This window comes from Phaenicophaeus curvirostris, chromosome 2 (assembly GCF_032191515.1).
Source record: "Phaenicophaeus curvirostris isolate KB17595 chromosome 2, BPBGC_Pcur_1.0, whole genome shotgun sequence".
Classification (NCBI taxonomy): Eukaryota; Metazoa; Chordata; class Aves; order Cuculiformes; family Cuculidae; genus Phaenicophaeus; species Phaenicophaeus curvirostris.
In genome coordinates, this window is record NC_091393.1 from 116387129 (window position 1) to 116628983 (window position 241855).

The 241855-nt window shown below is 41.5% G+C and overlaps 6 protein-coding genes across 11 annotated transcripts; 2 read left to right on the forward strand and 4 right to left on the reverse strand.

Annotated features, from left to right (window-relative positions):
* Positions 1 to 17204: 17204 nt before the first annotated feature.
* Positions 17205 to 52499, forward strand: ADAM17 (ADAM metallopeptidase domain 17). The gene is made up of 19 exons (XM_069850508.1): positions 17205 to 17427; positions 30947 to 31079; positions 33152 to 33285; positions 34184 to 34272; positions 35989 to 36157; positions 36956 to 37086; positions 38824 to 38913; positions 39993 to 40106; positions 40649 to 40793; positions 41330 to 41418; positions 43445 to 43597; positions 44460 to 44659; positions 45591 to 45694; positions 46291 to 46425; positions 47360 to 47490; positions 48523 to 48601; positions 49078 to 49166; positions 49809 to 49865; positions 51904 to 52499. Exons 1-19 carry the CDS (start codon positions 17337 to 17339, stop codon positions 52255 to 52257), a joined length of 2487 nt encoding a protein of 828 aa, XP_069706609.1. The 5' UTR covers positions 17205 to 17336; the 3' UTR covers positions 52258 to 52499.
* A 3143-nt stretch (positions 52500 to 55642) lies between these two features.
* On the reverse strand, positions 55643 to 59714 carry IAH1 (isoamyl acetate hydrolyzing esterase 1 (putative)). Its single transcript, XM_069850526.1, has 5 exons — positions 59612 to 59714; positions 59001 to 59149; positions 57748 to 57909; positions 56715 to 56833; positions 55643 to 55962 (listed from the first exon to the last, which is right to left on the reverse strand). The coding sequence occupies exons 3-5, from the start codon at positions 57851 to 57853 to the stop codon at positions 55795 to 55797; spliced, it is 393 nt and encodes a 130-aa protein (XP_069706627.1). The 5' UTR covers positions 57854 to 57909; positions 59001 to 59149; positions 59612 to 59714; the 3' UTR covers positions 55643 to 55794.
* A 5306-nt stretch (positions 59715 to 65020) lies between these two features.
* Positions 65021 to 86716, reverse strand: CPSF3 (cleavage and polyadenylation specific factor 3). The gene is made up of 18 exons (XM_069850509.1): positions 86613 to 86716; positions 84809 to 84872; positions 84044 to 84141; positions 83129 to 83257; positions 82024 to 82201; positions 80328 to 80417; positions 79148 to 79298; positions 76684 to 76859; positions 76138 to 76296; positions 75234 to 75380; positions 74107 to 74259; positions 73777 to 73885; positions 72591 to 72689; positions 71399 to 71493; positions 70475 to 70562; positions 68217 to 68286; positions 67517 to 67613; positions 65021 to 65338 (listed from the first exon to the last, which is right to left on the reverse strand). The coding sequence occupies exons 1-18, from the start codon at positions 86681 to 86683 to the stop codon at positions 65237 to 65239; spliced, it is 2076 nt and encodes a 691-aa protein (XP_069706610.1). The 5' UTR covers positions 86684 to 86716; the 3' UTR covers positions 65021 to 65236.
* Positions 86717 to 87095: 379 nt separating this feature from the next.
* Positions 87096 to 97484, forward strand: ITGB1BP1 (integrin subunit beta 1 binding protein 1). Of its 3 annotated transcripts, XM_069850521.1 has the most exons (7): positions 87110 to 87149; positions 90372 to 90474; positions 91334 to 91412; positions 92119 to 92255; positions 93339 to 93431; positions 96233 to 96382; positions 97097 to 97484. In XM_069850521.1, exons 2-7 carry the CDS (start codon positions 90403 to 90405, stop codon positions 97166 to 97168), a joined length of 603 nt encoding a protein of 200 aa, XP_069706622.1. In that variant the 5' UTR covers positions 87110 to 87149; positions 90372 to 90402; the 3' UTR covers positions 97169 to 97484. The 3 variants fall into 3 exon arrangements, with proteins under 3 accessions (XP_069706623.1, XP_069706622.1, XP_069706624.1); XM_069850522.1 differs by lacking the exon at positions 96233 to 96382 and having other exon boundaries at positions 87096 to 87149; XM_069850523.1 differs by lacking the exons at positions 87110 to 87149; positions 90372 to 90474 and having other exon boundaries at positions 91043 to 91412; positions 93343 to 93431.
* Positions 97485 to 97741: 257 nt separating this feature from the next.
* Positions 97742 to 189326, reverse strand: ASAP2 (ArfGAP with SH3 domain, ankyrin repeat and PH domain 2). Of its 3 annotated transcripts, none has more exons than XM_069850505.1 (28): positions 189160 to 189326; positions 167506 to 167578; positions 163488 to 163633; positions 153827 to 153901; positions 152225 to 152274; positions 142127 to 142256; positions 139703 to 139788; positions 137808 to 137883; positions 137214 to 137300; positions 131815 to 131918; positions 131623 to 131692; positions 126208 to 126295; positions 124290 to 124338; positions 124014 to 124180; positions 122580 to 122713; positions 121764 to 121858; positions 119113 to 119302; positions 118596 to 118681; positions 118268 to 118383; positions 117730 to 117797; positions 116672 to 116785; positions 112783 to 113038; positions 110180 to 110341; positions 109107 to 109275; positions 107367 to 107434; positions 105648 to 105757; positions 101335 to 101457; positions 97742 to 100390 (listed from the first exon to the last, which is right to left on the reverse strand). In XM_069850505.1, exons 1-28 carry the CDS (start codon positions 189283 to 189285, stop codon positions 100316 to 100318), a joined length of 3093 nt encoding a protein of 1030 aa, XP_069706606.1. In that variant the 5' UTR covers positions 189286 to 189326; the 3' UTR covers positions 97742 to 100315. The 3 variants fall into 3 exon arrangements, with proteins under 3 accessions (XP_069706606.1, XP_069706605.1, XP_069706607.1); XM_069850504.1 differs by having other exon boundaries at positions 105648 to 105760; positions 189160 to 189325; XM_069850506.1 differs by lacking the exon at positions 110180 to 110341 and having other exon boundaries at positions 105648 to 105760; positions 189160 to 189325.
* A 38069-nt stretch (positions 189327 to 227395) lies between these two features.
* On the reverse strand, positions 227396 to 239840 carry GPN1 (GPN-loop GTPase 1). 2 transcript variants are annotated; one of them, XM_069850517.1, is made up of 15 exons: positions 239651 to 239840; positions 239476 to 239569; positions 237260 to 237299; positions 236856 to 236922; positions 236287 to 236324; positions 235684 to 235762; positions 234833 to 234927; positions 234130 to 234175; positions 232970 to 233116; positions 231597 to 231679; positions 230391 to 230430; positions 229216 to 229306; positions 228621 to 228728; positions 227816 to 227954; positions 227396 to 227719 (listed from the first exon to the last, which is right to left on the reverse strand). In XM_069850517.1, the coding sequence occupies exons 1-14, from the start codon at positions 239780 to 239782 to the stop codon at positions 227863 to 227865; spliced, it is 1152 nt and encodes a 383-aa protein (XP_069706618.1). In that variant the 5' UTR covers positions 239783 to 239840; the 3' UTR covers positions 227396 to 227719; positions 227816 to 227862. The 2 variants fall into 2 exon arrangements, with proteins under 2 accessions (XP_069706618.1, XP_069706617.1); XM_069850516.1 differs by having other exon boundaries at positions 227396 to 227954; positions 239651 to 239838.
* Between the last annotated feature and the right edge of the window lie 2015 nt (positions 239841 to 241855).

Consider the following 241855-nt stretch of genomic DNA (forward strand, 5'->3'; position numbering starts at 1 on the left):
GAACAGTCATGCCCTGGCAGTGAAGATGGACCAGATGACCTAATTTCTCTTTTCCATTAGAGCTGTCTCCGATTCCCCAGCCAGTCATACAAGCACATGACTGACAAGAAGGATAAAAAATATATGGAAAACATGTCTCCCAGCATAACAAAGAAAACCTGCTCTTCTTGATTCCATCACCTTGCAAGCACTGATTAATTGAATGCCATATAGTCTTCTATCTTTATGCCGGTCTTTTAGATGAAACTTCCAGCACGGAGTTGCCATCTGCTCTGCCTGGAGTTCAGAACTGCTTTCTCAGCTGCATGAGGCATCTGCTTGATGCAGCTGATGGGTGAGTAGAATCATAGAATTACCAGGTTGGAAAAGACCCACCGGATCATCGAGTCCAACCATTCCTATCAAACACTAAACCATGTCCCTCAGCACCTCGTCCACCCGTCCCTTAAACACCTCCAGGGAAAGTGACTCAATATAAGCAACAGTTGAGAAGAACAACTCAGAGATGTTACAGAGGTAATATACTCCATACCCTGCTTTAATAATTTCCCACTCAGCTCATCCTCGACAAGCTTTTGGAAGTGCAGCACTGTGCTGACTACTTCTACATTACCATACCTTGTACACATATGACATGGGCTTCCTCTGCCAACTCGCACCAAGGTGTGAAATCACTGCCTGCGTAGTCGGTTAAACTGGTGTGAAGATGGCTTTTTCCTGCTGCTCATATCTTGGCTGTGACCTAGGCTGTTGTGATCCAAAGGAAATTTTTTCTCCTTTTTTTTTTTTGGCAAGTAAAATCTTCTCTGACCATTTGCGACATTTTCCCATCTTTTCTCATCAGGCGGAGGGAGTTGGGATTGCTCAGCCTGGAAAAGAGAAGGCTCCAAGGAGAACTTGTAGCGACCTTCCAGTACTTGAAGGAGCTACAAGAAAGCTGGGAAGAGACTGTTTACAAAGGGTTGTGGTGATAGGACGAAGGGCAATGGGTATGAACTGGAGAGGGGGAGAGTTAGACTAGACACAAGGAGGAATTTCTTCACTATGAGAGTGGTGAGGCACTGGCACAGGTTGCCCAGGGAAGCTGTGGCTGCCCCATCCCTGGAGGTGTTCAAGGCCAGGTTGAATGGGGCTTTGAGCAACCTGACCTAGTGGGACGTGTCCCTGCCCGTGCTGGGGGTTGGAACTAGATAGGCTCTGAGGTCCCTTCCAACCCAAACTCTTCTATGATTCTGTGATTCTATGATTCTATGCCTACTACATGCTTACTCAGATGTAAAAGGCTGGTCCTATGTTCCTTTGGCACTAGTCAGCAGTTCTTCTCCCCACCTGCAGAGCCAAAGACAAAGGCAAGAGACAGGGATGGCGACTGTTTTCCATGCCCTGCATTCCTAAAGTATTTTCCTGTGCAGAGCAATGCCAATTTCTAAAACAGACAATGAGAAAAATATCTTTAAGCTCTTAAGAAATACAAATAAATACATATGGAATATAAAAATCCTATTTGTTGATAAGAAAAGTACTCCAGTAATGAAGAAAGTTTAACTTCAGCTTTTAGGAATGAGGAATGTGTGACTACTGTGGAACCTTTGTGGAAGAAATGACCAAAAATTCAAAATCCTACATTTAACAGCATATTTCCTGTCTGTCGCTACTTGTTTTTTCCCTTGACTTGAGAAGTTTTTCCATGTTTTCCTTTTCCAAATGGAATAGAGATTGTTGCTGTTCAGGGAAACTGCCTTGGAGTCCTACCTCACTGAGTCAGAAGTAACCAGTACATGTAGCTTTTCTTTCTTGTCACTCAGCTTTCCTATTCACTTGCATCCACCCACTCCCAAAATCCTTCCTGCTATTAGTAATTTGTTTACTTGTTTTCTTATTTCAAAGATTCTTGGCTTAAAAACATCACACCTTGCTTTCAAATGATGTTGTGGGATGAAACGTCTCAGTCTGAGCCTCCTAAATAAGAGCAACCCAAAAGCTTTGCTGGTTTCTATTTGCTGCCAGTGGTGTCTGAGGACTGTTTCATTAAAAAGGAAATTGCCACGGTGCAAAGCTCCAGCAGCAGCCTGTTCTCCTGGGCTAAGCCTGGGCTGAGAAGCAGTTCCTGCACTGGATAAATGCTCTGGAGGATCCCTGAGGCCATAGTTACTCGGTCAATTTAACCCAACATAAATCCATCCTGCCTAGGAAACCTTCTGCTCTCTCACCTGCACTTGTCCCTGTGACCTCCCTTGGGCTGGCATCAGGCAGCCTGAATGCAAAAGCAAATACAAAGATGGACACCTTTCATTTATTGCTTCCTGATCCACATCCAGCCTGGTTCTGCAGCAAGAGAAAGGCTTGGGAGGAGAGACAGGGAGCATTACCCCTCCCGTGGCAAGGCAAATTATGTCTGGCTAATGTGGCTGCATAACAAAAACCTGAGTACAAGGACTTTTGGGATACTCCCATTTTTCAGACTCAAGGCGGGTTTATTTGTCTGGTTTTCAATGGATTCTGCATCTGGTCTTGTAAGGTTTATGTTGGCTTAAAGTAAGTAATACCAGATTCACACTCATTAAGGCTGCATGATAGAAGTCTCTTTAGGACTAATACTTTCCATTAGTGAGAGCTGCCAAGACTCAAAAGTAAATTGCATAAAAAGAAGTTACATCTAGAAGACAAAAATGATGATCTTCATCAAGGAAGGAACCCTGGGATCCTTAGCAGAATGGCAGCCTAGAACAACACCGGCATGGTGAGGAAATGTGCTTTACTACAATTTTAATATGTTCTGTATGTTTCAAATATCTTCCTACCTTTGCAATTTGGTTTAGGTTTAAAAAACAATTTCAAGCATCGAAAGACAAAATTTGTTTTCATTCTTCCCGTGCTTTATTGTGTGGGAGGCTGTTTCTGTAGTGTTGCAGAATGAAATGTCCCAGTACTGATGCCTGTAATCAAGAAAATGGGAGAATATGAGATTAATACAACAAGCAAGATTCCTACTTATTTCAATTGGGAAGGCAAGGGTATTTGAGACCCCTACTTTAAAATCATAACCTAGAAGATGCACTACATTTATGGGAAGTAAAAGGGCGGGGGAGGAATAATAAGCAGCATGCCAAGTGGCTTCAGTTGTGCTGGTGTATGTGTACTAAAATATATTTTTTATTTATAATGATTATGTTATATTGTGCATATTTTATATGTATTTGTGTAGGTATATTTATTTATTTATCAGTTGTGACCACATCTGCTTGCAGAAGACTGACTCATTTCATTTTGGAAATCAAGTTATAATCAGATGGTAACAACTTTTGGTTGCTAAGGACCTAGGCTGAACCCATGCCAGTAACTACACACCATCAACTGTAAGTCTGCAGCCCTCTGAGCGACTCATGCCTTTGCATAACTCGCATTTCTGAACTCAAACAGGGACAGAAAAATGTTGTTACAGTTAAAATCTTGCACCAAATACTTTACTTGATTATGGCATCTTAGGTGAAGGCTAGAAACTACATTTGACACAGGAATTACTGGTCATGTTGCCTGGTAAAACAGAAATAAAAGTATAAATCCTTAAAGACAGAGATAAACTATTTTCCAGATGTTCTTGTAGACTTATGTAAGAATAGCCAGTTAAATACCTATTCTTTAGTTAAGTTTAACTTTTCAAGTAGCTCATTTGAACATTAAGTTATTATAGGAAATATTAGAGGCTTGCACAGTAAAAACAACACTGTAAAAGTCTAACAAACGCATACAATATCATATACTGTCTATCATATACTTACTATCATATATGCAATATCTTCACATTAATAGGAGCAAGGCAAGTAATACACATGCAGAGATCTTGCAAAAACATCTCATATTTAAACTGTTTCTCTACATTGCACGTGCATTTATAGAATAAAGCCATTGGTTTATGGTTTTATACTTTACTGACAATAACTTTTTACAGCTTAACATCACACCTGCCTTGCCCTTATCATCAGACAACGTTGTAAGCCACTAACAGGGCTAATATTTTAATAAAAGCAGACTAGTTTTACTAATGCTTTAGAGTCATAAAATCATTAAGGCTGGAAGGGACCTCTGGAAATCACCTGGTTTAACCCTCCTCTCCGAGCAGGTCCAACTTCAAAGTTACAGGTTCCTCAGGGCCTTGTCTTTGAAACACAATTAATGCTAAATAGTCCTAACACTCTACATAGCATTAAAAGCATGAATGTAGTCAGTTGTTCTCACTTATCCACTAAAAACCAGCTACATTAGACTTATCAAGTGTTAGAACTCAGCCATTATAATTATTTCCTCTTATACATACAGTAATTTAGCTGTTTTTCGCTCAAGATCTTAACTGCTTTTATTTTTCTACTATTCTATTTTAATTTTAGACCCCTTGTTGCAAAAAGCCAGTAAGTACAAAGACATTTGTCTAGTCAGCAGTGGTGGTTTTATTCTTGGTGAAATATCACTGTGTTCTGAAGAGTGAGGCTTGGAGAATTACATTTTAGATTGCTGTTACTCAGATACTTATAAAAGCAAATAATTCATATTCTTAGGGGAAAAAGACCTGGCTTTGCATCAGCTGTGATAAATGAGAAAAGATGCTCAACAGCAACACACTAAAATGCAACTGTTCTAATGCAATTTTGTTCTAATCACTTCAGTGTTGGTAAAAAGTTCCGGAAAGTGATGTTTTCTTTAATGTCAGTATAACTGCATCAAAAAAGGGAGCAAGACATCCTTGTTTACACTGGCTCCAGCAATGTTTCTCATCAAAAGACATAGAAGAACTGGCTTTTGGACTGAAAGCATGGTTAAATTTGCAGGGGACAGTCTGTTGATCTTGCCAACTCCTACTTGGACATGACCCCTACAGCAAGGCCTCTGTAAGCACCGCTAGAAGTTGCTGACTGGAATCCTCCTGAAGATACCCAACAGGGATGACCGTCCTTATAAGAGTTTAGGAGCCTTGCAATTCAGACACTGCTGCCCAACAAGTTGAACTGAGAAGGCCCACGGTTATTCCATCAAAAGTGTTACCGCTCGTGTCTGATTTTTCTCAGTCAGTTGTCTTTGAGGAGTCTTCCAGACAACCAGATCTTCCAGATCTTGATTCGGCATAACTATTTACACCTTTCCCCACTTTTCATTATCCATATTTGGAAATAATACAAAGAAGTGAAGAAGACAACTAGCCAATGCAATAAACCATGGATGCGCCTAAGAGTTCAGTGCAGTTTAATTACAAATACATATGAAGACAAACCTAATTCAGCACCATGGGTCAAACTGGAACAGTTTTTGTGAAGCTCAAAGGAAAAGAGAAAAGCAGAGAAGGGTCAAGGGAACAAATTATATAATCATAGAATAGTTTGTGTTGGAAGGGACATTAAAGAGCATCCACTTCCAAGGCAGGGACACGTCCCACAGGATCAGGCTGTCCAAGGCCCATCCAACCTGGCCTTAAACACCTCCAGGGACGGGGCAGCCACAACTTCCATGGGCAACCTGTGCCAGTGCCTCCCCACTCTCATGGTGAAGAAATTATTCCTTATGTCTAGACTAAATCTGCCCCTCTCCAGCTTATAGCCACTGCCCCTCATCTTGTCGCTACCAGCCTTTGTAAACAGCCCCTCTCCAGCTTTCTTGTAGCTCCTTCAGTACTTAGAAGGTCACTATAAGGTCTCCTTGGAGCCTTCTCTTTTCCAGGCTGAACGACCCCAACTCTCTCAGCATCATATGGGAGGTGCTCCAGACCTCGGATCATCATTGCAAGAGCAAAAGCTCTGATAGCACTACAGAGTTTGGTTTTTTTTCCCCTTAAACGTTTTCTTGGTCACCTTGTTGACCTCCTCATTTTCCATGCCCTCTTTATGGCCTGTTTCAGAGTCCTTCTTTCCCTTGGCCCCATGGGGTCAGCTTTTCTCAGTATCCCAGAGCAAGCAGGGATAGCTACCCACTGCTGGTTTCTGACAGCAGAGTAAGTTTGATTCAGCTATAACGAGGTATACGAGTGGCGTAAGATCAGAATCAGGTCTTCTGCGTGTGTTTTAGCGATATGAACGGTATCCTTTGAACTGCATTCTTGATGATATTTGTCATATACTTCCTCAGCAACTTCAAAAGAGTTTGCGTCCTTTGATTGCGGTGCTGTTTACCTACTGTCTTAACTAACAGGCACTTGCTCAGAACAGACATTCGCTCAAACACTCCCTTTATTATCTTTTCCCTCAAGTGCAAAAATACTTTCATTTACGAACAGGTATATTAACATCCCTAATTAAATATAAAGCAGTATTCTTTTGAGATCAAAAACATTAAAAGAGTGATAACAGAGTATGAGTTTCTATCCTTGATTTGCTGTAAACTCTGTGCCTGTCCTTACTGCTTTAGGGACCTTAGAAACTTCCCGCCTACCAGTTCTTCACCATTAAGAGCAAGCGGTTGTTTGTGAGCAACAGCAGCTCTAAGTATTGGTCTCACTTTTCATAAAGAAAAATGTCTCTAAGATAATCACTTAAAAATAGGTCTAGCACCGTGCTTATTTTCAGGTTATTCCCCAGTTCTTTTAAATTGGTGCTTTAGGCCAGCAGGTGTACAATAACTATGAATCCTTGGCACTACGTTGCATATTTAATGTATATCCATACCCACGCTCTACCATTACAAAACTAATTCAAACACAGAAAGGTGAAGAGACTTAGCCGAAGGTCTCTGAATCTGCAGAGGTACCCTGAGTTACTTAGAGCTGAAGTATTTCAGCCAGTCCTTTCTCTACTGTGCCCCGTGAGCGCTGGCACGGGCTCTGCAGCACCATATGAAAACATGTTTTCAGGTAGGATTTTAATGACAGGATACAATAAGTTTTGAGAGTTCACTACACTCAAGGGGTCCAGACTGTTTGGAGACTATTGACCTAATTTGACATTTGTGATTAGAGAATCACCGAAGTGCCTTTTGACGGCACCGCTGTGCTGCCAGCGCAGTCTAAGTCACAGCTCAATGAATAAAATACCACTCTGGCATATTTGTTGACCCAGAGGGCAGATGTCTCAAGGCTTTTTTACTGCTACTATAGGGTATGCTTCCAGAGTATACTTCCAACCAAACATCCAGGTGTACAGGTAGACCAGGAGAAGGATGAGAGCCTGTACAGGTGTAGGAAGGGAATATGCCTTCTAGCAGCACTCTCCTCAGGCAGAAGTGTTCCTTGGAAAGATGCTTCTTTTTGTCTTCCCGTTGTGTGTCCCGTATCAGATCTAGCTGGTGAGCAAACCACAGAGGAGCGTGATCAGGTAGGGCTGGGGAGTGGCAATTGTATGAGTCACATTTTCAGCACACGGAACTGAAAGGCCTGCAGTGGGGATAGAAATGAGGCACCATGAAAATGAGAGATCAAAGGCCTATAAAGATGAAGACATATCAAAATCACAGTTGAAATCCCAGCTGATGGGCTGGTGACTCTTGAATCACACTAGGTCTTAAGCAGTACAAGCGCAGCTCCTGCATCAAAGCTCCACCATGAGGATGCCAGTGTGGGTAACCTGAACCCCAGCTGTTAGAGGAAGGGAGCCAGCTGGTGCTCCCAAGCCTGACATCCCTAAGTTGCCTGCAAGTCCAAGACACACGCAGACCCATTTTGCAGTGGTGTCCCTGACACAGGCTGCTCCCAGATATTTCCTTTTCTTTTTGGAAACAGATGGCTCGTGTGGATCCTGGTCATGTGAAGATCTTGATATAGTGTCTGTAGAGCTAAGGCATTTGGTGAATTCCTTTTCTTTGCAAAGAAGTGACTTAAAAATGAATCCCCTTGGTCTTACTCACATAGTCAGCAGGACAATTTTGTCTGAGAAAACTGTGAGAAGTTGGATCCAGGTTTCCTCCTCAGCGCAGTCACTTACACCTATTCAGAGTGTGAGTGCTTGCTAGCCTGCAGCAGCAACGCTTCACACTTAGATTGCTCAGATACCAATGAGCTGACAGGGTCAAAAACAAATGGGAATGAAACCTCTGAACAAGCTGAGAGCTTGTTGACACCGAGGGCTGCACCAGCTTAGCGAAAAGCTGCCCGCATTCCTCCAGTTCTGGTGCGAATGGGCTCATTCAGCCAGCGGTGCAAGGTAGGGTTGAGTCTGCCTCGGTCTTCTGCGGCAAAGCCCTCGGGTCATTAGAAGAGACCAGAATTTCCTCTTCTCATCCTGGTCTTGCCCTTACATTGAGGTTTTCAAGATGATACCTATAGGAGCATTAAGACAGACACACAGCTTCTCATTGTACAGAAGGAGAATCATTGCAACATCCCAGCCCAGCAGATTTCTTCCAAGAGCACCTTATTCTGCAAGTGGCTCTGGGCTCCTGTTTTCCTGTGGAACTAAGGAAGATGCACAGTCTTATTTGCATTTGTCTCTTTTCAAGCGGCTCTCAGCAACGCCACATTCACAAGTGTGGTCTGCTACAGCTCGAAGGGGGAATGCCAAGCAAAGTCTAATGCTACGTTCCTTATATTCCATGAATTGCTCTCTATTTGAGATCATGCCAAAAATGCCTAGATGGCATTAATCCGTTCCAGCACAGCCTCTTTCTAGACCATTGTTTTTTTTGTTTCTTTGCAATGCAGATTGTGCAGCATCCAATATATTAATTTTTCATAGCATGTTTAAGTCTCCATTTACACCTAAATCTCATATTGCCAACGTAGTTTATGGGAAAAGTAAAACCCAGGATTTCCACCTTGCAGCTCTCACTCATGGGAATAAACCTCACTCGTGGAGCCACTCTGTACTGTTTTCAGAGTTTGCTCAGAAGAGTTTCCCATACAGTTTTAAGCCTATACAGGGACTGTATACATATATATATATACTGCATACATATATTTAGACAGAGATACATACAGATACACACAGATGTATGACCAAAGCAATCAGAATAAGATAGATTCCCAGCAGATCTTTCCAAATCTAAATGTGCTGGAGTACACTGGCAATCAGTGTCTCATACATCAAAACAGTACAGCTGGAGTCTAGCCCACATCTCATTGCTTCCCAAAACCTCCACATTAGCTGCCTTTACATCAACAATACTTCCCAGAGATATATGAACCTGATCAAAAGTATTGGCCAGCAGGAGTATATTTTATCTTGACAATACTTAGATTCTCTTTTCTTCTGTTATCATAGAATCATGGAATAGTTTGGGTTGGAAGGGACATTAAAGCCCGTCCCTCTCCAACCCCCAGCCATGGGCAGGGACATGTCCCACTAGATCAGGTTGCTCAAAGCCCCATCCAACCTGGCCTTGAACACCTCCAGGGATGGGACAGCCGCAGCTTCTCTGGGCAACCTGGGCCAGTGCTTCACCACCCTCATGGTGAAGAAATTCCTCCTTATCTCTAGTCTGAATCCACCCCTCTCCAGTTTATACCCATTGCTTCTCATCCTGTCACCACAAGCCTTTGTGAACAGTCCCTCCCCAGCTTTCTTGCAGCCCCTTCAAGTACTGGAGGATATATCAAATCAGAGACATTTTTCTCTTAGGAGAGAAAAGAGAACCAATAGAAGTGTCTGATGTCCTCTGAAAAGCAGGAGATTGGTACCAGAGATGTTAACTTTTACTGGTCCCTGTGACAGCTCTTCTGTGGGTAAGAAAAAATCACCAGGATGTATTTCAGCACCAGAACATAATAAAACCAAGCAATTTCAGTTTAGGTCCCCTTGGGTTTTTTTTCTTTTTTTTTTTTTTTACTGTAGCCATGAGTGTTACCAAACAATTGCCCTGGTGAAAAGAAAATCTGATACCAAACAAACACAGCTAAAAGACTGGAACCTTTGAACATAGAACGAATTATGTTGCTCTCTCACATTTATGCATATCTCTAAACATAACCCCAGTGCTGACACTAGATTAAAAATTACAAATAAGCTATCACAGTGATCAAACCAAATAGAATGTGTGTGGTGTCCCCCCCATTAGACATCGCAAGGTCTGTTCAAGCCAGTGTGCACAGTGGAACCAGGGGCCACTGGGCCTGCCCACATCAGCATCGAGGCTAAAAGAATTGCCTAAAGTGATTCAGGATGAGATTTTAAACCCTTCCTGCTTCCATTTAAAGCAGTGTCAAAACTCTGGCTCTGTGAGAAGGGCTGGGATGTCTGTGAAAGCACAAACAACCTTGCCAGGGTGCATCCAGAGATGTCTGTAAAGCTGAGAAAAGCAGGTGTGGAAACCACCCAGCAGATCATAAAGATGAGTGTTTTATATTCATCACCCTGTCACGGAGCACTAGAAAACCCTGGAAAACTCCTGAAAGGCTTTGTCATTTACATATGATGGATCTTAAATATGTATCTCCAGTCCTAAGAATGCAGCAAGCTTTAAAAACAGAAAGGGGTTCTCTGTTTCCCTTGTGATCCCTATCAGGACAAATGTGCACCAGCCAGATGGCAGAAGTATCTTTGTTTTTTACATATATGATACTACATAAACATGTGCCACCTCTCCTAGGAACTGGAAAAGAATAGATGGAAGACTGGCAGCACCATCTCCTGGCAGATATAAGAAATAGGGACCACTTTGTGTCAAAAGCAGGGCCAAGTTATTTCTTTGTGGATTTTAAAGATTGTAACAGAAAGTAACTTCACAAGAGTGTGTTCTCTCCCTAGAAAGATTAACTTTGATGTGCTTCAGGGAAGAGAAGCATTATGTTTTATTCTAGTATGGAGAACGCATGCTCACAATTATGAAGAACAAATTCAGGTTGTTTCTGCTTTTAAAAAGCTCTCTCGTGTTGGCATCCCTGCTCTCCTATACATTGTAGTAACAGCAGCTTTCAAAATTAGCCCAGCACGTAAGTCAGTTCAGTAGCAGTGTAATCCAGAGTACTGGAAGACCACAGAAATCCCCTGTAGTCAGAAAATAATGGAATATCTAGATTTCAAGAGCTGCAGCCAAGCTTCTGTCCCACTGAGTAGGTGGGGGAAATAGCAGGGAAAAGAATATTGATATTGTAAACTGCTGGATCATTAACGTGGAATGTTGTTCCACATATTTAGAAAGTGACAATGGGTCAAGCAGGACTAAGTGAGGGTGAGGCTGAATGGGAAAAACACCTCTGGAGAGAAAAGAGAATAGACTAAGTCAGATGAGTTGGTGAAAGCCAGCCATTCAAGAGAACAGAAGAGAAAACAAAAATAAAAAGGAGAGGAAGGAAGGGATTCTAGAAACTTCCACATTTTTTTCTTGAACAGTACAGAACAGGAATGCCACAGGAGTCCAGATCTCATTATCAGAACAGCCTCAATCAGTAAGAGGGAGAAGACTTGACCTCAGCGATCAAGATGCAAATATACCAGTCTTCTTGTCTGTTGACTCTTGCAGATCTGTTCCTGCTATTAGGTCCCATGTTTCCTGGTATTAAACAAACACAAAGCTCTCCTTGTGTACACAGACATGGATGTTTGGGGGGGGGGGTGTCCATGTTTTATAGGTTATTTTACTTTGAGAGACTCCCAAGTACTTTTAAAGACATTTTTGGCAGACGATCATGAAAGTTGAAAAGACTTATGAACTCACTCATTCCATCCTCCTCCCAAAGGAAGAACACTCCTTATAAAACACTACACTTCCTAGGACTTCACCCAACTTAGATGCAAAAGCCAGAAGCAATAGGGGTTCCAATAATTCCCATGGGAAAATATGCAGCTTTCTGCAGCCTGAGTCTCCCACACGGCTGGGGTGGGGCTCTGCTTATCTCTTTAGCTCAGAACCAAGATCAGGCTCTTTTCCTCGGGGCATCATTTACTATTCAAACATTCACAAAACAAAGGTAATCCTCCATCCTCCTCCAGGGCCTGCCACAAAACCTATTAAACTGTATATTTTAGGAATCCTCTGGTTAGTGGGCTAACTTCTCTTATCAAATATTTGTTCTTAAAGGAGCTCTTCTTCTGAACAGGGCTAGCCATCCAGTTACCTGTCTCTACACTTCCCTAGCTTTTATTGTTAACATAGGAAAACACATTTTACTAGCTATAGATATTCAATTTGTTTGGGTATTTATTCAGTATGCTGTACTTGTGCTGTTCTTCGCTAAAACACACTACATGCTGTTTCCCATTCACACTGTTTCTAATCATACCTTCATTTAGGTCCTAATGACATCAATAAAATCACTCAAATTCCTTAATGGGGGAAGAAAAGAATCCATTCCTATCAAAATTGGGTATTAACACATTCCCAAAGTGTTTTTGTACTGGACACAAGATGGTAAGTTTGTATAAGTAAATTTAAGAAATGCCATCAAACTGACTTACTGGTACAAAATAAATCAGAATTATTAACATAATATAAACAATATTGCTAAATCAATTGCGCTTTTTCTAATTCCTATTTGTTGTTTTGCTATTATGATGTCTAAATGCCTTAATCTAACAAAACTCTATCGTGATGGGTTCTGTCAAAACACAAATCACAGTTGGTAACCCTAAAAATATTTACAGGCAATCAGCTTTTATTGTTAGGGTGTCCTTGTGAGATAAGAAGTAAATGGAAGAAACAAACACAGTCAGTGGGAAAGATCAAGTGGTAACAGAAAAAGAAACTTTTGACCTGTATCTCTGTATCTTGCTTTGACAAGCTACAAAATGGTGCTTAAGAAAGTCTACCCATCTATAAAACAAAATGAATCTGGGGCCCCTACTGTTCAATATATGATCTGAAAACAGGGATAAATAGTTTGCAGGCAAAACAAGACTATTCCAAAATGTTCCATCTAAAGTTGATTCTAAGAGCTGCAGAAAGATCCTGCAATATTAAATGACATCTGATAAAATGGCAAATGAAAATTCATGTTTATAATGCCAAGTATAACCTTCGCCAAATACCGTGACGTGCACGTGTCTAGTTGTTATGGCTTTGGAAAGAGATGTTGGACAGTTGGTGGAGTATCAGCTCCCTGAAATCTCAACTCTGTACTCAGCCGAGGTCAAAAAATAGGGAAGTCACTGGAACAAAGACATGGTAAGAGGAAAAGGATATATTATATACTTCAGAATGGGTATAAAACAGATAAAAAATATACAGACAGAGGCTACTAAAATAAGCACAAACATGAAATAATTTCACACAAGGGAGGAGTAACCAAAATAAGACTTTTCATTTGGGGGGGAAAAAAAGGCTCAGAGGGTTACTTACAACAGAACTCATGAATGACATCAAAGGGAGGAGTTATTAAAGGGTGTAAAACTCAACAATAAATCCTTTTCAAGAGGATTTGAGAGGATTTCAATAATCTTGATGTACCAAGTGCCAGAAGGTGGCGAGATTCTGAAACCCACCAACTGAATTGTGTATAAAAGCAGCGCTCGAAGCTGACAAGGTCATGGAAAACCTAAGAGAACTTCCTGCACTTCTGTTCCTCCACTGGAACAAGTCCTCATCAGCCTTCTCTCCAGTCAGTTTCAAACCAAAATGTTGGCTTAAAAAAAGGTTCATGAATTAAGAGTAGACAAAACGAACAGTAAGAGATTCTCAAGTCTAGCTGGTGTTCATTCAAGAAACCCAAGGATATAGCCACTGAAATTCTAACTGCGGTGTAAATTCTTGCTTAAAACTTTCTTAAGAGTGGATTGTAACAAATGTTCTGCTATTTTAAAGAAAATGTTTCTAGGGAAAAGCTGAAGAACTACTGAACATGAAAAGCAACACCTGTTCTCTGACAGGTGAGTCTCTGGCACAGTGCACACCTGGACAGAAACAATTTACTGGGGAAAGGTCAACATGGACTTTGCCAAGAATTTTTTGCAAAGGGAAGTCTTGCCCTATCAACTTTTCCGTGGGTGTCAGCAAGTACTTGGATAAGAGGGATTAGAAAGATACAGTTTGATGAGATTTCTGAAAGACTTCCAACACTTTTCTGCCAAAGGCTCTTAATGACACTAAGCAACCATGGGATAAGAGAGAAGATCCCTGCATGGATTAAAATATGGTTAAAAGACAGGAAACAGGCAAAGAATAAATGGTCAGTTTCCACAGTGAAAGGAAGTCACTAATGCACCTTCCCATCTCTGCACTTATTCATAAATAATCCGAATTAGAGTTGAGGAGTGACAAGACAAAGCTTGCTGATGATATCACGTTACTCATGAAAGCAAAGAAAAGGTGGGGCTGCAAAGAATTACAGAAAGACCTTTCGACACTCAGAGCTCATTTACTCACATCCTGCTTTACAATATGGGAGACAACGGTTCTGGCACAGGACCTAATGGGGACCCATGCTCTTCTGACATCCTGCATCATCCAAAATAGCACTAGACACCTACACATGGGCAAAGGAATTGAGCCGGACTCTGTGATCTTAAAGATCTTTTCCAATCTAAAAGATTCTGTAAAATGACTGATGACCATGAATACAGACAGATGTGAAGTAATGCATGGGGCGGGGGGGGGGTGGGGTGGGAAATCTACGTTACACGTAAAAAACAGTGTCTGAACTGACCATTGAACTTCAGGAATGAGATCTTGGAAATGTAATATTATTTGTAGGACAGCAGCAGCTCTCTGGAGATCAACACCACATTTAGTGCAGAGAAGGAGGATCAAGGGAACAAATCATAGAACGATATAACAGTGTGGTTGGAAGGAACCTTAAAGATCATCTAATTCCACCCCCTAGTCATGGGCAGGGACACCTCCCACTAGATCTGGTTACCCAAGGCCCCATCCAACCTGGCCTTGAACACCTCCAGGGATGGGGCAGCCACAGCTTCTCTGGGCAACCTGTTCCAGTGTCTCACCACTCTCACGGTGAAGAAATTCCTCCTTATGTCTAGTCTAAATCTGTCCCTCTCCAGTTTATAGCCATTCCCCCTAGTCCTATCACTTCAAGCCTTTGGAAAAGGTCCCTCCCCAGCTTTCTTGTAGCCTCCTTATGGAACTACCTTGTGGAACTCCCTGCCACAAAATGTGGTGGATGCTACTAGTTTACAGGCAGTTGACTGTTAGGCAAACAAACATCTAGAGGAGATACGCTGAGAGCTACCAAGGACAAAGAGACTACCTCTGATGTAAGGGGTCATCAGATGCAAATTGATGGGAATTCAAAACAGACCCACTGGAATCTTCACCAGCTGTTTAGCATCCCATAATTTTCCCACCTCTGAGGACAAGAAACTGGGAGACACACGTTCTTCGTTTAAGCAACATGTCTTATGAAAAAAATTGAATTAAGAATAATTATTCATGCAACGGCTATTTAAGCGTTTCAGGTTAACTAACAAGCAGTATGGCAAAAAAAGCAGGATGGGCGATGGTGTGGAATTTTCTCCATTTTTGCTGAGTATATCATTTGCAACCATCTTTGCTAGAGGCATCTGCAAATAGATAGAGCCAATGGGTAGATAGACCCACTTTCAGAAAACATTAACTGGCACACAACAGTGCTGGAACCCAAGTAACACTTTCATGTATTTTAAATCACAACCAGGTGTTTGGGAATAGTTGATCCATAGCCCTATCACTCACTGTGGGACATGGATTTGTTAGAGCGAGTCCAGACGAGGCCACAAAGATTATCAGAGGGCTGGAGCACCTCCCATACAAAGACAGGCTGAGAGAGCTGAGGCTGTTCAGCCTGTAGAAGAGAAGGCTGCGGGGAGACATTAGAGCAGCTTCCCAGTACTGAGAGGGGCTCCAGGAAAGCTGGGGAGGGGCTCTTGATCAGGGAGTGCAGGGATGGGATGAGAGGGAACAGTTTTAAGGTCAAAGGGAAAGAGACTGAGATGAGATCTTAGGCAGAAATGTTTTCCTTTGAAAGTGGGGAGGCCCTGGCCCAGGTTGCCCAGAGAAGTGGTGGCTGCCCCATCCCTGGAGGTGTTGAAGGCCAGGTTGGATGGGGCTTGGAGCAAACTGATCCAGTGGGAGGTGTCCCTGCCCATGGCAGGGGATTGGAGCTAGACGATTTTTAAGGTCCTTCTGACCCAAACCATTCTATCATCATTTGTAACAGATGCTACAATCAATTCTCAGTCATGCTAAGAAAACTACACAAAACAGAGTAAAGTTATATATCAAAGCCAGCTGCATGCACCGAGACAAAACCATCTCCGGGGAGCTGCAAACACAGCTGTACCGGAGATTGCTGTGGGTGTGAGATGGAAGAGCACTGGACCTCCCGATCTCACCCCACAGAGGTACTGCAGACAGATGGAGCCCCATCTCTCCAGGGGCAAAAGGGAGGCCTGTTCCTCCTGCAGGAGCCGTGGTGAGGAGGGTCCCTGGGGTAGGAACACTGCCCCTGACATAGTAACTAGTTACTACTTAAAATGTGGAATATTTTTTATTTAAGCTAGAGTTAAGTTTCATCTAAGTAACTGTATTTTTTTGAACAGTAGATAGAATGTCCCTCTGATCACATGTTCTTTCAGAGTTTTTCCAGACTCTGTTCATTCTTTGGAGATAACGCTTTGTGCTCAGTATGATCTGTGCTGAACACATGTGGCTTCTGTGATCACCTGTTTGCAGCCTTTCCCCATCTCAAATGCAAGGCCAGGAACAGCTGGCTCCGAAGCTCCAAATTAGCAAGAGTTTTGACTGTTGTGAAGTTCCTAAGAATATTAAAATGAGACCTTGGGAAGTAATAGAACATGCCTAAGATTTCTGGGAGAATTAATCCATATGTCTGTAGAGTGGGAAATCATAGCACCACCAGCTGGAAAAGACCCACTGGATCATCAAGTCCAACTATTCCCATCAATCACTAAACCATGTCCCTCAGCACCTCATCTACCGTCTTTTAAACACCTCCAGGAAAGGTGACTTAACCCTCTCCCTGGGCAGCCTGTTCCAGTGCCCAATGACCCTTCCCCTGAAAAATTTCTTTCTGATATCCAGTCTGAACCTCCCCAGAGGAGCTTGAGGCCATTCCCTCACGTCCTGTCCCCTGTCACTTGGAAGAAGAGCCCAGCTCCCTCCTCTCCACAACCTCCTTTCAGGTAGTTGTAGAGAACAATGAGGTCTCCCCTCACCCTCCTCTTCTCCTCACTGGATTCAGGGCTCAAAACCTCCAAAACGAGTCTTACAGAGTCTAGTTCCCACCCCTTTAGCGACCTCCCTCTCCCCCCAGCGCGGCCGCCCCAGTGACACCGCTCGGGCCGCCCCTAGAGCCGGGCCTCGCCCTCACCCCCCACAACATGGCGGCCCCGCCCGCACCCATAATGCCCCGCGGCCGCCGCGCTTCCGGGTGCGGGCCCAGCGGGGCGGCGGGCCCGGCGCGGTGAGGAGCTCCCCCGGCCGGATGTGAACGAGCGGGGCTGGAAGGCGCAGGAGGAGGGAGAGGCGCCCGGACCATGAGGCTCCGACTGTGGCTGGTCCCTGCCCTGGTGCTGCTGTGCCGGCCGGGCGGGACGGAGGCGGCGGGGCGGCCCCCGCAGCGCTACGGTACGGGGCAGGGCGAGACCACGGCAGCGTGCGGGGCGGGGGGGGAGTGGGGAGAGACCACTGCTGTGGGCCGGGGGGAGGGGGGCACATCTGCCTCTAACAGGGGATGGTGGGGAGCAAGGGAAATAAGGAGAGACTAGTGATGTTTGGGGTAAGGGGGAAGAAGGGACACCTGCCTCTAACAGGTGGTGGGGATGGGGTAGTGTGTTGGGTAAGGGAGAAACCAGCCCCGTGGAGCTGGGGGGTGGGAGAGACCACTGCTGGGGTCGGGGCACGTAGCACAGAATCACTAGGTTGGAAGAGACCCACCGGATCATCGAGTCCAACCATTCCTATCAAACACTAAACCATGTCCCTCAGCATCTCATCCACCTGTCCCTTAAACACCTCTAGGGAAGATGACTCGACCCCCTCCCTGGGCAGCCTCTGTCAGTGCCCAATGACCCTTCCCCTGAAATTTTTTTTCCTAATGTCCATCCTGAACCTCCCCTCATGGAGCTTGAGGCCATTCCCTCTTGTCCTGTCCCTTGTCACTTGGGAGAAGAGCCCAGCTCCCTCCTCTCCACAACCTCCTTTCAGGTAGTTGTAGAGAGCAATGAGGTCTCCCCTCAGCCTCCTCTTCTCCAGGCTAAACACCCCCAGCTCTCTCAGCTGCTCCTCACAAGGCTTGTTCTCCAGCTCCTTCACCAGCTTTGTTGCTCTTCTCTGAACTCGCTCCAGAGCCTCAACGTCTTTCTCGTGGTGAGGGGTCCAGAACTGAACACAGGATTCGAGGAGCGGTCTTACCAGTGCCGAGTACAGGGGGAGAATAACCTCCCTGGACCTGCTGGTCACGCCGTTTCTGATCCAAGCCAAGATGCCATTGGCCTTCTTGGCCACCTGGGCCACTGCTGGCTCATGGTCAGTCACTGTCGACCAACACCACCAGGTCCTTCTCCTCCAGGCAGCTTTCTAGCCAGACTTCTCCTAGTTTGTAGGTGCTCAGTGTTGTTGTGCCCCAAGTGCAGGACCCGGCATCCCATTGGTCTCAGCCCAGCGGTCCAGCCTGTTCACATTCCTTTGTAGACTCCCTGCCCTCCATCAGATCCACACTTCCACCCAGCTTAGTGTCATCTGCAGACTTGCTAAGGGTGCACTCGATGCCTTCATCCAGGTCATTGATAAAGACATTGAACAGGGCTGGACCCAGCACTGAGCCCTGAGGAACCCCACCGCCTGTATATGCCTGAAACAGAGTGATGATGGGGTAATAAGTGGGGTGGGGGAGAGACCACTGGGGGAAGAAGGGGAAACCTGGAGAGACCACTGTTTTGGGGCAGGAGGAGAGGGGCACACCTGCTATTAACAGGAGGTGGGGATGGGGTAATGGAGGGCGGGCGGTGGGGTAAAGTGTGGGGTGGGGGAAAGGCCACTGCCCCGCCGTGGCAGGTTCTCTTCAGCAGGGAGCATCACCCGTGAGCGGGGTCAGGGGGGGTCTCTGCAATGGCTGTCTTCATGTTAAGGTTTGCTAAAGAGTATTCCTCACAGGAGTTTGTGTTGTGTTCAGGTGGTATAATCATATAAATGACTTCCCTTCATAGCTCTGGTTGGAGTCACTGTTGCAGAGAGAAGCTGAATGTGACTTCTGGAAAAGCTTAACTCAGAACACAACTGTTGCTTTATTTAAATTCTGTAAACTTAGTTTTCGTAGAATCACATAATGATTTGGCTTGGAACAGACCTTAAATCCCATCCAGTTCCAGCTCCCTGCCATGGGCAGGGACGCCTCCCGCTGGATTCAGTTGCTCCAAGCCCCCTCCAACCCGGTCTTGAACACCTCCAGGGGTGGGGCAGCCACCACTGCTCTGGGCAGCCTGGGTTAGGGCCTTCCCACCCTCACAGGAAAACATTTTTTTTCCTAATATCTAATATTTTTCATCTAAACTTTTACTTCCGAGTGAAGGAGTTGCAGGTTTCTGTTTGATAAGCGAAAGCTTATCACTGAAATGGCAGACGAGCTCTTGCGAGAGGCAGTGGTCTTGTCTCGCCCAGTCAGATGTCCTGTCTCCCAGCTGGTGAGGCCAGTGATGATGGCTTCAAGTTGCCTTTCTTTGCTTAGATCTCTCAGCAGGTTTCCCAACAGGCATCCGGGCTGCTCCTCTGTCCTCCTGTCCCACACCTGAGAGAGACCTGTGGTTCAGTGCAAACCTCAGCAGCTGGGTTCAGTGGTGGATGCTCCAGGAAGTGTAACATAAGCAGAACAACCACAGTGTGTCCTTTCAACCACAGGCAGGTTGGGGAGCTCCTCCAACAGAGGTTGCATCATGGGCTGTCATAATTTTATGCCTCTAAAGGACCTATCTGCTATGAATTTGTGTAATCTTTGTCTGATGGCCTTTGTATTCTTGGCTTCCTAGAATATGAGCTCTTAAATTTAATGAAATACTGCATGAAGGGAAGGGAAACTCCTTCTGTTTCTAAACTTTGACCACTTCTGTATCAGAAATGGTCAAAGTTTAGAAACAGAAAAAAGGACCATTTGAATGATGACCAATGAATAATTCTCCCATACTGACCATATCTGCTGTCAGAAATGGTCAGTATGTGAGAGTTATTAATTTTCTTCTTACCTTTAGCAATTAGTCTCCTTTGGAATCTCTTTCTTTTTTTAAGTGGGAAAATTTTAGTGTGTATAATAATTCTTACTATGAGAAAAGACTCATGACTGTATTGGTCTGTGTTACTTTTATCTATACGCTTTCTATTTCTGTTGGATTTTTATTTATTTAAGATGCATGACCATGACTGCAAGGCAGTATTTGTGATACAAAGGTAATGTGGATTTATAGTGTGAATGAGTTTCTCTGAGTAGTTTTTTTTGGCCTTATTTGTTGTTTAGTAGTCACACCAAGATCTCTTTTCTTTTTCTTTATTTTTGAGTGGTAATAACCCTTTTGAAATACTTCACTGCATAGATATAGTGAGGATTTATTCTCCTCAGGTGTTATTTCAGACATTCACATGCTGAAATTCATCAGACATTTTTTTCTGTTGTTCAGTAGACTATATAAAAGCATTTTGTGAGGTATGCACCATTAGCTGTGTTACATTTATCCACACACTTCATTCTTTCAGAATGCTGATATATATAAGGCACTACTTCCATAGTATCTTACGTAGGCATATATCACTAACTTAATTTGTTGTTATTACTTGCTTGTCAGGGAGGGTCATTGAGCATATTTGTTATTAGCTACCTAGAAGGTGCCCGGAGTGGAAGTTGGTCCTGCATTTACTACCTTTCAGCTCACCTTCAGCAAGACCAGTGGCACCAGTACTTGCATGCTGCAGTTGGTAGTTGATCTGTTTAATTTTTTCAGTGCTTTATAACTCTTGTGTTAATATATTCATGTCCTGTTGACTTATTGCCCATTTTCTTGGCTTGTTCTGAAGTCCCTTTTCCTGAGTCCTGGAGGCAGGTCTTTAGATTCTATCAAGAAAAGGCAGGAGGCACGTCTTTAGATTCTATCAAGAAAAGCTCTTGGGGATATTTTTAATCGTCTCTGCAGTGAATGCTAAGGTCAGTTTTTCTATTAGATTTTGGTACGGGACTTTACCATCCATTCCTGGTGTCATCTTGCAGCTTACTTGTTTTACAAGCCTCTTTGATTATTTAGCTCGGTGGTTTCTTTTGATAGAACTCTTTCAAGGATTAAATTTATGCCTTTTACAAGCTGTTTTTCACAATATCTTTGCTTACTTTACTGTGGTTTTATGTTCATCATTTGCTGGAGTTCTGTTGTCCTCATCTTACACACAGCCTGGCTTTCTGAAAGAACATATTTTCCTTCTAATAACCTCAGCTGTGCTATTTTGAGAGCTCTGTTTAACCACAGAGCTTGAGTTTTGTGAACTGAAATCAGCTTTCTGGCATGTGGTATCTTTAAGGAAGTTTCAAGGGTTACCATTTTGTGATTTCTATTAAGAACTTTTTCTTGCTTGTTTCTCTAATAGTTCAGTTTCTCAGGAAGGAAAAAAAAAAAGATTATATGGTGGAAACCAGAATTAGACGAAGAATAGAATGAATAGATAAAAAGATGCAGGTAATTTCCCAGCATTTCTCAGTTGAATTAATCTTAGGGTGTGGTGCTCCAGCAGTCTAAACTCATCTAAACTGGGACTGCCCCACAATCTTGGCCTCAGCTTTCTGATCCCTTCCCAGTTCCTGTGAGCACATTCATGGAGCAAAGCTGCCTGGAAGCTAATTGATATTATTCTTTTTCTGATAAGGGGTAGGGTGTCTGTGTTTGGATGTTTTCCTTTTGTGGAGCTCGCTCCCTGGACTCAACCGCAAGTACCTGCCCTGTGTGGTGGGGAGTGATAGTGGTTGTGCTCAAGGTGAGGGATGAAATCAACCTCAGTTTGTTGCCTTTAGATAATCTGGAAATGGCACCATTTTTAAAAACTTTAACAGCAGGGATTCATTTCTGGGAGAAGTGTGACCCTGAAAAATTAATGTCAACGTTAAATTTTTTTTTCTCTCAATTGTCTATCCCTGAAGATAACCTTTTACAACTATTAAATATTAATGCTGTTTCTCTTGGAGTTCAGACATATCTGAATGATAACAGGGTTTAATGTACTTGTAAAGAACAGTGGTGTGAATACCTAGCTTCGTTGCTGTTGAATATATCTAAATTGCTGGTTGAATCTGTTTTACAACACAGTGGTATTACTAGTGTGCTGCCATGAAGCTGTGTCTGTCCAGGACATCCCCGAATAGAGTCTGTATGTAAAATGTGCCTTACTCTATTGTTACCTGCTTTGAACAAGATCTTTTTATCACAAACTGGGCAGGGGGCAAAAAGAAAGAAGGCAGCTGCTCCTATCCCAGGTAGATGATATTCTCTGAATCACTCACTGGTGGTGTTTTTCTTAATGGTTGGACTCCATGATCTTAAAGGTTTTTTCCAACCTAAACCATTCTGTGATTCTACCTGCTATACTGCACTAATAAAATTTGAGGCAGGTAACCTGGGCTTGAATTGTTTTTTCTCCACACTGCTCAAATACCACACAGAAGTCAAAACAAATTGCATGAGCTGAAGAAATGACTCTTCGTAAGTAGTTTGGCACAAACCCATGTAGTGCACATCAAAAGACTAGAATTTACAAGTTGTTGGGTGAAAAAACCAAAATGATGGATTGGTGTTGATGAAGAAACTTGAGGAGCTGAGTGATACAGAGAGCAGCACAGAATCATTCACAATCAATTTTGAATTCTGCGTCACGCTTGGTGTGACAAAATGCAGGAAGTCTGTGAAGCCGGGAGTGTAACCGGCTGCTGGAGAGTTAAGGTGTTGGAAGTTTAGCTTAGTGTCAAAAGTACGCAGTGTGAAGTTAGTGACAAAACCCTTATGGAAGGCTGAACTTCGTCCTTCTGGACTGAAGCATCTTGGAGGCTAAGGCAAGACCTAGGTAAGGGCCAGATGACTGATTTTCATACCCTAATCTACCTTTTTTCTTACTGTTTCTTATCCCACTCTAATATCCTCCAAACAAGATGACTGGGATTGAGCTGGTTTTGCTGTTTGACTCCACAAGCTGAAGGTTGAGTCTGTATCTTGCCATGCACCACATGTAGGAGAATCTAGGAATGCACAGTCCAATAGTTGCGTGTGAGATCTTCCTAGGATGCTGTGGGATTAGTTCAATATCATCGCAGGAATTTATAGATGCAATGTTTCCACAGGTGATATTCCAGGCTAAGGGGTAAAGATGTGTAACTCCCGAGAGAAGTACTCGAAGTCAGCAAAATGAAGAATGTCAACACTAGATTAAATTCTATTTATTAGGAATTACCCCTAGCTATTGCAAGAGTTCTGTAATGAGAACATAATCAAGTGCTCAGTGTGAGTTTGGTTTTCAGTGGTGCTAATTTGGTCTAATGTCTAAGCAGCCAAAGACTAAATTTCTTGTTTGCATTCAAGATTTGGAGTGGTTTTATTTTCCTTTCTCCCCACTGTGAAAACTGACAACTTCACCACCTCTGTTTGTTGCTGATGGCAGTGGTGACTCATCTGTTTCACCTTTCTGCTACTCGAATTTGTGTGTGCGCAAAAGCCCCAACGTGGGTTTCTGCTCCGTGGTTGGAAGGGTCAAGCGAGGAAGCACAACCAGGCAGCTCTCCAGTGCGCTGTTCTCGCTCTAACGTTACACCAGGATTTAATCGTGTGTTTAGTAGTCAGTAGAGAGATTCATCTTCCAGATAGAAGTTTATATTTAACTTGTATAATAACCAAGCTGATTTATAAACTGGAAGAGTCGGGGTTTGCTTATTTCCCACACTGATCAAGGGAAGTCCTTTACTGTCCTAAAAGGTTAACCAAGAACCAGGTGTCTTTAACAAAGAGCAGTGCATCTTTCTGTCTTGTTCTACAGATTTCATATGCTGGCCTCCAGCCTGCTTGTTTTTGGGCTGTGGTGGAACTGGTGATGTGGTCTTCCTGATGCCTTGCAGATGTAGGTAACCAGGCCTGCCAGCCTGCAGCCTGTATGCTTTTTAGCCCATATTTATGTCACTTATGCTCTGTGTCTCTTCACAGTATCCATCCTTATCTTCCTGTGCTGCTCGTAATATGCATTATGCATTATTTGTACTTTTTCCCCTTCCTTGATACTTGCATTTTCAGCCTTCATGGACTGGGAGTAGGAAGGGGGCTCTGTTATGCAGGGCAGCACTTAAAGCTGCCGCCCAGTCAATGTTGATTCATGATTACTGAGCTGAAGCGTTGAACAAGAATGTGGTATCCCTTGCATTCCCTGTTTTCCTTTCTCACTTTTTCAAATTGTTACTGAAATCTTGAAGTTCTGCCCCTCAGTACCCATGATGTGCCCTGGCTTTTGGACGGTCACGTCTGAGTAAGTTCAAAGTCACAGCTACAAGGAGCAGAGACACAGTTAGAAGGGGAGGAGAGGTTGGCCTCACAAGTGTAGCCCAGATAGTATTTAGTCTCTACCTAGAATCAGCTCCACTCGAACTCGTTTTGTGATACAGTGGGATTTTGTGGTGGGATATCCAAGCACAGTAGTGAGGCTGACGGTTTATGGAGAGCCAGACAAATGATCTGTTTCCAGAGAAGACTACATCCTGTGACTTGGCTGTTCTTGTCTACAGGATATGTGAAAGCATGTGATTTTGGTGGTTTTTTTGTTTTTTTTTTGAGGATCAAGTCATAAAGTCATATGATGCTATTCTGGTTTAAGATGAGGCAATACATCTCTGGTTTGAGATGTATTGCCCTTGTTTCGCTTTGGATATCAGGATGTTAATTCACTTGGCTTCCTTATGTTTTATAATGTCAGTATTTGAGCAGGATATTGCAGTTTTTACTCTCAAAAGGGCTTTCTGCTTTCACTAATAGGGCAGACTGAGTTATTAAATTAAGTGGATCCAACCAAATAAATTTTGTTCATCACTGGTCCCTATTTAAGATATGTTTAGTGAAGGAGGGAATTTACAGGGTTGGAAGCCTGTGATGTAATGTGTAGGAGCCACTGGGGGTATTCAGCTGCTTTCAAAACCACCAGAAATAGCATTTCAAGTATCTGTACAGCTTCTGCTAAACAGAACTTGCACCCTTAAGGAAATATTCACACTTTGCAGAAACAAATGTCTATTTTCCCGTAGGGAAAAAGCACTGGAGTAGTATAAGGTTGCAGATACATGAGCAGTTTTTTCCTGAGATGAGCTGAAGCCTGCTTTGTAAGGTGTTAGCTTTCCCATGGTATCTATCACCGGGCTTTTTGGAATGTGTGAAAAGTAGCGAGTGGTTCACTCTGTGTAACTGTAGGAAGAGTAAACTATGGAGTAGCTGGTAGACAGTAAATGGGCAGCCTCCCTTGCCTGCCAGTGCAAGGTCTGTGTAACCGTACCCCGAGGCTTTGTCTGCACTGGTGACTAACTAAATTCGGGCACCTTGTTTTCTCACGTGGTTCAGCAAGGCTGGTGCAGTTGGGATCAAGTCAAACCCATGCCTTTTAAAACATTCAGCAATACTAATGTGACTGGCGGTTCTTACCAACAGGTTTGTCTAGAAATGTGTTTAGACAGAGTGGAAACCTTTATCCTGTCACTGTTTATAAGCATTCTGGTGTGTGTTCAGTTCTTGCTTTGAACCTGTTTCTCACACTTCTGTTCATGTACGCTTGGTGAGCAAAACAGCAGCCACTCTTTGGTGGAAACAAGTAAACACGATTAATCTGAACTGTTAAAAGCATGGACTATTGCGCATGGGGTAAATATTTAGGTTCCCTTTGTTTTCTCCCTTTGGCAATGGCTCTGTACCAGATGTACTGCAGAAAGATGTAACTGCACGGGTAATGAGCTGTTATGGAACAGCTTTCCCACAGATGGATCTTCTCAACACGTCCTCTTTGTCAACAGTCTCCTGAAAGCAGCATAAACTGTTAAGGGAAGGTACTCATAAACATTTAGATGTGACTGCATCCCCTCCTGCCTGGCAAAGTATGTTTGTGTGCCCAGTTGAGGTACGAATATATCTGCTTTCTCCATTTGTGTTCCCTGAAATGATGCTCCAGTTGAATAATCCCACTATATCGCAGCCAGTAACCGGCTGTTCCCACAAACATGAGGGCAGCTGTTTTATGTAGGGTGATGGGGGCTTGCTTTAGCTCATATGGTTAAGGTTGGGAAGACTCCAGTCTGTGTTTCCTGGTCCAAATTCTGACTGAGACTCTGAATTATATTTGAAGTGGCTATAGTTGGTTCCTTTAATTAAAATGTTTTAATGTATGAAGAACATTTTATTTATTTTTTTATTCTTCTCATTTGAATAATATTAAAAAAACCAATAGCAATAAAGAATGTGGAGCCCTTCAACCATTCAGTCACTCCCCAGCTGTATCAGAAAAATTGTTTAGTCAGCTCCTCACAAGCTTTTTTTAAACATTTGATACCCATTGGAAATCAGCTCAAGATGAGTACTGGGGTTGTGGTCAACACACTCCACACAAAACACAGGCTGGAGCCCTTTTTGCAGATTTGGAGATGCCAATCATTTAACAGTCACACAGCAAACTCCTCCTTGAGCATGTTGGCTGCGCTTGTTCTAGGACTGCTCTCTGTAGGCTTGTCATCCCAGCTCAGTGCCTTTTGACAGGAGATTTATTTCTGCTTTTATTCCCTTTGGGATGGTTGGAGAATTAACTGCAGTCATCACTGTGAACACCTCTGATGCTCTTGTCGGCACTTTTAAAAATATTAATTATATCTTCTGGGTTAAGACTTCATGCTTCTAGATAAGCTTAATGTTTCTATAAATCAGTTGAAAAGAATGCTTGTGAAATGGTTGACTTGCCACACTTGTTGCTTTCCGGGCAATACACTGTGCATGAGATCATGGGAATTCACTGTTCTGCTTATGAAAGCCAAGCTGGTTGGAGGAGGATGCCATTGGTATTTGAATTGATAGCTCATCACTTGAAGAGGGACCTTCCCTTTGAAAAAAAATGTGGTGGCCTCCAAATCAGTAACCTAAGCTGTTGCGCAGCAGATTCTTGAGCTGTTTACTGCTAGAGTAGCCTTCTCCAATGTGTTCTAGCTCATAATTGACTTTAAAACACATGAAAGTATCTTCTACGTTGCAAAGCCTAGTGGCATTAGGCTTTTAGCCTTGAGACAAGGTGGAAGAAAAGGAGGTAAATGGTCAGTTCACAACTTGGGGCATGGGTAGAGCCACTACTGTGGATTTCTTCTAGAGGACTTTGGGACATCATCTTTGTCACCGATGTTCCTTCCCTGTTTCTCTTACAAACTTGAGATGTGTATGTTCTGGTGAGGTCCTCCCCCTCAGGGGAGAAGGTGCCATGAGGTGAAGGCTGGCAACCATAAATACATAAATATTTGGGATATCAGGATGAAATCGAGGTGTCCTCCTCCAAAAAGAGAGGAATGCAGAAATCTAGGAGGGGCTGGAAGGGAAGGAACCGCAGGAAAATACTTTGAGACCTGAGCCAACTCAGCGCTCTTGAAGCCTGTGGGAAGTGGCTTTTGGACTATAGTGAAGAAAACAAGGAATGCCAGAAAGACTATTAAACTTGAATAAAAAGTAGTCAAGTGTATTCCTACTGTGGTTCCATCTACAGCCTGCTGCACAGCTGGACTCTGTACAGTTCTGCACTCTGTTTAAAATAATGACACTTTATCTTATATTTTCAAAAAGCCGTGGCAATGGATTCATTTTTCACCGTTTGAAAATTTTACAGAAAAATTTCAATTTGAGTGTATTTTTTCCACATCTGACTGATACCTGAGTTAGTTCACAGATTTATGTCAAGCAGCACCATGTCTTGATGTATGTCACAAGTAAAATTAAAAGCAAACCAATTTGGGAAGGGTAAGAGGAAATACCAACAAGTGCATTCTTGTTGCAGGGTTACAGGAACTAGGAGTGCCCTGTGTTTCATTTGTTACTTTAACAGGATCATCTTACTCATCTTCATCAGCTCTGCAGGTCTCGTTCTTACTACACTTCTTGTGTCTCTGTGAGGCATTTCCAGCAGGGTTTGTGTGTGGTGAGGTGGAGCAGGATGTCGGAAGTTCTCCTTGCCCACCAAATGAAAAACCCGAATTTCTGTAAAGACTTATCATTTCTCTTCGTGGCAGCTGTATCTTGTCCTTTGGCAGCACCTGCCTCTCGTTCTGGGCTGTACTCTGCAGGCAGCCCTGGAAAGGGGCAGAAGGAGCAGTGTTTTGCAGCTGGGGTTGTTCCTTTTGGTCAGACCTTGTGCTTGGCAAGTCCTGGTGTCAGCGAGTCCGTGAGCAGCGGTACCACACCTCTCGCTTCATGGCCCACATACCACACGCTTGCTCTGTATTGCAAACCAGTGTTTGGTTTCCTGTAGATCAACATTCGCTTTAATTGAGGGGTCTGCTCTAGCTGAGTGTGTTGAAAGAATCTCGGGCTTAATGAAAAGGATATAGGACTGGGCAGTTTAATGAGGTTGTTTCCAGAATATATTTTCCATGACAAGCCAAGAGGGCCAATGGCATCTTGGCTTGTATCAGAAACGGTGTGACCAGCAGGTCCAGGGAGGTTATTCTCCCTCTGTACTCGGCACTGGTGAGACCGCTCCTCGAATCCTGTGTTCAGTTCTGGGCCCCTCACCACAAGAAGGATGTTGAGGCTCTGGAGCGAGTCCAGAGAAGAGCAACAAAGCTGGTGAGGGGGCTGGAGAACAGGCCTTATGAGGAGCGGCTGAGAGAGCTGGGGGTGTTTAGCCTGGAGAAGAGGAGGCTGAGGGGAGACCTCATTGCTCTCTACAACTGCCTGAAAGGAGGTTGTGGAGAGGAGGGAGTTGGCCTCTTCTCCCAAGTGACAGGGGACAGGATGAGAGGGAATGGCCTTAAGCTCCACCAGGGGAGGTTTAGGCTGAAAAAAATTTTCACAGAAGGGGTCATTGGGCACTGGAACAAGCTGCCCAGGGAGGTGGTTGAGTCACCTTCCCTGGAGGTGTTTAAGGCATGGGTGGACAAGGCACTGAGGGGCATGGTTTAGTGTTTGATAGGAATGGTTGGACTTGATGATCCGGTGGGTCTCTTCCAACCTGGTGATTCTATGACTGTCCCTACCCTCCTCCCAGGTGGTTCTGGATGAGGGCAGATGCTGGACCATAAGTAATGAATTCTAATGGGATATTTAAAGAACAGGGGTGTTAGGGGAGTGTTTGCTCACTCTGTGGCTCTGGTGAACCAGCCCTGCAGCGTGCAGAAAGCTAGTGATGAAGGCGCTGCCTGGCATGCAGCAACGGGGCATGGAAGGGGAAAATCCCACAGCACAAAGGAAGGTGGTGGAAACTTGCTTTTGCATATAACCTGAAACACAAGGTAATCGATTGCAGGTGTTCTCAACCTGTGGGTTGTAAACAGAAATCAGGAAATTGCAACTGCACTGCCCTTCCTGTGTTGCTCAAGGGCAGGCGAGGCACTGCCCAGGAGGGAGAAGCCTGGGTGGGAGCCACTGCTTGGAGGTTTCTGCTGCAGGAGAAGGCAGCTGGGGCCCCTATCCATCACTTAGCTGGTGCAGGGCCAAGAGGGGTGCGATGGTTATCTCTGCTTGTGCAGCTCCCTCACTTCCCATGTACACAAGCACATGTGTGCACACACACTGGTGGTTAATTCTCCTCACCTACCCCCTGACAGAAGAAAAATCAAGGTGCTTGTCTTGACCCAACAGTGCATCTATTTTTAAATGGTTTCTTTGGGCTAGGGAGGTATGTATTTGGGGGTACGTCATGGTGCTGAGTGTCAGGTTTAATAAAAATTATTTCAGAGCCAGTAAAACTTGGCTTCCTAGTGATGTTGCTCATTTAGAAGTGTGATAAAATGTGTGAGGTTACTTCACTGGGTGGTGTAAGCTGGTGGTCAGGGGCTCTGAAGACGTGGAAGGCCGTGTTCGTTAATAAAAACCTACTTTGGTAGCTGTCATGTCTGGTTTAGAAGCACAACTGGAAATGGAGAGGGGGGAAAAAGGGCATTTTTTTTTTCATAAAAATTGACTGGATGAGCACTTCTGCCTCTTGCAAATCACAGCTAATTCCTGATTTGGTGCAGTGAAAAGAGTGAAAGCCTCTGGCAGAGAAGGAAGACGGTGATGTGGGAGTAAGAGCCTCAATTTAAGGCTGTAAATAGCACATGAATCAATCAGCGCTGGTGGAAGCGAAGGTGGTTGTCAGGTGTCTCTCTGGGTGGTGGGTGCTGCTCAGAGGAGAGCATGAGTAGGTGCTCCTGGTGAAGGGATGCCTTCCAAAGCAGCAGGAGGCTTTATCAGCGGGTGTCAAACACCACTTACACGCTTATTAATGGTGGAAGCATCTGCAGAATATTGACCTCAATTTGTAATTTGTGTGCTGCTACCCAGAGGGGTTCAGGCTTTTGGTCTCCCTCCTCCCAACAGGTATTCGTGTTCTGAGTAGGGAAATCGAAGGAGTTCTGCATGTGGCGAGATTCTAGGAAAACAGGGTACCTGGAGATGCCTCATGGGGTGCCTTGTTAGTTATTTCTGATCAATGATCCTATGCACCCATCTGTTTTCTTGCTGCTGTTGGACAGAAAGGTAAGAACTGCAGCCCTGATCTGCAGTGAATTTGGTGGAAGCTTCCTAGATGAAATTATTCTCTTCCTCAGACTTGGATGGAGACCAGCAGGTCAGGAGAGTGATTCACTCCAGAGCAGTGGGCATTAGCTCTGCTCAGCTGTGACAGTAAAAATGAAAACAATAGATTGGTTGTTCAAAAACTGCTTATAAGTGAACTAAATTATTTTTCTGTTTTTGCTTCTCTCAAATTGTCTCTTATGTCACAATATATGTATATACTTTACATAAAAGTACAATACTTATCCTAAAATTAGAGCAAAATGTGATCTTGCTGTTGAAATGGGAGGTTCTGTTTTACTGGTTTATCTGTGCATTTGTGAAAGAGTCTCCTGAAATGAAACCTTTCCTTGTTGTTCTTCCAGACGCGGTTGAGTCCATGCTTTCAGACTACGACATCCTTTCTCAGTCTAGCATCCAGCAGCACTCGCTGAAGAAAAGGGACCTCCAGCCTGAGACACACGTAGAGAGACTCTTAAGTTTTTCAGCCCTGCAAAGGTAATTAAATCATCATCAACAACAGAGTGTTTTCCCTTCAGTTTGTGATGAATAATGTGCAACTCCAAACACAGAGAGGTTACCTTGTTTTCTGTCACGACCGACCAGTTTTTTAGGTTAGTGATCTGCGTGGTTATATGAATTCAGAGAGGCTCAGAGGAAACAGAAGAATAGGTGGAGTTGCATGGTAAAGCTCTGTTTGCTGAAGTGCCAGTGATTTCAAGACTTCTTTTGCTTTGTTCTTAGCTTTAGTTTCATGTTGATTAGTTGCACTGTTTGAGTTGGATCTCGCTTCTATCTTACCTTGGCCACATTGCCGTACTCTTGGGTTTAATCCTTCTCCTACTGAGTGTAAATTTCTCATTCAATAAAACACTTTTTAAAATATTTTTTTATTATTTTTTTTTTACAAGACAAGAAATAGAAGCCCAGGTGAAAGGGCAAGGAGAGGCAGAGGAGAGCAAGCACGAAGGTTGTAGGGAAGGTTGAGGGACCTGGGGGTGTTGGTTGACAGCCGACTGAATATGAGCCAGCAGTGTGCCCAGGTGGCCAAGAAGGCCAATGGCATCTTGGCTTGTATCAGAAACGGCGTGACCAGCAGGTCCAGGGAGGTTATCCTCCCTCTGTACTCGGCACTGGTGAGACCGCTCCTCGAATACTGTGTTCAGTTCTGGGCCCCTCACCACAAGAAGGATGTTGAGGCTCTGGAGAGAGTCCAGAGAAGAGCAACAAAGCTGGTGAAAGGGCTGGAGAACAGGCCTTATGAGGAGCGGCTGAGAGAGCTGGGGTTGTTTAGCCTGGAGAAGAGGAGGCTGAGGGGTGACCTCATTGCTCTCTACAACTACCTGAAAGGACGTTGTAGAGAGGAGGGTGCTGGCCTCTTCTCCCAAGTGACAGGGGACAGGACAAGAGGGAATGGCCTCAAGCTCCGCCAGGGGAGGTTTAGGCTAGACGTTAGGAAAAAATTCTTTACAGAAAGGGTCATTGGGCACTGGAACAGGCTGCCCAGGGAGGTGGTTGAGTCACCTTCCCTGGAGGTGTTTAAGGGACGGGTGGACGAGGTGCTGAGGGATATGGTTTAGTGTTTGGTAGGAACGGTTGGACTCGGTGATCCGGTGGGTCTCTTCCAACCTGGTTATTCTGTGATTCTGTGATTCTGTGAAGCTATTCTGAGTGTCAGAAAAGTGCCTGACGGGTATTTGAGTGCTGAAATTGTGAATCTGAAATGGGGGAGCAGGGTGAGAGTAGCGCTTTGTATTGACAAGCGTAGGCTGGTTTTGTTCATCTGACATCTTTGTCTGCTGTGTTCTCATGTGCCTCCCCCATCTGTCATCTGCTACTGCCATGCAAGTTGTTGTGAATACTTTTTAAATCTCTAAATATTTGGAGTGGGGTAGTAAGTATAAAAGGTTAACGGGGTCAGATGTTGGGCTGTCCCCATCTTGCACTGCCTCATGCACCCTGACTTTATGGTGAGGTTGCGATGCTGCTAATGATAATGACAGAATAATTGCAGAGGGGCATACAAAAAATCTGTGACTCACAGTCCGTATAAACCAAGAGTCCATGTGGCTCCTGCCGGAGAAGGTTCTCTGCTTCTTGTGGCAGCCTTTAGTTTTTGTGACACGATCATAAAAAAATCTAGAGTTCAGATTTCTGTGGGTAGTCCTCTGACTATTTTACTTCAGAAAATAAGTATTTTAAGATAATTTAACTTAAAATAGATTAATAAATTATTTTGGTCTGTTCTTCTTTACGTTATTTAAACAGGTAGGTGATTTTGCTTGACTGCATATGGAGAAGGTGCGTCATGAGCAAACCATGACTGTTTCAGGGGGGAAAGGGTGTGTGGAGCATGCATTGTTTGGGTTTGTATCTTCTTAATTAAACACCTTTTGCCACTTTTAAAAAAATGTTTATGATTATGAGTTACGCAGTATAGGGTTTTGTAGCCTGCTTATCACAGTTGAGGCTTTCGAACTGCTTTGAGGCCCTCAGTGAAATGGAGACTGGATGTGTCTGATGTATGCATACTTTTGCTTAAAAATAAATGGAAGTAAATTCTTTTACAGGCACTTTAAATTATACTTAACTGCAACTGCTGAACACTTTTCAGAAAGATTTCAAGCATTAATTGTGGATGGGGAAGGCAAGGAAAAGGAATATCGTGTTCAATGGCAAGACTTTTTCACCGGACATGTCGTTGGTTAGTATGGACTGGTCTGTGTTTCGGTGCTGAGAAAGCACAGCTTTGCACAAATCTCTTGGCCAAAGTAAATGGTATATTGCCCTCGCTTTCATCAGATATTATCAGAATGAACAAGGAAACTTTATTCTTACGCCCCTTGGGTTTTCGGGGTTGGGGTAGTGGCTTTTTTTTTGGTGACTTTGGATTTTGGAGGTTCTTTTGAGCTGTTGCTCCAAGGTTCTAAGATAGAACACTTCTGCTTAGTTTGGCACGGCACAAAGGTATAATTTGCTTGAGCAGCTGATTGTGATTCTTTTTGAAAATTATGATGGTGACTTTAATTATAGCTGGAATGTAGGACTTAAGTGTTCCTTGTCCCAGAACACAAAGCCCAGGTAGTGATGATGCAGTGTTGCCCAGATTGTTATATTAAAAGTTATTAAGATGGTTCTTCATAGACTACTTTTCTCTAAAGAAAGTTATCTCCACTTAAGTCCAGCACTAACACTTTTGCTGAGTTGTTTTGATTTTTTTGTAGCCTTTGTGATGTGGTGAGTCTTTCCCACTGGAATGCAGGCTGACGCCATGAAATTGCTGTCTGATAGTGGTTAAGATGCAAGCTGCTTTTGTTGGCAGAAATATTCTGTGTCCCGTTACAAATCTCCACAGCCACCTTCTTCAAATTATCAATTAAATCCAAGTCTTGATGACTGATTGTTGGGAGGTTAAAGTCGGGGAAGAGTTCTGGTTCTTTTTTTGCTTTTTCCTGTGAACTGGTCAGTATAGTGTTCTTCATAGACTGGAGAAGGTGGTTTCTTTCTTTTAATTGGCTTTAAGCTTAAGTCAAATCAATGTCTGTGCAGCAGTGCATACAAATAGAGCTGAATTAACTTATTTTTCCTTGCTTATGTTAAAGGAGAGCATAATTCCAAGGTTGTGGCACACATTGGGGATGAAGACTTTACAGTGAGAATCAATACAGATGGGGAAGAATACAACATAGAGGTATGCTTTTCTGTTGAAAGCAACATTCAAACCGTCACGTCTTTCTCTGTGGGTGTTCCTCTCTCTAGTTAGTCACACTGACACCTCTGTAGCTCAAAATAGACTTGATGGTGGTGTTTGGTTTGGTGTGAGTAGGGAGGAGGGAGAGAAATGTGAAACGACTTTGACTTAAGCAAGTGTTGGGTTTTATTAGTGAGTGACATTCTCTGACATTTGGATTTTTTGATACATTGGGGAGAAGGTACATTTTAAGCAGGAAAGGGTTTTAGAAACAGAAATGGGTAATGTTAGTAATTACTGGTGATTATGTCCTCTAGAATAACAAACTGTGCAGCCTCCAGAGTTGAGGTCTGTTGAGCTTTCTAAAATTTTTATTTTATTATGTCCTTAGATATTTTTCCCACTCTTAAAGCGTTATTTGAAAATCTGGTATTTATCACTGCTCCCTTGTTTCTCTTTTTCACCGTTTTCCCAGACACAAGCCGTGTTAGAATGGCTGAATAACAGTAATTATGGCTCAGTGTTACATGGATACTGTAATTGTCTCCAAACCCAAGGATGTGCAGAATTATGGGTAAACCTAGCAAATCTAGTCATGTTGAAGTATGAAAATGCAATTAGAACACCCAAACCGCTGTACTAGCGTTTAGCATTAAGAGCATATAGTAGCTGTTTGTGGTTTAAAGCATTTTTTGTGTTTGTGGCCCAGAGTCATGTGAGCACGTCTTGGTTCCCTGCACAGCCAGCTCCCTGGCTCCTCACGGGCAGTGTCTGTACAACTAAATAAAGGCAGGGAAAGGTGTGGAGTCTCTGGCTTGCCTACTCTACCCAGCTGTTAGCATCCCCAGGTCAGCTTCAGCCCCTAACTACCCTTGGATGAGAGGATACCTGTGTGTGCCAGAGATCATTCCCAAAAGGCAGCATGGACAAAGCCGTTCTGCTGTTGTCTTCCCTGGCTTTCCCCCTGCACTGTTCAGAAAGGCTGCAGACCTTTATATAAACCCCTGGTGCCCTCGTGCTTTGCCTTAGGATGTGCAAAACGTGTGCCTCGGTTTTGTGTTGGGCCAGCACAGTGTTTGTGGTTTAGGGCCTTTTTGCTGTGACCTGAAAGCACAGTACACTCATTAATAGAGGTTTCATGGTTTTCTTTTTCTTTGCTTTCTGAGAAGTTTTCATACTTTTAAGTGGCTTGAGTAGCCTTTGAACATTGAAGAGCCTGCCTGCTGCTGTGAAGACTGCATTCTGCTGTGTATTTAGATATTCTCTGTCTGCCAGCTCCTGTGTTTCTGGCCAATATGTTTGTTAGCTCAGTCTAAGCATCTCCTCCCTGGCTGTGCCAACCTCCATACTGTTACAGAAGGAGCGAAGGAGCCTGAGATGCCTCCTCAGCTGGCTCGTACGCTGGAAAGGAAGAAAAATCCTGTCTCTTCTGCAGCCTTATCAGGTGGCTGCTGCTGCTCTGTTGCCCTAATCTTAGATTTTTGGATGCCTGTCTAGCATAAAAGAGTTGAATTGCTTGCTTTCTTGTGAATGTCGTTTTATCAGTAGTCTGACTGCTGTGGGTAAAGTTACTGTAGTCCAGTGTTTGTGTGTGTGCACACATAAAGCTGTGGAGATTTGGTGTTGAATAAGTACAATTTTTTACTCATGTAGCCTTAGTTGTTGTATTCACTGTGTTCCTAACTAATTGAATTTCTGTTGTTGTTGTGCTGTCAGCCACTGTGGAGATTTATAGATAATGTGCAAGATGGAAGACTGCTGGTCTACAGATCTGAAGATATTAAAGATTTCTCACGATTGCAGTCCCCAAAAGTGTGTGGTTATGTAAAGCTGAATGAAGAAGAACTGTTGCCAAAGGGACTGGAAGACAGGCACCAAAACAAAGGTGAGCATCCATATCTTGGGAGAGCAGCATCTTTGAAATGGAAGTTTGAATTCCAGCTGTGTAGACAAGTAAGATCAGAAGCTGGGCAGTAATCTGTGATGCTGCTTCTAGTTTAACTGTTAGCTCTTCAAAGTCATTGGTAAGGAAAAAAGCAGCACGCTTCCTCATGGTCACTCCCCATCCAAGAAGGCCCCAACAACTGATGAAAGGAAGAAATTGTCACTCAGGGCATGTTTCTTCCTGGCTTGTTGAAAGGACATTTGGCTCCATCAGAATGTAGGCTAAGGAGGAGAAGCTATTTCTTCAGGCCTAAGTAGTGTTTGTTGCAATAGCTGGAAGCAATGAAGGTAACATTTTTCTAAGGTGAACATTAAAACAGCTTTGTACTTCTGTGTGCTGTGCGGCAGGACCTGCGTGGCCTCGGTGATCACTCAGAGAATCCATCTTGAGCTTGATGGTGTTTTGAGAGTTTTCAGTCCCTCTTTTGTCTGTCCTTTGCTGTTTCAGCAGAGGTTGGGATAATGACTAGGAACAAAAGGAGGAGAGGTGTTAAGGCTGAGGTGGTGGTCATAAAAGCTCTGTAGGTAAATCTGTTAAATAACTCAATTTCACTACTGTCCATTCCTTTCTTACAAGTTTGAGGACTCTTATGAAGACAAAACTTAAGAATAGTTATTTAAATAAAACCTGAACATCCCCCAAAAAACCTCCCTGAACTCACGCTCCTGTTTTCAATAGACACAGCAACAGCAGTTTGACTGAGTGTTCATCTAATTGTATTTAAAATGTTCACATTAGCAAGTGTCCAACGGACGAAACGAGCTGTCCCAGATAGCTCCAAGAACACGTGCAAGATGTTGGTAGTGGCAGATCATCGTTTTTTCAAGTACATGGGCCGTGGGGAAGAAAGCACTACTATAAACTATTTGGTAAGTAAATACACTCTGTTACAATTTTCTGGTGAAAATGGAGGGGAAAAATGATGATTCAGTAGTTAAAACAACATACAGCTTATAGTAATTTTTTACATCACGTGTTTTTACATCGCAGTTGTGTGTGCTTTTTTTAATCTGGAAAAGTGCTAAATCATGCTTTAAAACATTTTCTAATGGTGATACTGTAGTCAAATAGTCAAGTTTCGTTTACAAACAAATCCCTTCCCATACTTCTTGTGGCTATGCTATTTTCTGCTTAAGGGGTGTTATTTATCCATTAAGAGCATTAGAATCTCCTGGATTTTGAATTCCACTGCAAATGATCCAAGCATCTTTAAAGTTCTAGCCTTTTTAAAGCTTATACGAGAGGCAAAAGTGGCTTTTTGCAGGGTTGTTTTTCAGATTCTTGCAGGATTTTCTGTCCAGAACAATAAAATTGAAGCAGGCACAGTAAACAATTTGTTTGTTTGTACATGGCTGTTGTGGATTAACTCCTGGCAGGCAGCTTGGCCCCACGCAGCTGCTTGTTCACTTCTTCCTGATGTGAGAGAATCAGAAGGGTGAAGGTGAGACAATTTGTGAATTCAGATAAAAACAGCTTAATAAGTAAAGCTGAAACTATGGGCACAAGCAGAGCAAAATAAGGCTTTAATTCACTGCTTTGCATCAGGAGGCAGGTGTTTAGCCATCCTCAAGAAATCAGGCCTCCATCGCTTGTACTGGTTACCAAGTAAGGCAGCCAAAATCAGTACAATGAGGTTGTCTACCTGACAGGTTTCTGTAAAATAGAATGCCTGCCCACAGCCTTTCAGCAGCAGTTAAGAGCATGGGTTGGGGATTCAAGACAAAACCAAATGAAAACACTTTTAGAGGCCTTTTGTTTATCTGAAGTCTCTTCCTAAGCCTGAATCTTTGAAATACTGTTCCACCTTTGCTGGCTTGTGACCTTTCTGTCCCTGGAAATGTTTACAGTCCCCAGGTAAGGGAGCCTGTGTTTGCAGAGACCCTATTGTCTTGGCGTCTGACATATGATTCTTCCATGCTAACCTACTGGTGTGTTTTGTGGGTAGATATGTCCTCTAAACAACATGGTGATTGGAAAACTAGTGCATAAACTATTAGGGAATGACTCTGAATGTCACTTTCCATTCTGAGCAAGTTTGACGGTTTATATTTAGTAGGAGATGTTTTTTAAGAAGATGAGAACAGCTTGAAAAGGGAGGTATTGATAGTGAGCACTGAAGAGAGAATTTCTGGAACCTTGTGCTTGTGCAAGGAATTATGAGGAAAATAATAGGTTTTTGGCTAGGAGGGGGAAGCAGGCTTCAGGGGTCAGTTAAACTAGATAAGCATTGGGCTAACGCAGAGCTGTAAAAACAGCTCCCTCCTCTGCCCTTCCCATCAAAGAAGACTGGAAAACAAGTACATGAACAAAACATTTTCCAAGATGTCTTGTTCTTAATATTATGACTCTTCCACTACAGAAATTTAAGTGATAAATGGGAAAGTTTGTACTGTTCTTTTATGATGGAAAATTTTCAGGGATATTTGATAATACTCTCAGAATCCAAAATGCTGTTGGTTTTGGATCAGTGAGTATGTCTGTTATTGTTACATGAGGTTCCATCTTAATTTGAGTGTTTCTAGATAAGTATGTTGCCTCTCTGCTTGTCTTGAACTTTATTACATGAAAGCTCGGAACTGAATAACTTGGTTTCCATTTCTACATAGATTGAATTGATAGACAGAGTAGATGACATCTACCGAAATACTTCGTGGGACAATGGAGCCTTCAATGGGTACGGCATACAGATAGAGCAGGTATTCACTGAATTATGCAAAGGGGTTCTAATTTAAAGGATAAGAACATGTTTTGGATATCAAAGTTTCTGATTATTTTATCTGAATTAGAGCTAAAATAATCAAATCTTACATTATTAACTCGTACCAGGAGAACTCTGAAATAGCATTTTGTCAGTGGAGGTGTTAGTGATCTGACACAGCATGCCCATTTTCAGTTCCTCACAGCTTTTGAGATGGGAGCTTTCAGGAAGAATCTTTCTGTATTTAACCTCAATTCAAAGGAGCAGTTTTTTCTCCAGGAGCAGTTTTTGCTTCTGTCAGGTATACTCCTACGCGTGTATTTAATATGTGTGTCTGTGGCTAGTGCTTAGCTTACAAAGCCTGAATCAGCCCAAAAAACAGACGAAAAAACACAAATCCTGCCTGGAGAGCTTTGACTTCCCTTAGACATTGTGACGGGTGGAGGGTGGTACAGGGTAGACCCCGGGGGTGTAGTGGCTGCAATTTATTTAATGGCTCCTGAAGGTTAGTGCACAGAAATCTGGAAAAGGGCATTAAAAAGAAGAATCCTTTGGCCTGGAGTACTGCAAGAGCTGTGATGTGGAACATGGCGACTCATGGTACAGACTAGCTGCCTCTTTGTTGGGAAAAGGTCTGGAAGAACAAGGAAGGAGAGTTAATTGGGCAGGGAGGGGGCAAGAAGATGATGCGCTAATTCTAGGTTACTGGGAAAGTAGGTGTCCTTTAGAATATGGTCTGGTTAGCTAGAACTCTGAAATGAATTATTGATACTATTTATACCAAATGTAAATCCTGATTGTATTCCAGATGGTCTTTTTTGATAGAGCAACATGCAACTCTAAGCACAGAATGTTATGGTGAAAACTGTTGATATTGCTCTATAAAACAGCTCATGTGGTTGCTGATGATGTAGTCAATGTATCTTAGCTAGCAGAGGCTGAAAAATTAATGCTGGAAGCATACTGAGTCTGAATATTTCTCCTTGCAGATCTATTGAGACATTTAAGATTATATCGAAAGCTTTTCTGTAGCTGTAAAATTGATCAAAATTCCTCTACATTGTTGTTGCCCTGTAGATTATCATACACAATGAGCCAAATGCTGTAAAACCTGGAGAAAAGCATTACAACATGGCAAAAAGTTACCCAGATGATAAGAAAGATGCCTGGGATGTGAAAATGCTGCTAGAGGTAGGTTGTAACCCTTGAAAATTTGTGCCCCTTGCAGAGAATTACTGACGCATACAGCTGCTCTGTCGTAACAGTTGAAACTCCTCTACTTCCTTTGCATGACGTGTAGATGTTGCACAAAGTTAAGCTGCTGTGTCTTGTAACCCGTGGTGAAGGGCTCCATTGCATAACTGCAGTGCACACACCAATTAGAATTATTAATACATGGTCTGAGTCAGAAAGGCAGCCCAGAGGTGTCTGGCCCTGCGACTGGCTGCCTTGTGACCTTTGTCAAATTTTTGTACTTTTGGTTTCCCCTCTCTGTGAAAAGGGAAAATGAATAGACCAGTTGTGTGCATGAACGCATACAACGGACTTGGCTGCTTGTTTCATTTTCTGCAGCTCTGTAGGACAGCTAAACAGCTGCTTTTTTTTTCTGGCTTAACCAGATCTAGAAGGTGCTTGTCTGGCTCATTAGATAAATGTTCTTAGTTATAGACTTCTAATGCGCACTGTAAAGTATCTTACAAAGATTTCTCTCTTTTTTTTTTTTCTCTTTAAAGCAATTTAGCTTTGATATTGCTGAGAAAGCAGCTCACGTGTGCCTTGCTCATCTCTTTACATATCAAGATTTTGACATGGGAACGCTTGGATTGGCTTATGTTGGCTCTCCCAGACCTAACAGCCATGGTGGCATTTGTCCTAAAGGCAAGGCTTCTTTTTCTTCCATCTCAATTGTGGGTTGAAAGCTAGTTTTTGTTATTTCTGTTTAATGTGCTTCTCTTGCTTTCATTGAGCATGATGTGTTATTTGCCCAGACTCTAGTAATTGGTTTTTTGGATAGAGTAAATGGCCATTTTCTTGGCAGGAGCTGGAAGAAGAAAGGAGGGAAGGATGAAAATCACAAAGCTGTCTGGGATTAGCAAGCTGGCTAGAACAAAGCCTAGAACCAAGGGTTAGCTTTGTGTGGGTGCATCTTGCAGTAGTTCAGTAACAGTAGATGCTGCTGTCTTAGAAATTTCATGTATTTTCCCCTTTACTGCAATAGATGAGCTGTTTGTGCTGTGCTTTGAAAGATTCCTCATTCCAAAAACTGGCAAGAAACAGAGTCTCACTGGTGAGCCTGTGAGAACAGCGAACTGATTTTTTTTATCCCAAACAAGGATCCATCTCTCCCCTAAAAGTCCCTGAAGCCCAAGAAAAATGTTGGTCTGTTTTTATTTGCTTCTTTCTCACTTCTGTAGCTTATTATAGTCAGATTGCAAAGAAGGACATCTATCTGAACAGTGGCTTAACCAGCACCAAGAACTATGGGAAGACCATCCTCACTAAGGTAGGAGAGTATCCTCTGCAGACAATCATTTGGTGTAAGCACTTGTGTGTTGATGTTTGCCATGGGATTGTGACAAGCTTCTGTGCCCTCTCAGAAACAAGCTGTTGACTTTCTGATTCAGTCTGGGGACAAGGATGTAGGTCACAAACCCAAATCATTAGTTTTGTTCACACTGACAAGGGGAGTTGGGACTGAATGGAGTTGAAGATTGAATTCAGTGCAGAATGGGAATGAGGAGGCATAGGTAATGTCTGATAGGTGCTGCGGATACCACATATAAACAGGATTTTGGTACCTAAAGATGATTTTAAATTTATTTTGCTTTAAAGAAAAAACCCAAACCAACAAACAAACCAAACCCTCAAGTAGAACAAGTGGTAGGTACTATACAATAATAGCCTTACAGTAACAATAAAATCAGCCTGCTCATTCAAATAATAAAAAACTTGCATGTTAGCTATTATGTAGACCTACACCATGCAGATGGACAACTGTGTATGCTTGGTTTGTTCCAGTTGCAAGGTAAAGCAGTGAAAGTCGTGCAGGCAAAGTAGGAGGTTTAGTTTGGACTTTTTAATGAAATTCCTCTACCTGATTTTTATGTGTCCCCTACGTAAGTAAAGCAGAAAACAGTGTAATATATCGAGCTTATTAGTGCTAATGCTAAGCCTAACGTCAACTGATGCTGTCTGGATTTTTTTTTCGTATTTGATGAGACATGTAAAGGCCTGAATGTGTGCTTTGTCTCACTTGTGAAGATAGCGGAGCAGTGCCTGTGTCTGCAGTCTACCAAATCTTTGCAGTTGGGCGTATTTCTCTTGCTGACTTCTGCTGACTTCTGAGCTGTGCTTTTCTGTAGCCTGATTATAAAGGGAATTCGTAATTGATGTGTGGGCTAAAGCTTGGCACAGAAGCTGTCAAGAAGCTAGAGAAAGAAAAAGACAGTGAAGCTTTGTATTAGAGGGATGTTGACAAAGAGCTCTAGCCGTTGCTATGCTGTTTGCACTTGTTCAGTCTCCAAGCTGGAGTTTTGCCTTGGATTGCAAAGGAAGTTGAGTTTGCTGTCTTCCCAGTGACAGGCACAAAGGTTGGGATGAGGCGGCGGGAGCATTATGGATTGGGTTTACAGGAAGAGTGCTGTGTGGTGTCTACTTGGGTTCAAAAAAAGAGAAAACCTGCTTAAAACCCTTCCTCAGATTGAACACAGTGAAGCACGGGACTGACCTCTGGGCAGTGCTCCTGTCTCTGGCTCTCACGTTAGCTGTGCCTACATTGGGTACTGGTACCGCTTGTTGCAGTGCTTGGTCCTTCCTGTGCCTGCACACCAGCAGAAATGATGGGTAGCTCATTAAACTTGCTCTCCTCCTTTTACTACTGAGCTCCTTGTGGTTAACTTTTATTCCTGTGCTAGTTTTATTTGTGGTTGTCACCTTGTGAGCTTGACACTGTCTGCTGGTCAAGGCGCGGCAGAGAGGCAGAGCCAGTTTGGGATCCTTGGCAGAGGGAATCCTGTTGTGCATAAATAATGTTGGAAATCCATCCCTGTTGGGCCACATTTCTGGATGTCTTTCCTAGTAATTCTTCAGTAGAAGAGCTTCTTCAGCACTCCTAATGTCGTCATTATGTTCAGAAGAAATAATTCTAATGACCTGATATGTTAAACGAGATTAATTGTAGTAGCCAGTGTTTGTTTGGGTTGGGTTTTGTTTTGTCTTTTTATGCCTTACAACTATTTAAAAGCAAATTTTTATATTTTATGTATCTGCATTGTATTGGAAAGTAAAAGTTTGAATTGGTATTCTAGGACAGCATTTTGCCTTTAACAGTGGTTTAGCTGTCAGACCTGGGCCTGGAACTTGCCTTTGGAAATGGACCATGATTTTACTTGCCTTTACTTTCTCACTTTTTTTAAAAAAAAAAATAGTGTTAATCTCAGTATATCTTAGAATTGTCGGGGGCTGGAACTGTCCTGTCCTGCTCAGACTGATTTTTTTTCAGCATAGCTTTTCTTTTTTGTTCAAAACAGGAGGCTGACCTGGTCACGACACATGAACTTGGTCATAACTTTGGAGCAGAGCACGATCCCGATAGTTTACCAGAATGTGCCCCCACTGAAGACCAGGGAGGGAAATACGTTATGTACCCGATTGCTGTCAGTGGAGATCATGAAAACAACAAGGTATAGTTGCATAGGTTTGCTTCCACTTACAAGTCTCAGCTGTGGTCAGCAACCCTTTGCATGGAAAGTCTATTTAGTTAATGATTCCTGTAGCTTGAAACCATCAGAAACTTAATGGATTAGCCGTAAGAAGAAAATGTACTTGCGTGCCTTTGGGTTTTCTGTAAGATAAGTTCATCTTTGCTTTCTGAGTTTCCCTGAAGTTCATAGCGTGTCCAGGTGCTTTTTTTAAGTAGTTGTTTATAATTCGTTGCAGCCACATGCTCCTAAAAGCAAGTCATCAGCAAACATCAAACACGGGGCCTTTGGTACCAAAGCATTTGGGTGGTCCGTACCTGTTCCTGTTGGAGAGAGACTGGTGGACACCACAGCCATGGTGCACACCAGCCTCAAAAGCTGGCACTGGCGCTGTGGAATCGGCATCGTGCCTGTAACTGCAGATGAGAAACCAAGATTATCCAGGGAATGATTAGTCTGCAGTCTAGTCTGACTTTTTATTGTGGTTCACACCTAGCCCTGCAGCTCAGAGGCTGCACGGCCTTTCCCTGTTGCTGGAACATCTCAGCCCTTCCTGGGGATGGTTGCTTGTGTTCATTAAGCCGTGGGAGAGCTGGAGTAGGCTTGGTGACCCTGAGTCACACTGCGTGCGAGTGCCTCTGTATTGTAATATAGTAATGTCCTTTATGGACTAAACTTTCCTATCTTAAAATTTTTCCAAAGTCTTCAAGCAGTAGAGAAAGAATAACTGCTTTCTGAGGCACCAGAATTTGGAGGCGTAAGGAGGCTGAGGCTATGTTAGATGCCGCTTCTTGAGAGAAAGGTACACTCCTCAGTCCTGCTCTTTCCCCTCATGACTCTCTAGATGTTCTCAAGCTGCAGCAAAAAATCCATCCATAGGACCATAGAGATCAAGGCCCAGGAGTGCTTCAAAGAGCGCAACAACAAAGTGTGTGGGAACTCCAGAGTGGATGAAGGGGAGGAATGCGATCCTGGCCTCTTATACCAACAGGCTGATCCCTGCTGCTCTGCTGACTGTAAGCTGAAAGAGGGTGCCAAATGCAGGTAAGGGGAAGTAGCTGCAACTTCTCTTACAGGGAGAAATGATGGGCTGGGCTGAAAGCTCTTAAAGCCACCTGCAGTGTCACAGACCCGTTCCCTGGCTTTGAGGCTAAGTGTGTGAGCTGAAGACAATAAAAGATTACAGGAATGCACTTTTATTTTTATAGTGTTCCGTTACTTTTTCTGAGAAGTGTCAAGAACTACAGGCATTATTGTGTTATTGTTGTTATTATTATTATTAAGCAAACTCAGGCATTCAAGAAATTAACGTTGACGTTTCTTTCTGTGAACTTCCTATACAAATACAATTTTTGCTTCCGTTGCAAGGCAGCTTTAAACTGGGATCACACCCTGGTATTCTCAAGACTGCTGCAAACTGAGCTTGAGCAGACAACACAGTGGCTGCACTGAACAAGTTCTCTTGGGGTGTTCGTGGCTCTGTTGCGATGCGATGTCCAATCTTGTTTTCATAGTTCCGCTCCGCACCACGTAACATTAGAGCAACTCCCTCAGCTTTAATGACCGTGTTTGTACTAAGAGCCTTCTTACATGAGATACAGAACAAAGAGAATAAAGAGAGCACAGAATAAGGAGTAGAAAACCTTCAAGATAAAATGTGGGGGGGTGGAAATCAGTGGAAAGTAATGTCCTAAGCTGCACAGCCAGTGACAAAAGACTTGGGTACCTTGAATAAATACAAGGATCTCTGTTTTCTCTGTGTGTTGTACTTTCTATGTGCTTTTAGCTTTGGTAAATGAAGAGTGAGTGGGTGTGTAGAGAGGTGGCTGTGGGAGGGGGCAGAGAGGGCAAGAGTTTTGAATCAGTGAGTCTTGGTAGCTTCTTTCTTTCCTAAACATCCTTTTTCCCTGGCTTTGTCATGCTTTTAGAAAAAAATTGTCTAATATTTCTTCCTTTCATTTTGATCTTTCCGCAGTGATCGGAACAGTCCCTGCTGTAAAGGCTGCCAGTTTGAAAGTGCACAGAAGAAATGCCAAGAAGCCATAAATGCCACTTGTAAAGGAGAGTCTTTTTGCACTGGTAGGACGTGGTTCTGTCCCCTTTACGTCAGCTAGCCAAGCGCTCCAGGCTCCGTGTCCTGTTCAATCCACTTTCAAACTAATGCCCTTTATTCATCCGGTACAGTTAATAATGCCCTATAATGAATTTCATTGTAGATGAGGAGTCACTTCGTAATTTACTGCCCAGAAGAGTACCAAAAATGTTGTGGGTTTTTTTATTATTATTATTATTTTATATTTTTTACCCCTCATTTGTTTCCCTTGAAAAAAACCAAAAAGCAAAACAGGGTGTGTCACAGGGACAGGAATGTGCTGAATCTTGCCTTAGAAAGGGTTGAATTACAGCAACTCTGCTTCACTTCCCCATTTGTTTACTGCCTCCTTGTAATCTTCCCTGGAGGCAGAGAGTCAAGTCAGAGCTGCTGCCACTTCACTGGTGGTGCCTTCAGCATCCGGTACCTCCTGCTTGGTCGCAGAGGGCCACAGTTTTGGGGTTGTTGAAAGCCTCCAAAGCTTCTGCTGCCTGTCAGAGGAGCTGGGATGAGTCTTGGTTTCTTTTATTTTCCTCCTGCCCTTTAACAATCCTCCCACTCTGTCAATCTCTCTCATCTGTAGGGAACAGCAGCGAGTGCCCCCCTCCAGGGAATGCTCCGGATGATACAGTCTGTGTGGACATGGGGAAGTGCAAGGATGGGGAGTGCGTCCCTTTCTGCGAGAGGGAGAAGAACCTACGGTCGTGTGCGTGCAACGGTGGGTGACGTGGGACTGAACTGAAATATGTGCTTCCGCTGTGCTCCTTGGAGAGTGCTGCCCTTGCTGTAGGGATACCTGTTGGAGGGCAGAGGCTCTGGAAGAGTTTGGATTGTTGGTTTTTCAAGAGTATTGTTTTCTGTACAGAAGAGGAATGTAAATATCCTGTGGGTCTGGGTTGGAAGCCATTAAGATAAGAGTCACAGCCTGGCACCCCAATTAAAGGAGAAGGCACTTTCCCACCCTCCACTTCCTCTGCTGCAGGCAGGTGGGAGGGAAAGTGATGGTTTTCTGATGGTAAAGGGATCTCAACCAGCCTCTGGACCAGCCTCTCCATCTAGCAGAGGAGTGGTGGCCTCCATCAAGTGGTTAAAGAAAGATTTCAAAGAGGTTAAAGCGCATTTAGATCAGAAGATCCCTGAGTCCAGTCCCCTGCTACTGCAAACCTGCATCTTATATAGTTCTGTCAATGAGCTTTACTGTGTGCTTGCTCTCCATCTCAGCTCATAAATCTGGTAAAGCAGCTGGGAGCAGAGGAAAAGCTTCCCAGGGACAGTGCGGGGAAGTGCTGTGAGCCCCGCAGCTGGAGATGGAGGATGTAGCCAAGAAGGGTGCCTAGAGGACCCAGGTCCAAGAAATATTTAAATCTGCATCTTGGACATGCTTAGAACCTCTTCATCTGCCTGTTAATTCCTGCAATGTTGGAATATCAGCTTGGAAAGCTTGATCCTGCTGTAATCCCCTATTCTGTTGCACAGGGCATCTTGTGGAATTTCAGGCCTGGTCATTGGAATGCCTGATGAAATGGGGTGACTTGCACAGCCCTGCCTGCCCCATGGGGCAGAAAGGGTGTGTCGGGTTATACATCTGCATGGTTACAGGTTGCAGGTAACTCTTGGTCCTGCCGAGGAATGAGTTTGGTTTTTTATTCCAGAAACGGATAATTCCTGCAAGGTGTGCTGCCGGGACAAGCAGGATAGGTGCATACCGTACGTCGATGCTAACGACCAGTTCCTGTTCCTGCGCAAGGGGAAGCCTTGCACTGTGGGCTTTTGTGATACAAACGTAAGTTTTCCCAGATGTCAGTGCCCTGTGCGCTCTGGCTGGGTGTTTGAGTCCTCTGTCATGAGGATTCTGCTGGTAAAGAGAAACCATAACTTGACACGCTGCTGAGCAGGGTGATGCTGTGCGAGTCCCTCTCCACAGGGTAAATATTGAAGGGTATCTGAGGCTGCAGGTGGAAGTTGGTTCTGGAGAGACCTGTGCAAGGTGAAGCTGTTACCTTCTGCCGTTGCTTATTGCCCCTTTTGCTGCTCCTCACAGCTCAGCCAGCAGGCAGTTTGTGTGAGGATGAATGAGTAGTGCGGTAAGCTCTCCTAGGTTTGCAGTGCTTCCTCTCTCAGCTGTTCACCCAGTTAATTTTGATTAAAATAATTCAGCTCAGGGAGCAATCGCATGAAAACCTAGCTGGCATTACCTGAAGGAGACAGTGAGCCTGTGCCGGGGAGACTGGTGAGTTGCAGGCCCTCGGAGACCGTTTTTCCATGGCACAACTGTACAAATAGTCACATCACCTGCAGACCCCAACAGTCAAAGCTAAACTGGGTGTTGGCAGAAGTGAATTTGGGAGGGCAAGCCCCGGCCCTTCCACTGGCAGAACCTAAAGTGACGTTCTTGCTGTGTTAAACCAGCACAGCCAGATCTGGAGACTTGTCTGTAATCTCAGGCTCCCGAGAGCTGTGGCCTTCTCTGTGGGCAGTGGGAGCTGAGGCATCCAGTGCTTAAACCTCCCCAGAGACTTCGGTTTTATGTCCCCTAGCAGGGAGCAAGGGTAGACTGTTTTTTGCATGTTTCAAACATTAAAACTTCATCTGTTTCTGACAGCAATAGAATTGAAACTGTTTTGCCAAAAAACAAAGGCAGTAAAAATGGGCTGCTGCTACTGGGCATGAGTTCAAACCAGTGCCCAGAACGTGAGTCGGGTGCTGCTGTGCCCATAGTTTTCATTTAATACTTTTATCTTCCCTCTCCAAGAAGGCAGCAGTTAACACTCGGACAGCATAAGATGACTTTGTAAATAAGTGTTTACTTTTGCAGGGCAAATGCGAGAAGCAAGTACAGGATGTGATTGAACGATTTTGGGATTTCATAGACCAGCTCAGCATCAATACTTTTGGTAAGAAGCATAGCCATATGAGTTGAGGTTTTGTAGTTCATGACATGAACCTCTAAAGCCTCAGAGGAAGCCAGCTGGCTGGTTTTATTCACCTGGGTGCAAAGGTAGCCAGTAGCTGTGTTTCTGATAGATAAAAATATGGTTTTGCCTAAAGTTTGATACTACTGATCTTGCCTTTTAAAGCTGAAGGGACAGGGGATCATTTTGCATTTTTCCACTCTGTTATTTTCTAGGCATCTTCCAAGCTCGTAAGGGAGGCGATAGCTTCTTGTCTGAATACCAAGAAATAGGTCAATTAGAGAAAAATAAATAACAGGCAGTCTTTTTAGAGGACAGCTAAATTCAGAGTAGTATAAAGTGAGCCTCTCAATGGGACAGAAATGTCAACAGACTGCAAACCAAAAAGTTCATGTCTATGTGTATGTTCATGAAACAGTACTAGATCGGTAACTAACAGGTTTGAACTGATTTCACAGGGAAGTTCCTAGCGGATAACATAGTGGGCTCTGTGCTGGTCTTCTCCTTACTTTTTTGGATTCCTCTCAGCATCCTTGTGCACTGTGTGGTGAGTAAACTGGCTTTGAGGTGACCACTTTGTTGGATTGAGCTGTAAGGGAACACGTTTGTATATGAAATGACAGGTGTCTGTGGGAGAAAGTGATGAGAAGCTTTTAGCAAATACCAGGGCAGGAATTCAGCCTGTGTAAGACTTGACTGCTCCTTCTGTCGGCCAAACTCCTGCTAAACTCTGCTGAGCTCTGGCAGACCCACTGCTCCTATGACTATTTCTGGTGCCCTTCCCATTCTTTCCTAGGCAGGTTTTCTTCCTCTGCCTCCGAAATTCCACCCAAGTGTAATTTTGGTAACTTCCATTAGAGTCAAAGTTCTGTAAAGCCCTGCTGAGAAATAAGACGCCACAGTTTGTGGGAAGACCCAGAGCGGGAAGTGGTCTTGTTTGATCTTGGGTGGATGGAGAGAGAGAGAGAGAGAGCTTGTGGCAACTGGGAGGGTGGGGATGTGCCGTGATGCTGACAGCAGGTGGGGTTAGAGTGGAGAGTTGCTGCAGGATGGGAAGGCAGGGGAGGGAGGGGAAGGCAAACGAGTTTCACATTTTGCAGGGGAACGGGGACCTTGCAACTGGGAAACTAACTTTGTTATTTTGTGTGTGTGTGTTTCGGTTTGCTTTTGTTTGTTTGTTTTCCAATAGGACAAGAAATTGGACAAGCAGTATGAGGAGAACACAAAATCCCTGTTTTGCCCCAGTGTAAGTTGCTGTCTGAATGTGAATTGGCAGGAAGCTTTCCCATGTCTATTAGAAAATCTGAACCGAAGGGGTGTGCAGAGATTAAAGACAGACCTGGAGTACCGTGGCTTATGCTGCAGATGGATAAATCAATGAGGGAATCTTGTCTTGAAGATTCTTCAAGACTGCGATTCTTCCTTCCTGTAAGAGCTGTGCTTTGACTTTGTTGCCCGAGCAGTGTTCACAGCAGCCGCAGCTCCCGGGGCAGCCTCTCTGCTTTGCAAAGAGCCACTTGGCGCAGCGGGTGCCTGTCGTGGGTCATTCAGCAGCTTCAACCACAGACTGCTTGTCCCCAGCCAAGTGGTGTCAACGAAGCATGAGGCTCAGCAGGGCAGTGCTGCAGAAAAATAGGTTTTTGGGTATCCTGTCCAGTGTTTTGACAGCCCAATTCTTAGTAAGAACTGAAACATTCAATTAAGGAAATGGCATGTTGTAATGGGAGGGAGGGGAAGGCACATGGGGTCAGAGACTGCTGAGGCAAATCGCCTCTGTCATCTATTCTGACATGATCTTAGTTCAAGTCCCCCATAGCTGGTCTTGAACGCCATTAAAAAAGTCACCCCAGAGCTTTATACTTGAGTTTAGTCAACAAAATCCCAGAAGCAGGTGTAGCAACGGACAACAGGTATAGTTAATGGGCTCCTTGCACCAGCAACTTTTTAACAAACAAATGTTGTTTTCTGCATCTGCTGAGGATTGAGCAGGTGGGAAGTGTGCTACTGGTAGCAGGTAAACATCTCATCCTGCCCAGTATTAGTATTTACTAGGGTTTGTGGGGATTTTCTTATGCCCAGAAATCTCTGGATATTTTCCAAACCGTGCTCAAATAGAAATGTGGGATTTAAGTTAATGTGGGTTGCAGAATTTGAATTTGATCACAGTGGTGTCCCCCGAGTCTTCAACGCTGTGTTCGGCGCAGCTTCCTGCATACGAAGCATGGAACTCTTCAGGTTGGAAGAATGGAATAAGCTGTATATAAGTTCTGGGCCCCTCACCACAAGAAGGATGTTGAGGCTCTGGAGCGAGTCCAGAGAAGAGCAACGAAGCTGGTGAGGGGGCTGGAGAACAGGCCTTATGAGGAACGGCTGAGAGAGCTGGGGGTGTTTAGCCTGGAGAAGAGGAGGCTGAGGGGAGACCTCATTGCTCTCTACAACTGCCTGAAAGGAGGTTGTGGAGAGGAGGGAGCTGGCCTCTTCTCCCAAGTGACAGGGGACAGGATGAGAGGGAATGGCCTCAAGCTCTGCCAGGGGAGGTTTAGGCTGGACATTAGGAAAAAAATTTTCAGGGGAAGGGTCATTGGGCACTGGCAGAGGCTGCCCAGGAAGGTGGTTGAGTCACCTTCCCTGGAGGTGTTTAAAAGGCACAGGTGGATGAGGTGCTAAGGGGCATGGTTTAGTGTTTGATAGGAATGGTTGGACTCTGGTGGGCCTCTTCCAACCTGGTTATTCTATGATTCTATGTTCAATGGTTTCCCACACTGAGCTCTTGTTGTTTTCTGGCTTGACCCTGCATTTCCAGTTCCAGGTTTTGTCAAAGCAGTTTTGGGCCCAGGGGAGGTGGGGCTGAGCCGTCAGCTCTGTCCCAGTGCGGTTGTCACCCCTGGGGCTTTGTATGGGGAAGGAACAAGCAGAAATAGAAGGTCTTTTCTGCCTTTAGTGCTTAGCCTAGCTGGGTTTCTTGAGAAAAGAGCAACGCAACAAATTACTTCGGGTGTTCTCTTGCTCTTAAGTAAGTGTAAATCTAATCTAAAATCTACAATCTGACTCCTTTTTCTGAGGTGGTGCAGTGGGTTCACCCTAGCTAGCACAGGGGGTCACGAGGGCAGTAGCACGTCTCCTCTGGGAGTGGAAGAAGCAGGAGCCTTTAGACCACTCAGACAAGCGCAGGTGCTCCTCAGGAGATGCCTGGGGCTTGATCCCCTTAAAAACGGTGTAAAAACTGAACTCCGGACTAGAACCTGGTTGCTTTTCCCGGTGACACAGCTGCTTGTGTCTTGCAGAACGTGGAGATGCTCAGCAGCTTGGACTCTGCCTCCGTTCGAATCATCAAGCCCTTCCCGGCAGCGCAGTCCACGAGCCGGCACCAGCCGCTGCAGCCCATCACGGCCGCGCCTGCCGCCGCCACGGGGCCAAAGCAGCAGGACCACCAAAGAATGGACACGATTCAGGAGGACCCCAGCACCGACTCTCACATCGACGACGATGGGTTTGAGAAGGACCCTTTCCCAAATAGCAGCTCAGCCGCCAAATCTTTTGAGGACCTGACAGACCATCCTGTCGTTCGGAGTGAGAAAGCTTCGTCCTTTAAACTACAGCGCCAGAACCGGGTGGACAGCAAAGAAACAGAATGCTAATGTCTCCTTGCCTTCTAAATGTATGACTCGTGTCTGCAAAATAAGTTTGTTTGGATCTAAAACCATTTCATTTCTATAAATATGAATATATGTATATATATTTTTGTGAGGGAGTGGGGGAAATAAGGAAGTGACCTACTGCAGATGCTGGTCATGTGTATGACCTTCCTTTAAATTACATTTATTAGAGCATTATATCTTTTGAAAAGGAAAATCCAAACTAAAACTAGCTTGTTTTTGAAGCTTTTTGGATTTGTTTTTATATTTCCTTGACCTCTAACATTTCCTTCAACCTGTGGTGCAAAACCAAATATCCTGCTGGATATTGGATTGTGTATATTGGCCTTTTTTATAATTTTAATATTTTGTAGTCTGACAGCACTGATAGACAAAAGGGGCTTTCAAAACCAAAATGAGAACACTGCAGTATGTTCTGTATAGAGTAGATCAGTTAGCAGTTTAAGGAACGTCTACGCAAAAGCCTAGACAGATGCCTTGAGAACAAATTGACAATAATGAAACGGATAAAAATATAGTCTGATGGCATTAAATGAATATGCATAATTGGGGTCATAAAGCTTAAGAGAAACATCTAAATAAAAGGGTCATCTAGAAGCTGTTCAACCTGATACCATGCATGAAGACGTTCCTCTAGCATGGAACTGTTACGCCTCTAGGAGTGAGGTTGTCTTCTCTTTGTGTCTTTGCTGCAGAGAAGGGCTTTTGTTGGGAGTTTCCCACTCTGCACGTGAAGGCTTGTCTCACAGGGTAAGAATTGTAAGAGGAAAAATCGCTCATGCAGATGAGGACTGTTTATCCAGCTGTTTACAGCACTTGTTTCAGTGCAGGGATGTTTCTTCAAATGTTATTCTCAAGTAAGTAACACTATTGTTGAGATGTTCAAAGAGCTGAGCCTCAGGTTTCAGGGTCTGTGCAGCCCTTGGAAGCCCCCACTGCACAAAGAAATGGGATGATAAAAGTCACCCCGTTGCAGGGGGGCATTTGTTTAAAACCAATTGCGAATTTAATAAATAAAAAAGAAAGAAAGAAACCTTTGTTAAACTTACAGGGCAGGAATAAGCAGGAGACTTCATGAATTCAAATTCCCTCACAGGTAGGACGCTGCAATGTTAAAAGTTTGTAATTTAATAGTGTCCTCTGAGAACAGCTGGAGATGCGTAAGGTGATCTGTGAGCTGGGCCAGGCACGCAAACACTGTTTTGGTTTAGCAGCAGATGGACTGACTAAGAGTCACAGAGCAACTGCCGTGGTAGCAAAGCAGCATCGTAATTCTGCATCTGTTTTCTCCCATAAATAATCTCCTGATAGAACTGACAGAAACCCATGACCACCCGTAGAACCGTTTTCACTGTTACAAGCCTGTGCTCCACTCCTGGGGACCCACAGTGGTGGGAAGAAGCCTTTGTGTCTTCATGTGTGAGGGAAAGGAGCTGAACCTGTGCTGGAAGGACTGTGGGAGCACCCCTCTCCTCCCCCCTCGAGGATACTTGTTACACTAATACTTGAACGTGTGCCTTATGGTATTCCAGTCTGACTAGGTATCATTTTTTATATACTGGGTTTGAGCATGGAGGGGTTGCGTTTGGGTGTTGTTTTTTTCTTTTGATTCAGTGCAAAGTACACGTGCGCGGAGTTAATTTAATTCCCAGTACAATGAATTTTTTTTTATATTAAAACCAAAAAAAAATCAGTTAAATGAGCTGTTTCTGTGCGGTCCTTTTCATAAGTGATCCAGATTGTTCAGTTGTTAAACCCTGAGTTAGAAGTTGACATGCAGCCAAACTCAAGCCAGTTGTTTCTAACTTCTCTTCTTCTTGGGGGCTACAAGAAGGCTGGGGAGAGACTGGTTTACAAAGGCTTGTAATGATAGGACTAAGGGCAATGGGTGCAAACTGGAGAGAGGCAGATTTAGACTAGACATAAGGAGGAATTTCTTCACCATGAGAGTGGTTGCCCACTCAAATTGTTTCTCGGGTAGCAAATCTGCAAGTATATGTTCTTAGCATTAAGGTCTTTACTTCCCAGATGAAAAACAGGCAGTGGCAGAAACTTGGGAGCATGTAAAGAGGGGTGTGGAACGGGCCTTGGCAATCAGAATCCATCCCAAGTCTGAGCTGTATTCCACAAACTGAAAACCATACTTGCATAGTTTGTTCATAAACTCTTAACTGGGAGATCCACAGCTTCCATGGGAAGTGCATCCTGCTGTTCAGCCAGTCTTTACTGTGAGCATTTATTACAGAAAAGACAGTCCTTTAATATTAATAAATATTTATAGATCAAACCAGCTCCTGGTCTGGCTCCAGGCATGTGAAAAATAACTGCTTGTTCTCCAGCTTCTAACACTGTTATGTGGTAGATGACAGGGCTTGGCTAACTCATCTTCATTATTCAGTGACCAAAGCAGCCTCGTGGCACTAATGACGCAGGACAGCCCGATACTCTCATCAGTCTTTGCCTCACCCAGTACATAATAAATACAACACTGCTGGCATCACTGGTTTTGCACCAGTCTAATTGTTAATATAGCCCAGAATTAGGAGGGGGCACATTTGCAGTGATACACTATTTCTCTTTAATCCATACTCTAGGAGTAGTCTTAACTTCTGCTATCTGGCTGGTTAGCTGCTTTTATTTTCTCCTCCCATGCTTGCTGAATTTCATTATGTTTCGGGCAATTTTCCAAGTTTGTGAAGCTAGTTTTATGGTTTAATTGTGTTCTCTTGGCTAAAAACTAAACACAGCATGCAGTCCTCGTTTGTTAATACCCAGTTGTTAAATTGTGAACACCAAAGGTCATTTGAAAGAGCTCCTTGATGCCAAATTACATACCATGCAGTCGTGGCTGCAGAGCTGCAGCCCCTCTCTAGTTGGTTCCCCAAGAGCCAAGCTTCTCCAAAGAAGCACGTGCATCCCAGTTTTATGCTGACTGAAACCATGCACTGTTTTGAAATCTCTGTCTCTATGTGAAGTGGCTGCTAGCGCCAAAGTCAAGTTTTTAAAACCCCGGCTCTGAACTACAATGTATCAATGTGAAAAGCCTCGTTAAAGTATGATAACAGCTTTTACTGCTGTATTACAACCAAATAAATTAATCTGGACTGACATTAATGGCTCTTGACAAACTCCACGCTGCAGCCTCCTCCCAGCTCTGAGGTGTTTAAAGCAAGTAGATGGCAACGATCGAGGTGCAGCCCTCAAAGCTCAGCTAGGCCTCCTCAGGCAGCTCTGTCCCTTGGTCACGGGGCAGCCGAGACTCTTTTTCCTCCAAGTCTTCCAAGGAAAGAGCTGGTTTCTTGCCTAGATGTTCAAGCCCTGAGCACAAGCACCAGGTAGACAAACCGCCCCACGACACATCCTGAGTGGTCTCATCTTTATTCTCCCGCAGGCAGGGAAAGAAGTCACAGGGGAGCATCAGCAGGGACTCCCACAACCCCCTTTTCCAAGCTCACCGTATTTGCCGGGTGCTGCCAGGCACCGGCTGGTGCGGCTGCTTCAGCTCCTCCCCGCAGGGGCTCAGAGAAGGCTGGTCTCAGGGTTCGTGTGATCCACCTCGCGCCAGTAAGGAAACAGAAATGGAAGAGCAGACAGTTTTTTTTCCAGGCGCGACCAAAGTTGTGCTGCTACAAAGCTGTTGCCTTTTGTTGATAAGTGGAGCCCATCAGACAAATAGGAAGAGAAGTCCTACAGGGCAGGTTAAAACCATGTATTAATGAATTTGCTAGCTACAAACAGAAGGTCTCAAGAAATTTCTAGCAAAGTTCTTCAAAGCCAGCAGGTGTACATATATATATATATATATATATAGACACTTACACGCTGGTTTTCTTTTTCACTGTTTGTATTAAAATATTGAGAGAATGTTTTGATGGCCAAAGTCACTGCTGTTCATCAGGAAAAGATCATGAAATGAAATGGCACCATCAAAATACAGAGGCTGCTGCACTACTGAACACACTACTGCACCCAGAAGCGCAGGAGAGAGAAAAGGTTCAGTGTCCAAACCAAAGTTACCCTCTTAGAGGAAAAGTCTGCGATCTCTGTCACGTGGACAAGTTTGGATATTTGGTAAGAAGTATCTGCAAGGTACCCATGCGACCTAATCTAACCCTGAAGTTCGCCCAACACCAGAGGCCTCCAGAAGCCCCATTCCAACCTGAACTACTCCATGACTCCATGTCCAAGGAAAAGGTTATTTACATGTAATGCACACCCAGGGGACACTCGCTAACCAAATATAAAACCCCAGGTTGTATTACGCTTTATTTCTCAGAGCCCACTATGGAGCATTCTGGATTACTTTTTTCCTTCCCCAAGTGTAATTTGGATGCATTTAGTATCATTTCGGTGACAACACAGCGCAACCAGTTCCTCTGTGCTAAACGATGCATTTCACAATTCGTGACCGTTCCAAAGTCTTTCTCACAACATCATACCTCATTTTTTTGCATCAGAGTCCAGAGGTCGAGTACGTCCGTCCCACAGTCCCCAGCAACCTGAACGCAGGCCTTGGCGTATTCCCCAGTGGTGGCATTGCAGCGATTTAATTTGTCGCCTGTTGATCAGAAACAAAGAAAACATTTAGCAATTGTGAGCGATACAGCTTGATTTCAGTGTCTGTGGGGCATGTGATGCCTATCAGTTTGTTAAAGCAGCAGACGTACCCAACTGCAAACTAAATCCGAAGCACCTCTAAGCTGGAAACTGCCTCTCATTTAGTCTCTTTCAGGGCACCTTTTGTTTCAGGGCTGTTTGAAAATATGTTTCTCCTTAACAGATGTGTAACGGGTGAGACAGAGGCCACAGCAACAAGCACAATGCATAAAGCTTATTTCTGTGCTGCTAACAGCTTTCACCTTCTGGCAAGCCTCAAGTGAAATCAGTACATAGATACGAAACTCTGCATGCAGCTGCTGCTGGCATGTAGAGGAGAGTGAAGTAAATGTGAATCACATAGAATCACCAGGTTGGAAGAGACCTACCGGATCATCGAGTCCAACCCATTCCTATCAAACACTAAGCCATGTCCCTCAGCGCCTCGTCCACCTGTCCCTTAAACACCTCCAGGGAAGGTGAATCAACCCCCTCCCTGGGCAGCCTCTGCGAGTGCCCGAAGACCCTTTCTGTGAAAATTTTTTTCCTAATATTCAGCCTAAACCTCCCCTGGTGGAGCTTGAGGCCATTCCGTCTTGTCCGGTCCCCTGTCACTTGGGAGAAGAGCCCATTTACAAGCTTGCCTTCCGCTTCCTGGATGCCACTCAACATTGAACATCTCAACATTGAACATCTCCTTGTGCCAGTCACTGTAACACACCGGTGCATCATAGGCTGGTTTGGCTTGGAAGGGACCTTCACAGGTCATCTAGTCCAAGCCTCTGCAGAATCAGGGACGTCTTCAAGGAGATCCAGTGTCCTTTTCCACCAAGCAAACAGCAACTTAAACTCTGCCCATCCACAGCACCCTTTTACCTTTGGCGAGACATTCCTTTTCCCAAGCTGATTCCTGAAGTGGCGGGGGCGTTATCAAAATAATCCTGTCTTCAGGAATGTCTACTGACTTCAGATACTGTATCATGCTCTTTAAGTTTGCAGCATATTCCTCCAAAGGAACGTGTTGCTTAGGGTTCAGATCTGTTAGGGGACAGAGCACATGGATCCGTGATGTTAAACTGCTCACAGATGTTATTTATTACACGACACAGTGTGTTTTTACATGGGGTATGAACGTGGACGCTCATTTTCAGCAAGCAGTGCACCTCAACCACTGATTCAGGAGGTGTGGTAGGAATATGCCGTTCCTCAATATTCAAAGCTGACAAATCAAGAATTTAAACACAGCACTTCCAACCAAGATAAATAAGGCATGGTGATAAAAAAAAAATCCCCTTTTTTTAAGATGCTTTTTCTCATAACTCTGTATCTCAGTATTAGATCACACAATCACCTCAAACCTCACCTGATACAAAAGCTAAGATTTTTAACTTTCCTGGATGCAGAAAAAAAAAAAAAAGTAAATTTCCATGCGCATACAGTCAGTCCTTTGTGCACTGATGTTATCATTTTGATTAAAGCAGTTCCGTGCGCTGCTATGCTTATCTTAAAGAGAATCCTAACTCCACCTTCCCTCATTTTCTCAACCCATCTGCCAAGAACTCATCAGACTGTTTTAAAGGCAGAAAAATCAGGTGGATGCCCAACTCCAGTTGCAGGTGATGGATATAGGACCAATTCTTGAGCATCCCCAAATTTACTTTAATATTAAATTTCTTTAAATATTTATTTAAATACCATATTTACTTTAATATTAGGAATTTCTTCACTATGAGAGCAGTGAGGCAGTCGCACAGGTTGCCCAGGGAAGCTGTGGCTGCCCCATCCCTGGAGGTGTTCAAGGTCAGGTTGGATGGGGCCTTGGGCAGCCTGATCCAGTGGGAGGTGTCCCTGCCCATGGCATGGAGGTTGGAACTAGATGATCTTTAAGGTCCCTTTCAACCCAAACTATTCTATGATTCTACGATTAAAACTTAGTGAGAAAGAGAGAAATAGAAGGCACTGCATGGTTTAACTACAAATAAAGTGCCTGAAAACAATCCACTGTAAAAATGAATAAAAGGGCAGCTGCTCCATAGAGAAGCTGCAGGAAAAGTCCGTTCTATTCTGCTAAACTGTAAAACTGTCTTAAAAGAACAGGTCACGGGGATAAAAAAATAAAGCTGCTGTACCTTTCAGAGCGCTGTCATTGGCTCCAAAGAAAATTGTAACCGCAACAATACTCTCGGCATCAGAATTTTTACTGATCAGTCTCGGAAGGATCAGCTTGACCCATCTGGTGTTGTACCCCGAGAACCCACGGTTCACAACATCACATTTTCTGAAACAGAAGCACATATCAGTAAGAGCAGCTCTCCTCTGCCCACCAGAACAGAACTTGGGAAGTTCTGAACCATTCAGTCAGGATACCTGCCTCCATCCTTCTTGGAAACAACAAGATATCAGAAGAGTTTTAATGGGATTATAACCTTACGTTTTGAAAGTGCTAGCACAGATTGCATGTGTAGTATTTACCTCTCACTTAAGTCTATGAAACCAGAAAAAACATCCTGATAATCACTAAGGATTTTTTTTTTCTTTCTACTCAAACTCTGAGTGGAAATAAACACCCAGTGAGTATTTCCACCAGTATTGAGCAGGTTACCACTAAGGCAGTTCCACTTCAATAAATAAATAAACATTCATAAATAAACATTAAGTATTAACATGTGTTGGTTTTCTTTTAAAGAAGCCGCATGACTTCTTGCATGCTAAAAATTACTTTAGTAATTGAAGCTCTTACCTGACCAGTCTATCAGCAAGGAATGCTCCCCAGCCATTTTCCTGGAAGGAGAACTGAAAGCAAGGAACATGCTTAGACCCTCAGCAGAAGGTCTCCAGCAGGTGAGTCCCACCACCACCATCTTCCCTCCTCAAAAGCTTTTCCTGCACAGCCCCTGCACTGCTGCAGCCGCATTGCCTCCCTCTCAGCCTGCCCTGCCCCTGCAGAGGCCACAGAATCATAGAATCATTAAGGTTGGAAAAGCCCTCTAAGCTCATCCAGTCCAAACATCAGCTCAACCCCACCCTGCCAACTAAATCACACCCCCAAGCGCCACGTGTACAGTTTTTTAACACCTCCAGGGACAGAGACTCTACCACTCCCCTGGGCAGCCAGTCCCAATGCTTCACTACTCTCTTGGTAAAGGAAGTTTTTCTAATATCCAGTCTAAACTTCCCCTGGTACAGCTTGAGGCCATGTCCTCTCATCCTATCGCTAGGAGAAGAGACCAACACCCGCTTAGCTACAATCAAACAGCTGTAGAGAACAAAAAGGTCTCCCCTCAGCCTCCTCTTCTCCAGACTGAACCCCTATTCCCTCAGCCACCTCTCAGAAGTGAGTCCAGACCTTTCACCTGCCCCGTTGCCCTCCTCTGGACACATTTCAGCACCTCAATGTCTTTCTTTTCAGGTCAAGCAGTTCTGGTCTTAACCAGACACATAACTGACATCAGAGGCGACAGGGGACTGTGCCTACAGAGGGATGGACCCTTTGGTCCTTCCACAATGAAAACTGGTTTCTGTCAGGATGTAATTTCATTTTTGGCAGCGAGGATTCCCTCACATTTTTTACTTTATTTCCAAGATCATTTCACTGTGCCTTCACTCCAGAGAGCACCTTTCAAAAACCCTCTCTCCACACGCTGCTGCAGAGTGCAGTTCAATACCTGCCTCTTCTAGTGGTAGAAAAATTAATCCCTTCTCCTTATTCCCACTGCTGCACCATCCTCCCCGTTACAACACTCTGCCCTTTGACAGAGCATCACAGGAGAACAAAGGTGCAGGATGAAAGTGCAGGACAATGCAGGCGCAGGAGAACCAAGGTGCAAGAGAATGCAAGGGCAGAACACAGGCGCAGAAGAACCAAGGTGCAGGAGAACACAGGCACAAGAGAATCAAGTAACAAAGATGCAGGAGAAACAAGGTACAGGAGAAACAAGGAACCAAGAAGCAGAACACAGGTGCAGGAGAACCAGGGAACAAAGATGCAGGAGAACCAAGGTGCAGGAGACTGCAGGTACAGAGGAACCAAGGTGCAGGAGAACCAAGGAAGATAGATGCAGAAGAACTAAGGAACCAAGGTGCAGGAGAACCAAGGAGCCAAGGTGCAAGAGAAACAAGGTACAGGAGAAAGAAGGAACCAAGATGCAGAAGAAGACAGGCACAGGAAAACCAAGGAACAAAGATGCAGAAGAATCAAGATATGGGAGAAACAAGGAACCAAGGTGCAGAAGAATGCAGGTGCAGGAGAACCAAGGAACCAAAGTGTGGGAGGACACAGGCAGAGGAGAACCAAGTAACAAAGGTGCAGGAGAAACAACATACAGGAGAAGCAAGGAACCAAGGTGCAGGAGAACACAGTCACAGGAGAGCCAGGGAATAAAGATGCAGAAGAACCAAGGTGCAGGAGAGTGCAGGTGCAGGAGAACCAAGAAACAATGGTGCAGGAAAACACAGGTGCAGGAGAACCAAGGAACCAAGGTGAAGGAGACCACAGGCACAGGAGAACCAGGGAACCAAGATGCAGAAGAACCAAGGTGCAGGAAAATCAAGGAACAAAGGTGCAGAAGAGTAGGTGCAGAGGAACCAAGGTAGAAAGATGCAGAACTAAGGAACCAAGGTGCAGGAGAACACAGGTACAGGAGAACCAAGGAGCCAAGGGGCAGGAGAACTAAGGCTCAGAACACAGGTACAGGAGAACCAAGGAGCCAAGGGGCAGGAGAAAAAAGACATGGAGGTGCAGGAGAACACAGGCATGGGAGAACCAAGGAATCAAGGTGCAGGAGAAACGAAGTACAGGAGAAACAAGGAATCAAGATGCAGGAGAACAAAGGCATAGGAGAACCAAGGAATCAAGGTGCAGGAGAAACAAAGTATGGGAGAAAGAAGGAATCAAGGTGCAGGAGAACCAAGATGCGGGAGAATGCAGGTGTGGGAGAACCAAGGAACCAAGGTGAAGGAGAACACAGGTACAGGAGAACCAGAGAATAAAGATGCAGAAGAACCAAGGTGCAGGGAAATCAAGGAACCAAGGTGTAGGAGAACAGAGGTACAGGAGAACCAAGGAACAAAGGTGCAGGAGAATCGAGGTATAGAAGAAAGAAGGAATCAAGGTGCAGGAGAAACAAAGTACAGGAGGAACCAAGGTGCAGGAGAACGCAGGCGCCGTAGAACCAAGGCACAGAAGCAAGGCTCAGGAGAAGCAAGGAATAAAGATGCGAAAGAGCCAAGGAGCAGGAGAGACGAGACACCAGAGAAACGAGGGACCTGCGTGAGGGAGTCTCCGAGCAGCACGAGCCGCGGCCAGCACGGCGCCATCTCCGGGGGCGGCGCCGCCTCGGGGCGGGGCGGAGAGGGGGCTCCTCCCGCCGGACAGACCCGGCCGGGCACCGGGAGCACCGGGACGGCGGAGCCCCGGGGCTCCCCTGGGGGTTCGGAAGGCGAGCGGCCTCCCGCGGGGCCGCCGGGAGGGTCCGGTCCGTGGCGAGCGGAGGCGGGAGGTGGCGCGGGCTCCATTTCCCCCTCACAGGCACGCGGGTAAATGTCCCCTGAAGCTTAAGCGTCTTCTGGTCCTTCCCAAGCTCCGATTTTAACGCCGTTATGGGCTTCACAACAGGCAGATCTCTCGCTAATTTGGAGCTTCGGAGCCGGCTCTGACCTTGCATTTGAGCAGGGGAAAGGCTGCAGACAGAGGGGGCCGCAGAAGCCTCACCCGTTCAGCACGGATCACAAGGGGTTGGAAGCAGCACAGGGTCAGAGGGACATTCTGGGTAGCTTTCAAAAAAAATACAGGCACTTAGACGAAACTTTACTTTAGCTTAAATAAAAAATATTCGACTTCTTGTAACAGTGACCACTTCTGGTTACTATAACAACTGACAGGCTGAGGGAGTTGGGGTTGCTCAGCCTGGAGAAGAGAAGGCTCCAAGAAGATCTTATAGCGACCCTCCAGTACCTGAAGGGGCTACAAGAAAGCTGGGGAGGGGCTGCTCACAAAGGCTTGTGGGGATAGGACGAGGGGCAATGGGTATAAACTGGAGAGGACAGATTTAGACTAGACATAAAGAAAAATTTCTTCACAATGAGGGTGGTGAGGCCCTGGCACAGGTTGCCCAGGGAAGCTGTGGCTGCCCCATCACTGGAGGTGTTCAGGGACAGGTTGGATGGGGCCTTGGGCAGCCTGATCCAGTGGGAGGTGTCCCTGCCTGGTTTTTGTTCCCTCAGCATGAGGAAGTTCCTCTTTATGGCTAGTCTAAATCTGCCCCTCTCCAGTTTGTAGCCATTTATAGGCATCATGTCCTCAAGAACCTCATCTACCTGCCTTTTAAACACCTCTAGGGATGGGGACTCAACCACCACCCTGGGCAGCCTCTGTTGGTGTTTGATAACCCTTTCTGTGAAGAAATTTTTCCTGATGTTCAATGTAAACTTCCCTTGACACAGCTTGAGGCCATTCCCTCTCGTCCCATCACCTGTCACTTGGAAGAAGAGACCAACACCCACCTCTCTGCATCCTCCTTTTAGGTACTTGTAGAGAGCCATAAGGTCTCCCCTCAGCCTCCTTTTCTCCAGGCTAAACAACCACAACTCTCTCAGCCGCTCCACGTAAGACTTGTTTTCAAGCCCCTTCACCAGCTTCTTCACTCTTCTCTGGACTCGCTCCAGGACCTCAATGTCTTTCTTATAGCAAGGGGCCCAAAACTGAACACAGAATTTGAGGTGTGGCCTAAATGAATGAACAGTGTCTGGAAAAATACTGCTTGAAAGAACATGTGCAATCAGAGGGACATTCTGTCTAACGTTCAAAAAATACAATTACTTAGATGAAACGACTCTACTTTCACTTAAATAAAAAATATTCCACTTTTTATAACACCCCCTCCTCCTTCCTGGCAGAAAGCACACAGGAAAAAAGCCAGCATCGGCTTAAAACTAAGGCACTAATCTGTTCCAGGGAGAGGTGTTCTTGCAAGAAAAAGCAATTATCGCCTTTAAAAGACTATGCTCTTATGTAGTCAGCTAATGGCATATAATTCAGGGAGGAAAGCCGTCACTAACTCTGCTAATACTAATAATACACTAATTCTTCTAATACTCGTACACTTAACACTGCTATAAAGATGATCAGATGCCAATTTAATAAGCTGAGAAAGGGGGGCAGAAGTCATGTACGAGAGGCATCTTCTTTTGTAGAAATCTCACATCCAGAGAATAATAGAATAGAATGGGTTGGAAGGGACATCAAAGAGCATCCAGTTCTTGCCCCCAGCCATGGGCAGGGACACCTCCCACTGGATCAGGTTGCTCCAAGCCCCATCCAACCTGGCCCTGAACACCTCCAGGGATGGGGCAGCAACACTTCCCTGGGCAACCTGGGCCAGGGCCTCCCCACCCTCACAGTAAACAATTTCTTCCTAATATCTAATATTTTGCACCCAAGCTTTTACCTCAGAGTGAAGGAGTTCCAGGCTTACGTAAAAACCTTCAGTAAAAAGCTTCTTAATATCTAATCTCAACCTCCTCTTTTTTAGCTTAAAACCATTCCCCCTCATCCTATTCCTGCACTCCCTGATCAAGAGCCCCTCCCCAGCTTTTCTGCAGCCCCTTTCAGTACTGGAGGCTGCTCTAAGGTCTCCCCACAGCCTTCTCTTCTCTAGGCTAAACAAGCCCAACTCTCTCAGTCTGTCCTCGAATGGAAGGTTCTCCAGCCCTTGGATCATCTCCATGGCCTCCTCTGGACTTGCTCCACCAGATCCATGTCCTTCCTGTGCTGAGGGCTCCAGAACTGGACACAGGATTCCAAGTGTTGTCTCATGAGAGCAGAGTAAAGGCGGGGAATCACCTCCCTCGACTGCTGGTCACACTTCTTTTGATGCAACCCAGGATACGATTGGCTTTCTGGGCTGCAAGTGCATATTGCTGGCTCATGTTGAGCTTCTCCTCAACCACCACCTGCAAGTCCTTCTCTTCAGGGCTGCTCTCAATCATTTCCATTTAGCCTTTACCAACTAGAAAAAAATCTTAAAAAATATAAATCTGTAACATATAAAAATCTTTAAAATCACAAAATTTCATTTCTGTCGCTCTACATTCTAGGTTAAGAATTTTTTCTTGTTTCTTGTATGTGCACATAAGAAAAAGGACATTTACAGACTTTGCCTGATTTTATTACGATGTATATGTACAAATATAGTTGCTATAAGGCTGCTCATCCATTATTTGAAATATCTCAGCAGTTTCAGAGTCACATAATTGATACATTTGACTTACTGAAAGGAAAAAACCCCATTTATTTAACTCTTAAAAAATAATCCAAATAAATTGAACATTTAAAAGATTTCTGATGTGCCCAAGGTATCTACAGAGGTCAGTGTACTGGGCTGAGGGCATCGTAAAGCCTCTGTGCAGCCAGTTCCAGCATTTCACGAAGGGATTCATCATCTTCGCTTCCCGGCTCACAGTCAACTGTCTGGGAACAAAAACAGTATGTTAAACAACCAGCATTTTGTATTCCTGTACAGGATGTGAAGAATGCTCATAAGGGGAAAGGAAAAAGTAGTCATATGAATTGAAAAGAAAGTTATCAAGAGCTGTACTGTAGGTTTCTAAATAGCCTGCCAACATGTAGAGGAGTTCAGAGAAGACTTATGCAAGCCCTGCTGAGGAACAGGAAGCTTAATCTTGAGTTTTATGTTTAATCTGTTTCAAAACTGCTACATAAAATGCATTAAGTTCTGTAGATTACATTTAATTCAAAATCAAATAAAACCATACAAGGATCAGTCCTCAGAGATTTAATTTTATCTGTGAATTAACCCATGTTGTATGAGGTTAATATTGGAAAACACTTGCATTCATCAAAAAAGCACAGGCACTGGTACTCAGGCAATCTCCATACTGATGCTCCCACACCCATAAGATAACATCTACATCAAATTAAAACCCTAAAGAGATTCATTTATCACTAAACCGATTTAAAATGTCTTCCTAGAAAAAGATGCCCACCCCAAATATGTCAGCTCATCAACATTCAACTCAGTCCTCTGCTCTGTCTCAAAAAACAACGGGCAGCATTTGCACAGTAAGACTATTCCTGATCCTGTGGATTTCCTTGGCTCCAAGAAATGTACTTTCTCTAATTCAGTATTAACTTGTTACTCTTCTGAACAACTAACTCCTTTCAACCATAAAGGGGTCAAAAAAAAGGCATTTGAAACAGCAAATTTGCATTTAATATTATCTAACAATGCTGTTCAAAGCATGTTAACTGTAAGAGCACTGGGCTAAAAGTTAACATGGAAAAAATAAACCCACATGTCCCACCACACAATCAGATCTATACTAAACAGGTTCTTATTTGAAAGCTATTAAAGCTCTGTAAGAAGATATACATGCACCTAAGAAAGGACAGATCTTCCTTGTAGAGCTTGGTTCACAAAGGCACAAGCTTGCCACTGCCACCACAGTTATCGAAGATAAATATTACAGAGATACATGCTGCTGCAGTTGAGTTGCCATCGGGGTTTCTGTCAGTACACTTTAACAAAAATGACATGTATCAGTATAATATTCTATGAAAATGAAGCCTAACTTCTTGATTAAACAGTATGCATTTACTTTCCAGTCTTGTTACTTCCTCTATCACAAGAGTCGTCAGTCCAGCATTTTTCTGTACTGTGCACACATTGAAACGTAGCGTACGTTTATTAAAAAACTGAAAAGAGATAACACAGCAAGCATTGTGTGTTAACGACCGTAATTCACTGGTCTCTTCAGATTAACGTTCATTTGTTTCGTTTCAATATGTAACAAATGCTGGGCAGGGACCAATCTTTTCTTCTGGGTTTGTCGAATACTGAAAACATTTGTTGTGGTCCCTAAGGAGAGCATCTGAAAGCTGCTCCAGTGGAATATATTACTATACCTCATATATTTTTAGTATGTTATTAGTAATGATAGAAAGCCAGCACATTAAAATGCTTAAGGACATGAGGGATATGCCTTAAACCATTCTTTATAGTTTCATATTGTTCAAATAACTAGGTGTGACAGTTTAAGGCAGCGTTCTGACACACATGACATCCGACTCTGAATCTAGCCAGTAAATTAATAAAGTAGTTCTTTTTGTGAGTATTTCAGGCTTTCAATTTAGCTACAAAAGGATTGAGCTGACCAAAAAAATCTTATTAGCATCATTCCTACTCTGTGATTGTTCAATTATTCAGACCAGAGCCCATGTTTTAAGAACATTAAAAAAGTAGGTTATATCAGTTTCTCCTCTACAATCTTTCTTTATTCGTTTTTATACAAGTAGAGAACTGCTGAAAAATACTAAGTTTTCTTCCAAATTTACTGCACTTGTTACATCAACCTTGCTAGCATTTTTTTTAATGAAGAAAACTCTAGGAAATGCTTTTTTAACAAACTTAGTACATGCAGCTGGATCAGTAATTCTCAGAAAGGCTGAGAACTAAGCGACTGATGGGACTGCCAATGAAATTAATGTAAAGTGGATAGGCTTAAGCTGCTGTGATACCAAATACAAACCCATTTCTTTAGCAAATCCTAGTCAGCACTGTACACTAGACAGGAGACTCACCTCTGCTAAATGGAGTGAGTGCAAAAACAAGCACTTTGCTGCACTTACCCGAGTGTCCAGTGCAATGTTCGCGGTCTTCCCATCAACTGTGACACACAGGACAGAGCCGTCCTTTGAACTCACACAGTCTTCTCCAAACATATCCCTAAAACAAAGACCTGTGTGTGTAAGATGTGGCCAAATAGCAAAGTAAACTGTTTTCTTTCTATTAATCTAGGCTTCCAGAGACACTTTGTTACCAGAGTATCTCCTTTCAGCAATTATTATTTAACCCACTCAAATATAATTAACCAACACTAATCTAAATTATTATGAGAATGGGTGCCAAGTAACAGCATGTATTTCACCAAAAAAATGTCTCATCATAAACCAAGGTAAGGAATCCTTCGATTTCTAAAGAGGTAAGAGTTCTACCTAAATAACAGAACATAGTTCAGAGTAAGCTTTAAAAGAGAAATGATCCAAACCAGTATTTTCATAAGAATTCATAGAATAATCAGGGATACAACTTAGAAATTTGCTTCTGGAAGAAATAACTGCACTCTGTATTCAAAATTTTAATGATGCCAAGAACTTTTCTTATTGTTCCTCTTTCTTTACTTGATTCCTGACCTTAGTAGAAATCAGACTGAATTACATTTCCACAAAGTATTTTTAAATAACCATGTATTTAAATTTAAACTAAAATTATTGTGTTTACATGGCTGACAGTGGCCGTTTTCTTTTTGAAAAATACATGCCAACTTACTGCAGCATGATCTCCATTCTCTTCCTGTACACATCCATATCTACTTTCTTGGAAATTTTATGTACTGCAGCTGAAAAGAAAAGAAGTAATTTTAATTTCAGAGACATTTGCTGGGAGGAAAATTGGCTACTTGATGCAATCTGGTACCTAATTCACTTTCATGACAAATAATCTAAATGCTGTGTAAATGATATATGTTTAAATATATTGCAGATAAAATGTGTTAAGAAGAGATGGAAGAGTCAAGGAATTTAAAATTTATGTTCCCTGCACTTATCAAGTTTTAAAATATCTTCACAAGTCTAATTCTCCTTTCTCAATTCTCTTTTTTAGTGATCCCTTGTGATCCTGTGAACATACTCTAGAACATACGAGTGAAAGAACTGTTTGGCATGTGTTTTACCCCAAATAAGTGGAAAAAATCCTGCAAGAAGCCACACCTGAAGTGAGTCGATGGAATCACCACCATGAAACCACATGAGAAATAATGGAAAAAAACATATAAAAATAGAAAGAGGAATAAATTATGGGGGAAAAAAATACCCTAGATGTTGTCGCTAGCAGATTGTATGGATAAAGAGGGGACTACCAAAAGTCAAACCAAGGTATTAATGTAAGAATTTCACATATAACTACAAAAGAAATAACAAAAATACAAAAGAAGTAACCCAGGGAAAATAAACACCTATTTGTTTGTATAGTTCTAGTACTTTCCATGCCGGTTTGGAAAAAAAATACCCTACCAGAAGTGCTATGAATAAAATGTCACATGGGGTTCATACGAGACAGATCAAGCCAGACTCCTCACTATCAGTCTCTGACAATTTACAAACATCATTTATTTTAAGGATAGACCTAGACCATCATACTTCAGTAGAGGATCTGCTACAGAATGACATGAAAAACCCACACAAAGGAAAACCATTCCTATCAGTCACTAAACCATGTCCCTCAGCACCTCATCCACCCGTCCCTTAAACACCTCCAGGGAAGGTGACTCAACCACCTCCCTGGGCAGCCTCTGCCAGTGCCCAATGACCCCTTCTGTGAAAAATCTTTTCCTAATGTTCAGCCTCATGGCATTACAGACGCAGCTTATGAGTTTTCAAGGAGTAACCTTGGGATTAATTTAACATGATAACTACTCATTGTCTTCTTGGTGAATAAAAAAACCCAAACCCAAATGGTATTACTTTTACCTAACACTGAGGGAACAGAATTTTATGTTCTGCTTGCTTGACCCCATCCAAACTGGAGATGAATAATGCTCTAAGGTGGATACACAACTGTCACTAGGTGACACATATGCCACTAGGTGAGCAGGAATACACAAAGGCAGAATTTAATAAGATCTTTGCAAGTAAAATAACAATATACATTCCAAGTAAGGGTGCAGGTAGTGGGGAAGAAAGTGATTTCAAACCCTAGAAAATAAACAAGGAATCCCTTACTCTGCTTCGACAAATGGATTATCATTACATTATCTGTGTTACTGTGTTGGCAAGCTGTCAACATTTACTCTTAGTAGCCAATTCAATATTCAATACTATTCTGTATTCTCAGCACAGTGACATGTTCTAGGCTTCCTAGGGATATATATGGTTGGACTCGATGATCCAGTGGGTCCTTTCCAACCTAGTGATTCTATGATTCTACGATTCTATGTCCAAAAGTGAAATGGTGGAACAAAAAAATATGAACTAGCGTCACTCGTAAACTCAACAGAATTGCTATGATTCTTGAATAGCAACATCAAACCCAGTATCTGACAATGCTATGACTATCTAGTAATATTAATTGGTTTCAGGGTCTGTGTTAAGTGTAATTATGAAATTAGTCTGACTTTTTTTCAGCATTGTCTAGCTAACATTCTGATGTACAGACACAGGAACAGCACTCATGAATGGCAATGGTAACTTTTAAATGAGAAACTGAAATATTGAAATGTGATCTTATAAATTGTTTAGACCCCAAAATCTAAAGAGAGTAGTATTTAACTTATTTTAAATACGGTCACATTTTCCACAATCAGCTACCAGCTGCTGTACGAGAGAAAGTTCCAACAAATGAATGTTTTACAAATAGTGAAAACCAAGTTGTTTTTAAGCAGCAAATCTTACTCCCCAAAACGTTTCATAAGGAGAGGAAGTACAATAGTGGGATTGCAACCTATTGCAAAGCATTATGTTTGTCTAGGCTTAATATAAATAATTCAGCAGAAATGCCTCTGTTAAATTAGCATACACAAAACTTATTACCTTTCTGTATTTTGGGATTTGACTGAACTTCCAGTATCACTGTTGTCACAGTGTCTGCATACATATCATTTGCAGGATTTGCCACCCACTGGAAGATAAAAAAAAAATCATAATTTAAGCCCATTATTTGGGCTGAATGAATAATGCAACATAAAAACAATGTAACATAGATTGCATTCCCCTATTTGCTTTTCTCTGAATTCTAGCTCCAAATGACTCCAAATAGACTTCACGTCGAACTATTCACTATTTTTAACTCGCTATATTAACTACAGTAAAGCTGGGGAGGGGATCTTGATCAGGGAGTACAGGGACAGGACAAAGGGGAATGGTTTTAAGCTGAAAGAGGGAAGACTGAGATGAGAACTTAGGAATAAATTTTAACCTTTGAGCATGGTGAGGCCCTGGCCCAGGTTGCCCAGAGAAGCGGTGGCTGCCCCATCCCTGGAGGTGTTCAAGGCCAGGTTGGATGGGGCTTGGAGCGACCTGATCCAGTGGGAGGTGTCCCTGCGCATGGCTGGGGTTGGAACTGGATGGGCCTTAAGGTCCCTTACAACGCAAACCATTCTCCGATTCTATGATTCCAGCATCTCCCCATGGAAAATTCAAGATGTTGAATGTTTCCAAACACATATGCAAACCAGTTATTAATTACCACAACTATTTGGGAGCAGGAGAAGAAAGGAACACCACTTGACATTATTTCCAATTAGTATTTGCCAAATACAAAAAGAGCCCTGAATCTGCCATAACACCCTTGAGTCACAGCAAAAGAGAAACTAGCAGTGGCTAAATGAAACAACACACGACCACAGCTCAAGGGGAACTTTGTTCTAGATTTTTCAGAGAACTAATTAAAACATTTAATGCTGCATGGCAGAAACTGGAGAACAAAATACTTCCTCCTCCTTCGCCAGCACTCACCTCAAGGACTACCATGCCTGGTTCCTGGATCACGGTAATATTTCTAAAAACTTTCAATGCTGGTTTTTGTTGAATTTCTATTTCTTCTACATCGCCTAAGAAGTGATAAGAAATGGTTAGCAAGGATAAAATCACACTGAAAACAAGACTAGCTATATCTGCAGAAGAAAACAAGTTGTTTTAAGAATGCTGTGATTGCCATCACAACTCATAATCATAGTTCATTTCTAAACCTGAAGTGCATGCTCTCTTCCCTTGCCTAACAAAAGTGTTTCCTTTGGTCTGGATTATTTTGATTTTTGGTATGTGTTATCGTCCATTTTACTTGGTTTGAACTCTTATAGCTGACTGGCTTAGTACACTGACATGTGCACATCAATGAAAACAAATGAGAATTCTGGTGCTTCATTTGCAGAATTAACCAGCTCCTCTTATACCCTTAAAGGGTAACTGATTATTTACGTAAGTACAGAGGATAAAACAAAAGCATCTGTGTGCCAGATAGCACTCAGGCTGTGAGACCTGAACACCAACTGAGTACAGGTTCTCTCTTCACTGGCAACATGGATTAGATTCTGCCACTAGAGAGGAAAAAAACCCCAAACCAACAATCCTCAGCTTTAAATATGGGAAGGGTTCCTGCAGAGTGTGGGGGCCTTCAATGAAATAGGAAAGGAGTTGCACCTAACCTTTAAGAAAGTTAGACAGAGGCACTGGGGAATCACACTAGTGGCAGATTTAAATGGCTTCTGACTCAGAAAAAGCCAGTGAGGTTAGAATCTTGCCTCTTGGGGAAGAATGTAAGAGGTTGTCTGTCACAAAAGAGTGCAGCATTTTTAGTTTTGATGAACAGGATGGCTGGAGATAAAAGTTAATTAATAAATCCTGCATCAAAATGGCTATGGCACTCACTTTGGGGACAAACAGGAGACAAAAATCTGCCTAGGCTCTATATTACAATACTCATGATTATGCAGTACAACTACAGCAGAATCCCCCAAACAGGATGCGTCATGCTCATCAACTGGATCCGGCAGAAGCTGCATCATCTAATGAAAGTTGTAAAATACGAAACAAACAGTGGCACTTCAGTTACTGACAAAGAGGTTTCCACTCAGAAGACCTCTGAAGACTGTAAGTTGTTTAAAAGTTGATCACTATAAATCACGAACATGTCTTTCCAAATACGCACCAGTAAGTTTTTGTAGCTGATAATAAAGCAGATTAAAAGGGCCGGTATATGGAATGGCTTGTGTCTGTGTTACAGTGCTCATCGCCAAGTCAGTATAATCTGAAAAAGGTTTTAAAAGTATGCATTAAATATTATTCCTTTGAATTTACTTCCTAAGAAATAAAACCGCCACTATCGATAAATAATGGTGCTGATTTGTGGTTAAGAAATCATCAAGAGCCTGTAACTTTATCATATCCATTAGAGGCAAACAATGAAATAAGACAGCAGAATTGCTTTTCCCCAAGCTCTTCTAACCTTACATTTAATTAACCTTCTGTTTTAAGAATAGATCAATTTATTTAGTAATAAATAGCATAGGAGCAATACACAAGTATTTTCACTGTAGCTTTTTACAACAAAAACTAATGACATTTTAGAAACTGGAAGGGCAACTGATCAAGATGCACTTCTATTCTCACTGGCTTGTTTTATACATATGCACGCAGAGGGCAAAGTTTTAAGTAATCAGAAGGGGAATGCGATTTATATTCTTTTCTTTTACAAAAAATATAGAAAAGATTTTCAACTTCAGTGGACAATGAATTGAATGCCTTTCTTCTCACTACAACAGTTCAGAACTTCAGGCAAAACTAAACCAAAACAAAACCGAGATGATCACTAATTGTTTATCAAACACAATACTACAGGAAAAACCAGTAATGTATGTGGCGATGAAGGAGACGCAGACCTCATAGTTTTCTCGAAGCATATTCTTTTAAACAGCATGACATACATGAGTCAAATTAAGAAAGTACCACTACTACTGGATTCTCTCATTCAGGCAGATCTTTATACAGCTCTCCGGCTTTCCAAATTTCAGACAAACAGGATGTTTTTGTCTATTCCACATTCTCAAGACTGTTTTCAGTCATATCTCCAATTCGCTTATTCCCAGGCATTTTTTTTCCAGCGTGGCCTTCTCACACATTCAAGATTCATCATCCTGTGTGTCAAGCTCAGAACACCTGGTCCTTTTAACGATGTTTATTATAATATGTTTGGTACCAGCTTAATGCTTTATCTTAGTCTCAATTAATCTTCCATATATTTGCTGTTGCTTCCACAATTGTGTATGTTTTAATAACAAAAGAAAGATACAGTAAAGTTCAAATTACCTACTGAGCACATCACTGTCTTTACTTACTGGAAAGGTCACATGGAGAAAGGATGTGATAGTTAAAATTTCTTTTAACTAGGATTCCAGAAATTCTCTGTCCTTGCTCTGGTTTCTTATCTGCTAAAGATCCCATCACCTGGAAATTAAAAACACATAGTGGAACAAGGCAATCTGAAAGATTCATAACTTAAAGGTAAGCATGGAAATGAAATACAGTTTTCACAGAAAAATCAAACATAGTACAAAGTTAACTCTGAAAATAAAAGAAAGCCAGAGAAACCGACACACGTTCCAAGATGCAGTTTTTATCCCAGAGGAAAATATTGCTGTACAGATAAGAAAACACTGATTATATACCTTGGCAAGTTTCTCTCCTCTGAAGTTTAATGTCACAGCTTCAGTATTCCTAGGATTATGAACTTCTATATGAACTTCATCATTATCCTCGTATTCCCGTATCAACGCTGCTTTCAATCTGGCCATTTCATTCTGTTCACCATGAACTAATATCTATAGGAAAGACAGTTTTCCTTTTAGCAGAAGTTATTTGTCCAACCAGACATGTTTAGTGAACAAATTATTCAAGAAAATTGCTGTCTTGCCCCTCATCCCGATAGAAATGTAATTTCATGAGGTCACAATATATAAAACATGAGCTCAATTATATTACATAGCTCTAAGTGTGACTTTGAATTCTTTGAATTCATTATTCAAAGGCCTAGATTGCACGACCCTAAGTATTCGTGAAAAAATACAAGCAAATAAGCAGAATGCATTGCAGAAATTCAATTTCACTTTTGATACACAAACACATTGTTACATTACGAAAGGGAAGCATTAACTCAAGTTCAACAATAGTTTGTTAGATATACATTTTTGTGTCCGCACACAGATAAACATCATAAACACGCAATTCGGAGAGGATGCTTCACAGTTCACAATTTTCTTTGCCAAGTTAAATCCTCTTTTCTTCTGATATCATTTGTTTTCATTCTCATCTGTGCTTGCACACCAATTCTCCTCCCATCTCAGTAAGTTCCTGAACCTAGCCCCATTTTCATATTCTGGTCCTTCACATCTTCTGCTCCCTGTGATTTGCTCACGCTTTTAGCCACAAGTGCTGCCTTTGTCTTTAGCTGTCTGCTAAACACTTTTAATCAATGCTTCCTTGTGTATTTTTGGGCAAACTGCAGTGAATTATTGCAGTACCAATGCCCCCAACTTAATGTTGTCCTATACTGTATCTTACTTGCACAGAACATTGCTGATATCCCCATATATCCCACATGCAGACATTCAAGAGCAAGTTCATCTTTACTTTGCTACAGGAACACCATGAAAAACGGTTAAGAACTCCATCTTTTAATACTCAAAGGTTAGGGATGCTGGATTCTGATAGATACCAACACCTGCCTTGATGACTTAAGGCTATGAACTGGTTTGATGAATCCCACTATGGAGAAACAGGCGGCATGAATACTAACCACATGCGGAGGTTTCAGGGCCCGGATAAATTCACTAGTTTGTTGGTAATCTGTGTGAGCCGAGAAAGAAATGTAATCCACAGACATCTTTAGCGGTAGTTTTTGACCTGACATCGTTGTGATCTCTTCAGGTTCAGACATGATGTGCTATAAAAAGAGAGCACTTTAAATAAAAAATTGAAAGCCTCCTACAGGTAACAAATAACACATAACATTTCAAAAAAACAATGAAATAGTGTTGGCTGCCAGGTTAAACATGAAGAACTGAAAATATCTCTCAAATTTCACAACACACATACTCACAAATGAAAAAAAAAATGCGCAAGACACATCATTTAATCTTTTGTATGCCCAGCAGATCTGGGAGGTCATTCTTATTCCAGATACATCTCTCTCAAATGTGCACTGAAATTACAACAAGCGTGTGATTCCTATCTCTAAAGGCAAAACCAGATATTTCGGTTGCCCTTAGCCTCTGGAATTTGGAAGGAAGGATTTCACTCTACAACTAGGCAGTGGCACAACAAGTGCAAGGCCGTGTGAGCTCTGATGCGCAGATTTAAAGTCAACTCCTCTATGCTTAAGATTAGGGCTCCCCTCTCAAAAAGTTAAATGGTGGAGGAGTCTAAAGATGGAGAAAAATATCGCTCTTTCTCAGGACAAGATAACTGCTCCTAGAAAAGACTATTCTGTATAACAAACCTGGAAATGGCCACATGCACATTTTTTGTACTTTTCATTTAGTATTAGCCAAAAGCAATTAGTTTTGAGTACATAATTCTGTGTACCTGGCAACAATCTTCTCAGTAAATCCAAATAAAGCCACTTGCTAGTAGCCAATTCTTTTCAAACATAATATGCCTACTACTTTGTATTAAGAACTTGTGGTGCATTAACAACTCACCTTAGCAAGCGTTCCTTCAACACAGTACCCCGCTATAATTACTCCGTTTCTCTTATCTGTGCACCAGCTCTCAAACAACTCTCTGGATAAGCCGCTCTGCATCATACCTGGGGAAGCCATCACAACACTTGGGCCAATATCATCAAAATGATCCATGCTCTGAAAGGACAAACAGCAAGAATTTTAACGTCAGTTACCATAACGCACTTAAATGAAGAACAGTCCAGCTGCACCCTTGAACACCATAGAAGTAGAGCCCTACGTTCACGGATTAACCCCATCCTCATAAAAAGTGCCCTTTGCAACAGAGTTCCTCCTGCTGATGCCCACGTTAAGCAACCTATAAGCACAGGGATCTGCAGTGGAAGAAATGTTGGGGCATAGAGTCCCCTCAATCAGCTTTCTAAACACTGGGATAGCAGATAACTCAGATATAAACCTGTACCTAGTCAGTCTATTAGGGCAGTAAATATGCAAACTATTCAGCAAATATGAACTCTTCTGTCACCCTTCCTCTGTTGTAAGACAACCTTATCCCAAGCTTACCTTCAGATTACTAATATGCTTGAAAACAAATGGATTGTTGATGTTAATTTGCTTGCGGATTTTGTCATTCATGGCATTGACATACGTCTGATAAACAGCCATACATTTCTTTGCCAAAGAGGAGGCATAGTATATAGGGATATCATGCAGTTCAGGGTGATTTTGCCAGTATTCATCTAAAAAACCCAAAAAGAACAGAAAAAAAGAAAAAAAACCAATCAACAAACAACCAAAATTCCACAGATTTCCCCCCAGCATTATCTCCAAAATGCACGCTTCTCAGAAACGTTAATAGTTCTTGTAAAACAGATTCAGCAGTGGTTTTTTTCATTTTTGTTACAGAAAATCACAGATTTTTTTTTCCCACTTGCTCTACTAAAGAAAAAATAAGGAATTACCAACTGAAAATGTATAGAACTAGTAGAAACAAATAGGCAAACAAACAAGAAAACAATGAACTTGATATTCTGGCAGGCCAAAATCCAAGCAATCACCAACTTTAGCTACAAGGTATAGAGTATACAGGATATTTCACGGCAACAAATCTGTACTTACAGCAATACAAGTCTTCCCACACCACTGCAATAAAGCTAAAACTCTCTGTCTAAAGTTACTTGTACATCTAATAACTAGAGACATCTGCACAGAGATATATTAGTGAGAATTCACTGGAGCAAAGTTCAGTAAAACAAATTAATGGAGTTCAAGACGTGAAGGGATCACTCAGCTATTGAACCTGCCTTTCGTCACAAGCTTAACTGAAATAAAAACAGGAAAAAAGCCTCCACTAACCACAACTTATTTTATCACTGATGACAACAGCCATGACCTTTACTAAACACAAAGAAGAGATATGAATGCAGCCATATAAACACAACTTACTCATTTTCCCAATTGGATACAGTTCTGCTAGTCTAAAACATATTTATAAGTTGCAGCTGGGGAACAATTGTCCAAAAAGAGCAGTATGCTCTTTTGGGTGTATTTGTACTTTCAAAATTATATGGCTTTAACCTAACAGCTTTGACCTGCAGACAAAACTCCCAGAACAAAGTGGGTCATTGTTGTGAATACCTTAATAATATTAAGCGTGAGGTGGAACAGCCAATAAAAGGTAACTAACAGAATCATAGAATGAATCATAGAAAGGTTTGGGTTGGAAGGGACCTTAAAGCCCATCCAGTTTCACCCCGCTGCCAGGGGCAGGGACATGTCCCACTAGACAAGGCTGCTCAAAGCCCCATCCAACCCAGCCTTGAACATCCAATAATAATAGCAAAATTTACAGTAACATTATAAGACTACATCCATCATCATAATTTTTGATATTATAATGCAGTATTTTGGGTTTTGTCAGATATTTACAGAAAGAAGAAAAATGAACAGAGAAGCCTGCAGGCCCAATTGTGTAAGAATGAGAGATGCAATTGCATTTTCTACCTAATTAAGCATCCAATTGCATGTCTAGTTTCACTAGACATGTTTTCAAGCTTATCTCTAGAAACCTACTGTAGTATCAACACACAGCAAGGAAAGGCCAACAAATTACAAACTAATGACTACACAAGATGTAAAATGTTCAGCTTTTATCTCCTCTATCCAAATTTCTTATTGACATTTGAATAGTCAAGTCACACATTTTGAAAATAAACTAGTTTTAAATGTTGAGCTAAAGTGCAATGGAAAGTGAGAAGAACTTCAAGTATTTTAGGTAAAGCTTCAGATTCAATACCCCTAAAAATAACTATTTTATTTGTGAGATAGTTATCTTTTAATCTTGCCAGCATCTGCATGAGCAAAAAGACCAGTGAAAAATCATGTGGATAGTACAAATTAAATGTGTTAAAAGGAAGCGAAGAAACCTGGAAACAAATAATTTTAAAACTGTTTTATCTGAAGTATCTAGTAACAACTACTTATGTATTTTATGTGAAGTGGTTTGTTATGACCATGTATAATGTCCCCCTCATTTTTGCTCTTCTAAACAAAGTGCGACTTGCTTTCCCATTACCATTAAGAATTTACAAATGCCAGGAGTGTCTGCTGTGGTCTTCTCAGCTTCTCCTACAGAATTCTTCATGAAGGTTTGTGAATTAAAGGGTAAAGATAGTGAAACTTTAGAATAAAATATATCTTTTTTTAGCAGTATAGTTTAATTAGAACAGCTGTTGTTTCAACTGGTTACTTTTCAAGCTGTAATAACAGTTCCTGTTTGCTGAAATCCTAGTTCAACAAGATTCAAAAATCAGGCACATATTATCATGCTATTACCTTTTCTTTTCTAGGTCTCTGATTTGTTTATTGGATTTTTTGCAAACATGGTTATATATTCTCAGGTAATTAATGTGCTGGAAAATGGTCGAAGGGTTGTTTAAAAAATTATTATATCTGAAATACTACTCATGAAAACATTCTCATTTAACTTTACATGCCTTTCATTCATTGGAGCCGGGAAGGTACATACCTAAAATTAAAAGTAGTTCTTGAGCTCGCCCCAGGGCAAACACAGGAATAAGACCTCTACCTCCTCTATTTACAATGTCATGAACGGTATTACAGAATCGGGCCTCTCGCTCTTCCCTTTTTTCATGAATGTGAGTACCATACGTGGATTCCTACATATAAAGAAACCAAGTGTTAGAAGTACTGACACAGAGACTCATTCTTGATCTTCTCTGAATCCAATATGAAGATGCAGAAAAACTGGTGTTAATGTGGGGAGGAGGAGAGGTGAAGGGAAAAATCAGAAACACTCCCAAATTCCCAGAACCACCTCCACCAAGATAAATAAGCAAAATTTCCCTTCCCCAAAACCCTTCCCAGCAATTTGGAAAGACATATCCTATTAGATCTATTAATTAAAAGTTAGAACTATTAATTGTGATGCTTATTCTAAAAGGTTTCAAATCTAACATACTTATTTTCCTAACTGGTAATGCTGCCACTGCTTTAGAGAAGGGGTTAGCATGTTAACATGGCTCATTAGTTGTATGCATCACAGTTTAGAAACATCTAGTCTAAAATACAGGAATTACACAAAATGCAAGATTTTGATGCGGCTTAAAATGAAATTACCAGTTACATAAAGTGGTTAGAAGGCACACAATAAATGAGTTTCAAGCTTTACTCTGAAAGATCCTACTGTTTGTTTCCAGATAAAACTGTTGAAGTTTCCCCCGAGATTCTGGTTTTACAAACACGGATTCAACAAAACCATTTCACTCAGAAAACAAAACAAAACTATGGAATAGCACTCAGGGCTCTTCTGCCCTGGACAAATGCTCAGCAAACATAGCTGGAAGTAGGTTAGGATTTACTAAAGAAAGACATCTGGCTAGACTGGGGTTTGTACAATATACTGAGCAAACACAAGCCAAAACATAATAGATCTCCCACCTTGAAGAAGTTTGTCTAGAGGCTTAAGGAACTTGATCAGAACAATTATGACATGAAAATTAGACACTTTAAACCAGTAAAAAGAAACATCAGAGTGTTCTGAACACCCAAGTGTTTGGATATTTAACACAAATCACATGCTACAATTAAATCTCCACTGTCTTTCTCATTCTGTTTTAGCTTTAATTAAGTAATACTCCTATAAATATTTAATTACTAATATAATGAAATGATTCTGTAAAACTTACAATTATAAGAATATCGGGTTTAATATTGGGAATCTCAGCTGCCATCAGATGTCTGTCTTCCTGTCTTGAGAAATCACCTGTATATAAAAGCTGTTGGAGACAAACAAGAGTAGTTATTCTGATTACATGTTCTACCAGGTCAGCAGTCTTTAAAAAGCTGTTACATAAGAATATTTCTTTTAAGCAAAGCTGGTTTTAAGGAATTTGTGATAAGAAGGTCACTGGTACTTTAACTAAAGACTATTCTGATGTGGACAGCGCTTAAATATAAGGTCAATTGTACTACAATACAAATAACCACAATAAGTATTTCATAAAGTATCATAATTGCAATAGAACTCAGTGAACAATTATAATTAAAGATTTTCATTTTTTTCTGGGATATGAAAATGCCATTTTCAGCCTTTTGCATGCATGCATTAATGATCACGAAGTGAAAACTGCCATAACAAAAAATGTAGCAGGTCTTAATGGAAGTAAAAAGTATATAAACCTGCATTTACATATCTGAATGTAAATAGAATTAATAAACCAATAAAATTACTTAAAAAAATATTCTAAGATTTGCTGATCCTAAAAAAGAGGCCAGTAATCTAGATTTTCCAAATGGAATGATCGTGCTTCCTGTTACACCAAGAAGTAATTTGTAACTGTTAGCAATTATTAATGGATCCTTAACTGCAAGGTGGAATGAAGCTCTCTGTGCCCAAAATGATGGCTTCAAAATTGAACATTTTTACTTATCATTCCATTGATACAAAAATGAAAAACAACAAAACAAATAGTCAGCAACAGTAGGTCCACAGGTCACCTACTATCACATTCCTCATTTGCTTCACAGGGAATTGAAGAAAATAAATATTAAAACCCAATCTGTTTGAGTCATACAGAGTAAGAGCGAAATAACTTTCTCCATCATGTTCTAATCAGAAAAAAACCCCAAAAAGTCAGTAAGATATCTAAATTACATTGTAATCATTGTAAAATCAGTTCTATTTTTTAAAAGTTTAAACTTTTAAAATTCTCAATCATTACAAACCATGAACAAAATCCTACTAGACAGCAAGCCTCAGGACCACCATCTCTCTCCTCTCTTCAAGGCTGCAGGAGACTTTTCTTGGGCAGTGATTATCTTTCTGAACTCCAATCCATGAGATTAGTTTCAACTATCTGGTTTTGACACAGCGCTGCCTGTGATTATAATACCACTTATTTAATCTCTCTGTACCTAAAATTATTAACAATCCTATTTATTTGGTTACTTTAACATAAGATTGTCATGAGAAAAACATAACTCGCCTACTTTGACAAATGCCATTTAAGCATTCAAGGCAGGCAGACATGGTAAAGCAGAATTACAAAACCAAACATCTATTCATAGATACTACTAAATGCAGCTTCCATAAGTCTGGCTCAGCTATAAGCTACCTCTGAGAGGTCCAGCAAGGAAAACTACATGTTTACTGGTTCCACGTCACACCTCACTCCCATAAAATCCAAACATCCTATCTGGTTTAATCCGTGTCCCTTGCTAGTTCTAATCAACGAGAAAATACGTGCTCTAGGTCAGGTCTCCCACTAAACCCAAGTCTATTTGACATCTCCAGCCACAGTGGTGGGGCTTAACAGACAATAATAATTAACGACTAAATTAGAATTCAGGCGTTATTTCAACTTTATAATAAAGAGAAAATACCTTCACACCAGCTATTTCAATCATAAACATGGCTGCTCCCAGAACGTGGCCTGCGTGGTAACACCAGAATTTGATTCCTGCCACCTCTTTCACTTCATGGAAGTTGATGGTCTCAATCTTGTCCATGCTTTCTTCAAGGTCTGTTTCTGTATATAGCATGTCATCCGCTGATATATTACTGGATACAAGTGAAACGGCTAAATATCAGCTCATCTTACCAGCTTAGGTTGTGTAACAGTTGGAAAAAAGACTTTCCCCACTGACAGCACGACTTCCCTTCAGTAATACTACATCTCCTCCATTAGAAATCAAGTTCAGACACTCTAATGTAGTTCAACCAAGCAGAGTTCAAGCGTCTTTCTTAAAAAGGCCACACCAGAATAGCCTTTTCAATTCAGGAGCTGCTCTGCATTTGTCTAAAAGTACCTAGAGATTCCCAGCCCTGGACAGAGATCTGCCATAGTCCTCAAAACCCAAACTAAACCACACTTTTCCCACTGGCCCAGAACAAACAAGTTAAGAGGGCTGTTTATCAGGCCTCTGACCCAAGCTAGAATCTGCTGAGTTGAGGTTTTTTCAGGATCACTGCATTCACAAATATGTGTCAGGGCATGTAACAGAAAAGGAAAAAAAAAAGAGAAGAAACAAAAAAGAGAGAAAAAATCAACAACATTTCAGTAACATAGCACTCCCTTTCTATCTGATCTTGTCCTGAAGAGTGATTTGTATCTTTAGGGGCTTAAAATTCACTACTTCTGTGAAGCTTAAGGAAAAATAGACATTAAAAAGGCGTGAGAACAAGAGAGTGTTTTAAGAGAGGCAGATGGAGAAAAAAGGGATACTAGTGAAGGTCCAAATAAGGGAAATGAAACGAATGAGAAGAAAGAAGGAAAGATCTCTTTTGTTAATATTGATAAGAAATTAAGAGACACACATTATCCATGAGGCAGTAAAATGATTCATTACTTCTAATCTGGTTTCAATATTGCTACTTGTAGCAACATCCAGGTTCAAGCCACCCTTGGTGGCTTTACTTTAAGTTTCCTATTGGATATACAAGTGAAATAATTCAGGAGTTGAAGAGACAACCCCCATCTCATCTTACCTGACTTTGACATAGTCTGAAAGCAGCCATCTGTAAATAGCTTTTGTGGCATGAGTCATAAACGTCCTTCCTTTAAAACTTGTTTTCTGCAAAAACCATGGTAAAGCCCCACAGTGATCTAAATGGAAACTAAAAACAAGGCATATAAATCCAGTTAATAAATTAACATTTTACACCACTAATGTATAACATAGATCATATAATTCACTACTTTATTGGATTAACACAGCACCACAAATATCCAGAATCAGAATTATCAACTTCATTGCTAACTATGCTGGTCCATACTCTGTTCTCTAAAGACTAAAGACGCAATGAAGAAAAGGCAAGTTCTCCATTAATTGCAAAGATTTCACCTCGAATCCTGAGTTTGCTTTTGGGCCCCTCACTACAAAAAAGACATTGAGGTCCTGGAGCACATCCAGAGAAGAGCAATGAAACTGGTGAAGGGGCTGGAAAACAAGACTTATGAGGAGCAGCTGAGGGAACTGGGACTGTTTAGCCTGGAAGAGGCTGAGGGGAGACCTTATTGCTCTTTACAAGTACCTAAAAGGAGGATGCAGAGAGGCGGGTGCTGGTCTCTTCTCCCAAGTGACAGGTGATAGGACGAGAGAACAAAAAACTACAACCAACACTTTTAAGCAGTCTTGATGTAGAGAACACATTCTAGGAGCTGTCACAATGGCACTAAGGCGGGCCAGGTTATAAAAAAGTCACACATCACAGCGAGCTCCGAGGAAAACTGTAATGCCAAAAGTGACTGAAAGGCCGTAATTTAAGAAAAATCGGAATCTACAATTTTGACATGCAGTTACCATCTCTATAACAACTGTCTGCAACCTCTGTTAACAACCCACAATTGAATACCGCTCACACCCCAACCCTGGTAAATTTGTTCTTTTAGGTGTAACGTACTGACTAATTAGGAGGAGATCAATCTCAGCAGGATCTATCAAATCAATGTAAGGAAGAGCATCCATTCCTTCCAGTCCAGGATGGATTCCACAATCAAGCTGAAAAATGAAAGGAAGTTAAAGCTTCTAACAGAACATATTAAAAAAGCCTCTTCCATATTGGTCTAAAATATCATTAGTAACAACCATTAACTTTTGGCATTGTGAAAAAAAAAAAAGTATTTTTTCCTTAAGCCCTGCTTGGAGCAGCACTGGATTCACATCTCAGGCTTCTGTCTAAATAAGTTATCTTCACTGGCAAACTGAATACCTTTAAAATATCCCAGTCTTTGTTTATATTTTTGTACCTATGCAAGCCTTCACTCACACTTCAATCACACCTGAATATACAGAAGCAGTTATTTCAGCCATCATCTGAGAAGACAGCTGGAAAAGGGAATAGGAAGAGTTAGGTGTTTATAGGTGGGTTTACACATAACTGTTGGTAAACATTAGCCTTAGCTCCCACTGAAACCTAATATGTGTAAATTTTAGAATCCACACTGCAGACAAATAGATTCTGTTTAGGGATATGAGTTTATTTTACAGGAGAGCCTCTGTGACAACAAATATCATACAGCCTATGTTGTTGCAGAAATCTACAAAACATGCTTCTCCTAGCACAGTGGCCAACTCCAGTGAGGAGGTGAATTTAACTTGCAACATCTTCATGTGATCTAAAGCACCGTAACGAAAGAGCATAAAAATATATTCATGCAATAATTACCATTATTTTTCTTCCTTTAAATTCCAGGATAATGCATGACCTTCCTACTTCCTGGCCAGCACCTCTGCAAAAGGAGAGAAAAGTCGTAAAAATTCAAACCACCCACACTGCGTAGATGTGACTGTATACTGGAAGCCTTTTGGGATTAGTTTCCTGTGTAGAAGTAATGACCGCGCAATCCTTTATAACTCAGATATTTAAAGTAACTGAGCTACGATACTTATCTCAATGGAAATGAGACCCTATTTAATGCAGAAGAAATAAGAAGAATCTGTTAGGAGAGATTATTTTGGTGTCTACTGTTTTTTAGTGCCTGCCTACACACTCAACTCTCAAAGTATTGAGTTGCATAAGAAATGGAAAGTTTACTTAAGTAACAAATTATCTTGGGCCGAATAAGTAGCATCTTCAAGTTGTCCAGAAAACAATTCTTGTGATGCTACCAGAAATTCCATCAAATTGCACAGGCATCTTTTACTAGCAAAAACCTTTTTTGCTCAGGTAAAACTTTGATATTACAAAAGGAAAGGACACAATCCTGCTAGCTGAGTGTGATGGTGAGACCTATGGCTGTGACGTGAACATGCGAATTTATTTAAAGGACTACATACAGTTCCATTTTAATCCTTTACTTGCTGCACAAGACCAGCTTAATGATCATTAACTTAAATACAACTTGCACTGGGCTTCAATAAACTGAAAGGAGGTTGTAGAGAGGAGGGAGCTGGCCTCTTCTCCCAAGTGACAGGGGACAGGACGAGAGGGAATGGCCTCAAGCTCCACCAGGGGAGGTTCAGGCTGGACATTAGGAAAAAATTTTTCACAGAAAGGGTCATTGGGCACTGGCAGAGGCTGCCCAGGGAGGGGGTTGAGTCACCTTCCCTGGAGGTGTTTAAGGCACGGGTGGACAAGGTGCTGAGGGACATGGTTTAGTGTTTGACAGGAATGGTGGGACTCGATGATCCGGTGGGTCTCTTCCAAGCTGGTTATTCTATGATTCTATGATTCTGTGATTCTACACTAAGTTTCCAGTCACTTGAAAAAACTTATGTGGTTTGGCTCACTGCAACTGTTCTGTGATTTGGAAGTTATATGGATCCTAATTTAGATTTAGACTGGATATAAAGAAGAAATTTTTTACAATGAAGGTGGTGAAACGCTGGAACAAGTTGCCCAGGGCAGTGGTGGTGGCTCTACCCCTGGTCCAGATAAATAAGGAGAAGCGGGAGCTGATCTCTTCTCTCTGGTAACCAATGACAGGACCAGAGGGGAAATGGCAGGAAGATGTGCCAGAGGAGGGTTAGGTTGGACATCAGGAAAAGGTTCTTCCCTCAGAGGGTGCTGGAGCACTGGAACAGCTCCCCAGGGAAGCAGTCACAGTGCTAACCCTGACAATATTCCAGAAGCCTTTGGCCAGCACCCTCGGACCCACAGTGTGACTGCTGAAGCTGCCCAGTGCAGGCACAGGAGTTGGACTCAACGATCCTTGTGGGTCCCTTCCAGTTCAGGGCATTCTGTGATTCTATAAACACTCCGGGTGAGGCTGGCTGGGGCTCTGAGCAACCCGGTCTGGTTAAAAACATCCCTGCTCCTGCAGGGCCTGGACTGGATGCCCTCCACAGTCCCTTCCAGCCCAAACCGTTCTACGACCCCATGTCAGTCACCCCGGAGGCTGCCGGCTGGCTGGAAGAGCAAGCAAAGAAATCAGTGGAGAAGGGAAAGCAGCAGCAGCAGCAGCCGCCGCCCGGGATTGGGAGCTTCCCCGTGGCTCCCCACGCGCTCAACCCCGCCCCGTCCCGCTCACAGGGGCCGGATGAGCAGCTGGTCGCTCTCCTCCGCGGGGATCAGCGCCTCCGCTTTCCGCTTCGCCGACATCTCCTGTCCCACCGCCGCCTCCCGGCCCTCCCCGCGGCTCCCCCTGCCCGGCCCTTCCGCTTCCGCTTCCACTTCCGGTTACGCGCTGCCGCGCGTGCGCACGGAGAGACACAGAGGGAGCGGGGGTGCGCGGAAGGGGGCGGAGCCAAATGGAAGCCATGTTGTTGTGATCACGTGGATGGGCGTGGTTATACGTAAGGGGCGTGGTCACGCGATAGGGGCGTGGTCATATGGACGCGATATACGAAGGGGCAGGGTCACGCAGAGGGGGCGTGACCGCGGTGAAGGGGCGGGGTTACGGGATGGGGATCCTCCACGCTGATTGGACGGTGATGTGGATGGGCGTGGTCACGTGAACGTGCGTGGTCACGTGGAGGGGCGTGGCCACGCGGAGGCGCCGGATCCAACCGGAAGCGGCAGAGCCACCCGGAAGCGTCGCGGCCACGCGGAAGCGGCAGGGGCCGAGGTGAGAGAGGCGCGGGCGCTCCCGGTGTGAGTGCGGGGTGAGGGGTGGGATGGGGCTAGGAGAGCGGAACCGATGCGCGGTGCCGCCCGGCGGGAGCAGCAGGACGGGGAAAGGGACGGGCAGTGACCGGCAGAGGGGCGAGAGGCGGGGGGACCGAACTCCTGATACTGAAAATGCCACGGATCAACTCGCTAAGACTTAGTTTGAGGTTTTAGAAAGCGAGCAGCCTTCATCGGGGCTGGGCAAGGCGAGGAGTGATCTCCATCCGTCATGTGCAGCCGGAGCAGGGCTGGCACAGAATCGATTTCCCACTTACAGCACGTGGATAAATTCTCCCAGAAATCTTATGCATCTTTTATTACTTCCCAAGGTCTGATTTTAATGCCATTATGAACTTCACAACCATCAAATCTCTTACTGATTTGGAGCTTTGGAGCCAGCTCAGGCCTTGCATTTGAGATGGGGAAAGGTTGCAAACGGAGGGAGTCGCAGCAGCCACATCTGCTCAGCACAGATCACACAGAGCACAAGGTGTTATCATCTCCAAAGAATGAACAGGGTCTGGAAAAACCCTGCTTGGAAGAAAACGTGTGATTAGAGGGGTATTCTATGTAACGTTTGAAAAATATAATTACGTAGATGAAGCTTTACTGTGCTTTAGATTAAATCAAAAATATTCCACTTTTTCTAATAGCAACTACTTAAACAAGAGAGGCCTTCCTGCTGTAACTGGGTTTGCCTTTTTATCAGTTTTCACTTGCAAGGCTAGATGTCAACACATGAGGAGAAAAGCTAAAGGCAAGCTGTGATGCTACTGTACCTGGCTCCTCCATGCCTGTCCCACATGGAGCCTGAGGTGGGGATCGATGCTCCCTGCAGCCTTAGAGGCACTGGAGGCAGTGCCTGTGCCAAGCAGGATGCTCCTGGGAGCTCCTTCGTGGAATTATGGAATGGTTTGAGTGGGAAGGGACCTCAAAGCCCATCCAATTCCAACCCCCTGCCCTGGGCAGGGACACCTCCCACTGGATCAGGTTGCTCCAAGCCCCATCCAGCCTGGCCTTGAACACCTCCAGGGATGGGGCAGCCACCACTTCTCTGGCAACCTGGGACAGGGCCTCCCCACCCTCATCGTGAAGAAATTCTTCCTAATGTGTTATCTAAATCTTCCTCCTTCTAGTTTAAAGTCATTCCCCCATGTCCTGTCACGACAGGCCCTTGTAAAAAGCCCCTCCCAGCTTTCCTATAGCCACTTCAGGTACTCAAAATCTGCTCTAAGTTCTCCCTGGAGCCTTCTCTTCTCCAGGCTGAACAACCCCAGCTCTCTCAGCCTCAGCATGGGTGCTCTAGCCCTCAGATAGTCTTCATGGCCTCCTCTGGACCTATTCCAACAGTTCCATATCCTTCTTATTTTGAGGATTCCAGAACAGGAAACAGGATTCCAAGTGAGGTCTCAAAAGAGCGGAATAGAGGGGGAGAATCCCCTCCCTCACCCTGCTGGCCACGTTTCCTTTGATGCAGCCCAGGATATAGTTGGCCTTCTGGGCTGCGAGCGCACATTGCTGGCTCATGTCGAGCTTGTCTTTAATCAGCACCCCAGGTCCTTCTCTGCAGGGCTGCTGTCATTTACATCATCCCCCTTCCTGTATTGAAACTGGAGATTGCCCCGACCCAGGGTCATTGGGCACTGGCAGAGGCTGCCCAGGGAGGTGGTTGAGTCACCTTCCCTGGAGGTGTTTAAGGGACGGGTGGATGAGGTGCTGAGGGACATGGTTTAGTGATCGATGGGAATGGTTGGACTCAATGATCCAGTGGGTCTCTTCCAACCTGGTTATTCTATGATTCTATGATTCTAGGTCTAGGACTTTGCATTGGTGGTGTTGAGTACATTAAAAATGACTTGTGAAGTAGCATGTAGGGAGTTGTGCCTTTCTCAAGGCCACAGGCAGAATCTTGCCTGTGTTCTAGCAGCTGCTGCTCTGAAGAAGGGGGTCTTAAATCCATGCTGGTGGCTGGAAGGAGCCCAGAGGAACATGGGTGTGCTGGGTACACAATTCCCTGCTGCACTGCTTTTCACTGAGGGTGGCTTTTGGTCTGCCAGGGAATGTTTGCCTAACAACAAAGATGATCTGAGGGCAGGAGCTCCTCCTATACAAGGACAGCCTGAGAGAGTTGGGGTTGTTCAGCCTGGAGAAGAGAAGGCTCTGGGGGGACCTTAAAGAAGCCTTCCAGTACTGAAAGGGGCCAACAGGAAAGCTAGGGAGGGGCTCTTGATCAGTCAGGGAGTGCAGGGATGGGATGAGAGGGATATGGTTTTAAGCTGAAAGAGGGGAGATTTAGATTAGATGTTAGGAAGAAGCTTTTTCTGATGAGGGTGGTGAGACCCTGGCCCAGGTTGCACAGCGAAGTGGTGGCTGCCCCATCCCTGGAGGTGTTGGAGGCCAGATTGGATGGGGTTTGGAGCAACTTGATCCAGTGGGAGGTGTCCCTGCCCGTGGCAGAGGTGTTGGAACTGGATGATCTTTAAGGTCCCTTCTGAGCCAAACTATTCTATGATTCTATGACATAGGGTTTCAGCACTCCCTGACTGGGAGCCAGCGGCCAGCCAAATGTTCAGTGAAACAAATGAAGTCGTAGGGCAGATACAGGTATAAAGCTTCTGCAATACTTTCAGAACTCCCTGTAACTTAGTTCTAAAGCAGTAAATGCAACATGCTTCTTGCTTTAATTTTCAGGAGCATGTAATGGCTGCTCCTAGAAGTGTTACAAGTCAGTAGCTCTTCAGAAGAAGGGAGGTTTTATTGTTAAATGGGAGCATAATCTTTGTAGCAGGGATTGCACTGGATGCACTCTGTAGGGTACTTAGACTATAGTTATAAATAAAAAACATCTAGTGCTTTAAGTAGGAATATAAATTTTAAATGTTGTCTTGTTTCTAAATCTCTACCTTTATGTGCATTACAAACTGACCTTTGCAACAGTCTGTAAAGAAGGAAGGAGCATTTTTCAGATGAATCAGAAGGATTAGGGGAGTTTTAGGAGAGAGCTTGAGGGACTTTTCCCAGTGACACATGAGTATCAGCAGAGGAACATTCCAACTTCAGTTCTCACAATCCTTTACAAGTTTCCTAGTTTTGTCCACTTCGGACGCAGTCACTCTGATGTTTGCCAGGAACTCGTTCCCTTGATGATATGACAGCTTTAATTTTTATTTTTCCAACCTAGGAGATTTTTTCCTTGATCCAATTATGAAAAAATGTTTAGAAAAGGAAAAAAACGACACAGCAGCAGCAGCTCGCAAAGCAGTGAAATCAGTACTAAAAGCAAGGTAAGCTGAATTTGGTACATGCTCTTGTTTATGGAAACACTTTCCTTTGTTGCAAGTTGACAGTTCAGTGGTTTGCTTGCACTGATTTCCATAAAATGCCAGGTTCCGCGAGGAGAACTTTCTTCTGCTATTCCTCAGATTGTTGAGAGAGTTAAAAAAATCTATCCATTATAAAGCCTTTTTGTCCTGAGTCGAATGCTCTGCTGGTTACATTGTGAAGCCCACAAACACAAGAGTTTCTGGCAGCTCGTAGCAAGGTTTGGCTGAAAAAGCAGTACGTTTGTTCTGTAATACTGGCTTTACGAAGGTGCTCGGGGCTTCGTACTGAGAATGAGTTTATTCTTCAGTGCTGGTCGGTTACTCAGTATCTCTAAAAAGTGTTCTTCATTTTGAATAATGTGTCCATTTTGTCTGATAGGTTTGGAATGATCAGTTGAATATTCTGGATTTCCCAAGGTGCCGTTTCACTTCCCTTGCCCACTGCTATGTTATTTCAAGCACTGGTGACAAGCATATAGTTGTCAATTTCTTCAAGTTAAGATGCTGTACCAGAAAAGTCTGGACATAACCTTAAGGTTCATTTTCTCTTTTTCTTTTATTTCCTCCTTCTTTCAGAATACTTAGGGACTTCTCAAGGGTTCATGCTGAATTTCTATCAGTCTAATCTACACTGAGGCAGAAAGATAACTTCAGGGAAGAAATAGGTGGTGTTGTTTTCTTCTCCCTATTTTGCAGTGCTGCTTAAGTAATTAGAACGTAAACACTAGTTTATTTTAAAAAAGGATTGAGGCAGGACATCTAAAAGTGAATTGTTAATATGTTCTCGGTAACTTTTTGATGATACTGATTTTCTTCTTAGTCTGTAGATTCCAGCCTCGGGGGACTTTCCAGGTCTAGTACTGTGGCCAGTCTAGATACAGACTCCACGAAAAGTTCAGGTATGTCATCGGAGTTTGAGCAGACGTGTGTGGAGTGGGATTAACTTCATGCTTGTTTGTATAAAAGAGCAGAAAATGGAAAAGGTTAAAATATGTATTTTTAGTAATTGTGAGTGAATCTGTTAGATAGTCTGCTCTCTAACGCATGCCTTCCTCGAGGCTTCTGAAGCATGGTTAATGATTCTTCTAGGATTAAGTTACTGTTTTTGAAGTAAAGTGTCTGGGTAAGAATAACTTAGTTGCATTAGCATCTGCTACACAGCATAAATCCGGTATAACTTTTTGGAAGCTGTGTTTCCTGCTTTTATAAGTTTACATTTGCACTGAAATAAGGGAAATAAGATTTGATTTTACTTGTTCATGCTCACCAGATCACAGGACATCACTGTTGGACCAAACAATTCATTTAAAAAAAATAATATATATATATATAAAAGTAGAACCAGCTTTTCTGTGATTTCTGGTTTGAGGTGGTTAACTCCAAATTTGAATTAGTATAGTGTTGTATCGTGGATTCATATGAAACTGTTGCCTTTACCCAGGGCTGTTCGTTAAATAGAGGAGTTACTATAGTGTGGTACGGTTAAGTGTTTCATTCAAGTCTGCAAAAATTATGGAATTTAATAAGTCAGCCTCATTAACATCAATTAGGATAGTGTTTCTGTTCTGGGATTCTTCAGAATTGCTTTGTTTTATTCTGTTGCAGGACAAAGCAATAGTAACTCTGATACATGTGCAGAATTCAGAGTTAAATATGTTGGTGCCATTGAAAAATTGAAGTACAATGAGAGCAAAAATCTCGAAGGGCCATTGGACTTGATAAATTACATAGATGTTGCACAGGTGAGTGGTTTACAGTGACAATACCAACAGCACCAGAACATCTCGAGCTTAGGTGTCACGTGATCTGTCATCTTTCATTGTAAATTGTAGACTCACTAGAATAATGTAGCATGAATCTCAAAAGCTGTTGCACCCAGCTTCATCCCATTGACTAGTTGAGGAAGACAACCCTTCCTGAAGTAGCAGACTCGGAGCTCATCAGTCATTGCTGAACAAGTATCCCAACTGAAAGTGGTTATATTGTCTCTGGCACTATTAGGATTAATATCTGGGAAAGAATCTCTCCTCCGCAGTTCCTCAGTAGTGTAGAAGTTTTTCCGAAGAGGAAGATGTCAAGTTTCTGCTTACGCTCACTTAGGAACCTGTGACCAAAGAACCTGAATAATATTTGGGCCATCCTTGCCGAACTGCGGTTGCTTGCGCTTTTTTTTTCACCATATTCTGATTAGGTAGTTGATTGTATCTTTAAAAGCACTGAATGTCTGTTTATCTTACAGCAACTTGACATTTCAAGTATCTGAATATATGCTAAAACTATTCCTACAGTCAAATAACAAAATTGCTGCTAGTGTGGAGCATGCGTCGCCCAGCCATCTGATTCCACCACAGGGCCAAACTGCCCCCTGAGATGATAAATTCCCTTCTGGAATCATGTAATATATAGAATATAGGATAATACAGTACAGTTTCAGTTGTGAGGGACCTACAATGATCATCTAGTCCAACTGCCTGACCGCTTCAGGGCTGACCAAAAGTTAAAGGATGTTGTTAAGGGCATTGTCCAAATGCCTCTGAAACACTGACTGGCTTGGGGCATCGACCACCTCTCTAGGAAGCCTGTAAATAAATGCTTCCTAACGTCCAGTCTGAACCTCCTCTGAGTACATTTCATATAACATTAAGAGACTGGGTGAGTACAAGAGTGCCAGGGAGACTCCACGCAGCAAGATGTGAGCAGGGTTAGTGATTTTGCTGAGCCAGTGGACTGAAGTACAAATAAACACATAAAATTTTCTGTCGTGTATCTTCGTTGTTCATCTTCTTCTGTCTGCACTAAAGGCTTTTGTTTGTTTCCCTCCAAAGCAAGATGGAAAGTTACCTTTTGTTCCAGGTGAAGAGGAGTTTATTATGGGAGTTTCCAAATACGGCATTAAAGTTTCAACATCTGATCAGTATGTAAGTGATTCACAACAAATTGTCTTTTGATGAGTTAAAAAGTGCTTTCATTGATTTCTCTGACAGATGATCTGTGTGACCAAATGCCGCTTCTGGCTTTAAGCAACAGTCAAACAAACAAACAAGCTCTAACATCAGCACTACTTCATGTTGTATCTCCTCAGGGCTCTGTATTTTCCTGGCTGGATTGATTTGATATATGACAAAAATCCGTTCCTTTAGAGATAGAGCACCAGACAAAAGGCAAGCAAGCCTTTCTGCTCACGGGGCACATCATCCTCTCTCTGTGGCTCTCCTGCCATCCTCTCACGTGGAAAAGTAGCACAAGTGTGGTGGCTGAGATCATAGGTCTGAGTTAGTCATGTAATGCTATTGTGGGGAGGAAAAAACAAAGGGTGGTTTTTTTTCTAGAATACCTGAGTTGTCTTCCTCTCTAAAGTTCCAGCCTCGCGTTCCTAGTTCAAGAGCATGAGTTCACTCCAGCATTAAAGCCTGATGATTCCACTTCATTGATCCAGCCTGTTTTTTGTTTGCATCATTTCCTCCATGCAGTTTGTTTTCCTTTAGCACACTTCACGTAGCTTTTTTGCTAAAAATAAAAATCCGGTCTCTTCCCCAGGGCCCTCCAGTTGCCTTCGTGTAGCTTTGTGTTACAGCCATGTGGTTTCCTTCTGGTTGCCCTCAGACCCCCAGATACCATAAATACTTGGTCTTGTGAAGTCGTGACCCGTCATCAACCCCTGTTCTTGAAATCCTGAAGTATGAGGATGGTGAATTGCACTGCTCAGTAACTGAATACTGTGAAAAGTGCCAGAAAATCCCTTCAGAAAACAAAGCGTGTGTTTCTAATGCCTGGGAGGAAGTGTAGTAGTTGTTACTTGAAATTAGAATTCTGTAACATTCTGGTTTTGCTGTCCTCCTAAATTCTCATTAAGAACATAGGTTGCACAAGTTTAAATTCCTTTGTACTTTGATAACTATCAGAGAGGTAAATTTAAGACATTTATCCATCATTCTGGCTTCAGGCTGAAAGCATGCGCAAGCTGATAAAGCCTCTGTGATGAAGCTCATTTCTATTGGTGTTTTATTGCATTGCTTTCTATTTCTCAAATTCTGGCTTTTTGCATCTGTGCTACTGTTGATATTTAATTTGTCCTTTAGCATGTTAGTCCACCTACCTCTTTCGTATAGTTACAAGATGGAAAGGTTTTCTCTGTATTCATATAAAGAATTCAGTCTTTTGTGCCTCTGGGAGAAAGGCGAGAGTTCTGTGATTTGTAGATACCTTTGAAGGTGAATCAGTGCCTGTTTATTTCTGACGCCCAAAGGGGAATTGATTGAAGGACACAAAGTTTTTCTTCATGGATTTCAGCCAACGTTTCAGAAATTACTTCAGTAGTGATAGAAATACATACAGATGAGTAATTCTCTGACACATTTCCATTCTGGATGCAACCACTAGAAACCAAAGGCTTGGTAATTATAGAAGTAACACTGAGGCTTTAGTCATATTCACATTCCGTTTGCTTGTATTTGTACTTTATAGATGTGTACGTGTACACAGGGCACAGTTCATCCATGTGTTATCTCAACTGCAGAGTCCCCTCCTAGCCAAGCACTGGAAGGAGGGGAGGAAAGGAATTTGCAGGGGAACTCTGTCCTTCAAAAGATTCTATCCTACCTCTTCTAGTGATAACTTGTGTGCATATTAGCACTGTAGCAAGTTCCGAGCGAGTAACTCTAAAATGTTCCGATTAACTTGGAGGCGAGTCTTGACATCTTTTATGCAGGGACTGCTGGTTGAGTAAACTCCACTTCGCTCCAGCTGCCTTCAGCGTGGTAAAATAGTCGATGACGGTAGGAATAACTGTGAGTGGCTGCCGAGTGAAGGTCAGGGATGGAGATGCTTTTCAGCAACAGGTTTCATAGCAGGCATCAAGCTCACTGTCCATTTTTACAGCTTCTGTATCAAAAGGGACGTTTCTTTAGACCTTTCAGCCACTCACAGCGACAAGGTGTTTGATGCCATAAACATGGAAAAAGGGCTGTGTTCAATTCATGGGAGGTGATATAACTGGAATCAACCAGATGAGTATTACCAGTTGGGTAGGTTGGCTTGAGAAATAAGGCTTCATGTAGGGTGGGTCTGCAAAGACCTTGTACTGGATGACATTTCCTTTTCGGAATGGCCTAGAGCAGAACTGTTGGCGCTATGGTGAAATCCTGCAGCTGGGGTGGACAGTAGAAGTCTCTCAGACAAGATCTCTGCAAGAATCAGGGCTCACGCTGTGTCTCAGACCGCAAGTGGCCTGCCTGTATCCACATGGGTGACTGCCCTGCCACCTCTACCCCAAAGCAACTAACCGTACCCTCTCCTGGGAACAGTTTCTTGTATGTACAGAGATGGGATTATCAGGAAGAACACTGGAAAAGTGCAAGCTGGTTTCTGTTAGCTCTGTGCCAGAGGGAGATACAGAGCACTCCACCTTTCCTACTCGCAGCCTGTGCATGAGGTTAGGTGGAACTTGAACGTGTGATTTCACAGCAGAGCCAGGAATGCAGGCCACGTATAAATGCAATTCTAAAACAGAAGCATAAATTAGAGCTAAAGTTGTCTTAAACCATGGCTTAGTTTTAAAATATCGATTAAATTCTCAATTAAAAGAAAATTTACCAAGGGATACTTTTCTCCTGTAAATAACCCCACAGGATTCCGTTGTAAAAGATAATCGAAACAGGTGGAAAACTGAAATAGCTGTTGCAGTGTTCCAGTGTAACTTTTATTTGCCACGTGGTTTCAGGATGTGTTGCATAGGCATGCTCTCTATTTAATTGTACGGATGGTCTGCTATGACGATGGTCTGGGAGCAGGAAAAAGTTTACTGGCTTTGAAGACAACAGATGCAGCCTCTGAAGAATGCAGCCTCTGGGTATATCAGTGCAATAGTTTGGTAAGAGTTTACGTTTACAGTATTTCATTTAGGTTTCGGTATTTTGGTTGTAAAGAGAGATTCCAAAACCCTTATGAGGGCTTTTTGGCAAAAGGGGGATGGGTCGCTTACAAAGAGTATAAATGTACCCTGGCTGAGGAGGGGAGAAAAGCCCTGCTGACTGCATTTCATCAGTTTTGAGGAAAAATACCTACACTCCCTAAAACTGCCAATGAAAATTGGCCTGAGAAAGCTTTTTGCAGTCTAAAGTGTGTCTGTGTAGCTGCTAGGGACAATCCTCCATTTGTGTTTTCAAAGACAACAAGCGCTTAAGATCAGACAGGGCAGAGAGGGGATTGGGTAATGGTTCTGGTAATAGAGGATGTATTCATGTTAATAAGCAAGGGAAGTGATCTCCTCTTAGAAGCAGGAGAACACATTGTCAGGATACAGTGATAGAACACAGACCCTCAGCAGCACTGAACTGACGCTGAATGGTCGTGTCATGCTGTGATGAAAGCTAACAACTACTTGTTTCAAAAGAGCTCGTTTAAAACAGCTTCCTACGTCATTGCAGGCCCCGGAAATCAAATTAAATCTCACTTGTGCTCCTCCGTTTTGCATGTCTCTGCCAAAGGAATGATAAAGGCCACATTCTGCTGTAAATGAATTTTGAGGCATTTAGAAGTTCTTCAGAGAGCATTAATGTGCATATGTGGGTTGGTTTTTTTTTAGGAACAAGCACAAGCTATTTGCAAAGTGTTATCTACGGCCTTTGATTCAGTTCTAATGTCAGAGAAGTCCTGACTTTCGGAAGCAGCACGTAGAGGCCTAAGCAATGAGGAAACGGGCTCCGTTGGGACACCAGAGACCGGCTGTAGCTACACACAAACCTAAAAGGGACCTGCTGTGCAAAGAAGCGCCAAGCAACCTTGCACGTGGTACTTTGTAGAAACTACTCCCATCTTCAGTTTCAAGGACTATACAGACTTTTATATTTAACGTGATTTTTTTTTTTGCCTAAATTGCCTTTTGTACATTAATGTCAATATTGTAGAAATGTAAAATAAAACTGACACTTGCTTCTATCTCTCTGTCCAAAAAATAAATTGGTCATTATGGACTTCAGTTCTGCCGAACTTCAATATCAGAATAAAATTAACAAGAGCAAAGTGATGATAGGCAGCTATGCTGTGCGTTGCACCTCTAATTTAACCTCAGGTTAAACTGAGCTCAGTCTGCTCAATTCCTGTGTTCACCCAGAAATCCACAGGATCTACATACTTTGTATCAAGTGCTACTTGTTTGTATTTCCCATTTTATTCATTGAAAACATTATTGCCCAAGCAATGCAGAATAACAGAAGAGATGTAGCCAAAGTGATTTTAAAAGTAGCTTTATTTTTCCAGACATTTGACTGGTTGACAAGAGTAAAATTTATTAATCATGCTCTAATTATAAATCACTGCATCCAGGACGTTGAAAATAAGAGTTGATTTTAGGTTATACAATATATACAGTTGCTCTGCAACTAAACAAAATAAAAACAACTGAATTGAATATTATACATCTCATAGCATTCTAAGCTGCATTTTAAGTGTCACTTGCTCCTTTTTAAACAGTTAACACAGCAACCTAATAGTCTGTCTATTAACAGGTTTCTGAATCATTATTTTAATCAGATTTGAAAGGTTGTATGAAATATGCCAAAATTTTGGACTTAAAATTCTTAATTTTATATTATAAATAGATATCTACAGGCTCTAGAATTTCTTTATCCTCTGCCAGAGGAGCAAACTTTGAGAAACATGGAAAAAAAAAATCTAGGGATAAATTTTGCTCAACTGCTCCCTATTGGTCCTCAAGATTTTATCCGTCTGCAGTGTCAGTGCTATTCAGTTGTATCCTACAAGTTTCCTAGTTTCTAAGTGACCAGGGAACAAGGTTGTGACATTTTAAAGTATATTCCTCTTCTAGCAGGACTCGAGGAAAATTTGCATCATGGTTTAACTTTACGAGTTGTTACATACACTATAAGATTCTGTGTTAAAAATACTGTACATTAGGAGATCTGTGCAAAATAATATGCCCATTTAATCTCTAGACTCTATCAGGGATAGAAACATACAAAATAGTGTTGCAAACTGAACATATCAGTGAATAAAACTAGTGCTAAACTATTACTCTATCCTTTTACTGGGAACTTTGAAAATACGGACTAATTTGCTTCAACTTGCAACAAAAATATCTTGAAACGTTCCAGTTTGTTCCCATTTTCACTGCAGCAACAGCATCTAGGAAATGAGTTACGCGTCTGCTTGGCTGTACCCGCACGCCGGAGAGGCGATCAACCAACTGTACCATTTCGGAAAAGAGATCCAAGGCAAGGTCAGTGTTGCTCTTCCAGCACAAACGCAACGTGATTTTTCTCCAAATAAGCATCTAGGGTGGTGGCCTGTTTCCCATTCCGTTCAATAGGAAGTGGTGAATTTAGAACACCGTTTTGTCAGAAATTCTAAAGTTCTCTCGATAAATCTACAGATAACAATATTCACAAGATGTGATCAAAGCCAATGTGACCGAGACGTTGAATTTTCTTACCCTATGCCATCAATTGTCGTCTGTAGCATAAGCAAAAACTGGTACTACGATTTCACGATACACAAACATCAAAATGATGTCAGATTTGGGTTGGTGTCTCGTATTCCATCAACCAACTGGGAACCATCCACGGCCTCGCCTTTGCTCACAAATTCGTAAAACAAATTTAACGACAGTGTAGCTACCATATAGGTGGGTATATACAGAGTGAGTGTGCAAACTATCAGTGTTTGCAAGGTAGTGGCACGCGATTTAAAAGACAGAACATAACGTAGTGTGTACTCGTGAGGTGTCACATACCTTATTGACCAAGAATAATCATCTAAGTGATTCACCGAATACGTCCGCTCTGTGAACACATTGCTGGATGATTTAAGAAAATTCAAGAATCTGAAACCAAAATCTAAACACTCTAATGAGACAAGTTTGAGAAATGCTCTGCAATCCATCATCCTAGCTAAGTACATTTCAGGAAGTGCAGTTTTCATAGCCTTGAGTTAATGTAGTAACTCATTAATATTGCCATAGTTTAGTTAACCAGCAGTAGTCACATTAAATGACCAAAATGGATGTAACATACATAAAGAACACTCAAAAAACAAGTTCTACACACATGCAGCATAATAAAATGAAACAGTCTCAAGCTCACAAAATTAGAACTAGAAAGTTCAACGACTAACACAGATTTTTCGGATAACTTTAAGCAAATATCTACATCCATTCTGAAAGCAAGAAGTTTCTCCTGTGGTAAACTGAAATACTTTTACCTGGCCAAAGACACCCAACTGAAACCATTTCTTCTGTAATAATTGGCATCCTGGATGACAGCCAGTGTGGCAAGATGCTGAACGAGTCCTGTTTAGAACTACGCGGTAGCTTGCGTGTTTTGGTTCCAACACTTCAAAGGGTATTGAGAAGTGGGTAAATTCACTGCCCTGTTACAGATGCACACGACTTCTCTGACTGGGGAAGCAACACTGAACCATGGTATTGTCATGTTACAAAAGGGAGAATAAAATTACAGTGAATTGATTGAAAAAGAACATTCATAACGCAGTGATGTTCACACACCAATGGATTTTGATTGTTAAAGCTTTTCAGTTCACCTTGAAAAATACAGGAAGAGTTGTTGGTTTTTAAGGTGTAAACTGCTCATGAGACGTTTTCACATAGAAAAAAGTTTTAAAAGTCCCAAAATCAGAACGATGGCAATAAAAAAGTTAAGCTACAGTACCTAGGACTTGGGCAGTGCTCTGGCAAGGTGTCTGCAGATAGGCAGATGAAATGAAATCGAGCAGAACTTATTTCTGTGACTGCTGGAAATGAGAAATGTTTCCACTTATCAGTAGCAATTTAGTCAACAATAAAGTGCACAAATGATACAGGGAAAGCTCCTTTCCGACTGGGATCTCCATCAATATGACCAATCTGAAAGAGACCAGATATTTTCCAAGTTAATCTCAAAAAATCATTTCAGCATCACCCAAATGAATATCCGCAACCTTCCCGGCTGCAGTTGCCTCTCTCTACATCTCTTCTGCAGTGGTGTTCCTTTTCTATTGCAAATGGGAAACACTATCAGAAAATTCATTCTGAGAAGTCGTTACTCAGTTATAGACTTCTTTTTCAAAGCTATTTTATCTACTTCTTTGAAAGTAACACCACTTAATGCAGCACCCCCGCAACAGCACTTAAGCACTTTCTGCAATGACTTATTCTCTGCCTCTATTAAGTTGCTTCTCCTTCCCCCTCTTAACAATCACTGAAATTTAAAAGGATGGATCAGCCTTCTGTGTTTTACTCAAATCTATTTGTGTTTTTACACCAATGCTGTCAATCTATATGCAATCTGAAGTTCTAGTCTTCGCTAGCTAACAATTGGAGTAAGGCAAGTGTTTTCACACGTAACTACTTTCCAAGACTTTGCTTTAGCTGATGAGACTCTGGTAACGTAAATAGTTGAGATGGTTTCCCAGCTCAAATACATCATTTATCAATCTCAATCAGCTGAAGAAACAGGACAATACAAAGCCGGTTTCTGAGGCCGACTACACAGCATCTTCAAGGAAGATGAAATAGTACAGATTCTTAAACTGCTGACATCCCCCAAGAACTTCTCGAATCAAACAGACCATACCCCCTGTATGCTGTGAACCCTGCTAATGAGACTTTGTTTTCTTTCTAAAAAAAGAGAAGCCAAAAACTTCTCTGAAGTTTGGGTTTTGAACAAAAGAAATTTCTGGCATAAGGTTTTCACAAGATGAAACTTTTCTGGTTATTTGGACACCCAACAGGGGATCTTCGGAAGTCAGCATTAACCTCTCCATTTCATTTCTTTCAAAGTACGTTCATGGAAAATGCAAAATACTCACCCACCACTCCTGATCTTCTTCACCATCCACTACAATAATGTCTCCCTCCGAAAATGTGAGCTCATCAGGGTTATCTGCTACACAGTTGTAAATTGCTTTTACTCTTTTGGGTTTAGTTTTTGACTGAAATACAAAAATAAGTAAATGTAAATAATACAGCAAGGGAGAGAACAGAACAGAGTTGGAGCTGATCTAAAGAAAGCTTCAGAACTGCTTCCAACTGTGGATTTTCATACATTAGAGTTCAGCTACATCTTTTGTCTTGGGTGCTCAAGCTCCAGGCTGAATGTGGCAGCACCCAAAGCTTTTCAGAACCGCTGCGCCACCAACGTGGGCCAGGTTTCCTCAAGCAATCTTCCATATTGGCTCATCCAAACCTGTCGCCTGTCTTCAGAGCTCTACATCACTGCAGCAAGTGTGATTTTATTCAGAAGATGGGGTGATCAAGTGCTATGCAGCAAGCATAACAGCAGCAGCGTTATCAGAAGGAGGTCTGACCCACCTGCCAATACACCCCTGCTTAGCGCTAAGCCCACTTCAGCGGCGTACAAACCCTCCAAAACATTCTCTGCTTCTCTGAAGGGCTTTGAAGACTGCAAGCCACAGGAGTGGTTTCCCAAACTATCCGATAGGGAAGTCTAATATTACAGCAGGACTCCACAGGATGATAGAATGGGTTGGAAGGGACCTTAAAGATCATCCAGCTCCAACCCCCCTGCCACGGGCAGGGACACATTCCAGTAGATCAGGCTGCCTGAGGCCCCATCCAACCTGGCCTTGAACACCACCAGGGATGGGGCAGCCACAACTTTCCTGGGAAACCTGGGCCAGTGCCTCACCACTCTCATCGTGAAGAAATTCCTCCTTATGTCTAGTCTAAATCTGCCCCTCTCCAGTTTATACCCATTGCCCCATGTCCTATCACTACAAGCCTTTGTAAACAGTCCCTCCCCAGCCTTCTCATAAGCCCCTTTCAGGTACTGGAAGGTTGTGTGCTATTTGAAGTGATGCCAAAATTTTTTTTCCTCTTGTATCACAGTATCCACCACCTTAATCTCACATCTCTCCCAGAGCAACTCCACCTGCTGCTGCATTTGTTTTCAGCTTCCTCATTCTCTGTTGCAGACCAACAATAATGCTACCTACATAATGTTTCTATGCCAGGAGTGGAGAGGCACAGGAGTGGAAGCAGAGCATAAGCGTTCTCCCTTTTTCCTGAGTTTGACCAGCCATAGCCACACCAAGTGTCTCTCCTTTCTAGCCTAAGATGCCAAAGCAGAGTTCTAAGTGCCATTTAGGTCAAGAGACAATGCAGTGGGTGTTTGGGAGAGAGGCTCCAGCTGAGACAAGGAAAAGAAAGCCTCATCAGCATCTTGGAGTCCCTCCGGGACTGGTCCCAGTCTCTAGTTCAGTCAGCGATGGAGCAGGAAGCTGGCGAAAGGAGAAGAAACTCCATCCACAAGTCTGCTTCTCTCCACCAGCAACATGCTCTGCCACAAACACAACTGCCCAGCAGCCTCTTAACATGCCTTTTTGTTAGAACTGAGTGCTGTGCAGAAAAAGGGGCATGCGGACAGGAAGGAGGGTGGTAGCACCATTTTTTGATCCCCTTCCAGCAGCCATTTAGTACAAAAAACCTGACCTGCCCAGACCAGGACTAGCCTTAGGCTCAACCTGTGGGGCACGACAGCCCCGTGAGCTGACAGCCTTGCACTGCATCGCAGCTATTGTGCCAGATGCTCCATCACAGTCAAGCTACAGTTTGAACCACAACTGCTTTAAAAGGTCAGGAGGGAAAAGCTTCACATCAGTACAACAGTGACATAATTACTAACTTCAAAGTGCAGTAATTACAGGTATTTCTCGTTCTTCAGAAGGCAAAGAACTTGGAAGAGATCCCATTCCCAGACTAAAGTACTCCAGAGAAGTTTCCCATACATCTACAACATAGTTTCAAAGATCTAAAACATACATTGAGAAAGAGATGCATCAGGAATTTCCACCTGAAAAGAAGGCTACTTGGCAAATGCACTGGAGAGAAGATAAGCCACTGGCTACGTGTACAACTAGATCTTTTTTTCTCTTTATTCAAGGAACACCTCTACAGTCATTTTCCAAACCTGGGCTGGCCTCTGAATTCTCTGGCAAAGGTGAAGATGTAGCAAAAAAACCTGGAGTACCAGGCTAAACAGAGTGATTTAGCCGAAGTACTTTAGCTAGACTAATCTAGCTAAAGCTCTTTAGCTGAGGGGCCCTTGACTAAATCTCAGCTAAGATGCTTTAACTAGATTGATTTAGCTAAAGCACCTTAGCTAGCACACACTCCCTGAGCCAGGTTTCCCTTACTTCTCTGCCCTGTGACAAGAAGAAAATCATCCAGCTGACTTTCTCAGTCTTACAACATTCACCCTACTGAAGCCCTAGAGTCATGTGGGAAGTCAGAGTCGTTCTTCATATTATGTGCAATTAATATTGAATTGTGGAAACACAGTGACTGCTCTGAATAAATAGCCAGGATACCCATTCACTCGTAAGCAAAACAATTTGCCCTATAAATCAAAGAAGGAGAGAACAACATAGAAAACTACTACAACCTTAATTTATACAGAACGCCGGGTAACGAGCTGTTTCAGAACAGACAGAGGCATTGAAACACCTGAATCCCAGAACGTGCAACAGAAACTGTGATCAGGGCCCAACAGCTTCACAGAGTAAATACGGCAATTCCCTCAGCGCATGTGAGCAAAAGGGATAGATATTCCATTTTACACTAATCAGGCCATTTAATTTTATTGTGGCCTAAAACATGAAAGTTATTTTGATGCAAGACAGATGGTAACTTCATTAAACAAGAGTGGGGGAGGCAAGAAATCTCAAGATTCTATACACCCAACTAATGCAAGATGAACTCCAGATGTCTGTGGCTTTTCAGCATTATCTGATGAGAAACAGCTAATGTAAGTTCTAGGAGCTCAAGACAAATGTGCAAGGCTATGCACACAAACACACAGAAGCATGGAGACTTGCTCTTTCAGTAGGCATGGTTAAGGAAACCAGGGATTAAGGGAGGGAGACAAGAGGACTGAAGAAGGCAGGTTTTTTCATTACAGCCAATTAATAAGACAATTTCAGATGCAGGAATAGCATGTCTACCAGCTTTCAGTTTGTTATTTACCTACTGAATCATACTCTTACATAGAATGTAAAGGATAAAAGATCCCAGACCAGGTCACATACAGCATCTGATGAAGTACAGACTCTCTATATTGTGATTTACTTACTGCAGGGAAATACTGTCACAATCAAGCATATGGGCATTTTATGTCTAACACATAAGAGAACAATATAAAATCTGAGCAAGGATTAAAGACTCAGCTGAACTACACATAACGTAGCAGTTCAGCTGACTTCTGGAAATACATCCTTTTATCTACAGCACTGGAAGAACACAGATACTGACACTAACATGTGTGTTACCATTCCCAGTCCTAGATTATAAATAATAATAAGTAAGAGTGAAAATAGGTCACGGAATCAGATCAAGAGTCCATGTAAATCTAGTATCTCTTTTCTAACAGTCACTGTAGGGCCCGGGGAAGTGGAGAAAATGACCATACAATGCTTCCAGCCCGACACTTTGAGCCTTTCCCTTCACCCTTCAACCCCCTTCTCCTTGGGGATGTCTCAAGTCAGATGTGGTTCTGTGTATTTACCGTGAGATTTCTCTCCTGTCATCCAGTCCATGAAAGAGACACAAAGAGAACCAAGTGCAGAGAGAACCACTTTCTTTTGTTTTGAGCTTCACTCTTACCAGTCTTGTCTAAAGCCATTTCATCTATCTATGTGAACAACCGTATCATCCCTAATACTTGCGTTATAGAAGCAGGCACAAAATCTCCTTTATCACTTCACTGAAGTTTAAGAATGAAGTTACATATGGTCTACAAGTGACCCACTCATCAAGCTCACCTTCAAGTGACTCATTTATCAAGCCCACCTACGCTGAATAAGTCAAACCGTACATTTTGTGGATTGTGTTGGTCACATCTGGACACAAGCAATCCATGCTGCTTTTCTTTGATTTTGCATGTTTGGGTTTGTTTTTTTTTTAATCTAAAGTCACACACTATCATATAGGAAATGCAAAAAATAACAAGTCATAAAAGTCACGCACATTTTTAACAAAGGATACAGAGGTTGTATTTTTCACGATCCTCACACCTTCTCTATAACAGGATACGCTACTATGTCTACAGTGTGTTTGATAGAACACAGAAGATTCAATAAAAGCAAAGCCCAGATCATTTACTTACTATTTGTGATTTCCTTGGCATCGGTGCTGGTGGCTGGATCTGTGCCAAAGTATTTGTTGTGGAACCAGTTTGTGTTACTGGAATTTCACATACAGAAGATGACTCTCCTGCTGCTAAAGTAAGTAAAACAAGTAAATATTACGCACGCTTTGGAAAAAAAAAAAAAGGAACAGTGATGGTACAAATGGAAACCAAACAAATCATTCTTTTAAGTCTACAAATAATATTATATCCCATATTTCATTTTTATTGGTTCTTTCTAAATAACTGAACAGAATTTTGTTCTGTTCTTTTCTTTACTGAAAAGGGCCTCTTTTCCCAATGACAATAACCTAGGATCTTTAACATTGCAGAGATGCTGAAAGAGAAAAAACCCTTTTCCCCATACATTCACTACCGACTGTGTGCTTTGAGAACTCTTCTTTCCTAGAAAAGACCATCATTATCAAGATGTATCCTTCACAGGAGACTCAATACAGACAGCCCTTAGCAAATTCCCCTTGGATACGTCAAGGGGAAATAAAAAAGAGTCACAGTAAGAACCAACAAACATAATACAGTGGAAGGGGAAAATAAGTAGGAGAAATTCCCCTACAACCACCACAGAATCCACACAAACTTTAATTTGGACATTTTGCTGAGATGACATCATTGTAATGCCCCAAAGTAGTAGTTACTTTGAACAATGAAAAGGGCAGAATGAATGATGAACTCTGAATAAGGAACTTTACTCATTATCACAAAAACCAGCAATACTGATTTGCAACTTAATTAATTGACACTACATGGGCTTCGTATTTTCAAATCAGAAACACATACTTCTATTCTTAAATGTATATGTTACTTCACTTAGGACATATGCAAACAAGAGAGTAAACAAACTAAAGTTTTCATAACGAGTGGCATTTAGGTGAGTTTCGGAAAGCTAAAGCCCAGCTGGAATTGAATCTGGCAAGGGAAGTTAAAGACAACAAGAAGGGCTTCTGTAATACATGGGCAACAACAGGCAAACTAGGGAAAATGTGTCCTTTGCTCAGCAGGATGGGAATCTGGCTACACAGAACATGGAAAAGGCTGAAGTACTGAACATCATCTTTGCCTCAACCTTTTCTAGCAAGACTGGCCTTCAGGAATCCCAGGTCCCAAAGACATGGGGAAAAACTGGAGCAATGAAGTGCGAAGTCCTGCATTTGAGGACAAACTAGTTCATGCACCAGTATATGCTGGTGGCCACCCAGCTGGAAAGCAGGATCAGAGGCAACCAGCACAGACTGAAACACAGGAGGTGCTGTCTGAACATCAAGAAACACTTTGTCACTTTGAGGGTGACCCTGCACTGGCGCAGGTTGCACAGGGAGGCTGTGGGGTCTCCATCCTTGGAGATACACAAAAGCCATCTGAACATGGTCTTGAGTAACTGGTTCTGGGTGGCCCAGCTTGAGCAGAGGGGTTGGACCAGGTATCTCCAGAGGTCCCTCCTGACCTCACCCATTCTGTTTCTCATTACACAGCTTCTTTGTTTACATTAATGGACCCATGGCTCTGTTCATGCAGAAGAGCCTGAGGCATCAGGGCCTACATAATCAAGAAGAGAAACAACAAGAATGCCGGTACGGACTATATTTAAATCTGTAAGGTAATGAAAAACCCCACGCTCTCCCTTAGACTGTTATAATGATACGTTAATTACAACAAAATAAATCTTTAAACTACAATTACCAGTTTGTTGTAGAGACCCAAGTCCTCTGGACTGCCCTTTGTTAGCTAAGCCAGATGACTTCTCAGTCCTGTGCAGAAAGGTAGAAATTTATCCATTTAAGAAGCAAATAAGAACTTGAAATGCAACAATACAGAGTATTTTCGAAATTACAAAACTCTTTCCGTGCCTTCAGTATATTCTGGTGACTGCTATTTTATTTTTAGACATACTTCTTTGCTTCTGTGTTTTGGATTATGCCAACCATAGGTTGCACCTAAACTAAAAATGTAAGGCAGAAGAATAATAAAGGTTCAATTACTGCAATTTGTGTAGAATAGATCTGATTTTCAGAAGTTCTTTAGTTCCTTTCATTGTTATTTTAAAATTATTTCTTAAAATTATTTGTCCTCATTAGTCTGTACATTACAGCAAGCTTCAGCAAGTTGTTTCCCCCTTTTACTTGGTACAGCACATGCAATCAAAGGACTAGAAAGGAAGCGTTATTTCTTTCATTCACAAAGGATCAACCATGTATATTACTTATCTCACATATACACATACTCATCCCTGTACCCTATAGCTCTCTAAGTTTGTGTACGCTGTTCTCTCTCCAATTGCCAGTGTCTGAAAACCCCAAAACTTCCCAGACAAGTTACTACAATATTTCCCTATGATTACTTCCAGAAATCTTTCCCTAGTGTCTAACTAAATTATTCTTGCTACAACTTAAGCAAAAGTCTTTTTTTTTTTTTTAGGGTCATCATGAGATGTAAAATGAAAGGCATAATCCAAGACTTTGTACATATTTGAAGATGTGTACCTATGCCACTAGTTTTTTTTAACAAAATGTAAGAGAATCTTATTTCTTCCCAACTTTTCTCACAGGTTACATTTTCTAGAATTCTCGTTACCTTACTTACCTGCCCTGTTTTCTGCCCCACTGTTTTGTATCTTTACTACAATGCTCCAAACTGAACACAGTAGTCCAGCTGAGGCATTACTGATCTTGAGTTAATTGGAAGGATTAATTCATACAGTTTGAAGGCTATAACCAAAAATTACTTTCTCTTTGACTCTTCCACAACAGCATGAGCTGCCTGACTTGCTTTTATTTATGATTCGCTATGTCCTTGCAGATCTTTCACTTAAGGGCTTTTGCTTAACCACACTCTGCTGTTCTCCACGTTTCGTTTTTGTAAAGCATTGTCCTTAACTACTGCTGCTTACCCCTCTTCTACTTCAGTTTCTCAAGGCTGCTTTGGAAAACTGGAAAACAATCCTGTTTTCCAGTACACTTCTGTTCCTCCTAACTTTGTTTCCTACAAATTTAAATATGATTTTTTCTGTTCCAGGTCTCTCTGCTCTCGCCATGAATGAAAATACTGAATGGAACTGAAGTAGGCAAAGCATGTGAACAATAAACAGCATAATCAGACATAAGATCCCACTATTTCTGTTACTAGATGAGAATTAGAAAGGGATTCTTTGTGGCCTCTTACTGCCCTCACAGCTAAGCATTCTGTAGATATTCTGCAAGTCATATAATCTTACACCACTAGGCTGTCTTGTTTTTACTGTGGGAATCCTTGTAATCTGCTGCCTTAGTGTCTGCCCCCAGTTCCTGTTCATTCCCATACTCTAGAACCCATAACTGGCAGAAGTATGCATGCTTTATAGATGACTTGCATGTTATATACCATAAAATTGAAAAGTTACTAATAATTACGAAGTTTATTAATTACTAAAATGACATCAGTTACCCAGGAATAGGCTTTCTTTGAGAGAGTCTACTAGGAGGTTGTGGGGGCAGTGGTGGTGCGGTTGGCTTAGTTTGTGGAGGAGCTGGTTGCTGTTTAGATTGCTGGTTCAAAGCTTCTATAATGCTGGCTGTCTTTGCCACTGGAGGCGGTGGTGCTGGAGAAAGCACATCTATGGAAGAGAGGTAGACAGTGACAAGGAATTAAATTTCTATTTACCGTTTTGTTTCTTGGATTTTCATCCATGGTTTTTCCTGTTACAGGATTTACCCCATCCAAGAACAATGCTTTACTACATGTATTCAATTAAGCTGAAAGTAATCCTTCCACTGGAAGAAGGACCTCTTTGGAAAGAGGTTTACATTGTTTCACCTAGTCAAGCTCAGAGATATTACCGAGTACTTCAATTCATTCAAGCATTAAAGTACAAGCAAAGAAAATCTTTAACAAGTCAGTCTTATTCTTGAAAATAACAGATCAGAATATATTTAATAAATTGCTAATATTGTTTGCTCAATCGAGGCCTTCGGTTTGTGTTTTATGGAAAAGTAACGGCAAAGATTATCCGAGAAATTTTATTTAGAGGAATGTCTTTTCTTAAAATCCTATTATGATTAACATGATTAACATCTAAGTAACTTCACATCAGGCTTAGCAATTAATTACATTTCTATTGAATTCTTGAAGCTACCACAACAACAGCTGGCAATGCATTAAACCATCTTTTTGCATTCCTATGGTCTGCAAGAATCAAGCACAATGTGGAGACATAGCCCCAGGCTTACGTGCAACACTCGTCTTTTATAATTAGTGAGAAATGCAGCATTGACGCTATATATATAAAACAAAGAGCTCTTTAGCTCCAGTAATAGACAATATCTCCTGTTGACCCTGCACTACCCCATACAGTCCTCACTGGAACATCAGAGAAGGCAGTTCATACAGAGTTACTGGATGGGAACGATAGGCCAAAGCTACGGTCACCAAAAGAAGAGGTATGAGTTGTGGAAATGGAAAAATAAGCCAACTATGATTAGCTACAGCAGAAGGGAAAACAGGGGAAAGTGGAAACATACTTGTAGATGTTACACGCAATGGCGGCACAGGGGGATGAATAGCTGGTGGATCTGATGAAGACCTCTGCCTGCTTATACTTTCCACTGCTAAAGAATTTGTCTTCCACATTGCATTAGATGAAGAAATTGTCTGAATACCACTGCCAAGAACTGAAGGCTGAACTAAAAAGAGAGGAAAATACTGTATTATTATTATTGCTTACCCTAAGCACAAAGTGTTAATATTCACACCTGTGCTTTTAAAAATGGTGCAGCTAGGCTGCTATATTCAGCAACAGAAACCACTGCCACGCGGCTGGGACGCCAGAGCAGAAACCAGCCCGGGGTAAAAAATTACATAGGAGTGTCTGGGTGAAGCCTTACTAACACTTTACCCAAGTAAAATTTGTCTCCAGTCATTACTTTAAAACATATCAACACCTGAAAAAGCAGAAATTTCTAAACAAGAAGACTGAAGGCAAAGTCTTGCTACTTTCTTTAATCCCTGACTGACAGCTGTAATCTTCTCAGGTACTGCCAGAAAAGGACTTCACTCTCACATGAGCATTAGCAGACGTCGCTGACTTGAAGTGGAACATCAGTTTTGACTTGGAATTGACATAAAACTGCAATTCTGAATTTAACCCAAACAAGAAGCTGTAACAACTAGTCATGAAATAGTCACAAAGTATGGCTTCTCCAGGGCCTCCTAAATGGGTCCACTCTCGAGCTGAGGAGTTGCCTCCCCATTTAATAAAAACACACTACAGGCTTTCTTCATAAAGCCAACACTTTGCACATATCACGCCACTTCTCCCTACTCAGCACATGAGCATCATATTAAGAAAAGATGAAACAGAGTAAGGTATGAATAAATATTCAGTTGCAGGGAAAAGTATATGGCTCAGAAGACTTGGAGAAGAGCCTAAAGCTAAGAGGATAAAGGAGTAATAATACACCATAACCGAAACAGCAACAACATCAGCAATCAACAAGAAGCTAAGACTGATGGAACTATTATAGCTTTTAACTAAGAATATAACGTAACAGGCCAATACATCGCTAGAGTAAAGAACATGAGCTAATAACTTAAGCCAGGCAGCATGCTTTCTTGGCATGAGTTGCACTGTACTGGTGCCAAGAAGTCTGGGGTTGGGAATGAAATTAAAATTACACTCCTTGAAAAGTGTCTTTTAATCAAGGGCAAATGGTGGGTAAAATAGTATGGTTGGCCATGATTAAAACAATATCAAAGGGTAAAACAGTTTTTTTAATGATCCCACTATATTACTAATTTAGAGATAGAATCTAACAGTTAAACAGACTACACAAGCTCCTTTTGTGAATTTTCCCGTTTGGTGAGGGACATTCCTTTCTATCAAATAAAAAAAAAATGTAGATTTTAAGCTGAGATTTCATGCAAAAATGTTAAATGAAAGGATTCCCACTTGGTTAAATTCCCCCAGTCTCATGCTACCCTATTTAAATAACCCAATACCATGCTGTTTTATTGTTCTCATTTTTTCCTCCACCAAAATAACAAATTTTAATCCAACTTTTATGCTGCAGCCATTCCTATGAGACCAATAACTGACTTTGTATTACACAGATGTTCAATTTGCCATCAGTGTATGGAGTCTTGCATTCTGACCTCTGTTCAGTGCTCCCAAAGCCAGAAGTCAAAGTCACACGTGCCTAGAACATTCCCCACCTGTATCTCGTATCTCCTCTTACGGAGTCTGGATTACAGCGCCAGAGACAATCATGTGTTTACACAGTCATTCTTCTTGAATTCAACTTTACATAAATTTAGCATCCACAAAAGCTGCTGCATTAATAAAGGCGTTACAACAACGAAACGCACCAAACATGCCGTACAGATTTCTCTATGCGTCTTTAATATTTTCATATATAATCTGTTTGGATCATAAGAATGAAGTTCAGTTCAATAAGCCTTAACGGCAGATTTTGCAAGCACATAACCCTTCTGAACCAGCATGAGACGTGCATTTTACATTGTCCTCTTGATCAGGGTATAATCAGTAACTGACAGTTAACGTTTTCAGTCAGCTGCCAGTCCTCTAAAATCATCCAGTTCTCCACATCATTACACTAACACTTTTACTTCAATAACTTCAAGCATATATTTATTAAGAGAAGACTTTGCAAGGTTAAAAGCTTTCATGTTCTGCATTCATGCTGCATTCTCCTAGGTCTTAAACCACTTCCCACTGCTGCCAAACACTATTGAAATTGTACGTTTAAATTGAAGTCTGACAATGACGCCTTCAAGAAACAGAAGTATGAAAAGACAGAATATAACAAAAAACAGTTGCTGAACTAAAGACTGCAGCCATCCTTTTAATAAATCATTTAACCCTATTGAGGTTACCTGGGCATTGTTTACCCAAACACTACTGTATACTCTCTTGCAGGTATAGTGACAATCAAACTCAGAACAGTTGTGGAGATTCACTTCAAATATATAAAATTAAGTCGTCAATGAACAGTTCCAATACTCACCCGTGCAAAGTAACTGTACAAGAAAATCTACAACTGTCCTACTAAAAGAAAGTTATGAACCCATTCTTCTAACGCACAATGATATTTTACATTGTTAGTACCTTTGCCAATATTCCTTGGAGGTAGAGGAGGTGCACTACTCGTAACAGGTACTGCAGGCTGAATGGAAGGAGGGCTGCCACTGAGTATTGCTCCATATGTTTCATTCTGCAATATACTTGGCATAAACCCTCTTTGCTTATCCTTAGCAATGTTCGCTGCATCTCTTGCCAAGGATGCTACATTAGGCTGAAGTTGGTTCGACCCAAGTTGATAGAAGCTGACAGGCCTGTCCTCTCTCCGATTGGGACTGGGTTGCTTAAACACAATAACAAAAAGTACTCACTGATACTGCATTACTTGTATTCATTTTATTTCACAGTTGATAGAAAGTTATTAGTTTCCAGAAACTAAAAATAGCCTCTAAAATGCATTTTTGTGGCTTTTAATACATAATCTAAAATCTAATTTCCACTCTCTTCAAGATAAAGTAATTGCACATTAACAAAATATATGAGAATTGCATTTCAAAACAATTATCGCTTTCTCCTGTAGTTATTCCTATAGGATAGTACTGCATTCTTATATACACTAGACTATACTACTATAGACACACAGCATAGATATTCAGACTGGATCAAGCAAAGTTTCCCTGCATCAAAACGCCAGGCATTATTTTTATAAGTAAATAAACAACCAAATATCTTAAGCTTCATCAGAAGTCCAGCAGTGTTAGATCCAAAACAGATGATAACGACCTCAAGAACCAGATACAATTGCATTTAAGTATTTTATCTGTAGTGCAGTCTGCAACAAATAAGGTGCTAAAACTTCTCACAAACTCACTTAATATCAAGTTTGGGAGGTTACTTCAATTGGAAGCTCATCACTCATCCCTTGCTCACTATCAAATGAGAGCTAATTAGTTGTCTTTCAGATTTATAGCAAGTCATCTGCTTGCTATGCACACTTAGCATTATTTTTCCTGTTCCATCAGCCAGCATAGTAATTATTGTTATCAAATGATAATTAAAATAACTGGAGTTATAAATTCATGCGGCTAGTACAGGAAATCAGTCATAACAATACATAGCTCAGAGAGCATAAATATGCCTTTAGAAATAGCGTTAGATAAACACGGTGACGTGCTGGGAGTATAAAATTGAAATAACCTTTTACAGTAATAGCATTTAGGCAGAATAAAGACTTATACCAACAGTATCACAAATATGCAATTGATTTTCCTCTGAATATATCAAAGTTTACTCTGGATTGATTATGTAGGGCTTTTAGACATGTTATAGCACAGCATTATACTTCCAAGACTTATCAGAATGATGTAAATGACAGCCACATGCATTAATCCTACCATTATTTTGGCTTAGCAGCCTCACTCCTCACTGGCTGACACTTCTTACTACCTGACCTCTCTACTGTCCTGGTTCTGGTATTTCTTTCAGCCCACATGTGCTTTTCCTTTCTAAACCAGCAGAAAATTCTCTTTTGTTTTGTTGGTTTAGCTTTCACTGGTTTAACAAACTGAAATAGCTCAACGCAGGGACAAACGTGCCAAAAAACAAGGGAGGATCAGATCGCCAGGGTGTGGAACAGCAGCAGAAACCAGTTTGATTGTTCTAGCCTACTTTCAGGTTAGATACTTTTTTATATGAAAATTTCTGAACCAAAAGAACTTTGATTTCAGAAAGGACTTTTCTTCGACCAAGATTACAAAATCTATTCCATTGCTTTACCAGAAAGAGAGACAAGCACAATAGCTTGAGACCTATAAACAGAACTGATGTGGTCCTAAGCAACAGCAATATCCACCAGTGCATTCAATGTACTCACAGACACTGCTCTGTGATTAATAGTCCTTCATCTCCTTTCAAAAGTCCCTGTAGTATAAGCCTATTAATAGTGGGCAGTGAAATAGCAGTTTCATTACTTTAGCTGAGTAGCAGCAATTTCCCATATCAGGTGGAGCTCAGGCTTTAGCCAAAAGAGAACTCTCCACTGCAGAAGACAACTCACAACAATGAAGGAAGTGAGACAAAAAACACATTAAAAATTTCCTATTTCAAGTGTCACAGAAAGGGTTTTTCTAGATATCTAGTTGTAAAGTACCCGAAGATTTTATAGCTGGAAAAAATAAAACCTCTAAAACATAACAAAAAGTGTCAAGCCGCTTTATCAAAAAGATCATCATTACTGCTGTGATTATCTGGACAGTGATACAATATATAGGAACCATAAATACTGGGATATAATATGAAAGCTCACCCAGAAGAACTGGATTTAGCAGCTCAGATTCTTGTTCAGATACCAAAATTCTCAAGAAAAATTGTAAGAAAATTCTCAGAAGGCAGCAATTGTGCTTTGAAAGGGATGGCTTGCGACACATTTTTCGCTTGCTGTTGTTAAGTCAAGCACTCCCGGTAACACCTATCTCGGACTAAAGAGAAGGATGTGGGGAGAAGAATCATATACAGACAAGATCTTGCAAAAAATGGTATTTTGCAACAGAGGGAACTTATTGATGTAAAAATTGGTCTCCAAAGCATTGAGCCAATTCACTGATGGGATGGCGTAGTATTTTTAAAGACGTTCTGTAAAGGAAAAGAAAATGAACCTATGATAGTCGGGTTTTAATACTTCTGAAAACAAAGAAAAACCCAACACACAAGATCTGGTTTTATGTTATTATCAATTCATGCCCTAGTTGAGATGGAGGCTTTTAAAAGAGAAGTATTAAAACGCTCAAGGGCTTTGAAAGACAAGTATTAAAATGCTACAACTTTTTGAAAGAAAAAGTCAAATTTAATTATCCAGAGGAGAAAGGAGTTTTCACTAGCTACTTTCAAAAGGAAAAAAAAATGTGCTACCATCTGAAGATCAACTAATATAAAGCCTATTGTGCATTCCTTGCACTTCATAAAGGAAGCAGAAAAGTCATAAGCAATTGTAATACCACAGAGACAAAAAACCCAGAAACATGTGTTCAATACTTATATGGAATACTTAAAATTATGAAAGTTTCAGACCGTTGTTAGTATTTAGGAGGCTATACATCATTTCAAATTACTTGGCCCCTAGAAATACAAGCCATTTTTAAGTGTTGTCTAAGTTCCAAAACATGGCAGTTTGTTCCCTGCCCGTACATTTAGGTGTTCAAACACTTTTTGAAGTCGGTCCTCAAATTGGGAAATTAAATTCTGAAAATGCAGTTAAGTTCCTGTGCTACTGGAACACTTCGTAACACTTGTAAAACGACCCTCCTTGGGGATATTCAAAAGCCATCCGGACATGGTCCTGGGCAACCAGCTCTGGGTGAACCTGCTTTAGCAGGGGGGTTGGACCAGATAACCTCCAGAGCTCTGTTCCAACTCTAACTATTCTGTGATTCTGCACGCAACAGCAACATCAGAAATTTCAGGTATGAAAAGGGAGAAAAACAAAAATTTTTTTTACATGAAGATTCAGAATAAAGACCCTGCTCTGCTCTTAATAGACTTGTCTTATTCAACGGACAAGTTTAGTTTCAGTGAAGCCAAGCCAATGCATGAACTGTTTCAAAACGAAAGCCATTGACTGGAACCGTTTCACAAATATGAGGAGACACAATAAGGTCTCTGTCTCTCTTTGTAAAGGCAATTCTCCTGCCTTATGTTACTTCTGCCTCACAACTAGATGATCTAAATATTCCTGACACGTTGAAACAAACTATTGACTCTCGTAATTTGATCAACACACTATCATATGTTTTATACCTTATATTAAAGAAGAAAAAAGACAATAAACTATAATTAAGGAACTAAAATTTAAGCTACTACATTTTACTACAGAACTTTATTTCATATGCACAGTAAACAATAGTGTTATTGAAATGATTATGAACATCATGCTTCTATAGACATGTGTACAGAATAACAATAATAATGTATTGATGCAAACCTGCAGCTTTTCATCCACATCATCATCGCTTTCATCCAGATCTTCATGGAGTAACCGCCATTCATATTCTACATGAACATGAGAATTAAATCTTCCAGACAGTGCTTGAGTAAGCTAAAGAAGAAAAAGATGACTGTTAACATCTACGTTATGTGCAGTACCAATTTAAAAATAACATGTTTAAAACCAAACAAAAACCACATATAGATTGAATGATGGTTTCTAAGTATAAATATTATGTTTATTTTAAAGATATATTTCAGTAATCTGGAAAGTTACTGCACTGGGGTAAGTTTAAAGAATTAACTCTGTGACCAAACACAATACAAATAAATCAAAAGCAACTAGGCTTTTCATTAACCGTTGCAGGTCTATTCTCCATTGCAGGTCCATTCTCCACTTTCTGACTATGAGCACTGCATCCTATCTGCTTTCATTTTGAAATTACAAGTCAAATAAATTAACTGCAATGGCAGTTTTTTTGAATCAGACTCTCATCAAAAAGTTTTGATCCCATTAATTCAATTTTCTTGCTTACTAAAAGGAGTGTTTGTATCCAACTTAACTTCACAGAATCACGTAATGGTTTGAGTTAGAAAGGACCTTTAAAGACCATTTACCCTATTCCCACCCTGCCACAGGCAGGGACATCTTTCACTAGATCTGGCTGCTCAAAGCCCCATCCAACCTGACAATGAGCACTTCCAATCATGGGGCATCCACAACTTCTCTAGGAACAAGAGAATGGCCTTCAGCCACAGCCTTGACCCATAAAAAGTATTTAGTGATTAGATTTCAATGTGATGTCAGATTTGGGACTAAGAGCTCAAACTGAATCATCCGCTGGCCTCAAGAAGTCTAGCATTTCCAAAGCATCTAAAAAGAAATATCATTTTCTTCTTCAAAGCATATGACCTGATATAAGCATGTAACTATTTATAAGCATAAAACTATTCCATCTGGAATGTATTCGTGGAATATTCAACTGTAAAGTCTTAAATATTCAGACATGATGCTGCTTATAAATGCACAAACACACAGAAAGATGCAACACTTACCAACTCTTCACAGTGAGTATGTTTTAAGCGTTTCGCTATATCAAGTGGCGTCTCTCCTGATTCGTTAGCTATATTACAGCAAGAAAAGAAAGTCATGATGATAGGCATCACTTTTAACATGTCTATTACTAAAGATAAAGACAAAACAGCAGGCACATAAAGTATCAGACCAACGCACTCTAACATTCATCTCTTTCCTTCATACTCCACCTCACACCAAGCCTCTGAACGTGACAAGCAGCAGCAACTCAACATGCCGTATATACGGAATGATAGCCAAGAAGTGGCAACATATAAAGCAGCAACAAAATATCAGTTGAAAATTTTAGTATCTATCTAAAACTGTTTGAAAAGCAAGCGTAATGTATAAATCAATTTTAAACTTCAAATAAACAGCGTACATTGATTCTTTTTTAAGATGAAGATTATATTCACTTAATTACGATGAACTGAGGAGAAAATGTGCTCGTTCCATCTTCACTGTTCCTTATCTGAAGCAGTGACAAAGATGAAATTGAAGTACACATTATCCTTTTACCTATTTCAATAGAAGCCTTCCCTCTCAGCAGCAGTTTGAGGCACTCAACGTTGTCCGTCAGACAGCAGTAATGCAGGGCAGTGCTACCTTTACATGTTTGCTTATCTAGATTGCCACTATTGGAGTACAAGAAAGAAGAAAAAGAAAGCTGATTAAACTTACTTTCCTACCCTATATTAATAAACCTCTCTCATTAAAAGGTTTTCAAAGAATAAGATTACATTTGCAAATACTAGAATTAGTTTTACTACTTGTATGCATTTAGTATTTGTCTTACTTGACATAAAAGCATTACCAATAACATCATAATAGCTTTCTATATGCTTACCTGTTCTGTACTAAAAAGTCAACTATATGAAGGGATGTTCGATCGACTGACCTAACAGCAAGGTGAAGTGCTGTTTCATCTTGCTCCTAAGAATAAAATAAATGAACACGTTTATTTCTTGTGATCTACAGAGAAGCAGAAATTATATTAAAACGTAAATTAGATCAAATAAAACATTTCATTCCAAAATATTCAGACATGCTGCTATTAAAACATATCTTGTGAAGACTTCTATTGCTTCCCTTTGTTCCTTTAAAAATAAGCAAACAAATCGGTTGGAAAAATATATTATTGAATGATATAAGGTTTTAATAAATTTAAAATATGATAGTATTTTGAAAGAATTTTAGACTAAATTATTTCTTTTTTCGTTGTTGTTAAATTATATCATCAAAAGGACAAGTGTTAAGAACAGTGTTTCAAATCTTATTTTCAAATAAGAAAAAATAGTCCTTTTTAATTACTGAAAGCATATTGCACGTAGAAAAACTTGTCTAATAAAATTTACAACACTTACATGGCCATTGGCCAGTGGAATCTTCTCTGTGAGATCCACACCTTCAGCATATACTTGGACTAATCCAAAAATGTCCCTTGATTTGACTGCTTCACAAAGAGCGTGCAATTTAGCTGCATTGTCAGCATGCTTTTTCCTTGCATATTTTCTCTCAATATACTTGGCAGTAATATAATCTTTTCTTGCGTTCCTGAAATTGAATATAATTCCCTTCTATAAATTTTAGCAGAAGACACACATTAGAATTTCCATAAATACATGCAAGTCATTTGAAATAAAATCTGGGAAAGACTATTTCTCATTCATTATGATAATTTTTTGTATTAAATATGCAAGACAAGCAGCCTTGTATTTCCAGTACAAAGCATAGCTACAGAAGATGAACTAAATATCCAATACAAAGACAGACCATAAATTTTTCCCCCTGAATTCTGGTGTGAAGTTGAGATCAAGGTTACCACACGCTGCGTACAGAAGATAAATCAAAGCTTCATAATGCTGGTTTGCCAACAGCATGTTGGCAGGCAGGTAGGCTTATATTTATTTGACCTGGGCTCCTACACATGCTGGAAAGGTATGGGAGGCATGGGATACAAAAATCTGTCTTCTACCTCGGCACAGACTATCCAGGACAGATTTGTATTCACTGCAGCGAGTTATGTTCTGCAAAGCAACTTCACCACAACTGTGACACAGGGCGGATGTAGCAGTTTGTTTAGTTTCACCTCTAAACTGAGGTGAAAACTTAGTACAGTTGAATCAGCACGAGTTATTGCTTTTGTTGTTGATAGCCAGGTAAGAAATAACTATTTTTCCCATCACAGCACGACAGAAGCCTGCATGCCTCCCCAGGGTGCAGCTCCTTACCAGCTCTTGCAGTGTACGTACACAACATTGCACAGAAAATATTCAACAAAGCTAGAGTTTATGATCCAGATACTATATAATGGGCAAAAGGAAAAAATGCAAATAATATTAACTGTAATCATAGAATCATAAAATGATAGAATAGTTTGGGTTGAAAGGGACCTTAAAGATCATCCAGTTTCAACACCCCTGCCATGAGCAAGGACACCTCCCACTAGATCAGGCTGCCCAGGGCCCATCCAACCTGGTCTTGAACACCTCCAGGGATGGGGCAGCCACCACTTCTCTGGGAAACCTGGGCCAGTGTCTCACCACTCTCATGGTGAAGAAATTCCTCCTTATGTCTAGCCTAAATCTGCCCCTCTCCAATTTATACCCATTGCCCCATGTCCTATCACCACAAGCCTTTGTAAACAGTCCCTCTCCAGCTTTATTGTAGCCCCTTCAGGTACTGGAAGGTTGCTAAAGATCTCCTCGGAGCCTTCTCTTCTCCAGGCTGAACAACCCCAACTCTCTCAGCCTGTCCTCATATGGGTGGTGCTCCAGCCCTTGGGTCATATTTGTAGCCTCCTCTGGACCTATTCCAACTATTCCATATCCTTCTTATGTTGAGGATTCCAGAACTGGTTGCAATGCTCCAGATGAGATCTCACAAGAGAGGAATAGAGGGGCAGAACCCCCTCCCTCACCCTGCTGGCCACGCTTCTTTTGATGCAACCCAGGACATGGTTGGCCTTCTGGGCTGCGAGCGCACACTGCCGGCTCACGTCCAGCTTCTCATCAATCACCCAGCATCCCAGATCCTTCTCCACAGGGCAGCTCTCAATCACATCATCCCCCATTCTGCATTGAAATCATGCATTGCCCCAATCCAGGTAATCAATGGATAGCACTTCTTCCTAAAGCATATGACATCATTCCTGCATAGTTCTTAAAAAGTGTCCGTCTTCAGGTTCTCATTTCATTAAAAAAACCCATATTTCATATGTAGACATGTAAAATGAAATTATTTTTTTAAATGTCAATTTTTAGAAGTATTCTTACGCTATTGATTTAGCATCTAGTAAAATTATTAGCAACAGTTATCATTAACATTCAGTATTATTATTGATAGTTGCATTCAAAAAATATTTAAACTGCACAGTTCATCATTTGTTCTGTCAGAATGGTGAAAATCCAGATAATGTAAAATCAGCTTCATCCAAAGCCAATTCTTCTAGGTTTGTTTCTGCATCATTTGATAGCTCTTTTACGATGGAGGAGTATCCAGCCAAGTAGGCAGCTGTCCTTGCTGTGCCTCTGCCATGACTGTTTAGTGTTTTCAAGGAATTCAATTAAGTGTCCTGTCTTTTTTCCACACAGTTACGGACTGAAGCCCTAGATGCAATTTCTAAACACTAATTGTTCAGTATCTCTCAGGTAAAATCTGCGCCTTATTCCAATTTCTATTCTGTGTGTGAATAGCACAAAATTAATATCTTTGTTCCTAACCCCTGCCCTTGTGTATCTTTAAAATTCCCAGTGAGTTGGTTTAATTTATTTCTATCCAACAAATTCAGAGAATTGGTAAGATAATCCTTATTATTAGGGAAGGTACAATCAAATGAAGTTCAACAAATCAGTTATGCAAAGCATCAGAAAAAAAGGTTTACTCTGGCTATAAGGCTATACATAAGACATTATACATGTCCCCTGACCTGCTGGTGCAAACCATAATAGCACAACCCATTAGCAAGATTAAATTAAATGCCTGCCTTTTTCAGAAATAGCCGCTCTTTACTTACATATCGCTGCTTGGATTAGGTTTGACCGTCTCATCAGCTGGCAGGCAGAATTCCATAATCTCATTAAACCCAGCATTCCCAATATTCTTTGCAAGCTGTTAAAAAAAATAATCCACAGCTCACTTAATAAATATGTTCAATTATTGGCACCACACATAATAGTGGGAGGACAAGCGGAAACAGATGTGGGACTTTTTGCTTCTGATTCCTAGTTCTACTACCATGTCAGCGATCACTAACAGGTCAGGTACCTTTTTGCATGTCAGTTTTCAGCTGGGATTTAATACACGAACAAGTAATTGCAGAACAATCCATCCAAACACCAGTTCACACAATAAATGCAAAATACTTTGTGCTGGGTAAGAACACTCATATGAATTGTCACAGAGTAGATGATATGCGGTAACTTCTTTGTGTAGCACAGCTCAATACATTTTCTTCCTTTGAGGACTGAAGTTCTCTCCTAACGTAATGCTAAATAATTAATGGCATAAGTATTGGTGAAGTCCTTCAATTTTTAATCCGAGAGGCACATTTGTATGTCAAACAGCTGTGTTCTTTTAAAGACCAATCAAGGGTAAAAAGACTTGGAAACACAAAAATATGAAGCCTTACTAATCTGAATTCCAAATCCAGGCAATGTTTACAGGAAGACACTATGTTCCAGGAGGTTGTCTCAAACTTGAAGAGTTAAGCTTTCATAAATTCTGTTTATCCAGAAGCAACTCAGGATTGGAACAAAAAGTGACAAAAACATAGCTGAGTTGGAATTATTTTATGATACTATTTTTAAGTTAATAAAAGCAATTTGATTACCAAAAGTTCAGATGTTCCCAGCACATCTAATGTAAGTGATTGCATTCTGGAATAGTGAACACCAAGTTCTCTATGGATTCCTGAGCATTCAATGCAAGTTAGAATTCCCAAATTTGTTGAAAGCCAGGTGGGATCTGAAACAGAAAGCACCCACAAGATTAAAATCTACTCAGGTAATTAATTCATTCTAGAAAATACAGTCTAAAGGAATGAAATTTGGTAAAATAGGATTTCTGTACGTGAATTATGGAGTTTTATGTCTTTACATTTATTCTACTGGGAAACAAGCCAGAATTATTTTTAATGGTGAAAGAAGTGTAGATGCATTTCTTTTCCTTTTTGTAAAGGACATTGCTCTCCAAGGGACTGCTCAAACAGTCCAGTTTGTCATTCGCCACACGGCTTTCAAGAACTGCATTTTTAAAGAATCAATATAATGGTGGAAAATTGGGGTCACAGGTGAAGTTCAAACTGAAATAACAACGTCTACAGGGGGTTTTCTGTATTTCGAGTACAGACTTTAGACTAGGCAAAGCAGCAGTGATTCTGAAGACTACACAGAGCACCACACTACAATGGATTCTCATTCAACCATTTAAAAGATACTAAGTCTCATCCCTCTCCTTTTGTTACCTTTGCTTGCCTTTTCTCCTGATATTTTGCATTCTTGCTATAACATTCCCTCATCTTCCAGGCAAATAAATAATTTCTGAAGATTTAGACAGCTTGGAAATTAATTTATTTGATAAAGGGTGGATAGGAGCTACTTAGAATCTTCTCTCTTAAAGACAGCAGTATCGACTTTTCCCATAGTTTCATACAGTTTCTATTGCTGGAAGTTACTATTGATTTATAAAGTGCATACAGCTTCAGATCTGATGTTTTCAGCTAGGTTTCAGACCAAAAAACCCTAAGTCCTGCAATGCCTCTGTAACATGAAAGAACACAGGAAACAGCAGGATTTTTAATATAATTTGAAGAGGATTAAAGTAGAAATTCATCGATCAACAAAATCAACACAGCAAACCACAGTCAGCAGGTGCATTTTTTTCCAAATGAGCAGTCTCAGACACATTCCCTGGCTTCCTCTCAAAGTCAAACAGAAAACATAAAGAAAAAAAAAAACCAGGTGTATTAGAAAAATGCTTCAAATATCTTAACTGCTGACCAGTCCTACCTAAATCTTTTGTAAAATATGGACTACTAAAATAGGTTTAAAAGTTACAATTAGCAAAATACATTGGTGAAAAATAATAAGTTTTCTCCCCGCTGACAATTTGATAAGGCAAATCAATCTTACTAAAGCAGTGCAATTAAATCGTTAGCATGATCTAATACGTGTATAATCTTCATGTAAAGGTGAAAGCATAAAACATCAGCTTAAACATAAAACACAGAATTTTTACCAGTAAGAAATATACTTAATCGAGTCACCTTGTGCTCCACAGTCACAACACACATCATTTCCAGTCATCCTCTGGACTTCAGATATAATTTCTTTTGTCAGTTCCTGGACAATATTATTTTCTCCTGTGTTATCGTCTCCTTTGAATGCATTATTTAAAGCTTCCTCTTTACTGTTTTGCAGCACAGATGTCCATCTAAAATAGCAATAATATTTTGCTATTAAATGTTTCGGTGCTTCTAAAGTTCAAGGTAATGTCTCAGTAGAACACCAGTATCAGAAATTAAATTAGCAAAGTAACTCACATTTGACATTCCTGTTCATCTTCTGCTTGGAAGTGGTACGTTCTGTCGTCTGCACAATAAATAATTCATATACTGATTAAAAAAAATGATTGAAAAACTGATTTTGCAGAAATCTTTCAGAAAAATCTAAAATTGAATTATGTGTGACTCCTGAGGTCTCTAGTCTCATCACTGGAGTCTCAACAGGCAAAATGTCTATTTAGCAAGTTTCCCTCTTACTACCTACAGTTCATCTACATTCACATTTATGTTTACACAAGGTGGCTTGTTGCTCTTTACACAGAAACTGTTTTCTTCAGGGCTGTGTTTCTGTCGTACAAGCAGCAGGGGAGCACAGTAATTTTTCCTTGTTCTAGACATAACCTCAATAATCACAAGCCTAAAGTTCTGCTGAGGCAGGTGCCCTGTGACTAAAACAGAGCCCATATTTGAGCTTCTCTCTATATAAGAAAGTTAAGTTTCCAAACGAGCTCTTAGAACCATGGTATTCAAAAAACAACAAAACAAATCTGGCAGACAAGAAGTCCAAACTACAATAAGGATGAGCCGCAAGCTGTTTCAATTAAATCAAGCTAAAAAAACTTTAATTTACTACTACTTTCATAATTCTAAGCATTGTTACCATAGTGCAACAGTAAAGAAAAAAAGCATAACACATACTAAGTCTACAAAACAAATGAGATACCTTAGAGTTTGAGTTGAAGTAAAAAATAGTAGTTCACGAGAACAGAGGTAAAGCTATCGGCAAAGATATTCTAGGGTGAAAATTGCTAAAGTTTAAAAAATATTCAGGCAAAAACATATTAAAAGATACTTTAAAACATGGAAAATGTTAAAAGAGTGAGGCTACATGAAAAGATAGAAAGGAAAGTGCTAGATAAAGAATAAGAGATTTTATCTTGCCATGATACAGCAATTTCTGTTTTAAAAAACAAGGACTATTTTTAAACTCTATAGTAAAACAAAGTAAAAAGTGGAGAAGGCTCAGAGGCCAGTTGTGCCTTTTCATATGTGTGATAGGATAAACGAGAATGTTGTGATAAGCTGATACTGGGCAAAATGTGACATGGTAATCAAGAAAGAAAGTGCAAAAGAAACAGGGAGACCACTTGCCTGTGCAGAAATGGAAAAGCTGTGTATTGCATATCAGTGGTTCTATTCTATCAAAGCAAGTAGTGTATCATACATTTACAAATAGAAAATTTGTAAATCTCTGCTCTTTATACTCTGACAAAGGGACAAATGAGGAATAGATTTATATTCTTCTCCACAAATAACCAGCAATATGTAATTTAGTAATGTATTTTTACTAAGCCCATAAATACAACAGTAAAATGTCTCAGTGAGAAAACAATGGAAACATTCTACTATACAATTTTATATCATCCAATTCAGTTCCCAACATTATTCATTTCGGGGACTTTTCATATGTGGACTCTTTATCTCACCTTTGTATCTATTATGAGATAATAAAACTACAAAGGTTTTCAGTATTTTCTTCACCGTTACATAGCAACCACTATACTTAAATGTTACAGAGTTTTGTCACGTTTTAGAAGCTCTTCCTGATCTCATACAAAAGCTGTAACTTTACAAGATGATCAGCTATGACATTTGCAATATAGAAAGTGATGTCACAGCAAAACTATTGTTACTCTATTGTAAGGCAGCAAAGAATTATATAGAATGAAGGAGTAAAGACAGCTTTAAAAACAAATGATTTTCCAAAGAAACAGGCACAACAAGTTGCATGATGCTAAAATAAGTGAAAACATAAATTGTCATAGGAAGAGCGTTTTAAAAGGGAGGCAATTCTACCACTGTGAAAATGTTTAAGTGGATTACTGACACATCTGTAGAAATAATGCAACCCTCTTTGATTTAGCTGCAAGTAGAAAGACCTAAACAACAAACCTACGTGATATGAGGTCAAAACATTTTTTCTCCTCTGGGTTTGTTTTCACTTGGCAGGTTAACAGATTGAGTTTTGCTGGAGGTCGGTTGGCCTGTTTGAAGATACAAGCACACACATTTTAGTACATCGATACTCACTGAGCCCAAAATCATAAGGTAACATCCCAGCGGTCAAAAAAGACTTTACAAACGGCTGTTGCTTTAATTTTTAAGGTACCCAGGTACCTTTCTTCTGCACCGTGGTTTGTAAACTACATTTTTTCTGGATATTTTGTTCACCAGTAATTGGACAGACACTAAAATTTTGAAAGAGGAGAGAGGTAAAAACACTTAATTATCACTACTCTGGTCACCTTACCAGTAACGCTTACTTTAAGGGAGCAGGGATGACAAGGAGATATTAATTTTATGTAAGTTTAATATTCTAACATTTAGAAATTTAGTTTAAAAAATAAGTTGCTAGGGGGTTTCAATAACCAAATAATTTGACTGCTGTTAATGTCTTTAAAGGGAGCCCGGATAACCAGTTTAGCACAAATACTCAATTTTTAAATTTCTGCAGGGTCACAATGAAGTAAAACAAGTTTGCACAGAGAAGTCTTGCAACAAACATATGCAAAACTAAACTGAGACCGCTCATCACCCAAAAATGTAGTGAAACAAAATACACTCTACAATGGTATTTTTCTATTTGAGTTCCTCCCAGCTATTTCAGTTCCTTATTGAATAAAAGGTGGTAACGTTTTACTAAAAGCAAACTCCACCTTGAAAAAGCCTCATAAAAGCTACAAAGACTTTTCAAAGCTAATCTCTCTACTAATCTCTTCTTTTCCATAATCTGCCTGCCCTACAGACCTGCGGCAGAGCCAGTACGACATTAAGGTTGCAACCTTGACTTGGGGAATGGTTTGCATTTGCTACCATGGATAACTAGTTTCACTCTTCTTTTAGAATCATTAAATGAGAAAACAGATTTAACTGGAGGAGCTCAGTTGTAGACAATAATATCTGAAAAATAATAATTCATTCGACTCATTAGGAGAGTACTGTTATAAAGACATCAATATACATTAATGCCTTACATACATATTGTCGCATTCTAACAATTTCAATCTATCAAGTTGTAAAACAAGATTTACTGATCTAAACAAGAACCATTATCAAATGAAGCTGAACTACCATACAATGTAGTAACTTGCAATGATTCATAAGAAATGTACATTTTCTCGATCTCTTCTAAATTTATCAATGAAAACATTTCATTCAATAAAGAAGGGACAAGTCTGAAGAGTACAGATTGCCTTTAAACAATCTGATAAAATGATGTAGCTAGCCAAAAGAACACCATCATCATTATGTCTGAAGACCAGAAACATAAGGGAAACAATTATGGTTCATTTTTTTCCTGTTTAAAAAAGGAAAAAAAAAAAAAAGGCAGCATGGTGTCCTTGAAAATGAGCTGCTGCTCATGCCTTGCCCAACATAAGCAGCAGACAGAACAGTCAAGCATGCTTTGAAACAACAAACCTGCAGGTCACTTGCTGGGCAATTTAAAACAAATTGTACCCAAGAGAGGTTTTGGAGGCAGCAAGATGACAATTAATTGACAACTGCATTGTATTCTCTGCCTAGTAAACAGCTTTTCAAATTCCAGGCATTCCTTTTACTAGTAAAAGCACATACAGTTTTCATTATTTTAGCCTATCAAAACCAAGAGTTCTTCATAACTTGAAACATACAAGAAAACATCTTGAAAATGCCACAGCTTGGGCTCATTTTCTTGGTTATATTTAGATATATTTAATATCCATAGTACTAAGATTATTGGCATTTACATTCTTAATGTAACTGTTTATCCAAGAAGTGCCCAGAAGTTGGCTCTAATGAAAACACAAAATAAAGCAAACAAAAATCAAAATATAAGTATTTGGTAAAACATGCCTCTGGGCAACTCATATATACCTCTCTCAAAGGCTCTATGAGAATGTAAAAATGCAAGTAAATTCAGGTTATGAACAAATCCACTTGCCCTAGACTCTGGATCTGAAGCACACTCAGGACTTAACTAGTTTTCTATAACTTGTGAAATATTAAGTTGTAAGTGGATCCGCTAAAGTGCTTCAGAGATCTGAAGGACCACAGAACTCGTGTCTTTGCATAGGAGAACGCAGCGTAAGAACTCCGCATCAGGATTTGAGAACCCAGAGAAATAACTGCAACAACCTAAAGTGCATCCTGGACCAATCTGCTGATGTTGGAATCCAAACATATTCCAAAGCTTTTACTTGAGAACATCCTAACCTGAAGCCAGCATTAACAAGGGTATTAATAAACCTTGACTTCTTTGCATGTGGCTGGTGCCACCACATTCCTGCTTTTATCCTGTGGCCAAAAAACAGCCTCTTCCCACCTGCCTCCCCAGCACATTCCCATTCCTTCGTGGACAAAGCGATTCCATCATACGGCAGCTGTATAAATTCCATATGGCATGGCTGTATAAATTCCTTAGCCAGGCTGAACCAGACTCTTAGCAGAATTAGAAGATACTAGAAGTAGAAAATGGTAACAAATGCATTATTTTATGTTATTTGTTTGAAACCTCTTGGTTCCATTTTCCTGGTCAAGCCTCTGATTAGACAATTCCATTTCATATTACTAGTGAATTTTTGGACATCTGTGTTAACACACCAACACCCTGAAAGAACGTGCCACCACCTCTCACGCCCTACAGGCAGATTTCAGCATAAACTTGTGTTCAGTTCCTGGAGAAACTGTAACCTTCCATCCACCAAAGTCGACTTCTTTTGTGTTCTGGTAAAAAACAGTAAGAGGAGGAATCAAAAGGTGAGGCCTCCAAGACAAAACCAAGGAGCGCCACAATACAAAGTTGATTTTTACAAAAGGCACAAGCAAATGCACCCGCTTACTCAACAGAGAGGTTGACCAATTTAATCATGCTTTTTTTCTGGAGATCACAGTGATTTACTCAAGAATTAAAACACTGAATTGGATTCTTGTGCCTCCAGATTGTCCTGTTAATCATAACGGTAGATTAAAGTTTCCAGCAGTAAAGAATAAAAAAGGAAGATTCCTTGATAATGAGTCTCTCATATTCGTTTTTGTTTGTGTTTCTTTTTTTTTTTGCAGACAACCGGCAAATTCCACTTAAGCTCTTTAAACACAAATCGACTTTGAGAAATCCAAGGTTGCTCAGATGTAGATTTTTATGTTGTGACTTCTTGATGCAGAAGTCACTTAGGAATTCCTATTTATATGGTTTAATCTGCTTCTATCATTGTGTTTTCATTCACATGCATTCAATTCAAGTCAGGTACACGTCAGAAAATCTCCACCTGCTAATAATTACACAAAGAAGCAAGGTCTGATTTTCCATCAACCATTACCGTGCAGACTGCACTATGAATGCTAATTTCTTTCAAACTTTTAGATGCCTAGAGATCTAACTTCTGCACGTAAGCCGACGTAGACACGTAGTCAGTGTCACAGCTTGGTGACTGACAGAAAACCAGCTATATTCTCCCCATCCATACCAGATCAGCTTGGCAAGGAAGTTTAAGTCAGAATGCAGCATCTGCAACTGCCTGAAGACAGCTGTTCTAGAAACAACTGAAACAGAGTCCCTTATAAAAAAAGAGACTACATGACCAAATAACAGAAATACACGAAGAATACTTGCCCTTTAAAGTAAAAAAGCACTTAAGAATTTGTATTCAATAAAGCAAACAAAACTCACAACTGAATTTCTGAGAGATGGGTTCATTTTGATGAACAGCTGGGAAGAGAGAATGACACATGGTATTTGAAAGATCAAGAGATATCAACCCTGAGAAAGCTTGGAAATCAATGCTGTTGCTTAAGAAGTCTCAGAAGACGTTCAGAGCAGCCCAGAAAATTCTTAACAAATAGAAACAGAAATGTCTTTCCACTTCTCTGAAACAAGCAGTAATTTTTAGCACAGAACTGCTATCAATACATAAGGAGAAACTGAGTAAATACGTAAACCCCCACTTTTCCTAGATCTCCTTTAAAATGAGAAGATACTCTTAATCTTATGATATAAAAAAGATCAAGACTGCACTGGTGAAACACACTTCAAGTGTATGTATCTACTTTAGCAATTGATTTCCAGCTATGGCTCTGCTGACTGCAATGGGAACCTACTGCTTCTAAAAATGTTAGACCATCTGGTAGATAGCTTATAAAAAGAGAAGAACAACCATATCTTGATAGACTTGGTAACTGTACTTGCATGAGAAAGTGGATCCCGTAGTCTCTGCCAGGTCTGAGCTGCCCTGGCTGGACTCTTACTGGTACCACCAAGTGCATTTACAGCACACAGAGACACCAGTATAGAAACACTAACAGACTTCTCTCTGACGAAGATGCACTCATATGCACTCAGCTGGGAGAATGGATAAATCAGTGGACAATTTCAAAGCCACAGTAATTACTCTGCTTTGCAGGCCTGTTTTTGCACTCCTCCTCAACTCCTGGTTATCAATTCAGACGGCAACGGCTTGTGGCTAGATGCACAAACGGGAGATTGATTCATTTTTGCTGCCAGGGTCAACTTGTAGTCATAGCAACAGGCATAACAGGATGAAGACCAGAATGGTTCATAAAAGGATCAAGAAACAGGACTGTTTATTAGACCAAGAATGGGAAATACTGTCACTGAGTTGATTTTTGCCTTCAGAAACTTCCTTAAGTGTTTTAAGAAACGAGAAGACAAAGGTTATGGGAAAGCAAAACCAGCTGAGTTCAAAGCTAAGTGTAAAAGGTCCAAAATACAAAAGTATAAAATTTTAAAAATTTAAGTATAAATATTGAACATTTGTTAACGTGTTTCAAATATTGGTAGCAAAGGAGGAGGGACTTCTAACTCTCCATCTCTTGTCATTCTGGTAGAAGTCACCTTCAGAGTTGATTTTTTTCCCCAACAGCTGCTCCCTAGGAAAGCAACCTTCATAACAGACACCCATACAGCAGCAAAGCCGGGGGAGAGAAGAGATTCATCATTCTTTCAGTTTGTCTTGTAAATATAAAGAGTTGTTTAACCCGTCTATAACAGATGGCTCAATGCCCAACCATATCTATCAAAAAAACCCAAATTTGAATTTGTGTTTTTAGATAGTCTGGTAATATATGAACAATTTACATGAACTAAATGAGCCATTAAAAAAAGCCTCTTTTTTGCCATTAACAGTCATGAGCATTAAAACAGTTGTATTTTTAGATACTGTGTACGTCTTGATAGACTGCCTTAAAAAATGAATCCATCATATTCAAAACACTGCATCAGGAATGTAGCTAATTCCAAATTATAAATATAGAGCAGCATAGTTTGCTTTTTTGTATTAGCAACCATGTACATAAAATACTGTAAACAAATACTTACTGTACCATGGGAAATTGTAAGAAAACCATTTTTAACTGAGCACTTCCTTTTTTGCCACACTTTTCTGATTCTGGTTTAAAGGGAGGGAAGAAAAAAAAGATCGACTCAGTTTTTAATATATTTATTATTACATTGCTTTAGCTCTTAGGACCCAGGGATTTTTTTTCCTCAGTAGAAACCAGCAGTACTTACCCATCACTTTTCTTGTACAGGCTACCATTTCGTTCAGTGCCATGTTCCTTGTTTCCCTGAGGCTGATGTAAACTGTATGCTGTACTCTGACGAATCTGAGAATCCTTAAATATACAAAACAGCAATTTGTAATGCATTCCACCCTTTTAACTAAAATATCCCCCCTACTAACGAACATCAGAGGCTTCCCTTCCTGCTCTAATCCTACAAGCCAAATGAAGCACATTTTTCCTCAATGACAGAGAACAAGATCCATTTCTTTTTTCAGACGGCACAAAAAACCCATCTGAGAAGTGACCGTTATCAGCACCTGGCCAATTCCTCCTACTTGCTTTTATTTAGCTTTACTACTGGCTTTGATATATGTTTTTTTTAAACCCCAAATTAATTGAGCAGCAGGCTTTCCAACACATGCAAACACTGCAGCGTACAAACACTAAAGCTTATTATTACCTTCAATTCCCTGTGCACCCTTCCATTGTAAAAAAAACACATAAATAAATCTGAAGAAGTGGTTTTCCTTGTGGAAGCTGAGTCAAGTTATTCTCTGAAAAGCAGAAGAGACCTCCTGGAAACATAGTTCAGGAGGCATACGGGAAAATTGAAAAGTTATTTCCATCAGAAGAATAATTTAAACCAATATATCTTGAAAATAGCAGAATTCTGGGACAGGAAATGTCAAGCATTAACTAAACCTTTCTCAGTGTTCTCAGAACTACCCAGCTGTAGGACCCACTGCTGCAAGAGTCCAACTTCTTAAGAAATAAGAGCCTGATAATAGAGAACCTGATGTGTCCAGCTGCACTCACAGTAGCAACACAATGGGATGGACTTTTGAATGCATATAGTAACAATGGCCAGTATTATAAAATTTATTGTTTTGTTTTCTATAGTCTTTGCTCTACGGACATAAATAAACCTCTGTTCTATATGGCACATAATATAAGCATAGCGAGGAAAAAAACAAAAAGAAACAGCTCACTTAAATGGCTAAGCTATTCTAAGCAAAACCTTAAGAGCTATTAAGAAATAAACTTAGTCATTTGATAAAAATCTGTTTTGCCAAAAAGGTGAGATAATGTTTCTCACACATACTAGGAGTACAATTACAAGATATTATCATTTTGGGGTTTCAGAGTGTGCATATGATAAAACAGTGATCCAAAAAGTACGAATCAAGAAGATAGTTTCTCTCTAATTACAATGAGCTTCATACACCTTATTAGTGTAAGACATGTCTGGATATAAGTAGGAGAAAAAAGCCAACTAAAACCAAGAACACACACACTTGGACTGTGCTCTACCCCAGGAAATGCCAGCTCAGATGAAACGCTGCTCCTTTACAAGCTCCAGCAGCACATTCTGGTACCAAAGCTATTAATGCAGCTAAAGTTCCTCAGGATTCTCGGCAACAGAAGTGACAACACATAGTAGGTCTGGATGTGATGGTAGGGACAGCGCTACCACCTACACCCCAGTTCAGTGCACGTAGGACTCCACACCTCCAGGCTGCAGGTTTTCAAGCTCATCTTGAACACAGTGCTGGAGGTCAGCGGTCCTGAGAAACCTGAGCCAGGCTCAAGGGAGGCTGCAGCACATTTTGATGCTCCTTTTCAGCAGAAGCAACAAGCGTCCACTTCCCTGTCTCTCAGCCAGTGATCTAGGAAGCCGTAACACGTAACTACAACATTCATCTGAGGTTTTTAAAGGCACTACAAAACCACTGCTTAAATGTATATGCCTCACAAAGCATCCCTTCAGATTTAAACTGGTATGTCTGTTGCTCCTCTCCAGCCTGTTTACACAGGATTATTTGGTTTTGCACTCCAGCTGCCCAACATAAGAACAGAACAGCATTTAAAAAGAATTCTCCTCACTGGAAAAGCACCACTGCAAGCGTTTACTGACTTCTGAAGCAAATCCAGCCTGGCACTGCTTATTGTGTCCTACCAATGCCTGGATCTCTGCCTTCCATTGGTCAGCAGAGGAACCCCATTCCCAAGAAGATTGGAGAACTAACAGGAAATTAATTCCAGTTCTCCACATCTTCAGTTATGTAAAGATTTCAGATGCCCTCCAACACCTGCCCATAGCACTATTCCCATTACTTAAGGCTGTGTGGCTGCTTTCAGTGAAATATTTTCTGCTGCATTTTGGCTGCCTCCCTTCAGCTGTTGTTTCTGCTCAGCTGCTGCTCTTGGCCAAACTGGCAAGCCAATAATACAAGCTCCCTGCTTTATTTCAACCACAGAAGAAGCTACTGTAGCTGACGTGTATTTCCACACGTTCGTTATTACGAACAATATCTTTAAAAAAGATAAGTTAAGGACAAGACCAGGAGATTTTCAATTTTAAATCCACATTTCAGGCCATGCCCAAACCAACAGCGTCCAACGTGATTGTCAGATGATGGTTTCAACAACTCTCTGACAAGCAAGTTCAAAAGTCTGATCTAGTTGCTAAGAGAAGGGATGCCGTAACACAAATCATCATCATTAACATCCTTCCAGGCCATTTCAACGTGCCTTTTCCATACTTATGCTCCCCAAAGGATCTTCCCTTATTTCTGGTTTCTATATTGCACATAACAGGAGCACAAATCACAGATAACAGGGTCAGACCCAATGGCCTCAGCAGAGGAGCAGGAACAATGTATATTACCTGTGGGAGGAAAGGGATCACCGCAGGATATGGGACATACCTAGTGCAGAGTATTGTCATTTTAAATCTCTTGAAGATAACAACATCAGAACAGACTGAAGCACACAAGCCTAAGAAACTGAACTTTGTCCACTTTATCAGCTTTGAAATGCAGATAAGCATACAAAAAAACCCAGGAGTCATTTCTTTGCAGCATGTTTATAGTGGATCGCTTCACTGGCCATTAAGTGGTTTGAAATGATTTCTTCCAAGACTGACCGAGTTCTAAATCGAGCTGAACAGTAGAGCTAAAATGAAAGAAATGGGTGAAAGGTATTCTGAAAAGACAGTCTGCAACTACTGATAAGATAGATCCTAAGGACATATTTATCAGCCCCACTACTTGAACACAACAGAACTTTCCATAGAAGGTGCTTTAACTTAACACATGGCAAGTTTTGGCCATTCCACAGCTCCCATGGAGCAGGATTTTAGACTGTCCAGATCACTCCTGTGTGTAAAGCTGCCAAAAAAGCCCTTACAGCTCTCCAAAAGCCTGAGCTTCTCTTGCATTTGCAGGATCATTGCCAAGAGGATGTTTCAAGGATCCGTCCCTTATCTGTAATGGTCCCACAGAGCCTCCAACAGACCTATCAGCCAGAATGCCCTGCAGGCAGCCTGTCCTATAGCAAAGCTATCATCATTCTTTGCCAAGAAACACAAAATTTATCATATTTTGCAGTGGCCTGAATAGATTATAGGTTCTAGCAAACATGTGGAAGACGCAGAAGCAAATCTAAACACTATAGTAAGGCTAACTTCAGAGGCAACCCAAGAAAGAGAGAAACGAATGCAATACACCTCTAAGTTTGACCCTGAAACTTCTGTGAGCTATACAATTCGAAAAATAAAGGTTTAAAAATTACAGAGGTGTACACACAATGACAAACCAAGTTTGAGGAAGTTCTGTGCAGGAGGAAACTACGTATAAAAGCACAAGGAGAAAGTTTCACTATGAATGTTTGTGTCATATATTTTTGAAACACAACAGAAACAATATTTGTCAATGTTCTATTATTTCATACATTAAGGTAATTTTAATTAAAAATACATATATCTTCAAAAATCTTGAAAGAACATCAAATCAAGCAACTGGATTTAATTCCCAAGAAAGAGTGAAAAGGAAATCAGCAATTTGCCTTGTATCAATTTTCTTTCCTAAGAACAATCAGATTTTTTTTTTCTTGGTAATACAACAAACAGAAGAAGAGAAAAAGGAACCAGTCTTTTCATACCAACAGAGAAAAGCTCAGAGGAAAAATCCAGTTTCTTGAAATGAATGGAAATCATGCCAACTATTTTCATTAAAACATAGTAACACTTACTCTCCTAGACTTCGGTCACAAAATGTAAATGCATTTCAGGAAGGAAAAAGAAATCAGTTATGGTAAAGGAAATTACAGTTCAACAAGAATAATATTAGTGGGTTGTACAGTAAATTATACCAGGATTGTTTGGCATCCAACTGATTAATTGATATTTTCAGAAAACTTTAAAAATAATTACAGTACTTATGCTCTGCAGGTGAGCATCTATATCTAAAATTGCAGAATTAATAATGAACGTAGGATAAAGCACTTTTTATATTTGTATTTTTTAAATGCAACAGAAACAGTACAAGTAATACATTCCCATGTATTATCACATTTTTCAGTCTGTGAAATGATGTGTGCTCACCACATCTTCCACTGAGATTTAATATCAGTATCATATATAAAGAGGTAAACCTAGACAAGCAACATGGGACCTTTAAAGATCACCTAGTCCAACCCCCAAGCCACTGGCTGGGGTATCTTCTGCTAGGTTAGGTTGCTCAACAACTCTCATCTGCCCACCCCTAAGAGCTAGGAGTCACCATAACCTTTATGGGAAGATGAAAGCAGGACTAGAAAATATCAAGGAAGTTTGAGCTCTACAGATTAAACTATATTTGTGATCCCTCTCAGAAAAAAACACCTCCAAAGGGGTAAGGAGTGTCATTCATCACTTATTCACAGCCCAGCAGCCACACAAAGGAAGCTGGGTGGCATGTATTTATACGAGGAGGAAGCACTAGCAATCTGAAACAGAAGTAGACCCAATATTTAGGATTAGATTATACTAAAGGTGCTTGCTTACAGAACATAGTTTGCAAAACAAAATTACTCCAGAATTCTTTAAATCTAACAACAACCAAAACCAAAACTCAAAAATACTTCTTTGTTAAATTGCCCCAGCTCTTGCACATTTGAAAACTGGCACCTTACGGCAAGGCAGCAAGCAACTGTCATTTCTGCAGATGATGACAAGATGGGGTTTGGGATCTGAAGTTCAGTTTTACATCATCTTTATACAACCTGGAATATTATTGTTAGATAAGACTGTAATAATAGGGTCTCCTCAATACTGCCAAAGTGCTTCCATTCTCAGTTTGAGCAACATAGGTACCATTGTCTGTTAGCCCACAGACACCATCCTCAATATTTTGTAATATTGGTAACAAAAAAGAAATTATTTTGCAAAAAGTCTCATGCATTTTTAGTGGGAATTAATTTTAAAAAAGCCCACTTTTGTCAGAAGCATTCAATATCAGCATCAAAACAAAGATGGCTAAGCAGAAGAAATTAGATGGCTGACAAAACAACTATTTCAAATACTAGCATTACGTTATAAGTAATTAAAATGGGTATTTCCAAAGTTAAACCACCTTATATGCTCACCTCTTTCTGATCGACCTGGAGCGCTGATTTTAAAATATCTCTAAGTTGTGTTAATTGCCTTCTTTCCTCATCCTGTGCTTGCTTAATCTTGAACGAAGAAAGACACAGATTAAAAAGAAACGTTATTATTTCTTTAGAACACCATTCTTCCAAACTTGCTATTTAATTGGTTCAGTTTTCTGAGAAAAGTTCAGCAAGAATGAAAACATGAAGAGAAAAGATAATGTGGTCAGTTTGTTTTCCTCTACTTCATCAGAAAATTTGATAGTGGTTACGATGCTGCTGGGTGAAGACTTTGATATTGCCTGACACCGTTCTTGCTTCCTTATGTTCAATTTGAAATCCCATGTTATTTTCCACTTTGTCCGTAAACATTTTAGAGCAAGGGATGTTTTCCCAACATTTATACAGTGGGGCCTGAACTGAAACTGAGGCTTCTAGATATGATATTAAAACAAAATTTTACTCAATAATCTACTCAAAACCTTAAAATGCTGACTACTAAAGCAGTCAGCCAACCTTAACCAAAATGATCACAGTTCTACTGTAAAAAAAAATAAGTTTACAACACGAATGTGAAAGATTGCTACTCACTGTATAAAGATCTGTCGAGAGTGTCTCAATTGAAGGCTTGAGACTTTCAACTGCTTTTAACCCATCCTGAAAGAAACTTAAAACCAAAAACAAAAAGCAAACTGTTATTAAACTTTACTTTGTATTTGCTGTTTAAGAAGTCGCCAAAGACACGCATATTGTTATGGTGTGCCATCAACTTTAAAACATTTTTAATGCATCTTTGAATGGTTCACCTCTTTAACTCCATAATAGCTTATTGTAACATGTAAAATCCCCAATTAGATTCAGAACTGCTACAATCCACTGCCTCAATCTCATCTCAGACATAGGTTCTAATCCCATGCTTTGAAGGCCCAGAACAAGCAAGATTCATTTGTACAACAGCAAAAGCTCTAGCAGATATAAAATAATTGTGGCTTCTTGGAGCCAGATAGTTTCACATCTGATACAATCTCCTCACTAAAGGAAAACTCCTTTGTTTCCCAAGCATGAATTATGGCCCTTATGCAAACTGAATATGCTACATCTCCCTGTGTCTTATGTATTTTTGTACTGGCACAACAATGTTCTCTATGCCAAGTATTCCAACTCTTAGAAATAAAAAAAAGTGAGATTTAAGAAACAAACTTACAACTACATGCACGTTTGATTAAAAATTCTGCAGCACTTGCAACAGATAATATTTTCACTCTGGGAAAATAAAGTGACAATACAACACAGTATGCGCTTCTTTGAAAAGTTATTAGATGTACAGAGCAGGTGAATGACATGCTACAAGTTAAGCTGATTTTAAAAGCAACATAGCTGCACAGGGAAAACAACTGCATAGATGCAGACTGGTCTTTTAAGATGATAACTTACAGAAGGATGAAAACAGGTTAACAGTGACTCTTTCAAGTTTATAGCTATGACTTCATTGCTATATGATTGATCTATATGACTACTGTAAAAAGCACATCATTCCAAAGAGAGCTTTGTGTTTTACTACTGATTCCTCCAATTAATCAGAAAAAGAGTGATTCTTTCAATATAGTTTTATCCCACTACTTATGCAACACTTTTTTTTTTGAGCACACAATTAATTCAGATCATTGTTATATACACTCAAAAAAAGCCCATCAAAACTAATGGACCACCAACTAATAGACCAAACTGCCAGCTCTGTTTCAAGAATAGCTTATGAAATATGTCAAATTCTTGTGCAACACTCCTTTGGACGTTCTATTCTATGGTACTAGTTCAACCTGCTCATTTTGGAATAAAGGAACAAAAATAATGACTACTCTATGAGAAAAGCAATTTGTCAAAAGACATTAGCAAACAACTGAATGAAGTTTGCCAACAACACCAAGCTGGGTGATGCAGTCAACATGCTGGAGGGAAGGGAGGTCATCCAGAGGGACCTGGACAGGCTTGAGAGGTGAGTCTATGTGAACCTCATGAAGTTCAACAAGGCCAAGGGCAAGGTACTACATCTGGATCGAGACAATCCCAATCCCAATTAAAGGCTGAGCAGAGAATGGATTGAGAGCAGCCCTAAAGAGAAGGGCTTGGGGTTGTTGGGTAATGGCTTTGAGCTGAAAGAGGGTAGATTTAGATTAAAGAAGAAATTCCTCACTATGAGGGTGGTGACGCACTGGAACAGGTTGCCCAGAGAAGTTGTGGCTGCCCCATCCCTGGAAGTGTCAAGGGCAGGCCGGATGGGGCTTTGAGCAACTTAACCTTGCACAAAGTGTCCCTCACCATACCAGGGGGGCTGGAACTGGATGATCTTTAAGGTTCCTTCCAACCCAAACCATTCTAAGAGTCTATGAGACATTTTGAAAAATCTAGACAATTATGTCAAAACCAAATTTGTTTTGGAACAAAGCATTACTCATTTTTGTGTAGGTAAAAAGAAAACTAAAACATACTTGCACTGAGCATGAAAATACTTGATCAAGTTCTGAAGCAAGTCCACTCCTTTTTTAATCTTGATTTCATTGACTTTCAGCAGGTACTGTTAAAACAGTAATTCACAAAAGAAATTATTATTACTGTCACACTATTTTTTAACATTTTATTTTCACTTATATTTCAACAAGTTTTAACAGTTGCAGATTTAGAAGACCTAAAAGAGAATGTGTCAAACAGCAATTTCAAGGGTTAATCACACAAAAGCAATTGTTGTCACCACTGATTTTTGATACTCTGTGGGGATACCTCAATGTGATTAGTTCAAATTGTTACCACACCCTGTGTGGCTCCTAATGGAAGCCTGTGTTAAAGGAAGCATAAGGTGATTCCGGTAGTAAATTCAGGAACCCATTCTTAAACCTAGCAGCCCCTCTAGGTATCTATCTCACTAGTTGTTAAATTCATTGCTAAATAGATGTCATTAACAAAGAAAGCAATTTACTTGAAAAAAAGGCCTGTGATTATTTTAACCATTTTTTAAATCTGCCTTCCAATTTCCTCTATCAATTCCTCACACACAGCAGTTACAGCAAATTACAGTTTAGCAAGAGATTTTAAAATCTATTGTCAAGCTACAAAAAAGTGCAATTAGTGTCCTTTTGTATTAGGCACAATCAAAGTCCACATTAAGTGACAGCTTCTCCCCTGAACACCAGAGAACAAAAGATGTCAGCCATGCAAGCAAAAGTAAGATTGGCCAAATATTTACAGGAGACTAACTGTCCATTAAATGAGGACAAGTTTTAACCCCTGCTTAGACAATAACCTCCAGGCAAAGAAGCGAATGTCTTCTTAGCAATACTCTAATGCATCTGGCTTTCCCCTGCCTGCAGTACGCCCTAAATGTTTTAGAACCACTAAAATAAATTAGTGTCTAAGTGCTAGCATTCAATCTTGCAGCTTTTTATGCTGGTTCAGGTGAACAGATGATTAGCCTAAATATAAATGCATGCATTTGATAGTATTTAGTTAGAAGAATCACCTCTCTAGCTCCTGTTCATTTATAAAGGAACTCTAGGCACTTCGCATTTTGTTCAATTTCATAATTTATAGAGAACTAGCTAGTACATATGATAAAACTTCAGTATGCAGATTTAGACTGGACATAAGGAGGAATTTCTTCACAATGAAAGTGGTGACACACTGGAACAGGTTGCCCAGAGTGGTGGTGGCTGCCCCATCCCTGGAGGTGTTCAAGACCAGGCTGGATGAGGCTTTGGGCAGCCTGATCTAGTGGAAGGTAGGAGGAGTTGGAACTAGATGATCTTTAAGGTCCCTTCCAACCCAAACTGTTCTATGATTCTATGTCACATCTCTGATTTACTAACAAAACTAAAACATCCCCATTTATGCCTATTCAGAGGTAAGAGTATAAGATTCCCTTTCCTCCAAATCAGAAGAAAAAGAGGATACATTTCAGCTATTCCACATTTACTGTAACTTGATCCAGTTTTACAGACTTCACCCTACATGTTAGAATCGCTACAGCTGACTGAAGTGAACTCCTCCTTTACTGTGATACAGGAAGAGAGAAGCATCTGTTCCTGATTGTTTCTTAGGAAGGTTACAGATGGGCAATTAGCTGGCAACATCCATACTTCATGGGGTTCTCAAATCCCTTCATCAGTTTTGAATGCTTCTGTCTGTCTCCATATGGGAATGTGAAGCTTTTTTTCTACCAAGTACCAGTGCATAGAGATACTAAAAGCAAATTCAGGACAACTGCTGCTAAGCTTTGATGATATATAAGTAAAATTAGCTTTATTCATAGTAAAACAAGAAGAAACAGCCACAGTTATGGTTTTGAGTTAATGCGTAAGAGGAACACAGCAACTTGATTTCCTAGTCACAGAATCTCGTATGTCCTTAAAAGAATCAAAAAAAAAACATTTACATCAGATTTAATGTAGTGCAAAATCCCAAAGATTTCCAAGTAGAAACATTCCAAAACTTCTTGAAAGACAACAGAATTCAATCCTTATCACCTTTGTTTTAGTAACTGCCCAACAGTGTGCTAGGCTGGAGTCTCTCCTCACAATAATGCAACAGCTGTCAGCACAGGAACAATTCAGAGAATGATCTACAGCTTAAAATAACTTATTGTGAAGCAGTAGTGTAAAGTCTTACTTATTATAATCTCAGAGTTTAATTGAGTTTTGCATTATTTATTTATTCCACGATTTATTTGTTAAGTGAAATTAGAAAAGACTTAAATTCCCTGCCAAGTTAGCACATCAAGATAAAAGAAGTGTTTTAGCAGATCAGTTCACTAATAACTTGGCATTTCCTTTTAACATCACAGCTGCCATTAAACAATTGTGTTTTTCAAAATTTTCTTTAAAATAGTACCAGAACAATATGAATTTCATGTTGAATCTTACCTCACACATCTGTAACTGGAAGAACCTTCTTTCTTTCTCCATCTCTTCTGCAATTTCAGCTCCACTTATTTCCGTACGAATCATCCCATGCAGCTTAGCATGTTCTTTTTTCTCCTTCTCTATTTTTGTACTATAAGGCAAAGAATCAGCCAATGAAGTGAGAAATCCACAACATCTCAGGAAATCTGATTATTCACTAAGTCTACTGACAGATGCAGAGCTACTCTAGTAGCTGTGCATATGACTTACTTCCAGATGACACTTCATTTGAAATTTGACAATGACTAAAGATCAGCAGTGACATACAGTAGCTAAAATCTAATTCAATCATCTGTTAAAATAATGTCCCGATAGATATTCCAAAAGAAGTTACTAACCGAGAGGAAGATACTAAGTTCTGGCACTGAAGAAAAAAAATGCAGAAACAAAATGAATTTTCATTGAAGTAGGGGGATGTTTAATCCCCACTGACCAAACATTGGTTAACAGAGTTCAATTATGTCACCAGATTTATTGAGTCTTGCCTGTCATCAAGTCATCTTCTATATATACAGGGTCTCCTAAGCCAAAATCACAGTTGCCATCTCTACTTGCTGCTGAGCCAGTTGGCACAGGGAATGCCGGCCAGCCGGCTGTGTTGCAGACTGCAAAGTCTGCTAGACCAGCTGTCCTAATTCCCTAAAAGTTTCCACAAACATTTTCCAAGAGCTCTGAATAAAACAGGTTCTCCTGCAGAATATAAATGAATAACCGATGCCTGCTACGCAGTATAACTGCCCTAAACACATTTGTGCATTTGTTACAGCTCTTCTCCACGCTGTTCCTAAAGGCAGTATCACAATTTCACTACCCAGTTCAATAAGCCTGATGTGAAAGAAACCCAGATTAATAAAAGAAAACACACCAGGATGTTTACTTTTTGGAGAAAGACTTTCAGTTTGCCACTTGTACCATTTAGATGCTGAAAATTCTGGAAAGAGCTTCCTGAGGAAATGCTATCCTGCTTTTGAACAGGAGGAAGCATTACACAGGAATACAGGAAGCAGACAAGAGGAACAAATAATAACACAGGCACTGTCGTACCTCCTCTGGGGCAGTCAAGTGTTTCTCAGCTCTCTCTGAAGAGATGACATGTCTCGAGTGCTCTCTTAACCTGATGTTAAGATTACTCTAACAGCTTCTGGGAAAATGTCCCAGATGGTATGAGGAATTCCAATCAACAATATATTCTGTGCTTATACTTCTCAAGAAGGAGCAACTGCCTCCTCTTATGGCTCAAGCGGCAAGGGAAAACTAGAATTAATCCCATTAATCTCACCCCGTAACATTCCCACTGCGCCCTCGGTACCAGCAGGCACAGCAGAGCCAGCCCCACGCAAAATTCTAGCAGACAGCACATCCAGCACTGCGCTCCTTCACAGCCCATTGTATCCTGCCAGGAGGAGACGTTTGGAGAAAATCTCTCCTTTGAAGTAAATATTCTGAAAATCTTCGCTCATCTGAATAAAAATGCGATTCCAGAACATTGTTTTCGTCAGAAGGAAGTCTGTACTCTCACCCACTTACTGCCGATTATGCCATTTTGTAGGTATGGAAAACAGAGTCTAATCAAAACAATTAACTAGACATCAACTGTGAACAAGTAAGATTCACCTCTACAGAGTCACTGAAAATTACAAATAATGTAGCTCCTTTCTAGCACATCGGGAGGGGTATTCACATCCCATGATACTCGATAGTTCTAGGAAAGACGAATCTTGGAGTAAAGAAACAGGATGGTTTTAGCTCTGTCAATTTGCATATTAATCTAATGATTCACAAGGCCAGAGAATTCACTGAAATGCAAGTCAAGTCCAATCATTATCAATAGCTTTGAATTTTATTTTCATTGTTTATGGAAAACACCCAAATCAAGGACGACATAACCACCTCTAAAATTTTAAGAGGTTATTAACATGCCTTAAGGTGTCTCTAAATGGCTAGTTAAACCTAGAGATAACAAATACTGCCAATAATCCAAAAATTACACAGAATATTACAGTACACATTGTTTTCAGAAATGGAATTCCTTTTAAAGAAAGAACTAGGCTTGGGTGGAAGAGTCCTTTCTGCTCTTTAAGGATAATCATACCCCACAGGTGAAAGACGGTTAAACCAAGACTAAAGCATACTGACATTTACCAGGTAATTCAGAGAAATGAAACATCCTTGAAGCTATTTGCTGGAGCTTCAGGCTCCATAGCTTCAAAAACTCTGAAGATGTTTTAAAACCAAACTAACTCTTGGTGACAAGTACCAGAGATACACGATGGTGTATTTCCCATTTGCATTGCCTTAGTATTTGTGCTTTCAGTCTCTCACTACATTTTCAGCTTTGTAATCCAGAATTTAACCCATTGTTTTGCTACAATAACACGCTACCTCTGATATCATACCACAAGGTATTTTGTCTCTAGAGAACCACAGAAACCTGTGTTGCAGGCAAATCTTCTGGCTGCATTTCCTACCTAATTGCAAGGGGCAACTCAGTTACAAGCATCACTCTGCTGTGATATTAACCAAATCCTCCCAGCAAAGGCAGTTCTATGATGCACCACTGCAGGATTTCCAAATATTGCAAGGTTTTTATGTTTTGCAGGCAGAGCAATTAAGCAACATAAATAAGAGAATTGGGAAAACTCTCGAAAAATCCTCTGGAAGCAGTTCAGAAGAAAGCAAGTGTTGCGTAAAGCTGCTGTTGCTGAAGCTCATGCAGCACATATCACATACACAGACGTTGCTGACTACGATTAAAATCTCAGCACACGTCAGTCCATTTACACCACAGCTGCACATGACTAATAGCGAGCTCAGATTTGTCTAACAGACAAGTAAAGCTGAAATACAGGATAAGGAATTACAACAACAAAGACAATCAGATATAAAATAAATGGTCTTGCCTGTTCAGTTTCCACTATATGGCTATTTTCACAGCTCCAGTTTGAAAGGGAAGTGTTTTTCAATATGAATTTCCATTTGTATTTCAAAGAAATCAATTTTGTCATATAGGTTATGGTGAAAATAGACATCAAAGTAGGCCTTTTTTTTAAAAAATAACACTTTAAAAAGGACAGGCCCTATATTACTGTTTAACACTCCAAAGTCTGGAGTTTATTTGCAGCCATTGAACAAGGGTAAACAAGTAGAACACTCCGAGTACCTGCAGGAGTAGTGAAGTGGCTGCAACTCTGCCTTTCTCCCTCTCCTTCCCCATACAGCAGTAAGCCAAGCTGAGTCTAGCTATGTATATGAGAAGGTGCGGAGACTGGGAATAGCACCTGGAAGGCACAAACTTGAATGGGGAGAACTCTGGAAAATGGAGTGCTTCCAAGGACTATTTTGTTTGACAAAATAATATACATATTCATTACAAATATCCTTTCTTTGTCTGGTCTTCCTTTTCAGCCCGACTGTCCATTTTCAGCTCTGGCATCCTAGCCATCCAGTGAAAGAGTCCCCATCTTACTCTATCCTATCGTCAGCCAATGCTGACCATAAGGCATGATCCTCTCTCTCATCACCCAAGTCCTGAATGGACAAGTCATCTTTTCCCTTTGGAATTGCTGGAAAGCTTTTCCCTTTCACTCACCCTGCACTGGAGGGTGGGAGAGAAGAGGGCAGAATGAGCAAAGCATGTCCGTATCTTTCCAGTATTTTATCTCTAATATCTGCAGATTTATTCAAAGCTTTTTCCATTTAATTTTCAGTTAATCTCTTTCAAAATGATAATAGTTAATACGCAATTGCAGGCTCAAAGCAGTGTATTAAAGCTATCTTGTTTAGCCCTTTCATTCTCTGCCACTGTTTTCAAAATGTGACCTCCACTTCGTCTTAGGTACACTCTTTAAAAGGAAATGTGGCAGAAATACCTACAGTTTATGAATATCAATGATCTACTGAGTCAGGTTAGTGGGATGAAGAAGTAAATTGAGAAAAACCTGCAGAATTTTCAGATAGTTTTGTTTTAGATGATGTTGTTTAAAAAAAAAAAAATTAGTTTCCCAAACTGAAAACATCACTAGTTAATGAAATAGCTACAGACATCTTTACAGAAGTCTGTAATAACAATTTTTCCATTCTTCAACTGACTTCAGATGGTTCAGAAACAAATTATAGAACACTTTGAGTTGGAAGGGACCTTTAAAGATCATCTAGTTCCAACTCCCCTGCCATGGGCAGGGACACCTCCCACTGGATCAGGTTGCTCAAAGCCCCATCCAACCTGGCCTTGAACACCTCCAGGGATGGGGCAGCCACAACTTCCCTGGGCAACCTGGGCCAGTGCCCCATCGCCATCATAGTGAAGAAATTCCTCCTTATATCTAGTCTAAATCTGCCTCTCTCCAGTTTATACCCATTCCCCTTAGTCCTATCACTCCATGCCTTTGTAAAACGTCCCTCCCCAGTTTTCTTGTAGCCACTTTCAGGTACTGGAAGGTCGCAATAAGATCTCCATGGAGCCTTCTCTTCTCCAGGCTGAACAACCCCAACCCTCTCAGCCTGTCCTGGTATGGAAGGAGCTCCAACTCCCTGATCAACTTTGTAGCCTCCTCTGGACTCGTTCCAACAGCTCCATATCCTTCCTATGATGACAGTCATATCTAGATATGAGTGCTTGCATTTCTGCACAGTAATGTATCACACCTCCGCCTACTGCCACAAGCACATTCAAACAACTTGTTCTCTTCACTCAATTGTGTATAAGAGACTTTTAAAAGGAGAATGGCAAAGGAGGAGAGGGAGCCAGTGTTCCCAGGAAAAGCTTGTTAGTTTTCATTAAGCATTTATGTTTCATAGCATTACCACAACACTTGTTAGCACAGGACTTTTGAAGGTAATAGGTATTTAGAGGCCTGACAATGAGACGCCTTTATTTAAAAAATTAACATTTCTTTCTCTTCAGGAAAGACAGGTTTATGTCTGGAATACAGACACTACTATTTAGGTAAAAAAATGAGAAAATAATACGCTTCAGTCAGTTTATGCTTCTATTTCCTGCTCAAAATTGATACAATGCCTTTACCTCAAAAACTACCACAACAAGACCGATTAAACTGAAGAATGTGGGTGAAGTCTGGCTTGCTGCCTTGTTGAATACAGTCTGCCTGCTGAGAGAATGAGCAGTTTTTATGACATGTGTACTCTTTCCCCACATGCTCCCCCGGCGCGTCTGCCATTAGTGTTTAAGTACATGGGGGAAAGCAACTGCCTTGTAACAAAAAGAGCTCAGCCTGCACCAATTCTACCCCAAGGACACAGACAGCCTGGTCCCACCGCGGTGCTCGAGTGGCAGGCAGCATCACCCAGCTTTTATATGGGAAACAAAGACTGTAACGGAGGTCCCAGGAGAAAGGCACTGCTTTTAACTACCTTAAAGCTTTAAAAACATTTTAAAATCTTTATGGCTTCAACTGAGGCATGTTAATGATTGATGGTGAGAAAAGATGAATTATTCATGAATGTCACCTCGGGATGTTCCCAATTTTTGATTGAGGTGGGCTGGCACAAAGCTCTAAGTAAGTTACTCCTCTTATTCCCACAGTCAAGAACAGTCCCAAGGTGTAAAGAAACTGGATCTAACCTCCCTCTGTTACATCAGCTAAGGGCATCTTCAGGAAAATACTCTAAGAATTTAAGTGGTTACAGGGCGAAGAGGTTGCATAATACTCAACATGATGGACGGCGATCCAAGAGCATAAGAACGGATCTTAGCATCGCTCTCCCAAACAAGACTAGATACAGCGTAATTTTTAAATGCACTTAATTACATACAGAGCTTGAAGTAGCAGCTCAGAAATTGTCATGGGAGAAAACAAAAACAAAACAAATGCTACTTTTTAATGAACTTATTTTCTTTCAAACATCGGTCACACTTGGGTATATTAGTACTTGGTATGTCATCACAAAGGTGCAAGTAAGAGAGATGAAATACTGAGGCAAATAAGCTCCAGTTCTTCCTTATAAAGACAGCCCACTGAGACAGAAATTAGGAAGACACTGTCACTTCTCCACAGGCAACAAAAGTACCACTTTGATATCTGGCGCTTAGCTTCACTGGTCTGTACTTGTGACTAGGAAATGCAGATGAACGGTATGACTTTAAGCATATGATACAGAGAAATACTAAGACGAAGACCAGCCTAGCAGCCTTGGATGGTTTGTTAACCCAAGGGAAAAGAGAAAGATGGGGAAAAAAACACAGATATTCACATACTTGAAGAAGTATCACTGGAAAAGGTAGCTAACTGAGCATAAACCTAGGACCGTTTTTAGGCTCAGTCCAAACAAGGAGTCATCTAAGGTAACAGACTGAAGAAGGCTGAGCCAAACTCTGGCTTTCAACACCTACACGCACCATCCTGCTCTGGCAATACCAACTGCAGGTGAGCCTGAGGTTGGTTCTCCCAGTCCTTTTGCCCTTTTCTTTAAGGCAGAAACTGGGAAGATTTACAACACAGAAATTCAACTCGTGATTAAGATTTTTTGACATGACTCTGCTTCCACTGCTACAGCTGACCAAAATGCACAGCTATAAGGAAGTTCAGATCATTTTGGGACAGCCACAGAATCAAAACAGTTATCATCTCATGAGACCTCAGTACTGTGTACAATAACAACCCAGAACACCTCACTGTTTTCCTTTGTCCAGAATTAAGTAGATGATAAAGCTGACCTGAACAGATTCAGCTTATGTTAACATTCTGACTTTAGCTTCAAAATCACATCATTAAACATCCTATTTCTGACTTGTGAAGACCAGTTATAACTGGCAACACCTCAGCTTATCTGGGAACCAATTTTACATTTAACAGGGTCTGACAAATCCTGCAGTCCTACTGCAGGGACAGTTCTGTTAAGTTTGAACTTAATAGAACTATGGAAAATTGGTCTGCTTCTTGGTAAAAATGAGGCAGCTTGCACTGAAAAACAATATTCCTTGACTGCCAAACTTAAGCTACAATAAATAATTTCTGCTGTTGTAAAATAACCACAAAAAAAAAAAAAGCCCCTTGTTTAAAAGAATATTCCTGTATATAGAATTCCCAGGCTCCTTGTTCCAAGCTTCAAGCAGATGATCCTTTGGTCTTGATCAAAGTGAAGGAGTGCAACAGGCTAGACTAAGAGCTTTAAACTCTAGAATACTGAAGTGGAGCTTTCATCTAACCACTTAAAAAAAATAGAGTGCATAGAAAGTGTACCAGCCCACCACCTGGAAATATCACAGAAAATGGTAATGGATCTTGCAGAATTTCTTGAAGAACATGTGCTACCTTCCTTCAGTTTTTGCATGTTGAATAATGTGACACATAAAAAGCTTAGAAATAAGCATTGTCCAGGAGGTGTGCTTAGTTTGTTAAAAAACTTGCAAGAACTACAGACATAACCTGGAAAGGCCAACTCCTTATAGTGCAAAAAGGAATATGCCACAGATCGGAACCCAAATGTCTTACTTGAAAGCAAAATCATAAAGCAGTCTTTCTAAAGGACTGTTGGTTAAAAGAAAAAAATTAAAAGATCTCATGGTATCATACAACCAGCATGGGCTTCAATCCCACAGACAGAAAATGAACACAATGCCAACATCGCACATGCAAGTCCTGATGAAATAACATATGCAACAACATTTCCAGGTATCTACTGCCCTTAAGCTCAAATGAGAGATCTCAAATATACAGACTCAAATACATTTTCTATGGGCATTTTTACTTCTCAAGCACTTAACTAAGTTTAAAAAGCAAATTAAAGTATTTCTGGAGTACCTGACTCTGAAGCAGAGCACCTGCTCTGACCAAACTGAGGATGATCAAAATATAAATCTTTAAATCACTGCAACATAATCATCCTGGTGAAATTCTAAAAGCAGATATCTTGGTGTTCTAACATGTTCTTGTTATATGTCCCCAGCAGTGTGTAAAGGTATTTTAAATTCTGCACATGAACTTTGTGGGACATCACTATGGATACGTCATGCATAAGGAAACAAGCTCTCAAATCCAGCAACCAAGCACAGGTAAACAACAGCAGACTAAATTCCAGAACTGCTCTTTATGGCCCACCCTCAGAGATCAACTACTGCCACAGGCAGTGGCAGCATTAGAAATCTTAATTACTTCAGCAGTCGATAGCTGGCACGGCACCAAATGAGATTATTCACTGGTATGAAGAACACGAAACACTGGAGCCATCACAGTCTTCCAAGGATTCAGGCTGTCAGACTGGAGGTTTATCTCAACATTTCAGAATGTCTTGTTAGAAAATCCAGCTACAGCAGCTAGGCAGCTTCAAAAAAACAAAAGCCACTCAGGTCCTACTGACAAACCAAGCCCAGAAAACAGTAATTCACTCATTCTCATTGTTATTCAGCAAAAGAATAAAGGAATTTAGCTAACTTGCTAAACTTGTTGCTTTTGTGAGTAAATCACCTAAAGGAATAACTTCTGAAGACAGTTTGCCCCATTACTTCATATGTGCCAGCTCAGCGGGCACCACAGAATCATGGTAACTTCGTACAATCAAAAAAATATAAGAAAAAGGTGCTAGATTCTCCACCAAAATAGGTGGTTGGGGACCTGCAAGCTATTATGTTAAGCAGTGCCATCATATGAGATTCTTCCGGACCTGTATCATCAGAAATGGTCAGTTACTTGCAGCACTATCTCAGAAAATCAAAGGTCCCGTATCTGTGACTTGAAATGCAATAAGTCACAATACTGGCAATACTGAAATAAAGAATAAAACCCAGTAGGAAATTCTGCTGTGGGACTGTCAGCTGTGCTGATACAGTTGACTTGGTCAACCCAGGAAACAACTATTCCTGATGTGGGGCACTAAACCATTCAATGATTTATAAGGTAAAAAAATTATGTTTGACCTTAAGTGCCATGCTTTATTGATGCATTTGATTAATAACAAAACTTTATATCCAACTAAATTAAAACTGGTTTTATAGCTGTTCATATTGTGTTTCAAGAACCTTAAAACAAGTGGCTCATGGTAACCTGGGCTAGATACACGAGAGACAGTCAACAAGGCTTAGGTAGGTGTTCATCCACTTCTAGTTCACAATATACCTGCTGAGAGCATCCAGTCTTGGCATTAAATGCAGAAAACACACAAATCTTTAAGCAAACTGAACTAATTCAATGTGGTTTACTAAGGTTCCCAGTACTGGATCAATCTAGAAGCACATGAAGTTTTGGAATGGTGGCAGTGAACCCGCCCAGCCTTACCACCTCATTGCTAAGTGCCAAAGGCTCAGCATGAAGCACAGTTTTCCTAAAGATCTCAGCACTGGGCACAGTCTCCACAGACAGAGTCATTACAAGAGTTTTAGGCTAACAAATACAGAACTAAATCTTGACTTGCACAATCCTGATGTTTGTTGTTAAGACATTTCAAAACACTCAGGCGTAAAGTATACAATTTCTCCTGCACTATTCTGACTAAAGACACTTACTGATTATACTGAACTAGTCACAGATGAGGAGAAGAAAAAGAACACCAACAAATAATGCTTAAAAGGACATCAAGTGCAATTATGTTCCTGCACCCTTGATAGTTAAGGATGAAATCAGGTTGGCTAACTTTTCCTTTTATACATCAGTGTCCTCCAGAAGTAAAGGAAGGCAGAAAAGTAAACAGAACTTCACACATAGATTACAAGGTAACAATGGATGCTATTACAAAATTCCCAATTAAAGCAACACTTTGTCAACTGAAGTGGAAGAACGTGCAGTGGAAGAATGTGCGCTGGGAGATTACACTCGTTACTTGGAACTTCATTAAACACAGAGGTCTACCGCAGACACTGTCATGACACACAAACACATACACACGCACACAAAAGACAGCTTACTCATTAAATAAGTCATATATTACAGAATGTGAAATGATTGTGTCTATGCACACGCATTTGCACACAGCTCCAGGTAGGTTTTAGAAAAAGAAGAAACAAAATAACCTCAGCTTCCCAGCGAGCACTTCTGTCTAGAACCTTAACATAAAGACCTTTATAGATTTCATATTGGCCTTTTATTTAAAAGTTTAAAAGATACATACACTTTTGTTTCATAGTCCTTCCAAGCTTTATCAAAGGGTTTTTTTAAGTCCTGTCAAGAAAAAGAAAAAAATATGGTTAGTTACTTACATGAAAAACACTGTGGATCTAACAATGAAGACACACCTTGGCCATTTGCCGAAGTCTACTGCAATAAGAGACTCCACTCTTTCTTGAATAGCTCACCTAAGGACTGTGTAAAAGCAACCTTGCACAAAGGAAAACCAATCTTGTATACAAAATTATTACACTAATTTTTAAAAGCATCTCTAGGACACTTTTTACTGCTCCACTTTACTCGTAGAAGGTATAACCACGTGTCGTCACAAGAGCACGCTATACGATTAATCACATCAGCTATTTGCTCATCACTCCACCTCTGGCTTCATGGGAAAGCAGTGCCTGTCCTAAGGCTGTAGTATAGTCTCGGCTAAGGATTTGATTCATTCCACTGAAGTTAAAGAAATCAATTTCCTACTGACTTAATGGGAACAGTATTGGCCATACAGCCCGACATAACTAACTCTGCTGAGCATTTTGAATGACCTGTGTTCCAAATTCCTTTATTTCTTCCATTTGAAGAAGACAATTTGGATAAAATGATCTTAACAAGTTGTAAAATTATTTCACTGATTTTTAAATATGCAGCAGTTGAAATTCTGCTGGAGTTCAAGAGATCAGCCAAATAACATCAACTGTCAGATGCTGAAAAACTTTGCAACTACAGATTAGGAACTAATTCCTACATGCCAGCTAGTTCTTTTGACAACTATAAAATTAATTAAAGCAGCATTTGATTATTTTCTCAAGTCAGGAACATGGGGCAGCACTGTATTGTATTAAATGTATTTACTCTGACACAGAAAAAGGGAACAAGAAAAGCAAAATGTGGTAAGCAAGCAACACAAAGATAATAAACCTATCTTATTAAACAATCTCTTTATTCTCCGGTAATTTATGGAGACGATTTTCAGTCTATGTAGATTTTTCTACCGTCAGTATCCTGGAACAATAGCTGCCAGTGGCTTCCTGTTTGCTCAGTAGTAAATGAAGCATAAGCCAAATCAGTTTGTTGGCTATAGGCTTTGAAACTTATAATAAACATATCATCATTTGAGTCCTCAGTTATTATTTCAAATAGGAAATAACCTCAGGGCACAGACAGATTTCAGCTTTGTTAAGAAAAATCCTACGCTCATGTGGTCTAATGCATCTTCCTGAATAATCCAAGTAGTTCCAGGTAAGTTTAGAATATAAAATAAATATATTAATAATAATCCTTTTAAATAAAGCACTACCCTCTCTCAATTAAATAAATATTTGGAAATTAATAATTCTTGCAACTCCTTCTCTGCTTATCTCCTATACCTCAGGGCTGCTTTTCTCAAATGTTGTTTGGTATACATAGCCAAGAGCACGCTGTACGTGGAACCACAAACAGAAGGGATGATTCAATTCACACACACACAAAAAAATCTCTTGTTTATTAAGTGAACACATTACTTTAGTATCTCATGCCTTCCACCAAATAAGTTCAAAACATTAGCTAAACGTATTTATTGTACTAACAATAGTTTTACATATAAATAAGAAGTTAAATATACCCCTTTTACTCCTTTTAGATCTCCCTTCAGCAAACTGTCCAATGGAAAAGTGATTATGTTGTTCATATTCTGAATCTGTAACAAGAAAATTAGACCAAAATATTTAATATATTTTAATGCAGGTGTACACTGTGTTAATTCACACATTTCAGAAAGTTTGACAAGGAAATCTCATATATTATTTTCCTAACCCTGCTCTGTGAAGATGTTTATCAGTAGACACTAATCAAAGGCGGAGGCAACATGAGTTAATTAAACTTACCCTGGAAACACTATAACCCAAGCTAGTAGGAAACCTGTAGAATTATGCCTAATGATAAATACCCAACAGTGACTCCAAAATAAGACCACTAATTATACATTCCCTGATTTTACTATTTAAATTACATGAAAACAATTATAAAATAGATAAAAGACAGAAAATTTTAAGTTCATCGGTATATTTTAAATTAATCATGTTTCTTTTCCAGTTCCTTCAGACTTATTCCGTAAAACGCATCCACTGTTCTCACAATACGAGGCATCTTCTTCTGACAGAAGTTATAAAGACAAAGATTGCTGGCCTGTAAGAAAGCCATTATTCAAATATTTTCCATGTATTCTTAAAAAAGTAATACATCTGCCTTATTTATCTTACCCAGATTTTGAAATAGGCTTTTATGAGGTCTTGGATAAGCAAGTAATTCAAGAGTAAACAAGTAATCCAAGAAGAAAAAAAAAAATCAAATTAAGACAACAGTAAAATAATCATGGTTCTAGTTTAAGTACCTGTACGATAATGTTTGATAAGGAAAATGACTGAAGACAGAGGGTAGAACTAAGATAGTAAGTAGCATACACCAGGAAAAGAAAGACTTAGTGCCCAATCCTTTATGATTCAGGGAAAATGTCCATCATGTCTGGGCACAGAGTTTAAACTGTAACAATTCAAATGGATTGCAGTGAAGAGTATTTTAGGACCTTACAATAGAGGGGAAAAAAGAATAACTGTTGCAGCAGTGTGGTGAGGTTGCCTTTGGAGGGATTTCTTTTTTGATGTTATTGTTTGCTGTTCTTTTAGGACATTATTTTATTCAAGAAACACTGAAATGCATACATAACAATGGATTTCAAATCATAGAATCATAGAATCACCAGGTTGGAAAAGACCCATTGGATCATTGAGTCCAACCATTCCCATCAAACACTAAACCATGTCCACCAACGCCTCGTCCACCCGTGCCTTAAACACCTCCAGGGAAGGTGAATCAACCCCCTCCCTGGGCAGCCTCTGCCAGTGCCCAATGACCCTTTCCATGAAAAATTTCTTCCTAATGTTCAGCCTAAACCTCCCCTGGCGGAGCTTGAGGCCATTCCCTCTTGTCCTGTCCCCTGTCACTTGGGAGAAGAGCCCAGCTCCCTCCTCTCCACAACCTCCTTTCAAGTAGTTGTAGAGAGCAATGAGGTCTCCCCTCAGCCTCCTCTTCTCCAGGCTAAACACCCCCAGCTGATTATAGTGTTGCCTGACAAAATGTTCAAAGTACAGAAAGAACTTTGCACTATGTAGCAACAAACGCTTCTGTTTCTTCAGGAACATCAGTACCATTGAAGTCCCTTTTAGGGTAACCCATCCCAAGAAGAAAGGACACCAACAGGAACTCCAGAGAAAAACAGTTCCAATTGTCATGCTTCAGCCTCCCCAGAATTGAAAAATACATAACTTAATCACCTCATGGTTCACCTGATGTTTTGGCCTCACTAGAACAAACTCAGGGGTCTCATCCCCAGTGGTAACAACAGCTGCTCTTAAAATAAACAAACAAAGCTCCCAAACCTCTACCCTTCCTCTTCAAAACTTAAACAGATTACCTCTGCACAGGGAGGCTAAAGAAATATAGGAAAACTAATCTTTAAAACCTTACCACAAATTAGGTTTCCCCTCCTCTGTTCTCCTCTTCCTCCTCTTCAAAACACTGGAAGATCCAACTACAGCCCCTTAGAAACAAGCTGATACTAATTTCAGCTTTTCGTGCTTGTTTTTAACGTAATTCCTATAAAAATTGAATGTTTAGCTGGTAGGTGCTGGAAATAATCCCCCTTGTTGTGTTGTTAGCAGTACTACAACATCTGTACACCAGCATAGCCACATTTGTAGTTAATAAAATTATACATTGTAGAAAGAGGAGATAAGTGAAAAGGTTTAAATCACAGAACTTGGGTAGAAAAATAAAAACTTCTAGAAAAACACAAATGGAACGCACACACCTACAGACACACACACCCAGAAAGGCAACCCAGGCAGAGAAAAAGAAGAGGTCTAATCTAAGATCTCATCCTTTGCGAAGTTTTCCACTGTGGTTTTCTACATTATTTGCATGATGCTGTTGAAAGGTGTAACCTAAAGATCAGTACTTTCACAACCTTCATTTAATTATTTTTTAAATCCAGATAATTTACCACAAAGCAGACACAAAGCCTTTCTCAACAGCAGACTCGAGACAACTTTTTCCTTAAGGCAAAGAAGAAAAAATGTCAGACCCTCAAGTATTAACTCAGACATATTCATATAAACATCAATCAGCCTCCAAGTTCTGGACATTTCCTAGAAATTCCAGTCACGGCACCTGACAGTCCAAAGTGACTTTAAGAGAAGAATAGGAGGAAAAAACCCAACATGCTTTTTAAAAGTCTGAAGAACACTTGCCTATTCAAATTAATTCCTTCTGTGTGTTATCACCTCTATATCACTACCAGCCTATTGTATTCCTCGCACTTCTATTTCACTTGCAACAAATGTGAACATATATAATGCATGAACTTGTCATTATTAACCCAGTTAGATGAATCATAGACTCTCAGAATCGTTTGGTCTGGAAGGGACCTTAAAGCCTACCCAGTTCCAAACACCTCTCACTAGATCAGGCTGCTCAAGGCCCATCCAGCCCGGCCTTGAACACCTCCAGGGATGGGGCAGCCACCACTTCCCTGGGCAACATATTCCAGTGCCTCACCGCTCTCATAGCGAAGAAATTCCTCCTTATGTCTAGTCTAAATCTGCCCCTCTCCAGTTTATACCCATTGCCCTAAGTCCTATCACTATAAGCTTTTGTAAACAGCCCTCCCCAGCTTTCTTGTAGCCCCTTCGGGTACTGGAAGGTACCTGAAGGTGAGACCTCCTCGGAGCCCTCTCTTCTCCAGGCTGAACAACCCCAACTCTCTCAGCCTGTCCTCATAAGTGAGGTGCTCCAGCCCTCGGATCATCCTTGTAGCCTCCTCTGGACCCATTTCAACAGCTCCATATCCTTTTTATGTTGAAGATTCCAGAATTGGATATGATACTCCAAACGATGTCTCAAATCATACTTGCTCATATTTACAAATCGGTAAGCAGGAAGATCTTAATGTTTTCCCCCCCCTTCCTTGAAAAGCTTAAGCTGAACTATCTAAAAATACAGACCCATTTTTGGCACTTAGAGAAGCACTAAATATGCTTTGGCTCCTACTCTCTGTGTATACAGGGAGCTAAAAAGTACACAACTGTCTCAGCATTTTAACTATTTTATATTTTAAAGCATTCTTTTAAAAGATAGGCACAAAGGTACAGGAAAGCTTCACAGGAATTGAAGTCATCCTGTATCAGGAGCACTGGCAAGTTCCACGTGTTTAAAAAAAAAAAAAAGGGAAAAAAAAAACCACTTAACCTGGTTTCCACTTCCAACACTGCTGCTTTGGCAGGCTCGCAGTTTTCCTCTGACAGCTTCCAACAAGGTAAAATGACAGAGACAGGGGAATAAATTAAAACTTCCTAACTTGGAGAAGGCTCAGAGGAGGAGAGGAAGAAATGGCAGGAGGGAGAACATAAAAATAAACAAACACGCAGCTGCCAGATGCGATGGTAGAGGCAAGATCCAGGCCAAACTTTGCAAAGGGGAAAGAAGATTTTCAAGCAGTTGAAGAGCCTATGGCTAAACAACAAAGCTTATTTTAACAGGTCTCTTTCAGAACAGCTTCAGATGGTGGTGTCTGCAGCACTTCAAAAGGTTTTGTTGTTCTCTAAATGCGAGAAAAAAAGTTAAATGCTTTTCTCAACATGCAGATAAACAGAGTGCACCTTAAAACTAAAATTAAGGCAGCCAAACAGTGTATGATATGAACCCTATTGCCATTATTAAATTCTAGATATAGGTTCATGTACTTGGCTGTGGGCTTCTCAACCCCCAATGAACATGGATGCATACGAGTGACGGCAGTACCGCCTGCTGGCATTGTTTAAGCGATTTTCATTTTTTTATGGCAAGTACTATTGGATTGAATAGTTTCCAAAAGCTTTCCCAGTGATGTGAGCGTTAGTAGGACAATGCCAACCAACACAGCAGGGAGCAAGTAGAAATCAGAACATCTGTTATAGATGAGAGACAGCTTGTTCGTCTGCACTTCGAGCTTTTAGCATCTAGCCACAAGACTTCAGAAAATCACGTTACAAAGCCTTGTAGCACAAACTTCACCTTTGCGCCATGCCTCCCTCTTGCAGGCAAAGGACACAATGCTGCCTTCTCCCTGCCCCACCGGCAGCGTGGTGCTGTGCCCCATCGCACTGCATCCCTCCAGGCTGCTGGCTGAGGTGGGACGTCACCCACCACCCTTGTGTGCCATAGGAAATGTGAGTCCAGCAAAGCAGGAGCTGAACACCACTAAGAGCCCACATGGAGCTGCTGGCTCAGCTGCCTAGAAAAATATTGGATGTTGGCACCATGTACTACTTGGAAACAGCCCCTGTACCACCACCGCTACACAAACTACGGGCTAGGGACTTTTCTATTAGGAAGCGCAAGCACAAAATGACAGAGAGATTTTTTTTAAAGGTATTCTTAAAACCATAAAGCGTAGATCTTTAAAAGCGTAGAAAGAAAGAGACTTGAGGTTATTCCAGTCCATCTTCCTTGCAAGAGAAGAACTCCCAACGGTACATTTTTCTAATCTAGGTTAAACACCTAAGTGGTAAGCTTCTACCACTTCATCTGCAACACTTCATCTATTATTTTTCACACTGAGATCCCATTTATATGCAATTTATTATTTTCCTCTTCCACAATCACAGTTATCTGTGAGCCAAACTGTACATTCCAATTCTTCTAAGCTTTATGCATAAATCAACATATTCAAGCCTCAATCAGTTCTTGTTACAGTCCTCTGAATTTCTTCCAGCTGGATCAATTTCTTTTTGGCAAAGAAATAAAGATAAGATCCTAGGTGGACCTGAACTAATGCCACTAAGGAGAAATTACTACATCTCAGTTTACATCTTTACATGCGTAAATCAAACAGCATTCTTAATTTTTCCTCTCACCATTAAGCCAACCCTTCCTCAAGTGTATGAGTAAAAAACAGAAACAATGCAACTTAAATAATTAACTGTCACATTTAATAGTCCAACCTCAAATATGCACTTAACTAAGACAAGTCCTTCTAAATAAAATATGCTTGTGAAGTTTCAGGCACCAAACGTATTTTTAAATCCTTCGTCTGACCTATTATCCCAGAGAGAAAATTCTGGGAATACATTTCTAAAATTCATTATATACTACATAAACGGTGTTCCCTTCTATTTTGTTATTTGTTACCTTTTATGTTCAAGCAAACCACCTTTCTCCTTACATTTAAAAAATAAAGTACAACAGGACCATATGGTGAGAGAAATATTATTGGTGTTCTTCCATTTTTCCAGGCTAAAAATCCAGGGATTAATAATAGAAAAACTTCTCACATGGAGTCTCTTCCTCTGAGCTACCTTCCACACAGTGGAAATACCAGATTCCAGTCCTCCCACTTCAACATGTTTCACTAGCTTTAAATTTAAATAAATAAAAAAGGAGGGACAAGAGTATGTAGAAGAGCAACAGACAGAAAATGGAATTTGTTAAATAGCCACTTCATCTTCACAGATCAAATCTTGTTTCAAGGAGTGCTAACAAAGATGATGGGTGACTGCAGATTTTATTTCTTCCTCTGAGCAATTTAAGAATAGAATTTAAAGGAAAAAGTATTTCAAGTGCAAACTTGTTGCAATCAGCCTTTCCTCATCCTAACATTTTTCACATCGAGATTCACATCCCTATCACTTGGCACTGAATTTGTTAGGAAGGCAGAGTAATTAACACTATAAACAAGTGCCATACAGACCTAACCTACTCAGGAACTGTGGATGTCACTGGACCATCAAGAACTAACACCCAGGTGACCATCAAGAAGCAATACTATATGTGCCCAAAAGGTACTGTGTTACCTCTGAAAATGCCTCTACTGTTTTCTGATAGTTCACAAACAAAAGACACATTGATCACTCCATCTTCCTAAAGACATTTATAAACCAGAAGTTGGAGAACAATTTGTAGCTTGGTATTTGAGCCACGTTAAGAGAAGAAATAAATGTATACATCATAAACTGATCCAAACAATAGAAGTAACATGTTAGAAAGGCTAAAGTAAGTAGTTACAAGGACCTGGTACATCATAAAAATAAATTTATTACTTCTCTTACAGATATGTTTTATAAATCACTTCAAAAGTGAGAAGCCAAAAGTTCTTCAAAGGATGTTTTTTAGTTTTATGCACTATTTAAAAGTGCACACATGAAGGAAGCATAGCAAAACATATAAAAACCCAAGACGTGACCTTTAATGTGAATAGTTTACAGTTGAATAATTGGACTCCAAAAAAAAAAACAAACCACAAACAAAAAACAAAAAAACTTCAGCTGTTAATGAAATGGTTTAACACGCTGATGCCTTGATAAGGCCAAGAAAACATCAAAGTCTTTTGGAAAATCTTTAAAAAATATTAAGGAAAACAAGAACTTAACCCTCCTGTTGAAATAGAACAACTTTAGGATGGCTTTTCTCTACATTATTAAAGACAAGTTTAAGGTAAACCTTTTTGCAGTAGCATTTTAGAGCTACAGCTCCAAATGCCACCCAGGCCAAGAGCTGACAGAAGGCATCAGCTTCTAGAAACAAAAGCAAAATATATGACAAAGCAAAACTTGACAGTAGCCCTAAAGCTTTGCCAATGTTAATAGCTTTGGCATCTGTTCCAATCTGAACATGACTTCTCACTTCCTTGCGCATTCTCCACTCACTCCAGCTAAAAACTTCTGCAGACTCTCAGTGCCCTGTGAAACTCCAGGGATGGGTCTATTTAAAGAGAGTATCTTTCAAAGTATTTTTTTTAAGAACATAGGTTGTATGGCCCTGACTGCATTTTTGGGTTACAACGAATACATGTTGGGTGCTACAAGAACAGAGAGATGTTTTTTTCTACTGTCAACGTGCTTAAAGCTTTCAGAGTTGACCCCTTCAACACACCGTTAGAATGCATGGGGCTTGTGTTCCATACATGTCCATGACTGTAAAAAAATAGGACTTTCTACACTAGCCAATATCTTCGTAATCTCTTAGAACACTAGACCTCCATCAGTGACGAACAAATATTCAAAGTGATTGGTTACCAACAGTTTATTCTAGCAGTATTAACTTCTAATAGGTGCAGTTACAGGAAACTGTAATTTTGTCTTATAATTCTCTTATAATTTTAGAATTCTTGTTTATACACACAGCATTTTCATGCAAGAACGGAGGTTTTTTTGTATGTATTTCTTTCTGAAGGAAACTATTTTCTTAGATATCAAATTCAAAGATTATGAGGTTCCTCTATTTTTTCAGTTTTCGTTTGTTAGTCAGGAGACAACAAAAAACTTCGTATCTCAACAATATTATGCATATCAGGAAAGAGCAGAGTCTTAGAGAGACGTGCCCTTCATCAGACAGTGATAAAGAAGAGAGCAGGTGCTTATGCCATTGCAATGTAAAAAAAAAAACAATTACAATAATGTCCATGCAACATTATTATCCGCTTCAAAAGCAGAGAAAATGAGAACCACAAGCTGAGAAAAACTAAAGACTTAGCTACTTTCTCGTGATATATCCTCTTGTTACACATACAAACTGAAGCAAAAATACATACATGCTAGTGATAAAGCAGTACACAGCAAAAAGATTTAGAAATAGTCCTCAGAGAAGACATACAAAAAGCCTACATGGATAAGGAAACATAATATAAGCATGCATCCCACTTCCTACAGATATTTTAGTTCATTTTCCTTTCCAGTTTCTAGAAGAAAAGTTATTCTTGTCAAATATTTTGCAATGATAGCAATTACTGTTTCTAAGAGAACAAATGGTTAAGATTTTTGGTAAAATGACAATATTTTTTAGCTTTCAAAAGTCGTCTTGAAATATAATACATTAAAAGGTTTTTTCTGGGCAGGGGGTGCAGCTTTTAGTAGATTGCTTTTTAAAACCACCTAAACATCACAATTCCCAGATCCATTTGCCTAATGAAGTCACCATCTTGCAATTAGTATATGATAGAGAGGGGGTTTTAGTCAACAGAAGGTTACAATTAGAAGACCCATTCTATTTCCCTTCCTGGGTGAGCAGTGGACCTCCGTACGGGAGACTCGGGATAACTGACTGACTCACACTTCAGTAAAGATGCTTCTCCTGATACGTAATCTCAGATAATATTCGTACAACTAGAGATATTCGAATCAATATGACAAATATGAAATACATTTCATTGCTGATAAATACATTTGGCGCAAGATTCTCTCCTGTCAATAACATGATTGAGTAAAAGGAGAGGACAGCATCAGGGCCTCCCTAAATCCCATCAGCTGGAAACATTCCCTGAAGAACTGATTATGACCAGCTGGCTGCAAACTACAGACATTTGGTTGAGAGTCACAAAAGCATTTGATATGCCCAACCTATTGATTTCAGCAAGCAGAGACTTTTTAAGTGCTTGTAGGAATCTGGGTCACCTCCCCTTCCTTGCCCAGGGTTTAAGAGTTCTGTGGTTTCAAGTATATTTGGGACTTACTCAGACATGGGAAAGCTCTTGCTAGTAGAATGTAGTCAGAATCTGCTCCTTTTGTGCCCTCTGATTAATGTGAAATTGTGGCTGAAAATTCTCCATTCATAATTAAAACTCATGTTCTTCCATTTGGCTCCATCCCATTTGGGTCCCTGAATAGTGCTTTTTAGCCTTACTGGCTTCAGTTTCAGGACTGGTCCCCAGTGGACACTATTGTCATTATAGCATTATGTTTGATTTTGTTTTCCTGACTCTCTTCCCTGAGAAACAAGAGACTCTCTTTTTCCAGGGACATAAAAACCTCCCTTTATACATACAAATGGAAAGTGTGAAAAAGTAAAGTAGTAGCAACATGAACACAGAGTAAACCAAGTTGGCTATTGCCAGTTTCACAAGTTTTAAGCAATTTGGTATGTGTGTTTCACAATCCATGTTATAACTACTTCATTGTGGGAAGCTTTTAGACATGAGAATGAGGGGGGTTTTGGTTGGGTTTGTTTGGTTTTTGTGGTGGTTTGGGATTTTTGTTTTCGGGTTTATTTGTTGTTATTTTTGGGGGGTTTCTGTGTTTTAGGTTTTTCAAGGAGAAAGGCAATGGCATGAGACATTTTCTTAAGCTGAGAATTTTTTTTTAATTACAGTGGCTGCTAAAGCACAAACTGTCTTCAACATGAAGAGCTGTCATAAATCAGCAATACAGCCTTTGTAATGGCCTTGAAATTTCAACATGTTTTTCTTAAGTAATTCTTACCAAATTTTTGAAGAGTGCAGTTAATTCCTTTGTAAACACAGAAAATTTTAAAAACGCTGTTCCCAAATCTGGGTCATCCCTGCAAACACAGTTGCCTCCAAATTTCTCCAGTGCTTGTGTGTACTGTTCTTCATTTTCCACGTGAGCTTCAAAAAGAGCAAAACATGAAAATATCATCAGTAGATAAAAGGCTACTGAAATTACAACTGAGTTCTTTAAAAAAAAAAAATCAGAGGATTTCTTGCTAAAATTATTTACGGATACAATAAACATTTACTACTTATAGTTCAATGCTGGACTGCCAGAAGTCTGTCCTTCTCACTCATTCTGGTTTACGTGTATTTATTCACATATTGTGCAAAGGACAAGCTGTCATCAAGACAAGACAATCACCTGACAAGCATCCACTCTAGAAAGACCCACAATATTACTGCACAGCAATTACCAACTCCTATAGTGAAATTTTAGACTCTTATTAACACTCTCTAATTTTAACTGTGTGCTGTTATGTTTAACTGGATGCTGAACAAAGAAAGAGAGGAGATCAAGTGTGTTGGCAGCATCCTGGATCTCTACAACAGAAGGCAACAGATCAAATAAGACTCTCGGGTCACCTTAGGAAATGGGACTATGAACTCCACTACAGATGAGGATAAAACCCGTATCTATGTCAGCTCTCCGATTCAGAGGAGCAGTGGGGATTTGAAGCAAATCCTTGCAGTCTGCATTTACCACAGGCCAGCTCAGTTCTAAAAGCAATTTTGATTCACAACTAGATTCCTTTCTGAGACAATGAAGCTCTGCCCCAGAAGCGATTCAGTGCTTAAGACAGACTTCAGTAGGTTCCAAATCACTGTGCAGGCTGCATCGCTGCAAGTCATCCAGACACATCTAACGCTTCTATCCTTCCAAAAGCATTGAGCTGCATATTCTGTGGGTTTATCATATATGAGACGAAATTCAAGCCTAAAGCAAGTTCTCGTGATTCAAATAAAAGGGAAATCTGAGGGGCCTAAGTCTAAACTACTTTGACCTACTGACCCACTCCTAGGATACTGGATTACTTGCTTGTGTAGGCAGGCATTAAAAATCCCTGTCGACTTGATCTGTGGAATAAAGCCAAAAGTCTATCCGAACCCAAGCTTAGTGACCATGTCAAGCTTGCGCACGTGGACAAAGCCCATCAAGCTGGCACCTGAGAAAGTTAATGTTGCCTATGCCTTATTCTAGCTGTGACCAATTTCTAACCCCTCAAAGGAAGTCAGGAAAAAAACGCACCCTAGAAACCAATTATGCATTAATAAGAACAAAGACCATTCTTGGTCATTAAACGAGACCAGCATAAATCCTGAAGATTATTTAGAGAGGATTAATCTGTTCAGACAAGCAATGATGCTGTTCCATTTCAAACCCATCTGTATAAGTCAATGTATTTAATATCCAAAAGATCCTTGATGCAACGTCCTTTCTCTAAATTTCTATGAATTAGTTATACAACCTGTTCAATAAATCTAGCACACTCCAACTTAACAACAAGCCTGTCCCCTCACATTCCTGTTTGGCTAGCCGTTCAAGAACTTCATCTCTCAAGTAGCTACAGGTTTTCTATAATTTCCAACCCCTGTAGAATAGTGGTATAATATTGTGTATGAGACTGTTATAACGTACATGCAGAAAGGAATTTGCACAAACAGCAAGTTTCTACCCCGAGCACTTGACTTTGCAGCCTGTAAGGCAGTTTGCACATAGCCATTCAATTTGAAAACTCGGTCCTAACACTGAGCTGTACTCATTTTTCCTTAGTATTAACAGCAAGGACTGAGCGCTTACCAAGCTTTTTGCTGCTTGAGCTTTAGGATAAAGAACATTCAACTTATACGATTGTGTGATGTACACACAGCTGATCAAGCTTTGAACAAAGTGGCACAGCAGACAGCAAAAAACCCAATGTGATAGGTCACAGCTCCTCTAGTTCACACAGATACCCTGGCAGGTGCATGAATTATTTCCATACTGCTTTCTGCATTCCTACTGCTTCCTGCATCCAGCTTTGTGTGTCTGAACCCAGGAGAGGGTGGAGGTCAGGGCAGCAAAACCAGAAAGCTGCAACTGCACGAAAACAAGGAGAAAAGGCCGCTACCATTAATTGCTGTAGTTATGTGTGCAATCAGCAGCTGAGTCATGCTGGCTTTCTACTTTAGGAAACAAGAGCTTTTTATTCCACACCGCTTCCCCATGAGTTTTCTACTCCACAGTATCCTAGGGACTGTTCTTCTGGATTTATGTATCAGATTAAACAAAGTCAACAAACCCAGCAGTTTCGCAGTGGTTCTGAGATGTTCCCCAGAATGCTGACAGTAGTTACTGCAGCAACACTGTCAGCCAAGCTGGGGCTCCACAAGCACTTCTGAAGAACACAAGGATATTGTTTTCATGGAGCTTTCCAAAAGCTTTTCCTCCTTGCCCTACGGTTTCTTCCTGATGGATTTTAAGTTTCTTATAAACAAAAGGTTTGGAATTTATAAAAAAAAAAAAGAAATCTGAGCCAGGTTTGTTTGAAGGCTTAGAGTCTTTCCTAAAGTAAGAAACTAAATTGTGTACAAATAGGAGTCACTATCTAAAGTTTTCAAAATTCATACATTAAAGAAGAAAGCCAGAACATGTATACTTCATACTCAGGGAACCTATATGAAAAATCCAGTAACCGTGTTCTTATCAGTGCAGGTCCACAGTTTTTGTTCTGTCTAAAGAAACCCCAAGAGCTGGCAAGTGGCTGGGTTAGCGATATTTTTGCTGATGGAAGATAAATGCCTCCAAACCTTTACTGTCAAGACTGGGCAGCATGAATTTAAAAACAAGGCAAGGTACTTATTTTATGCTTCTGTGCTCTACTGAGTACACTGAGTATAAGGCAGAGTCAGGCACTCAAATATTATATATTAAAAACCCACAGAAGAAAAAGTGCCAAATAAATACGTAACAGGTGCCACACCTCCAGATGAATCTTCAGCTGAGCCCTCCAAAGATAACAGCTTCATTAGGTTAGACAAGAACAAACTTCCTTTCAATTAGCTGATAAGAATTATACCGTAACAGCAGTTCTTGTTACAACTTTACATCTGAACACCGACATGCCCACAAATTCTGTCACACACTGGTGGCTCTCCAAGGTCGCCAGGCCCATCTATTTTGCATATAATATAGGTTTTGTGAGCCCTAATTGCTATGAACTGCAAAGCAAGAACAAAAGCCAACAAAATGCTGTCTTATCAACGAAAACAAATACTGTTTCTTATTCACAAAATGCTGCTGATCCATGAAAACAAAAGCTTCAGTTATTTCTTCAAAGAAGATAAACACACTAAACGCCATGAGATTGGCACACACAGAAAAATGCGCACAGCAATAGTTCTTTGTATTTTTATCAGCACTGTAAAAGAAGTATCTAACTTTGTGCATCATGACAATAAAAAAATTGCAGCTCCTCAGCTCACTCTCGTCATGAAGTTCTAAACACACCTAACTGGAAGCCACCAGGAAGGGTGAGTTTTCATAAAGCAGTAGAGCCAAAGTAGCTTCCTATCGCTGCCAAAGAGAGTAATTTCACATCTCCCATGCTCTCAGCTCTCCATAACACGTGAGCCATACTATTTCAGGTGCCCATCTAATCCCAGTTAAGTTGATTTCACTACATATGCAACTTTATATGAGCTAAAAACCTCATCTAAGGATCTGCCATGCACACCAGGGGTGGCAGAAGTAGCCCAGATCTGGTGGGAAGAGTAGAACCCGTCTTCCCCAGTTTGAAGCACCACACCAGCTAGACTAGTTCAGCTACCTCCCAAAATTTCATCCTTACTGAGCTCATGATCAAACAGCTAATTCAGGACTGCTATTTAAAACATACATTTTTCTCTTCTCAGAATTATTCCTACAACTCTTTCTGATCCAGAAAGACAGATGACTCTTTAAATCCCCCAATTTTACCAACGTGAACTACCAGAAATTAAGTACTTACCCAGACCAGATATGTTTATGGCTTTGACAGATTTTTTCATTTTATAGAGAACAGTTCGGTCAACATCCAGAGCCTAGAACAAAAGAGAAAAATTAAACTGTGAAATACTGAATTGTCCTCTGGTAAAACTGTGCCCTGGAAACCTTCTGTAATTAAAGCACTTTCTTGTTAGCTAATTTTACTTCTGTAATTAATAAATTACTTGCCAGTTGCTCCCACCCCCATCCATACAACCTATTCTGTCCCCTTGTCCACAAAAACACATCTTCCTTTTTTTGCTGGTGACCAGCATCACGTGCACTCAGCACCACGATTTATACAATATCTTTTTCTTATGTTAAATTATTGAAGAAGCTTAAATCAGTTTCAATCCATCGTATGTTCTGACATTGCTGAAGAAACAAAAGAAATAGCACTTCCTCAGGCAGAATATTAAAAATGGAATTTAATTTCAGATTTCCTGGATAATTTAGTTAATTAATTGCACTCCCAACTATTTGATCTCTCTCACTGAGATGGTGAACAAAACTGCATATCTCTCAAATATCTCTTACACATCTTATTACTAGGCAAAGCTTCACCAACACAACATAAAATTCATGTTTAAATCCTGTCCAGAATACTCAAAACACTTAAAACCAATCTTTTTCAAAGAAAGAAGTGGAACCAGGCAATTATTTTGCTTACTGAGTGAAATAACACTCAAAACCACACAATTGTTCCAGAATGGAGAAGCAGAATTATGGTTATATGCATTATTTAAAAAAAAAACACCCTCCAAAAAAAAAAAACCTTTGTGAAACTGTAAGAAAATTTAAATATGAGTTCTAGAGAAAGTAATGTCTTTAGATCCCACTGAAGAACATTGAACACTATGAATAATATTACACCAAGAGCTGCTTAGCATGATACACCCTAAAAAAAAGCAAACAATAAGCACCAAATCCATTCCAGTTCTAATTCAAGAGATTTCAGTGAATCCTCACAGCTACACATCTGGTCTACCATTGTTTTATGGTTAATAATATGTAAAGAGATGATGCAGAGAAGCCAGTCCCTAGGACCCTATCCAGTCATTTTAGCATACTGAACGCAAAAAGAAATATTAACCCTCATATTTATGGGGATATTCTTAAACTGAATCCATTCAGACCACAAACAACCAGGCAAAAATCTCTGCAACATTCCATGGAAACAGACATCATAGTACTGCTATAACCATTGGAAGTTTTACCTCTAGCATTTTTATAGTTCATACCTGAGACATGTTAGCAGAAGAGCAGAGGTGTTTTCACCTGGAATTCTGAAGGACAGAGGAAGAGGAAAAAAAAAACCGAAGAAAGCCCATGAAAATCACAGCTCTATTCACCCTCATCAGCAATTTGAATTGCTTCCACTACAACAAACCCGTATACAGTGCAATCTCAAAGGTTAGATTAGTCACCTGTCTGGATGGGAGTACACAAAGTAAACTACCTCATTCTGTATTCAGTAATTTCTAAAAATAACCTCAGAAAAGCACCATCAGATCAGCTGACAACAGAGGAATGATAATTTCATCGGCAACTGCATCAAAGGGCAATTACCCTCTTGGAGACAAAGCAAAAGGAATGTCTCCAGCTACAAGCATTGCAAATAACAGCCCAAAGAAAATGCTGACAGCCAGAGACTTAAAAGTTACAGATGCAGTTCCCAGCTAAGTCTCAGATTTGTGCATGCAGTTAATGAATTACTTAATCTCTGCACTTTAGCTTGGGGGAAAGAGAGAAGAAAAGAAAGAAGCCAGGACAACTTTAAGGGAAGTGTTGGAAGGATAAACACGCTGGATGAATTATGAACCACTTGTACTGTCATGCTCAGGGATCCAGATAGACCCGTGACTCCCTCAGATGGAAAGCACAGACTCCGAGTAAGGCAAAACCTTCAAGTCCTCTTCCTCAAAGTCATCATTTTGGTTTGCAGCTTCTCTCAACCAGCTCCCACTTTCACTGGTATTAGAGAGTAGAAGAGCAAACCCGTAAGGCACAGCACAGCCAGGGTCCCACAGAAATGACAGGTAATGCCCCTAATGCACCATTTAAATTACATTTCAAAGCGTATGTAGTATCCAATGACTTTGTCGTTGCTTTTTTCCATGCCCTTGGTGGAAGGAGATTTCCTATGTCTTCATGGGTTTGTTTTTCACGGCTGTATCACTTTGGCACCCTGTCGTTATTCTGCAGTCATCTGGTAAGCCAAAACTCTTTATGCTCTGTAGGTTTTTTTCTGACTAATCTCCTAGTTCATATTTATACTTTTCCCTTGGATACACAACTTTGCAGTCTTCACTGTTGAATTTTCTTCCATTCTCATCAACCAAATAATTCAAGCATCCAGCTACCTCAGCCAGTCGGTCCATATAAAAACACAAAACAAGGATGACAGGAAGAGAAACCAAAACAAAACCAAAAAACACAGACAGTGTTGAGGGCAACTGAACAAGCAAAACCAAAAGCCCTAATGTGGTGAAACACATGAAACAGCCAGGTCAGGCTTCCTTAGCTCCTCCCTTCTTCCTCTGCTTGTCTTTTCAGCTGTGCCAGTGCAAGTGCTTGCGGGGAGATTTTGTAAACCACAGGAGACAAGAGATCCATGATTAAAAATAATGTCAGAGGCGGGGGAAAAGTTATTTTTCAGTTGCGTCAACTTTCCAGCTCTGGCTATCTGGCAGCCCCTTGATAAAGCACAATCCAACGGAAAAATACAATGGGAAAAACAGGAATGAGTAGGAGGACCAACGTACCCAGGTGCTCCTGCTGAAGAATCCTCCAGGGACATTTCTGAACAAGAATTCAATAGCTACACTTTTTTTAATTGCTTAGCATTACATTAGCCCCAACATTTCTGCACATATTCATCCACCACGGGTTTTGTAAGTTTACTTTGTCTGGAAACTGCTAACCACGTTTTTATGGTGACAGTAGACAGAGTTCCCCAAAACATCCAGGGGACAGATATCACTGAATATCACCTTGGCTAACACCAACTTTGCTAGCTGAGGACTCAGCTCAGCTTCTGTTCAGGTAGATGATCCACTCCAAAGCCATGAAAAACAGAGAGAAACGATCCCAGCAGCAAAGTATCCTCCCTTTGTATCAAGGCAACATTGACTGAACTTGTTATTTCTCCCTCTCCAAGTTAAAAAGAAATAAAACCAACAAAAAAATGAGGAACTGAAGCAATTTGTGACAACTATTATTCTGTGCATTTGCATATAAAACCTAAAAAAAAAGTCTAATTAGCAAAATGAACAAACTGTCGCAAAAATAATCTGTTTCATTCTTGAAAAATACAAGTGTTTTATTGTTGTTTCAATTCATTGATGTGATTGATGAGAACAGGAGAAAATTCAACAGTGAAGACTGCGAAGTTGTGTATCCAAGGGAAATATATATATATCTATGAACAAGGAGATTAGTCGGAAAAAAACTACAGAGAGTAAAGGAGTTTGGCTTACCAGATGACTGCAGAATAACAACAGGGTGCCAAAGTGATACAGCCATGAAAAACAAAAACATAAGACACAGGAAATCTCCTTCCACCAAGGGCATGGAAAAAAGCAACAATAAACTCATTGGATACTACATACTCTTTGAAATGTAGGTCTAAAATGTTAGTCGACAGCTTACACGTCTCCCCAAACCACTGGATTTTTGACTCTGGTAAGTACTTAGGGAAAAATTACACACAAAGTAGGAGGCAATGCAGGCGTTGCTTTCATCCACCAGTACGTGAAGCAAAGAACAGAATAAAAAGTCCGTCTTGTATTGCTCTGTTTTTGTAATTAGATTACTGAGAATAAGCCACGGCAAACCTAATATCAGCTAGCTCAAGCAGATAGCTAGAGGGAATCGGAATGTGCCCATCACACAAATATAAATAATTAAAGAGCACAAAATGCTAAAATAAATAAATTATTTTTTAAAAAAATTGAAAGCACAAAATGTAGGAAGAACAGGCTATCTTCCTGAAATAATCCCCAGCCACCCAAAGGTGTCTGGGTGATTATTTAGGCAACTAATGATTAATACAATTTCACTTGGACAATACAGCCCATACTTCATGCTGGCTTAGTTACCCTGACAGAAGGGCTGCAGGGAGCCTCCTCTCTCCTAAACGAAAGGGTCCTACCTAAATTCCTTACAGGTGGTAACAAAGAGAAAAAATGGATAAACACCAAGAAATATTTACACTCAACAATAACATTAGTATAAGAACAGCTGAGTAAAAGCTGTACCTGAACAAACTGCAAGTGAGAATTGGGAAAAACAATGCTGGAAAGCTTTCCAAACAGCAGATAAAAGCTAACAGATATGTAGTCATTGTAAGAGGGACCTGAATAAATGTATGAAAGATGACGTTGTTTCTTATTGTGGTCAGAAACTAGATTTGCTCCTGTAGGTTTTATCTAGTCCTCCTTCCTTGGTGAAATCTTTTGATAACGATGCATTTAAGAGTGGCTATGAATGCCTACAGACAGACAAAATACTGAAAATCTCTGCATCTTTAATACTGTATTTTAGGCTTGCTTATAGACCAAAAAATGGGGAGAGGGACTTTACCTTTGTTTAATTGAAAGATATTGGTTCTTACGCACCACTTGCGTTCCAAAGGAGTCGTTTCAGCATAAAACTTGAAAATGTCAGCTCTTTGTCTTTAGAACTGTTCTTCATATTTCCTCATCCTTTCCTTTGTACAAATCTTAGCACTTAGAAATCAGTTTAAACATAAATGTAGCTTTATTATACTTTGAATATTTTAATCCTGCATTTGTTTCATGAACATACACACACTATACTGATGCACACACATGCCAAAACGCTGCCCTCCTCAATTCAGCTCCTTTGTGCACTTTCAGTACGGTACCAGAAGCACTGAAATTTAAAGTGGCTCCTAATGCTGCATATTCCAGCATTTCTTTTTGCCCAATTAAAATGCCTGGTAAACTTCTGACCCAGAAGAAAAGTGACCACGTAATTCACATGGTGGGATCATTTTGTCCTCTGATGTAACGCTTCTCGTTTTGACTCAAAAAAACTCCAGCACAGCTGTTTGGTTTGGCTTCCATTTATTTCAGCACAACATAGTCAAAGAGCCCATATAAATAATTTTCCTAGTACCACTCAGTTTCTACTGACCAGTCCTCAGGCCTCCCTCTTGTTAAAAACAGTAAATATATATTTGAGCGAGGGGGAAACACATAAATTCTATCCAGTATATTAGAAATGAAGCTACATAATTGTAGAAGTGGTGCTATGCAGCATGAACTGAAACAAACTCAAGTGACCTTCTTGAGCCTGCCCTTGTCAGCGCAATATTTTTCAAATGCAGTATTTACGTTTTCTATTCATTTCCTTTTATAGGACTTCTAATGTTAATGTTATGAAGCCATTCATAAGGTAAATTACTTTTTACACCGGGATCTACACGGTGTTGCTGTAGCACATCTAGATATCATAGAGATTACTTGCTTGACAAGTCTAAAACAAATATGCTATCGTCAGCCTGGTATTGATCTTGTTCTCTTAACATGAATTTCAAGGCTGCTAAATAAATGGCAATATTGGATTAAAATACATGAATGTTGGGAAATTTATTACCAAGCCTGGTGCGCTTATCAGTATTCTTCAAAATGCATCACTAATGTCTCTTAAAATGGCACAGAGATACGGTTTACTTTGAAAACTGTTTTTACCTTACAACCTACGGCTATGCAGTGAAAAAAGCATACAAAAGATGTCAAAGTTTATTTGCTATGCTTGAAAAATATGTAATTTTTCATTTTTCTTGCTTTACCTTCAATTAGTTTCTCTCTCTGTAGCTACCACACATGATAATAAACACTAAACCCCCAAACTTAAACTTATTTGCAATATGTGATTTTTTTTTTCTTTTTTACATTGTAATTCATGTTAGGTTTTTCCAAGCAATCTAAAGCTAACATTTTGTCACTCATCACAAACACACTTTGGACACACTGCTAATGTATTTTTCACAAGGTATTCAGTAATACAAGCATTGGGTGCTTGAGGTGCCACAGGCTGAAAATGTCAAAATTACAATAATGAAGTAAATACAGTTCTGATGCCTGTAAAGAACGCAGAAGCAGCAGTTCAATTCATTACACAAAATATTTTAAAGTTCTATGTGCTTAATGAGAATTGAGCAACAAACACATCTGTAATCAGAGTACTAGAAAGGGGGCCAAGCATACCAAAAGAAACAGAAGAAAACACAGTTTTTAAAATGAGCACTAGAGAGAGGACTTGGAAGCAAAGCTTTTTTTCCTCATGTAGGAACAAGGTCTAGTTTCATTTGCCAAAGTCCAATTTCCATTTTAACTGCTTCAAAACTAATCAGAACCAAGCCTATCTTACCAGGAAGAAATCAGTCTCAGGCTACTGAAGTTTCCTGAAATGTTATTCTACATCCTGCTTGGTATCCCACAATCTGCCCTGACACTTCTGAAAAAAAAAATAATAATAATAATAAATTTTTTTATTTATATATTATTGTTTATATATTTACAATTATATGTTTATATATTTATACAATAATATATTCATTGTTATTATTACTACAACAACAACAACAACATTAAAGCTGTTCAAGTCTGTTTCACATTGCCTAGAAAGACCTAAGCCCAATGGGAAATACAACGTTCAAACATTTCATTCTTGCTTCCCAAGAAAGAACCTTAAAAGTAGCATCAATCCAAAAATCTACGTTTTCTAAAATCTGTGTCTGTCTTCTGGAAGGGGTATTGGATCGAATTAATAAACATATTTAATATATTCCAGGCCGGCACAAAAAAAAAAAAATCATGTACTATTTGCTCTTTTCAATGGAGTGAAGGGAAAACAAACTCTTCTATTTTTATTATATCTAATTGGGGGAGGAAAACAAAGCAGGAAAGTAGAAACTGAGTGACTGAAGATCCCAAAGACCGGTTGTGTAAAAGATGCCAAAATAAAGCATATGAGAAAAATCAGGGCAGCAGCAGCACAAGTGGAGAGTCCCTAAATTCTAGTGGTTAGATGTTTATTAAACATCTTTTGTGCCAAACTTACAGCAGAGGTCTGGGTCTATCTTATGCGTGTCCTTACACCAGTGCCTTATTTCTTTGTGGCCTAGAAAATAACTATTTATCTGTAGAGGAAGAGAAAAGTAGCCATACCGGGTCAGATCAACACTCCATTTAAGCTGATATCCTCTATCAGTAGTGGCCAACAGCACATGTTTAGGGCAGCAAGCAAAGAAAAGCACGTACACATCCTTCCTTGGGATAACCTCCCAGTTTCCAGCAATCAGTTTAAAAAGAACAGACTGAGAGTCTCAACCAGAAACACTACCTAGCCCAACAAGAAGCCCAAGTTTTCTAACTCCAGACAAGGAAAAGAAAAATATTGGACTGGACTTCTGGCACCTCAGAGTGAATGCGTTCCCGACTGCACGACTGCCCTGCTGTGGGAAACAGTGAGGGAGGAAGGGGATGGCCATCATCTTTGCACTATTTTTTATTTAAAAATTTGCTAACACATTCATTTCTTCTTACCCATAGCAGCTCCATTTCAGAAAAGCTACAATTAACTACTTCACATTTTTGGTTATTTGGATGGGGGTTTGCTGAAATGCTTCACAGAACTGGATCTGAATTTGTGAAAAGACGCAAAATAATATTTTTTCCATTTTTTTCTTTTTTTTAAAAAAAAAACAGTTAACAGAATTTTCAGAAATAAATCCTCAAGCCATTTGAATAATACTCCTGGAGACAGAAACCCATACTGCACATCTAAGACAAAGATACAAATAAAATATTAACATGCTCACTTTAGATCCAATATAAACCATTAGTTCAACCATTACATTTTTAAACCAAATACTCATTTCACACTCAATTTTAGCAATTTACATTAAAATATTGGGCTACTCAATAGCCACAAGCCCTTCTGTACTTCACCCATTCCAGTATTTCAGAACAAGTAACAATGCCAAAGGCTGCTGCAGATGCTGAACACAAATAGGAACATCCTTCCCAAAAACAAAAGTATGCAGGAAGAAACTTGGGTCAGTCGGTAAGGAAAAGAGAAGTAATCAAATAATTACTGCAGAGACAGCAAAGTAAGAATCAGCTCTTGTGCCTTACTGGACTGGTCTTATTTGAAAAGTAACAAAAGCAAGTTTTGAATATTCATACCCAGCAAGCACAATCGTTTGGCTTTTCTGGTGTATCTTTACAGGCCATCTGATACTTGCTGTAATTAATCCTCTCTGACTCAAAAGATCAGAGAGAGCCACAGACATTCTATCTCAGTTTGTTTTTCTATCAGAAACAGTGTCTACACTGCTGGTCTCAGTCCACTTTGCTGTTACAGAAGGAGGTAAAAAACTACCTAAATTATGTTATCCCCCTCCAAAATCCTTTTTCCGTTCTCCCACTCCTAGGTCATTTCCTCCCTCCACGTATTAGTTTCTTGTCTAAATCCTCTCCAGTTTCCTACCACTGATCACCTGGCACATTCAGGGAGGAACCGATACGAAGGGTGGAAAAAACCCTCATAGGTATAGTCTGGGGCAAGACATTTGAGCCTCTGAACATATCCTAGAAATTATCATTTTAAACCCTTTAAGTAATTACTATTTGGGGTGTGCATGCAAAGAAATGTTCCAGAACATTACATTCTACAGTAGCTATGACATTCAATTTGTATAAACAGCCTCTTAGGCGTGAGACCTGTCTTAAGTTTCTTAAGAGACTGTGAAGGTACGGAGACAGACATGCAATAAAAAGGACAGGGTTTATAGCACAACTGTCTCTGCGAAGTCCCTTTCCACAAAAGCATTATTCCTCCAGCACCTGGGTTTGCGGTTCTCGTGGGCCCAATGCCAAGGGAATCTGCTGGAACGAGCACTGGTCTATCTGGCAGAAAAACACAGTAAACATTTCAGCTCTAAACCACTGCATGTACAGCTAAGGGTATGCACGGTGGGAAGAGGCAATACCACTGCTTTGGGAAATGAAGTGATGCCTGAGAATCAAAATTCTCTAACAAATCTCTTCCATCAGTCAAGAGAAACCCCAGATCAGAGATTCACAGCCCACAAAATGTTGCATCATTAATACAAGTCACTACATGATGCTGTTGCACACTGAACAATAAAGGTGCTGTAGCTATGTATTCATCACCCCATTTCCACATGCTTCTCTCACTACATAAACTTGGAAATGCAAGAGATACTTAAGCAGGGGGCTTAAGTAATGAAAGTAAAGAAGCAAGCATTTACCAAGCATTTTTGCATGATAAAACCTCTGCCTGAGATAAAAGAATGGAGGCCTCTTCTGCCAATTACTTCTCCAGAACACATCCATGTCCTGCATTAACCAATTTTTATACTGAGGATTATGTTTTCCTTCTCTCTCCCTAATTTCACCACCAATATTGCAGCTGCCTGCTTTCAAAGGCAAGATCACTGGAGTTTAAATACAGATCTCAAACAACATAACAGACTTGATCCACTTACTTTTTACAGTGGCTCATTTTAAAATAAATGGCGGGTAAAGAAAACTCCCTTATTAATTATTTAATTGTTCTTTAATTTTCCACTTACACTAGCCAGCTCCCGATATCCAAGTCCATGTATTTTGCATTACATGCTTCAATATCTTAAGATATACCTTTATGTAAAACAAAGTAACGTAGATAACAAGATAAAGTTCTGTGACAACTGCCTTGAACAGCCAGGTAAAATTTACCATCCCTTTAACCCATGTCAAAATCCTCTGCTCCTCAGCCTGCAAAAGATTTTGCTCTAGCTTCATGGCTTTGCACTCCTGTTTGCTGTCAGCAGCCATCACAGCCCTTCATGGCTCAGAGCCCAGCTGTTGGAAGAGGCTGATCCTCACCCTGTATCACTCAACAGCACTGACGATGAGCTACGCTGATAGGATTTTCCTTTTGCAGATTTCTCAATTCAGTAGAGCCAACAAGAATTAATCTTTGCAGAACACAATGCCCTTTTATTCTGCATATGACAAGCTCTTTGAATAGAATTTGTAGCTACTTATGGGAGTAATCAACAAATGAAACACCTTCCAGACACTCCAAAGTTCCAAGTCTAATTTGATTTCAGTAGTCTTGAAACCCCCTCCTTGAATCAGGCAGACATCCCAGTTGCATTCTACAAAATGATGAAAAACTGAAGAGTAAGTTTTCCCTACATATGATGCACTTACTCTACCCTAAAAATGAAAACCTTCGTGGCGCATGCACATATCAGGTGGATGCCATAAAATGACCTATCCCTTCCCATACAGCACGCCTTTCACTTTCTATTTATCTTCTTTATTTATCAAATAATAGTAGGGATCAGAAATTAATCAAGAAAAGAAAAGTGAAGACAGCACAATCAAACCTCAGTCTTAACAGGCCTCTGAGAACTTCACAGTAATAAATAATAAGATCCGTATTACAAACAGAGACGTATATTTGAGGTGGCCATTCTGCACGGGAATAAAAGGCATTCAAACTTCATCCAGTTCAGGATACACCTGGAAATTTTAGGACACCATACTCTCACAACAAAGAATAGCAGGCAACTAGAGGTAATTCCAGGAGAGAAGAAGACAAATCACCCCAAATGTACCAAGTATTCCTAGGGAAACACTAAACTAGCTGCCAAAATTTGGGTAAGCAGAGGCAAAGCAATACATCAGAAATTGCCTCCCTATTATTAGGCTGGAAATTCATGAGAGGCATCTACCTATAATACCAGTGGTATATTAATTAGTACAGCTTAGTTTTCTTCAGAGATGTTTTTCCTTGTACCATTTCATACATTTTGTATAGTGAACTTTTCAGTTTCATTTCCCAGTTCTCATGAAAGCCCAGCGTCAAATGATAAAACTCATTTTCTTTTGAAACACTGCAAAGTTATTTCTGTTCCATAGTGGCTTCCAGACTTCAGCCTGTGTTTTTTCACTCCAACCTCTCTATAATTCAGTATACCAGCTTTGAAAATCTCTGCATGGTCTCGCAGTATTAACACATTTTTTACCCATTAAAAAGTTAACTGCTTGATAGCATAATTAACAGCACCTAATGCAAACCTGAGATTAGCCAACTTGTGGCAATCAAACATTTCATAGCATCGGTATTTTCCTCTGTTGGTTAAATGGAAAAAAGAAACTGCACTGATTTAATTTCATTGATGCTTTGTCATGCTATCAGCAAAGAGCTTGAGTTCCTGTTGTACAAATGCATAAACATAATAGTCTATGAATCTCCATTTGGGAATTTGTTTTTAAATGAAAGAACGCATCCAGACTGTCATATACTGTCATCCGTTTTAGTTGCTCAACTACAGAAATCTCGAGACACTACTACAGGCTTGAAAACAATGATCATAAATTCTGCTGGAACGTTAACAGCTTTAAATAAATCTAAAAGTAATGGTTCAGGCACTATGTCACTAAGCACAGCTTCCTAAAAGCGCAAGTGAATCTTAAGTTACACAATTATTACTTTATCCAGCAGCAGATATAGAACATCTATTTACATCACATTTGATGTAAAAGTAAAAGGTGACCTTTGCCAAAATAATTAGGGAGTTCACGTACATAGGAGAGATCTATGAAACGGAGTAAACAGTACCTCCCTATAGCACTGAGCATTAGGAAGGTAAATTCATACACAGCTGCTCCCTAAGATGAAACACTGAACTTCTGCATGTAAAACTGAACAGAGAAGCAGGTGCAGGCCTACCAGCAACTGACTGAAAGTGAAGAGAGAAGCACCAGAATCTATATGTAACCAACCACCATGTTGTCTTGTACCAACACCACATCCCCATGGCTCGGGAGACAGGGAAGGCAGCGACAAACGCTGCCACTCCACCCCCAGCACAGAGAGGACTGACTGAAAATACTTACAGGGAAAGCTTGTCATCTACGGCCAGAGCAGTTCAGCAAATGAAGAGAATGAACAAAGCAAAAGAATGAATGAAAGCAAACAAAAAGGAGCTTACAAAAGATTTACTACTTCATTGCTTCTTCAGCGCAGCTAGCATCTAGACTACATGGAGCTCAAAGTGTAGGAGGGTTCTGCTGGTGTTTTTTCTGTTGTTGTGCAACATACACCTACAGTTCTGGAAAACAAACAAATGATTAAAAACATGTGCTTTACAAGACTCCAGCACTGCATGTTTTGCATGTGACAACAGAGCAGGGGCTCTGTGTTTGCATGTGCTAAGGAAATTTCCACTCCTATCGCTACAGCCAAGCAGTAATCCTGTTTGATTGAAGGGGCTTAAAACGCTTAGTAAATGCATTTGTTTCTAAGTGGACTTCGCTACAATACAGTCTAGATTTCCTTGAAATTGCACATCCGAGGAAAGAAATCTTTCATTAGAAAAGAACAGAACCCATAAAACATGAGAAAATAATCCATATGAATGTTTGCATCGCTTCCCTCTTCTCCCTTCCTATATGACTTCTAAATGTAGAACAAAGCTTTCAGGAACGTAAAAGTAATTTGCTCAGCTCTAATCACTTCAGCTGTTTTGATGTATCTACACGCATACTTAGCATAATGCCTAGACAGAATTATAGATTTCAGACCAGAATGACATTGATAATCTGATCTTTAATCAGGGATAGCTGAGGGGTCCACAAACAGCAGATGGTTCTCTACACCATACTGCTCCAAGACAATGAGGAGCAGAGATTCAGCCTTCCCCCTCAATTCCCTATTCCTTCTTGGTTTAACAAGTCAGATGCTAGAATTTATACCACAGGTTCTTTCACTTTAACTTTTACAGCCACCTCTTAAAGACTGTACTCCAAAGAAATTCACTTCACTGCACAACATGTCACTTTCATAGTAAATATTTTTGTGAAAGAGAGTTCACATGTACAGAGAGGCAAATATTTCAAATTCTGTCCAACACCTACTCACTTGAAAACAAATCTTACTGCTCTAGATGAAAGTACTGAATCACACTATGCAAGCTCATTTCCTCCAAGGCAGCCTTGCCCACAAGAAAAAAAAGCTGTTCAGTTACAGCGCTCTGTTCCTCCATCAATTAATTCTCCCTCTTAAGTTAAATTATTTTCTCTTTCCAAATGAAATGGAGATATATACAACAGCTAATAAAGTCTGCATAATACTTCATTCTATGTCTCAATTTCTGGACAGACAACATGCAGAACTCTTCTTCCACTCTCCAAAACTATAGGGTAGTTGGATGTAGCTATGCTGCCACCATCATCCACTTTCCTCCACCACTATCCCTTCCCTTTATCCCTACCTGCCTCCCCACTATACTGATTGTTCTCACATCAGCCCTCTCTCCACATTCTCTGCCTGGCGTTTCCATCCTACTTCCTGCATAAGCCCTGCCGCACTCCCCCTTCCTTTGCAGTTCCCGTCAATTCTGATTCCTCTGAACTTCCTTAGATTTTTGATGCATTTCCTTATCCCCTCCTTAATGACTCTGTCTCTGTGCCAATTACTGACCCTCCAACATTCACATGCCGTCACAGTACTTCTGCCTCTGGATTACTCTCTCTACTCCCAGTTTGTCCTAAATTCAGATACCATTTCCTTGCTTTTCGCTGCTGACTGATCCTCACGTTACCTCTTATAGACATTTCAGCTGTCAGAGTCTTACTTTTCCTTGTGTTCCCATTTTTTGTTGTTTCCTAGCCAAATTTACTTACTCACTTAATCTCTACATTGACATAAACTTCATGGAAGAAGTTTGGATTTAATCCAAATAAAAGAAGCTGGCAGTCAATTACACTAAATCTCATACCTAATATCAAAACTCTTCCACTTTACGTCTCTGTCCGCACCAAGAGCAACTACATACACTAAGCATTTTGTATACAGAAAAGCTTGAGCTCGGTGCTAACATGAAATTGTGTGAAGAAAAGGCTAGGAAAAGAAGAGGAACAATCCTACCACCACCCTGCAATAAAATCAAGAGTTGTGAACATCAAATTTCTGTTTACCCTTTAACTTTATCTACATTTCCCATCTGGGTTTAGGTTTAAGGGGGTGGGAGGAATCTGTCTCAGTTAAAATGGACCAAAGAAGAGATTTTCTTTTAACTTAACAAGAAACCTGAGTGTAATCACCCTCTACAGTTTTACTAGTATGATTCTCAGCAATTACATTTTTCTGTAAGAAATTACCAGCACCAATGCAAGAGTAATTAAGGAGCCACATGATTTTTCTTGATGTGAGGTTCTTGTACATCTGACTAGGCTACAACTTAAAAAATGAAAGCAAATGTGAAAGTACTGCCTTCTTTCATGGAAATGGCAGTTGCTCTACTTGTTTACAGTATTTTTCAAGCATTTCTGCTACACTGCCACTCATCCAGGGATATCTGCAATCTCCGAGTAAGAACATCTCTCCTCCTCAACTTAACAGTCATGGTCTGCATTTCTGCATCCACTGCAATCACTTTTACTCGCTATAAATACTTCTCCTCTTCTCTCCAACCTTGCCTTTTTTAACTCCCTGTGCTTAAATCGGATATCATCCTAGTCTTTAGAGGATTTGTTAGGAGTGTTTGCTAGTTACCATCCTAGTTCTTTCAGAATCCTGGAAAATAAGTTAACCAGTTCCAATAAACTCAGTGCCTTAAGCTCCCAGTTTTGTTTATTGCTTTGCTTACTTGCATTACCTTATCATATTATTAAGAAAGGAGGAGATTGTAAAACTTGAGAAAGTATAGAGACGCTTGATGCTCAAGACAGAAGGAAGAGCTAACCTAAACAGGGCTAGGACCAACCTTTCTGGAGCTTCAGGTGCAAAGGTTGTTTCTGGGGAAGTGGGGCACACAGAGCCTGAGCGCTGTTAAGAGTGAGTCTCAGAAGCTGGGATGCAAGAGTTTAGATAGGGAATGGTTGTGAGTAATATAAATACATTTACACACACATATGGAAGATGAAAACTACAAAAAAAAAAAAAAAAAAGAGATTTAAGAGTTGAACTAAAATGGTTAAGAAACACTACTATAATGCACACAAATAAACAGAAACCACTTCACAGTGGCACATTAGCCAGGCGCACCAAGTTTTCACAGATTCTTCCACCTGTATTAACCAGCCATCTCTACTTGATATGTCAACTGCAAGTACTTTGGAGCAAGCAGGGATTAGGCTTTTGTCCTAGGACTTTGTAATGCGTTTCAGAACAAAGTTCTCACCTTTACCTTGCACTGCTGTACATTATAGTACAGAGAACAACATGAAACTGAGAATAGGATGGTGGGTTCAACTTAAGCTCAATTAGCCACTTTCCATCTCTACTCTCTTTAAGCATCAGCATGAAGTACTCTAAATCCAGACAAGATGGTTCTGCAGCTGCACTAGGGAAAAATGAAAAGACAAAAGCCACAGTTAGTAAAATACTAAAGAAATGTACGTATTTTCCATGTATCCTCATATGGGGAATGGGGGCATTTGGTAATAGGTAGCAGATGCATTGGATGCACCAAGGTAAGGTGTGCAGTAATCTACTTATATGGCTTGAAACTGTTCTAAGCAACGGCACATTGCCTGCTTAAGGTTTAAATTCTGTATTTTAAGTTACGCACAAAGCTCCACCTGAAGACCTACAGTTTAGCTCCTGTATTTCTGCAACTTCCATCCACTATATTAGTCTCAAAAAGAAAAGAATTCCCACACTCCTTTTGAAATCATCATGCCATTTGTGTCATAATGACTTTTCCAGAAACCTCTCTGGATGCTGATGACAGACAATCAGGATTCCAAAAAGGAAGCAGAAGTGGAACTCACAAAAAGTTTTACAAAACATCTATTTCTGGAACTGTATTTAGGTAATGAGGTAACAAAAGTGTGCAAATACGTTCTACCAAAGAGCACATTACAGTAGGCACAAAGACATATTTTATTAAAAAGAAATATACAAATAATAATAGTATATTTCCCCAAATGCACCACCATATATGACAATTCCTACTGCTTCTCAAAGTACACAAAAACATTTTCTCCACATAGCTTTCAAAAGTGAATCAAAATCACATAGTATAGGAAGTTACACTCCACTCCTAAAGAACTAACAAGCAAAAGACACATGATAGGGAAGTATAAAGTTTAAAAACACCCATGTGTATGCACATTATCCAGTCTCACATTCACCCACCCTACGAAGCTGTTATTACCTCTCACCCTTGTTAGCTCTGCAGAACCAAAACGGACCAGAGAGAATTACAGAATTTAACATACAAGAGTGAATTAAATCGATCCCTTACATCTCTCCAAGGCAGCTGAAAACTGTGGGATTGCCTTAGGTGGCAAGAAGTTGTAACCATTTCTGATATAAAACCTTCTGCTATAAAGTGACAGTGAGGAAGAAAAGGATTTGATACCAAACTGACACTGCATTCCCAGGAGTGGAAATTACAAAAAACAAAACCAAAAAAACAGAACACCCAAACCCACTACTTTTAAACTGTAAGCAAACAGAATCATTGAGGTGCAATAATCACAGAATAGGACCTACAGAACAAAGGCAGGCAGACACCTGAAATTACAAGTTATGGCTTTAACAGATTTTACAGAAATTCCTAAAGAGTGGCTTTTAACTGCACTCCAAACAATTAAATCCTATCTCTATCCAAAGAACTAAGATGATACTCAGTGCTGCTATACTGTTTCTTCAGTTGTACATCCTGCATCTTTCCACTATACATTCATCCCGCCTACTTCTTACAACACATTCATCCCAGTCACAAGTGCTACTGTGCTGGGGAGGCTGTTCCAGTAACCTATTAAACTTCTCTCAATGTTTCCATTCTCCTCTCTTTATAGGGAAGTCTCTGCATGCAGTGAAGTTTAAGTAGCCAGGGTGAACTTTGCACCTCAACTCCTGACTTAGATGGAAATGTCTCCAGCACATGAAGTATCTGCTACTCTCTGTTTACACAGTAACCTCTACAACAGCCCCCTGCCCTTGTTTCTCAGTCTGAAAGCGGTGGAGGACCACCATGAACAGGCAGAACAGAAATAAATACGTAGGATTTTTACAGCTTTCAGTTCCAGTCATTATTATAAAAGTTAACTCACACTTCAATAAGAAGTGGCACATTTGGATTCTAGCCATTAAATCCCTCTATAAAATAATTTCTAAAAATCTTTAACGCTCACAGCTATTAGGGCCACTCTGCAGGCTCCAATAGTTTAGGGACTATTTTATTTAACTTACAGCTCATAAGAGAGGCAAGTGTATATTCTAAATAACAGCAGTACTAACATCAGATATATAAGCATTGGTAACTTAAGATTGGTAACCACACATTTTTAGATCCTGGGATCTTTAATAGAAACAGTCAGCTAAAAAGACTGCACTTGTCAGACTGGATTACTGATTTCACACAACCCTTCCCCCAATCATGTGACTACATTCTGCTCTCTATCAATTAAAACTTGTTTAATCTTAGCCACTATCACGCATGCAAAGATTAAACAGTAACCTGTAAGGGCCTGCGATATACGCTGCTCACTTGTAATTTTGTTTTAGCAGGAGCTAAAGATTCCAAACATTTTGCTAAGCAACATCCTAATCTGAGAACAATGCAGAAATTATATGATTTCTTCTCCTCTGAAATCACGTTGTGTCCCACAAGCATGCCTTTCCTAATCCCTTTTCTACTACTGAGAGCAAAGGATCAGATTCCCTTTCTCCAAGCGTTTGAATAGGCACCAGTTCCCAAACGGCAGCGCAGGCGCTTCTGGTGATCTCAAAGGCTGCGATCAGGGGTCTGTAACCAGTGCACATAATCACATCAACCAGCGAGCCCTGAAGTAATTTCAACTGATACTAAAAATCAATACTATTCTGCAACTGACGGGACAGTTAATTCAAGTTCAGAAAACACTGATTTAAGGCAACACCGCTGTCCACAGAGACTAAATCGGTAAGTTACACACATATAATTGTCCGACATCTTATTGATTTCCTCACTTAACTCCATCACTCCATTCCTTTTCAACTCCATCACTGAAAGCAAGGCCTCATTAACTAAACTTTAAAGACACTATTAGATACCTGCTAATTAACTAAGTCAGAATTACAAAACTGTTAGCCAGCAGTGTTAATGATAAATGCAAAAGACTTCCCAGGAAACACATATCTGTGTTTGCACAGAGCTGAGCTCAGGCTCACAAGTCACATTAGCTCCCACCTCCTGCAATTCTGCGCTGCCTCCCCCTCTGCTTCCGAGGGAACAGGAGACTTGGGAGACTCAAGCTGGCTTCATGCAGGCAGTTGCATATTCAATTCCTGAACCAGATTTGCTGGGAAAAACATTTAAGAGCAATCCTCAAAGTGTCAGTATTTACCAGTTAATTTGTTGATTTAATACACATAAACAATATCCTTGAAAACAAAAACTGTCTTCAGCTAATAAAACAGCTCTTACAGACACTTGTTAAAATCAATGCATACACAAAGCCAGCAGTCAGCAGTTTCACGTTACCTATTAACTGTTTTGAGTAATACATTCCCTATATCATACACAGGCAGCCTTCTTAGTTTTCAAAACTGTACTGTCTACTGCAACAGGGCAGCGTGCACTGGAACCTGATGCTTCATAGTACCTGGAAATGCATGAGCTCTTTGTATCACCTGTACATTTTTAGATGCATTCTTACTTACTAAGTCTCAGTTCATAACAAGCTGACCAACTAATTCTTGCCTAACCTTTTAGAAAAAAAAAAAAGGTGCTAAGCACTGACTTCTCTATTACACAATTAGTAACGAGTTTTTTATCAAAGGATCACATTTGACCTGAAAAAACCAGGCATATCATGCTAAAGTATCTCCCAAGTATCTCCGAAGCAAAGATGTCTAAGTCATAGAATCACAGAATCACAGGATCATAGAATCGTTTGGGTTGGAAGGGACCTTAAAGCCCATCCAGTTCCAACCCCTCTGCCATGGGCAGGGACACCTCCCACTGCATCAGGTTGCTCCAAGCCCCATCCAACCTGGTCTTGAACACCTCCAGGGATGGGGGAGCCACCATTTCCCTGGGCAACCTGTGCCAGTGTCTCACCACTCTCATAGTGAGGAAATTCCTCCTTAAGTCTAGTCTAAATATGCCCCTCTCCAGTTTATACCCATTGACCCTGGTCCTGTCACTACAAGCCTTTGTAAACAGTCCCTCCCCAGCTTTCCTGTAGTCCCTTCAGGTGCTGGAAGGTTGCTATAAGGTCTCCTCGGAGCCTTCTCTTCTCCAGGCTGAGCAACCCCAACTCTCTCAGCCTGTCCTCGCATGGGAAGTGCTCCAGCCCTCAGATCATCCTCGAAGCCTTTCACTGGACCCATTCCAAGAGCTCTATATCCTTCTTATTCCAGTTTTGAAACCACAAAAACAAATTACAAGTTGGTCTTGATAAAACAAAGAAGAAAAGAAAAAACAGTAGTCATACCACACACACCTTAGGATAGCAGCACAGACAGGCAGCGACTGCTGATATTTTGCTAAAAGTGCTAGATAGATCAATACTATCAAGAACAACCATAGCCAGTGCAATCTCTCATCTCCTGCCTTGCAAACTTAGATCTCTAAGACACCAGGCACATTCTTTATCATCACTATCATAACAGATAATTTTTGCACCCAAGCTAGCAGACAATATCTAATTTCCAAAATATGCAGAGATACCAACAAGGATTTAACGTACTGGTCGAGTTTCTTCAAAAAATCACAGTGGTGTATCAGAGATATGACACAAAACCAAATGCCAAGCTGACAGATGAAATAAAGAATCCACCATATTCAGATTCTTAAATGAGTATCATTCTCCTAATGTTTAAGATGGAACTTATTGAGCTGAACATTTGTAAGACCTTAATGTTATAAACTGCATGTCATCTTATACGAATTTTGTATCATCAGACATGAAAATCGAAAACAAGAACTTTTTTGTGAGAAAAACTTCCTGAGAAACTATATGGCATTTTCACAACCTTTAGAAATTAGGCCCAGAGAAAGACCAAATTTTGTAAGACTTGCAATAAAAAGTTCTAAATATAGCAAAATTTTGACCCAAACATACTACCTTCAGCTTGGTGTTAATCGATTATTAGGCAGCTCTACTGTACAACTAAAATTATTTGCTACTATAAGTATTCTTTAAGAAAAGGTTGTCTTTGATATAGAATTGTTTATCTTGAGATGATCAGGTTAATAGGGTGTAATTAAAGGTATTTAAGTGCAAGCTTGCAGGGAAGAAAATTACCTGAGGAACAAAACAGTAATTCCTTCCGTGCAGATTATTTTGAATTCGACTCCTTGCTTTAGTGGTTTTGGGAACTGGTAAAACAGGAAAATCTTGAAAAATGTGTTTAAACACCTAACCTGGGTTTTGTTCACTTAATAATCCATCGCTACTGGCAGTTCTTTTGTAAGAAGGGACAAAGATTCTTTTTGCTGAAGAGGCTCTTCTTAAAATACATGCTCACTGCAGAACAAATGAACTGAACATACAGCGTAGGAACTGATGTAACAGGTAGGGAACAAATAATTCTGCATCACAAGGAAGATTACACACAAGTAACTTCAGAGAAGCTGCCAGAGGAATCGAGAGACACAGACGCTTCTCATTTCATTGTGTGTCTATGACTGGGATGTGGAATGTGCTCTCGCTGTGTTCAGACCTGTCCCAGATTTCCCTCCGATCTGAAAAAGGAGAGAGAAAGCCTCTCCCTCTCTCTCTCCCAGCGCTGGCAGCTCTTATCACCGGGTTCAACGGCATCTTTTGAGTCTCTTTAAAGACATAAAAGCAACCAGCCCTCCTGGCCAGATAAAAGTGTCTCACACGAGGCACCCGCAGCCCAGGCTGTCCCAGAGGGGGAAAAACCACCTGGAAGGATGTGTCCCAGGAGGGGGAGGGCGCTTAAATCTCCATGTGCCGGAGAAGAAGGGTAAATCCCACCTGTGCCGGGGAACCACACACACGGGGGAACGGAGAAAAGATGCTCCAGCCTCCTGCATGGAAAGGGAGCGAGCCCCGCAGGGCAGGTGGGGAAAAGGATGCTCCAACCTCCTGCACGGGCAGGGACCGAGCCCAGGAGAGACGGGGGGGGGGGGGGCGGTTCGAAGGAGGGGAGAGGGAACCAAGGCGGCTCAGGTGCCGCTGCGAGGGAAGGAGCAGAGCGGGGAGGCTGCAGAGTTCCCGTCCCCCTCCAGAAAAGGGCAGCAGGCGGGGGGAACCTCGGAGCTCCCCGGGAAAGCAACACAAGGGCCGGTGCCCCCGCCCCACCGAGGGCTCCGAGCCGGGCAGGAGGCGGCGGAGAGGGCGAGCTCCGAGCCCCGAGCCGGGCAGGGCGTGCAGGGCGAGCTCGGAGCCGGGCAGAGGTGGAGCCCCGCGTACCGAGGGGCAGCAGCACCTCACCCCAGCGCCCCCCCCCGCCCCCGCCCCAGCTCCTCTTCTCTCCCCGGCAGCCGGGGGAGCCCCGTTTGGCCGCGGCGGCGGCCGAGGGCGCCGCTCGGGGCCGGCAGATCCTTGTTGTCGGCTGCCGCGGCCAGGCCGGAGGGAGGAGGGGGCTGCGGCGCATCCCCCCGCCCGCCGCTCACCTCCTCGATGGCCGCCACCGTGTTCCTGCACTGGGCCATCCGCGTGGTGAAGTTGGAGGCGGTGGGCGACTTGTAATCCTCATTGGTCTCGGACACGAATTCCGACACGGAGATCTGGTCCGGCATGGCGGGGCGGGGAGGAGGGGAGGGGGGCGAAGCGGGAGGCGCCGGGGGAAAGGGAGGGAGGGAGGGAGAGAGGGGAGGCTCCGCTCACATCGCTCGGCAACCGGCGGCGGCGGCAGCGCCCTCCTCGCAAGCCCCGCCGTCTGGAGCGGCGTTGTTCCTGCGCCGCCACACAAGGAAATTCCCCGCACCCACACCCCTCCTCCTCCTCCTCCTCCCCGCGCCGTCACTCGGCACCGGGAGCCGCGCACACGCCCCGCGGCGGCGGCGGGACCTGCCCCTGCCCCGCACCCCGCTCCCTTCCCCCCCGCAACCTGCTCGCTTTCTCCCCCGCACACACCGAGCAGGAGCTGCCCCGGCACTTGCCCTCCTGCTCCTTTCCCCCCCTCGCACCCTTCTCCCTTTCCCCCCACTGCACCCCTCTCCCTTTTCCCCCCTCTCCCTTTTCCCCCTTCTCCCTTTTCCCCCTTCTCCCTTTTCCCCCTTCTCCCTTTTCCCCCTTCTCCCTTTCTCCCCTTTCCCCCTTCTCCCCTTTCCCCCTTCTCCCCTTTCCCCCTTCTCCCCTTTCCCCCTTCTCCCCTTTCCCCCCCACACCCTTTCCCCCCCACACCCTTTTCTCCCTTTTCCCCTTTCTCCCTTTTCCCCTTTCTCCCTTTTCCCCTTTCTCCCTTTTCTCCCTTTTCCCCCCTTTCTCCCTTTTCCCCCCTTTCTCCCTTTTCCCCCCTTTCTCCCTTTTCCCCCCTTTCTCCCTTTTCCCCCTGCACCCTCCTCCCTTTCCCCCCTGTTCACTTCCTCCTTCCATTTCTCCAGTGGGGAGCGGGCAGGTGTTGGGGGACAGTGCACTGGCTGGGTGATGTTGGACGAACCCTACCAAGCAATTAAAATCATGTTTAACAACAACAAGAAGAACCCACGGGTAGGGCAGGTGAGGTGCAATGCCTACCTGATGGAAGGAAGGATGGGTGGAAGCCCACAGGACAGGTCTCTGCGCTGTCCCCTCCCAAGGTGGCAGGGACAGCATCTCCCCTCACAGCTCACAATCTATTTTATGGAATCATAGAACGATTTGGGTTGGAAGAGACCTCAAAATCCATCCAGTTGCAACCCCCTGCCATGGGCAGGGACACCTCCCTCTTGCTCAAAGCACCATCCGTCCTGATCTCGTACATCTCCAGGGATGGGGCAGCCACCACTTCTCTGGGCAACCTGGACAAGTCTTATGAGGAGCGGCTGAGGGAGCTGGTTTTGTTTAGCGTGGAGAAGAGGAGGCTGAGGGGAGACCTTGTTGCTCTCTACAGCTACCTGAAAGGAGGTTGTAGAGAGGAGGGAGCTGGGCTCTTCTTCCAAGTGACAGGGGACAGGACAAGAGGGAATGGCTCAAGCTCTGCCAGGGGAGGTTCAGACTGAACATCAGAAAAAAAAAATCACAAAAAAGGTCATCGGGGACTGGAACAGGCTGCCCAGAGAGGTGGTTGTGTCACCATCCCTGGAGGTGTTTAAAAGACAAGTAGACAAGGTGCTCAGGGACATGGTTTAGTGATTGTTAGGAATGGTTGGACTCAATGATCTAAGAGGTCTTTTCCAACCTGCTGACTCTGATTCTATGACCGGTGCCTCACCATCCTCGTCGTGAATTTCTTCCTAATGTCTAATCTAAATCTTCCCCCTTCCAATTTAAAGCCATGCCCCCTAGTCCTATCACTACGTGATCTCATAAAAAGTCCCTCCCCAGCTTTCTTGTAGGCCCCTTCAGGTACGGCAAGGGGGGAGACTATGAGGTCTCCCCTGAGCCTTCTCTTCTCCAGGGTTCACTGCCTAATTTCAAAGGAGCTGAATTTGAGAAATGCAGTCATTCCCAAGAGCTTTGTGCAAAAATACTTCTAGGCTAAGTAACATTTCTATCTACATTCTTAGAAAGCTTTTTCTGTACTCGAAGCGGACGCGTAATCAGAGGAGGAGACGCCTTGTTCTTTAATATGAAGCCACAAGGATTAATGGAGGCAGAAAGTGAAAACTCAGGCCCAGCAGTGGCGTTTGTGTCTGGCGCAGCAGAAAGGAGATTGGCAAGGTGTCACCCAGCAGGCATGGTGCCTGCTTGTATTGGGAATACGGGGATGTGATCCACCGCGGTGGTTTCTCTTGGCCTCAAAGCCCTTAGGACTTCCAGCCTGTTAGTGCAGAAAGCTTTGGAAGTCTGTGTTTTGGCCCGGAGTCTCTCCTGTGGCTCTTTCACTCCCCTCTGGTGATAGAGTTACTAGCTTTCTATAAGTGATTCTTTATTACTGTGATTTAAATCTCTCCAGGGCATTCAGATGAGTAAGCAGGTACTCTTTTTGCTGCACTTTGTACAATGTCCAAGTAAATATCTGCAGGCCTACCCAGATGTTACTGCCCTTTGCAATCTTTATTATTGTTATACAAAGTTCTCCACCAATACAGATGATGAATCTTGTCAACCAGGTTTATTTTGCTGGTTGTAGCAAAGCGGATGAATGAGCAGTGACCATCTGTGTGTTCTTTCCATATTGTAATTCCTAGCAGATTTCCATTTCTAATTGTTCTTTATTTTCTCTGATAAAAATCACCACCATTGTTTTGCTTTTTACTTGTTTCCATATCATTTTGTATTATAAACCCCTCTCCTCCATGAGACATGTGTGTGTTTCAGTTAATGGGGTCTGTGCAGGTATAAATTGTTCCAGTGCTGATGCATTGAACTTCTTGTCTGTATTTGTATATGATATAATAAATTAGTGTATTTGTAACCAGACTGAACATAAATATTCATTCTTGCTAAGTATACATGATGTTATATCTTTGATTTTGTGATGGTGATACCTTTAGAGCAGGTATTGCCACACTATTACCCTAACTAGCATTCTTAAGCTATGCCACTGATGTGACATATTTATTTGCCTATTTATTTAGAAATTTTGAAGGGGATTAAAAACTTGGGGTCTGAAAGGCATGTCATACTAGATTTTTACCTTTTACAACAGCTCTTCTAGCAGGTGTAGTCCAAATCTGCAGCATATCAATGTAGTATCTAGTGGTTGCATCTTGGTGTACATACAATTAAGACAGTAGCATCACACAATGAATCTTTAAATTCTATAGACCATATGCACACATCAGGATAAGTTAGATGATTGTAGTGATATCTTCTGATGTTTTAACTTCGTAGATTCAGAAATCTGCCATCCCAGTAAAACTGCCAGGCCTTTTTTGCTTAACAGACTGCGCATTTCACTCAGCTTGCCTTTTTTCCTTTTGTTAGGTAAGGTTGGACTCGATGATCTCAGAGGTCTTTTCCAACCTGATGATTCTAAGATTCTATGATTTTTCTGAAGCTGAGGACTTGTGCATGGGTGAACCTTCTTGAACACGTCTAGTCTTGATATAAAGATGCAACAGTTCGGAGAATCCACTGCTGCTGTTAGTGTTTTGTGACAATAGCTTGTCACGATTACTGTGTCTTCCCACTATTGCTTCTTATTACATTTTTTCCAGTAGGTTAAGAAGCTGTTCCCTGCTCAGACTTTTCTCCCTGTGAGGTTTCTCATATACTGTAGTGAAATAATTTCTCAGTTTTGTTTCTTGATAAACCAAGCTGATCAACTCTCTTTTTTTAAAGAGAGCAAAGCTAATTTGAATTGCTTTGCATTGGCCACAAACCAAGAATGAATACACAGATGGTGACTGTGGGTCAACTGACATGTGGCAACTCGTTACGCTGCAGTAACACTTTTATTAGTCTGTGTGAGTCCTGTGTCTCTCACTGAAAGGATATTTCCTCAGCCTTCCCATCATTTTTATAGTTCTAACACCTCAATAAATTATTATCCTAGTTCTCCACTCCCTCACCGTTACATTCAAGAGCATTATTAAGCTTCCAGGTCCTAGTATCATACTGGCTCGTTGACCTGCCCACTCTGGCTTGCTTCCTTCCTTTCCTTCCTTTCCATCCTTTCCTTCCTCCCTTCCCCACAATTAACTCTAGATAAAATGTTCCTGTCTTCTTTTACCTCTTTGGAGTTCGAGGTCTTCTACACTTTACAAGGATCCAAGCTCTGCACATTTGTCCTCTAGTTTTGTGGATAGTTTTGTGGATATGCATACACTACAACTCCATAAAGGAGTGTGAAATATCAAGGTTTAGGTCCCTTTCCCTTGCAGAAGGTATGAAGATCAGAATACTTGGTTTGTACAATTGTGCATTTCTTCCTACACTAACTTTAAACCAGCATTAATGTTTTCATCAAGTCAGTGTTGTTAAAAACATGTCAGACCTTCAAAAGCATAAGATGGATTTAAAAATAACTTATTTTCTTCTTTTTTTTGGTTTTTGAGCCTTTAGAAATCTTATCTGTATGTCAAAATATTTATTTGCATCACTGCCAGCAAGTAAGAACCCAAACGAAGGACCAAACACTATACAAACATAGTACAAGAAGGCAGCCTCTGGAGATGTGTGAGCATCTGAAACTGAGTGAATATAAGGTAATACTGGACCTTTGTTGGTCTGTGTAACAGTCTGTGATCTTCACACACTGTTGCCCAAATGTTTCTAAAGACATTTTAGGTAGAGTTTTCAAGAAGAGTTATGAGATAGATTGAGAATAAAGGGGAATTATTAAAAGCATGAGGGTCAGTGTGAGAGAAAGTGCACAAGACTTTGTGTCCTTGAAATTTTAATAGTTCAGAGTTGGAGGTTAACATTGTGGATAAAGCAGAGGCAAAAGCTAACGTCTGTTTAATGAATAGATATGCTAAAAGGAGTTGTAAGAATAGCAGTGTGAGAACATGATGAGCTAGTCAGCATACTCGATGATCCCTCAAGCAGCTGCCTGGGATAGGGCTCAATGTGTAAGGAATTCTTTTTTTTCCGCAGCAGTCATGTCATTATTGCCCTTCACTGACTAACTCAACAAGAGGTTGTTTCATTGTATTTACTGTCTTATCTTTCTTTTATATCAATGTTTTTTTCCACAGAATTTATTTCTTTGATAGCTTCAGATAGTTTGAGGAAAGGTTTGTTTGGGTTTTTTTTGCCTTCTTTTTATGTATGTGTTATTCACAAGGATTCTGAGGTGTATTTGTTAACTCCATTAAAGGTGATTTGAGGGAAGACAGCAAGAAAGTCTTTCTTAAAAAATCCCATTACCTTCATTGCTTATCTTTGAGCTTAAAAAATAAGCATGCAAATAAATGTAGTCTGTCAGCTGGTAATTACTGGATGACAATTTTCAGGCAGGTAGATGTTAAACTGAGAAATTCATGTAGTACATACAAGTCACAGATAAGTAAAACACTGTCTGATAAGCCTTGTTACTGGATCCTGTTATTTTATCCCAGGTCTAATGATATTTTTCCTAAAGTATCAATCCCTGATATTCAGTATTCAGATAAACACTTTCAAAACAGATTCTGCTTTTGAGGATTAGTTCCCACATTTCTGAAGAAAGAATTCTTGTGATTTCTAAAGGCATAAAGCCCCCAAAAAGCAGCTATTTGACAATTTTTAAGTGTCTCCTATGATTTTGGAGACTCATGTTTTAAGACTCATGTTTTTAAAACTCATGTTTTAAAGACGTCAGTTGCAGCATGAAGCAGCTTCGGAATAGCAAGAGAGTCTGCTCTTTAAGAATTAACTCATGGCTTTATTGTGCTGAAAATAATTCCTATTTGAAAATGTATGTGCTGTTATAGGTATGTTTCTAGAGATTTATTTCTACAAATAAGCGTGAATTCTGCAAATTAAAAAAGTTAGTTCAGAAAAGTGCACGTTCAGAAAAGTACAAAGTACATCTTTTTGTGGAGGATTTGCAAAAATCTGTTTTTCTCTAGTATTAATAGTAACAACACAACCTGCAACTGAAATGGTAACGTAGACAAAAGCAAGAAAGAAAACATGGAGAAGAGTGGGTATTTTGAGCTGTTTCCCTCAAAACTCCCAAAAGGTATTATTATAACCAGTAGCGGGGGAGTATGCTTCTTAAAGGGTGAGACTGGACAGGACCATGTCTGTACATGTTCCAGTATAATGGAAATTCTGCTTCCCAGGGTTTGGCGGGACTGCACTATCTTTTCAATTTGAATTTGGTACGAATACCTTATGGTCATAGTGTTTATAAGGTATGTCCTGGATGAATGTGTGTGCTCCCATGTGTTACGTAAGAATGTTTCAGGATTTTGGAATCCAGCATTTGCTTTAGTGGGTCCGACTGAGATGTCTACAGGGCTCTTTCAAGATGCCCTTGAGTGCTGCTGCTCTTACGGTGCCTCGGGCTGGATTGTGTTGTCTGGATCAAGCTGCAGGTCCCTGGGCCATCTCTAGAATGCACATCAGATGAGAAGCCCTCAGGGATACCAACATCTGAAGAGTTGTCAGAAACGTTCTTGTAATATTCATGCTGTACAGGTTGTGTTTCCTCTGTAAAGCCTGCTACTTCACCCTTTGTTGTTATCCCTAACCACCGCAAGCAACCTTTCAGGTAACATCAGGAGGGGAAGCTCAGTACCTAGGTAATCATAAGGACCACTGCAATCACAATATTCACAAGAGCAAGCACATCACGGAGGGCCCCTACTCAAGCCTCATGTCACCCTGAACCACATCCTTCCTCTTGGCAGCTCAGCTGTGCCCAAAGAAGATAACACAATGGAGATAGACGCCTCCTCTCTACATGCCTTTTTGATCTTACTCGCATCCAACATCTCTAGATCACCAGTGCAAATCATCAGTGTCAGCAGTCTAGCGGCCACTTCTGCACTCACCAGATTATATTCAGTACACTGTGCCCTGTTGCATCATCTCTCTGATGTGGAACTTGGGATGAGGTGATTTCTTTTCTGGGAAATTACAGAATTACAACTTGGCCCCAGAATCAGCAAAGTTTTAGGTGACAGGACTTAAGTGGAAGACAATTGAATCATGTTTAGGAATGAAGAGACATTGGCTCCCATGGGCACAAAGTGAAGAGATCACTGGAACGTTCTCAGATTCTGTAATTTTTAGAAAGAGGAAAAAAAGCCTGTATTGTTGTCAAACACAAAGGACATTTATTCCTCTCAAGAATTTGCTGTCAAAGAGAGACTCCTGAAAGTCAGTTCAGAAAACAAAAATGCTCCATTGCCCCACTGGAATTTGGAAACCAGAAAGTGGTCTGTCTTCAAAAAGAAAGCTTAGAATACTATGAAACCCTAAGAAATTAAATGCAATTTCACCTGGTTCAGGCCTGAGCAGGACAGAGAACGAAAGACTTGTAAAAGGGAAGACTGAAGGCTGAAGTTCACCTGGCTTTAAAGTCAAAAACTTGTCAGCCGCTCTTCACAGGACATGCCTTCCAGCCTGTTCACCAGCTTTGTTGCCCTCTTCCATGAATGTGGATAATGACAGAGAAAAAGGTTTATAGCGAAAACCTCTAAATTTTTCTTGGGGATCTCTCAGATATGCCCAGACTATTAGGAAGGAGATCTTACATGGTTTTCACAAATTTGTGAAATAACACCAGGACAGCTGCAAGTGAAAGCATTTTTAGGGTAGGTCCAGTGCAAGAACCCTGTCTCAGTGCAAAGCTCCTCCTTTTGTAGTCAGTGAGGAAATATGGCGTTATCTAGGCAACAAAAAAACAATCCAAAGCCCTAATTCTCACTTCTGAATCTCATTGCCATCTATATTTGGTTTTTTTCTTATACTGAAATGTGGAATATTTAGTATCAGGTGTCTTAATGCCTTACAAACTTCAGTCCAAGAGTTACGTCCTGGAGAAAGAGGAAATGCAATTGAAGGCTGGGAGTGAAAAAAAGTTCGGATTAGATTGTCCTTATGGATTAGTGCTGTCTGCACCGTTGCCAGTATGGTCTGCTCTCTGTGCTTCTGAACTGTCCTAGCAAGGAGATGCTTTACCAGGCTTCACAGTGTCAAAATGGCAATGACACCTGGTTTGTTAGACCATGAGACCATGAGACTCTGGAGTGTGAGACATCAGCCTGAGGCAAATACCAAGCCTTCCTTCTCTGCCTTCACCAGTTTCCCAACAGTTGTATGGCAGCCTGAGCCTCAGGCACCTACGTGGAGTTCCAGCCTAACTGCTCAGCTCTTTCTTGGGAAGGGACTCGTGTGATCTGAAGAACCTCATAGAACTCGTACCAGAGTTTGAGGGGTAATAGCATTGAATGGTGTGATAGCCAGGAAGTGGTTTTTCAGAACAGTCAGTAGGTGAAAAAGAAAAGGAAGTGGTGAGGATGGAGAGAAAGTGAAGATGGAGTATTGCATCGTGTCTTGTCCAGTCTACAGATTGAGTCGTGCTAGTGCAGGACCAGCTCATGAACTGTATTTGCAATATCTGCTTAAAACGTAAACCTGAGCTGTCTATAAAGCTAGGCAGCACTTGGGAGAAGAAAGAAAAACTTCATTTCACCTCTACAGAATGTTGCCAGTCCATCTCTGTGCTGGAAGGGGGCAGAACACTCAGAAGGCAGATCCGCTCTAGGCCATGCAGTGTGTTCCCCTTGCAGTACAGAGAATGTTAAATCTCAAATTAGTGTCATATTTTTATTTGTGTGCTCTTGTGTCCTTGAGTTCTGTCCATGAGCAGAAGTAGCGATTGCTCACAACAGCCAGGCTTCTCTAGGCATGCAGAGTAGAAGGCAAGTTTTGAGTGGCTAGCAGCCACTAGAGTGTGGGTATAAGTGTCTGACTTTAGATGTAGGGGTATTTTTTTACTGGATTAATCAGAGTTGACCTTTATATTGTCTGTGAGGTTTGTTTTACAGGATAATGTTGGTGCAGCCATTCCACCTTCCATTCCAGGTGGTGCTTTGTGTATCAGGATTTTAGTTACAAAACTTCCAAACTTCCAATCAGTTATGGATCTAATTTTATGGAATTATCAAATGGGAAGTGCTTTCAGACTGGTGGACACATCCCACTAGATCAGACTGCCCAAGGTCCCATCCAGCCTGGCCTTCATCACCTCCAGGGATGGGGCAGCCACAGTTTCCCTGGGCAACCTGTGCCAGGGTCTCACCACTCTCATAGTGAAGAGATTCCTCCTTATGTCTAGTCTAAATCTGCCCCTCTCCAATTTATACCCAGTGCCCTTAGTCCTGTCATCACAAGCCTTTGTGAACAATCCCTCCCCAGCTTTATTTTAGCCCCTTCAGGTACTGGAATGTTGCTATAAGATCTCCTCGGAGCCTTCTCTTCTCCAGGCTGAACAACCCCAACTCTCTCAGTGTGTCTCAGCCTGTCTATTAGTGTACTAATGTACTCTAATAAACACTACAAAATTTACCCCATGTTTTAACATCCCTTAAGACAGACAAGTTTGAGAATGACTGTAAGAATGTTGTATTCATCAGTCCTTAAAAACAGCCATGTCTTCTGTATCACTTCTATGAGTCTAATCTCTGTTTCTTGGTATTTAGCTTCTGAAAGGGAATTATTCTGATTCCAGTTTAAAAATGAAATTCATCTAAGAAGATATTTTAAATTTTCTTTGTGAAAAATTAAACAGAAGGTATGTTGGTCAATACCATCCCTGTTCCCATGTAGTTTAGTTTAACTGCTGTTATGCTGACCCATCTCTTTATGTCTGATGCCGATTAAAGGGCAGGTCTGATATCTCAGAAGAGATTGGTTCTTTATTCTTTCCCATTCAGCATGATGTTTAGGTGCCCATTTTCAAATATGGATCTCTCTCAAACTACTGGGCTTGTCCTAAATATGTTGACTAATGCTATGGCTGGCCCCTCACTTTACTAAATCACAGTGCTTCAATCACAGTGGTCCTGCACTCTGTAGGTTTGAGCTTAGCGTTTTGTGGGTTTTAAGCATTACACTGTATTTCCTATGCTGTCATCTAAATAATTATGCAGAAATCTGCTCTCATTTCACTTACCATAGCACTACAGTTTATACTTAGCTTGCATCTTCGCTATTTATGTGCAACCTAGTACTAAGTCATTACCCTCCAACACTAGTATCTTTCCATTTTAAAATGTGATCCAAAGTGTGGAATTCCTCTCAGGCACGTTTAGAATACATGAGAGGGTCTGGCAGTGTTCCTGCAGCTGCAGGATGATGGATGCAGGGACTATACTTGGAGAATAATGTTCATTGTTACATTAGGCTTGATATGATGATGGAGTTTCTTCGAGGACAATTACAATGTTTTGAAGTACGTAATAAAATTATGTGGGAAATGGTAAACAGACGAAAAAGCAAAGCGTAAGGATTTAACTCATCTCTGAGGCCATTTCAGGAACAGCAGAGACACTTAGGGAGTAGAAAGATGTGTATGTCAGAAATGAATAGATTAGATAGGACCTGAAGGCTTATAGACTTCAGAGAGAAAACAGAATTGACTAAAACTAAATCAATACAGCAAGATGAGTATTAATTTCCCAGTCTCCCTTATTACTTATTAAACACAGTTTAAGGAAACAAAATAATTTCATTAAGCAGGGAGGATTGGGATAACTAACTAACTTTAACTCTTTGAAGATAAAATTTATAATGGTAATAAGGAATCCACTACAGGCAAAGCATTCTAGCTTTGAACTTTATCAATTCAATCATTATTTTACCTCTAAAGAGAAGACCAAAAAATAAAATGTTTATTTATGAGGCATTTATTGTGGATAGAGAGTTAAATCATAAGCATGAATTGTAAATAAAAATGCTTGCGATTTATGGAAATAACAGGAAGAAAGCAAAGAGAAAAATACAGATTTGTCTGTGGCATTGAATTATATACACTGTTAATATTTGGTAAGTAGCAGACAATTTGAATAAGTCTTACAAGGTCTTCAATATGTACAAAAAAACAAGACTGTTCTAACAAAGACCCTCTTTCATTGGTGTTATCAGCAGTTGATCCCTACCAGCCTTTATAGGATTAGTGGCAGGCAGTAACAAACTTCAGTAGAAATGTACAGACTTGTGGATGCCACGAAGTTCTCTCCTTTTACATCAGCTTTATTTGTGTTTGAGCAGAGTTGCACTAAGTCTCTTAAGGTATCTGCCAGTCTTTCGTTTGGTGTCACTATCTAATGACTAAGAGGTAGTGACAAGTGGTAACGAGCACACAGTTCTCAATGGCTAAAATAATGCATTGTCAGTACCCAGAGGAAAAAGAGAAAACAATCCATTGTTAAAGTCTAGATAGGAAGAAAAGGGGGCACAATCATGATGTGCCTTAAAATAACAAAAAGGAGATTGCTGCCTCAAAAAATAGTTTAAATAGTTCATCAAGAAAATACTGACACTTAGAACTGAAGATGTAATACTCTGCACTGTAAGAAATTAAATTTTCATGCCTTGGCACAAAAAGCTATGAGCGTATTATCATTGAACAAATCACATGCCAGCGTGTTGCTTGGTGTGCAGTAGCTACTAAGTTTATATGATTAAAAATAACGTTTTTTAAAAAAATCCTTCATTTATGTTAACTTTAATATTTACAGTATCGTATTAAGGAAAGAAAAAAAAAATACTAGCAACTGACTTGATATTAAGAATTCGAAGGCAGTAGTGCTTGTATGCAGTGTAGTCGCTTACTGGGATGCAGGTAAGGAGCCTGCAGCAGCTCCTTAAATTCTCTGCGTTAGCTTCCCAAGTAGTGGTATATGAAGTGAATCTGCCTCAACAGATCTAGATTGTTTGTACGGGTCAAAGCAAGCTCAGCATCAGAATTTAGCTCATATTTGCGCTGTGCATGAAGGGTTTGTCATGGAAAGTATCTTCCCCAGATTGAGAGCTGATGCAATCCTCTCCCTCCTGGGATCAACATGAGGGCAACCCAGGAGATTCAGGTTCTTTGAGCTCAGCTTATTAGTTGACTGTTAGCTTCTCCTAGCCTAAATTAAAAATACTCAGACAGTATTTATATTAAACTTATAGAACCATATCTAAATCTTTCTTGCTTTGTTACACACATGAGCAGTCGCACTCTTCTGAATTAAGTTATCTTTGTGAATTAAAAAAGCCAGATTTGTCATTATTTCTGTGTGATCCATTCTGATTTTGGTTATCAGTATTTATAAACAGTGTAACACAGCCTGAAATTAATTTCAGAAAAACAGAGCCTCCCCAGTTTTCACGGTTGCGAATGGAGCGTGTGCTTTCCAAACACCTCTGAAGTGAGGCTGCTCTGGTGCAAACTGCAAGCAACCTAAACTGGCATTTATGGCTTTATAATCTAATTTTGTCCTGTAAGAAAATAATAGATTCTGCAAAAACTTCAAATGAATTCCAGTATATGCTTCAAAGCTCACACACCATTCTGAAAGCAGCTCAGACTTTTCCTGAAGTATTTTTTAAGTGTTGGAATACTTGTTGAGTAAATACCGCATTGTTTCACCTCTAACCAAGGGAAAAGAATTCCTGCAGTAATTCAAAAGCTATCTATGAGGGTCAATCAAGAGATTTAATATAACATTCCAAGGAAGTCACTTGATTTCCATTCACATATTTTCATTATCTTTACACTAACAGACAATACAGCACTTTATTTCCAGAACTATTGTCTTATGATAAATTTCATAAGAGAGCCATTACAGTGCAGAGTTGGTTTTGGCCAAAGGTAGAGGTGATTTGCTTTCTGATACCTATCTCTTTGGGGGAAAAAAAAATAATTGAGGAAGTTCTTTAATGCAGGATGTCTGATTATTTGATCACAGTGGTCTGTGATCCTTCTGTCTTGAATAGCTCTGTATTTACTTTTCCACAAGTACAACTGTGAAATCAAAACAGGGTAGGTGCACACCACCAATGAAAAGACTTCATTTCCTGCACTTAATCAAAACCACAGTCTTGATACTGGCACCTCCTTTAAAAGCAAACAGAGAGATACCACTTCACCCGAGTAAAAGGATAAGCATACTATCAAACAGTTTTTCAGCTTCTGTAAATGCACTAAAAAAAAAATTGGAAAATAAAAATACTTAGCCCTTATTTTTAAACCGGTCATACACAACGGTTTACAGAAACCCAGAAAGTGGAGTTAATGTTCACATACATACATAATGAAATTTGAATTCCACGTGTGTTAAATATGTATCATACTGATGGATTCTTTATAAATGTGTAAGAGAAAGATTTATTATTTATGTTGCTCCAGGACGGTACTGGGTTTTTTTCAGTGAAAAGCAGAACGATGTGTTTCCTTCCTCAAAGAATATAGAACTCCACTTAAGCAAATAAGTAGGATTCTGTTCCTTTAAATTTCAAACAAGCTGTTTTATAGGGACAGGATAGTGTGCATAGTGAAATGTAGCCGTAATGGTTAAGGTTTGTGATGTGCTATGTATGGCTCAAGCTGTTATATCTATTCCTATATGCATTCAATTAAAGAACCCATCTTCAATGATGTATTCTAGCACACTCCTGGGAACGAATCCAATGTCTCTAGCTATCTGTTTTACACGAAACCAATTATTGTAATATCTCTAATGTCTAAGTGGTATTGTCATGAGTGCCATTTTAGCATGGTCCAAAGTATTTATTTCTATGAGGTTATCTATCTACTCTACAAATTTATTATGCTTTCAAGAACATCCACAGAGTCACATTAGCATTTTTGTACCCTACAGCCAAATGTTCAAGCAAAAATTAATGTGAGATAAATAATCAGCTGCCTAAACTCAATGCTTTCCAATTCTGTTTACATAAAATGACCTCTTGCTGGTGCTTAACCTCTCTCTACCTTTTTTCTAAGTTCCCTGTGACAGCCTTTGTGCATTATTGTTGTAATCCTCTGTTTTTCCCTGATGCTGCATGATGCTAGCTCAGCTCTGCTATAGACCACAATCACTGTCTGGAAAACTCTGGGAACAAGAATGAAAGCAATGTTATAGGAGTTTGCAGAAGAAAGGTTCTGTCTCCTGTTACCACAAATTATCATTGTTTTACAGCAATAATAAATGTACCCACAAGCACTGAGGTCTCAGTTGTGCCACCGTTTGACCTGCTAGTGCAGTTCTGCTTTGTACGATTCTGCCTTTCCAGAAGTACAGTGGAGATAATTGTCTAGTCCAAAAGAGTGGTTAGACTTTGTGCTTTGAAATATTGTACGTTTGTTGCAAACAGTGTGTCATTTCCATTAACTATTATTAGCAAGTTCTGACATCCTATTTGCATGAAAAATGCTGGCTTCGTGGAAAACTCTGGACCACTGTGAGCTGTCTAAGCATCGTTGTCATTACCGTTGCCATTGTCAAGGTTTGTTACAGGTAGCTCACTTTTACTAGTTAGCACTGTACAACAGGCGCTGTATGAGCAGATCAGTGACCTAATAGAGCAGTCCTTTAATTTTGTCATTTTATAACCAATCTTTTCTTTATGCCAAGAAGTTTAAAAACCTGCCATCAGAACAAGGGGACAACTTTGATTTGGGGGTGGTTTGGACTCACTTTATAAAAGGAAAATAGCTAAAATGTAACGGGGGGCAAAACACAGTACTTGCATCTGAAGCAGGAGAGTGGGAGATACCAGTGGCAAGGGAGAGTGGGATGACCTGTTTTTTCATTTCAGTGAATTTACTGTAAGTCTCAAGAGGAACTTGACAGCAAAGGTTTAAAGAAAGACTATGTGTTAGGGTCTGTCTAGTTAAGGACATCCCAGGATGATTTAAGGCTTTTCAGATGAGACGAGTGCGTGCAGCAAAGTGTGTTGTTTCAAAGGAAGAAAATGTACTTACTGCTGGGGAGGCAACTGTTAAACTACACCGATGGCTGGATACCTGCATGAGTAGCATTATTAAAGGTGGACTAAAGCAAGACTGAATATCTGTCTGGAAGCTTATTTTCAAGCTGCTCTTGACACCCACTAGCCAAGACATTGTGTGCCCCAGTTGTTCCAGTATAAAATCTCTCAACACACTTTTATTTTCAGGCTGAGAAAAGAAAAGAACAATTCTGCCCAATGAACACTAAGAATTGGCCAGAAGTTTGAGGGACTGTGCACTTGCAGCCCAGAAGGCCAACCATATCCTGGGCTGCATCAAAAGCAGTGTGGCCAGCAGGGCAAGGGAGGGGATTCTGCCCCTCTATTCCTCTAGTCTAAGACCGCATCTGGAGTGCTGTGTCCAGTTCTGGAATCCTCAACAGAAGAAGGATATGGGGCTGTTGGAACGGGTCCAGAGGAGGCTACAAAGATGATCTGAGGGCTGGAGCACCTCCCATATGAGGACAGGCTGAAGGAGTTGGTGTTGTTCGGCCTGGAGAAGAGACAGCTCCAAGGAGATCTTATAGTGACCTCCCAGTACCTGAAGGCGCTACAAGAAAGCTGGGGAGGGACTGTTCACAAAGGCTTGTGGGGATAGGAAGGGCAATGGATATTAATTGGAGAAGGGCAGATTTAGACCACACATAGGGAGGAACTTCTTCACTATGACAGTGGTGAGGCCCTGGAACAGGTTGTCCAGGGAAATTGTGGCTGCCCCATCCCTGAAGGTGTTCAAGACCAGGTTGGATAAGGCCTTGGGCAGCCTGATCCAGTGGGAGGTGTCCCTGCCCATGGCAGGGGGGTTGGAACTAGGTGATCTTTAAAGTCCCTTCCAACCCAAACCATTCTATGATTCTATGACTCACACTCCATCACCATCTATTCCTATGAGAAAAGAGATGTCTCATGGCTACAAGATGAGCTCCAAACATGCGGGGATTGGCTGTAGAAGATATGCTTGACCAGCTGAAGGCTAGAGGAATGGCCCTTAGAAGGAAGTCAGATTTCAGACTAACCTTAATAGGATTCTGCTTCTCTGCTGTCTCCTGCATGGTATTTGCAGGAGCAAAGAAGAGCAGATGGCACAAGGCAGAGAATGAGAAGCCCAAATGGAGCCACGGTCACCACCTGTGCCTGCCACAGCTTGTTCACTCACCCGGGATAAATGGGAGGGCCAAATCGTGCAGAATGCCCTGACTAACTATTTTATGCAAAATCCCTGACTGCTGCTTGCTGTGCTGTGAAATTATGCATATGCTGGAGTGAAAGCAATAAACAACTGTTTTACGCAAATCTTGCTCCCAGTCTTTTTTTAACGGAACCTGCCCTGCTTTGCATCCTAGACTCCCAGCCTACACCAGACCAGGCAGAGGGCAGGCAAAGCCTATATCCCAGAGGCTGTTATTTCATTGATTATTGCCAAAACTGTCTTAATAGTCCCCAAATTTTTATTGTAACTTTCTGCTTGGTCAAAGAAAAGTGCAAATACAACCCATATCTATTAAAGTGTAGAAGATTTGTGTTAAAATGCAACAAAGGGCTGAGCTACACAAAGACAAGGGCAGTTCTGAAAGGCAGAGAGGGTGTAGGGGGAACAGCAATGGTTTAAATCCCAGACATACATCATGTGTGCTGCTGCACCCATCCCATCTAGTGACCCTTACGATATGCTGTTTTTCAATACAAAGTGTTTTTCAGCACTACAGGGAATCTTATTCTTCTGGGGAAATATCAACAGCCATATTTAGCACCTCCCATATGAGGACAGGCTGAGAGAGTTGGGCTTGTTCAGCCTGGAGAAGAGAAGGCTCCAAGGAGACCTTATAGTGACCTTTCAGTACTTGAAAGGGGCTACAAGAAAGCTGGAGAGGAACTGTTCACAGAGGCTTGAAGTGATAGGACAAGGGGCAGTGGGTATAAACTGGAGAGGGGCAGATTTAGACTAGACATAAGGAGGAATTTCTTCACTATGAGAGTGGTGAGGCACTGGCCCAGGTTGCCCAGGGAAGCTGTGGCTGCCCCATCCCTGGAGGTGTTCAAGGCCAGGTTGGATGGGGCCTTGGGCAGCCTGATCCAGTGGGAGGTGTCCCTGCCCATGGCAGGGGGTTGGAACTAGATGATCTTTAAGGTCTCTTCCAACCTAGGCTATTCTATGATTCTATGATATTTAGAGCACAAATGCAAACATAGTGCTCTCTGGGCCACTGGCACTCTCCATCGTCTGCTCTTAATTCAACAAAAGCATAGAAGATACGAGCACCTGGACAGAATCCATAAGGGAGTAATAAGAGCAATTGGAGGTGTGGAAACAAGGAAAGATCAGACGAACAAGGGCGATATTATTCTCTGAAGGAATGACTGAGGAAAGCCTTACAATCATTGAATGACAGAATGGTTTATGTTGAAAGGGACCTTTAAGAAGGTTCCCTGTTGGACCCTGTTCCAACCCCTCTGCCACGGGCAGGGACACCTTCCACTGGATGAGGTTGCTCAAAGCCCCAGCCAACCTGGCCTTAAACTCCTCCAGGGATGGGGCAGCCACCACTTCTCCAGGCAACCTTGGCCAGGGCCTCCCCACCCTCACTGGAAAATATTTCTTTGTAAGATCTCATCTCAACCTCCCCTCTTTTAGCTTAAAACTGTTCCCCTCATCCTATCCCTGCACTCCCTGATCAAAAGCCCCTCCCCAGCTTTCCTGTAATAGTTTTCAAAACTTTCTAACAGTGAGGAGTAGAGCACGGATAGTCTTGTTTGCAGTGACTGCCATCTCCCCCACCCTAAGCCCTAAGAAGCTGCTCAGACCAGCCCCCATAAGGAACATGCTCGTACGATCTTGGGAGGCTATGATCTTGGGATGGTACAGTCTTGGCTGTGCTACCTCTGCCTACTTTTTTATGATTTTATAATTCATACGCATCATTGCATTTGCATCCTGGAGCAGACAAACCAATAAAGAGATTCAGTAGATATGGATTACAGGGATTTAGTTAAGGACATGGCTGTAATCAGAGTCCCTTCTTATTACACTGAAAGGATTCTTGCTCAGAAATCAGAGGCCCAGACAACTCTGCAACCCATACTACCGATGCAATTCCTCTTCATGCTTCAAGTTATTACTCAATTACTCTTTTAATTACCTTTACTGTAATTTGTTTGATACAATTTTACTCACATAAAAATAATTACTCTTATTTACTGAAACCAGAAGGATTTTATAACTTGTATTTGTATAAATAGAATATGTTGCCAGTTATTTAGGCACTATCCTGTAGATTTAATACTCCTAAAGCACATTAAGTTCTTCATCAGCTTTTCCTAAGTCCTTTGGTATACTGCACTAACAAGTACCCTCTGGGAAATGCTACTGGAGGCAACCCCTGCCTTTTAAGATAACATCAGAGTGGTTCCAGTAATTATTCTGTCAGTCAAACCCTTTTTACTGAGCTACTTTTGCAGCCTGATTTGACTGTGCAAAGTAACAATAACAATGAAACAAGATCAGCACAGGAACTGTTTCAACAATCCCTGACTCCTCACTTAAATCCCTCTATGGAAATGTTCATTTTCATAGAATGATAGTTTGGGTTGAAAGGGACCTTAAAGGGCTTCCAGTTCCAACCCCCTTGCCATGGGCAGGGACACCTCCCACCAGACCAGGATGCCCAAGGGCCCATCCAACCTTGCCTTGAACACCTTCAGGGATGGGGCAGCCACCACTTCCCTGGACAACCTGTTCCAGTGCCCAATGACCCTTTCTGTGAAAAATTTTTTCCTAATGTTCAGCCTAAACCTCCCCTGGCGGAGCTTGAGGCCATTCCCTCTCGTCCTGTAATCTTCTGCTCGTAAATACACACTCATATTGCCTTTTGATCCAAAAGTTTAGTCAGTTTTCTTGGGTCTGAGCGGGTTGTTCCAGGGAGAAGGGGGAGCTGATGTTGTGGCAATTACTGTGTTTCTCTCCTTTATTTACAAGCAGGTTCTCTTTCTCTAAATAAAGAAAAAATCAGAATAATAGGACATAATTCTACAGCTCCCACCCTCAAATTTCTCCTATCCAAAACCTGATTAAATATCTCTTCTTCTTTCTTTCTCAGCTTTCTCTCAGGTCACAGTATGAGACTTCTGTGGGTGTGTCCTATTCCATATTTATTTATCCAAGTGATGTTTCTGCCTCCCTTTGTAAAGACAAGCAAAAAAGAACAAAGCAATACCCAACAAAATCCTCTGCTGATATATGCTTTCTTTTGGGTGGAGCCCGCTGCTTTTCAGCTGCTTTTTTTTCTATTAAAGTGTTCAGTGACCTCTTAGCATTAATCTTAAATAAGGAATCCTATATGGTCTATACATAACAACATACTCACCCTTGCTGAATGTGCTGATAAATCCTGATTGTTTTACTAGAGTACAGGACTTTGGGCCAAGTGGAGAAGAATATCATAAAACAATCCTTCGGTTTCTCATATGATTTTTGCAGAGGTTTCAAATATGCTTAAATTAGCTTTGTAGAGTGTACTTCCCTTGGTCTTTGTCTTCTCTTTGTTTATTTATACTATTTTAGCCTCTCCAGCAACAGATAATAAATAATCATTTCCTTTCTGTTAAAATCTACCATTGTATTATGTTTATTCCAATGCACGTTTAACTATTGTTTTGGCTGAAAATCCCCATCACCACCAGCCTGAGGAAGCTTAATTCAAGAAGTTGTTAGTGCAGGCTAGCAATTAAGAATTTAACTCACAGAAATTAGGAAAATGAAAGCAAACATGGCTGAAGCTCGGCTATGTGATATACACAATCCTGCACAAAGTGAAAGTAAAATAACTTATTTATATTACACATTGCAAACAGACTCAAAATACTCTTAACTTAATAGCATTTTTGATAAGCATATAACAGAAGGAACAAACGGAAGTGTATTTGCTATTGATACTGAGCTAGTAAACCTGATTCTGCTGGAGGTTGATTTCCATTTTGTAGACTTCCAGTCCTGGTGGAAAAAAAGCTAAACTGCATGTTTTTCCATCAGAAAACTCAGAAAGAACAGACAAAATCTTTGGATTTTTGAGATCTTAATAAAAATAATGTGTCCTGCCCATTCAAAATACAGAAGAATTATAGAATCATAGAATGGTTTGGGTTGGAAGATCTTAAAGATGGATTAGATGGATCTTAAAGATCTAATCCACCTTAAAGATCTAATCCATCTAATTCCAACCCCCCTGCCATGGGCAGGGACACCTCCCACTGGGTCAAGTTGCTCCAAGCCCCATCCAACCTGGCCTTGAACACCTCCAGGGATGGGGCAGCCACAGCTTCCCTGGGAAGCATGTTCCAGTGCCTCATCACCCTCCTTGTGAAGAATTCCCTCTTTAGGTCTAGTCTAAATCTGCCCCTCTCCAATTTATAGCCATTCACCCTTGTCCTACCTCTACGTGCCTTTGTAAAAAGCCCTTCCTCCGCTTTCTTGTATGCAGGAGTCCCTTCATCTTCAGGCCTAGAGTGAATTCTTTATAGAGAGTTCTTAGTTGAGTCCTCTCCCTTTTTACATTGCTATGATGCTTGAAGCTGGTTGCATCTAGGCAGCTGTGGTCCTGCTGTCCCCTTCAACTCCAGGTGCATGTTCCTGTCCCTCCTGTTGTGCCAGCTCATACAATTACACAGTGAGCTGGCTCTGGGAGCTGCTCTGGGTGAGAAATAATCACTTTCTTGCTGGAGCCAGCTGTCAGCCCCCTGAACTGTCTCAGCGTGTGGTTGCATTAGATGCAGTGCTAGCACAAAGAAAAGGATGAGAACGTAGTTGGGAAGTCCTTCAGATGGCAGGACTGCAGCAGTCCAGATTTAGTACCATTGACTGCCATACAGTTGCACTGTCCCTTTCTGCACGTTCTCACCTTGATACAAGCGATGTACTTTGAATGGGTCCGTGCCTCTTCACACAACCCTCTGACCACTTCCAGGTAGATATCCTGCCTGCTGCTGTTGCTTCTGCTGCTGCTTGAGAGAGAGGTGAAAGCAATTTGTTGCTCATGCAGTAATAGGTTACAAACGGTGACATAAAACATCATAACTGTTACTGAGCTTGGTGGAAATGGTCGGTGATAAGCAATGCACAGACCTCACACCTACAATCGTGGAAACATGGCCTAAGCATACAGCAAGGCCAGGTTGGATGGAGCCTTGGGCAGCTTGATCTAGTGGGAGGTGTCCCTGCCCATGGCAGTGGGGTTGGAACTAGATGATCTTTAAGGTCCCTTCCAGCCCAGGCTATTCTGTGATTCTGTGATTGCATCACTTCCTCTGAATTCTCTCTCATATCTTCTTCTGAATATTTTTCCAATATGTCAAAATCACTGTGAATTCTACTCCTGTCAGCCAACGTCCCTTCAGTTCCTTGCAGTTTCCTGTTGTCTGCAGATTTAATTGAAATGTTCTTTAGTTCATCATCCAGGTTATAAATGAAATGTTGAATGAAACTGGACCTGAGCCACATTCCAGTAGCCCTAAGCTTGATAGAAAAATGTTGCTTGATCAATCCTTCATCTTCTACATAAATAATTACTCTCAGCATAATCTTCTCCAATTAGGTTTTGTACCGATCTTCTATTAGTTTCAACTAAATGTCTTCTAAAATTCATCTCTCCCAACTACGTCCCACCTTTGCTGTATTAATGGGTTCTCATATAACAAGGTGATCAGCATTTTCACTTTAACTGACCTCTGAAGGCAGCTTATTTCTGCACTGAAGACCACTTGAACACAAATCCTCGCACAATGGTGGGAAATTAATATGGTGATTTCAAAACAGAATGACAATAAATAAACTACCTGTCACTGAACTACATATTCTGTTAGCGTTTGCAGAGCCTGGAAGTCAGCATTTTCCCCTATGCTTTCTTTTTTCCCTGTGAAGGAAAAAGATCTGCTGACTGTTTTCACAGAAAAGCAAAAAAACCAAAGCCTCATTAGTGGTGACTGTTCTCCATAGTTTTCACAGAATCATAGAATCATTAGGTTGGAAAAGACCCACTTGATCACTGAGTCCAACCATTCCCATCAATCACTAAACCATGTCCCTCAGCGCCTCGTCCACCCGTCCCTTAAACACCTCCAGGGAAGGTGACTCAAACATCTCCCTGGGCAGCCTCTGCCAGTGCCCAGTGACCCTTTCCATGAACATTTTTTTTTTTTCTGATGTCCAGTCTGAACCTCCCCTGGCGGAGCTTGAGGCCATTCCCTCTCGTCTTGTCCCCTTGTCACCTGGGAGAAGAGCCCAGCTCCCTCCTCTCCACAACCTCCTTTCAGGTAGTTGTAGAGAGCAATGAGGTCTCCCCTCGGCCTCCTCTTCTCCAGGCTAAACACCCCCAGCTCTCTCAGCTGCTCCTTGTAAGACTTGTTCTCCAGCCCCTTCACCAGCCTCGTTGCTCTTCTCTGGACTCGCTCCAGAGCCTCAACATCCTTCTTGTGGTGAGGGGCCCAGAACTGAACACAGGATTCGAGGAGCGGTCTCACCAGTGCCGAGTCCAGAGGGAGAAGAACCTCCCTGGACCTGCTGGTCACGCCGTTTCTGATCCAAGCCAAGAGGCCATTGGCCTTCTTGGCCACCTGGGCCACTGCTGGCTCATGGTCAGTCGCTGTCAACCAACACCCCCAGGTCTTTCTCCTCCAGGCAGCTTTCTAGACAGACTTCTCCTAGTCTGTAGCTGCACAGGGTTGTTGTGCCCCAAGTGCAGGACCCGGCATTTGGCCTTGTTAAACCTCATCCCATTGGACTCAGCCCATAGGTCCAGCCTGTTCAGATCCCTTTGGAGCCTCCCTACCCTCCAGCAGATCGACACTTCCACCCAGCTTAGTGTCATCCGCAGACTTCTAAGGGTGCACTCGATGCCTTCATCCAGGTCACTGATAAAGACATTGAACAGGGCTGAACATTTGCAGCCAGCAAGGCCATTTGCACATTTCTTTGTGGGAATGAAACATGTATGTGGCAACCCTATGGCAGTAAAGCTCACACATTGTTGAAAACAATAGCTCTTTGCACATGTCAGTTAGCCTTTATATTTGCATGTTATGATATAGCATCTTCAGTGCTGATCTTTAAAACACTGTGTTTTTTCTTTTATCTGACTGTTCTCCAGTTCTCTATTTGCTGCATCTAAGTGTCACTAAAGTGAAGGAGATGGCAGATGATCCCTGCCTCATGGGTACTGTCCGTTTAACCATTCCTTCCAGTGGTAAAATGACAGCCAAGGAAAAAAGTGCCTGACGGTGGAAGCGCAGGTATAAAGTCAAGTAATAATAGGTAAAAAGAGAAGAAAGGCCAATCAGTCTTTCCTTCCACAACTTGCAGAGAAAAGCTTAACTGAAGGCTTAAGACCAATTCATTTCCATACACAAACCAGTTGTCACCTCTGTTTTTGCCCAGAGGCCAATGCTTGCAATCTGGCTGTGATAGTTTGTGTCTAGAGGCAGCTTTGGGTTTGCTTAGTGAGCAGGGATTATTTGAAGTGTGCACGTGTATCCTGCCAACCTTGAAGACAAAGCCTCCTTTACACATAAGCAGACAATCATCTAACAGAGTATAAAATACTTAATTAGCTTATCACAATCACTTTAAGGGGAGTGAGGCAATGTTTGCTGCCACTGGATAGCATTTGCATGGTGATACAAGTCCGCTGTGGTGATGGTAGTCAGCTCAGAGTTGTTATTTTCTCTCCTCTTATACAAGAGAGAAATTGTAGAAATCACCAGGTTTTTTTTCCCACTGCAACTGAATCATTTTGCTGGTTGTGATAAAGAAGTCTCTGTAGTAAGTTGGATAGAATTAGGTCACAGCAACATGCAGTCAGTCTCTGAGTCTGCCAGTTATTTCAGTTTTGACCTTTACTGTCCGCAGGGCTGGAGTTAATCATGACTGGGGAGTATTTACCATTTTCAGTCTTCATGAAATCTCTTAACCAAACTGCTAACTAGTTATAACCTAGTGTGTGTTGGTAGCTTGTGCTTTTCTTTAGACTGTGGTATCTACCACCATGATAATGACCTTCAAAATTGCATTATGCTTAGATATTGTATCTTGGAATCACTTAGCACAATGATACCGCGCCTCTACGATGTAGGAGATGTGAATTCCCTTTGCCCTGCCCCTTGCTAGGTAATACATATTGCAGTAATTTCAAGGTAAATAGGATAACACTCTATTATTTACTATTGTGTAGTCACTTTCTAGGATATTAATTAGTACTTGGTTCAGGGCAGTGATGAACACATCTTCAGACAGAAATGTGTTAAGTCTCTGTCTTGCCCTATGGGTGGCAGAAAACCTGTGGTGCATGGGACCGGATGTCTAATTGTGACTTAAAACTTCTGGAAACTGCTAGAGAACTTCCAGAAAGATGTTGAACCTGTCCCACCACTTGGAAGTAGTAGGAAAAAATAACAGGAAAGGCAGGAAAGGCCCCATTTACCCCCAGAAGACTGCTACCTTGAACTGGAGACAGATGATCTGACAGCCCCAAATAGGAACCCATCTTTCAGAAGAAGGTTCAAGGTCTTTTTCTGCTGGAGAAGCATCGGGTTATTGTCCCCTGCAAGCAGGAAAAAGATCACAGTAAAAACAAGAGCTGTATGGGAGGAACTTCACAATAGGCCTTGCATAGAGAAAGATGAGTATGTGTTCAATTCTAGTTTTACTGTCTGAACGAGGAAATAAAACTCTTAAGGAAAATGTATTCCTAGACTCAATGAAATCAACCACAGCCCAATAGCTTTAATGCCAAGATATCTGCCCGCAGTCTAATCAGAGAGATGTTTTATGAAGGAAACAGCTTCTGACACTACTATGGCAGTGTCAGCCAACTCTTGCTTGAACAAAGCAGCCAAGAAAGCTACATAGCATGTAATTTAAGAATTTTCCAAGCTGCAGATTTCACAGCTACGGAGATATTTCCCCTTAAAGCAAAGGAAGTAGGAATATTAGTAACTGCTGTTGTAAGTTACCACCCTCCTGACTTTTTATGAATAGAACTAACATTTCAAGCTTTAAGCACTTGTTAATTTTTTTTTAGCTCCCAGGAACTGCAGTACTCATTTTATTAAAAACCCTTTCAAGCTTCTCAGCAAGTTGCCTCATGAAATCCATCTCGTTAATTTTTGTGCAATTAAATAATGTTCTTTCTTTTTTTCCTTAGGGATTTACCCTTCTTTATCAGTTCAGACCTGAAGCATCACAATAACGCAATGATGCGTCCTGAATGCAAAGACAAGGTGTAGAGAATGGCTCCTATAAAGGTGAGCTAATTTTCACAGTCATAGTTTCACCCCTCAACCAGTTCTTATTCTATTTATTTAAACAAATTAAACATTGAAGGCATTCTTGTTTTTTAAAAATACTTCTTTCCCCCTGCTAAAGTTCAGGCCTTGAGATAATAAATCTACAGATTGTGTCAAGATAGCAAACATACTTCACCTACAAGTTTCCAAGGATATATGATTAACAGTTGTCTGCAAAAATGTTGTTTTAACACCACTTCCTCACAGACATCCTGGATACTCATGCCACATATTTAGTGTCAACAAATGTTTGCAACAACTTGCAAGAAGATTTGGGCATTTGCTCACAGCCTAAATTTAATGCAGCTCGAGTTATAAATATCATGGTTTAAGCCTTTGCAGTGTATTAGGGAGAGCAACTAGTTCGTCAGCATTTGTTTTCATATGGTTCCCTACAGAGACTGAAGAGACATTTCTTTCCCCGAGCACAGGAACAGCAGATGGTGTCAGTCAGGTAGACCTGCCAGGGTGCATCTGAACAGACAATCAAGAGATGCGACAATTTACTTTGGAAATACGATAGAGAAAGCAGCCAAAACATTCTTTTTCATAACTGCTTGGGCAAGAAACTTCTCTTTCCTTCTTCTTCTTCTCCTGAGTCCAGGACAGTGGTAAAGGGATCAGCTCAGATGTGTTCAGATACAGCTTGAAATTTAAGAAGAGAGATTGCAGCAGGGATCAGGCTGAAGGTCCTGCAGGAAGGGCTCAAATTCATAGAATCACAGAATCATAGAATCACCAGGTTGGAAAAGACCCATCGGATCATCGAGTCCAACCATTCCTATCAATCACTAAACCGTGTGCCTCAGCACCTCGTCCACCCGTGCCTTAAACCCCTCCAGGGAAGGTGAATCAACCACCTCCCTGGGCAGCCTCTGCCAGTACCCAATGACCCTTTCTGTGAAATATTTTTTCCTAATGTTCAGCCTAAACCTCTGGTGGACTTGAGGCCATTCCCTCTTGTCCTGTCCCCTGTCACTTGGGAGAAGAGCCCAGCTCCCTCCTCTCCACAACCTCCTTTCAGGTAGTTGGAGAGAGCAATGAGGTCTCCCCTCAGCCTCCTCTTCTCCAGGCTAAACACCCCCAGCTCTCTCAGCCGTTCCTCATCAGGCCTGTTCTCCAGCCCCTTCACCAGCTTTGTTGCTCTTCTCTGGACTCGCTCCAGAGCCTCAACATCCTTCTTATGGTGAGGGGCCCAGAACTGAACACAGGATTCGAGGAGCGGTCTCACCAGTGCCGAGTACAGAGGGAGAATAACCTCCCTGGACCTGCTGGCCACACCGTTTCTGATCCAAGCCAAGATGCCATTGGCCTTCTTGGCCACCTGGGCCACTGCTGGCTCATGGTCAGTCGCTGTCAACCAACACCCCCAGGTCCCTCTCCTCCAGGCAGCTTTCTAGACAGACTTCTCCTAGTCTGTAGCACTGCATATTCTGACATGTTGAGCAAAAGGCTCTCACACAAACTACGAAAACTTTGCTTCTGATAGATGGGTAGTCAGAAGAGCAGGTGTGTGGCCTTTCCATCTCTGAAATTTAAGAACATGTTCAGGTGCTGGCTTGCAAAAACTTTTTCCTGCATTGCAGTAAGCTTCACCTGGTTGTGGAGTTCACGGTAGTTTTGTGTCCAAGTGAGATTTGAAGTCCACCAAAGGTGTCACTGTGGGAACTTTAGGTCAGTGAGAAGCTGCCCATGAAGCCAATTACAGGATAGGGCTGGGGTACAAAGTAGTGGCTCAGGGTCTGTGCTGGGAAAGAACAGTTGTGGAAAATATGTTAAAAAAAAGTGGAATAATTGACTGGAATTAAGGCAGCTTCCTACAGCACTTGAGGTTTTCTCACATTTACATTTCATTCTTCAGGGAATTCCTGACAGAAGAGGTTATGTGAAAAAAACATGTGTTTTCCAAGGCAAACAGGTTCACAGAAAACCATAAAAATTTGGAATATGCAAATCATATGCATTTTCTCATGGCAAATGTTTGGTGTATCTCTACTAATAGAGTGTTTTGAGTGATGGCAAGAAGCTCCTTGAGCTGCTCTGGTGAAAGGCATTCAACTTCTGGTCACTGCTCTGCCCATTTCATATCTATATGACCCATTCTTGATCAACAACTAGGTACCTGATAAGAGCCCAGGGTGGTAGCTGGGCGGTGATGGTGTTGGAAACAGATTTCTCTGTTTCAATACTCTCTCTCTCTACCGTGAAGTAAAGTTAGATTGGAAAAAAAAAATAATAATTTTCAGTAGAAATTTAATATATATACACACACAAGTGAAGATTGTGGGGTTTTTCCCTTCTTAAAAGGTTAATGTGTAAAGGAAGGGAATGTTTCACTCCTGTTACAATGCGTTATTATAACTGTTATATTTATAATTCAAATTTTTTATAAATTCTCACTTAAGTAAAAAATGCTAATTGTTGTCCTGATTTGGGGCAAAATAATTACAAAATGTGAGGGTCTTTTTCTTACCATTTCTTTCATTATTTATGACATTATCAGCATGTACCTATGAGCAAAGCTGCTTTATCTTCAAGCAATTTCATAGAATGGTTGGAAAAAAACTTTGAGATCATCAAGTCCAACTGTACCTGTCCACCACTAAACCATATCCCTAACCACTTCATCTACCCATCTTTTAAACACCCCCAGGGATGGGGCTCAACCACCTCCCTGGGCAGCCTCTGCCAGCGCCTGAGAACCCTTTCAGTGAAGGAATTTTTCCTGATGTCCAAGCTGAATCTGTACTGGTGCAGCTTGAGGCCATTCCCTCTTGTCCTATCACCTACAACTTGGGGAGAAGAGACCATCACCCACCTTTTGTCAGCTCTTTGGGAAACTGCAAAATGAGTGAGGAGGACATGAGTGATATATATTTATAGAACTCAGTACCAAGTCATCTTGAACCTGTGGCAGCAGCACGCAAGACAGCCCAGCCCTGAAATGCTCACACAGGACAGCTGGTTTGCTGTCGGTCTTGAGCACTGTATCCTGACATTTGAGATCACAGGATACAGAAAACATAATTTGCTGGATGTGGTTTCCCATGGCCCGCATGACACTGAGTCTCTTCACACAGCTACCAGCCTTGAAATTGCTGCCTCCCCAAAGTCTCCCTTCCCCGCTCAAAAAAAAAGAGCAAAGACATCTAGCCACTGGGGTAACCGTGAGAACACCGGGAAAAGAGGGAGCTTGAGGCAGAAAGTCGGGTAATCTGCCTTTGTGGCAGATCCATTACAGGAGTTCATCGAATGCCCTTTGCTACAAGGATGCCAGGACTTAGATCGAGATCAACCAAGACCATTGACTGTAGTTTGACTTGACACTAGGTTGGCTGCTCTTCTTGGTGGCTGTTGCACTAAGGATGTAGCTCTTTCCACTCTGCTGCTCTAAAGCCCCTTGAAGTTCTCCCCAGAAACCAAAGTATCCTCTTTGTTATGACAATAAATAATATTCCAGTGTGCACAAGCACATGTACGGAAGTATAACTACTCTTCAAGTAAAAGTGAGAAAGACAGCCTGTTCTGAGCAGGAACATTTCTTTCATTCACAGCTGTTCTTCTTCTCAGAAGTTTGGTCTGTTCCAGGTCTGTTCTAGCTCACAGAAAATTTACTCAAACTCTTGAGCCTGAGCCAGCAAAAAGAAAAACAAAAAAAACCCAAACCAAATTAACCATCTCCCAGTACTCCTGAGGGAAGCAAGCTATATTATTTATATTTCAAAAAATTCACCTAAAGCTTTGGTATTAAGCAGTGGTGTGCAGGAATCAAGAGCTGAAGACCTTTTGGGAAGTAGCACAGATGCCTGATCTCTGCTCCTGTTGCTTTTCCAGGAGGCACAGAGAGCTCTGGAAAACACTGGTACTTCACGGTTTATATTAAAATTCTAGTTTCTTAGAAATACAAAGATCATTTTTCAGACTGTACCCTTTATTGGCACAACGATTTAGAGCTCTCCCTGTAGCATTAGTCACAGTATTTTGGAATTTGTTTCAGTTACTGTTAGGAGTTCTGTTTTTGGATCTGAAGTGCAGCTGAAAACCATGCTAACATAAAGAATGGGGTTACTGATGGGTAGGAAAAGCGGGGATTACCCGGGCTACTGGAAAAACTTACTCCATCCTGCAGTGAAATTCCTCATGCCGTCAAAGAGGAAAGCAGAAGCTTTTAGTGAGTATAAGTTTGCCTGGCAACAATAACTTTATTTATGATACAGCCATGAGAAAATTCTAAATCTACTTGATCGTTCCTTTCGATTCATCTTTCTTCCTTAGAGACACGTATTAAAGATTTTTTAAAACAATTCTGTGTCCCATTTTTTTTGTGGGACTTTCATCTTGTCAAAAACATCCATTGCACACAAGGGTTATTTCTGTCTTGTTTTGACGCTACAGATTTGAAGAATGAGATCATTTCTGTTGGATGCCCAGCTGTTTAAGAATCTACATCTCTTTTTTAACAGGCGCAAGAGGAAAACACAATGTCCTTGCCAGAAAAACAATCAGATAATGAGATTGCATTTTATTTAATTGGAAAAAAAGAATCAGACATGATGTGATGTGTGGATGAATCAGCACAGACAAGAATGCCTGTGACCCAAAAAATGTTTACTCCTGAAGCAACTGCCGTACTGTGTACGCAACTACTTTTACCCCTTGCACTGTCGTTTGCCATCTTCTCTGCATAATATTCCTAATATCCTGCATTTCCATGATGTGCTAATACTGATAATTTTATCACAAGTCTTAGGATCATTGTTTATCTTCTTAAGGCCTGGTTCTAGAATTCATAGAGAAGGAATCTTGGATATCTTTTTAGTTATGGGTTAGTTTCCCATCACCCTGGCTAAAGGAAAAATTATAAACATAATGAAGATCAACCTAGAATTTCTATGATATTCCTTTTCCATTGCTTCATTTTTTTTTAAGCTGGAGACTAGCAGAAGTGCTGGCATGCTTCAGATCCTTGCGCAGTTAAAATTAAGTCGGAATTGCAACAAGCTGCAGGATTATTATTCCAAATTTTATACCAGGGAAAGGTGATATAGAAAGGCCACATGGTTTGCTGCGTGGTTAACATACAGTTGTTGCCTTGCTCTTGCTAGAAGTTTGGGATGAAATACAATATGGTCACTATGTTTACAAAGAAAATATATTTTTCCTCCTTTTACCATTCTTTTAGATTATTTCTTATGTAACCCATGTTTATGAGCTGTGAATTTAAAGGACCATTATCAGAGTTTGAGATACAAGAATTATAGTAATTTAAACAAATTTTGGCACATTGGATTGATTTATTATGATGTTTGTGGCACAGAGGGAGTGTTTAATCATAGCAGAAGGCACTTTTCCTTTACATGGAATTGTTCAATTATTAATTCTGCAGTGACTCTAGAAATGGAAAGAATGAGTGAATTTAAACAACAAAGAAAAAGACAGACACTGCTAATGCTGCGCGGGGATGAGGTTAAAGACAGAGCTCATGGGAAAGAAAATACTAGCACAACTACAATCATCATATCATCAATTAATTATTATTCAGAATGTTTTCCACCAAACTCTTAATGCTGGTGAAGAAAAACAATCCTGTAGCCACCACCACTGGTATCCCCTTACTGTTCAGAAGGGATAAGCAGCTTTTTTACAATTGCTGGAGACAGAGGTACAGAGAAGTCTTATATTTGATGATATCTTGATAATTTGCTACAGTGGCAAATAGTTATACAAGGGTATATGGGAACTTAGGCAGAAATTCCAACAAACACCTTTAGTACTATTTCAACTAAAATGCTGTTGGAATTTTAAAAAGGTAAGATTCCATTGAGTATTTTTATTATGTTCCTACTCTGTATGTTGGCAATCACAAACCCTCCTCTGCCTGAGGAGGCTGAGCCATTTTCCTATTCAACTCTTCTTTATAGGCACTGTATTTTGCATCTTGACTCTGCAACTCTCTTCTACTTACGAACTGTTGAAACAGAGCTATCTCTCTTAAACTGATAAAAGACATGGTTTTGTACAAAGTTAAACGATGTCAGGACTTTTAGCCACCTGAGGCCAAAAGAACAGCAGGATTTTAAAAGGAAAACAGAATCCTCTCACAGGGAGCTTTCACAGGCAAGTGATGTGAATGGTAAGAGGATATAAACCACCTGGCATTTTCCCTTCATGGCCCGGACACCTGCAGAGCATGTAACACGGTGAAGTGCTTTTTGACTCCTTAGAATCATAGAATCATAGAATAACCAGGTTGGAAGAGACCCACCGGATCATCGAGTCCAACCATTCCTATCAAACACTAAACCATGCCCCTTAGCACCTTGTCCACCCGTGCCTTAAACACCTCCAGGGAAGGTGACTCAACCACCTCCCTGGGCAGCCTCTGCCAGTGCCCAATCACCCTTTCTGTGAAGAATTTTTTCCTAATGTCCAGCCTAAATCTCCCCTGGCGGAGGTTGAGGCCATTCCCTCTTGTCCTGTCACCCTGTCCCTTGTTATCAAACTCTGCTGTGTCATTACCATGTTAAACTCAGCCTTGTTTCTTCTCGACCTCTGGTCACAATGCCTTTTGCCTTTTTCATAACTCTTCTCCTTTTGGAAATCAAAGTTTGCTGGAGGAGGTGAGCCTTTCATCAGGATCTGGGCATGGTCAGCCAGATCAGGGTCCCCTTTGCACAGCCCCACATCCAGCAGTGGCCCCAGGAGGTGGGCATCGTGGCAGCAGATCTTGGTAACCTGCTTTACAGGTCTGAAGAGCAGGTTGCAAAGTGTAACTCAGAAGTCCAAACAGTGCCTGTCCTTGATCATTTGTGGGATACTGATGTAGGGAAAGAATCAGGAAGGCGATACATATAAAATTGCTCAAAGTCCTTTGGTTGGAACCGATTTTTTTTTCTTCAAGTTAACTCACAAAAATTGCATTGAAAATAACACTAATCTACCAATTCAAGTCAGTTAAAGATGGCCAGCTGTTATAATAGTTGGTGTCTGTGGGGGGCCTTAATCATAAAGACAAAATTTAAAAGACTTAATCCACAAGAGAAAGGGATCACATTGCTCCAAGCCCCATCCAACCTAGCCCTGAACACCTCCAGGGACGGGGCATCCATGACTTCTCATTCTTGTTTCTCTTTAATTAATGACCCAAAGCCTCAATCATAGGATTGATTCTGAGCAGGAGCCGATGTTTCCTCTGAACGAACTTGCAGCCATGTTATAATTCCAATATTAAATGCTCCCAATCGGCTTTCCAATTCTATTTCCATTTTAAATTCCCAGACGTTGTTGTTTTGTTTCTGACTGGGAGTCATTAATGCCTGCAATTTATTTAATAATGGCCTCATTTCACTTTAGCTACTATTGACTCTCAACTCGTTTTCTATCATTATGACTTAAAAAAGGATTGTCGTTGGGGTGGGAGCTGTGGAGCAAGGAGAAGAAAACATCCCAGTATTTTCCAGCAGCTAGGAAGCTCAACGGAAGACATGTGCTTGGCTTTCTCCCCTTCCAGTAGGGTCACACCCTCCCAGGGAGATCCCACTATCTCCCTCAGTCCATGGCTGTGATGACCCGATGTGGGAGCAACACCAAGTATATGGAAGATTAATCGGGAATAAGATAAAGCATGAAGCTGGTACCAAGCATATTAGCATAAACATCATTAAAAAGACCAGGTGTTCTGAGATCAACACACAGGATGACGAATCTTGAATGTGTGAGAAGGCCACGCTGGAAAATAACGCCTGGAATAACTGAATGGGAGATATGACTGAAAACAGTCATGAGAGTGTGGAAAAGACAAAACCAAAATCATCCTGTTTGTCTGAAGGTCGGAAAACCGAGGAACGGTATAAAGATCTGCCTGAATGAGAGAATTCAGTAGTAGTAGAAGTAGCAGTAGTAGTAATTTCTTAATTTGACTTTTCTACGCTGTGATGATTAAAAGAATATAGTCAGAGAAATCTGTGATGTCTGTGTCTCCCTCATCACTGCAACACAAGGCCATGAAGAAGCCAAATTTGCCTATGCCTGAGTCCCAACATGTACAGCACATGACTTGTGGAATGCACGGAACCAGAATAAATGGGTTTTGATGTGAAGTGACCACATGTTCCTGAAGATTTGCTGCTGGATGGACCATGTTTTCCAGAGGAACTTCTCTGCCCACTGGAGCCGTGACCTTTTTTCCTTTCCCCCTACTACCTACCTACTTTTTTTTCCTCTTTCTTTCTTACCTTACTGTGCCTTCTTTTTCTTTCCTGGCATCGTGGTGCATTGGATCAAATCTGAGTTTTGCATTGTGACCTTGGCTGTGTTCAGGGTATCAGAATAGGATCTGACCAGATTGGGATCTGGTTTTGCAGCTTTGGGAAGTTGCAGCTCAGGTGCACCTGAGTATCTGGTTTGTTATTTTGGCTGGTTCCAAAACAAAGACTGCATTTTCTTTTACCCTGGGAGATTTATCAGTCTCTGATTTGCCGCGCAGATATCAAATGACATCACACCTCTTCGATTGTGCAGGTCAGAGGGGACCCAAACACTAGTGGTGTCGGGAATGAGCCCTGACAGGATTGGCATAGTTGGCAGGATATCTGTGCAAAGTGGTGAGCCAGGTAAAATTGTATTGGAAATGATACTGAAAATTCCAGCAAATCAACTCTCTAATTCTCATTTTGAAGTTTTAGAAAGTGAGCATCCTCTGTCAGGGCTGGGCACATGCGAGGGAGTGATCTCCATTCATTGTGTGCAGAGAGGCAAGAGCTGGGAGAGGATCTATTTCCCACTTACAAGCATACAGATAATATTTTCTGGAAATTTTATGCATATCCTATTATTTCCCAAGGTCTAATTTTAATGTTATTATGAACTTCACAACAACCAAATCTCTTGCTAATTTGGAGCTCTGATCTTGCATTTGAGATGGGGAAAGGCTGCAAACAGAGGGGGTCGCAGAAGCCACATGTGCTCAGCACAGATCACACTAAGCACAAGGCATTGTCCTCTCCAAAGTATGAACAGGGTCTGGAAAACTCCTGCTTGAAAGAAACGTGTGATCAGCAGGACATTCTGTCTAACTTTCAAAAAACACATTTACTTAGATGAAATTTAACTCTATTTTAGCTTACATGAAAAGTATTCCACTTTTTGTAATAGCAACTTCTTCTCATATTAAAGAGATAATGACTTGAAAGCTGAAAAGGAAACAGCAAAATTTTTCACAGAAAGAGTCATTGGGCACTGGCAGAGGCTGCCCAGGGAGGTGGTTGAGTCACCTTCCCTGCAGGTGTTTAAGGGACGGGTGGATGAGGTGCTGAGGGACACGGTTTAGTGATTGATGGGAATGGTTGGACTCGATGACCCGGTGGGTCTCTTCCAACCTGGCGGTGATTCTATGATTCTAATTTCCAGCATAGAAATGATGGCCACCCAGGACATGCCTGATTTCTCTTGTTTTTAAAGTTGTTGATGATCTTTGGAATGCTGGCAGCCGCATGGGTGGCTGCTTGGAAAGAAAAGTCTGATAGACACAAAATTAAGAGAGAAAATGAGGCCTTGAAAGAAACAGTTAAGAAGTTGGTGACAGACCCAGAGGCAGAGCGTGTCACCAAGCGCTTCAGAGAACTTGCAAAGTAGCTTAGAGGTAACTGTGAGAGAAGAGAAACTGAAATTGCAGCTGCTGGACGGTGGTGGGGGAAGCAGTGAAACCAGTTTTTCCAGTTTGGAGAGCAGGGCTCATTGTTAGGGTAACAAATCTGACCCCACTGCCAACCCTAATTCCAAGCTCCAACTCCTGATTATTATTAATGAGGAGGTGGTGAAGTCTGATTCTGACCCTGATTTCAGTCTTTTTTGGAGAGGGATGACTTCCCTGCCCCTGGGCTCAGCCAACTCACTGGAAGCACACAAAAGCTTGGAACTGATGTGTGCCCTGATGCTAGCAAACCTGGACAAAATGATTGCCTTCATGAGAGGTTTGACCAGTTCCTTAAGGTTTCCTAAAGCTTCACGGAGTCAGTTGTGGAAAGAGAGTCTGAGAAAAGGCATTCCTCAATATTAAATGGATGGCCTGCCCCTATCTGGTCTGCATTTGTTGGTAAAAATAAGTGGAAGCCAGCAGACAAAGGTTCTCCTCAAGAGGAGGAAATGCCTGCAGACCCTTTAGCAAAGGGAGCAGCAGCTCTTTCAGCTCCTGCGGGTGAGATTACCAACCTCCCCAGGCCAAAAAAGCTCATTTAGTAGGCAAGCAGAAAAGCAGCCAGTGGGTTTCTTTTAGAAGGCTCACAGAAAATAAACAAGAGGATTTATTGGCTACTTTTCCCCTCAGTGCCATTAAGCCACCTTTTTGGACTTTACAAGGGCTCAAATATCCATTTTGAATACCGATACAGCAAACCAGAGTAGGATCACTCCCAATAAAAACCAGATTTGGGTGACTGACCAACGGAGTTACAAAAGATACCCTGCATCCCACGAGCCTGGGGGGCTCCCAGATTCCGTAGCCAGGGTCAGTGGTTGTTGGGGAATAAACAGATGCCCCAAAATTACTGCTTTTTGCCTGACTTCTTCCACCTTACTCCCTGGGGAGGAGAAGGACCTCATCAAACCTAGATATTGCCCAGGACAGCCTGTTCTGGTGAGCCTCCCAGCTATTGGAGAGGTACCTCTTACTCTAAAATCCCCTCTTAACTTGTATGTGTAGGTAGTCACCAATGCCCATGGAAAGGAAGGCAAAATAAATATACTGCGGATTGTTCCTTCTTTTTAAAATAGGTCCTGTTTGGACCGAGTTCTGCCAGGGGAGGTTTAGGCTGGACATTAGGAAAAAATTTTTCACAGAAAGGGTCATTGGGCACTGGAACAGGCTGCCCAGGGAGGTGGTTGAGTCGCCTTCCCTGGAGGTGTTTAAGGCACGGGTGGACGAGGTGCTAAGGGGCATGGTTTAGTGTTTGATAGGAATGGTTGGACTCGATGATCCAGTGGGTCTCTTCCAACCTGGTTATTCTATGATTCTATGATTCTTTCTTCCCCAGGGAGAACTCGAGGGTCCACGGTGGAATCAGACGGACTGGGGACATGTGCTGCTACGCCCTCTGCTGCTGGAGATGGGCTGAGAGGTTTTGTTATATTTGTTGATTTGTGTTTAACATGAGCAATGCAACTCCCTTTACTATCACTGTAGACCTGGCAAGACCCGTGTTCCCTAATTCTAATGTCTCCTTTCCTAAGGAATTTGTATATTCTCTGTTACGACTATTATTGTTCCTCAGGAAGCAAGATCTAGATCTACTTAACTGGGAGCAAGAGGAGTGGTGAAAGATACTCTCCAATACATCATCAGAACACAGTTTTGTGAGTTCTATCCTTGGGATTCGAAACTCCATCCTTTAGAGACACCAGATTATTATGAGGCTTTGTATGTGATTAAACTGATTAAGAACTGGTGCATCAAGTTTCCTAATACTTTGGTGTTAAGCCCCCAAAATTCATCCGATCCAATGTGATTCTTGTCACAAAATTTAACCTTAGAACTTTCGGGAGAATTCAAGAGCCAGGAAGTTTTTTGTTGGTTTGTGGTTTTTTTTGAGGGCTCCAAAATTATTGTATGTGTTCTATGGATTCTGATTGGAATCATACACGTTTACCAAGGCTACTCACCCATGGGATAGAGAAACAAGGTTAAGAATCATAGTACCAACCTTTTGAGCTGTTACGTGTGAAAATAGTGTTTGCTTGTTGAGTTAGTTATTGATCCTTGTATGATCACCTGTGCCATCTTTCTTTTCATTCCCTTCTTTCTTCCTCTGTTATTTCTCTTCCTTTTCCCCCTGCTCAAGATGTGAGATGGCAGGGGGAAGCAATGCAAAGACACGATACAAAGATGCAGGACAGCGAGGGGAAGCGATGCAAAGACATGGGACAGCGGCGAGGAAGCAACCCCAAGAGATACAGAAGCAACACAACAGAAGTGGCAATGCAGAAGGCTCAAGCTCCCCAGGCTGAAACGAGAAGGCACTCAGAGAGCAGAGGCCCAGCAGACGGACAAAAGGGTTTGGACTATTGTCCCTGCTTTCCATCTATAGGTTGAACAGAAGCCAACAGTTCATTTACAGCCTACACTAGAAGAATCTTGCCCTGAACAGGACATGAACAAGAGAGTATGTATTTTACCTGGACACAAAAAAGCTTCACCTTGCTTTGCTGAAGCTTTCATAATTTCATTTCCATTATCTGTAGGCTGCATGTATTCTACCTACAGAATAAGTCCTGCACTGCTTGAGCGAGGCAATTTCTGTCCTGATATAAAATACACAGATAGGACACCATTGAGATGTCTTTACACACATAGAATGCACACAAAATGCGTGAGTATAAACAGAATATATATGGATAGATGTATAGAGATACGTGTCAATCTATCTCTTTCAAGAACAAATAGCTGCACCCCTAAGCGCAGTCTATAGGAAACATCCACAGACAGTGGATCCTCTTCCACCAAGAAGGAGCCTCAGCTGATCTCATCTCCCCAAGGCTTTTTTCTCTCTATTCAGAAGACACATTCTCTACACAAAAAAAAAATCTATGCAGACAGAGGAAGCACAACCACGTTGTTCCCTCTATATGTGCCCTCTCTACACAGAACATACAGAACAGACGTACGATTGGTCAGCTGCCTGCGCTCTATGCAAAGCAGACACACAATGGGAAGCTATGCTTCATGTTAAACATACTATCTCTAGATGGAACAGATTTTCAAGGCCAAGGGAAGAAGGGCATCTCTCTCTGTGTGCTGCCCTGACTTGGAACACATACACATCACGCCAGATTCTTTCATTCCTCTTATTCTTTCATTCTTCTTATTCTTTCTTCATATTCTTATTACTTTCCTTCCCGGGAACTTTCTTTACTTGGGATTTTCCTAGGAGGCATCTGTATCTATGTAACGTAATTATGATGCGTTTACTGTGCATCCATATGGCTGGGATGTAAGCACAGGAAGAGTCTCACATCCGAACAGTGACAAGCAATCTCCTGCTATTAACCATCACACGTTCGTTAGTATACAAAATATATTTAATTAAAACCAAAATACCAAACACTAGGTTGGTGACGTTTCACACAGCAGAGGTTTCACTGTGCCCGGCTGCAGACAACACCAGTCTGCACAAGGTGAACAGAACACACTTCTGGAGACCAGAAGTACTCTAGATGCTAACGCTGTCCAAGCTCAAAATCTGAGCTCTCAACAGGCACATCTAAAGAATCTGGAGCAAAAGAAAGTGCTGTCTGGTTCCTTCAGCTTCAGGAAGTCACAGGGGCAGACGGCCAAACGTGCAGTCAGTTGGATACAGGACTTCCAACTCATCTGACCGACAGTTACTGCAGGAAGAAAGATAAATACAACAGAGGAAGCTGTTCACAGACAGAAAAGTTCATGCATGATTCCATGCAAGTTTCTTTATGCTCTTTCTTTACTTTTAACTCCATTACAAGGGATCCCAAATCATCCGTTTCTGAAGGTCTCATTCACTCAGGTTGCTTCTTCTCTGATATTTCATCTGTGTCTCTTGCATGAAATTTCTGAAGGCTGGCTCTTCATGACTCTCCTCAGTAACTGAGGGGAAAAATTCACAGTTTAGCAGTACTTCAGCACTTGTTCAGCTTGAATAAAGCTTAGAGTCAAGCCAGTCAGAGCAAAACAAAGTCTATTTGACATTCAACTTCATTACAACATCTTCAACTTCATTACAGGTGTCCCTGCCTATGCCAGGGCAGTTGGAACTCAATAATCTTTAAGATCTCTTCCAACCCAAACCATTCTATGACTGTACAAAGCAAAAGAAATAAGTGACCCTAAAAATCAATGGAATAGGGAAAGAATGAAGAACTTAAAGACTGCTCCAAGATCAGGAGTCACAGGAAAAAGGAAGAGAGCCGGGGCAGAAACTGTAAGGCCAAAAAGATGATAAAACGTTGTGCATTAATCTGGTTCAGAGCTCACTGTGCAATCTAAAAACAACCACTTGTCTGGTTCACCTATTAAAAATAATTTCCTGAATAGAAAACATACAAGTGAACTTTCACAAAGGTTAGACAGCGATGCCACTGGGCTGAGCACTGCAGCTGGGCTTTCCTACAGATCCAGACACCTACAATGAGATGACCGAACGTTTGCTTGTTTTCTAGGCTCTGATTACAGTCAATCCATAATTAAATACAGAGGGTACTTCCTGACTAGACAGGCAGCTTTTAGACCAGACCAGATCCCTCATTCCCTTACCTTCATGGTCAATGTCATCGGTATCGCTCTCCCTATCTTCTTCTTCATCAAGCATTCCTCTTGTTAGGATCAGCTCTGAGGGACCCATTGCAGAAGCATCATCAGATCCTGGAAGTGAACAGAAACAGCTCTACACAAACCAGCACAGCCCATGCCCTGACAATTTCTATTTGCACATCAATGCAGCAATTAATACCTGCCCTGAAGGCACAGAAAGCTGCTTCTGCATTCCAGAGACATAGGACAGATTGCATCAGCACCATAATCATATCAGCAAACTCAAAGAAGGCAAGAGTTCAACTGATACAAGAGCCTTCTCAAACGTGAGAGCCGTCTCGTGCTCCGATGTGACCGCTGCACCTTTTCTGAAGTGTTTAATTACTGCTACCACTGCTCTACCTACACAGCAGGGTCTCTTCTTCTCTTGCTGACAAGTGGAAGAGTTCTGACCCATCCTGCAGGAGAAAAGCTCCTCTCTGCTTTACTAACAGAAGCTGCTTTCACATTTTTACTGTGAAGACAGAAAGGCACCACACGACTGCTCAAGGCAGACTCGACAAGTTCTGCAGTCAACTTCATCTCCCCAGTAAAGTACCTCCAAGTGTGCTGCCCTGCATGCGCACGCTGCCCATGTCCTTCCACAAGTGTTCCAGCTGCTCTCTCTTTTGTTTATTTTGAGCTTCCTCCTGTGGGTACAAAGTTACACATGGATTCTGAGTGCAATTAGAACATCAGCAGAGGAGCCACCTTGCCCGGTGCCAGCAGCCTGTCCTCAGCCAGAAAGCAGGAGCCAAGGAGCGGGTCTTACATTACACCCAAGGTTACACAGAACTTTGGGATAAACATAGAACTCAACCTTCAGCATGAGGGCCTTGAGGAACATTTTCAGCAGTGCTGGGAAAGCAAAGCCAGCGAAGCTGGGACTGCAGCTCTGGAGAGCCAGAGCTCCAGGTGAGCTGAGCCACTGATTTTGCTACCGCAATTCAGTCTCCAGTATCCACCGTCTAAGTCAAAACTTCACAGGCATGAAAAGACACAGCGATATTCCTAACTAACTTTGCAGAGTGATTTGTTATTTATACAATAGTCTCCATCCTTTTGAATGGAAGATATAAAAATTCTCCCCAATCATTTTCACAGAATCACAGAATCACTTTGTTGGAAGAGACCTTTGAGATCATCAAGTCCAACAGTACCTGTCCACTACCAAACCAGATCCCTGAGCACCACATCTTTTAAACCCCTCCAGGGATGGGGACTTCACCACCTCCCTGGGAAGCCTCTGCCAGTGCTTGGCAGCCCTTTCAGTGAAGGAATTTTTCCTTATGTCTAATCCGAACGCGCCTGGGCGCAGCTTGAGACCATTTCTTCTCACCCTGTCGCCTGTCACTCTCGGGAGATCAACATCCACCTCTCTATAACCTTCTTTCAAGTAGTTGTAGACAGTGATGAGTTCTCCCCTCAGCCTCCTTTTCTCCAAGCTAAACAGCCCCAGGTCCCTCAGCTGCCTCTTACAAAGCTTGTTTTCCAGACCCTTCCCCAGCTCCTTTCCCCTCCTCCAGATGCGCTCCAGACCCTCAACATCCTTGTGCTGAGGGACCCAAAACTGAAGCCAGAATTTGAGGTGTAGCCTCACCAATGCCGAGTCGAGGGGCACAATCCCTTCCCTGCTCTTGCTGGCCACATTGTTTCTGATGAAGGCCAAGATGCCACTGGCCTACTGGGCCACAAGAAGTGACACCCAGATATTGAATAATTAAAAGGACTCACCAGCGTTTTTCTCAGGCGCTCGTATTCTGGACGATATTCTCTGAAAAGATAAATAAAGTTCAGTCTGAACTAATCCCTGATTTATATTAAGTCAGGATCATCTTAGAGGCTTGTTTTAACACCAAAAGTTTTCTCTAGATTTTCATGTTTGAGAGACATTTTCAGAAATGGTACTTTTTACCCAGATTTCGATTCTGAAACCAACAGATGCACAATAATTTAACATACTGCATTAAAATAGCAAACCTTTCTCACACCATCTTGTGGATAAGAAATTAAATGGATCCATTAGCTTCTGGAGGAAGGTTCAAACCTTGATCATTGCATGGAATCAGAGAATGACTGCATGGATTTGCTGGCAAAAAAGCTCCTACCTCTTCATGGAACAGTTAACACAAAACTTCACCACAGAATAGTTCCTTCTGACTGCTGTTTTTTATGCTGCCTCTGCACCTAAGTTTATTAGAAGCCCTAGGCTACCTCAGCTGTGAGCAGCCATCAGTGCTTCAAATCAGAGAGCAGGCTGATGAATTAGTAACTGCAGCCAGCAGTGAGCCCTGGCAGGCACGAGGGTAACAGTGTCCTGGGGCAAATCCAGCACAGCGTTCCCAGCCAGGTGAGGGAAGGGATTGTCCCGCTCTGCTCCGCACTGGAGCAGCCCCACCTTGAGCACTGGGGACAGTCCTGGGCGCAGCAGGATAAAAAGGATCTAAGGCTGCTGGAGAGCGTCCAGAGGAGGGCATGGAGCTGGGGAAGGGTTTACAGGGGAAGCGTGTGAGGAGCGGCTGAAGTCACTGGGTCAGCTCAGCCTGGAGAAGGTGAGACAGAGGGGAGACCTCACCACGGTGTGCAGTTTCCTCACACACAGAGGAGGAGGAGCCCATGCTGAGCTCTTCTCTCCTGAGGGAATGGCAGAAGGATGAGCCAGGGGAGGGTTAGGTTGAACATTAGGAAAAGGTTCTTCACCCAGATGGTGTTGGAGCACTGGAACAGCTCCCCAGGGAAGCAGTCACAGCGCCAAGCCTGACAATATTCCAGAAGAGTTTGGCCAACGCCCTCAGACCTACAGTGTAAATGTTGGGGTTGTTCGATGGGACAGGAGTCGGACTCGATGATCCCTGTGAGTCCCTTCCAACTCAGGACATCCTATGCTCCTATGATCCAGCAAAAGTTCACTTTGCCAGGGAGCAAAGGCTATCACCTTACCTCTCGTACTCATCTACAGCTTTTGACAGCTGAACAAAGAAATCATCCAGTCCTGTGCCAAGCACGGCAGAAACACCAACCACCTGTAAAATAAAACCAAAGACCAGAATTGAAGAGGAACTGAATCGAGTTTTTCAGTAACTGATGGAAAGACTAAAGCAACAGCTTTAAAAAATAAAATCAAACCACAGAACTAAAAAAACACAGACGAGTCTAGTGACATGTATTTAATCATCGCAGCGGCAAGCAGTGTGCAGCAATACCTCTGCTCCTATTATTTTCTACTTTCAGCCTCTTTCTCCACCTGCTGTTAATGTTTGCTGCCTCCTCTTTCTCCACCTGCTGTTAATGTTTGCTGCAGCAATAAGGCCTCCTCAGAGCCTTCTCCTGTCCAGGAGGCTCCAACTCTCTCAGCCTGTCCTCACACAGGAGGTGCTCCAGGCCTTTCATCATTTTAATGGCCTACTCTGGACCTGCTCCAACAGATCCATGTCCTTCCTGTGCTGAGGGCTCCAGAGCTAGACCCCTCACCTTTAATACCTTTAATTAAGACTATTACTGGCCAACACTTGTGACCCTTAAGAAATTTGCATCCACTTATGGAAAATCTCCCTCTTTTTCATATGCAAGACAGTCCAAACTATTTTAAAACTTTAGACTTCTGCCATCACAGCCTTGCAGTTTATCAGCAGTGCAGCAAATATGCAGGCAGTCACGTTTTCCAAAAAGTGTTGGTCTCAGCACCGTGCCAATATATATTAATACTTATACTTTAATTGCACTTAAGTACAATCTGCCTTCTACTCCACAATCATCTGCACGTGTCCTGCTCTCAGTCTACTCTTCTAGTAGCTATGGCAGAACACAAAATCAGCGTAGCAAATAAAGACTGGGAAGTCCCGTACATGGCAACACTGCAACCTGTTTGAAATACTGCTCCACACAGGACATTTAGAATCATAAAATCATGGAATGGTTCTACAGAACGACAAAGTGGCTAAGGTTGGAAGATAGCCGCGAAGATCATCCAGTCCAACCTCTAGGATGAACTAGAACAAGTTGCTCAAGATCTTTTCTGAGTGTAGTTTGAGTATCTTCAAGGATGGAGATGCCACGGTTTTTCTGGACCATCTGTTCCAGCGCTCAATCAGTAAAATTACAGAAATTCTTTTCCCTCTTCTGATTAAACACAGTTTCCTCTAATTTGCTGTGTCTGTTGCCACCTGTCCTTTCACTGAGCACCACTGAGAACAGCCTGCCTCTCTCTTCCTTCAATCCTCCCATCGGGAATTTATACACATCGATAATATCTCCCTTGAGCTTTCTCTTCCCCAGGCTTTTACAAGAGGTGGCAAAAAAAGGAAGACTCTTACCTTCAGTGAACTGTAGAATTCATCCAACACTAAACTCATAGAGCGAGTCAGGTTACTGACATAGGACGTCTCCTGATTCAGTGCATCCTGAAAAGTCTCAAAGTCCTGCATCCATTCTACTGCGAAACTGTGGTCAATGATGTCGGTCTGGAAGAACAGGTAACTGTCAGAAGTAATAATGATGAAATCTCAACCATAGGCTGCTAAATGGACAAATAACAAATTTCCACTTTAAACTTTCTTTCAAAATCCTGATCTTTTCACAATATTCAGCCCTGTCTTGAAGTTTCCCACGCTGTGTTTACCCAACCAATTACTTTAATACAGGATGAGAAGACGACCTCCCACTATCCCAGTTTTACAGAGGCACTGTTTAAGGAAACAGTCACATGTCTAAAGGCTTCTGTGTCTTACTGGAAAGGAACATCCAGAAATTGCACAATGTGCAAGGAGGTTTAAGTTGTAAATATTAGATTGGATGATGGAGGACAGACAAGAATAGCCCTCACTGGAGATCCCAGCCTTTCCTGATCGACCGGTGGCTCAGCGGGGAGAAGGAGCCATTGCCACGTCGGGCAACAGCCAGCAGGATCTTTATAAAGTGAGCAATGCTCTAATCTGAAGATGTTATCATTTAAACTCAGTGCGATATGATGGATGCAGAGACAGGAGATGGTTCCATAATTTTACACGGATTCATATGCAAACAGCCTATTAAAAAGGTTTATAAACATAACTTACCGCATGAATATCCACTATTACCACAACATAGAGGCGTCTAAAACTCCAATACATTTCCCTCCAATGGGAAGGAGGAAAACAGATAAAGAGAGTATCCACAGAATCATGAAATGGTTTGGGTTGGAAGGGACCTTCAAGCCCATCCAGTTCCCACCTCCCTACCACGTGCAGGGACACCTCCCACTGGATCAGGTTGCTCAAAGCCCCATCCAACCTGGCCTTCAACACCTCCAGGGATGAGGCAGCCACCACTTCTCTGGGCAACCTGGGCCAGGGCCTCACCACTCTCATCATGAAGAATTTCTTCGCAATATCTAATCTAAATCTTCCCCCTTCCAATTTAAAGCCATTCCCCCTACAGCAAAGTAAGCTACATAGAACAATGTTCCACTGACACAGAACCCACAGATCTAACTTACCTTGTTCATGACCACAATGAAAGGCAGCTTTGTCTTGTACAGGATACTGAGGGGAACAAAAAAAACCACAAATAAAAATAATTAAATCTCACTAGGAAAGAAAACTTAAGGATAAGGCAGACAAGACCAAACAATACATTTGACTTCAAAAGACAATTCTTCTCCTCCACATGAATTAGAACATTATTTTCACCCAGGTCCTGATTATGGAATCAAAACATCCCTCCCTGAAGATGTGAGCTCACATCTGTAAGATATCAAATCTCCTTACACACACAGAGCTGATTTTGAGTACTATTTTCTGTAACTCTCAGATCCCAGTTTTTAACTCTCTTCACCTTTTTCAACTACTTTGACTCAAGCCTTAGGTTCAGTGTTATTATTTGTGAATCAAGCAACGAAGTCAAATAACTCAAAATATTCACATTAGACATAAGGAAGAGATTATTTTATAACGACAGCAGCAAGGTGTTAGAGCAAGTTGCCCAGAGCAGCTGTGGCTGCCCCATCCCTGGAGGTGTTCAAGGTCAAGTCAGAGGGCACTCTGAGCAACCTGACCTGGTGGGAGGTGTCCCTGCTCATGGAAAACCATTGGACTGGATAGGTTTTAAATGTCCCTTCCAACCCAAATCGTTCCATAAATCCCCTCCACAACAATTATCACAGACACAGAAAGATTGACTGCACTTTTGGCTTTTCTTACCTGCAGGCATACAGCATGTTGGACATAAAGGTGATGGGGTTGGTACTGCGAGAGGTGTCCATCACATAAACAACAACTGAGGGAAAAGAGGAAGCCTGGGAACACAAAGTAAGAGACATTTTAATTAGAAGTACATGCTGTGCAACAGCTTCTTCCTTTACACAGCTTCACTGCCAAGAGGGGAGACCTCATTGCGCTCTACAGCTTACAGACACGGGAGGAGGAGGAGCAGGTGCTGAGCTTTTCTCTCTGACCCAAGGGAATGGCAGGATGATGCACCACAGGAGTGTTAGATTGGACATTAGCAAAAGGTTTTTCACCCAGAGGGTGATGGAGCACTGGCACAGCTTCCCAGGGAAGCAGTCACAGTGCCAAGCCGGAGAATATTTCAGAAGTGTTTGGACCCTCAGAACCACGGTGTGAAAGGTGGGGTCATCCCATGGCACAGGAGTTGGACTCGATCACAGAATCATGGAATGGTTTGGGTTGGAAGGGACCTCAAAGCCCATCCAGTTCCAACCCCCTGACATGGGCAGGGACATCTCCCACTGGATCAGGTTGCTCCAAGCCCCATCCAGCCTGGCCTTGAACACCTCCAGGGATGAGGCAGCCACCACTTCTCAGGGCAGCCTGGGCCAGGGCCTCCCCACCCTCACAGGAAAACATTTCTTCCTAAGATCTCATCTCAATCTCCCCTCTTTCAGCTTCAAAATGTTCCCCCTTGTCCCATCCTTGCACTCCCTGATCAAGAACCCCTGCCCAGCTTTTCTGTAGGCCTGCTGGAAGGCTGCTAGTGGGTCCTTTCTAACTCAGGCCATTCTATGATTCTAAGTCATGTAGAAAGCACTTACCAAGGCCTCGGTTATGATGGTTCCCGACGCTGACCAGGTGAAGACCTCAATTTGCCCTGGTGTGTCAATAATAACATACCTATTCACAGGTCACCACGACAAACAACAAGGGAAAATTAGTTAAGCACAAGGTCCTGATCCAACCAGATTACCACAAGCATGTAATAGAAAGAGACACAACTACACTGTTAGAGATCATAAAAGCTTCTCCCAAACAGTGACAAGATTTACAAGCATGCCTGAAATTGTCCTTCATGCTTCATAACCAAGCAGCACATACTTTCTCCAGATTCTACTAAAGCTGAAGGCACCAATTTTGCAGACACTTAGTACTGCAATCTCTTCAGAATTAATTGTTGCCTATTTGAACATTGCACGAGGAAAAATGACAGTCTAGAGGAGGACAAGGAAAGCAGGACTGGAATCAACAGGCATTTATTTGATATATCCGAAGAAAGCCTAGTTCATCTGTTCTAATTCTGTGCCTTTTTCCGCATAAAACTTATAACGAAGCTGAAAAAACAACTAGGACACATGCAGAGAACCTTTGTAGGATTTCCCATACCACCCCCAGAAAAGTGGAACTTGGTAGAATGTACTCACTTGGATGCATTTTGCCTTTTTTCAATAAACTTCATCACCTGATTGAAAAAGGAGGAGTAAACTTTGTATTTAGGCTCACAGCGGGAACTTTCATAACCATTCTGTAGTAGAAATCACACGCACGTACACAACAGGTTGCCCAGGAAAGTGGTGGCTGCCCCATCCCTGGAGGTGTTCAAGGCCAGGTTGGATGGGACCCTGGGCAGCCTGATCCAGTGGGAGGTGTCCCTGCCCATGGCAGGGGGGTTGGAACTGGATGATCTTTAAGTTCCCTTCCAACCCAAACTATTCTATAATCAAAAGAAAAGGTCTTTCAGCTTTCAACATGTGCAAACACCCCACTAAAGAATGTTCTATACAGGTGGCCTGTGAATTTTACTTTTTAAAAAGATGGAAAAACTGAAATCTCTTAAAAATGCACGTTGGCTACTTTGTAGAATACATGGTTCTGTGTTGAGAATACTCCAGCTCCAAATAATGCGAGAAGGCTAACAAACCCAGCACTCTCCAAGACTCCAAATGGACAAAGAACCCCAGTTTCACAGCATCACACAAACAAAACCTCGTACCTGGTCAAACCTTGTAGCAAAGAGGTTGAGAGAGGTCACTATTCCACCGTTTGGGCCCAGCCCGTATCTAAACGCTTTATTTAGGAAAGCAGATGAATATGCAAAACCTCAGAGAGGCTGGTTGTCAGTTCTGATGAAGCTGTCAGTTTAAAGATGAAGATTTCACAATCCTTTCTCATGCATGCAGAGCTGTTTACTAATTATCTCCAAGGAAACAGAATCTTGTGTGTGCAGAAGACCTTAAAGATCAACATTTCTCAATCCTTTTTCATGTATACCGAGCTGGGCACTAATTACCTCTAAGAAAATGAAGAACCTCGTTTGTGCAGACATGACAGGCTCTTTTCACAACATCCAAGATTTCAAATACCATTATTTAGACCAAAAGAAAAAAAAAAGGATACTGCTTCATGACTTCTTTGTACTTCACAGTGTCCCTGATATCTAGAGAAGGAAGACAATAAATTATCCTTCTTCGTCAGTTTGCTGACAGGGGAAAGCCCTTCTCTTTCTAACAAGAATCCTTTTGTCTCCATAACAGATCTAGCACCAACAGGAAACACCTCCCAAAGGGAATAAATGAAATCGAACAGATTTGCTATGCTCTCAATGTGCATAAGAAACCAATTAATTCACGTGAAACACCACCAATTTAGGCATTTTGCAACGATCACTTCAGCTGAATTTTATTCTCAGTTGTTCAACATCAGTTAACGAAGCACAGGTATCTAACGGTATAAGTTACCCAGCAGGACAGCAGATACGCACGTACTCATCTAATGCAAATAAAACAACCTGGTATCCACGCTGCCTTTCCTGTCCTCTGGAGAAGCAAGGCAGCAAACTTCAAGAAGTTTAAGAGACAGCACAGACACTCACAAACCTGCTGAGCCTTCCCAAATGTCTAAATATAAGATCTGCTTTGCTCTTAAGGTATTTTCTCTAGAATTCGTGTATTATAAAGTGCTTTAAAGATGTTATTTGGAGACACACACAGTTCCCACTGTTCTGGATAATGGGAATCAGATTGCATCTGCTAATAAATTCATCACCAATACAGAGAAAAACCGCAAGGACCCAAACGCAGCAAATCACACTGGATAATGTAAAAAAAAATTGTATAAACATGTTGGGAGAATGCCTTTAGTCCTAAAAATTCACATGGTAAAGAATAGCAGGAGAAAGGAATCAAATAAAGGATCTTAAGGCTCTTCCTGTGTCAGGACCTGGAATCTCTTGGAGAATGTGAGCAACCAAACACCTCACACCCCCCACTCCCACAAAAAAACAGGAAAAGTGGTACAAAACCGGGGTTTGTTTATTTACAGCACAGCACACATCACCTCTCCCCTACAGCCCAATGAACCAGCCTTTCTGCTGCAGGAACTCTTTTGTCCCAGGGCCCCAGCACTGCGGGACACCCCCCTGCTCTGATACCACGAACACCAGGACACTCCACCCTGGGACCCCCCTTGTCCCCCAGGATCCCTTGCCCCATCCCAAGAACCCCCATCCTCTGCCTCAGGACCTTCTCCCTCCAACCCTAGAACCTCTCTCCGGCCACAGCCCCAGGACATCCTCCTCTCCCACTAGGCACCCCCAGCCCAGGATCTCCCTCTTCCCCAGCCCCAAGAGCCCTCCCCACCCAAGATCGGCCCCCTCCAAATCTCCCCCAGCCCCAAGACCAACCCCTACCCAGAACATCCCCCCTCCAACTCTCCACACCCAGAGTCTCCCCCTCCCCAGCCCCAAGAACCCCCTTCCTCAGCTTCAAGACACACCCCAAACCCAGCGTCTCCCCCCAACCATAACCACAGGACCCCCCCATCTGGGATCTCCCCCGTGCCCAAGATCTCCCACCAACCCACACAAGATCTCCTCCTCCCCAGCACCAGGAACCCCCACACCCAGGATCTCCTCAACCCTGACAATCCCCCACCCCAGGATCTTCCTCCTCCCTAGCCTCAAGACACCCCCACCCAGGATCTCTCCACCAACCCGGGATCTCTCCATCCCCATCCCAGAACCTCCATTCTCCAGCTCCCGGGATCACCACCCGCCCAGAATCTCCGCCACCCACGATCTCCCCAGCCCCAAGACCACCTCCCTCTCCCCGGGATCTCCCACCTCCCCAATCCCAGGATTCTGCCCCCCCCAAGCCCCGCATCTCCCTCCTCCCAAACCCCATAACCTCCCCCATCCCGGGACCCCCACACACACCTCCCAAGCCCCCGGGGATTCCCACCCCACCCCTCCCAAACCCCGGGGATACCCCCTCTTCCCTCCCAACCCCCCAGGATCCCTCCCCAGCCCCCCAAACACCCGGGATGACCCCTCTCCCCTCCCAAACCCCCCAGGATCCCTTCCCAACCCCCAAAGACCCGGGATCCCACCCCCTAAACCCCTGGGATCCCCCCTCTCCCCTCCCAAACGCCCGGGATCCCTCCCCTCCTCTCCCTGCCGGGATCCCACCTCTCCCCTCCTAAATCCCCGGGATTCCACCCTGCAAAACCCCGGGATCCCCTCTCTCCCCTCCCAAACTCCCGGGATCCCCCTCTCCCCATTCCCCTCCAGCCCCGGGATCCCACCCCCGTCCCGAGGACCCCCCGGTGTCTCTCACCGATGTTGGCGGGGAAGGGCAGGTCGCGAACGGCGGGGTCCAGGTTGATCACGTAGGGCGGGCAGCGCTGCCCGTGCAGCTCCGCCGCAAGGCGCTGCGGGGACACGCGGAGCCGTCAGTCCCCGCCGAGACGGGGGCGGCGCGAGGGAACGGGCGGGAACCGGCAGCCCCTCACCTGCACGAAGGTGGTTTTCCCGGAGCCGGCCATGCCGAGCACCAGCACGCACACCGGGGACGGCGACGGGGAAGGGACCGCCGCCATCTTCGAAGCACCGGCTCCTACTTCCGGTGCGCCCGCCGCCGCCATCTTCCAGCGCCCGGTCTTACCTCCGGTGCCCCGCCACCCCGATCCTCACTGCTCCCCTCCTACTTCCGGTACCCCGATGCCGCCATCTTCGAAGCACACGCCCCTACTTCCGGTGCGCCCACCGCCCCCATCCTCTCCGCGCCCTCTCTTACTTCCGGTGCCCCGCCGCCTCCATCTTCCCAGCACCCGCGCCTACTTCCGGTGCCCGCGCGGCCCCCATCTTCTTGGCGCGCGCTTCTACTTCCGGTGCCGCCGCCATCTTCCCTTGTGGGGCGGCCTCGCAGCTGTGTCCGTGCTTGGGGGAGGGGGTCGACACCGAAAATGCCGGCAAATAAACTCTCCCAGAGCGATGGAGATCGCTCCCTCGCGTTGCCCGGCCCTGATAAAGGCTGCTCGCTTTCTAAAACCCCAAAACGAGGGGTTTTTTTAGGTTCTCCAACCATGTCTGGAGACTCCCTTCAGGTTCTCTCTCTTACAAGACAATCAAGCACATAAATAAACTCTTGCAACTCTTTATTCTTTCAGTTTATTTATCCGCGGGGGGAGATAGTCTGCATATTATCTATGGTAACTACAATATGCTAAACTACGTGCGAGAAACACTCCTTCACTGGCAAAATATTATGAAAGACAGTCTTCGAAGCAAAGGCAATAATATTTTTATTTTACAATTCAGTGCTGAATTGGATGCCCTTCTAAAAAAGGTATAACGTCTTACAAAAGCAGTGGGTATATATCCTAGTTTTAGATAAAGAACCATATAAATCTTCAAAGAATGCTCGTTATTTTTTGGATTATCCAACCATGCCTGGAGACTTCCTTCAGGTTATCTCTTGACCTAAGACAACTACATCTTGCGGGACAACAAAGCATGTAAATAAATTCTTGCAACTCTAAGAGAGTGTTTATTCTTTCAGGTTATTTGTCCATGTTTGGACATTGTCTACATATTGTGAGAATTAATTGGTAAGTTTCGCTGCAGCTGGTTTGTATGCTTAATTATTTTGTGATATAAATCTCGTATCATGAGATAATATGCAGACAATCTCCAGACATAGTTGGATAACCTAAATAAATATTCTTTGAGGACTTACACTGTTCTTTGTCTAAAACTAGTATATATACTGAAGGCAAACCTTGGCCAGCTTGCAGTAACAAAGGATGTGATTGCTAACAGGAGTTTAGCTTGTTTACTAGTTAAAACAAGGACAGTCGCTCAGCAGGAACAAGGGGCAGACCTGAGCTTACCAAGAGGAGATAGTAAGAAGATAAAGAGCATCAAAGGATTCTGAAGACACAAAGGAACTGTGATGTATGTTTTAGAGTGGGTGATATGAGTTCTGTGTATGTTTAACCAATATTCCCTGAACATGTAACCAGTGTTTCTAGTATGAATATGTATGTTTAACCACTATAAACCTCCTGTAACCAGCCTTTGCATTATGCCTTTTTAGGAGGGCATCCAATTCAGCGCTGAATTGTAAAATGAAAATATTATTGCCTTTGCTTCGAAGACTTTGTCCTTTTTAATATTTTACCAGTGAAGGAGTGTTTCTCACAATATTATCTCTTGATACAAGTCAGATTTATATAACAAAATAATTAAACATAGAATCATAGAATCACTAGGTTGGAAAAGACCCACTGGATTATTGAGTTCAACGATTCCTATCAAACACTAAACCATGTCCCTTAGCACCTCGTCCACCTGTCCAGGGAAGGTGACTCAACCACCTCCCTGGGCAGCCTGTTCCAGTGCCCAATGACCCTTTCCATGAAAAATGTTTTCCTTATGTCCAGCCTAAACCTCTCCTGGTGGAGCTTGAGGCCATTCCCTCTTGTCCTGTCCTGTCCTGTCCTGTCCTGTCCCCAGGACAAATCAGCTGCAGCAAAACTTATCAATTAATTCTCACATATGATGAACATTCTATGACTCCATCTCTCAAAACAAGATAGGTCTATGCGAGAAGATAATGAAACGTACAAACCAGCTGCAGCAAAACTTATCAGTTGATTCCCAGCTGATTCCCACGCCATCCATTGTGTGCGAGAAAAATTGATTTCCCACTTACA

Bases quoted from the DNA above. Each gene is read 5' to 3' on its own strand.
- ITGB1BP1 (XM_069850521.1), top strand. From the start codon at position 90,403: ATGTTTAGAAAAGGAAAAAAACGACACAGCAGCAGCAGCTCGCAAAGC. The intron at 90,475-91,333 runs GTAAGCTGAATT...TTTTCTTCTTAG, and splicing joins AAATCAGTACTAAAAGCAAG to TCTGTAGATTCCAGCCTCGG. The intron at 91,413-92,118 runs GTATGTCATCGG...ATTCTGTTGCAG, and splicing joins AGACTCCACGAAAAGTTCAG to GACAAAGCAATAGTAACTCT.
- ASAP2 (XM_069850504.1), bottom strand. From the start codon at position 189,285: ATGCCGGACCAGATCTCCGTGTCGGAATTCGTGTCCGAGACCAATGAG. The intron at 126,296-131,622 runs GTAAGTATTTGT...ATCTTCAAACAG, and splicing joins TTACAATTTCCCATGGTACA to GCCAACCGACCTCCAGCAAA. The intron at 119,303-121,763 runs GTAAGTAAAGAG...ATTCAATTTCAG, and splicing joins CCTAATCCAAGCAGCGATAT to GAACGCAAGAAAAGATTATA.
- CPSF3 (XM_069850509.1), bottom strand. From the start codon at position 86,683: ATGTCGGCGAAGCGGAAAGCGGAGGCGCTGATCCCCGCGGAGGAGAGC. The intron at 83,258-84,043 runs GTACGTTACACC...CCTTGTTTTTAG, and splicing joins GATCTCCTCCTAATTAGTCA to TTTCCATTTAGATCACTGTG. The intron at 74,260-75,233 runs GTTAGTATTCAT...TCTTTCCTATAG, and splicing joins CCCTGAAACCTCCGCATGTG to ATATTAGTTCATGGTGAACA.
- IAH1 (XM_069850526.1), bottom strand. From the start codon at position 57,853: ATGATACAGTATCTGAAGTCAGTAGACATTCCTGAAGACAGGATTATT. The intron at 56,834-57,747 runs GTAAAAGGGTGC...TCTGATCAACAG, and splicing joins AAAGGAATGTCTCGCCAAAG to GCGACAAATTAAATCGCTGC. The intron at 55,963-56,714 runs GTATGATGTTGT...CCTGCCCTGTAG, and splicing joins CTCTGATGCAAAAAAATGAG to GACTTCTCTTCCTATTTGTC.
- ADAM17 (XM_069850508.1), top strand. From the start codon at position 17,337: ATGAGGCTCCGACTGTGGCTGGTCCCTGCCCTGGTGCTGCTGTGCCGG. The intron at 37,087-38,823 runs GTAAGTAAATAC...ATTTCTACATAG, and splicing joins GCACTACTATAAACTATTTG to ATTGAATTGATAGACAGAGT. The intron at 49,167-49,808 runs GTGAGTAAACTG...GTTTTCCAATAG, and splicing joins GCATCCTTGTGCACTGTGTG to GACAAGAAATTGGACAAGCA.
- GPN1 (XM_069850517.1), bottom strand. From the start codon at position 239,782: ATGGCGGCGGCGGGCGCACCGGAAGTAGGAGCCGGTGCTTCGAAGATG. The intron at 234,928-235,683 runs GTAAGTGCTTTC...TTGTGTTCCCAG, and splicing joins CCATCATAACCGAGGCCTTG to GCTTCCTCTTTTCCCTCAGT. The intron at 233,117-234,129 runs GTAAGTTAGATC...CTGTTCTTCCAG, and splicing joins TCATTGTGGTCATGAACAAG to ACCGACATCATTGACCACAG.